The 221689-nt window shown below is 48.9% G+C and overlaps 11 protein-coding genes, 5 long non-coding RNA genes, 3 other non-coding genes and 1 pseudogene across 162 annotated transcripts; 10 read left to right on the top strand and 10 right to left on the bottom strand.

The window, feature by feature from the left end:
- Positions 1 to 13406: 13406 nt before the first annotated feature.
- Positions 13407 to 32279, bottom strand: ZNF655 (zinc finger protein 655). Of its 35 annotated transcripts, none has more exons than XR_013414707.1 (7): positions 31900 to 32087; positions 29915 to 30077; positions 28636 to 28721; positions 28065 to 28215; positions 18042 to 18146; positions 15336 to 17591; positions 13407 to 14545 (listed from the first exon to the last, which is right to left on the bottom strand). XR_013414707.1 is itself a non-coding variant. In XM_077995237.1 (6 exons), the coding sequence occupies exons 4-6, from the start codon at positions 28096 to 28098 to the stop codon at positions 16252 to 16254; spliced, it is 1479 nt and encodes a 492-aa protein (XP_077851363.1). In that variant the 5' UTR covers positions 28099 to 28191; positions 28636 to 29666; positions 29915 to 30077; positions 32134 to 32279; the 3' UTR covers positions 13407 to 16251. The 35 variants fall into 35 exon arrangements, 25 of the variants coding, with proteins under 25 accessions (XP_077851363.1, XP_077851356.1, XP_014989816.1 ...); XR_013414708.1 differs by having other exon boundaries at positions 28065 to 28191; XR_013414713.1 differs by lacking the exons at positions 28636 to 28721; positions 31900 to 32087 and adding an exon at positions 32134 to 32279 and having other exon boundaries at positions 28065 to 28191.
- On the top strand, positions 27637 to 32098 carry LOC144339719 (uncharacterized). The gene is made up of 2 exons (XR_013415076.1): positions 27637 to 30236; positions 31501 to 32098. It is a non-coding gene; the product is annotated as an uncharacterized LOC144339719 (long non-coding RNA).
- Positions 32280 to 32404: 125 nt separating the features above from the next.
- FAM200A (family with sequence similarity 200 member A) lies at positions 32405 to 44545 on the top strand. Of its 3 annotated transcripts, none has more exons than XM_015134329.3 (2): positions 32405 to 32654; positions 42341 to 44181. In XM_015134329.3, the coding sequence occupies exon 2, from the start codon at positions 42440 to 42442 to the stop codon at positions 44159 to 44161; it is 1722 nt and encodes a 573-aa protein (XP_014989815.2). In that variant the 5' UTR covers positions 32405 to 32654; positions 42341 to 42439; the 3' UTR covers positions 44162 to 44181.
- An 8879-nt stretch (positions 44546 to 53424) lies between these two features.
- On the top strand, positions 53425 to 61686 carry LOC144339712 (uncharacterized). Its single transcript, XR_013415069.1, has 3 exons — positions 53425 to 53581; positions 55992 to 59284; positions 60959 to 61686. It is a non-coding gene; the product is annotated as an uncharacterized LOC144339712 (long non-coding RNA).
- On the bottom strand, positions 56402 to 90840 carry ZKSCAN5 (zinc finger with KRAB and SCAN domains 5). 43 transcript variants are annotated; one of them, XM_077996196.1, is made up of 8 exons: positions 90651 to 90840; positions 89595 to 89741; positions 87652 to 87696; positions 86474 to 87024; positions 84761 to 85280; positions 78717 to 78855; positions 63745 to 64350; positions 56402 to 59117 (listed from the first exon to the last, which is right to left on the bottom strand). In XM_077996196.1, exons 5-8 carry the CDS (start codon positions 85172 to 85174, stop codon positions 57976 to 57978), a joined length of 2301 nt encoding a protein of 766 aa, XP_077852322.1. In that variant the 5' UTR covers positions 85175 to 85280; positions 86474 to 87024; positions 87652 to 87696; positions 89595 to 89741; positions 90651 to 90840; the 3' UTR covers positions 56402 to 57975. The 43 variants fall into 43 exon arrangements, 33 of the variants coding, with proteins under 33 accessions (XP_077852322.1, XP_077852321.1, XP_077852323.1 ...); XM_077996195.1 differs by having other exon boundaries at positions 84761 to 85277; XM_077996197.1 differs by lacking the exons at positions 87652 to 87696; positions 89595 to 89741; positions 90651 to 90840 and adding exons at positions 69005 to 69140; positions 69398 to 69480; positions 84150 to 84641 and having other exon boundaries at positions 86474 to 86852.
- A 138-nt stretch (positions 90841 to 90978) lies between these two features.
- ZNF394 (zinc finger protein 394) lies at positions 90979 to 114063 on the top strand. Of its 4 annotated transcripts, XM_077996238.1 has the most exons (7): positions 90979 to 91640; positions 92427 to 92553; positions 96766 to 97407; positions 102881 to 104676; positions 105600 to 105829; positions 110415 to 110631; positions 113398 to 114063. In XM_077996238.1, the coding sequence occupies exons 1-4, from the start codon at positions 91185 to 91187 to the stop codon at positions 102901 to 102903; spliced, it is 1248 nt and encodes a 415-aa protein (XP_077852364.1). In that variant the 5' UTR covers positions 90979 to 91184; the 3' UTR covers positions 102904 to 104676; positions 105600 to 105829; positions 110415 to 110631; positions 113398 to 114063. The 4 variants fall into 4 exon arrangements, with proteins under 4 accessions (XP_077852364.1, XP_028701392.2, XP_014989864.3 ...); XM_028845559.2 differs by lacking the exons at positions 96766 to 97407; positions 105600 to 105829; XM_015134378.3 differs by lacking the exons at positions 102881 to 104676; positions 105600 to 105829; positions 110415 to 110631; positions 113398 to 114063 and having other exon boundaries at positions 96766 to 98152.
- Positions 100681 to 118641, bottom strand: ZNF789 (zinc finger protein 789). Of its 20 annotated transcripts, XM_077996258.1 has the most exons (7): positions 118464 to 118641; positions 113817 to 113894; positions 111912 to 111994; positions 110484 to 110610; positions 105734 to 105847; positions 104503 to 104661; positions 100681 to 103368 (listed from the first exon to the last, which is right to left on the bottom strand). In XM_077996258.1, exon 7 carries the CDS (start codon positions 103346 to 103348, stop codon positions 102356 to 102358), a length of 993 nt encoding a protein of 330 aa, XP_077852384.1. In that variant the 5' UTR covers positions 103349 to 103368; positions 104503 to 104661; positions 105734 to 105847; positions 110484 to 110610; positions 111912 to 111994; positions 113817 to 113894; positions 118464 to 118641; the 3' UTR covers positions 100681 to 102355. The 20 variants fall into 20 exon arrangements, 16 of the variants coding, with proteins under 16 accessions (XP_077852384.1, XP_077852377.1, XP_077852383.1 ...); XM_077996251.1 differs by lacking the exon at positions 104503 to 104661 and having other exon boundaries at positions 118268 to 118641; XM_077996257.1 differs by lacking the exon at positions 111912 to 111994.
- Positions 114840 to 117608, top strand: LOC144339715 (uncharacterized). Its single transcript, XR_013415072.1, has 2 exons — positions 114840 to 115507; positions 116823 to 117608. It is a non-coding gene; the product is annotated as an uncharacterized LOC144339715 (long non-coding RNA).
- Positions 118642 to 120764: 2123 nt separating the features above from the next.
- Positions 120765 to 120836, bottom strand: TRNAW-CCA (transfer RNA tryptophan (anticodon CCA)). The gene has a single exon. It is a non-coding gene; the product is annotated as a tRNA-Trp (tRNA).
- A 1187-nt stretch (positions 120837 to 122023) lies between these two features.
- On the bottom strand, positions 122024 to 122095 carry TRNAW-CCA (transfer RNA tryptophan (anticodon CCA)). Its single transcript has one exon. It is a non-coding gene; the product is annotated as a tRNA-Trp (tRNA).
- Positions 122096 to 126088: 3993 nt separating this feature from the next.
- Positions 126089 to 134337, top strand: ATP5MF (ATP synthase membrane subunit f). Of its 4 annotated transcripts, none has more exons than XM_015134377.3 (4): positions 126089 to 126128; positions 132342 to 132449; positions 133268 to 133384; positions 134170 to 134337. In XM_015134377.3, exons 1-4 carry the CDS (start codon positions 126116 to 126118, stop codon positions 134196 to 134198), a joined length of 267 nt encoding a protein of 88 aa, XP_014989863.1. In that variant the 5' UTR covers positions 126089 to 126115; the 3' UTR covers positions 134199 to 134337. The 4 variants fall into 4 exon arrangements, with proteins under 4 accessions (XP_014989863.1, XP_077852400.1, XP_077852402.1 ...); XM_077996274.1 differs by having other exon boundaries at positions 126089 to 126146; XM_077996276.1 differs by lacking the exon at positions 133268 to 133384.
- Positions 134338 to 135159: 822 nt separating this feature from the next.
- CPSF4 (cleavage and polyadenylation specific factor 4) lies at positions 135160 to 153690 on the bottom strand. Of its 11 annotated transcripts, none has more exons than XM_015134315.2 (8): positions 153477 to 153614; positions 147486 to 147536; positions 144163 to 144315; positions 142075 to 142170; positions 141627 to 141720; positions 139797 to 139869; positions 138086 to 138256; positions 135160 to 136116 (listed from the first exon to the last, which is right to left on the bottom strand). In XM_015134315.2, the coding sequence occupies exons 1-8, from the start codon at positions 153577 to 153579 to the stop codon at positions 136048 to 136050; spliced, it is 810 nt and encodes a 269-aa protein (XP_014989801.1). In that variant the 5' UTR covers positions 153580 to 153614; the 3' UTR covers positions 135160 to 136047. The 11 variants fall into 11 exon arrangements, 10 of the variants coding, with proteins under 10 accessions (XP_014989801.1, XP_014989804.1, XP_028700791.1 ...); XM_015134318.2 differs by having other exon boundaries at positions 138086 to 138178; XM_028844958.2 differs by lacking the exon at positions 153477 to 153614 and adding an exon at positions 153066 to 153236 and having other exon boundaries at positions 138086 to 138181.
- Positions 146790 to 149921, top strand: LOC114676872 (SAP domain-containing ribonucleoprotein-like; annotated as a pseudogene).
- On the top strand, positions 153395 to 174530 carry PTCD1 (pentatricopeptide repeat domain 1). Of its 24 annotated transcripts, XM_028845556.2 has the most exons (10): positions 153826 to 153981; positions 154232 to 154254; positions 157090 to 157568; positions 158910 to 159050; positions 161527 to 161745; positions 162162 to 162263; positions 163386 to 164207; positions 164740 to 164947; positions 165069 to 165251; positions 170043 to 171058. In XM_028845556.2, exons 3-9 carry the CDS (start codon positions 157116 to 157118, stop codon positions 165245 to 165247), a joined length of 2124 nt encoding a protein of 707 aa, XP_028701389.1. In that variant the 5' UTR covers positions 153826 to 153981; positions 154232 to 154254; positions 157090 to 157115; the 3' UTR covers positions 165248 to 165251; positions 170043 to 171058. The 24 variants fall into 24 exon arrangements, 12 of the variants coding, with proteins under 12 accessions (XP_028701390.1, XP_028701388.1, XP_014989860.1 ...); XM_028845557.2 differs by lacking the exon at positions 154232 to 154254 and having other exon boundaries at positions 153395 to 154146; XM_028845555.2 differs by lacking the exon at positions 154232 to 154254 and having other exon boundaries at positions 153764 to 153981.
- On the bottom strand, positions 168579 to 169711 carry LOC144339714 (uncharacterized). Its single transcript, XR_013415071.1, has 2 exons — positions 169412 to 169711; positions 168579 to 168937 (listed from the first exon to the last, which is right to left on the bottom strand). It is a non-coding gene; the product is annotated as an uncharacterized LOC144339714 (long non-coding RNA).
- On the bottom strand, positions 170573 to 180466 carry BUD31 (BUD31 homolog). 5 transcript variants are annotated; one of them, NM_001194526.2, is given in 6 exon segments: positions 170573 to 170803; positions 172565 to 172731; positions 173895 to 174017; positions 178197 to 178319; positions 179235 to 179372; positions 180155 to 180421. In NM_001194526.2, coding segments are annotated over 4 exon segments (435 nt in total). In that variant the 5' UTR covers positions 178291 to 178319; positions 179235 to 179372; positions 180155 to 180421; the 3' UTR covers positions 170573 to 170752.
- LOC114677267 (small nucleolar RNA U13) lies at positions 175047 to 175150 on the top strand. Its single transcript, XR_003728553.1, has one exon. It is a non-coding gene; the product is annotated as a small nucleolar RNA U13 (small nucleolar RNA).
- A 345-nt stretch (positions 180467 to 180811) lies between the features above and the next one.
- Positions 180812 to 193590, top strand: PDAP1 (PDGFA associated protein 1). The gene is given in 6 exon segments (NM_001266283.1): positions 180812 to 180869; positions 184358 to 184449; positions 185800 to 185907; positions 188712 to 188833; positions 191435 to 191586; positions 192681 to 193590. Coding segments are annotated over 6 exon segments (546 nt in total). The 5' UTR covers positions 180812 to 180856; the 3' UTR covers positions 192740 to 193590.
- Positions 182924 to 183941, bottom strand: LOC144339707 (uncharacterized). Its single transcript, XR_013415064.1, has 2 exons — positions 183888 to 183941; positions 182924 to 183076 (listed from the first exon to the last, which is right to left on the bottom strand). It is a non-coding gene; the product is annotated as an uncharacterized LOC144339707 (long non-coding RNA).
- Positions 193378 to 214848, bottom strand: ARPC1B (actin related protein 2/3 complex subunit 1B). 4 transcript variants are annotated; one of them, XM_077996266.1, is made up of 10 exons: positions 214797 to 214848; positions 203914 to 204015; positions 202958 to 203111; positions 201487 to 201709; positions 199695 to 199802; positions 198285 to 198491; positions 198132 to 198207; positions 196535 to 196740; positions 195348 to 195438; positions 193378 to 195014 (listed from the first exon to the last, which is right to left on the bottom strand). In XM_077996266.1, exons 3-10 carry the CDS (start codon positions 203100 to 203102, stop codon positions 194976 to 194978), a joined length of 1095 nt encoding a protein of 364 aa, XP_077852392.1. In that variant the 5' UTR covers positions 203103 to 203111; positions 203914 to 204015; positions 214797 to 214848; the 3' UTR covers positions 193378 to 194975. The 4 variants fall into 4 exon arrangements, with proteins under 4 accessions (XP_077852392.1, XP_014989858.1, XP_028701386.1 ...); XM_015134372.3 differs by having other exon boundaries at positions 202958 to 203062; positions 203939 to 204015; XM_028845553.2 differs by having other exon boundaries at positions 195348 to 195434; positions 202958 to 203062; positions 203939 to 204015.
- Positions 214849 to 221689: the final 6841 nt, after the last annotated feature.

Genomic DNA, 221689 nt, shown 5'->3' with positions numbered 1-221689 from the left:
GTGTTAACACTATTATTAATATAATTATATTATATTATATTAATATTATATTATATTATATTATATTATAGTGTTATTATATTATATTATATTATATTAATAATAGTGTATAATAATAGTGTATAATATTATACAATATTATATTAATAATAGTGTTAACTGTACTATTAATATAATAGTGCTAACACTATTAATAATGTAGTAATAGTATCTACACTATAACAATAATATAGTGTTTCATAATATAGTGTTAGTCTGGGCGCGGTGGCTCACGCCTGTAATTTGGGAGGCCAAGGCAGGCGGATCATGAGATCAGAAGATCGAGACCATCCTGGCTAACACGGTGAAACCCCGTCTCTACTAAAAAATACAAAAAATTAGCCGGGCATGGTGGCGGGCGCCTGTAGTCCCAGCTACTCGGGAGACTGAGGCAGGAGAATGGCGTGAAACTGGGAAGCGGAGCTTGCAGTGAGCCGAGATCGCGCCACTGCACCACTCCAGCCTGGACAACAGAGCAAGACTCTGTCTCAAATAATAATAATAATAATGTATAATAATATAGTATTAACACTATTATATTAATATATTAATAATATAGCGTTAACACTATTAACTATTATATTAATATAGCGTTAACACTGCGTAATATATTATATTAATAATATAGTGTTAATAGTATTAACACTATTATATTAATAATATAGCGTTAACACTATATTATTAATGGCGTTAACTATTATTAGTTAATAATGTAGTTAACACACTATTATTAACACCCTGGATGTCAGTAGTAATACATTGGATATTATGAATAATATCACAGTGTGTTAACAACAGTGGATATCAGTAGTAATATCGTAGATATTAGGAAGAATATCATAGTGTGTTAACACAGTATGTCAACACTGGATATTAGTGATGTTATGAAAAATATCACTATATTATTAATAGTGTTAATGCTATATTATTAATATAATAGTGTTAATATTATTAACACTATATTAATATAATAGTGTTAAGACTTATATTAGTAATGTAGTGTTAACATCATCATATTAAGAATACAGTGTTAGTAGTATTAACACTCATATTAATAATATAGTATTAACACATTAATAATATGGTGTTAACACTGTTATATTAATAATAGAATGTCAATAGTATTAACACTTATATTAATAGTGGCACACTGTGATATTACTAATATCTGTTATGTTAATGATACCCAGTGTTAGCACACTGTGTTAACACACTGTGGTATTACTAACATCTATGATATTCATAGTATTCAGTGTTAGCACACTGTGATATTACTAATATTTGTGACAATAATATCCAGTGTTAGCACACTGTTAAAACACTGTGATATTACTAATATCTATATTATCTATCATATTAGTGATATCCAGTGTTATATTAATATCGATTATAGATATTAGATATTACTAATATCTATGATATTAATAATATCCAGTGTTATCACACTGTGATACTATTTATGACATTAATAATATTATCAATGTCATACACTGTGATATTATTCATATCCATGATATTACTACTGTTAACACACATTAGAGATTAATACTAATATCCAGTGTTAACACACTATGTTAACACACTGTGATATTATTCATAATATCCATGATATTAATGCTGATATTCAGTGTTAACACACTATGTTAACATACTGTGATGTTATTCAGAATATTCATGATATTACTACTAATGTCCAGTGTTAATACATTGTGATATTTTTCATAACATCACTAATATCCAGTGTTGACATACTGTGTTAACAAACTGTGATATTCTTCCTAATATCCACGATATTACTACTGATATCCACTGTTGTTAACACACTGTGATATTATTCTTAATATCCAATGTATTACTACTGACATCCAGGGTGTTAAACTGGGTTAACTCCCTCTGATATTATTCACAATATCCAGTGTATTACTATTGATATCCAGGGTGTTAATACAATTAATATCCATGATATTATGAATAATATCACCCTGTGATATCCAGGATGATATCCTGATACTGATCCACTACTGATATCCAGGATAATACACTGTGTTAACACCCTGCGATATTCATGTCTATGATGTTACTACTGATATCCAGGGTGTGAACACACTGTGTTCGCACCCTGTGATATTATTCATAATATCCATGATATTACCACTGACATCCAGGGTGAAAAGGCAATTTTAACACACTGTATTATGTTCATAACATCATCAATATCACTACCAATATCCATTGTTTCACACTGTGATATTAATGAAATATCGCTGTTACATTTATAATATACAGTGTTTCCACACTGTGCTATGTATGAAATATACTATCCAGTGTTTCCACACTGTGCTATGAAATATTATACTATTCAGTGTTTTCACACAGTGCTATGAAATATTATACTATTCAGTGTTTTCACACAGTGCTATGAATGAAATATTATAATATCCAGTGTTTCCAAACTGTGCTATGAATGAAGTAATACTCAGTGTTTCCACACTGTGCTATGAATCAAATATTATAATATCCAGTGTTTCTAACATTATGCTATGAATGAAATATTATAATATTCAGTGTTTCCACACAGGGATATGAATGAAATATTATACTATGCAGTGTTTCCACACTGTGCTATGAATGAAATCTTAAAATATCCAGTGTTTCCAAACAGGGATATGAATGAAATATTAAAATATCCAGTGTTTCCACATAGGGATATGAATGAAATACTAAAATATCCAGTGTTTCCACAAAGGGATATAAATGAAATATCACCGTGATATTTATAATATCCACTGTTTCCACACAGGGATAAAGTTGAAATCTTGCTGTGATATTTATAATATCCAGTGTTTCCACACAGAGATATAAATGAGATACAGCTGTGATATATATATAATATCCAGTGTTTCCACATTTAGGGCTATAAATGAAATATCAATGATATTTATAATATCCACTCTTTATGCACAGAGATACAAATGAAATATCCCTGTGATATTTATAATAGCCAGTGTTTCCACACTGTTATATGAATAAAATATCACTGTAATATTTATAATATCCAGTGTTTACACATTGTGATATTAATGAAATATCTGTTATGATATTTCTCAGTTTACACACTGTGATATTAATGAAATATCAGTTCTGATATTTTTCATATCACAGGGTTTACACAGTGTTTACACACTGTTGTTAATGAAATATCACTGCTGATATTTATCATATCATAGTGTTTACACAGTGTTTACACACTTTGATATTAATGATATATTGCTTCTGATATATCAGTGTTTACACAGAGCATTTACACACTGATATTCATGAAATATCACTGCTGATATATCACAGTGTTTACACAGTGTGATATAAACGAAATATCCGTTCTGATATTTTTCATATCACGGTGTTTACACAGAGTGTTTACATATTGTGATATTAATGGTATATCGCTTCTGATATTTATCATATTACAGAGTTTACACACCGTGATATTAATGAAATACCGCTTCTGAAATTTATCATATTGCAGTGTTTACACACAGTGTTTACATACTGTGATAATGAAAAATTGGTTCTGATATTTATCATACCACCGTGTTTACACACTGTTTACACTCTGATATTAATGAAATAACACTTCTGATATTTATCGTATCAAAGTGTTTACAGTGTTTACACAATGTGATATTAATGAAATATCGCTTCTGATAGTTATCAAATCACAGTGTTTACACTGATCTTTTACTCACTGTGATATTAATGAAATAAAGATTCTGATATTTATCAAATCACAGTGTTTACAGAGTGTTTACACACTGTGATATTAATGAAATATCGCTTCTGATATTTATCATATCACTATTTACAGGAACTTTACACTCTGTGATATTGATGAAATATTGATTCTGATATTTATCATATCAGTGTTTACATGCTGTGATAGTGATGAAATACCCCTTCTGATGTTTATCATATCACAGTGATTACAGGGGGTTTACACACTATGATACTGATGAAATATCACTTCTGATATTTGCCATATCATTGTGTTTACAGAGTGTTTACACACTATGACATTGATGAAGTATCGTTTCTGATATTTGTCATATCACAGTGTTTACACAGCGTGTTTACACACTGTGATATTGATGAAATATTGTCTCTGATATATGTCATACCAAAGTGTTTACATAGGTTTACATACTGTCATATTGATTAAATGTTGCTTCTGATATTTATCATGTAACAGTGTTTACACGCTGTGATATTGATGAAATATTGCTTCTGATATTTATCATATCAGTGTTTACAGGGGGTTTACATACTGTGATATTGATGAAGTAGCCTTTCAGAGTGTTTACAGTGGGAGTATCACCTGTGATGATATTATTCATAATATCTAAAAGACATTACTCCTAATATCACAGTGGGTGTACACCATGTGATGATATTATTCACGGTATCTAAAAGATATTACTCCTAATATCACCTTGGGTGTACACGCTGTGATATTATTTACAATATCTAAAAGATATTACTCCCAATATCACCATGGGGGTACACCCTGTGATACTATTGACAATATCCAAAAGATATTCCTTCTAATAAAACCGTGGATGTACAGCCTGTGATATTATTTACAATATCTAAAAGATATTACTCCTAATACTACTGGGGGTGTAGACCCTGTGTGTACAAAATGTGATATTAGTCGTAATATCTAAAAGATATTCCTTCTAATATCACAGTGGTGCAGTACACTGTGTGTACACCCACTGTGATATTGTTCGTAATATCTAAAAAAGATATTACTCCATATATCAAAGTGGGTGTACATCCTGTGATATTATTTGTTGTATCTAAAGAAGGTAGTACACCTAATATCTCAATGGGTATACACCCTGTGTGTAAACCCAGTGATATTATTCATGATATCTAAGGGAGATATTACTCCTAATATCACAGTGGATGTACACCCTGTGTATACACCCTGTGATATTATTTGTAATATATAAGGGAGATATTACTCATAATATTACAGTGATATTATTTGTAATATCTAAGGAATATATTACCTTTAATATCACAGTGGTTGTACACCCTGTGTATAAACCCAGTGATATTATCCGTAATATCTAAGGGAGACCTTACTCATAATATCACAGTGGGTGTACACCCTGTGTATGCACCCCCTGTAATATTATTCATAAAATGTAAGGAAGATATGACTTCTAATATCACAGTGGGTGTACACCCTGTTATATTATTCATAATATCTAAGGGAGATAGTACCTTTAATATCACAGTGGATATACACCCTGTGATATTATTCGTAATAGGTAAGGGAGATAGTACACCTCATATCACAGTGGGTGTACACCCTGTGATATTAATCATAAAATCTAAAGGAGATGTTATAATATCACAGTGGGTGTACACCTTTTGATATTATTTATAATATCTAACAGAGATACTACTTTTAATATCATGGTGGGTGTACACCTTGTGATATTATTTGTAATATCCTAGGGAAATATTCCTACTAATATCACAGTGGGTGTACACTCTGTGATACTATTCAATTATTTGTAATATTTAAGGGAGACATTACCCCTAGTATCACAGTGGGTGTAAACCCTGTAATATTATTCGTAATATCTAAGGGAGATATCACTCATAATATCACCATGGGTTTACACCTACTGTGTATTATATTACTCATAATATCTAAGAAAGATATTACTCCTAATATCACAGTGGGTGTACACACCCTGCGATATGAGATGTAATATCATCCTTTCCCCACCTTAATGTCACGAACAATATCGCAGAGAAATGTACACCTTCTGCGATATGGGAAGTAATATCATCTTCTCTTCCCTTGGATATTACAAACAGTATCACAGACTTTGCACACACAGGGTGTTTACGATATTGAAAATCATATCATCTTCTTCCCTGAATATTACAAACAATACCACGGGGGGGTGCACCCCCTGTGACATTGGGAGTAATATCATCTTCTCTTCCCCTGAATATTAAAAACAATAACACAGGGTAATGTACACCCGCTGCGATGCTGAGAGTAATATCCTCTCCCCTCACTGGATATTACAAACAATATCACAGGACGTGTACACCCCCTGCGATATTGGGACTAATATCATCCTCTACCTTTCTAAATATTACAAACTATATCACAGGGGAGTGAACATCCCCCTGTGATATTGGGATTAATATCATCCTCACCCTCCCTGGATATTAGGAACAATATCACAGGGGGGTGTACACCTTCTGCGATATTGGGAGTAATATCATCATCTCCCCACCAGGATATTACGAACAAAATCACAGAGGTGTATACACCTCTTTCAACATAGGGAGTAATATCATCCTCTCCCCCTCTGGATAGTATTAATAATATCACAGGGGGATGTACACCACCTGCGATATAGGGAGTAATATCATCCTCTCCCCCTCCGGATATTAAGAACAATATCACAGAATGGTGCACACCTCCTGCGATATAGGGAGTAATATCATCCTCTCCCCCACTTGGATATTATGAACAGTATCACAGGGGGGTGTACACCTCCTGCGATGTTCAGGGTAATATCATCCTCTTCCCCCCTGAAAATTATGAACAATATCACGGGGCGTTGTACACCCCCCATGATATTCGGAGTAATATCATCCTCTCCTCAGCTGAATATTACGAACAATATCAAAGGAGGGTGTACCCAACCTGCGATATTGGGAGTAATATCATCCTCTGCCACCCTGGATATTATGAACAATATCACAGAAAATGTACACAAAGGGTGTTTACGATATTGGGAGTAATATCATCTCCCCTCTGGATATAACGAACAATATCTCAGCGGGGTACACACCCCCTGCAATATGTGGAGTAATATCGTTTTCTCTCCCCCCAAATATTACGAACAATATCGCATGTGGGTGTACACACCCGGCGATACGGGGAGTAACATCATCCTCTCCTCTTCTGGATATTACAAACAATATCATAGGGGGGTGTACACCCACTGGGATATGAAGAGTAACATCTTCCTCCCCGCTGCGATATGGGAAGTAATTTTATCCTCGCCCTTTCTTGATATTATGGATAATATCGCAGGGGGGGGGTGTACACCCCCTGCGATATGAGGACTAACATCTTCCTCTCTCTTCCTGGATATTACCGACAATATCACAGGAAGGTGTACACCCTCTGTGACATGGAGAACAATATCATCCTCTTCCCCCCTGAATATGAATATCACAGGAAGTGTCCGCTCCCTGCTATATGGGGAGTAATATCATCCTCCCTGCCCCTGGATGTTAAGTACAATATTACACGGGGGTGTACACCCTCTGCGATATGGGGAGTTATATCATTCCCTCTCCCTCTTGCTGTTATGGACAATTTCACAGGGGGGTGAACACCTCCTGCGATATGGGAAGTAATATCATCCCCTCCCCGCCAGATGTTATGAACAATATTACAGGGGGGTGTACACCTTCTGCGATATGGGGAGTAATATGATCCTCTCTCCCGCTGGATGATAGGAACAGTATCGCAGCGGGGTGTACACATTCTGCAATATGGAGAATAATATCATCCTCTCCACTCCTGGATGTTACAGACAATATTACAGGGGGGTGTACACACCCTGCGATATGGGAAGTAATATCATCCTCTCCACCCTGGATATTACGGACAATATCACAGAGGCTGTACACACCCTGCGATATTGGGAGTAATATCATCCTCTCTTTTCCTGGATGCTACAAGCAATATCACAGGGGGGTGTACACCCCTTGCAATATTGCGAGTAATATCATCCTCTCCCCCCGGATATTACAAACAATATCACAGGAAGGTGTACACCCCCTGTGATGTTGGGAGTAATATCATACTGTCCCCCTCTGTGTATTATGAACAGTATCACAGGGATATCTACAACCGCAGCGATATTGGAATTAATATCAACCTCTCCCTCCCTTGATATTATGAACAATATCACAGTGGGGTGTACACCCCCTGAGATATTGGCAGTATTATCATCCTCTTCCCCCCCTGAATATTACTAATGATATCATGGTGGGGTTATATTATTCATAATATCTAAGGGAGACATTACTCCTAATATCACAGTAGATGTACAACCTTTACTATTATTTGTAATATAAGGAATGCATTACTCCTAATATCAAAGTAGATGTGCATTGTTTGATATTATTCATAATATTTAAGGAAAACATTACTTTTAATATCACAGTGGCTATACATCCTGTGATATTATTTATGATACCTAAGGGAGATATTGCTCCTAATATCGCAGTGGGTTTATACCCTGTATGTACACCCTTTGATATTATCTGTAATATCTAAGAGAGATATCACTTCTAATATCATAGTGGTTATACACCCTGTGATAATATTCATAATATCTAAGGGAGATATTACTTCTAATTTCACAGTGGATGTATACCCTATGATATTATTCATTTCAGGGAGTTATTACTCCTAATGTCACAGTGGGTTCATAATATCTAAGAAAGATCTTAATGCTACCATCACAGTGGCTGTACACCCTGTGATATTATTCCTAATATCTAAGGGAGATATTACTCCTAATATCACAGTGAATGTACACCCTGTGACACTATTCGTAATATCTAAGGGAAATACTACCTTCATATCACAGTGGGGGTACACCCTTTGACATTATTCGTAATATCTTAGGGAGATATTACTCCTAATATCACAGTGGGTGTACATCCTGTGGTATTGTTCGTAATATCTAAGGGAGATATTACACAGTTAGAGAGGAAACATTAGCTGCAGGCTTTACTGACATGGGCTACAGCTTCAGGTTAAAAAAGAAGGAAAAAAAAAAGTCATGGCCGGGCACAGTGGCTCACACCTGTAATCCTAGCATCTTGGTAGGCCAAGGAGCGAGAATAGCTTAATATCAGGAGTTCGAGACCAACCTGGGCAACATAGTGAGACCCTGTCTCTACAAAAAAAAAATTTTTTTTAATTAGCCGGGCGTGGTTGTGTGGGCCTGTCGTTCCAGCTACTTGGGAGGCTGAGGTGAGAGGATCACCTGAGCCCACAAGGTCGAGGCTGCAGTGAGTGATGATCATGCCATTGCACTCCAGCCTGAGTAACAGAGTGAGACTCTGTCTCAAAAAGAAAAAAGAGAAAGAGGTGGATAAAGGGAACGAAGAAAGGGAGGGAAGGAGGGAGGGAGGGAGGGAGGAAAGGAAGGAAGGAAAGGGAGGGAGGGGGAAAAAGGTCACTAGTCTTGCACCACAACGCTTCTAAGTGTAAGGCTAATCTTGTCCATCTGATCTGAGAGCATGGTCAGAAGGACAAATAAACTCTAAAGTTTTGTCTAAGCCACAAAGATCAGCCGGCTAGATCAGCTCCTCCCCCTTGCTCTTCCGAGGCCCCTGCCCTGGGGACGGACAAATGGAGTCCGGGGACCTCTCCGTGGGCTGGATCCAATCTCCGACGCTGCTGCAGCGCCAAGATCTCCACACATTCACAACATGATGCAAGAGACAGGCAGTCACTTCAGTAAAGGGAGAGAGAGGGCAGGTACAAGGGCAATGGTAGGCGGAGCTTTCCCCAGAAGGGTGCCCAACCGAGAAGGCGTTAGAAGCTGCGTTCTTTCTCCAGGAGGGGATGGGAGAAAGCGAAGACCCCTGATCATGACTGCAGGAACGCAGCCAGGCCCTTAGAAACCGGCGGCGGGCCCCGCCCCTGCGACCAGGAGCCCTGCAAGCTGGGCCCCGCTGTCAACCGCGTTTCCAGCCGCTACGGTGCTGACCCCGCTTCTGTTCGCACGGGGGCGCGCAGCTCGCCCACTCACCCTAGAGGGCGCAAGGAAACCGCGGGGTTAGCTGCGCGCACTTCGGAGTCTATTCTGGGCGGCTCGGAGGCCTCATCTCGATAGCGGGCCCTCCAAGAACCGCCCTGGTCCAGAGCAGGATAGGATGGGGGTTCCCCAAGGGAGGACTGCAGGAAGATGGAACGGGATTTCTTCACCTGCCCTTCATCGCCTAAGTGGGCCTACACTCTAACTGGCTGTCCCTTCCGTGTCATCGCCACGGTCCCCATGTGCACCCCGTTTGTCCTCCCCTCTTCCTGCCCTATGTCGCCTCCCCTCAACTTCACCTCCTTTCGTGACCGCTGGCCGGGTTGACCCTGCGGGGCCTGCGCTCTTCACCCTCAGGCCAGCCTATTCTTGTCTCCCTGTGTGCACCCCAATGCCTCCCAGTTTGGCCTGGAGTATGTATTAGGTTGGTGCAAAAGTAACTGTGGTTTTGCAATTTTTTACAAATGGCAAAAAACGCGATTACTTTTGCACCACCTATAAATAGGCAGGGGGAACGGACAAGAAAAAGCCTTAGAGAAGGCGCCAAGAGCCAATCACCTAGCCCGCCAGGAGTATTGGTTTGCCAGAGGCATGAGATATATTGAAGCAGAAAAGGAAGAAAAAAGATTAAGGAGACAAATTGTTCATAAGGGGTTTCCTGATAAACTCAGAAACAGCAACTACCAGTTATGAAGCATTTAAACTGACACTCATTAATCCTCACAACGGTCCTGTGCAGGTGGTGTTTTTTTTTTTTTACCATCTTACATTCTGGAGCTGCAGTTGGTATGCAACAAAGGCAGCATTTGAACCCTGGCCTGCTCATACCAGAGCGGGGGCATCTAACTGCACCCACAAAGGACAATGGAGGAAGACTGTGTCATTATAACATGAGCAAATGGGGAAAAGACAAAAACAAATGCTTTTATTATGCCCAGGTTGTAAATTTATAAACACGAATGAAATACACATACAAGAGGATGAGGCAGGAAATCACTTAAACCTGGGAGGCAGCGGTTGCACTGAGCCAAGATCGCATCACTGCACTCCACCCTGGGCGAGAGAGCAAGATTGTCTCTAAAAAAAAAAAAAAAGTGGTTCCATATGATACAAATGTTAGAAAAAGGACAGATGTTAGTTTGCTGACTCCGGCAAGGAGTTACCTTTTGGGTGGTAGTTCTCACCACAGCCCAGGATGCCAATGTATTCTCTAGTTACATGTTAAGATCTCCAAATCCAGGGCATCCCTCCTCAAACAATGCCAGTCCTACACTGCTAAATGTTTACTGAATGAATGGATGAATGAAGGCAACATTTTTAGATGTGGGAATCCCACAGTGCTTGGTTCTCTAGATTAATCTCTAGGGGCCTCCTTTGAACTTGGTTCTTCAACCTCCTCAGTTGCCCACATACTACATCCTAGGGTGAGGCATTTCTCCAGACTTCACTTATTACCTTGAAAGTGCCATACTCTCACATGTAGGCCTTGACATGCCAGCTCTTTTGCTAAAACTCTTCCTGCTCCTCTCCCCATGTTCCCCACCTGTCATCTACTTCTATCCACCCTTTTACTCAGGCCAAAAACCTAGGAATTTTCCCATTACCACTTTGCTCCACTGCTATAACCAGAGGTGACAGTGACTCATAGCAAGGATACATGTCCACCAGCAAGTTCTGGTTATCAGAAAAATTTAAGAGTAAATTTGGTCACCGTGTAATGGAAATGCAAATCTAGTGATGGCAGCAGCGGTATCTTGACAGGAGATATGAATTTGGGAGCTCTGACCTGTGACCTGTCATTGTCAAAACTGTCCAAACCTGTTTCAGAGCACAGGTTTGACTAGCTCCCTAAAAAAACCTCAGGATATTCTCTCCTAGTATCCCAGAGAGCTCTGGGAGCACTTGAGATCAGTTGCAAACTAATGACAATGAGTCATCAGCAATGTACTAGGGAATGAAGAGCTATCAAACTTCTCTGGGTTTTGAGATCTGTGTAATACCAACATCACTTTGGGGTATATTGTTGTTTTGTGTGTTTTCTTAAGACAAAGTCTCTCTGTCACCCAGGCTGGAGTGCAGTGGCACAATCTCGGCTCATTGCAACCTCTGCCTCCCAGGCTCAAGCTATTGTTGTGCCTCAGCCTCCCAGGTAGCTGGAATTTTAGGCGCACACCACCACGCTTGGCTAATTTTTCTATTTTAAATATAGACCGGGTTTTGCCATGTTGGCCAGGCTGGTCTCAAACTCCTGACCTTAAGTGATCTGCCCGCCTCAGCCTCCCAAAGGGTTGGGATTACAGGCGTGAGCCACTGCACCAGGGCTGGGGTATGTTTACTAAAACATTCATCTGTAAAATGAAGCTAGCTGCTTTGCAGAATTGAGAATAAAGTTTAGATATGTACAAACATACGTGTGTGTAGGTAGGTGGAAAGACAGAAGATAAAGGTGCTCTCTACTATTCTTTTCTCTTCTCTCCCCTTTCAAGACCAAAATGACTCAGAACACAAACTCATGTATCAGGCCCCTTAAATAGCTGCTTAAAGGATTGCCCTGAAGGACTATTTTGATTCCGCATTTTTTAAAGTTTTATTTTATTTTATTTTAGAGACAGAGTTTTGCTCGTTGCCTAGGCTGGAGTGCAATGGCGTGGTCTTGGTTCATCCCAACCTCCACCTCCCAGGTTCAAGGGATTCTCCTGCCTCAGCCTCCCGAGTAGCTGGGATTACAGGCATGTGCCACCACGCCTGGCTAATTTTTTGTATTTTTAGTAGAGACGGGGTTTCTTCATGTTGGTCAGGCTGGTCTCAAACTCCCGACCTCAGGAGATCCACCCACCTTGGCCTCCCAAAGTGCTGGGATTACAAGCATGAGCCACCACGCCCAGGAAAGTTTTACTTATTTAAAAAATATGGCTGGGCACGGCGGCTCACACCTGTAATCCCAGCACTTTGGGGGACCGAGGCAGGCAGATCACCTGAGGTCAGGAGTTTGAGACCAGGCTGGCCAACATAGTAAAACCCTGTCTCTACTAAAAATACAAAAATCAGCCAGGCAAGGTGGCAGGTGCCTGTAATCCCAGCTACTTGGGAGGCTGACACAAGACAATCACTTGAACCCGAGGCGGAGGTTGCAGTGAGCCAAGATTGCGCCACTGCACTCCAGCCTGGGCAACAGAATGAGACTCTGTCTCAAAAAAAAAAAAAAAAAAAAAAAAAATTCCTAGTTCTACTGAAACCTCAAACTATTTAGTCTTATTTTATATACCAACAACTTTCCAATCAAATCTGCTTTAAGTTCCAAACATTCAGCTTTTGTTCCAGAGGTCTGTGGAAAAGCAAGCTTTGCATCAATGCAAAGGAAAATGATCCACTCTTGCTGTGAAGCAAGTTTCAGGAAGGAAAGGAGTTGCAGCCAGAGGTGATTCCAACATTCCCAAATGCTTCTGGCTGAGACCTTCAGATTTTGTTTGAAACAAATTCTCAGAATACCAAACACACCTTTATTCAAGTGGAAGTACAAAAGCACATTCCTAAACCAAATGCATACATGTGATTTTTACATATTCTGCTTTTTAGGGATTACATAATCCTGTTTCAGTCACCACAGGTGACTACTGGTCTCTATACATAAGGGTATACATGTTTGATAGGAAAAAACACATGCATTTTTCATTTGCTTTTACATTTAGATCAATTCATTTATATATCAATTTCATTTAGATTCCTACCTTGCCTTGATGAGATCCTATTCTTGCTGATGGCAAAGAAGTAAAATATAGTGGCAGAACTATCCTAGAGGTTAGCCATAGGAAGATTACAGAGTGAGCAATATATTTTTATATATTTGTTGAGGGTCCCTACTGAATATTATTAACACTGAACTATGAAAGCCTCAATTGCTGGACTGACAACAAGAATTTTAAACATCTGTCTCACTCACAAAATGTTATAAAGCTTAAGACAGAAAAATACAAAATGTTTTGACATTACCTAAAGAATCATGAACTCTTGTTCGGTGTATGATGGTGGCCCTGAACTTGAGCCAACATCTGTAATCGCTTTTATCAATCAAAAAGCCATGTTCTTTTATATAGCCTGTAGACTATTAAAATACAAAAATGTGGCAATGGATAAACAACTATACACAAAGCCCTCACACTTCAAATACTGTCCTGGATTGATGAGGGGGGAAGCAGAATTCAATATTTATCTGCAATCCTAATGGTTAAAATTTTACCAGGAACAGACCTGCCACTCTTGAAATACTGTCTCTGAGATTAACATAAGAACAGCATCATCTCTGTTGGAAGGCTACATTCCCATATGATGCTGATTTGTGTGTGTTTTTATTTAATTAATTTATTTATTTATTTGAGACAGAGTCCTGCTCTGTCGCCCAGGCTGGAGTGCAGTGGCGCGACCTCAGCTCACTGTAACCTCCACCTCCCAGGTTCAGGCGGTTCTCCTGCCTCAGCCTCCTGAGTAGCTGGGATTACAGGCACACGCCACCACGCCCGGCTAATTTTTGTATTTTTAGTACAGACGGGGTTTCACCAAGTTGGCCAGGATGGTCTGGATCGCCTGACCTCGTGATCCACCTGCCTCAGCCTCCCAAAGTGCTGGGATTACAGGTGTGAGCCACCGCGCCCAGCCTGTGTATCTTCTTTATGTTTACCCTACCAAAAGCAGACCTGAGCATTTTGCTGGCCTGAGAGGTATATAAAAGAACTCTAAGCTTAGGCATGCAGAATAGGCACTGGATGAATGTAGTGAGGCTACCAGGAGTCTCGGTGGCTCCCTGATGTCCTTATCATCTCTCTTCTTCGCAGACTGTGGATGCACATAAGACAGCTAAAACCTTGGGCATCATTTGAAAATGTCTGGCTGCCTGCTACAATCTCAGGAGAGAGAATCCTTCATACTTACATTGGACTGGATGTATTTTCAATCCAATTATTTTTCTAAAAAAGATGCTTCGCTTTAGGAAATAAGACACCAGACCAGCAACATCAAGTAGGTATGGAATACTTGCTGGTGAAACGCTTAAAATTAGGAAACTTCTAAATCTTCTAAAGGTGCTTAAGAGAATGGAGAAGTTAATCAACAGGAATCCAAGTGTTGTGGCTGTAAAGCAATATGACATAGGATCCCTAGTAAAGAGCAGGCCTAAGAGTTGGTTTTGGAGAGAACTTAGGCCAAGAACAGCAGAAAAAGCTAAATGAGCTACTTATGTCGATGTGTTTTAACACTGGTGCATTAGCAGTATCTTACGGAAGTTGTGAACACTAAGAACCAATTTCAAAAAAAAAATAAAAATGTTTATAGGGCATATTAAAATAAAAACAGCTTAAATGAGTTCTATGAATAAAATAGGCCCGGCACAGTGACTCACGCCTGTAACCCCAGCACTTTGGGAGGACAGGTGGGAGGATTGCTCGAGGCCAGGAATTTGAGACCAGCCTGGGCAACAAAGCAAGACCCCATCTCTGTTCTTTTTAATATCAAAATTATAATAAAAAAGTAAAAATAAATGTACCTACTTAGAATACATATTAAATAAAGGAACTCCATGAGAAAATGGCACTGCATTTACCAAGTCAACCCTAAATTTTTGTGTAATGAAAAAGATTGGGACTACATATTAACAATTTCATAAACAAATAATCAACAATTTTCTCTCCATTATTTTGATGTTGGGTAAAGCCTGAAATGTGGTGTCAAGCTTTTCCATTTGCATTACATCAAATTCTTGTCTACTACGGATATTCTGATATGACAAAGACTAAACTCCTATTGAAAGATTTGCCATTTACTACACTCAAATAAGTTATCTTAGGTATAAATTCTTTGATGTTGAATGAGTGTTGGGTTATGACTGAATCTCCTCACACACATACATGTTTATTACATTTATAATCTTTTTGCATGGCATGAATTTGATACTAAACAAGGTAGTTTCTTTGACTGATGGCTTTTTCACATTCACTGCAGCAATGGAATTTTATTCCCGTGTGAATTATCCGAATGTGACTAAGATATGAAAATATTAACAGCATGAAAAATTTACCACATTCAATACATTTATAAGATTTCTCACTGGTATCGATTTCCGGAGTCAATTAGAAGTTTAACACTAATACCTTTTCTTCATTCGTCACATTCAGAGGGTTTCCCTCTGGTGTGAATTATCTGATGCTGAGCAATGGTTGAGCTATGACTGAAGGTTTTACCACATGCAGTACATACATGATTTCTCTCTGGTGTGAACGCTCAGATGCTGAATGAAGCCTGAATTTGACTAAATGTCTTCCCATCTTCATTACATTCATGAGTTCTCTTTGGTATGAATGCTCTGATGTTGAACCAGGTGTGCTCTCTGACTGGAGTTCTTTTCCCATACATCACAATCAAAGGCTTTCTGTCTGGTGAGGACTTCTTGTTGCAGGATAAGATCTGAGCTATGACTGTAACTACCCTCATACTCATTACATTCATATGATTTCTCTTTCCTATGCATTTTGTGATGCTGAATAAGGCATGAGGTTTGACTGAAAGCTTTTCCACATTCATTACATTCATGCGCTTTCTCTCCTGTGTGAATTCTTTGATGCTGAATAAGATGTGAATTCAATCTGAAGTCTTTTCCACATTCATTACACGTATAGGGCTTTTCTCTGAAATGAATTCCTTGTTGTTTAATATAGGTCAACCCATATTCATCATACTCATAGGCTTTCTCTTCATGATGGACCCTCTGATGTTCAAGTAGGTATGAAGTATGGCAGAAGTCACTGCCACATATAGTACACTTACAGGGCATCTCTTTGTGAATTTTCTGATGTTGAGTAAGGTGGACACTACGACTGAAGACTCTTTCACAACTGCTACATTTGTAAGATTTGGCTCTGGTGTGAATTTTCTTGTGCTGAATAATGCCTGAGCTTGGACTACAGGATTTATCAGACGCTTCACAGGATTTATCAGATGCTTCACATTTGTAAGGTTTTTCTCTAGTGTGTATTCTTTTATGTCGACTAAGACTTGAGCTCTGACTGAAAGACTTCTCACATTCTTTACATTTGTAGGGCTTCTCTCTAGTATGGATTCTCTGATGTCTAGTAAGGGCTGAACTCTGATGGAAAATTTTCCCACATACATCACATTTATAGGATTTCTCAGTGTTAGGGATGCTCTCCCATTTATTAAGGTGGGAGAGATCCATTAAGCTTTCCTTACATTCACTACTCTGAAAATCCTGTGTTAGATTTATGTGTTCATGTTTACCAGAGGCTGAATTCTGGCTGAAGCTCATGTCGTACTTATCACTGTCATCGGTCTTCTGTATTCTAAGAACTCTCTGATCCGCATCAATAGGAGAGTCCAGACTGAAGCTTTTCTCGGGTTCATTACATTCATTGTTCTTCTCACTGGTGAAGGTTTCCTTGCTGATTGTTATTTGCCTAAACTCTCTCTCCAGGTACAGAAATTTCCTTAGAATTTCCTGAAGCCTTTCTAATCTGTCCTCAGACTTATACACTTCTCTAGTCTCAGGAACTTGGGTAATACCGTGTTTGAGTCTTCCTACTCTCACTTTGTACGAATGTACTTCTTCCGAAATTTTCTGCTTAGGAATCGACAGCTTGTTTTCTTCTCTGGTCTCTCCATCTGATACAATATATAAATAGAAAATGCAAACGTAATCTGTACCCTGTGCTTAGGAAAAGAAAACTCAGATGAGAAAACTAAACAATGTAGTATCTACAAGGACAAGAAAAGTTTATTTCCTCTGAAAAACAGGCACAAAATCTCAACAGCAGAAGTAAGGGCATAAACAGGAGCAGTGAGGTAAAACAGCGGACATGTTCAGCAGAGTAAGGAGATAACAGGGAAACAGTTGAAAGAATTTTAGATAAGCAACTTCATTAGGGGTCTAGTACGACATATGCACAGGTACTAAACAAATGGGAAAGGTCAGCCTAACTGAAGGGAAAAGGAAGGAACTCTCCATGCTAGCACACACACAGAGCTCTTCATTCTGAGTGCCAAAGCAGCTACAACTTGGCTGAACAACTGAACTTTACTTCCCTACTAATTGATTGATTCTGCCTTACTCACCTGAGCAGTCACCTCTTAAGACTTCTCTAGTCTTAGTTTCCAGATCAAAGACCTGTAGATCCTGTTCCAGCTGGGAGATCCCATCAGGCTTGGAAATTGGAAATCCTGCTCATAGAGAAGGAAATGGAATGTGGCAATGTGTCCCCAGGTCCTACACCAGTCACTTTTTCTTTTAACTAATGATTAAGAGAGAGAGGTCAATTCTGAGAAGGCATTAATTAGGAAGGCCTGGAGAGTGAAGAGGGCAAAGATCTTCTACAAGGAGCTCAGATTTGTGCTCTAGAGAGATGTGTGTTAAGGGGCAAGGTGATGACTTGGGAGCAGAAGGATTCATTTAAATATTATTCAGACAACAGAATGTGTGCATGGGTTTGTCTTCACAGAAGTTATCATTATCACTCTCCATCTGTTACCTAAAGATTAATCTTCAGATTAGATCTGGTCTACAAGTATCAAAACGGAGGTCATCAAAATATAATTCTGCTGGACTGGAGAAAGGTGAAACTCAAGCACCTGCTGCACGGTTAGCTAACCTGTAGCAACAGAATCAGTGAAAATGAAATAAATATTCTAAGGACCAATCTCAAGAAACAATTTGTTTCAGTGCACATAAGAAAAAAAAGAGTAATATGACACATTCTTACCCATTAGGAGTGTAGTATTTATTCGATAAACATTTATGAAGTGCCTCCTCTATGCAAAGCATGCAGGGGAGAAAGAGGCCAAGAAGGTCCCTTCCCTTGAGGACCTCACACTCTACACAGAAACAGCTCTAAACAACTAACTACAATAAAATATACAGAGTAAAGTGCAATCAGTGCATCTTCACATAAAACAGTCCTTCTATGGCTTGCATAATGCAATGATTGGATATAAATCTCTTTTAAGGCTAAAGCAACACACAGTCAGCTTCCAAAGAGACAGAATTTTAATACTATTACTATCAAAGGGCAGTTTTTATATTTGTCCATCCCAGAAAGCTTCTAATAGCACACATACAAGGTCTGGCTCAAGCCCCTCATCTCCAAAAACCTTTCTCTTCATTTACTGAATGTGTACCAAATTTGTTAGTTGTTCCTCTTATCCTGACATGTCACATATAATGGTGTTTACATAGATTTTTTTTAAGTGGTTTCAGGCATTATCACTCATACTTGATTTATAAACTCTTTGATAGAAGGGACTAGGTATCTTGTATCTTGTACTTCTTTTCATTAATTTACTTAACAGCTACTTATTGAGTGCCAACTCTGTGCGCCCAAGCATCAGTGTATTAAAAGCCACCCAATTTTATAAAAAGGGCACTGGGGCTGGAAAATATGAAGAGCTGACAGCTGCCCCGAAAATTCCACGTGAGAGCCTATGAGCAAGGAGATCAGAATAGACAGAAGAAAAGTATTTACTGTGTTTCTGAAATCCTGCTGGACATTTAGAGTCAGTTCTCCTTGTGGATATTTATTTAATTAAGGTCTGCTATGTCAAATGAAATCGTTTCGGAAGTTTAAAAAGTAAAGTTAGTGTAACATGAAGCAGCAATCAATATTATTCTCAGAATTCCAATAACATAATTTGCAACTTTTAACTGAGATATTTAAGGTGTCTGTCGATATTTAGTAACTGAAAGAAATTCTGGCTGTTTATTCCATATCTACACTTAAAACACATACGCACAACCAAAAAGGTGGTCTTGATATAGGATGAGGGGTTTGATTTTAGACATCTGTTTAATGTAATGTAGGAAGGTGTAAGAGAAAATGCCCAGCAGATGAGTATGCAAACGCATACAGAGTGATAAAATGGACTTCAGAGAGTAAGAAGGGAAAGGGTGGGAGAAGGGACAAGGGAAAAAAAACTACATATTAGGCACAATGTACACTATTCCAGTGACAGGTGCACTAAAATCTCAAAATTCACCACTATGTGATATAATTCATCCATGTAACAAAAAACCACTTGTACCCCCAACACTACTGAAATAACTTTTAAAAAAAAAAAAAAAAAGAAAACGCTGAGCAGGCACAGATACAATATCACAGTTTAGAAGAGGGAACAGGGTGGGCCGGGCGCGGTGGCTCAAGCCTGTAATCCCAGCACTTTGGGAGGCCGAGACGGGTGGATCACAAGGTCAGGAGATCGAGACCATCCTGGCTAACACAGTGAAACCCCGTCTCTACTAAAAAATACAAAAAACTAGCCGGGCGAGCTGGCGGGCGCCTGTGGTCCCAGCTACTCGGGAGGCTGAGGCAGGAGAATGGCGTGAACCCGGGAGGCGGAGCTTGCAGTGAGCTGAGATCAGGCCACTGCACTCCAGCCTGGGCGACAGAGCGAGACTCCGTCTCAAAAAAAAAAAAAAAAAAAAAAAAAAAGAAGAGGGAACAGGGTATCATCAGTATCATCAAAATATTATTAAGTTTTACCAAGTATTTGGTAGGTGCCAAGTACCATGCCAAGAGCTCTCTAGGTTTTCACTCATTTAATACCATAAATTTAAAAGGTAGAAACTATTATTATAGCCATTTTACAGATGGGAATACTAAGATTCACAGAGGTTAAGTAGCTTGCCCAAGGTTACAATAACTGGCAATGCTTAGTTTTCAAACCTGTAGAGTCTTATTTCAAAACCTAGCCTTTAAACAATCTGCTAGTTAAAAAAAAATATATATATATATATACACACACATATATATATATGATTTTGCCTCCTAACAAGCCCTGAAAAAAAATAAATAATGATTGTGGACAAAATTCATCCCTTCCTCCAAATTACACACAGAAAGAACATGTAAGTTTTCTTGCCACTAGCCTAAATGCCTGTTTCCTAAATTTAACTCAAAACTTTGCTTTCAAAAATATGTACTTGCTTTACATTTTTCCTGTTTAAAATTAATGTATTAAAACCTTTTGATTTTATTTAAATCTTGAGTTTTCTAATATGATTTATAAAATATTGACAGTGAAGTAAAAGGTAATAATACAAACAACAGAGAAAAAGTGATTAGAATAATACACGGTGAGCCAGGAGCCTAAATAATTGGGAGTTGTAGAAGTGTTACTTAAAAGGGATCTATGGCTGGGCACAGAAGCTCACATCTGTAATTCCAGCACTTTGGGAGGCCAAGACGGACAGATCGCTTCAGCCCAAGAGTCAGAGACCAGCCTGGGCAACATAGTGAGATCCCATCTCTACAAAAAATACAAAAATTAGCCAGGCATGGTGGCACATGCCTGTAGTCCCAGCTACTTGGGAGGCAGAGGCATAATGATCCCTTGAGCTCAGAAGGTCCAGGCTGCAGTGAGCTGAGATCACACCATTGTACTCCAGCCTGGGTGAGAGTGAGATCCTGTCAGTCAGTCAGTCAATCAACCAATAAACCAATCAATGGGATCTATGTACCAGGCATGGTGGCTCACACATATAATCCCAGCACTTTGACAAGCCAAGGCAGGAGGATCTCATGAGCTCAGAAATTTGAGACCTGACTGGGGAACATAGACTCTGTTGCTACAAAAAATTAAAATTAAAAATTAAAAGTGATCTAAAAGATGATTTATTTTCAAGGAAATGCAAATCCCTTTACAATAAAAATGCAAACCCCGGCCAGGCGCAGTGACTCACGCCTGTAATCCTAGCACTTTGGGAGGCCAAGGCGGGCAGATCACAAGGTCAGGAGATCAAGACCATACTGGCTAACACAGTGAAACCCCGTCTCTACTAAAAATACCAAAAGTTAGCCAGGCATGGTGGCGGGTGCCTGTAGTCCCAGCTACTCGGGAAGCTGAGGCAGGAGAATCGCTTGAACCCAGGAGGCAGAGGTTGCAGTGAGCTGAGATCGCGCCACTGCACTCTAGCCTGGGCGACAAAGTGAGACTCCATTTCAAAAAAACAAAACAAAAAAAAAATGCAAACCCCTAAGCAATAATCCAAACAAAAATCAATTTGAGGAAACTCCACTATAAATAAATAATTGGAACACATTCCTAAAATTTTTATTTGTATTTAAAAATCTGGTCTATAGCTCGTATCACTTGCTGTTCTTTCCAAAATATTAAAGTTACTAGCACAAGCCAGGTACTTAATTTTTTTTTTTTTTTGGTGGGGGGGTATGGAGTTACCCAGGCTGGAGTACAATGACACAATCTTGGCTCGCTGCAACCTCCACCTCCCGGGTTCAAGTGATTCTCCAGCCTCAGCCTTCTGGGTAGCTGGAATCACAGGCACATACCACCACGCCTGGCTAATTTTTGTATTTTTAGTAGAGACAGGGTTTCACCAAGTTGGTCAGGCTGGTCTCAAACTCCTGACCTTGTGATCCGCCCATCTCACCCTCCCAAAGTGCTGGGATTACAAGCGTGAGCCACCACACCCAGTACAAGCCAGGTACTTATATGCATAATCAAATTCAATGCTGTACAACCCAGAAGGTAGACGTTGTTTTTCATGTTTTATAAATGAAGAAAATGAGTGTCAGATTAAATAATTTGCTCAACATACTGGAACCCAAGTTTGATCCCACAGTTTATATTCTTTCCAACCTACCATACTGCCTATCAAAGAAAGCATTAGTAGCAGGTTCTCTTGACACTGATGTGAATGCCTTTTTTTTTTTTTTTTGAGACAGAGTCTCACTCTGTCGCCCAGGCTGGAGTACTCTGGAGGCACAATCTCAGCTCACTGCAACCTCCACCTCTTGGGTTCAAGTGATTCTTCTGCCTCAGCCTCCAGAGTAGCTGAGATTACTGGCATGTGCCACTATGCCCAGCTAATTTTATTTTTAGTAGAGACGGGGTTTCTCCATGTTGGTCAGGCTGATCTCAAACTCTCAACCTCAGATGATCTGCCCGCCTAGGCCTCCCAAAGTGCTGGGATTACAGGTGGCTCATGCCACCACGCCCGGCCGACTCTATGCTTTCAAAATATGCACTTGTTTTACATTTTTCCCATTTAAAATTAACGTATTAAAACCTTTTGATTTTAAGGCTGGATGTGGATCACATGAGGCCAAGAGTTCAAGACCAGCCTGACCAACATGGCAAAATCCCATCTCTACTAAAAATACAAAAATTAGCTGGGTATGGTGGTGCATGCCTGTAGTCCCAGCTACTCTGGAGGCTGAGGTACAAGAATAGCTTTGGGCCTGGGAGGTGGAGGTTGCAGTGAGCTGACATTGTGCCACCACACTCCAGCCTGAGTGACAGAGCAAGCCTCTTGTCTTAAAAAAAAAAAAAAAAAAAAAAGATTTTATTTAAATCTTGAGAGTTTCCTAATAAAATTTATTTTAATCTGGTCTTCAAAAATAACAGTTAAAGCCGAGCGTGGTGTTGGCTCACATGTGTAATCCCAGGACTTTGGGGAGCTGAGGCAGGCAGATCACTTGAGTCCAGAAGTTCAACAGCCTGGGTAACAGCTAAATACCTTCTTTACTAAAAATAGAAAAAAATTACACTGTGGTACAGGCCTATATGCCCCACTACATAGAAGGCTGAGGTAGGAGGATCACCTGAGCCTGGGGGGAAGTCCAGGCTGCAGTGAGCTGTTATTTTGCCACTGTATTCCAGCCTGGGAGACAAGAGGAGACCCTGTCTCAAAAATAGTAATAATAATATTTAAAATCTGCCATATTATATGGTTTGCTGCTTTTACTACAGCTATGCTTTTAGCCATCTGAAAGTTTCACGCTTTTCTTCCTGGTCCTTAATACACAAATAATCTCTCTCCATAGCAATATCATTCTTTTGTAGATACCTGCTGGACTGGAATGTGTCCCTAGAGAGTTTTACTTTTTGAGTGCATGTCCTTCTGGTCCCAAACTATAAACTGGCCTGTCTGTCCAATTTGTTATGGCATTTTGAATTTTTCTTGTCATCAGAGTACACACAACTCACCAAAAATATTAAAAACTTCACGTGTAGTTGAACTTATAGTCCTAAAGGCACAAAGTAGTGAGAAAGTGCAGGGGCTTCAGAGGTAGATCTGGTCCCAATCCTCTCACTGATCCTGCAAAGATCACTTAACTTCTCTGAGCCTCAGTTTCCTCAGATATAAAATGGAGCAGTATCATCTGCTCACAGGGTTATAGTAAGGATTAAATGAGATATATATATCTCATTTATATATATATATATATCCCATTTATATATATATACACACACACATATAAATGTCCTATGTCTGTGTGTGTGTGTGTGTGTGTGTATACATACACACATATCTATAGCACCCAGTAACATACTGGCTGTTCAATAAATATTAAATAGCTGTGACAATGGAAAACATTCTGTGCAAAATCACTGTAATCCTTCATGACATCAAGTTAAAAAAGCAGAGAGTATGTGCCAAACATTCCCAATCTATTGACCCAGTTAGTATCAACTAGAATTTTAACAAGCATGTTTCTGAGGCCAGCATCTAATAGGGCACCTGCCACACTGACCATGTGAAAAGCAACCCGGTCCCCTTTCCCAGTCTTAATCTCCCACACTAAGTAACAGGTAACTTCCCTATGGATAGTGACCCACAAGCAAATTGTTCATTCATCATCAATGGAGTATGTTCCTTTTTAAATTATGTGGTAATGAAAACTACTTATTACCGACTTCTTTACTCAGCTATTTGTACTCTGTATATTTACTGCTACATAGTGGAAGCACTTAAGCAAAGGACCAACGTCCTGATGTCTGTGACAAATACAATCTGGAGGCCGGGCGCAGTGCCTAACACCTGTAATTCCAGCACTTTGGGAGGCCGAGGCAGGCAGATCACCAGGTCAGGAGATCGAGACCATCCTGGCTAAGATGATGAACTCCGTCTTTACTAAAAATACAACAAAAAATTAGCTGGGCATGGTGGTGGGCGCCAGTAGTCCCAGCCACTCGGGAGGCTGAGGCAGGAGAATGGTGTGAACCCGGGAGGCGGAGCTTGCAGTGAGCCGAGATCACACCACTGCATTCCAGCCTGGGCGACACAGTGAGACTCCATCTCAAAAACAAAACAAAACAAAATACAATCTGGAGCTCTTGCCATGAGAAAACGATGTAAACTGGAAAGCAGGACTGAATCATAAAGTCTTGGCTGGGTGCGGTGGCTCACGACTGTAATCCCAGCACTGTGGGAGGCTGACACGGGCAGATCACGAGGTCAGGAGATTGAGACCATCCTGGCTAACATGGTGAAACCCCGTCTCTATTAAAAGTACAAAAAAATTAGTCGGGCGTGGTGGCGAGTGCCTGTAGTCCCAGCTACTTGGGAGGCTGAGGCAGGAGAATGGCATGAACCCAGGAGGCGGAGCTTGCAGTGAGGCGAGATGGTGCCACTGCACTCCAGCATGGGCAACAGAGCGAGACTCCATCTCAAAAAAAAAAAAAAAAAAGTCTTACAACCCCAAAAAGTTAAATTAATAAATGTATAAACTTAACCCAGTTGTGCCAGAGGTTGCACATTTTTTTTGTTAAACATCAGACCTTGGCGATGACCTTGAGCAGCAAGATATAAATCATTCCCGCAAGCTTAGTGTTCCAATAATGGAACTCTAGGCATAAATGAGTTAAATTTCAGATGAAGTTTGCTGAATCCACTAATATGAAAATGACTTCCCAATGATTGTAAAAATAACTGCTAAGGAGATGCTGCTAACTTGATCACAAAAGCAAGATGAGTAGAAGGGTCTCTTACATCATGTGTATGTCTCTTGTACGTGTAAGTGTGCATGCATGTGGAGTGTGCATGCAGAGATAAGAGAGGAAATGGGATAAAGTTCAATCTATAGCATACTATGCTATTAGACTGCATTAAACTGCTACAAAGTTTCTTTACTTCAAAAAGTAGACAGGTTAACTGTTGGAAACTCTGTAATTATTAGACAAAATTAACAGTACTTTACAATTATATGTATGTCACTTTACAGTTTACAAAGTTATTAAGTAGATATTCATTTTGATGTGCTGAAATAAATTTAACTTCTTTGCCCTCCCTTCTCCCCTCCATCAAGGACAGAGTAAGGAACACTTAATCAGGAAAGGCAATATAAACACATCAATCTGTACAGAACCACAAAGAATAAAGGGGAAGAAGGTAGGACCTTGAAGAGGGCCACAGGGACTTCAAGGAAGGAAGAAACCAGAATGTTAAACATGAGGAAAGCCCAGGGTTCACAGGAGAGTTAGGCACCATACGGGGCAGGTTGTGTTTGCCACATAAAAGGAGGGGCACACAGCGTAAGTTTCACATTCTAAAATAATACGAAAAGACCGTAACTGAAGAGCTGAAGTTGGAATTTCTGGTTTCTCACAACACAAGTAGATGATGACCACAAACCATGGTTTCTGAATGAACTGAGTTCAAAATGCATCTGGTTGCAACAGAGGGCTTCCTTGGACCCTAACATTAGAAATTAAACAGAGGTAATTTGAGGAGCTGCGATTTTACACAGTGGTGGCATCCTGGGGAGCTTCTATTCCATCAGTCAAGTTTAATATCTCACAATCGTGGAAAAGGAGTTTCCGAGCAGGGACGAGCAATATCGATGGGAAGCCGATACTTGGGCCATCTCTTGGAGATTCCTGCTGTAAGGATGGCAAGTGTTTCTCCAGAGAAAGCACTTGCCTGGGTATGACTCAGGGCCGGGCAGGAATTCACACTATGAATCCGGGTGGTGGGAAGGCGGAGAAGTATGCCTACAAAGATTAAAGAGCCGGGAATGGAAAACACACTAAAAACCGTCCCAGTGGGCAGGCTGCCTCCCCACAGATAAGAAGACCTTGAATTCTGAGCATAATCAGCGGGAGACAAAGCAATGCCCTGGATACCAGCAGCATAGACAAAGCCAACGGGAAAAAAAAGAAAATAAAACGCGTGATTCAGTATTTACACACACAAAAAGAAGAGTGCAGAAGCAAGCAAGAAACTAAAGAAAAAGGAGGCCGGCTGCAGTGGCTCATGCCTGTAATTCCAGCACTTTGGGAGGCTGAGGAGGGTGGATCACTTGAGGTCAAGAGTTCGAGATCAGCCTGACCAGCACAGTGAAACTCCGTCTCCTCTAAAAATACAAAATTAGCCGGGCGTGGTGGCCCACGCCTGTAATCCCAGCTACTTGGGAGGCTGAGGCAGGAGAATTGCTTGAACCCGGGAGGCAGAGATTGCAGTGAGCTGAGATTGCACCATTGCACTCCAGCCTGGGCAACAAGAGTGAAACTCTGTCTAAACATAAAATTAAATTAAAAATATAATATAAAAAATAAACTAAAGAGAAAGGAACAATGCTCACACCAAGGGAGCTGCCGACAAACCCTACTGATGCTTCCCGGCAGCACTACAGCTTGCCTAGTCCCAGCTTCCTACTATACCTTTCAAAATGACAATGGAGAGATATGAGTTAAGCATTGACCCCACCTCAGCGTGGGGTAAACGTCTGAGATTTCTGCTGCCCTGGGTGCGGTTACGTTGGATTACCATTCTGGGTGACTCACTGAAATGTACTCACAGTGAGTCATGCCTTCAAATGACATCTCAAGTTCTGCCTGCTTGGAGATACATCTGGGGATCTTAAGGGGTGAGGGACTACTCAGCAAGAAGGAATTTAGCCTGTCTTTTTAAACGGCATTTCTTTTTCCTGGAAAAATGGGAAATTCTCCAACTCTCCAATACAGGGACACTGAGATACCAAAGAGGAAAAGTGTCCGGTTGGAGGTTGGGAGGCCACCCTGGGGTCTCTCCTACAAAAATGGAAGAGAGAAGAGTGAGAAATCAAGCAAAGCACAAGAAAGTTTCCCTTTGCTAAAAGGGAACAGATGCCCCACAATGGCCAGAAATATGAACTGGGGATGAGGAGAATATCTCCTCTTGGCACCCCCAAACAAACCTTAATTATCCCTCCCAGAGAAGATGACATGAAAGATAAGGATTCAGAGGTTCTAAGACCTGGAATCTAAGCCACACTCTACAGACCTTCTCAGAGACCTTATACTTATGAAGAAACAAGAAAGTAAAGAAATTCAAATAGATAAACCAAATAATAAGGAAGTCCTTACCCAGTGAGACCACGTTCCCATAATTCTCTAACATCACTTCTCTGTAGAGGTCCCTCTGAACAGGGTCCAGGTATCCCCATTCCTCTCGAGTAAGGTGCACAGCCACATCCTCGAATGTCACAAACTCCTGAAATAACACATCCTGGCTGCTCTGAGGAATGAGAACACTATAGTACCACGGCCAGAGAATGAAGATCATAGCGAGGGAATGAGAACACTGTAGCATCATGGCCAGAGAATGAAGATCACAGAGAGGGTATCCGGTATGTACTTACGTTGAGGAGGAGGGAGAACAGATTAGAACCTATGGAATAAAGCCCATAACCCTTAAACATCTAATAAGCACCCGTCACACAACCATGAACAAAGAAAAAACAGAGTTTGCTCATGGTACTGGGGAGATGGGAAGTTGGTTTATGTGAAGTCCAGGTCTCTGAAGAGGATCAATTCCCAAACTGGATTCTGCTATTGAAAAAAATTCCAGGCAAGGTCTACAGATGGGATGAGTGAGAGGCCACACTCCATCAGTAGCAATAGTCCCTGAGGAAATGCAGAGGGTTCCTCAGCTCACCTGGTACCTGGCTGTCAAGAGCGCAGCTGCCTGGTCTCCTGGGCTTCCCTCACAGGGAAGAGCAGGCACCTGGGGAACAGGTGGAGCTGAGGGAGGAGAAAGGAGTGAAGGGTGAGAGCAGCCCTAACCCAGGACTCCCTTTCAGAGGAGGCCTCTCCAGCCCAGGGGGTGTCAGCAGGACCCTCCTCAATACTCTAGTAAAACCAATGAACATTTTTTAGGTATTGGGTTGTGTCTACTCTGCTTTGTCTCAGTACTTGCATGTCTTATGCAAGTTTAGACCTGTGATACAGGATTTTCTTAGGAAAGCTTGTATTTCACTTTATTTTCATCACATGACAGTCCTCTTACAGAGGAGTAAGACTATACTTGTTTTGCAGATGGGCAAAGCAAAGCATAAAGACTTGTGGGGACTTGTCCTGGGCTAGGGTTATTTAGCAGACTTCTGACCCTTTCCAGGCACTGTTCTAGACACTTGATAAGCCTTTCTCTTGTGAATGGGCACTGTCTCAACCAGTGTGTAAGGCCCCCAAGAACAAGAAATGGTCATCTGTTTCCTCGAAATCTTTTCTACAGTCCCACAATCCCCCACAGCACTCTACACATTGTGCCACTTGATCTGTGTGGGTGACACACAAGTTATTTCAGGCACTAGGGTTAACCACAGGCAATCTAAGACACAGCTCTTACAAAACAAAGGAAGAAAAAGACCAATCTACCTATACGATACAGAAAAGTGTGACTGCATAGTCAAAATACAGTATATATACATTCATACAGGCATTGTGTCCAACCAAGGAATTAAATGGTTGCTTCCTCGACCAAATTTAGTCTAGTCACAAAAAACTGCAGTTACAACAGAATGGATGGCAGGTGACAAAGCAAAGCAAAACTAAGTGAAGGGAACCAGGGAAGGAAAGGTCCTGAATCTAAGAGGAAGTGAGAGCCAGGAAAGGACTGTGAGATGTGGCAAAAGCAGCATATTTTAGAAATTATTCCGGATGTGAGAACTGGGATGAAGTGAAGGTTGCCTGAAGGAAAAACAACCACAGCGAGTAAGTAGCCATCACTCTGCTTATTTAAGAAAGATGAGCTGTCCTTAATAAAAGGGCTCAGACTAGGACTGAACTGAGTCACACCTGCCCCTGCTTTCATTCCTCCCTCTAGGGACCACATTCTTATTCCAGTTCTTGACCTCTCTCACACCAGTCCCAGGAGCCCCCTCGGGAGCCCCTCCACACTCCCACTCTCCCGGATAGAAGTGCTATCTCTGCCTTACCCCCAGCGAGTCCCTGTTCCATGTCGGTGTCCTGCACAAACTGAGGCTCTGGGGACAGACACTCAGACTGGGTCTCCAAAGACTGAAACTGGACCCTTGGTGACCCTGCTGCTTCCTGGGCTGGTATTTCCTCCATCACTGCTCTGGAGGACAATGACCATCACTGCAAGGTGAGATTAAGATAAATTACTGTAATAAGTTAAAACATTTCATCATTTTATATCATCAGGACTTTGCAAAATATCTTACACACTGAGGATATTCAATAAAAATTAGTTGATAATGATTAACCACCCTAAATAAGTTACAGAGGCCTGGCGCGGTGGCTCACGCCTGTAATCCCAGCACTTTGGGAGGCCGAGACGGGCAGATCACGAGGTCAGGAGATCGAGACCATCCTGGCTAACACAGTGAAACCCCGTCTCTACTAAAAAATACAAAAAACTAGCCGGGCGTGGTGGCGGGCACCTGTAGTCCCAGCTACTCAGAAGGCTGAGGCAGGAGTATGGCGTAAACCCGGGAGGCGGAGCTTGCAGTGAGCTGAGATCTGGCCACTGCACTCCAGCCTGGGTGACAGAGCGAGACTCCATCTCAAAAAAAAAAAAAAAAAAAAAAAAAAAAGTTACAGAAAAATGGGGCCAGGTGCAGTGGCCTGTAATCCCAGCACTTTGGGAGGCTGAGGCGGGACAATCACTTGAGGTCAAGAGTTTGAGACCAGCCTGATCAACATGGTGCAACTTCATCTCTACTAAAAACACAAAAATGAGCCAGCATGCTGGTACTGGTCTGTAATCCCAGCTATTTGGGAGGCTGAGGCAGGAGAATTGCTTGAATCCAGAAGGCATACGTTGCAGTGAGCCAAGATCTCACCACTGCACTCCAACCTGGGTAACAGAGTGAGACTCCGTCTCAAAGAAAAAAAGAGAAAGAAAGAAAAAGAAATATGGATATGCTTCAGCTTTAAATACTTAAAAACCAAATCATATGATCCAAGTATGGAGGAGTCTCTAATTTGGAATTCGCAGCATTAAAAAAAATCAACACAGTACAATTCAATAGTGTAAAACTTTCTGTAGAAAGTTTAAAATATTTAAAATTGGCCACGTGGGGTGGCTCGAGCCTGTAATCCCAACACTTTGGGAGGCCCAGACGGGTGGATCCCTTAAGCTCAGGAGTTCCAGACCGTCCTGGACAACACGGTGAAACCCCATCTCTACAAAAAATAAAAATAAATAGCCAAGCGTGGTGGGCCAGGCCTGTAGTTCCAGCTACTGCAAAGGCCAAGGAAGGAGAATCGCTTGAGCTTGGGAGGTAGAGGCTGCAGTGAGCTATGACTGCGCCACTACACTCCAGCCTGTATGACAGCCCGTCTCAAATCAAATATTTAAAATTTACAATTTTCTTTGGAGGCTCAAGTTGGTGCCCAGAGAAAAACGCTGGTTATGATTACTCATTTTAATTTTGTTTTACTAGAGATGGGAGTTTCCCTATGTTGCCCAGGTTGGACTTGAACTCCTGGCCTCAAGCAATCCTCCCACCTCGGCCTCCCAAACTGCGGGGATTACAGGCGTGAACCACCGTGACAGGCCCGCGTTTACGTAAATAAACTCATTTAAATAAATAAATAAACAGCAGCCCCCTTAGGAATGTCTTGGTAACACCGTCAGCCCACTCTGATTTACTAAACGGGCTTGGCAAATAAAACTCCACTTCTGGGGCAGGCCCTTCGCTAACCCAGACCAGCTAGGCTGGCCTTTTCCCGCAATCCTGAGAGCAACGCAGGGAAAAGCCGCGGTTCGAACAGGTTTGAGCGGCGTCCTTCAGGCCCAAGGACGCATGAGGGTGCCGTCCCCCTCCCACCACCCTCGCCCTGGGCCCTCGCCGGGCTCCCAGCTCGGTCCTCAGAAGGCCTTGCCCGGCGCTGCCCTCCTCCCACTTCCCTTTTAGGCCAAGGCAAAGTCCCAAAAGAACCAGGGGGGCCATACCGACCAGCTCGCACCAGGGCACGGTCGCCGGCTCCTGACCGCGGGGCCCTAGGTCCGCGAGGTGAAGGAACCAGGGCTGAAGAAAAACAGACCCTCCTCGCACCCGGGCCTCCGCGCACTCTCGGGGAAGCAAACCACTGTCGGCCGCGAACAGACGCCGCCTCCTTCTACGCCCGTGAAGGCGAAACAAGCGGCTACCCCACTGCGACCCCAGAACGGCTTCCGGGTACTCACCGAGGGGAGGGGCGGGCCTGGCAGCTGTCCTGTCACCTACACACCCGCGCTCCGGGCCACCACAGCTTCTCCCGGGCCGCTCTAGACACCCCGGAGGCCAGCGCTTCTCGGTAGCACTTCCGGCGACGGAGTGCAGGGCCCAGAATGAGGGCCCCCTCACCCCGCCGCGGCATGAGGGTCCCGGATGTGGGTAAAAGCCCAGGATGAGGGTCCCGGATGTGAGTGAGGGCCCCGGATGTGAGTGAGGGCCCCGGATGTGAGTGAGGGCCCCGGATGTGAGTGAGGGCCCCGGATGAGGAACTCGGATGAGGAGCTGGGCCCGCGCGTGCAGGCTTCAAAGGCTCGTTTTCGCAGCTTTTCCACGTCTTTTTTTTTCGGTCCTACCGCCCTCCATCCTAACTCACTGGGCTTCTCTAGCCGTTATACCAGCAATGACTGCGACCAATGTTGGGAAAGCGCTCCCGGGGCCTCTCCCTGACGCTAGCCCACCCTTGAGACTCGGAGGCGGCCCGACCCTGTGGGTGCGTGTCGTGGGGTGAGGAGGAATGGCCGACCTAATGGTCCCGCTTCCGTGAGTAGCACAGGGGTGCCTGCTCAGAGTGTGGTACTACGCTGACTCGTAGAAGGCGAGGATTGCGGGGCCTGGGTGAGATGGGACCCACTAAGTCGTGGGATCGAAATCTCAGTAGGTCCTTGGGGAAAGCGGGGACGGGAGGGGAGATGAGCAGATTGGAATGGAACCGAGAGAGACTGAGGAGACTGATAGTTGCGCCCCTGGTGGGAAGACTAAAATCTGTGCAGAAACAGGGATAGGCAAAAGCATGGTGCACGGGCAGGACAGGTAGAGCGCCGGGACAGAAACTCTTAGGACATTGTGACCCCTTGCTGATCCTGGATCCTTAAAGAATATGTTTTGTGGATGGAGCTAATCTGCGAGGCATAGGCAAGCGTCTTAGAAAATCCAAAAAGTGATTTGGAAGGAACTTCAGCTATTACTACTTTGTTTAAGCAAATCAAATGCTATTCTTTAATGTTACTTGACATTTCAAATTAAATACAAGAAAACCTGAAGTGTGGCATTTTATATATTTTTTCAAATTGTATCAGCTTCTTGGAGATTCTGATATTCCTTTGCCCTCTTTCCCCCTAAGTATCGACCTAACCTAAATTCATACTATGACACAGTCTCTCTAATCTGCAGTACTCGTCACAGTGGAGTCAGGATCAGAGAAGGAAAATACACGGCTTAGTCCATTTCATGCTGGAGGGCTCCAATTAGAAACTTTTCCTTGTGTTGAATAGAAATACACCCCCAGTGATGTCTAGCTATTGTTCCTATTGACAGGTCCCGAGGACAATAGATGACACACTTCCTCCTCTTCATAACGGCTATTTTAATGTGCTAGGAGAGCTAAAGGTTTGGAGTTATTTCCTGAGTTGCCATTTCCCCACCTCAGAACCCTTCACAGGTTGTACCTATTAGCAAAGTGATGGGAAACCATTTCAGCAGCAGAGGTGAGTGAGCTATGACAGTGAGGCACACTGCGTCCAAGTTTTAGCTGACTGGGGCTGTTGGCTCCAGTGAGAGGACCACAAAAGGCACCCACTTAAAGAGGCCACTTCCCACCAATACTCATCGAAACATAACAAAGAGTCCTAAGAAACAGAAGCTACTATTTTGCTTTTGAGCAAAATTTTCTTTTAACAGTTTGCCAGATGACACCGGTGGCAACAACTCAGAAAGTTGTTATCTTTTTTCTTGTTTTGTTGTTGTTGAGACAGAGTCTTGCTTTGTCGCCCAGGCTGGAGTGCAGTGGTGTGATCTCAGCTCACTGCAACCTCTAGCTCCCGGGTTCAAGCGATTTCCCTGCCTCAGCCTCCAGAGTAGCTGGGATTACAGGCGGGTGCTACCACACCCGGCTAATTTTTGTATTTTTAGTACAGATGGGGTTTCACCAGGCTGGTCTCAAACTCCTGACCTCAGGTGATCTGCCCACCTTGGCCTCCCAAAGTGCTGGGATTACAGGTGTGAGCCACCGCACCTAGCCTATTTTGTTTTTTTAGTGCAAATTAACAAACTGTTTCTGGCCGGGCGCGGTGGCTCAAGCCTGTAATCCCAGCACTTTGGGAGGCCGAGACGGGCGGATCACGAGGTCAGGAGATCAAGACCATACTGGCGAACACGGTGAAACCCCGTCTCTACTAAAAAATACAAAAAAACTAGCTGGGCGAGGTGGCGGGCGCCTGTAGTCCCAGCTACTCGGGAGGCTGAGGCAGGAGAATGGGTAAACCCAGGAGGCGGAGCTTGCAGTGAGCCGAGATCCGGCCACTGCACTCCAGCCTGGGCGACAGAGCCAGACTCCATCTCAAAAAAAAAAAAAAAAAAAAAAAACCTGATTCTAAAGTTTATAGAGAAGTGCTAAGGATTTAGAATTGCCAAAACAATTTTGAAAAAGAATAAAATTGGAATGCTTGTATACTTTTAAGATTTTTTCCTAAAGCTACAATAATCAAGACGATATGGTATCAGCATAAAGATAGACAAATAGATCAATAGAGCAGAACAGAAAGTCCAAAAATATCAGGGTGCATTTCTTAAAGAAGAAAAAAGTCCAGAAATAGGCCTAGATACATACAATAGCTGTTTTATAAATTACTAAGGTAATTCTGCATCTAGCTAAGCTGAAAATTAGGCCGAGGATCTGTTTATAACAGTGACAGTGATGCAAAGGAGACCAATTGTGCATACTCGGCAGGTCCCCTGAGTCAAAGTCGTGGCTCATACAGGGAGAGGGTGGGATCCTGAGACCTGTTCTCTGTCACAGTGTAGTCTGCAGGAACTTTACTCAACCATCATGATGGTCCACATATTGATGACAAATGCTAATAGTACCCAGTGGGCAGCAAGTGACAAGGGTCATAGATATCCTAGTAAAACTTCTTACTAAGGCAGTACAGAAACCTGAAGATATGGGCACTTACCAAATGGATGAAGTTTTGGTGGGGTCCAGTGGTTTGGGGACATCACCCAAAGGTAAAATTTGTTCCACTTTGCACCCTCTAATCCCAAAGAAATTGGTACAGGTCCTGGTGGGACCCTTTGGATTTGGGAGGTAGCGTATTCTGCACCTGAGAAAACTGTTCCAACACATGTATTAGGTGACCTAAAAGGCTTCTACTTTTTATTTATTTATTTATTTATTTATTTTTCTTGACACAGAGGCTTGCTCTGTAGCCCAGGCTGGAGTACAGTGCTGTGATCTCGGCTCACTGCAACCTCCACTTTCTGGATTCAAGCAATTCTCCTGCCTCAGCTTCCCTAGTAGCTGGGATTACAGGTGCCTGACATCACGCCCAGCATTTTTGTATTTTAGTAGAAGAGGAGTTTCACCATGTTGGCCAGGCTGATCTTGAACTCCTGACCTCAAGCAATCCACCCACCTCAGCCTCCCAAAGTGCTGGGATTACAGGCATGAGCCACTATGCCTGGCAGTTTCCACTTTTTATTGAGACGAGAGAGCTCTATAGTAAATTCAAGCAACAGTGTAAGCTTACTTGCAAATTCATTGGTTCCAGAAATATCCTTGATGGATACAGGTGCTGTATGCAGTCGCTGGCAAACCCCAATAGGAGAGTACATTTGTGTGCTAGGGCTCCCATAACAAAGTACCACAAACTGGGTGGCTTAAACAACAGAAATCTGTTGGTTCACAGTCTGGAGGCTAGAAGTCAGAAATTAAGGTGTGGTTCCTATTGAGGCTGTGAGAAGCAATCTGTCCATGCCTCTCTCCTAGTTTCTGGGGGTTTGCTGCATGTCTTTTGCATTCCTTGTCTTTACCCAGTCTTTACCCTCATCTTCATTTGGCATTCTCCCTGCTTGCTACGTCCAAACTTCCCTTTTTTATGAGGATACCAGTCATTAGATGAGGGACCCACCCTAATCCGCTATGACCTCATCTTAAGTAATTACGTCTGCAACGCTCCTATTGCCAAATAAGATCACATTCTGAGGTATCAGAGGCTAGAACTTCAACATATTAATTGGGGATGAGGTGGAGGTACAATTCAACCCATAATAGAGTCACAGCAGGCCGGGCACAGTGGCTCACTCCTGTGATCCCAGCACTTCGGGAGGCCGAGGCGGGCGGATCACGAGGTCAGGAGATTGAGACCATCCTGGCTAACACGGTGAAACCCCGTCTCCACTAAAAATACAAAAAATCAGCCAGGCGTGGTGGTGGGCGCCTGTAGTCCCAGCTACTCGGGAGGCTGAGGCAGGAGAATGGCGTGAACCTGGGAGGCGGCGCTTGCAGTGAGCCGAGATCGTGCCACTGCACTCCAGTCTGGGCAACAGAGCGAGAATCCGTCTCAAAAAAAAAAAAAAAAAAAAATCACAGCACAAATACTTAAGATTCTGGAGCAAGGTCATGCCTTCTAAGGCAAAAAAAACACGTTTCCAAGCTCCCATGTCACTTACCTCTGCTCTACTGCCACCTCTCCCATAAACTTAACACCTATGGCCTTATAGAAGTTCCCTACAACTAACTGATGGAGACAGAAGAGCCTTGGCCTCTTCAAAGATTGGAGATTGGGTCAGTTCACCATGTTGGCATCTTCCAGAAACAGACTGTTCCTTCATTCCAGCCCCACTTGAGTTGCCCTGAAGCATACTGGTGAAGAGAAATTACCTCAGTGAGCAATGGTACATTTAGTCACCCATGCCATATTTTGGAGAAGATAGCCTAAGGTACGGATATGCATTGACTCCTGGGCAGTGATGAATGACTTGGCTTGTTGGTTAGGGGCCATCTTATTGTTTAAGCAATAGGCTTATGAACAGAGACCATGGTAGCAGGGATAGAGGCTGTGTGTGGTCCCAACAATATGGGCTACCTCTTATTTTTTCATTTTTCTTTCTTTTTTGAGATGGAGTCTCGCCCTGTTGCCCAGGCTGGAGTGCAGTGGTGTGATCTCGGCTCACTGCAGCCTGCTGGGTTCAAGCAGTTCTCCTGCCTCAGCCTCCCGAGTAGCTGGGACTACAGGCGCATGCCACCATGCCCAGCTAATTTTTGTATTTTTAGTTGAGACGGGGTTTCACCATGTTGCTCAGGCTGGTCTTGAACTCCTGACCTTGTGATCTACCCACCTTGGGCTCCCAAAGTGCTGGGATTACAGGCGTGGGCCACCGTGCCCGGCCAATATGGGCTACCTCTTACCAAGGCTGATGTAACTCCCACCATGGTGGAGCGTCCAGCCTGCCAGCACTGGAGACCAACACTCAGTCTTGGGGATACCAGCTACCACCAGGTTGAGTGCATCAGATCCCCTTTACCTTGGAATGGGCATCAATTTGTTCTTACCAGAAATGATATATACTCTAAATGAGCTTGTCTTCCCCAACTACTTTGCCTCCAGCAGTACCACCATCTGAGAGCTTACAGGGTGCTTTATTGACATACCTGAAACTAAGGAACCCATTGATAACCAAGGAGGTGTGACAGTGAACTCGAAGCTACAAAATTAATGGTGCATACTCATCATCCAGAAGCAGCTAGTCAGATAGGACTTTGGAATGGCCTGTTGAAGACTGGGCTAAATTGCCGACTAAGATGTAATGCCTTGCAAAGTTGGGAGCAGTTCTTCAGGATATGGTATATGCACTGATATGCATTGGGCCAAAATGGATATATAGTATTGTGTCTCCAGTAGAACTACGTGCATACAGGAGTAGCCTCTATTACTATCACACCCAGCCACTCACCTGTAGAATTTGTGCCTCCTAGCTCTGAAATCTGGAGCCAGCTGGGTTATGATTCTCATTTCCAGGAAGAACATTTCCTTTAGGAGACATTAAATTGTTCCACTGAACTGAAAACAGAACACCACCAGGCCACTTTGAGTTTCTTGTGCCAGCAGGTCCGTAGGCAAAGAAAGGAGTCGTTATAGAGATGCCCACAATTCCTGCCACACACACAACATAAATACAAAATCATATACCCAGTCAGCTGCATTCAGTAATCTGCCTTCCTGGATCCTTTAGGCACTTCAGTGTAGGAATGGGGACAGGGGTGGGGAGGAGAGACTGTTTTAGACAAGAAAAATACAGTGCGTAGCAATGTAATGGCTCTTAGAGATGACTTGGAACACTGGAAGGAAATATGAGGATGTATCTGGAGGAGTAAGTTCTGAGACTATGATGTCATCAAGGAGGACTATAGGTTAGAGGGCCAGCCAGTGATAAAGGAGCAAAGATTGGACTTGACGGTGCCGTAGGAGGAAAAAAATATATATATATGGAGCAAAGACACAGTCAAGTGGATTACTGAGAAGACTCATGGGGAAGTAGAAAATGGCAACCACAGCAAGATCAAACCCCAAAAGGAATGGAGCATTAGTCAGGGCCTAGAAGGTAATTCGGGATACCACGTAATCAGAGGCTCTGTAGCAGGTAGCAGTTCCTTTTGTGGGCTTTTCTCTTGTTGGGCTGTACCACAGACTTGCCCAGAACTTTTAGAGTCATGTCACAGCATTCAAGGTTTCAGTTACTGTTTTATAAAAGGTGAAGTTATGCTTGATCCAATCATTGAAGCCTTAATTATTACAATAACACTTTGACAGCAAAAACACCTCAAATTTCTTCACCGTCGCTAATCTGAAAACTCCCTGGAAACATAAGGCAAACTCAGAATTTTATAACTATTTAGTGTTGGAAAGAACGTCTGTTGCCTATAGATCAAATATTTGAAAATACTACCTATTCAGCTGGCAATACATACATAATCAGCATCTCAAGAGACAACCTCTTGGTTTTGTGAAGCCATTTATTCTTGATCCTGTCTCCACCCTCGTTTCATTCAGCTCCTCTGCCACAGACAATCACTATTTTTATTGTAACTATTAAAATTATTGTCATTAAGAAAAATAGAAGGAATATATAAGTATCTGAGCAGGGCGGTATAAAAGGAAATTCGTCCCTTTTTCCCCACCCCGCGCACCTCCTCAGAGCGGACAAGCTGAGGACCACGACCCCCAAACCCGGGATTAGAGCCCTACACAGGAATGCTAAGTCCTCCCGCGATCCTAGAGAGGACCGCGAAGGGGAGCGCAGCTCCGGAAGGCGGGTGTGACGCACTTCCGGCTTTTGTGACGCTTTCCCTGGGTTCTGACGTCCAGGGGGCCTAGATCTGAGTCCAGCGCTCCTGGTCCCCAAAGTCACAACCGGTTCTATCCCAGCACCCCAGACGTCTCCGGGCGGGGACAGAGTTGGGCGTGCACGGCTGTGTCCTGCAATCCGCTCGCCACGACCGCCCCGGACGGAGTGGAAGCGGGTCCGTGCCCCTGTCCCTCGCGTCAGCCTCGGCGGTGGCAAGCGCTGTCCCTCAGCAGCGGCGTCCCTGGATACAGGTGGGAAGGGAACGAAGTTTTGGTTTCCGGATTGGAATGAGACATTCCTGGGACTGGGGAGAGGCGGTCTGCGTGTCCCTTCTGGACCCCTAGTCCTGGTTTTTTACCCCAAAGACGCGCGGACAAAATGACCCCAGTCAGATATCTCTGCTCCCCAGTTGTCCCCACTGGTTTTTCTTGTGGTGGGGAGTTTTTGGTTTCCTATGTACCCCAAGTTGTAAAATTCGGGCGATCTTACATGATACCGAGTGCCATTGGCGTTATAATTTTTTTTATTCAGATGGGCTTGTTAAGCCAGTGTCCGCGGATGATATGTTCACCCTCAAACCCACCACCATTATGGTGGTGATTAGAGTGAAGGTCGGGCGCAGTGGCTCACGCCTGTAATCCCAGCACTTTGGGAAGCCTAGGCGGGCGAATCACTTGAGGCCAGGAGTTCCAAAATCAGTCTTGCCTCCTTAGTGAAACCCTGTCTCTACTAGAAATACAGAAAATTAGGCGTGGCGACACACGCCTGTAATCCCAGCTACTTGGGAGGCTGAGGCAGGAGAATCGCTTGAACCCAGGAGGTGGAGGTTGCAGTGAGCCGAGATCGTGTCACTGCACTCCAGCCTGGTGGCAGAGTGAGACTCTGTCTCAAAAACAAACAAACAAAAAAGAACGTTTGAAGCCTACAAAGAAATAAAGAAGTGATTTGGATGTAATAGGGAAAGATTATTTACACTTCACCCTTTCAGTTTCAAGACTACAGGAAGGGGTTTTTTGTTTGTTTATTTTGTGTTTGTTTTGTGTCTGTGTGGTCTTGTTTTTTTGTTTTGTTTTGTTTTGTTTGTTTTTTGTTTTTTGAGACGGAGTCTTGCTCTGTCGCCCAGCCTGGAGTTCAGTGGCGCAATCTCGGCTGACTGCAGCCTCCAGCGCCAGGGTTCAAGCTTTTCCTGCCTCAGCTTCCTGAGTAGCTGAGATTATAGGCGCTCGCCACCATGCCCGGTTGATTTTTGTACTTTTAGTAGAGACGGGGTTTCACCATGTTGGCCAGGCTGGTCTCAAACTCCGGACCACAGGTGATCCGCCCGCCTTGGCCTCCCAAAGTGCTGGGATTACAGGCGTGAGCCACCGCACCCTGCCAGGAAGGGTTTTAAATGAGCAGTTTCGGGCATGGGAGGTTTTCAGTTGTGGGAAGTATCAGTGCTTTATTTTACACTGAGGGGTAAAGGAGAGAAGGGAATTTGTGGACGATGCAGCAGACCATTGGCGAATGGTACCAGTTCTGCCATTGATGTTCTTGGGTGGAACACATAGACCCACCAAGTCTCAAAAGTGTCCTAAGTAAAATAGATTATCTCAAGGTCTCTTCCAATTTTGGAATTCACTGGTAGACTGAATTTAACATTCAGCTAGGCAAAACCTACTGCCCCATGTTCATTTCCAGTTGTGCCACCAACATACAGAAAGTTACTTGCATTTTTGAGAGGCTGAGTGGTACCAAATAAAAGATGGGGTTCGTTGTCCAGGTGCGGTGGCTCTCGCTTGTAATCCCAGCACTTTGGGAGGCCAAGGCGGATGGATCACGAGGTCAGGAGTTCGAGACCAGCCTGGCCAACATGGTGAAATCCTGTCTCTACTAAAAAAAAAAAAAAAATTAGCTGGGCGTGGTGGCGGGCACCTGTAATCCCAGCTACTCAGGAGGCCAAGGCAGGAGAATCACTTGCACCCAGAAGGCAGAGGTTGCAGTGAGCCAAGATTGTGCCAATGCGCTCGAGCCTGGGGGACAGACCAAGACTCCGTCTCAAAAAGGAGAAGAAAAAATGGGGCTCGTTTAGTAAAGTCAGGCAGTATCTTTAAATCCACTAAGCTCACATGAATGGTGAAATATTGCAGTGTACTAAAAGCAAACAAACAAATGAGGGTGTTTTCTCAATCCCGTGTGTTGTAGAAATCTCATTCTCTCTCCAGAATAATTCATGGATCTATGTAACATGAACATGTTTCAGTATTCATAATACTAACTATACAGCTTAATTTCTTATTTTTAAGAAATAAATACAAGTTCTAATTTTTTTCCCTATGCCCCAGTGGATCATATTGTATACCCTACTTTGATGATCATTTTTAAGAGTGACCAGATCAGCCAGGCACAGTGACTCATGCCCCTGTAATCCCAGCACTTTGGGAGGCTGAGGCAGGTGGATCATCTGAGGTCAGGAGTTCAAGACCAGTCCTGACCAACATGGAGAAACCCCATCTCTACTAAAAATACAAAATTAGACAGGTGTGGTGGCACATGGCCTGTAATTCCAGCTATTTGGGAGGCAGAGGCAGGAGGAGAATCACTTGAACCTGGGAGGCAGAGGTTGCCGTGAGCCGAGATCACGTCATTGCACTCCAGCCTGGGCAACAAGAGCAACACTCCGTCTCAAAAAAAAAAAAAAAAAAAAAAAGAATGACCAGATCACTTTTTAGAGTTGGCAGTGTAGCAGCACATTTAGGACACTGGCTTCAGAGTTGGATTTGAGTGCTAGTTCTGTACTTACTGTGGGTTGTTAGACACATTTAATCTTTCTGAAGTTTTATTTTTCATCTATAATATAAGAATAGTAATTATGTGAACTTCATTAGGTTTCCCTGGGTATTAAATGAGTGGTGTATATAGTATGCCAAATCTCCCTGACACACACAGACAACATGAATGACAGTTACTCATCATTTACCACTACATTTAGTGAATTGTTTTGTATGAGTTGTTAGCAGCCCAGCCATACCATGTTGCTTTTTAATACTGCTGTTACGTTTTTCTACCTTGCAGGATAGCAAAACCTGATCTCATAAAACCTAGGTCACAAAGGACAGCCCTGCAAAACAGACGCTATTTGGATCAAGTGAGCCAGTTCCTGGAACCTGAATAATGACTCCTGAATCAAGGGATACTACAGATTTGTCTCCACGGGGTACCCAGGAGATGGAAGGCATCGTGGTAGTGAAGGTGGAGGAGGAAGATGAAGAAGACCATTTTCAAAAGCAAAGAAACAAAGTAGAGTCATCGCCACAAGTTCTCAGTCACTCTACAACCATGAATGAGAGAGCCTTATTATCATCATATTTAGTTGCATATAGAGTGGCAAAGGAGAAAATGGCTCACACGGCGGCTGAAAAAATTATCCTTCCAGCATGTATGGACATGGTACGGACAATTTTTGATGACAAATCAGCTGATAAACTAAGAACTATACCTCTTAGTGATAATACAATATCTCGTCGAATCTGTACGATTGCAAAACATTTGGAAGCAATGCTTATTACACGGCTGCAGTCTGGTATAGACTTTGCAATCCAACTTGATGAGAGCACTGATATTGCAAGTTGTCCCACACTCTTGGTCTATGTCAGATATGTGTGGCAAGATGATTTCGTAGAGGATCTCTTATGTTGTTTAAATTTAAATTCACATATAACTGGATTAGATTTATTTACTGAATTAGAAAACTGCATTGTTGGTCAGTATAAATTAAACTGGAAACATTGTAAAGGAATTTCAAGTGATGGAGCAGCCAATATGACCGGAAAACACAGCAGACTTACTGAAAAATTGTTAGAAGCAACCCACAACAATGCTCTTTGGAATCACTGTTTTATTCATCGAGAAGCTTTGGTATCCAAAGAAATTTCACCAAGTCTAATGGATGTATTGAAAAAGGCAGTGAAAATTGTTAATTTTATTAAAGGAAGCTCACTGAATAGCCGACTTCTCGAAATACTTTGTTCAGAGATTGGAGTTAACCATACCCACTTACTGTTTCATACAGAAGTTCGTTGGCTTTCTCAAGGAAAGGTATTGAGCAGAGTATATGAACTCAGGAATGAGATTTACATTTTTCTCATTGAAAAGCAATCTCATTTGGCAAATATTTTTGAAAACGACATTTGGGTAACCAAATTGGCATATTTAAGTGATATTTTTGGCATTCTTAATGAATTAAACCTGAAAATACAGGGGAAAAACAATGATATATTTCAGTATCTTGAACATATTCTAGGATTCCAAAAGACATTATTATTTTGGCAAGCAAGACTTAAAAGTAACCGCCCTAGCTACTATATGTTTCCAACATTATTGCAACACATCGAAGAGAACATTATTAACGAAGACTGCTTAAAAGAAATAAAATTAGAGATATTGTTGCATCTCACTTCTTTGTCTCAAACTTTTAATTATTACTTTCCAGAAGAGAAATTTGAATCATTAAAGGAAAATATTTGGATGAAAGATCCATTTGCTTTTCAAAACCCAGCATCAATAATTAAGTTAAACTTGGAGCCTGAAGAAGAGAATGAATTATTGCAGCTCAGTTCATCATTCACACTAAAGAATTATTATAAGACATTAAGTTTATCAGCATTTTGGATTAAGATTAAAGATGAATTTCCACTACTAAGTAGGAAGAGTATATCGCTGTTACTACCATTCACAACTACTTATTTGTGTGAACTAGGATTTTCAATCTTGACACGATTAAAAACAAAGAAGAGAAATAGGCTCAACAGTGCACCGGACATGCGGGTAGCATTATCTTCATGTGTTCCTGACTGGAAGGAACTTATGAACAGACAAGCACACCCATCACATTAAATAAAATCTTTACAAAATCCTGTGTTTAGTCGGGTGTGGTGGCTTACGCCTGTAATCCCAGCACTGGGGAGACGGAGGTGGGCAGATCACTTGAGATCGGGAGTTCGAGACTAGCCTGGCCAACATGGTGAAACCCCATCTCTACTAAAAATACAAAGCCAGGCGTGGTGGTACATGGCTGCAGTCCCTGTTACCTGGGTGCCTAAGGCAGGAGAATCTCTTAAACCAGAGATTGCAGTGAGCTGAGATAATCCCACTGCGTTCCAGCCTGGGCAACAGAGTGAGACTCCATCTCAAAAACAAAAAAAAATTATATCTGTACTTTTAAAGGGATTTTGCAGTATATTGTATTTAAATGTTAATAAAATTATATTTGCAATTAGGTTTTTATTTTTCTACATAGTATGTTTCATGAAACTCAGTTACATGAATGTGTGTATGTGTAGAAGATGATTATATAAAATATATGTCCTTCTGTGAATTACTGTCAAGAATTTTGAAAACTAAGAGGCCAGCACAGTGGCTCACACCTGTAATCCCAGCACTTTGGGAGGCCAACGTGGGTGGATTGCTTGTGCCCAGGAGTTTTGAGACCCGCCTGGGCAACACATTCAAATCCCATCTCTACAAAAAATACAAAAATTTAGCCAGGCTTGGTGGTGTGCACCTTTAGTACCAGCTTCTTGGGAGGCTGAGGTGGGAGGATCATGAGCCCAGCAGGTCGAGGCCACAGTGAGCTGTGATCGTGCCACTGCCCTCTAGCCTGAGCAACAGAGCGAGACTCTGTCTTGAAAAAAAGTTTTTTTAAGTACTGCTTTGCTTTTTTTTTTTTTTTTTTTTTTGAGACAGGGTTTCACTCTTATTGCCCAAGCTGGAGTGCAGTGGTGCAATCTCGGCTCACTGCAACCTCCACCTCCTGGGTTCAAACGATTCTCCTGCCTCAGCCTCCGGAATAGTTGGGATGACAGGCAAGCGCTACCATGCCCAGTTAACTTTTTTTGTATTTTTGGTAGAAACAGGGTTTCACTGTGTTAGCCAGTCTAGTCTCAAACTCCTGACCTCAGGTGATCAGCCCGCCTCGGCCTCCCAAAGTGCTGGGGTTACAGGCGTGAGCCACCGGGCTGGTGTAAATAGTGCTTTTAACACTTTATTTTTATACCCAAATCTGTTCCCCTGTCCACCGCCATCGGCTTGCTTCCTCTTTTCCATCAGAACCTTGTTGACATTCAGTTACTCCCTGTCTATGTGCTTGTCCTTTTTTGTCCTAATTCCAGGAAGTGAGTCTTTTTTTTTTGGACAGAATTTTGCTCTTGTTGCCCAGGATGGAGTGCTACTTTTTTGTATTTTTAGTAGAGACAGGGTTTCACCATTTTGGTCAGGCTGGTCTCTAACTCCTGACCTCAGGTGATCCACCTCGGCCTCCCAAAGTGCTGAGATTACAGGCATGAGCCACTGCGCACCACCGGAAGTGAGTCTTAATGCCCGTCTTGGTTTAACACCATGCTGGGTTTTTTTAGATGGGTAAGTGTTACAATTTAGCTAATGAGACGTTTAGGCCATCTGTTGGGATATCTCTTGACTTCCCCTGTTCTCAAAAAGGATGCAAGAGACCAGGTGCGGTGGCTGTCACCTGTAATCCCAGCACTTTGAGAGACCAAGGTGGTGGATTACTTGAGGTCAGGAGTTACAAAAATTAACTGGGTGTGGTGGTGGGTGCCTGTAATCTCAGCTACTCAGGAGGCTGAGGCAGGAGAATCACTTGAACCTGAGAGGCAGAAGTTGCAGTGAGCCAAGATTTTGCCACTGTGCTCCAGCCTGGGCAACAGAATGAGACTTCATCTCAAAAACAAAAACAAAGGCCAGGCACAGTGGCTCACACCCGCAATCCCAGTGCATTGGGAAGCCGAGGCAGGCAGATCGTGAGGTCAAGAGATTGAGATCATCCTGGCTAACATGGTGAAACCCTATCTCTACTAAAAATGCAAAAAAAAAATAGCCAGGTGTGGTGGCGCATGCCTATAATCTCAGCTACTTGGGAGACTGAGGCAGGAGAATAGCTTGAACCCAGGAGGCAGAGGTCGCAGTGAGTGGAGATCGCACCACTGTACTCCAGCCTGGCAACAGAGCGAGACTCCATCTCAAAAAAAACAAAAACCGAACACAGGAAAGAAGATAGATGATGATGGTGTTTTGTTTTGCTTTGTTTTGTTTTGAGACAGGGTCTCATTCCATCACCCAGCTGGAATGCACTTTGCAATCAGGGCTTACTGTAGCCTTTCCAGGCTCAAGCGATCTTCCTGCCTCATCATTTTTATTTTTTGTAGAGACAGATCTCACTGTGTTGCCCAGGCTGTCCTTGACTTCTGGCCTCAGGTGGTCCTCCTGCCTCAGCCTTCCGAAGTGCTGGAATTACAGATGTGAGCCACCGAGACTGGCCTGAAATCCAATTTTTAATGTTGCCTCAAAGATACCGAAAACATGGTGAGGGACAAATGGTATGTCCGTGGGACACATCAGACAGTGACTGTCGATTTGCTAGTTTAGCCATTCACTGGGGTACAAGGTGAAGCCTGAAGTTTTCTCAACTTCAGACTTGAAGTTAAAGTGCTTCTCTCCACTTCCAGGGATTGGCGCCCCTGTGCCAGACAGAGCAAACAGGAGGTAGGAGGTAGCTGCTCTTCGACCCCTTTCTCCTTTTCCTTGGCCGTCTGCAGCCACACCACACTTGGTCCCCACGCTGACCAGCTAAGGGTGTGTTGAGCCCGCCTGAGGTCCAAGCCTTCCCTCTGCCCAGAGCTGGGGACCCCTGTCCAGTGGGCACTCCCGCTCACAGACCCTTGGTATTAGGTGGCTCCTTCCTAGACCGCGGACAGAACTTGGGCCTCAGAACCAACACCGGGGCACAAACCACTACTCAGGGCTGCTTCCTGGGATGGGGAAGAAAGGCTTTGGGAGTGGGCACACCAGGGCACAGGGCACTTCTCCTCCAGGTCCTTAGCCCGGCCACCCCGGTCCTTCAAGTGGCAGGAATGACCCAGACTGCCCTTGGCTGAGCGCCGTTGTGAGCTGGTGCCTCTGCCTCGGCCACAGTCGCAATGGCGGAAAATCCAGAGCCAGAACTGTAGTTATGTAAAAGACTGTGGTGCTCCATACCCACCCTGGGTGGCGAGGCCTGCAGGCGAGCATTGTGTGCATGCGGTTGGCGCCTGCAGTGAACACGTCCATCCCCCACCCCAGGTTGCCCCATGCACCTGCCCTACCCAACGGCCTCACCCGGGCGAGCGCGCGGCACAAACAAAAGGGACGGTGAGGCGCCTGGACCCCAACCCGGAGACGCTGAAATTAGGGTTTTTGACGTGGGACAGGTGGAACTGGAGTTAGAAGGTGAGTGTTAGCAGAAAGTCCCGTAGACAGGAGACCCAAGTTAGTCGTGGGACTGTCACTACCTAACTGAAGTGGCCCAAGATTTCGGTGAGGCTATAGTTTTTTTTTCTTTTCCTTGTTTTTTGGTGGGGCCTGGGGTGGGAGGGTGGCAGACAGACCCTTTCTCTGGTGCCCAGGTGGGCATGATGACAACTCACTGCAGTCTCAACCTCCAGGGCTCAAGTGATCCTCTCACCACAGCCTCCTGGGACTACAGGCATGTGCCACCACGCCCCGCTAATGTTGGTTTTTTTTTTTTTTTTTTTTTTTTTCTGAAATGGAGTCTCACTCTGTCGCCCAGGCTGGAGTGCAGTGGCACGATCCCAGCTCACTGCAACCTCCATCTCCCGGGCTCAAGCAATTCTCCTGCTTCAGCCTCCTGAGTAGCTGGGATTACAGGCGCCCGCCACCATGTCTAGCTAATTTTTGTATTTTTGGTGGAGATGCGGTTTCACCATTGTTGGCTAGGCTGGTCTCGAACTCCTGACTTCAGGTGATCCACCCGTCTCAGCCTCCCAAAGTGCTGGGATTACAGGCGTGAGCCACTGCGCCCAGCCTCTAATGTTGGGTTTTTTGGTTTTTTGTTTTTTGTTTTTTTTTTTTTTTGTAGCAATGAGGTCTCGCTGTGTTGCCCAGGCTGGTCTTGAACTCCTGGGCTCAAGCAATCCTCCCACCTCGACCTCCTAAAGTGCTAGGATTACAAGCCTGAGCCACTGTGCCCGGTCCCCAGTCTTTTCCTAACCATTCTTTCGTACATGGATAAAAAAATACCTCCTGATAAATAAACATATATAATAGTACCTACCTAATGCAGTTATTGTGTGAAATAACTGAATTAATATATGTCATGCACTTAGGAGACTGATTGATGTTTAGTAAGTGCTACACAAGTAATAAATGTTAAACAAAAGAGGATTATAAATGAGTAATTTCAATTAAATGAGGGACTGTAGAGAAGACTGTGAAAGAATCACAAAGATCTTTGTAGAGGAAGTAAATACATGGCAGGCTGTAAAATGGTCATTCACAAGCAGTCCAGGCCGGGCGCAGTGGCTCATGCCTGTAATTCCAGCACTTTGGGAGGCCCAAGTGGGAGGATCAGTTAAGGTCAGGAGTTCAAGACCAGCCTGGCCAACATGGTGAAACCCCATCTCTACTAAAAATAAAAAAATTAGCTGGTCATGATGGCAGGCACCTGTAGTCCCAGCTACTCGGGAGGCTGAGGCAGGAGAATCACTTGAACCCAGGAGGCAGAGGTTGTAGTGAGCCAAGATCAAGCCACTGCACTCTAGCCTGGGTGACAGAGTAAGACTCTGTCTTAAAAAAAAAAAAAAAAATTAGCTGAAGGCAGTGGCGGGCACCTGTAATCCCAGCTACTTGGGAGGCTGAAGTGGGAGAATTACTTGAACCTGGGAGGCGGAGGTTGCAGTGAGCTGAGATCACGCCTCTACACTCCAGCCTGGGCAACAGAGACTCCATCTCAAAAAAAAAGAAGCAGTCCATAAGTCCATATGAGCCTATGAAAAAGACCTTGCTCAGGGGTTGTTTTGACAGTCACCCAAAGCTACCTTCCTTCTAGCTTTGCCTTTGAGCTCTGTGAATTACTTCATTCAAAGAAACTTGCACTTAAACTGAATCTAATGCAATTGTTCCTGTTATTTTTTTCCCAGTTCCACACCCTATTTCAAGGCTAACACCTTCACTTTGTACTTTTGCCTTTGGATTCTAACGTGAAGAAGGAAAAGGCCTTCAAGGCAGAAAACGGTGAAAAAAATACCTGCCAGGACATTATGAGGAGAAACCAAACAATAAGCTGGCCATGATTTTGCCAGGTGGGCAAGGCCAGGAAGAGGAGATCAGGAGAGAGAGGTCCAATGTGAAGATGTGCACAGAGATGTCTGGAAAATAAGCCCAGAAAAAAATAGTCTTCATAATCCATATAGGGGAGAGTGGAAAAAACTTGGGCAGAGTTCTAACATGGTGTGCCATCACAAGACACATGCCAGAGAGAAGCCCTACCAGTGTAAAGAATGTAGGCCAGGCACGGTGGCTCACACCTGTAATCCCAGCACTTTGGGAGGCCGAGGCAGGCAGATCATGAGGTCAGGAGATCAAAGGCTAACACGGTGAGACCCCATCTCTACTAAAAATACAAAAAAATTATTCGGGCATGCTGGCGGGTGCCTATATAGTCCTAGCTACTCGAGAGGCTGAGGCAGAAGAATGGCATGAATCCAGGAGACGGAGCTTGCAGTGAGCCAAGATCACGCCACACGGAACTTGCAGTGAGCCAAGATCACGCCACGCCACTGCACTCCAGCCTGAGCAACAGAGCAAGACTCCGTCTCAAAAAAAAAAAAAAAAAGAATGCAGGAAAAGCTCAGCCAGATCAGAGCTGAGAGTGCACACCCAGGAGAGGCCCCAAACATGTGACAAGTGCAAGAAGAGCTTTAGTTCTAACTCAGGCCTCACCATGAATCGCACCAGGGAGAGGTGATATCATTGCCTTGACTGTGAGAACACTTTACATGCACCACGGGGATGGTGCATGGAAGAATCCACACTGAGACCAAACTGTAACATGTAGGGAGAGTGGCAGAAGCTTCAGGCTGAGCTCAGCTCTCATCACTACCAGGTAGCTCCACTGAAGAGCAATTCCACCCTTATGGCGAGTGTGGGAAAAGCTTCAGGTCAAGCTCATGCTTCACTGTGCACCAAGGATCTGCCTGGGGAGAGATCCTGCAGTGCAATGGGTGTGAAAAGGCTTCCAGCCTCAGCATGACATTTGTGGTAGATAGAAGAGAAGCCCTGTAAATCCTGCAGGTGGGAAAGTTTGGGCCACATTATTAGCTTAATTTTACATTATAGAATCTACCTGAGAGATAAACCTTATGACTGTCATGCATGGGAGAAGAGATTTGGTGGAGCCCTCATCTTTTAAGGTGCCAGAAAATCCACATCTCAGGAATGATGTGACAGAGAAAAGCTCTAAAAGACTAGATTTCTGCTGGGGGCGGTGGCTCTCACATGTAATTCCAGGACTTTGGGAGGTCAAAATGGATCACTTGAGGCCAGGAGTTCAAGACCAGCCTGAGCAACATAGCAAGACCTCAACTCTACAAAAAATTTTAAAAAGTAGGAAGGCTCAGTGGTGCACCCATAGTCTCAGCTATCCAGGAGGCTGAGGCAAGAGGATCACTTGAGCCCAGGAGTTCAAGGCTGCAGTGAGCTGGGATTTTGCCACTGCACTCCAGCCTGGGGAACAGAGAAAGACCCCATCTCAGAAAAAAAAAAAAAAAAATACTAGATTTCCTTGGTCATAAGCAACAATACCCAGCAAAGGAGAGAAACCACTACTTCAAAGGGGTGTGTCTTGTGAATAAAATACTACATGAGCGAAGACATCTGGTGTTTTCCTTCGCCCCAGGATTAATTACATGGTGTTGAATAGATAGCCCAGGCACAGGGGAAAGAGTGTGTGTTTTCACTTCCTGTGTCCTATCTTCACGTGTCAGCCAGTGGAAAAGATACTGAGCAAGGGTCAGGAATGTCAAGACCAAGGGAAGATTCCCTGATAGGAAGGGACATAATCCTTGAAATATAACAGGGTTATCTGAGCCACAAATGCTGATTTTAGGGTGACCTCTGAGAGTTTTCTCTTGACCTCCACTCATCACTCTTTGACTTTATTTGCTGACCCTGGCTAAGCACGTGGGCTCCCTCAGGGAAATATCATTGAGGTTAACAATCATGCCTAGGTTTTTAAGAAATACAAGTGTTTTCTGTACTAGTACTGAGTGATTATTATGTAAAGAATGTATATCATCAAAGCAAAAAGAAAATGAGGCCAGGCACAGTGGCTCATGCCTGTAATCCCAGCACTTTGGGCAGATGAAGCGGGTGGATCACCTGAGGTCAGGAGTTCAAGACCAGCCTGGCAAACATGGTGAAACCCCATCTCTACCAAAAAATACAAAAATTAGCTGGGCATGGTGATGGGTGCCTATAGTCCCAGCTACTTGGGAGGCTGAGGCAGGAGAATCACTTGAAACCAGGAAGTGGAGATTGCAGTGAGCTGAGATCATGCCACTGCACTCCAGCCTGGGGGACAGAGTGAGACCCTGTCTCAAAAAAAAAAAAGGGAAAAAAGGTAATTTTCTCCCCTCTTTTTTGTTATTACTCTGAGCTGCCAAAGTCTTTTTTTTTTTTAATTTTTGCCTACTTTCTCATTTGTAGTGCAGGCTCTATAAACCTGCCTTTTCCCCACTCTCTAACATCCATCTATGCCCCGTAATGCTTTGGTGTTCTCTTACTTTAAGTATGATTGTGTCACTACCCCCAGTGCTCCTGATGCAATTCCCCTCAGCCAATTTTTCCTCTGTGTCCCTTCTTTTGGAATTTTCAGATAGCCCTAGTGGCTCCACAGACATTCTGACATCATGCATCAGACTCTGTAAATATGGACTTTTCTGGGGGGAAGGCCAGTGGATTTCAACAGATTCTAAGAAGGCTACCTTATCCCCAAAATGTTAAGACAAATTGCTTTAGGAAGTCTTTAAAGTTCTTATGGGTTTTGCTTCCTAAAGAGAGAGCAGGGCCAGGTGTAGTGGCTCATACCTGTAGTCCCAACACTTTGGGAGGCCAAAGTGGGCTGAAGTCAGAGGATCACTTGATCCTTTGCCCAGGAGTTCAAGATAAGCCTAGGCAACATGGCAAAACCCCATCTCTACAAAAATGCAAAAATTAGCCAGGCACGGTGGTGTGTGCCTATGGACCCAGCTGCTCAGGAGGCTGAGGTGGCAGGATTGCTTGAGACCAGGAGTTAACAGACCAGCCAGGGCAACATGTGAGAGCCAGTCTCATCACACAAAAAAATTAAAACTTAGCCAGGAACGATGGTGAGCACCTGTAGTCCCTAATGCTCAGGAGGTCGAGGTGGGAGGATCACTTGAGCCCAGGAAGTCAAGGGTGCAGTGAACCATCATCACACCATTGCACTCCAACCTGGGTGACAGAGTGAGACTCTGTCTCAACAACAATAACAACAAAAGCAGATTTTAATAATTTCCCCCTTTTTCACTTTTAACAAATGGAAATAACTCAATGCAAAAATTAACTGCTTCATATTCCAATTGATCGCCTTAGAGCTATACTGTTCCGTCGGTGTCTGGTTCACAACTACGCCAACTGTCATGCCCAGGGTCAGGTTCCAACTCATGCTGAGGTTCAAAGGGAGTGGGTGGATGAGCAGATAGCTGAAAGAACACTCAGGAGGCAGTAGGCAGGTGAAATGTCGTTTTATTTAGCAGCTCTCTTAGCAGCTTACTTACACTATTCTCTTATACTGTCCACCTTGTCTCGGCTGCTTAGTCCGGTGGCTCCCACACACAGCTGTGCGGCCGGCTCTTCAATCCCAGCTACTTGGGAGGCTGAGGCAAGACAATCGCTTGAACTCGGAAGGCGGAGGTTGCAGTGCGCCAAGATTGCACCACTGCACTCCAGCCTGGGCGAGAGAGTGAGACTCCATCTCAAAAAAAAAAAAAAAAAAAAAAAATCCTTAATATGCTAATATTCACAAATGAGAGAATACACTTGTGCATTCATCTCCCAGGTCTGCTGTAACAAAGTACCACAAACTGGGTGGTTTAAAACAATAAAAATGTATTGTCTCTCAGTACTGGAGTTCCGAAGTCAGAAACTAAGGTGTCAGCAGGTCTATGCTCCCCCTGAAACCTGCAAGGGAAACTTTGGCTTAGCTTCTGGTGGTTTGCTGGCAATCTTTGGCATTCCTTGGCTTGCAGCTGCATAACCCATCTCTGCCACTGCTGTTGCCGTCATGTGGCCTTCTCTCTTATGTGCCTGCGTCCACACAGTCAGCTTCTCATAAGGACATCAGTTGCTTTGGATTAGGGGCTCGTCCCATCCCAGTAAGACCTGGTCTTTTTTTTTTTTTTTTTTTTTTTTGAGACAGAATCTCACTCTGTTGCCCAGGCTGGAGTGCAATGGCACAATCTCAGCTGACTACAACGTCCGCCACCCAGGTTCAAGCGATTCTCCTGCCTCAGCCTCCCGGGTAGCTGGGACTACAGGCACCCACCACGCCCAGCTAAGTTTTGTATTTTTAGTAGAGTCACGGTTTCGCCATATTGGCCAGGCTGGTCTCGAACTCCTGAACTCAAGTGATCCACCCACCTGGGCCTCCCAAAGTGCTGGGATTACAGGCATGAGCCACCGTGCCCCGCCGAGACCTCGTCTTAACTAATTATATCTGCTATGGTTCTATCTCCAATAAGGTCACATTCTGAGGTACTAGGGGCTAGGGGCTGGGACTTCAACAATTCCTTCTTGGGGGGGGGTAGCGGAGAAGAGAATACAGTTTATGACAACTTGTAATTTGCATATATCTAATCATACCAAACAGATCTGAAAGAGCTGTCAAAAAGAGGCTAGTATCCTGATAAGGGATGGCCAATATGAATTTATACGAAACATGGTAAGGAGGGGCATAGTTTGGCTTCAAGCCAAACTTGAAGTAAAGTAGGACTTCATTTTTAAGGAGGCAAAAATTCCTGCTGAAAGTCTTTGCTTTCACCGTCACCCCCAAGGTTTTTTTTTTTTTTTTTTTTTTTTTTTTTTTTTTGAGTCTTACTCTGTCACCCAGGCTGGAGTGCAGTGGCGCGATCTCAACTCACTGCAACCTCCGCCTGCCAGGTTCAAGCAATCCTCCCACCTAACCCTCCTGATTAGCTGGGATTACAGGCGCCTGCCACCACACCTGGCTAATTTTTTGTATTTTTAGTAGGGGTAGAGTTTCACCATGTTGGCCAGGCTGGTCTTGGACTCCTGACTGCAAGTGATCCACCTGCCTCAGCCTCCCAAAGTGCTGTGATTACAGGCATGAGCCACTGCACCCAGCCCACCCCAGTGTTTTAAGGAGATTGGCACAATGCTGCCGAAGAATTCTGATTCACCATCCCATTATTTCATTTATTTATTTATTTTTTGAGACAGGGTCTTGCTCTGTTTCCCTGGCTGGAGTGCAGTGGTGCAATCATAGCTCACTGCAGCCTTGAATTCCTGGGCTCAAGTGATCCTCCCACCTCAGCTTCCCAAGTAACTGGGAACAGATGCATGCACCACCACGCCCAACTAATTTATTTTCTCTAGAGGGTGGGGCAGAGTAGGGAGGATCTCACTATGTTGCCCAGGCTGATCTTGAACTCTTGGGCTCAAGTGATCCACCTGCCTTGACCTCTCAAGATGCTGGGATTACAGGCATGAGCCACAATGCCCAGCCTTATTCTGCCTATTAAAGACAGCACCTTTAATGGCTGTTGGTTTAAAGAGTGTACGAACCAAGCATGATGGCTCATGCCTGTAATTTTTGGGAGGCAGAGACAGGAGTATTCCTTGATCCCAGGAATTCAAGACCAGCCTGGGCAACATAGTGAGACCCCATCTCTACCAAAAATAGAAAATAAATAGCCTGGTGAGGTGGCCCATGTCTGTAATCCCAGCACTTTGGGAGGCTGAGATGGGTAGATTGCTTGAGCTCCTGAATTCAAGACCAGTCTGGGCAACATGGCGAAGCCCTGTCTCTACCAAAAATACAAAAGTGAACCAGCCATGGTGGCACATGCCTCTGGTCCCAGCTACTTGGAAAGCTGAGGTGGGAGGATCACTGGCACCCAGGAAGTTGAGGCTGCAGTGAGCTGTAATCGTGCCACTCCACTCCAGGCTGGGGGACAAAGCGAGACCCTGTCTCAAAAAGGAAAAAAAAGAAACAATGGTCCCCATGGCCACATGCCCACTGCTGCACCTCTGGCTGAATGGTCTGGGGTGACATTATGTAATAATCAGCCCCTGCAAACGAGGATAGCCAATATCAAGCTTCTCAGTGATGCTGATGGCCCCCCAATCAGGGCATTCCTTGGAACCCTGGTAAACAGAATGCTCTCCAGACCCTCCTAAGGAACATAACTGAAGGTGGGTTGTTTGGTCTTATCTTCTAGTTCCATCCTAGTTTATGTATGAATCTTTGGATCCCTTTGTTAAGTCCACCATGGTTTTGTCATCTCTACTTCATTTAATGTGGGCCACTGACTTTTCTAAGCTTTCAGGAATCATTCCAAGGCCAGGACAGTAGCTCATGCCTGTAATCCCAACACTTTGGGAGGCCAAGGCTGGAGGATCACTTGAGCCCAGGAGTTTGAGACCACTCTGGGCAGCATAGGGAGATACCATCACTCAAAAAAAATGTTTTTTAAAAATTAGCCACTCGTGGTGGCATGTGCCTGTAGTCCCAGCTACTCAGGAGGCTGAGGTGGCTAGGTCACTTGAGCCCAGGAGGTCAAGGCTGCAGTGAACCGATTGCACCACTGCACTCCAGCCTGGGCAGCAGAGCAAGACCCTGTCTATAAAAATACTAAAAAGCTACCAAGAAGGTCCTCTGACACACACTTGGCATTAAATTGGTGGTTATTTGCCCTGTCATTTTTTTCTCTTCAAGGAGTCAGTAACTTTCAGCAAGAGCCACTCAATTCCATAATCCTTATTTTCCTGTTAGTCCCAAACCTCCACAAGTCAATAGATCCTTTTCCACCTGTATCCTATCCCAGTTTCCAAGTGAACGACTTAGTGACCGGACAGGTACCACATGCCAGGACTATTAACAGTGATGGCGGTCTTCACTCCCACCTGGTGAGTGACCAACTCCACAATCCACTCTCACAGCAGCTTCCTAGGACCACTCGTGGCACCAAATGTCTTAGATCAGGTTCTCTAAAGCAAAGTCTGAGACAGGGATTCAGAACCATGTGATTGACAGTGTGATTTATTCAGGAAATGCCTTTGAGGGAGGGAATGAAACAGGATAGAGAAGGGAGAGAGCTGAGCATGGATGAAGGCTCAGAAAAAGTCTAGTTTAGCCTGATCCAAGGGTGCCGGAGCAGTCATAGCACCCTGGGGTTTTCCCTGCTTTAATCAAATGAACCAGGCATTGGGTTGTAGAGAGGAGGTGCCTCCTGGGTAAGGTGAGATGTCTCTCATCTCCTGAGGGTAATTCTCCAGTTTCCGGAGAACAAGAGCTGTGAGCACTTGCGGCCCAAACTCAGAGCAGAAGAGTTGAGGGGTCCCAGCTTGGCAGAGGGGACTGGACAGGGTACCATAGTGTACGACACATACGGTCAACAAATATTTATTAGGCGTTTATTGTAAGCCAGGCAAGTCAGCAGAAGCAGGGCCTGAGCAGTGCCCAAGAGCACTCACTCACTGTCCCTGGCAAACAGGCTCAGGGGAACTCTCTTCGTGCATGTCATCTCTTTCCCACTCAAAACTCCCACCCCGACCTTCCTGGAAGGCAGGGCTAACAGGACCTTCTGCCTGCCTGCTCATGACTGATTCCTTTCAATCCTAGCTGCAATGCAAACTGAAACTCATGCTGTATATCACCACTCCATGGGAGAGCTCTATTTCTGGGGCACCCAGGAGTCAGCACACATACTGCTGGGGCCAGGACTCGTAATTCACCTTGGTCCAATTCCTTCTATGGGTTTAGCTGCTCTCATTCCTGTGGGTAATACAAGATCAAACAGTCCACAGCTTTGCCTGTCTTCTCTGTTCCCCTAAGGTCCCTCTCCCTTCGCCTTAAGATGTGACTGACCAGCACAGTTTCTTCTGAATTGACAAATTTAACTCTACCTTCTACTGGCTAAACCTTGACGTCAGTAGAATCAAACCAAAAACAAGGTAGAGTGTTTCACAGAGAAGTGGTAGATTAAATAAGGCAGCAGAAACACATACCATCCAGCCCCTGAACCCGAATTTTGCCAAAATAGAGATACTTTAAGTCCGTTTCTTTTCAAAGGGGTTAATGCTCAAAGTGGGAATAGTGAGTAGGGTATTCTAGTGGTTGGAATAATAATTTCTAGAAAAGATTAATTGCTGAGGTACCAAAACAGACACCATGCTGAAGAAGTCTTTTACTGTGCGCTTCCCTGGATAGGCCATCAAACGAGGCAGAAGCTGCAAATCAAGCTTACTTCCACTGAACTCATGAGGCTGTTCCTAGTGTCAGTTTTCAGTTTCAAGTGAAGACTGAATGTCATCTGAAGGCTTTCGGAATTCCTCGACCATGTCCATCCATGGATTCTCTTCTTGTCTAGATTCCCAAGCATGAAGATGCTAACTAAAGCATTTCTCAGTGGGGAACACGAGCAGATATCTATTATTGTGGGTTCCCCGGTGTTCCTAAAGGCTGAGTTCTAACTAAAGGATTTCAACCTATTTGTGATTTTGATGGTTATGCTGGAAAAATGCTTGAAGTTGTTACTTTGCTCATTATAGGAGTACGGTTTCCCTCCAGGAAGGCTTCTCTAAAATTCAGAGCTATTCTACAACAGAGACCCCTCTACACTTAAGGTATTTATGGGATCTGTCCTCTCATGGCTTCTCAGGTGTTTAAAGAGGCTACAACTCCAGCTGAAATTCATTCCACATTCTTTACATTGAAAAGGTTTCTCACCAGTATGGATTCTCTGATGTTGATTAAGATGTGACTTCAGAGTGAAGCCTCTGCCACATTCATGACATTGATGGGATTTTGTGCTCGAGTAGATTTTTTGATGTTGTTTGGTGTGGGAACACTGGCCAACATTTTCTCTACATGTATCACATTGATAGGGCTTCTCTGCCGTATGAGTTCTGTAATGCTGAATGAGGTCTGAACTGTAACCAAAGGCTTTTCCGCAGATATCACACTGATAAGGCTGCTCTTGTAACTCGATCTTCTTGTCTTCAATCACTGTCAAGTTCCAACTATACGCTTCCTCACAGACACCATGTTTTTCATTTTTCTGACCCATGTGGAGCACCTGATGTTCAATTAGACTAACGTACTGAAAAAAGATTTCCCCACATTCACGGCACTGGTGGGCTTTCTCTCGGGAGTGGAGTCGCAGATGTCCAGCCAGGTGGGAACGCCTCCCAAAGCCTTTCCCACATTCGTTACACTTGAAGGGTCTCTCCCCACTGTGCACACTCTGATGCTGAACAAGGTGGGACCTCACTCTGAAGGCTTTCCCACATAAAGGACAGGTGTAGGGCTTCTCACCTGTGTGGACGCGCTGATGCTGAGTTAGGTGCACGCGTTGGTTGTAGCTTTTCCCACATTCCTCACACCTGAATGGTTTCTCCCCAGTGTGTATTCTTTGATGTTGAATAAGATGTGCGCTCTGAATGAAGCTTTTCCCACACTCGTTACATTTATGTGGTCTCTCTCCAGTGGAGGATTTTTTGTGGACATAAGGGACTTCACTGTAGTTCATCCTCTTTGAAGAGGGTTGTCCTACTATCTCTTTCATGGGAATTCCCTGCTTTCTATCCAGCTTGCTTTGAAGCTCATAGCCTTCCCCAAAATCTTGAACTTGAGAAACATTTCTTTGGGTTTTTCCAGATAGTTCCATGTCTGCTTCTGAATATTCTGAAATTTTCTTCTTAACACTTAATTTTGTGTTCTTACTTCTTTTGTCACTGCCTAAAAAAAATAAAGAGCAAGTGCAAATGTCATCAGTTCTTTTTTTTTTTTTTTTTTTGAGATGGGGTCTTGCTCTGTCGCCCAGGCTAGAGTACAGTGACGTGATCTCGGCTCACTGCAACCTTGGCCTCCTGGGTTCAAGCGATTCTCCTGCCTCAGCCTCCCAAGTAGCTGAGACTACAGGCATGCATGGGCATACCCAGCTAATTTTTGTATGTTTAGTAGAGACGGGGTTTCACCATGTTGGCCAGGCTGGTCTCAAACTCCTGACCTTGGGTGATCCACCCGCCTCAACCTCCCAAAGTACTGAGATTACAGGTTTAAGCCACCATGCCCAGCCCATCAGTTATTTTATAAAGGAAAAATAAACTGTCATAAAAAATGATCATCAGATGAAACTATGATGTAACAGGAGTAACAGAGCTGGACGCGTGTGTGTACTTGATGCCAACAGGAACGTAAACAACAAACTTTTGGAATTTTCCGATGAAAAGAGCAAGATACAGCCACGGGACGGCAGAAAATATTTACAAACTATGCATCACACAAAGGACTAATATCCAAAATCTACAAGTAACTCAAACAAGTCAACAAGAAAAAAAAAATCCCATCAAAAAGTAGGCAAATGACATGGAGACATTTCTCAAAATAATATATACAAATAACCAACAAACATGACAAAAATGCTCAACATCACTAATAATCAGGGAGGTGCAAATTAAAGCCACAGTAAGATACTGCCTTACTCCTGCAAGAATGGCCATTATTAAGAAGTCAAAAGGCCGGGCACAGTGGCTCACACTTGTAATCCTGGCACTCTGGGAGGCCGAGGCAGGTGGATCACCTGAGGTCAGAAGTTCGAGACCAGCCTGGCCAACATGGTGCAACCCCATCTCTACTAAAAATACAAAAATTAGCTGGGCATGGTGGCAGGCGCCTGTAATCCCAGCTATTCGGGAGGCTGAGGCAGGAGAATCGCTTGAACCCAGGAGGCGGAGGTTGTAGTAAGCCAAGACTGCGCCATTGCATGCCAGCCTGGGCAACAGAGCAAGATTCCATCTCAAAAAAAAAAAAAAAAGGCCGGGTACAGGTAGCTCACGCCTGTAATCCCAGCATTTTGGGAAGCTGAGGTGGGTGGATCACGAGGTCAGAAGTTCAAGACCAGCCTGGCCAAGATGGTGAAACCCCATTTCTACTAAAAATACAAAAATTAGCTGGGCATGGTGGTGGGTGCCCTGTAATCACAGCTACTCCAGAGGCTGAGGCAGAGAACTGCTTGAACCCAGGAGGTGGAGGTTGCAGTGAGCCAAGATTGTGCCACTGCACTCCAGCCTGGGCAACAGAGCGAGACTCTGTCTCAAAAAAAGTAAAAAAACAATAGATGTTGGTATGGATGTGGTGAAAAGGGAACGCTTATACACTGCTGGTGAGAGATAAATTAATACAACTTCTGTGGATAACAGTATGGAGATTTCTTAAAGAACCAGGAGTAGATCTGCCAGTTGATTCAGCAATTCCACTACTGGGTATATCTACACAAAGGAAAAGGCAATACACCAAAAAGACTGTAAGCGTATGTCTTCTGTGGCACAATTCACAACTGCAAAGATATGGAACCAATCTAAGTGCCCGTCGAGCAATGAGTTGATAAAGAAAATGTAGCAGGCTGGGTGTGGTGACTCGTGCCTGTAATCCCAGCATTTTGGGAGGCTGAGGCAAGTGGATCACCTGAGGTCAGGAGTTCAAGACCAGCCTGACCAACATGGTAAAACCTTGTCTCTACTAAACATACAAAAATTAGCAAGAGATAGTGGTAGGTGCCTGTAGTCCCAGCTACTCAGGAGGCTGAGGGAGGAGAATCACCTGAACCCGGGAGGCAAAAGCTGCAGTGAGTCGAGATCGTGTCACTGCTCTCCAACCTGGGTGACACAGCAAGACTCCATCTCAAAAAAGAAAAACAAAAAACAAATACACAACTGGATGGTGACAACTGACAAAAACTGGAAGAATGGGAGCAAAGGATGATGAAGAGGGTTTGGAGTCAGGGAATATCTGACTAGGAGTCAGGAAATAAGGCAAAATGAGCCAACAGAAGCATTGTCAAGAGGGTGGGCGATACAGCAATCCCTGCCCCCTTCACCCTTAGCCAACATTCTAGCCTCAGTTTTCCTCCCCCGGCACGTCATCCTTCTCCTTTGGGAACGCTCATCACCTTTACTATCTCCTACCCCCACCAGACCATCAACTCCATGAGGGCATGGACTGTATCTCTGTTCAGCTCACTGCAGATCCTGTGCAACTAGCAACAGAGACTCTCAATAATATGGCTGGATGTGCAAAACATGTATTCCCCCTTTGATCCAAAAAATGAGGGAGGACCAGGCATGGTGGCTTACACCTATAAATCCGAGCACTTGGGGAGGCCAAGGCTGGAGGATCGTTTAAGCCTAGAAGTTCGAGACCAGCCTGGGCAACAGTCAGACCCCTTCTCTACAAAAAAAATACAAAAATTAGCTGGGTGTGGTGGTGAACACTTGTAGTCCCAGCTATGCAGGAAGCTGAGGTGGGAGGATTAGTTCAGCCCAGGAAGTGGAGGCTGCAGTGAGCTGAGATCCTGATACTTTACCCCACCCTGTGTGACACAGCAAGACCCTATCTCAAAAAAAAAAAAAAAAAAAAAACCCCAAGAAACAAAAATTGGGGGAGGCAAGTGAGTACTCACTGGGAAACTAGCCATAGAAACAATTGCAGGGAAGGTATAAAACAACAGATAACTTTTAAAGCGATTGCTTTTCAAGTCCAAAGCACTATTGGTGGATTTCCCAAATGAGGGAAATCATCAAGTAGAATGGGAAAACACTAGCTGAGAGGATAGCTTAGCTCAACCCAGAACTTTAAAGACACTTTACTGACTTCTATACCATGGTGGAAGATGCAGCGTGGCTGTAACCATCGAAGGCAGAATTTAAAAAAAAAAAAAAGAAAAGCACTTTGGCTGGTCTTAGAATCATCTGAAGAATATTAGTAAGGGCCTTTAAGTTCACAGCACAGTTTACAATGATCTCATTCACAGATAAATTTACTGTCACTTGAACAGATGTTTAAAAATACTGGCCAGGCATGGTGGCTCACTTGAGGTCAGGAGTTCAAGACCATCCTGGCCAACATAGTGAAACCCCGTCTACTAAAAATACCAAAAAAATTAGCCAGGTATGGTGGCACATGCCTGTAATCTCAGCTACTCGGGAGGCTGAGGCATGAGAATCGCTTGAACCTGGGAGGCAGAGGTTGCAGTGAGCTGAGATCCTGCCATTGCACTACAGCCTGGGCAACAAGAGTGAAACTCCATCTCAAAAAAGGAAAAGAAAAGAAAAAAAGAAAAAGCCACGGGCATAAACAGTTATCAGGAGAAAAGAGAAAAAATCTGAAGTTCAGCAACTGGGAACAGTTGAGGAAATTACAATGCCACCACACAATGGCAGCCTGTCAGAAATAAACAGGAGGGCTGAACAGCACTGGAAAATGTGTACGCTTAACATTTAATTCTGAGTATGACTACATAAAACAGACTTATGAAAAAACAAAGGAAACATTCTAAGTAATAACAGTTCTATTAGTGAGCGTGATATGATTACGGGTGATTTATTTTTTTCTTTTTATTTTCTCCAAGCTTCCTGTACTACTGTTATTTTATTGGGTTTGTGTTTGTTTGTTGTTTGAGAAGAAGTCTCGCTCTGTTGGCCAGGCTGGAGTGCAGTGGCTATTCACAGGCACAATTATAGCTCACTGTAGTCTTGAACTCCTGGGCTAAGAGATCCTCCCGCCTCAGCCTTCTGGGGAGCTGGAACTACAGGCACGTGCCACCATGCCCAGGTAATTTTTAAATTTTTTTGTAGAGAAAAGGTCTTGCTATGTTGCCCAGGGTGGTCTTGAACGCCTGGCCTCCAGTAATCCTCCCAGCTCAGCCGCCTCACAAAGCACTGAGATTACAGGTATGAGCCACTATACCCAGGCTATTGTTTTAAAATAAGTAAAGTAATGAGGGAAAGAGAGAAAAGCATATAAGAGAGCCAAATCCTCACTACCATAGAAAGTCAATGGATAACATCTATAATTGATGAGCCAACTTATAATAGTAGTAGTATTTTAAAATACGGAACTACCAGAAGGAACCACTAAGAGCTGAGAGCACAGCCAGCACGGTGGCTCACGCCTGTAATCCCAGCACTTTGGGAGGCCAAGGCGGGTGGATCGCCTGAGGTCACAAGTTCAAAACCAGCCTGGCCAACGTGGGGAAACCCTGTCTCTACGGAAAACACAAAAATTACCCGGGCGTGCTGGTGCGTGCCTGTAGTCCCAGCTACTTGGGAGGCTGAGGCAGGAGAATCGCTTGAACCGAGGAGGCGGAAGTTGCAGTGAGCCGAGATCGCTCCACTGCACTCCAGCCTGGGTGACAGAGTGAGACTGTCTCAAAAAATAAATAAATAAGAACCAAACAAACGATAACCTTTGCCTCGGCCTACCCCTCCCAGTATCACCACGCATCTATCCTGCTGTACTGCACTAATAAAACACCTTTTGCTTTTTGCCTCCATTTATCCCCTGGATATAAACTCTTCACACGTACATCTCTGGGATTTCTCCCTGAAGTGGCGTTTTAGGTGTTCGATCAGATGCGAATGGCGACCGAAGTTCTTCCCGCACTCATTGCAGCCATAAGGCCTCTCTCCGCTGTGGACACTGTGGTGCTGAACCAGGTGGGAACTCACCCGGAAAGCTTTTCCGCACACCTGACATTTGTAGGGTTTCTCCCCCGTGTGGACCCGCTGGTGCTGGGTGAGGTGCACCCGCTGATTATAGCTCTTCCCACATTCTCCGCACTTAAACGGTTTTTCTCCAGTGTGGATGCGCCGATGCTGAATAAAGTTTGAGGCTTGGAGGAAGAATTTGCCACAATCGCTGCATCTGTGCCCTCTCTCACCATGTGTGCTTTGCTTAGGGCTGAGGTCTGTGATCACGTCCGGATTCCTTTTCTGGGAAGGATTCTGCCTTGATTTCCCCACGGTGGGGTTGACCTGCCACCTTTGTACCATGCCCTTAAGGTCACTGACTTCTGCAAAGTCTGGATCCTGGGGAACGCTCCTTTCGGTGTGTTCTGGCGCCACCCAGTGTGATTCAGCGTCATCAGAAATCTGCTTCACTATGAGCTCCATATTGTCCCTGGACTCATAACCTGAAATAACAGAGGGAGAATGAAAAAATGAGCTCTTCCCTGAATTTGAAGAAATAAAATGAGGGGATAATGAAGTGAAACTGACAAGTGCTAGGGATCCATGATTTTGTAAAGGGACTTTTACAGTACCGGGATGGGATGAAAACTATTCAAGCAGAAAAGTGGAGGAGGTTAGGGAAGGAAGAGCTGGCAAAGAAGGTTCAAAGGAAGGAGACTGGAAATCAGTCATTCCACTGAACGAAGAGGGTCTCCTCTCAGTATGGCACTTGCAAATACCTGTATCATGTTAAATGTTCTCGTGTGTGTGCGCGCGTGTGTGTGTGTTTTGAGACAGGGTCTCACTCTGTCACCCAGGCTGGAGTGCAGTGGGGCAATCATGGCTCACTGCATCCTCAACCTCTTGGGCTCAAGCGATCCTCCCACCTCAGCCTCCCGGGTAGCTAGGACTACAGGTACACACCACCATGCCCAGCTAATTTTTGTATTTTTTGTGGAGATGAGGGTCTCATTATGTTGCCCATGCTGATTTCAAACTCCTGAGCTCAAGTGATCCTCCCACCTCAGCCTCCCAAAGGGCTGGGATTACAGACGTGAGCCAACGTGACTGGGCAATATTCTTTTTCATTTTTCTTTTTTCTTTTTTTTTTTGAGATGGAGTCTCGCTCTGCTGCCCCAGCTGGAGTGCAGCTCCAGGTTCAAGCGATTCTTTTGCCTCAGCCTCCCGAGTCGCCGGCACTACAGGCGCAAGTCACTACGCCCGGCTAATTTTAGTAATTTTAGTAGAGACAGGGTTTTGCCATATTGGCCAGGATGGTCTCAAACTACTGACCCACTGATCCGCCCACCTCGGCCTCCCAAAGTGCTGGGATTACAGATGTGAGCCACCGCACCCGGTCGCAACTGGGCAATATTCTTAATGAAATTGGATAGCAGGTTATGCAGCTAACTCCATCTTCACCTTCCTCTTCCTGTGAATTCACAGCCTGAGAAGAAAGGTGATCTTTCTAGGTTTCTCAGTGCCCACAGGATTTCAGCTTGGTACGAATTAATCTAAAGGAAAAAAGACATTCTTTCCATATCCAGAGAACCTACTACTTCCAAGAGCTAGGTTAACGTTCAGCAGTCACTGATAAACGTGGATGTTTCAGTGGCTAAAATTAGTTCCTTTGTGCACCTGTATCAGCAAGATACTTTACTCAAAACACTGATGTTTAATAAGGTTTGCATAGACAGAGCAAGCTCTGTCACCCAGGCTAGAACACAGCAGCACAATCACAGCTTACTGTTACTTCTAACTCCCTGGTTGAAGCAGTCCTCCCACCTCAGCCTCTACAGGTGTGCACCACCACGCCTGGCTAATTTTTGTATATTTTGTAAGGGTTTGTCTCACTATGTTGCCCAGGCTGGTCTTGAACTCCTGGCCTCAAGTGATCCTCCTTCCTTGGCCTCCCAAAGTGCTGAGATTACAGGCATGAGTTCCTGCGCTCAACAGGACAGCGTGTTCACTTCCTCCTCCCCTTGTCTCTCTATGGAGTCATGTCTCTCGACCCAAGGTCAGTCCTTCCTCCTTCCTGTATCCCAGATCTCACCATACCTTCCTGCTTTCCAGGGATCTCCTCACATCACCTAACTGCCCCTCCATTTTTTTTTTTTTCTTTTTTTTGAGACAGGGTCTCACATTGTCACCTAGGCTGGAACGCAATCGTGTGATCTCAGCTCACTGCAACCTCCACCTCCCAGATTCAAGCAATTTTCCTGCCTCAGCTCCTAAGTAACTGAGAGTACAGGTGTGTGCCACCATGCCTGGATAATTTTTGTATTTTCAGTAGAGACAGGGTTTTGCCATGTTGGCCAGGCTGGTCTCAAACTCCTGACCTTGTGATCTGCCTGCCTCAGCCTCCCAAAGTGCTGGGATTACAGGCATGAGACACCACACGCAGCCTATCTGCTCCTCCTTGCTTCCATATTTTACTCTACTAGTTCTTCTCCAGTAGCACTTAAATATGCTGAAAATTTCTCCCATTAAAAAAACATACGGGCCAGGCGTGGTGGCTCACGCCTGTAATCCCAGCACTTTGGAAGGTCGAGGCGGTTGGATCACCTGAGGTCGGGAGTTTGAGACTAGCTTGGCCAACGTGGTGAAACCTCACCTCTACTAAAAATACAAAAAGTAGGCGGGTGTGGTGGAGGGTGCCTGTAATCCCAGCTACTCGGGAGGCTGAGGCGCGAGAATAGCTTGAACCCGGGAGGCAGAGGTTGCAGTGAGCCGAGATCGTACCACTGCATTCCCGCCTAGGTAACAGAGCGAGATCTGTCGGGAAAAAAAAAAAAAAAAAGAAACAAAAAACAATCCACCCATCCAACCCATTATTCTTTCAGTGACCAGGCCTCATTTCCCCTTCAGAGACAAAGTCCTTACATTCATCTATGATAGCTTTTTCAAATTCCACTCCTTCGCAATCTTCAAAGAAACTGTCTCTTGTTCCCCAACACCCCTGCCGCTCCACAGAAACTGCTGCCTCCAAGACTCATTTACTTATGTTGTAAAAATCTCACTTCTAAATCTGATGAGTACTTTCTTTAATTTTGACTTTTGGTGATGCTGTAATTAATAGAAATCCGCAGATCTGAAAATAATCTAATATGGCCTTCCAAGAGAAGTGAAGGAGGGAGAAACCACGGCCATGTGATTATGTAGAATAGTGTACTGAAGTGATAAATACAGATGTTGTAATGAAGAGACAGAGAATGAGAAAAACATCAGAAACTACACATTTAAAACTGCTTAGAGAATACCACAGAAAAGAACTATGCCAAGAACCTCAAACTCTGAAATCCATTAGGTACCTGTAAAGTAACTGAAAAAGATAAAGCAAGAGTAACAGGCTCAAATAAACAAGCAAGCTATTGGTAATTAATTTAAAAAGAAGAAAAATTTTCTAAATTTGCATTAAATATAACATTTATACTATATGAGTAATTCACTGAGATAAAAGGCTCCATGAAAAATCAATAATAAAATTATTGATTTAATCAATAATTTTAAAGCATAAATTTGACTTTTTTCCACAAAAATTCAAACATCAAAATAAAAAAAGACTACCAAGATCCCAATAGATTAATGAACAGAGGCATGCACAAATAAATCAAAAAAGGAAATAAATACAAATAAATATGGAAATTTTAAAAGAGCAGGAGTGCCGGGCGCGGTGGCTCAAGCCTGTAATCCCAGCACTTTGGGAGGCCGAGACGGGCGGATCACAAGGTCAGGAGATCGAGACCGTCCTGGCTAACATGGTGAAACCCCGTCTCTACTAAAAATACAAAAAACTAGCCGGGCGAGGTGGCGGGCGCCTGTAGTCCCAGCTACTTGGGAGGCTGAGGCAGGAGAATGGCGTAAACCCGGGAGGCGGAGCTTGCAGTGAGCTGAGATCGCGCCACTGCACTCCAGCCTGGGAGACACAGCGAGACTTCATCTCAAAAAAAAAAAAAAGAGCAGGAGTCAGCTCTATACCTGTTAAATAAAAGCCTGTAAGCAAACTGAAATGGTTAAACAATGTAAACTGACACAGTGCTTTTCAAAAGAAATTTTGCATTGTGGGCTGGGCATGGTGGCTCACGCCTGTTAATCCCAGCACTTTGGGAGGCCAAGCTGGGCAGATCACGAGGTCAGGAGTTTGAGACCAGCCTGGCCAATATGGTGAAACCCTGCCTCTACTAAAAATACAAAAATTAGCCGGGCGTGGTGGCTCATGCCTGTAACCCCAGCTATTCAGGAGGCTGAGGCAGAAGAATTGCTTGAAACCAGGAGGCGGAGGTTGCAGGGAGTCGAGATCACACCATTGCACTCCAGCCTGGGAGACAGAGCGAGACTCTATCTCAAAAAAATAAAAAAATAAAAAAAATATATTTTGCAGTGTGTATGTTTGCATCTGAAGTCTTCCAGTATGCCTGATAGAGTGGTTCTTCTAAAAGAATTTACTAAAAAAAGACTAAAAGCTATAATCTCCAAAATGTTTGCAGGAGTGCTGAGATTTTTATAACTGCTCCAGACAGTACAATTAAATATTAGCTTCCAGGATTATAACTTAGAAATAGGGCCACAAAATTCAAGAAGCGATATGACACGTAAAATGTAGGTGCCAAGGCGAACATCATAAAACAGGTATCGGTGACTTAAGAATGGTAATGAAGTCCTCCTGAGTAGCTGGGATCACAGGCGCCCGCCACTGCGCCCGGCTGATTTTTGTATTTGTAGTAGCGATGGGGTTTCACCATGTTGGCCAGACTGGTCTTAAACTCCTGACCTCAGGTGGTCCACCCGCTTCGACCTTCCAAAATACTGGGATTACAGGCATGAGCCACCACAGCCGGCCCGCTCTTATTTTAAAGTAGTAAAAAGTTAGCATTTGCTGGATTGCAAAAACAGTCCCCCCAGGTACTATCAGTGTCTAATCATACTCTTAAGATGGAAATGATCAGAATAAGCTGAATAAGAAAGTGAAGGTTGATTTATTCTTTTACAAAAAGAAAAAAAAAAAAGCAAAGTCATAGCACATAAAACATAAATGCCATTATAGGGTGTGCTAGAAATACTCTTTATAATATAACAAAATAAAGATGTCCTAATCCATGCAGATGAAATAATCCTTACCCATGGAAGTAATACTCCCATAGTTCTCCTTCCTGTCATCCCTATAAAGGGACTTCTGGGACTGGTCCAAATGTCCCCATTCCTCCAGGATGAAGGATACAGCCACATCAGCCACCTCTTCAATTTTCACCAACTTCTGAAACAGGAGATCTCCACTAAATTCTCATTCCCTATATCCAAATTTGGAGTGAGGGGAAGAACTGGGCTCATTAAGAAAAGAAACAAGGAGGAACTGTGCCTCAAAGAGGATGGGGAAGGACTAGGCAGAAAGGAAAAAGGCCAAACGAATGAAGGTACCAACCCAAGATGGGCCTGGTCACTGGCTAAAGAAACTGAACTCCTGGTGAAGGTTCAGGATGGGTCCTCTCTGAGGGCAAAGGGGCACCAGCTCACCTGGGACCCAGTTGAGAGAAGTGAAGCTGTCAGCTCCTGGCTGTCCTTCAGGGGAAGGGAAGGAACTTGGAGAACAGGAAGGGCTAAGGGAGGAGAAAAAGAGGTTTAAGTGAGAACATCTTTGCCCGGTTCTCATTGCCATCATGTTCCTCTTATGCTCAGGAATCCATAATGGCCCCGACTGCACTGAAGCCAAATTCTTCTGCCTGGCTGTCAAGACCCTTTAATTTCTGGATCCTCTCACACTGTGTTATTTCTCCTTTCCCCTAGACTTCCTACGTTGGTCAGGCTAATCCTTGCTTGTCATTCTGCTATAAAGGATGCATTCTGTGGCCAGGCACAGTGGCTCGCGCCTGTAATACCAGCACTTTGGGAGGTCAAGGCGGGCAGATCACTTGAGGCCAGAATTCAAGGCCATCCTGGCCAACAAGGCAAAATCCCGTCTCTACTAAAAATACAAAAATTAGCCAGATGTAGCGATACATGCCTGTAATCCTGCCTGCTTGAGAAGCTAAGACATGAGAATCACTTGAACCTAGGAGGCAGAGGTTGCAATGAGCCAAGATTGCACCACTGCACTCCAGCCTGGGCAACAGAGTCAGCCACTGTCTCAGAAAAAAAAAAAAAAAAAAAAAAAAGACTGGGTGTGGTGGCTCACACCTGTAATCCCAGCACTGTGGGAGGCCAAGGCAGGCAGATCACAAGGTCAGGAGTTCGAGACCAGCCTGGCTAATATGGTGAAACCCCGCCTCTACTAAAAATACAAAAATTAGCCAGTGTGGTGGCGGGTGCCTGTAGTCCCAGCTACTCAGGAGGCTGAGGCAGGAGAATTGCTTGAACCTGGCAGATGGAGGTTACAGTGAGCCAAGATCGCGCCATTGCACTCCAGCCTGGGCGACAGAGCAAGACTCCATCTCAAAAAAATAAAAATAAAATAGGCCGGGTGCGGTGGCTCAAGCCTGTAATCCCAGCACTTTGGGAGGCCGAGGCGGGCGGATCACAAGGTCAGGAGATCGAGACCACAGTGAAACCCCGTCTCTACTAAAAATACAAAAAATTAGCCGGGCGCGGTGGCGGGCGCCTGTAGTCCCAGCTACTCAGGAGGCTGAGGCAGGAGAATGGCGGGAACCTGGGAGGCGGAGCTTGCAGTGAGCCGAGATCGCGCCACTGCACTCCAGCCTGGGCAACAGCGTGAGACTCCGTCTCAAAAAAAAAAATAAAATAAAAAAATAAAATAAAATAAAATAAAAAGTGGGGGCCAGGCACGGTGGTTCACACGTGTAATCCCAGCACTTTGGGAGGCTGAGGCAGGCAGATCACAAGGTCAGGAGTTAGAGACGAACCTGGCCAATATGGTGAAACCCCATCTCTACTAAAAATGCAAAAATTAGGCGGGCATGGTGGCGGGCACCTGTAGTCCCAGTTGCTCAGGAGACTGAGGCAGGAGAATTGTTTGAACCCGGGAGGTGGAGGTTGTAGTAAGCTGAGATCACACCACTGCACTCTGGCCTGGGTGACAGAGCAAGATTCCCTCTCCAAAGAAAAACAAAGGATGCATTCTACTTTGCCACGATCAAATTTTATTAACTTGAAGAACCACCAAAGTCCCACATCTTCCATGAAACTGAAGCATTCTTAACAGCCCAGGGCTGTTCGAGCTTTAATGTACAAATAAATCACCTACATCCCCTAGGGGATCTTGGTACGTGCAGATGCTGACTGAAAAGGCCTGGGGTGAGGCCTGAGAGTTTGTATATCTTTTTAAATTTTTTTTTTTGAGACAGTCTCACTCTGTGGCCCAGGCTAGAGTGCAGTGGTACCATCTCAGCTCACTGCAACCTCTGCCTCCCAGGTTCAAGCAATTTTCCTGCCTCAGCCTCCCGAGTAGCTGGGATTACAGGTGTGCACCACCAAGCCTGGCTAATTTTTGTAGTTTTAGTAGAGACGGGGTGTCACCACATTGTCCAGGCTGGTCTTAAACTCTGGTAATTCGCCTGCAATGGCCTCCAAAAATGCTGGGATTACAGGTGTGAGCCATGGTGCCCAGCCCCTAGTTGGCATTTCTAATAAGCTCCCAGGTGATGCTGGTGCTACTGCTCCCTGGACCACTCTTGGATTACCATGGCCTCAGAAATCCCTTCCAGAATTTCCATGGTTACTTTCTATTCAGTCAAGAAGTGTGTATTAAAACTACTCTCTATCTGCCTATCTCAGGAACAGACAGAACAATTCTTACCTTGAAAAACTACTGTCTAATGCAAGCTTGCCCAACCCGCGGCCCGCGGCCCAGGACAGCTTTGAATGTGGCCCAACACAAATTTGTAAACTTTCTTTTTTTTTTTTTTTTTAAGACCAGTCTCACTCTGTTGCCTACGCTGGAGTGCAGTGGTGCAATCTCAGCTCACTGCAACCTCCGCCTCCCGGGTCCAAGTGATTCTCCTGCCTCAGCCTCCCAAGTAGCTGGGATTACAGGCGCCCACCACCGCACCTGGCTAGTTTTGCTTTTTGAGATGGAGTCTCGCTCTGTTGTCCAGGCTGAAGTGTAGTGGTGCGATCTTGGCTCACTGCAACCTCCGCCTCCCGGGTTCAAGAGATTCTCCTGCCTCAGCTTCCCGAGTAGCTGGAATTACAGGCATGTGCCACCATGCCTGGCTAATTTTTGTGTTTTTAGTAGAGACTGAGTTTCATCATGTTGGCCAGGCTGGTCTCGAACTCCCAGTCTCAAGTGATCTGCCTGGTTCAGCCTCCTAAAGTGCTGGGATTACAGGCGTGAGCCACCATGCCCGGCTCATACATTTGTAAACTTTCTTAAAACATTATGAAGGGCCAGGCACGGTAGCTCATGCCTGTAATCCCAACACTTTGGGAAGCTGATGCAGGCGGATCACCTGAGGCCGGGAGTACAAGACCTGCCTGACCAACATGGAGAAAGCATCTCTACTAAAAATACAAAATTAGCGGGGCGTGTGGCGCATGCCTGTAATCCCAGCTACTCAGGAGACTGAGGCAGGAGAATCGCTTGAACCCAGGAGGCGGAGGTTGTGGTGAACTGAGATCGCGCCATTGTACTCCAGCCTGGGCAACAAAGTGAAACTCTGTCTCACGAAAAGAAATATGGGATTTTTTTTTTTGCAATTTTTATTTTTTTAAGTTCATCAGCTATGGTTAGTGCGAGTGTATTTTCTGAGTGGCCCAAGACAATTCTTCTTCCAGTGTGGCCCGGAGAAGCCAAAAGATTGGATACCCCTGGCCTAACGGGAAGGGCACACAGGCAAGCCTTACAGCACAGCATGAAGAGTGCCATGACGAAAGTTGACCCAAGTTCCCGTGGGACCACAGAGGCAGGGGCACTTACAGAGTGGAGCAGGGGAGGCAGGGGCAGCAGCAAAGCCTTTCCCCGGAAAGTGACTCTGGACTGTAGGAATGGAGATGGGGAAGATGGGGTGCTTTCCCCACAGCAGGAACAGCATGCGCAACACCCAGACGTCTCACCTCTGGAAGCCAGGGACCACCTGACCCCGAGGTCACCTCTGCTTGCTGTTTGTCTAAGATCCACAGCATGTCTGGATCTCACCATCCACCTGTGCCTTGACTTGCACAGCCTGCCTGTGATTAAGCTGTAACTGGACAGTTTAGACACTGTATTTAGATCTGGAGTCCTGGAGATCTCGGGGCATCCATGGCTTGCTGACTTCCAATGACTAGGGAATAAGGAGCAATGACACAAAAAGGACAGGACAATGGTTACAGATGAAAGCCAAAAGCAGAGAAGGCATCTGAAACCAGGACTGGCTAAAGACTGAATACATAAGTTGATGAAAATGGTGAGTAAGGTCTATGTCCGAATGAAGAGTAATTTTGCTAAAATAAACCAGCTAGGGTCTGGTTAACAGGGCACAGAGGATGAGAAGCAGCTGGAAACAAAGGACAAGAGCTGGATGGAGAGAAACCCTGAAAGTGGACAGAACCCAAGTGACTCGAGGAGGGAGCAGTCTGTGCCTAGGAGAAGTTGGTGCTGAAGCAAAGACAAGATGTGGCCAGGCGTGGTGGCACATGCCTGTGATCCCAGCTACTCGGGAGGCTAAGGCAGGAGAATCGCTTGAACCTGGGAGGTAGAGGTTGCAGTCACACGACTGCACTCCGGCCTGGGCAAGAGTGAGACCCTGTTTTACAAAAAAAAAAAAAGAGGCCGGGCGCGGTGGCTCAAGCCTGTAATCCCAGCACTTTGGGAGGCCGAGACGGGCGGATCACGAGGTCAGGAGATCGAGACCATCCTGGCTAACACGGTGAAACCCCGTCTCTACTAAAAAATACAAAAAACTAGCCGGGCGAGGTGGCGGGCGCCTGTAGTCCCAGCTACTCAGGAGGCTGAGACAGGAGAATGGCCCGAACCCGGGAGGCGGAGCTTGCAGTGAGCTGAGATCCGGCCACTGCACTCCAGCCTGGGCGACAGAGCGAGACTCCGTCTCAAAAAAAAAAAAAAAAAAAAAAGCAAAGACGAGATGGCTCAGAAGATGGGAGGAGGATGGATTCAGTCAGGCTGCTTGGGTTCAAATCCCAGCTCTGTTATTCCATAGCTTTGTGACGTGGGACAAATCAACTAAACCTCTCGAGGCCTCAGCTTAATTTTTTTTTTTTTTTTTTTTTTTTGAGACGGAGTCTTGCTCTGTCGCCCAGGCGGGAGTGCGGTGGCACAATCTCCACTCACTGCAACCTCCATCTCCTAGACTCAAGTGATTCTCCTGCCTCAGACTCCCAAGGAGCTGGACTACAGGCCCCTGCCACCACACCCAGCTAATTTTTTTTGTATTTTTAGTAGAGATGATGGGGTTTCACCATGTTGGCCAGGCTGGTCTCAAACTCCTGACCGCAGGTGATCTGCCCGCCTTGGCTTCCCAAAGTGCTGGGATTACAGGCGTGAGCCACAGGCCCAGCCCTGAGCTTAATTTCTAACAGAAGGATAACAGTAACAGCTATTCCACTGAGCTACTGCAAGGATTACCTGTTGGCACATCCAGGTGTACTGTACACAATTCTAGTGTTCCCATTTCTTTCCTGAGCAGTTTTTTTTGTTTGTTTGTTTTGTTTTGTTTTTTGAAATGGAGTCTCACTCTGTTGCCCAGGCCTGAGTGCAGTGGCACAATCTCGGTTCATTGCAACCACCGCCTCCCAGGTTCAAGCGATTCTCCTGTCTTAGCCTCCTAAGTAGCTGCGATTACAGGCATGTACCACCACACCTGGATAATTTTTGTATATTTTTAGTAGAGACGGGGTTTCACCATGTTGACCAGGCTGGTCTCAAACTCCTGACCTCAGATGATCCACCCACCTCAGCCTCCCAAGGTGCTGGAATTACAAGCATCAGTCACCGCCCCAGACTTTTCTGAGAAGTTTTAAATTTCATTTTTAATTTTTTGTTATGGAGACAGAGTCTGACTCTGGCTCCCAGGCTGGACTGCAGTGGCACCATCACAGCTTACTGCAGCCTCGAACTCCTGGGCTCAAGCAATCTCCCACCTCAACCTCTGGTATAGCCAGGACACAGGTGTGTGCCACCATACCTGGCTTTTTTTTTTTTTTCCCTGAGATAGAGTTTTGCTCTTGTCACCCAGGCTGGAGTGCAGTGGTGCAATCTCGGCTCACGGCAACCTCCACCTCTCAGGTTCAATCAATTCTCCTGCCTCAGCTTCCTAAGTAGCTACTAGGATTACAGGCATCCACCACCATGCCCGGCTAATTTTTTGTATTTTTAGTGGAGATGGGGTTTTGCCATGTTGGTCAGGCTGGTCTCAAATTCCTGACCTCAGGTGATCCACCCGCCTTGGCCTCCCAAAGTGCTGGAATTACAGGCATGAGCCACCGTGCATGGCCAATTTTTGTATTTTTTGTAGAGGCGAGTTTTCGTCACGTTGCCCAGGCTGGTCTCAAACTCCTGGGCTCAAGAGATCCACCTGCTTCAGCCTCCCAAAATGCTGGGATTACAGGCATGAAGCTACTTTCTTTTATACCAAAAATAAGATCACTAACACCTTTGTTTAGCTTTCATTGAACATGGTTGAGAATTCCAAATTTTTCATTTGCTGCCCACATTGGCAGAGAGGAAAATTTGCAGAGGACGACTATTATCAGTCAATTCAGAAGATGACACAGAAAGACAGCTACACTCTCCAATGAGAATGATGAAACTGAAAGTGTAACAGAGCTTCTAGAATGAGTTTCAAATGATAACATCCTAGATGAATTTTCTTAAACTCAAGAATCAATGATGAAAAATGTATTTCTAATTTCAAAATGGAAAACGGCATTCTTATCTTGTGAGTCATTCAACAGGAAGGACTTCATCACACAGTATTTTGCAACAAGAAGAAGATAGTAAGAGATTCTGGACCATCACATTTTGCTAGAAGGATTTTCTAAAAGCATTGTGTGACACTATTCTTTTCTTTTTTGAGACAGAGTCTTGCTCGTTGCCCAGGCTGGAGTGCAGTGCCGTGGTCTTGGCTCACTGCCACCTTTGCCTCCCGGGTTCAAATGAGTCTCCTGCCTCAGCCTCTTGAGTAGCTGGGATTATAGGCGCGCACCACCATGCCCAGCTAATTTTTTGTATTTTTAGTAGAGACAGGGTTTCATCATCTTGGCCAGGCTGGTCTCCAACTCCTGACCTCAGGTGATCCACCCACCTTGGCCTCCCAAAGTGGAGGGATTACAATTGTGAGCACCCAGCCAACAGTATTCTTGTATCTTTTTTTCTTTTTTTTTTTTTTTCCTGAGATGGAGTCTCACTCTGCTGCTAGGCTGGAGTGCAGTGCCGCAGCCTTGGCTCACTGCAATCTCCGCCTCCCTGGTTCAAGCAATTCTCCTGCCTCGGCCTCCCGAGTAGCTGGGACTACAGGTGCACGCCACCACACCCTGCTAATTTTTGTATTTTTAGCAGAGACAGGGTTTCACCATGTTGGCCAGGATGGTCTCGATCTCCTGACCTTGTGATCTGCCTGCCTTAGCCTCCCAAAGTTCTAGGATTACAGGCATGAGCCGCTGCACCTAGCCGTTTTTTTTGTTTGTTTTTTTGAGACAGCGTTTCATTCTGTCACCCACGTTGGAGTGCTCTGGCACAATCTCAGCTTATTGCAACCTCCACTTCCCGAGTTCAAGCAATTCTCGTGCCTCAGCCTCCCGAGTAAGTGGGATTACAGGCTCATGCCACCACACCCAGCTAATTTTTGTACTTTTAGTAGAGACAGGGTTTCACTCTGTTGTCCAGGTTGGTCTCAAACTCCTGACTTCAAGTGATCTGCCTGCGTCAGCCTCCCAAATTGCTGGGATTACAGGCGTGTGCCACTGTGCCCAGCCTCTTTCCTCTTTTATGATGTTCACACATAAAAATGTACTTGATATATTAAAGTTTCTAAAAAGTTGTTTTTCACTATCCTTTGATTCTTCTGTCAACTATGCATAAAATGACTCTTAAAATAGAAAAAAATGGCCGGGCGCGGTGGTTCACGCCTGTAATCCCAGCACTTTGGGAGGCTGAGGTGGGCAGATCACGAGGTCAGGAGATCGAGACCATCCTGGCTAACATGGTGAAACCTGTCTCTACTAAAAATACAGAAAATTAACTGGGCGTGGTGGTGGGCGCCTATAGTCCCAGCTACTCGGGAGGCTGAGGCAGGAGAATGGCGTGAACCCGGGAGGCGGAGCTTGCAGTGAGCCGAGATCGTGCCATTGCACTCCAGCCTGGGCGACAGAGCAAGACTCTGTCTCAGGAAAAATAAAATAAAATAAAATAAATAAAATAGAAAAAAACAGAAAAAAAAATTAGAAGGATTCACTGGCCCCACAGGGTCAACCATGAGATCTATTTTTCCTGGTACACTGAGGGTTAAATGAGTGCTTTTAGGGAAAATGCTTAGAACAGTTCCTGCACAGAGCACATGCTATGGAAGCCACATCGCTGCTGCTGCTGCTGCTGTTCTTTTTATCACAGCGAAAGGAAAGCTGGAAATGATTAGGGCAGGGACACATGTCAAGGGAAAGACCTGACCAACAAACGGAGCCTAGAAGTCTGGAATTAAACCGAGAAAATACAGTCCCTTATCCACAGTCTCTTATTCACAATGCTGAAATCTGAAAGCTGAAATACCAAAGGTGTTCCTTTCCTTTCATTAAACTTAGGCGTTGAACTAATTTGACAGCAAAATTTGACCTGATGTGAAGGTATTTAAATCTTTATTTAATAAACTTAGTATAAAAATGCACACATTTCACTGCAGAAATATTAATGTGTGTGATTACAGGTACCAACTCAAACCCTGTTGCTAGTTTGATGTGTGGTATATAAGTCATATTATCCAAAAAAAATTAAAATAAAATAAATAAATCATATTACCTTACTAAATCTGCAAAATGCTGAATTCTAAAATATATCTGACACCAAGGGCTTCTGATTAGGGACTGAACACATCATAATATAATACTCAGCTGTTCCTTTTTTCTAACTTGATGTGTATCTAAGACTGGTTAATAAAACTGAGGAGGGGAGGAAAAAAGAGAGAATAAATGTTTTAAAGGTCACTGTGAAAAGCTACTTTAAGTTAGATTTCAAGGTGAGTGAATGAGCAGCGAGAAATGAATGCAATTAGGAACTGGGGAGCTTTTTTTTTTTTTAACATAAGCATTAAGACAAGAAAATCTGTGAGGGAGGCTGAGCACAGTGGCTCATACCTCTAATGTCAGCACTATGGGAAGACAAGGCAGGTGGATCACTTGAGGCCAGGAGTTCAAGACCAGCCTGGCCAACATGGTGAAACCCCATCTCTACTAAAAATACAAAAATTAGCCGGGCATGGTGGCAGGCACCTGTAGTCCCAGCTACTCGGGAGGCTGAGGTGAGGGTATCACTTGAACCTGGGAGGCAGAGGGTGTGGTGAACCAAGATCATACCACTGCTCTTCATCCTGGGCAAAAGGGCGAGACTCTATCTCAAAAATAAAAGAAAGACAATCTATGACAGAGAAGCAAAAATCTGTGATACTTTTGTAAAAGACCTGTAGATCTTTTAACAGTCCCTGTACCCAGAGCTGTCATCATTTGCACTGTAGCTTTTTAATGAAACTGGTGTAATTCCTAGACATCCTAGGGATGGCTTTCATGGAACACCAGGGACTCAACTCCAGGTCCCTGGCCTTTCTCTGCTTCTAGACCCTGCAGGCTGTAGAGGGGCTGCTCAGCCTAGAGTCCCTCTCCTGCAGATGGTGCCTGCCACATGGCCAAGACACCCATTCTCAAGCTCTATCTGTTCCACTGCATCACTGAGCCTCACCATTTTCCTCCAGGAGATGAGGCTTCTGTGGCGCTTGCTCTGGCTGGGTGTCCACGGTCAGGGGCTGGAGACTGCAGGACTCCTGCACTGCTCCAGGTGGTGCCATCTTCTGAGGAAGCCCGTCAGGGCAGGCGACAATCTAACAACCACAACCACAACCGATCAGTACAGTTACAGAGAAGGCTATGAAAGAAATCAGCAGAGTCACAGTGGACTTTCATTCATTCCTTTGCCAAATATTTAATGTGCATCTACAATGAGCCAGGCACTGATTATGCAGTTATTTAATAAATATGGTTTACTTCTAGTTGGAGAAGACGTTCATCAAACACATCAAAACACAAAAAATACATAATTACGAACTGGGCTGTATGTTGGAAAGGAAAAGAAACTAATTCCATGAGACAGAACAGAGGAGACCTATTTTAGACTGGGAGGCCAGGGAAGGCTTTCCAGAGGAAGTGTCCCTTAAGTAAACACTTAAAGGTTGAGAAGGGCTGGGCTCCGTGGCTCACAACTATAATCCCAGCACTTTGGGAGGCCGAGGCGGGTGGATCATGAGGTCAGGAGGTCAAGACCATCCTGGCTAACACAGTGAAACCCCATCTCTACTAAAAAAAAAATACAAAAAAATTAGCTGGGTGTGGTGGCGGGCTCCTGTAGTCCCAGCTACTCAGGAGGCTGAGGCAAGAGAATGGCGTGAACCCGGGAGGCGGAGCTTGCAGTGAGCCGAGATCAGGCCACTGCGCTCCAGACTGGGTGACAAGAGCAAGACTCCATCTCAAAAAAAAAAAGGATGAGAAGAAGCCAGCCAGGAAAAACGCAGAAGTGACCCAGGCAGACAGAACACTCAAAAACTCTCTCAGGGCCAGGTAGGGGTAGCTCATGCCTGTAATCTCAACACTTTGGGAGGCTGAAGTGGATCACTTGAGCCCAGGAGTTCAAGACAAGCCTGGGAAACCCAGTGAGATCCTGTCTCTCCAAAAAATTAAAAATTAGCCAGGCATGGTGGCATGTCCCTGTGGTCCCAGCTACTCAGGAGGCTGAGGTGGGAAGATCACTTGAGCCTAGGACGTCAAGGCTGCAGTGAGCTATGATCACACCATTGCACTCTAGCCTTGGTGACAGAAAGAAAAGGAAAGAAAAGAAAAGAGAAAAAGAAAAAGGAAGGAAGGAAGGGAGGGAGGGAGGGAAGGAAGGAAAATTAGGCAGAAAGAGGATGTCTGGTACAGTCAGGAACCATAAGAAGGCCAGTGTGTGAAGAGGAAATAGAGGTGAGAAAGGAGATTGGAATAGTCATCATAGCACTCAGGAAGTCACACTGGACAGACCAACATCGAGACTGAGGCTACCTCACACCCTGCATACTACAGTCCTCCCCCTTTCTGTTTTTGGTTCTGGCTCAGCCCTAGGTATACACAATTACTCTGCCACAACCACTCTCTAGAACCTGCCAATTCTGGAAGGTACTAGTTCACTACTAACATATTGGAATGTAGTAAGTTCCTTTCCCGTTTTCTCCCTCCCTTAGGTTTCAAAGCACTTTTTTTCCGAACCCTCCTGGTACTGGTAAAATGTGGTGTAGGAGTTCCGTTAAGAGACAGCTGCAGGCCGGGCATGGTGGCTCATGCCTGTAATCCCAACACATTGGGAGGCAGAAGCAGGTGGATGACTTGAGTTCAGGAGTTTGAGACCAGCCTGGGCAACATGGCGAGACCATGCCTCTACTAAAAATACAAAAATGAGCCAGGTCTGGTGGCATACATCTATAGTCCCAGCTACTCAGGAGGCAGAAGTAGAAGGATCGCTTGGGCCTGGGAGGCAGAGGTTGCAGTGAGCTGAGATTGTACCAATGCACTCCAGCCTGGGTGACAGAGCAAGATTCTGTCTCAAAAATATAAATAAACAGGCCGGGAGCGGTGGCTCACACCTGCAATCCTAGCACTTTGGGAGGCCAAGGCGGGCAGATCACCTGAGGTAAAGAGTTCAAGACCAGCCTGACCAACATGGATAAACCCCATCTCTAACAAAAACACAAAGTTAGCCGGGTGTGGTGGCGCACGCCTGTAATCCCAGCTACTCAGTAGGCTGAGGCAGGAGAATTGCTTGAACCTGGCAGGCGGAGGTTGCAGTGAGCCAAGATTATGCCATTGCACTCCAGCCTGACAACAAGAGTGAAACTCCATCTCAAAAATAATAATAATAATAATTAAATTAATAAATAAAAATAAAAAATAAACAAAATCCATTAACCATAAAATAAAATACTTAACTAACTGTATAAAAATGTTAAAACCTTCAGGAGACTGAGGCAGGAGAATCAACCCAGGAGGCGGAGGTTGCAGTGAGCCAAGATCAGGCCACTGCACTCCAGCCTGGGTGACAGAGCAAGACGCCGTCTAAAAAAAAGAAAAAAATTTAAAACCTAGCTGGGCACAGTGGCTCACACCTGTAATCCCAGCACCTTGGGAGGGCAACGCAGGAGGATCCCTTGAGCCCGGGAGTTCCAGACCAGCCTAGGCAACTTGGCAAGACCTCATCTACAAAAAAAATTTTTTTTAGTTTAGCTGTATGTGGTGGCAAGTGCCTGTAGTCCTAGCTACTCAAGAGGATCACTTGAGGCCAGGAGTTCAAGACTGCAGTGAGCTATGATCGTGCCACTGTACTCCAGCCTGGATAATGGAGTGAGGCCCTATCTCTAAAGAAAGAAAACATTAAAAACAAAAATCTCCACAAGCAAAGACAAACAACAAACTGGAAAAATAACGCTTACAACTCATATGACAGACACAATGCTTATTGTTTCTAATAGGTAAAAAAAAAAGATAAGGAATATAAACAGATAATTCACCACAGAAAAGGGCATACAAATAATCCTTAAAAATATATGCTGTGGTCAAACAAAAGAAATTCCAATTGAAATTTCACAGAAATGGCCGGGCGTGGTGGCTCACACCTATAATCCCAGCACTTTGGGAGGCCAAAGTAGGTGGATCACCTGAGGTCGGGAGTTTGAGAACATCCTGGCCAACATGGTGAAACACCGTCTCTATTAAAAATACAAAAATTAAGCCAGTCATGGTGGCTCATGCCTGTAATCCTAGCACTTTGGGAGGCAAAGGCAGGAGGATCACCTGAGGTCAGGAGTTCAAGACCAGCCTGGCCAACATGGCGAAACCCCATCTCTACTAAAAATACAAAAATTAGTTGGGTGTGGTGGTGCATGTCTGTAATCCCAGTTATTCAGGCTCAGGCAGGAGAATCACTTGAACCCGGGAGGCAGAAGTTGCAGTGAGATGAGATTGCGCCACTGCACTCCAGCCTGGGAGACAGAGCGAGACTCCATCTCAAAAAAATAAAAATTAAAAAACTAAAAAAATTAGCCAGGCGGTAGTGGCGCATGCCTATAATCCCACCCACTTGGGAGGCTGAGGCAGGAGAATTGCATGAGCCTGGGAGGTGGAGGATGCAGTGAGCCGAGACTGCACCATTGCACTACAGTCTGGGCGACAGAGTAAGACCCTGTCTCAAAAAAAAAAAAAAAAAAAAGAAAAAGAAAAAAAAAATTTCACAGAAATAAAATATTGAATCTTTTTTTTTTTGAGACAGAGTCTCACTCTGTCGTCCAGGCTGGAGTGCAGTGGTGCAATCTCGGCTCACTGCAACCTCTGCCCCCCGGGTTCAAGTGATTCTCCTGCCTCAGCCTCCCGAGTAGCTGAGACTACAGGCACATGCCACCACACAGGGCTAATTTTTGTATTTTTAGTAGAGACGGGGTTTCACCATATTGGCCAGGATGGTCTCGATCTGATCTCGTGATCCACCTGCCTCAGCCTCCCAAAGTGCAGGGATTACAGGCGTGAGCCACTGTGCCCGGCCAATACTGCATCTTATGTACTGGCAATTATCACAAATTTTGGTAACATTGTGCTATCAGGTTATGGCCACAAAATTTCTCTCATACATTGTTGGTGGTAGTCTAAATTGTTATACCCTCTATGAGGGAACGAGCCTGTCAACAGCTATCAAAATTACAAATGTACTTTTTTTTTTGAGATGGAGTCTCGCTCTGTCGCCAGGCTGGAGTGCAGTGGCACAATCTTGGCTCGCTGCAACCTCCGACTCCCAGGTTCAAGCAATTCTCTTGCCTCAGCCTCCCAAGTGGCTGGGATTACGTGCCACCTCACCCAGCTAATTGTTGTATTTTTAGTAGAGACGGGGTTTCACCATGTTGGCCAGGATGGTCTCGATCTCCTGACCTCATGAACCGCCCACCACGACCTCCCAAAGTGCTGGGATTACAGGTGTGAGCCACCGTGCCCAGCCTACAAATGTACATCTAAGCCAACAATTTTGAGTTTCAAGCACTCCTTCTACAGTTAATTTTATACACATATATTTTTTCAATTTAAATTTTTTAACTTTTTACTTTTTTTTGAAATAGGGTATGCCTCTGTCACATAGGCTGGAATGCAGTGGCAAAATCACAGCTCACTGCAGCCTCAAACTCCCAGGCTCAAGGGATCCTGCTGCCTCGGCCTCCTGAGTAGCTGGAAGTATAAGTGCATGCCACCACACCCAGCTAACGTTTTGTTTGGTTTTTCTGGTAGAGATGGGGTCTCGCTACGTTACCCAGGCTAGTGTGGAACTCCTGGCTTTTTTTTTTTTTTTTTTTTTGAGACAGAGTCTTGCTCTGTGGCCCAGGCTGGAGTGCAGTGGTCGGATCTTGGCTCACTGCAAGCTCCGCCTCCCGGGTTTACGCCATTCTCCTGCCTCAGCCTCCCGAGTAGCTGGGACTACAGACGCCCGCCACCTCGCCCGCTAGTTTTTTGTATTTTTTAGTAGAGACGAGGTTTCACCAGGTTAGCCAGGATGGTCTCGATCTCCTGACCTCGTGATCCGCCCGTCTCGGCCTCCCAAAGTGCTGGGATTACAGGCTTGAGCCACCGCGCCCGGCCGGAACTCCTGGTTTTAAGTGATCCTCCCACCTCAGGTTCCCAAAGTGCTGGGATTACAGGTGTGAGCCACGGTGCCCAGCCCATATGTATAAATACACATACATATGTATATTACATACATACATATATATATTCATACATAGGTGAGATATTCATTGCAGCAAAGTTTGTTATAATACAAATTTATAAACAATCTCAAGGAACAATTTAAATGGAACAACTCAAACTCCTTCCATAGAAGTTAATACAATGCAATTTCAAAGAGCAAGATAGCTGTAATGGCAGTGGCATGGAAGAAACCAAGATATAAGAAAAAAGAGGCAGAAGTGTACAGTGACTTAAAAGACAATTGCGTTTTTCCAAAGTATGAGACATATATATATGCTTATACATACATAATATGGTACAGCTCTGTAAGAATACACAGATGAGAACTAGGCAGTTGAGAGAAATTGGGGATAGGAGGAAAACTTACTTTTCATTATAACCTTATGTACCTCTTTGAATTTTGTATCATGTCACTCAAAAAATAAACACAGTGGCCGGGCATGGTGGTTCACGCCTGTAATCCCAGCACTTTGGGAGGCCGAGGTGGGAGGATCACAAGGTCAGGAGATCGAGACCATCCTGGCTAAAACAGTGAAACCCCGTCTCTACTAAAAAATACAAAAATAAAAAATAAAAAATAAAATTAGCCAGGCGTGGTGGGGGGTCCAAGCAGTCCCAGCTACTCCGGAGGCTGAGGCGGGAGAATGGCGGGAACCCGGGAGGCGGAGCTTGCGGTGAGCCGAGATTGCGACACTGCACTCCAGCCTGCGTGACAGAGCGAGACTTCGTCTCAACAATCAATCAATCAATCAATCAATCCAGTAATTTAAAAAATAAACAAAATCGCAGATTGTCTTCTACAGGTTAACACAATGGATATTGCTTCTCTTTGCTGGAGTGGCAGGAAGTCACAGGGCACCTAATCCCAGGAGAACAAAAGAATATGAATGAAGCACCAGAGGACTAAGAATCTCACCCCTGCTCAGCAGATCGTTCACTCCTCTCCTTCACTGCTCGTATAGCTTCTCTTTGACTCACCTGCTGTCTGCGTTCCTCAAGTTCTCGCTGTATATTTTCTATCACGGCCACTGCCTCTTCTCCACTTTCAGGGTGATGTTCTCTCACCCAGGGCTGGAACTCTTCAGGCAGGATGGTCAGGAACTGCTCCAGCACCAGCAGCTCCAGGATCTGCTCCTTTGTGTGCAGCTCGGGCCTCAGCCACTCACAGCAGAGCACCCGGAGTTGGCTGAGAGCCTCCCGGGGTCCTGAAGCCTCATGGTACTGGAAGTGCCTGAAGCGCTGGTAAAAAGTCTCAAACGTTGGAGGGTTGTACTCCTGCATCCAGGTGCAGTCTTCTTCTTCCACCTTCACTATGAGAAGGTCTTCCTGCTCCTGGGAAGTCTCAGCTGGGGGGTCTAAGTCTATAACTTCCCGGGATTCGGTCATTATCATTCCAACTCAGAGGGAAGTCCCTTGAGGCTGGCTGTGTTACACTGAACCAATTGGTTTTCTACTCTTTAAGATCTTCTGAAGGACACTTTCAGTAGCATGCAACCTACTGACGTATTGGGAATCATTATTAGCAAAGACAGATGGCAAAGAGGTCATCTATACTAAAGATGACCACTCAACAAAGTAATTACTTAAAAATAAGGACTACAAGGTAGTCATCACTTCACCCACAAAATGATAAGTAATAAGGAATATCGCCAACATTTAAAAAGTGTATTAGAGAGCCATACAAATCTAACATCAGGCCCAACCTAAAACACAGTTTTAGAGTGAAGAACTTTACATTCCATATAAACAACGGGACAAGACTAGTCCAGACGCAGCCGCTCCTTCTCTCTACCATAAGACAAACTTAAGTCGGAATAGGGGTGAAAATCATTATAATGGTCAAAACTGAGCCTGTCCTCTAACCTACAAGAGCTTGACAGGCCAAGGGGAGACTCCATCGGTCCCAAAGAGAAGCAGCGTTTATAAGGTACACATCTGAACCTGGATTCCTCAGAATGGCCCCTGACCCAGAGATACAGAGACTGTGGCCCGGTCAAGGTTAGGGACAGGACCCCCGTCCAGTCACGAAGCCCCTGCCCTCTCCCCTCAAGGCCCCACTCTAGGGGAGCTCTCCTGGAACATCAAGCTCCCCGCAGCCGAGGCTGGGAAGATGCGGTTCTTCCCACGGAGAGAAACCGGAGCGACACTTCCCAATACTTCCTCGCCGGAAGTAACCAAGTCCAATCTTGCCCTGTCCAACGGGGTTAAACGGTTAGATCCCACCCCCCCGAAAGCACTTCCGCGTCCTCTCTAGGAATCCCGGAGGACCTCGCCTCGCAGGCGGGGCGGACCAATCGGCGGGGATATGGACGCGGGCCCCAAGTCCCAGCCCACCCTCAGTGACTCGCACGTCCCCAGGGCCCCCGAAGCCGCTCGCACAGCATCATCAAAGCGAGGAGGCAAACGGAGCCACCCTCTCCCCTGCTCCAACCCAAAGCCATTGAAACAGCCCAAGCTCCTCCCCTTTCAGGGTCGGGGGAGGGGCCTCCGGGGTTGGGCTGAGGTTGCTCGTGTCTGATTGGCCGGGGAGCTTGCGCCCTCCCCCACCCCCAACGCTCTGCGCCCGGATTCGAAGTAGGTCTGTACCTTGCTGAGAGCTCGCAAACCTCGCTTATGTTGAATTTGGGGCCCTTAGGTTTTCTTCACCCGCATCCTCGCTACTCTCACTACCCACTTTCCAAAGACACCCACCTCTTGACCACCGCAGTAGGCTCAGAAGGCCGATATCTTCAACGTCACACCCGGGAGTCGCGGGGACCATCGGCTCCCAGGACTACATCTCCCAGGAGGGGGCGCGCGGGACTCGCCGGTTGGCCAATGGGGGCGCGGCTCTCTTTGCAGCCTCGGTCTCGCAAGCCTATCAGAAGGTGGCAGAGCCAGGAGTCGTGTCCTCTGGAGCCCCGGCAAGAAGGCTGGGGGTGGGCGGAGGGAGCGGGGCATCCCTTTGAAGGAAGGGGCGTTGCTTACGCAGGGCTTCCCTGGCCAAGGGGTTCTCATCCTTAATGATAACCTCTTTTCAGCCAGACGCGGGGTCCCATGTTTGTAAGCCTAGCGAATGGACAGGCTAAGGAAGCAAGATAGCTTGAGCACAAGAGTTCGAGACCAGCCTGGGCAACATAGCGAGACCCCCGTCTATTTGTAATACCCTCCCTTGGACGGGCTCCGTGACTCACACCTGTAATGCCAGCTTTTTGGGAGGCCGAGGTGGGTGGATCACCTGAGGCCAGGAGTTCGAGACCAGCCTGGCCAACATGGTGAAACCCCCGTCTCTACTAAAAATACAATAACTTAGCTGGGCGTGGTGGCGCGAGCCTGTAATCCCAGCTACTTGAGAAGCTGAGGCAGGAGAATCACTTGAATCCTGGAGGTTGAGGTTGCAGTGAGCCGGGATCGTGCCATTGCACTCCAGCTTCCGCAACACAGTGAGACCCCATCTCTCAGTAATAATCTCTCCTGATTTTTTTTTTTTTTTTTCTGAGACAGAGTCTCGCTCTGTTGCCCAGTCTGGAGGGCAATGGCACGATCTCAGCTCACTGTAACGTCTGCTCCCAGGTTCTAGCAATTCTCTCCTGCCTCAGCCTCTCGAGTAGCTGGGATTACAGGCACGCTCACCACGCCCGGCTTATTTTGTATTTTTAGTAGAGACCGGGTTTCCCCATGTTGCCCAGGCTGGTCTCGAACTCTTGACCTCAGGTGATGCTCCTGCCTCGGCCTCCCATTGCTGGGATTACAGGCGGGAGCTACTGCGCCCGGCCAATCTCTCCTTTTCATATTTTCATATGGTGCCTTATAGTTCCCAAGCCCCACCCCAGTGCCCCGCACGGTTCACAAAGTTGATGGGAAGGCAGGAGAAGAGTTACTGTTGCCACTGTTTTACAGGCGCGAAGGAAGGAACTGCTGTGAAACTGCAGCATCTGCAAAGAGATGAGAAGATATTTAGAAGTTAAAGGTCTCTTTTCAGGGAACCTAAAATCTTGCATTGTAAGTAGCTTCCTATCTAGGACCGAACCCCAGGTGAATGTTTGCATTGCCTGTACTTTGTGTGTGAGTGAGGTGGTATAGGATTTTGCACCTATGGCTTAATTTCGTTGCCCTTATAAAGTTGTTTAATGTCTATGAAAGTTGCTCCAGATGGGCATGGTGCCTCACGCCTGTAATCCCAGCATTTTGGGAGGCCGAGGTGAGAGGATCACTTGAATCCAGGAGTTTAAGACCGGCCTGCCCTTTTTACCCTGTCTCTGCAAAAAATAAAATAAAATTAGCTAGGCGTGGTGGTGCATGCCTGTAGTCTCAACTACTCAGCAGGCTGAGACTGGAGGATCACTTGAGTTCAAGAGGTTGGGGCTGCAGTGAGTTACGATTGTGCCATTGCACTTCAGCACCTCAGTGACAGAGACAGCCCGTCTAAAAAAAAAAAAAAAAAAATTTAAGGTGGATATCCATTCTTTTCTAATATATTTACCTCCATTTGAATTATTTATTTATTTATTTTTATTTATTTATTTTGAGACGGAATCTCACTTTGTTGCCCAGGCTAGAGTGCAGTGGCGCGATCTCGGCTCGCTGCAACCTCCGCCTCCCAGGTTCAAGTGATTCTCCTGCCTCAGCCTCCCGAGTAGCTGGGATTACAGGCACGTGCCACCACACCTGGCTAATTTTTTGTGTTTTTTAGTAGAGACGGGGTTTCACCGTGTTAGCCAGGATGCTCTCGATCTCCTGACCTTGTGATCTACCTGCCTCGGCCTCCCAAAGTGCTGGGATTACAGGGGCGAGCCACCGCAACCGGCCTGAATTATTTATAAATACCTTTTGCATTTCAATAATTTATTTCTTAAATAGATAACAGATTTGCATGAGTCAAAATTCAGAAAGGCACATAGAGTCTTCCTCTCATTCTCTTTCTACATTCATTTTTCTCTCTAGAGATAGCCAAGATGACTAGTTTCTTTCTTTCTTTCTTTTTTTTTTTTTTTTTTTGAGATGGAGTTTTGCCCGTTGCCCAGGCTGGAGTCAATGGTGCAATCTTGGCTTACCGGAACCTCTGCCTCCCGGGTTCAAGCAAATTCTCCTGCCTCAGCCTCCCATGTAGCTGCGATTACAGGCATAAGCCACCATGCCCGGCTAATTTTGTATTTTTTAGTAGAGACGGGGTTTCTCCATGTTGGTCAGGCTGGTCTTGAACTCCCGACCTCAGGTGATCCACCCACCTTGGCCTCCCAAAGTGCTGGGATTACAGGTGTGAGCCACCACACCTGGCACCATAGGTGACATTTTTATGTCTAGTTATTAAACATGCCTGGATTGATAAATAGTGTTTGGTTTGTTTGGGCGTGGGGTGGAGACGGGGGGTTGCTTGAACCCAGGAGGCGGAGGTTGCAGTGAGCCGAGGTCTGGAGTTCAAGACCATCCTGGCTAACATGGTGAAACTGCATCTCTCCTAAAAATACAAAAAATTAGCCGGGTGTGGTGACACGCGCCTGTAATCCCAGCTACTCACGAAGCGTAATCCCAGCTACTCGCGAGGCTGAGGCAGGAGAATCGCTTGAACCTGAACGAGACTCCATCTCAAAAAAAAAAAATTTTAAATTTTGTATGGAGATGCAGTCTCACTATGTTGCTCAGGCTGGTCTGGAACTCCTGGGCTCAAGCGATCCTCTCATTTTATGCAAGTTGCAAGTCACCAGCAGCTTGACATCAACCAAGGCACTTTGTTTTAGAGATAGACTCTTGCTCTGTCACCCAGGCTGGAGTGCAGTGGTCGGATCATATCTCACTGCAGTCTTGACCTCCTGGGCTCAAAGGATCCTCTGACCTCAGCCTCCTAAGTGGTGTGTCAGGAGTTGGTTCCTTCCGGTGGGTTCTTGGTCTCCCTGACTTCAGGAATGCAGCTGCAGACCTTCGCAGTGAGTGTTACAGCTCTTAAAGATGGCAGGGACCCAAAGAGTAGCAGCAAGACTTACTGTGAAGAGCAAAAGAACAAACCTTCCACAGCATGGAATGGGACCCCAGCGGGTTGCCGCTGCTGGCTGGGGTGGCCAGCTTTTAATCCCTTATTTGTCCCCTCCATGTCCTAGTTCTGTCATATCAGAATGCCCTTTTCTCCATCTTCCCTGCGATTGGCTACTTTTAGTATCCTGCTGATTGGTCCATTTTACAGAGCGCTGATTGGTGCATTTTACAAACCTCTTGCTAGCTACAGAGCGCTGATTGGTGCATTTTTACAAACCTCTTGTAAGACAGAAAAGGCCAAGTCCCCACTCCACCCAGGAAGTCCAACTGGCTTCCCCTCTCACTAGGACTACAGATGCACTACACCCAGCTAATTTTTTATTTTTTTGTATAGATGGGGGTCTCCAATTCCCGACTTCAAGCGCTCTCTACCCCTTGGCCTCCCAAAATGCTGGGATTACAGGCATAAGCCACTGAGCCAGGCCAGGACACATCTTTGAGCATCAATTTCCTCATCTTTGTTAGGATCAAAGTCGTTAACATCTGATGTACATGGAAGCACTTAGTCTAAAAAAAAAAAAAACAAAAACACAAAAAAACTTTTTCTAACCGGGTGCAGTGGCTCACGCCTGTAATCCCAGCACTTTGGGAGGCCAGGGCAGGCGGATCACGAGGTGTGGAGATCGAGACCAGCCTGACCAACAGGGTGAAACGCCATCTCTACTAAAAATACCAAAATTAGCCAGGCATGGTGGCGCGCGCCTGTAGTCCAAGCTGCTGAGGAGGCTAAGACAGCTTAGCGACAGAGCGAGAGTCCGTCTCAAAAAAGAAAAAACAAAAAACTTTGTCCAAACTGGGCAATATAGTGAAACCCCGTCCCTACAAAAAAATTAATAAAGCTGGGCGTGTTCGCGCGCACCTGTAGTCCTAGATACTTGAGAGGCTGAAGCTGGAGAACTGCTTGAACCCGGGAGACAGAAGTTGCAGTGAGCCGAAATCGCGCCACTGCAGTCCAGCCTGGGCGACAGAGCCAGACTCTGTCTATTTAATCCTGAAAGTTCCCGCACTTGCCGGAGCTCGGGCCACCGGCTCGGACGCCTGTATTTCCCTGGGCTGCAGGAAACCGTCAAGACCCACTGCGTCGGGCGGGGCTCCGACGATAAACCAGCGAGATGCACCTCACCCCATCAGGCGCCTAGAGAGGCCCCGGAAATGCAGGGAAGGGTGCCGCAGGGCGTCCGTGACGCACTTCCGGCACGGGATGTTTTCGGTGGCTGGACTGAGGGAGCTGTAGGCGCAAAGCTGAGGAAAGGAAGAAGTGTGGGAGAGGGGCCTGGTGTGGTGGGGCCCGGTGTTTGGGACCGGAGGGTTTGAGGGCTGATGAGTTCCTTGGGTTTGCTCTTTCTTCACCTGAAAGGAAGACTCCAGGAAGGGCAGCACATGCCGGAGAAAGATGAATTCCAGCTTGACCGCCCAGAGTCGCGGCAGTGACGCCGAGTTGGGACCCTGGGTAATGGCTGCGAGGTCCAAAGAAGCGGCGCCGTCCCAACGCGACGGACTTTTGCCCGTGAAAGTGGAGGAAGACTCACCCGGAAGTTGGGAGCCCGGCTATCCAGGGGCTTGGCCAGACCCCGAAACTTCTCGACTGCACTTTAGGCAGCTGCGTTATCAGGAGGTGGCTGGACCGGAAGAGGCGCTGAGCCGGCTCCGAGAACTCTGTCGTCGGTGGCTGAGGCCTGAGCTGCTCTCCAAGGAGCAGATCCTGGAGCTGCTGGTGCTGGAGCAGTTCCTCACCATCCTGCCCGAGGAGCTCCAAGCCTGGGTGCGAGAGCACTGCCCGGAGAGCGGGGAGGAGGCAGTGGCCGTGGTGCGGGCTCTGCAGCGAGCGCTCGATGGAACCTCACCTCAGGTGAGAAGCGAAAGACCCATTCTGGAGGTGGGAGTGTGGAAAATAGGCGTGTATGGGGTGCTCTGCGTTTCGGAAGTTATTTCCTTATTACATTTCGTGTGAACGTTGGGGTGTGTATGGACTTCCTTTCCGCAGGCCACAGTGACAGATCCATCCAGGAGATGACTTTATAGACCTCAGCATAAAGCCAACACGGATTACTGGTTTTCTTTTTTCTTGTTTTCTTTTTTTTCCTTTTCTGTTGTTGTTGTTTGAGGTGGAGTTTCAGTCTTGTCGCCCAGGCTGGAGTGCAATGGCGCGATCTCGGCTCACTGCAACCTCTGACTCCCGGGTCCAAGCGATTCCCCTGCCTCAGCCTCCTGAGTAGCTGGGATTACAGGCGCCCGCTACCACGCCCGGCCAATTTTTGTATTTTTAGTAGAGATGGGGTTTCACCGTGTTGGCCAGGCTGGTCTCAATCTCCTGACCTCAGGTGATCCGCCCGCCGTGGCCTCCCAAAGTGCTGGGATTACAGGTATGAGCCACCGCGCCCGGTCGTGTGTACTTTTAATGTGTCATATTTCTATTCCCATACATCACAGTGATACAAGTTAAAGAAATATTTTGCTCTTACCTACCCCCAAAATTAGTGTAAATAGTCCACAGAAAGGCTTTTCAGGATTACAAGAGAATGTCAGCCTCTATCTCTGATCTCTCCAAACTCCCTGGTCAGTACAAGACTCAAGAAGAGTGATAATGCTGTACAGGGACAGCAGGTACTGAATTGGGCTCTTGTGTTGTTCCCAGGGGATGGCGACTTTCGAGGACATGGCTGTGTCTCTAACCTGGGAGGAGTGGGAGCGCCTGGACCCAGCACGGAGGGACTTCTGCAGAGAGAGTGCACAGAAGGATTCCGGGAGCACAGTTCCGCCTAGTGAGTGCTGTTGCTCTGCTGGTTTGTTGTGGTGTGTGATTTGTGAAGGGGTGGTCCATTACCATCCCTGAGCCATTATGCCATTCCCAGACTTGGGCTGAGAGCCTTCAGGTGTCTTCTGTAACCCACGCAGGAGCCTATGTACTGCTAGGTGCTAGATTCAGGTTTTTACTTTGGTTCATTTTTAATGTCTTATACATAAAGAAAACTATAAAAAAGAAAAATAGATAATGACCATCCCCTGTGTCCACCACCCAAGTTTATCCGATCTTAATACTTGGCCACATTGCCAGAGAAATATGTTACAGCTGGAGGTGAGGCTCCCACATAGCCTCCTGGAAATCCTTCTCCTCTATCCTTCTCTAGAGGTAGCCAGTAAGCTGACCGTTGGGTTTATGACTTCCATGCATGTCTTATATTGTCTCTACGTAGACATGTAGCTCCACGCTGTATATCATTACTGTATGGCTTTTTTTTAACTCAGTATTACATTTTTGAGATTTACTCATGTTGATGCATGGAGCTCTACCTGTTTTACTGTCCAGATACTCCAGAATTCTATCCATTTCTGTTAATGGACATCTAGGTGTCTTAAGTTTTAACCATTACAGCGTTGCACCGAACATTCTTGTATATTCTTGCATATTTTTGTGTATTTGTTCCTATGTTGGAGTTTCTGAAGAGAATATGCCTAGAGACAGGCAGTAGTCCCCTCTTCCTGGTTTTGCTTTCTGTGGTTTCACTTACCCACAGTACGCAATACAACCAGGTATTTTAAGATAGAGACCACATTCACATGACTATTATTACAGTATAGCATTTGTTTTTCATTTTTTGTCTTTGGTTTTGGGAGTTTTCTTGAGGTGGAGTTTTCCTCTTGTTGCCCAGGGGGAGTGAGTGCAGTGGTGTGGTCTCAGCTCATTGCAACCTCTGCCTCCCAAGCCAAGCAATTCTCCTGCCTCTGTCCCCTGAGTAGCTGGAATTACAGACACGCCCCACCATGCTCAGCTAATTTTGTATTTTTAGTAGAGATGGGGTTTCACCATGTTGGCCAGACTGGTCTTGAACTCCTGACCTCAGGTGATTCTCCTGCCTCAGCTTCGCAAAGTGCTGGGATTACAGGTATGAGCCACCAAACCTAGTTAAGTATATTGTTATAATTGATAGTTACTGTTAATCTCTTAATGTACCTAATTTATGAATTAAACTTGATTAAAGGGACGTATGTATAAGAAAAAACATTGGCCAGGCGCGGTGGCTCAAGCCTGTAATCCCAGCACTCTGGGAAGCCGAGGCGGGCGGATCACGAGGTCAGGAGATCGAGACCATCCTGGCTAACACGGTGAAACCCCGTCTCTACTAAAAAAAAAATACAAAAAACTAGCCGGGCGAGGTGGCGGGCGCCTGTAGTCCCAGCTATTCGGGAGGCTGAGGCAGGAGAATGGCGTAAACCCGGGAGGCGGAGCTTGCAGTGAGCTGAGATCCGGCCACTGCACTCCAGCCCGGGCGACAGAGTGAGACTCCGTCTCAAAAAAAAAAAAAAAAAAAATTATATATATATAGAGAGAGAGAGAGGCTTTGGTACTATACACAGTTTCAGGCATCACTGGGGGTCTTGGAATGTGTCCCCACAGAGAAGAGGAGACAACTGTATGTTCATCTTACTCTCCAAAGAGCTCATAACTAATGTATACGCCACCAGCAATATTGAGAATTTTTCTTTCTCCACATTCTCGTCAACATTTGCTGTTGGCCGGGCACGGTGACTCTCACCTGTAATCCTAGCACTTTGGGAGGCCCAGATGGGAGGATTGTTTGAGGCCAGGAGCTCAAGACCAACCTGGGCAACACAGCAAGACCCCATCTTTTTAAAAAAATTTTTTTTAATTAAAAAAATAGTAATACATTTTGGCCAGGTGATAGCTCACGTCTGTAATCTCAGTACTTTGGGAGGCCGAGGTGGACAGATCACAAGGTCAGGAGTTCAAAACCCACTTGGCCAACATAGTAAAACACCGTCTCTACTAGAAATGCAAAAAATTAGTCGGGCCTGTGATGCCTGATGTGCAGGGGCCCTGGCACCCTGCTTACCCACCCATCCCTTCCGCTGCCCCTCACCCACTCTGGCCACACTGCCTTGCTGCTCCAAAATATGCCAAGCCCCTCTGCCTCCTGGTCTTTGTGCTATGTGACTGCTCTGCCTGAAATGTTCTACTCTAGCTCTGTAGGAAGCCAAGCTTCAGAGCTTTGCTCAAATTGCTCCCTTGTGCCGGGTGTGGTGACTCATACCTGTAATCCCACAACTTTGGGAGGCCGAGGTGGCTCACACCTGTAACCCTAGCACTTTGGGAGGCCAAGGCAGGCAAATCACTTGAGGTCAGGAGTTCAAGACCAGCCTGGCCAACATGGTAAAACCCCGTCTTTACTAAAAATACAAAAATTAGTCACGCCAGTTAATGGGCACCTGTAATTCCAGCTACTCAGAAAGCTGAGGCAGGAGAATCACTTGAACCTGGGAGGTGGAGGTTGCAGTGAGTCGAGATGCCACTACACTCCAACCTGGGTGACAGAGTGAGACTCTGTCTCAAAAAAATTAAAAATAGGCTGGGCGCAGTGGCTCACGCCAGTAATCCCACACTTTGGGAGGCCAAGGCCAGGTGGATCACCTGAGGTCAGGAGTTTGAGACCAGCCTGACCAAGATGGTAAAACCCCATCTCTACTAAAAATACAAAAGTTAGCCGGGTGTGGTGGCACGTGCCTGTAATCCCAGCTACTTTCGAGGCTGAGGCAGGGGAATTGCTTGAACCTGGGAGTTGGAGGTTGCAGTGAGCGAAGATCATGCCACTGCACTCCAGCCTTGGCAATGAGCGAAACTCCATCTCAAAAAAAATAAAATAGCTGGGTGCAGTGGCTCACTCCTGTAATCGCAACACCTTGCAAGGCCAAGGTGGGTGGATGACAAGGTCAGAGGAGTTTGAGACCATCCTGACCAAGATGGTGAAACCCTGTCTCCACTAAAACTACAAAAAAGTTAGCCGGGCATGGTGGCGGGTGCCTGTAATCCTAGCTACTCGGGAGGCCGAGGCAGGAGAATCACTTGAACCTGGGAGGCAGAGGTTGCAGTAAGCAGAGATCACACCACTGCACTCCAGCCTGGGCAACAGAGTGAGACTCCATCTCAAAAATACAATAAGATACGCTAAGATAAAATAAAATATAAACTGGGTGCTGTGGCTCACCCTGTAATCTGAGAACTTTGGGAGGCCAAGGCAGGTGAATCACAAGGTCAGGAGTTCAAGACCAGCCTGGCCAAGATGGTGAAACCCTGTCTCTACTAAAACTAGCAGAATTGGCACCTGTAATCCCCGCTACTTGGGAGGCTGAGGCAGGAGAATCACTTGAACCCTGGTGGCAGAGGTTGCAGTGAGCCGAGATTGCGCCACTGTACTCCAGCCTGGGCAACAGAGTGAGACTCTGTCTCAAAATAAATAGCGACAGAGTGAGACTGCGTCTCAAAATAAATAAATAGGGAGACCGAGGCAAGCAGATCATGTGGTCAAGAGATAGAGACCATCCTGGCCAACATGGTGAAACCCTATCTCTACTAAAAATATAAAAATTAGCTGGATGTGCTGGTGTGCGCCTGTAACCCCAGCTACTCTGGAGGCTGAGGCAGGAGAATCACTCAAACTCCGAAGGCAGAGGTTGCAGTGAACTGAGATCAGGCCACTGCACTCCAGCCTGGTGACAAAGCAAGACTCCTTCTCAAAAAATAAATTAATTAAAATAAAAAGTAGGCCGGGCGCGGTGGCTCAAGCCTGTAATCCCAGCACTTTGGGAGGCCGAGACGGGCGGATCACGAGGTCAGGAGATCAAGACCATCCTGGCTAACACGGTGAAACCCCGTCTCTACTAAAAAAAATACAAAAAACTAGCCGGGCAAGGTGGCGGGCGCCTGTAGTCCCAGCTACTCGGGAGGCTGAGGCAGGAGAATGGCGTGAACCCAGGAGGCGGAGCTTGCAGTGAGCTGAGATCCGGCCACTGCACTCCAGCCTGGGCGACAGAGCGAGACTCCGTCTCAAAAAAAAAAAAACAAAAAAAAAAAAAATAAAAAGTAAAAGGGATTTGAGGATTTAACATTCTGCCAGCACTTGCTTATTTCAGTGTTGCACAGAAATGCAATGGCAGGAATTTGTATTTTCATGTTTCAGGTTTGGAAAGCAGAGCTGAGAACAAAGAGTTGATTCCAATGCAAGAAATTTTAGAAGCAGAGCCACAGGGGCGACTACAAGAAGCGTTCCAGGGGAAGCGCCCCCTGTTGTCTAAGTGTGGCAGTACCCATGAGGACAGGGTGGAAAAGCAGTCCAGAAACCCCTTCCCCCTGAAACTTGAAAATTCTCCTGAAGCACAAGGACGCAACAGCATCTCAGATGTCAACAAGAACGGTTCCATAGAAGGGGAAGACTCTAAAAATAATGACCTGCAGAACAGTGCCAGACGCTCCAACCTTGTTCTGTGTCAGCACATCCCAAAAGCAGAGAGGCCCACAGACAGTGAGGAACACAGGAACAAGTGCAAGCAGAGTTTCCACATGGTGACATGGCACATGCTGAAACCTCACAAGTCTGACAGTGGAGACAGTTTCCATCATTCCAACCTTTTTGAGACCCAGAGGCAGCTCCGTGAAGAAAGACCTTATAAATGTGGTAACTGTGGGAAGAGTTTCAAACAACGCTCTGACCTCTTTAGACACCAGAGAATCCACACAGGTGAGAAACCCTATGGCTGCCAAGAATGTGGGAAAAGCTTCAGCCAGAGCGCTGCCCTGACCAAGCACCAGAGGACACACACAGGTGAGAAGCCATACACCTGTCTGAAATGTGGGGAGCGCTTCAGGCAGAATTCACACCTAAATCGTCATCAAAGTACCCACAGTAGAGACAAACATTTTAAATGTGAGGAATGCGGGGAAACCTGTCATATTTCCCACCTTTTTAGACATCAGAGACTACATAAAGGGGAGAGACCCTATAAGTGTGAAGAATGCGAGAAAAGCTTCAAACAGCGCTCCGACCTCTTTAAACACCAGAGGATCCACACTGGGGAGAAGCCCTATGAATGTTCTGTCTGTGGGAAACGCTTCAATCAGAGTGCAACCCTCATTAAACACCAGAGAATTCACACTGGAGAAAAGCCTTACAAATGTCTTGAATGTGGGGAAAGATTTAGACAAAGTACACACCTTATCCGACACCAAAGAATTCATCAAAATAAAGTGCTGTCAGCTGGGCGTGGTGGCTCACGCCTGTAATTCCAGTACTTTGGGAGGCCAAGGCAGGCAGATCATTTGAGATCAGGAGTTTGAAACCAGCCTGGCCAACATGGTAAAACCCCGTCTCTACTAAAAATACAAAAATGAGCTGGGTGTGGTGGTGTGTACCTGTAATCCCAGCTATTTGGTAGGCTGAGGCAGGAGAATCACTTGAACCCAGGAGGCGGAGGTTGCAGTGAGCCGAGATCACGCCACTGCACTCCAGCCTGGGCAACGGAACAAGACTCTATCTCAAAAAAGAAAGAAATAAAGTGCTATCATTTTGATATGTTTCTGTGTGACTTGGCCTGTTTCTTTTCCTGTCCAGAACGACATTCCTTGCCATTTGGAGTATATCAGTCAATTATGGATCTTCCTTGAGGATCTCCTACAAGATAGGTTCAATCTGTCCTGAGCCCCATTACAGACTGATAGTTTCAGTGAGTGAGGAATGAGGAAGTAAGGGGCCTTCTGAAATGTGAGCTGGTGCCAGGTAAGAGACTTCTGATGATAAGAGTGAGGCCAACATGTTAGAGGGTTCTGTCCTTGTCATCTGTGCTCTACCTTTATTTATGTGTTTATTTTTGAGATTGGGTCTCGTCATATTCCCCCGGCTGGAGCTCAGTGGTGTGATCATGGCTCACTGTGGCCTCAACCTGGGCTCAAGTGATTGTCTGTCTTAACCTCCTGAGTAGCTGGGGCCACAGGCAGACTACCACACCCAGCTATTTTTTTTTTTTTTTTTTTAAGAAATAGGTCTTGCTGTGTTGCCCAGGCTGGTCTCAACCTCCTAGGCTCAAGGAATCCTCCTGCCTCAGCCTCCCAAAGTGCTGGAATTACAGACATGAGCCACCACACCCAGCCTACCTTTATTTACTTCGTTTTTTTTTTTTTTTTTTTTTTTTGAGATGGAGTCTTGCTCTGTCACCCAGGCTGGAGTGCAGTGGCATGATCTCGGCTCACTGCAACTTCCACCTCCTGGGTTCAAGCAATTCACCTGCCTCAGCCTTCTGAGTACCTGGGACTGCAGGCGCACCGTGCCACGCCTGGCTAATTTTTTGTATTTTAGTAGAGATGGGGTTTCACCGTGTTGCCTAGGCTGCTAGTGAACTCCTGAGCTCAGGCAATCTGCCCACCTCTGCCTTCCAAAGTGCTGGGATTACACACATGAGCCACCACGCCCAGCCTCTTTATTCACTTTTGAACCAAATCTTGCTCACTACAGGTACTAATACTTCTCTAAGAATGTATTTTAGTCTTTTAAAATTTGCCTTTGTCCTTAGACGGTAGAGAGGGTTTCAACTACTTCATAATCCCCAGAAGACCTGGTAAAGCTCAGTGCTCACAAGAAACACCCTATTTTTCACTTTCCAGAAAACCTAATTTTACATAGTCCCTCTTTCCCATTCTAGGGGCCTAGGAGTTCAGTTTTTTGACTTACTGATTTCTTTTTTTTTGAGACGGATTCTTGCTCTGTCACCCAGGCTGGAGTGCAGTGGCATGATATTGGCTCACTGCAACCTCCACCTCCCGGGTTCAAGCGATTCTCCTGCCCCAGCCTCCCGAGTAGCTGGGATTATAGGCACCTGCCACTGCGCCCAGTTAAATTTTGTATTTTTAGTAGAGACGGGATTTCACCGTGTTGGCCAGGCTGGTCTCAAACTCCTGACCTCAGGGGATCTGCCTGCCTTGGCTCCCAAAGTGGATTTCTTTTTTAAAGACAGTCTACCTCTGTGGCCCAGGCTGGAGTACAGTGGCACGATCTTTGCTCACTGCAGCCTCCACCTGCTGGGTTCAAGCAATTCTCCTTAAACTGGAAGTTCCAATTTTTTTTTTTTTTTTTTTTTTTGAGACTGAGTCTCGCACTGTCGCCCAGTCTGGAGTGCAGTGGCATGATCTTGGCTCACTTGCAGCCTCAACTTCCTGGGTTTTTAAGCGATCCTTCCACCTCAGCCTCCCAAGCAGCTGAGACTACAGGCACACAACCACCATACCCAGCTAGTTTTTATACTTTAAAAGTATAAGAGAGACTGGGCGCAGTGGCTCACGCCTATAAGTTCAACACTGGGAGGCTGAGGCTGGCAGATCACGACGTCAGGTGTTCAAGACCAGCCTGGCCAACATGGCGAAACCCCATCTCTACTGAAAATACAAAAGTTAGCTGGGCATGGTGACGGGTGCCTGTTGTCCCAGCTACTCGGGGGGCTGAAGCAGGAGAATCGCTTGAACCCAGGAGGCAGAGGTTGCAGTGAGCCAAGATTGCACCACTGCACTCCAGCCTGGGCGACAGAACGAGACTCCATCTCAAAAAAAAAAAAAAAAAAAAAAAAAGGTTTTGCCATGTTGGCCAGGCTGGTCTCAAAACTCCTGGGTTGAAGTGATCCATCCGCCTCAGCATCCCAAAGTGTTGGGGAATCAGAGGTGTGACCCACTGCACCTGGCCTGAGAGCAATTTTTTTTTTTTTTTTTTTTTTTTTGACACAGGGTCTCACTCTGTCGCCCAGGCTGGAATGCAGTGGTGCAATCTTGGCTCACGGCAACCTCCACCGCCCCGGTTCAAGCGATTCTCCTGTCTCAGCCTCCCAAATAGCTGGAATTACAGGCACCCACCACCACGCCCGGCAAATTAGATCAATGTTTAATACAGACATAGGATGATGTTTAGGATATCAAAATAATTTAAGTGTATCTCTTATATTGTTGAGCTCTAGGGAGAATACACTCAGCTCAACCTATTTAAACTGAATGTTAGAATGTGCTTATAATAACTGTGAAAACAGAAGGGATATGGCTCCTCAGAGACCATAATTGACACTTTTTGAATACAAGGAGTTTATTTGTTGGGGAGAGGTTGCAATACTGTTAGGGAAGGTGGAAGACAGAGAAGTCACCCAATGAGGCAGCTACCATGGTGAGTGCCTGTGTGCAATTCCTGGGGAACCTCTGGAAACTAAAACACATGCTTCAGAGTTTTCCACACATGGGGAGATGGAGAATTTGGTGTTTATCAAATGCCCATCAATGATTGGTTGACGGCTGCTCCCAGGATGTCTCTTTTGCCCTCAGGCCACAAGGTGCAGACACAGTCAGATGAAGCCCACAGAAGGTGTAAGTAAGGCCAGAGGGACTTCGGCAGGGCCCACAGCACCTATTACAAATACTGACTTATAGCTCTTTCCAGAATCTACTAACACATTCATTTTAGATTATGCGCAACTTTTTTTTTTTGAGACGGAGTCTTGGTCTGTCTCCCAGGATAGAGTGCACTGATGCAATCTCGGGTCACTGCAACCTCTACCTCCCGGGTTCAAGTGATTCTCCTGCCTCAGCCTCCCAAGTAGCTGGGATTATAGGTGCCCGTCACTGTGCCTGGCTAATTTTTGTATTTTTAGTAGAGACGGGGTTTCACCATCTTGGCTAGGCTCGTCTTGAACTCCTGACCTCATGATCCACCCGCTTTGGCCTCCCAAAGTGCTAGGATTACAGGTATGAGCTACCACGCCCGGCCTGATTATGGGCAACTTTTAGCAGTTCTTCATACCTCACTAGTTACTAGTGAGTAGCCCTTAGTTTTTTTTGTTTTTTTAAGTCTAAACATTAGCAGGTCATAGTTGTTTGTAATACAGGAAAAGCATTCTTCTTCAATCCTTTTTTTTTTTTTTTGAGATGGAGTCTCACTCTGTTGTCCAGGCTGGAGTGCAGTGGTGTGTTCTCAGCTCACTGCAACCTCTGCCTCCCAGGTCCAAGCAACTCTCCTGCCTCAGCTTCTCAAGTAGCTGGAACTACAGGCACATGCCACCATGGCCAGCTAATTTTTGTATTTTCAGTAGAGACGGGGTTTCACCATGTTGGCCAGGCTAGTCTTGAACTCTTGACCTCAAGTGATTCTCCATTCTTAGCCTCCCAAAGTGCTGGGATTACAGGCGTGAGCCACTGCACCTGGCCCATTCCTCAGTCCTTCAATCATTCACAACCCATTCAATGGTCCCCAGCCTGGCAACCACAGGGCAAAGCTTCTATGGCTCGCTTCTGCCTTAACTAGGCTGGAGGGGATGAGGGCATAGAGGGTGCAAGAGAGTGAACACAACAGCCTAGTAAACTTTTCTCTTTTCTTTTTTTTTTTTTTTTTTTTTTGAGACAGCCTTGCTCTGTCACCCAGGCGGGAGTACAGTGACACATCATGGCTCACTGCAGCCTTGAACTCCTGGGCTAACGCGATCCTCCCATCTCAGCCTTCTCAGTAGCTGGGACTGGAGGTGTGAGCCACCACACCTGGCTTTTTTGTTTTTTGTAGAGACAGGATCTCACTATGTTGCCCAGGCTAACATTTCCTTTGAAGTGTTTCTTCACTAGGGCAGCAGATTGGCCACAAAAAGAGGGCCCCCATAGAAAAACTCTTTGTTACATTTATTGCTTTTCATGAAAACAATCATGTGATACACACTTGAAGTAGAAGTTCTAGTCCTTCAATGACTGCTTTCCAGTTAATATCACGTGGATATCTGTCCTTTGTGAGTGCCCTGGTGCTTAATAAAGCTTGTGTGCCACTTGAAAGATTTTCCACATATGACACATTGGTAGGGTTGGCTTCCGGTGTGAATGACCTGATGTCGAAAAAGATTCCTCTTAAAACTAAACGTTTTCCCACATTCTCCACATTGAAAGAATTCCTCCTTTGTATGGATTCTTTGATGCTGAATGAGATCCACATTCCGACCAAAGGACTGTCCACAATCACTGCATTTATGGGTGTTCGGTTTACTGTGAATCTGTTGATGACACAGAAGGGTTGAATGCCGGCCAAAGGCTTTTCCACACTCAAGGCATTTATGGCGTTTTTCTCCACTGTGGATCACCTGATGTCGAATAAGGGTTGAATTCTGACTAAAGGTTTTTTCACATTCACTACATTTATAGGGTTTTTCTTTGGTATGAATCCTCTTATGTTCAACAAGATACGCGAGCTGCCGAAAACACTTTCCACAGTCATGACATCTGTATGGCTTGTTTTGCAGGTGACACTGTTTATGGACCGTAAGAGCTGACCGCTCTCTGAAGGCTTGCCCACATACCTTACATTCGAAGGGATTCTCTAAGAAGTGAATTCTTTGATGTTGATCAAACCATGCCTTACGCCTAATGACTTTTCCACATTCACTGCATTCGTAAGACTTTGCTCTTGTGAGAATTTGCTCGTGCCCCAAAAGAAAAGATCTTTGATTGAGGGGTTTGTCATCCTCATCATACCTGCCCTGCTTCCACCTGGTTTGCACATTCTCATCTTGAATAAGGTTAAGGTTTTGAAGGAAGTCCCTGCTGTATTCATCGCCACTAGTAGGGAAAGTAAGCCTGCAACTGTCCACAAATTTTTTACACTTATGTAACTTTTCTGAAAGTTTCTCGGCCGATTCCTGCATTACCACTGATATCTTATATGACTCTAAATCTTCAGAAAACTTCTGTTTTGGAGTTAGCTTTTTCATCCTGTGTCTGGCTTCAGAACCTAGCCAAATAACAAGAAAAGATGTAAATGACCTATCCACTGCAGAAGAAAAAAAGGAAGAGAAGCCAACTGTTAGGGCTCTAGGACAATCAAATGAAGCTAAGAAGTGATCTCTTGTTTACATCGTCACACTCAAGAGGCCAAAATTCTGAATTTTTCTTTTCTTTTTTTTTTTTTTTTTTTTTTTGAGACGGAGTCTCGCTCTGTTGCCCAGGCTAGAGTGCAGTGGCACGATCTCAGCTCACTGCAACCTCCGCTTCCCAGGTTCAAGTGATTCTCCTGCCTCAACCTCCCGAGTAGCTGGGATTACAGATGCCAGCCCACCATACTCAGCTAATTTTTGTATTAGTAGAGATGGGGTTTCACCATGTTGGTCAGGCTAGTCTTGAACTCCTGACGTCAGGTGATCCACCTGCCTCGGCCTCCCAAAGTGCTGGGATTACAGGCGTGAGCCACTGCACCCAGCCCAAAATTCTGAATTTCAATGGACTCTTCACTGTCATAACAAAAAGAGCTCTCGGCACCAACAAACTCACTAAAAATGCACAGGAGTGTGTATGCCAGAGAATGTGAGAGCAGAGCCCATCACCATTATCAGAAAAACAACTTACTCTAGTAAGTTGTTTGGCACCAATAAATGTCAAAGAGGTAGCGTGTTATTTTTCAAGATACATGCTTTTTGTTTGAGACATGCCTAGGCCAGAGTGCAGTGGCATGATCTCAACTCATTGGAACCTCCACTTCCTGGGTTCAAGAGATTCTCGTGCCTCAGCCTCCCGAGTAGCTGGGATTACAGGCACGCACCACCACGCCCGGCTAGTTTTGTTATTTTTAGTAGAGATGGGGTTTCACCATGTTGGCCAGGTGGGTCTCAAACTCCTGGCCTCAAGCGATCTGCCCATCTCAGCCTCCAAAAGTGCTGGGATTACAGGTGTAAGCCACTGTACCCGGCCTAGATACAAGTTTTTAATAACTCTAGGTGAAACATCTGCTTAAAAATGGACAAAGTATAGGATAGAACAGAAAAGGAACCAGAGGGAAATAGGGACAAAAGCCAACTGACTAGAGCAATGGGTCTCAACTAGGGGTGAGCAGGGTTCAGACAATGTCTGGAGACATTTCTGGTTGTCACACCTGGGGAGGTTCAAATGGCATCTAGTGGGTGCAGGCCAGGGCTGCTACTTAACATCCTAAAATGCACAGGACATGCCCCCATCCTGCCCCCAGAGAATTCATCAGCCCAAAATGTCAGTAGTGCCATGGAGAAACCTTGGATGTGAAAAACAGGAGGAGCTGCATCAGGACACAGTAAGTAGAAAAATGCAGATATGTCAGGAAATACGGGAGTAATATGGAAACAAAACAAAGCAAGGGAACAAGAGGCAGCACAGAGAGAGGACAAGAAATGAGGGTGGAATCAAGGGGCATCTAGGGTGCCCTGAGAGCTGTCACTTAGAAAACACTAGAGCAGCTGTGTCCGAGCAGCGCTTTTTCCTGCAGGAGAGACAGGATGAATGTTCTAGACTTGAAGTCAAACCCCAGTGTCCACCTCCCAACTGTGAGAGTTCTTTTTTGAGAGTCTTGCTCTGTCACCCAGGCTGGAGTACAGTCATGTAATCTCAGCTCACTGCAACCTCTGCCTCCCAGCCTCAAGCGGTCCTTGCACCTCAGCCTCCTGAGTAGCTGGGACTACAGGCGTGCGCCACCACACCCGGCTTAAATTTGTATTTTTTGTAGAGATGGGTTTTCACCATGTCACCCAGGCTGATCCTGAACGCCTGGGCTCAAGTGATCCTCCTGCCTCTACTGCCCAAAGTGCTGGGATTACCGGTGTGAGCCCCCATACCAGGCCTGTGTGAGTTTTTTTTTTTTTTTTTTTTTTTTTTGAGACAGAGTCTTGCTCTGTCACTCAGGCTGGAGTTCAGTGGCGTGATCTTGGCTCACTGCAGCCTCTGCCTCCCAGGTTCTGGCAATTCTCCTGCCTCAGCCTCCCAGGTAGCTGGGATTACAGGCACACACCACTACGCCTGGCTAATTTTTGTATTTTCAGTAGAGACGGGGTTTCACCATGTTGGCCAGGCTGGTCAACTCCGGGCCTCAGGTGATCCACCCGACTTGGCCTCCCAAAGTGCTAGAATTACAGGCGTGAACCACCACGCCCGGTCAAGATTTCTTAATCTTAGTCTCTTCATCTGGGAAGTAGGGATGCCGATCTTCTTCCCACCTCACAGGGCAGCAGCGATGAAGAAGTGGGATAATATATGCCCAGCACCTGGCTCTGCGTCTGGTACACAGAAGGGGCTTCACTAACGTGCCTTCCCTTCCTCTTCCTGATTCCACTCGCCTGGGTCTCTTCCTCACCCACCTGGGCAAGCACTACCGGAAGCCTTCCTACTCCCAGCTCTCGGTAGATCCAGGATCCACTGCTCGTCCCAGTTCTCCAGCTGACAGATCACCTCAGGTTTGGGAAACTGAAATCCTACTCATGGGGAAGTAAATGGGATGTGCCCGTTAGTGAGTTACAGAGACATGGCCCGGGAGCTCAGTGGCAAGCAGAGATAAGGACAATAATCAGAAGGGCTGGTGAGAATAGAGATTGGCACAATCTTTGTAAATATCTGGCAGTATTTATTGAAAGCCTGAACAATGTTCATACCTTTGGCTGTGGTCATTTCACTCTTAGAAATATAGCCTAAAGTACAATTGCAACCAAGATGAATGTGCCAGAGACGTTCAGCACAGTGGGATTGCAGCGTCAAACTGGAAATAAACTGAATATCGAAAGGGAACAATTAAATCAAGCGTAGCACATTAATGCGGTGAAGGCATAACTATTAGGCAGATATTAAAAATCCTTGTATTCAATTGTTTATTTTTTTTATTTTTGAGATGGAGTCTTGCTCTGTAACCCAGGCTGGAGTGACAGTCTCGGCTCACTGCAACCTCTGTCTCCCAGGATCAAGTAATTATACTGCTTCAGCCTCCCAAGTAGCTGGAACTACAGGCACCCGCCACCATGCCCAGCTAATTTTTGTATTTTTAGTAGAGACAGGTTTCACCATGTTGACCAGGCTGGTCTCGAACTCCTGACCTCAGGTGCTCCACCCACCTCGGCCTCCCAAAGTGCTGGGATTACAGGCTTAAGCCACTGTACTTAGCCAACTATGTATTTATTTATTTATAAATTTATTTATTTATTTTGAGACGGAGTCTGTGCTGTCGCCCTCACCCGGCTAAGTTTTTTATTTTTATTTTTTTGAGACAGAGTTTCACTCTCGTCACCCAGGCTGGAGTGCACTTGTACCATCTCTGTTCACTGCTACCTCCGCCTCCCAGGTTCAAGTGATTCTCCTGCCTCAGCCTCCCAAGTAGCTGGAATTACAGGCACGTGGCCACCATGCCCAGCTAATTTTTGCATTTTTAGTAGGTATGAGATTTCACCATTTTGGCCAAGCTGGTCTCGAACTCCTGAACTCAAGTGATCTGCCTGCCCCGGCCTCCCAAAGAGCTGGGATTACAAGCATAAGCCACCACGCCCAGCCCAACTATTTATTAAAATAGAAAAATGCTGCCTATGTATTTTAAAGCAGAATACAAAACTCACATATAGCATGATCCAAATTTTTTTTTTTCTGAGACGGAGCTTCGCTATTGTTGCCCAGGCTGGAGTGCAGTGGCAAAATCTCAGCTCACCACAACCTCTGCCTCCCGGGTTCAAGCAATTCTCCTGCCTTAGCCTCCGGAATAGCTGGGATTACAGGCATGTGCCACCACGCCCGGCTAATTTTGTATTTTTAGTAGAGACAGGGTTTCTCCATGTTGCTCAGGCTGGTCTCGAACTCCTGACCTCAGGTGATCTGCACGCCTCAGCCTCCCTTCCAAAGTGCTGGGATTACAGGCGTGAGCCACCATGCCTGGCCCCATATTTTGTTTTAAAAAAACTATGTAGTGTGTGTGTTATGTATGCATGTGTAAGTAAGTAATACAGTTTGAGCATCCCTAATCCAAAATGCTCCCAGATCTGAAACTTTTTAAGCACTAACCTGACAGAAGTGGAGACTTCCACACCTGACCTCATGTGACCAGTGGCAGTCAAAACGCAGGCGCACAACACACAGTTAATTCAGCCTTCTCCAGGGAAAGATAAAAGGACCTTCAAGATATGTGTCTAAGGTGTATATGAAACATAAGTGAATTTCCTGTTTAGACTTGGGTCAGGTCCTCAAATTATCTCATTACATATATGTGAGTACTCCAAAATCCAAAAAAAATCCGAAATCCAAAACACTTTTGGTCCCCAGCATTTTGGATAAGGGATCCTTGCCCTGTAATAGACACAAGACGGATTGGGAAAAAGGAAACCGAAATGTTAATAACAAGAGTTATTTCTGGAAAGTAGGCCTGCAGGTGATTTTTATTATCTACTGTATGTACTGACGTGTTTTCCAAAATTTCTGTGATCAAAATTATTTTTAGAACTAGTAAAATCCATAAAAGAGGGCAGGGATATAGTAAAAAAGCACTCTCAGCCAGGCATGGTGGCTCACGCCTGTAATACCAGCACTTTGGGAGGCTGAGGCGGGCGGATCACCTGAGGTCGGGAGTTCAAGACCAGCCTGACCAACATGGAGAAACCCCATCTCTACTAAAAATACAAAATTAGCCAGGCGTGGTGGGGCATGCCTATAATCCCAGCTACTCAGGAGGCTGAGGCAGGAGAATCACCTGAACCCGGGAGGCAGAGGTGCGGTGAGCAGAGATCGCACCATTGTACTCCCGCCTGGGCAACAATAGTGAAACTCTGTCTCAAAAAAATAAAAAAGGCCGGGCATGGTGGCTCACACCTGTAATCCCAGCACTTTGGGAGGCCGAGGCAGGTGGATCACCTTAGGTTGGGAGTTCGAGACCTGCCTGACCAACATGGAGAAACCCTGTCTCTACTAAAAATACAAAATTAGCCATCCGTGGTGGCACATGCCTGTAATCTCAGCTACTAGGGAGTCTGAGGCAGGAGAATTGCTTGAACCTGGGAGGTGGAGGATGTGGTGAGCCGAGATGGTGCCATTGCACTCCAGCCTGGGCAACAATAGCAAAACTCCGTCTCAGACCAAAAAAAAAAAAAAAAAAAAAAAAGACACACTCTCAAATGTTACTATTGGATATGCAAAACAGTACAAATTTTGTTGAAGAATCATTCAGTAATCAATAAAGATTAAAGTGCCATCTCATTTAACTTCAAAATTCTGATTTTGGGAAAGTATCTTGGGAAATGATCAAAAATTCATATAAAGATTTATACTTAGAAACATCTATTCAAACATTATAAATACACAAGCAAACCAACGAACAAAAACAAAGCCAAGCTGAATGTTCCCACACGGGAAAACAATGAAATAGTATCATGGATCACACAATGGAATTATATTATGCTCGTTTACTGATTCTGTAGGGAAACGCTGATACAATAATGTTAAGTTTAAAACAGATTACAGGATTACACATAGAATATGTTCAGCTACTTTTGTAAAGGCATAGGAAAAAAAGACTGGAAGGAAATCTTCCAAAATATTAACAGTTACTCGTGAACACTTTCCTCTTCTCCTCCTCCTTTTCTATGCCTTTCATGTACTTATGTATGCTCTTGTAATGTCTTTTTTTTTTTTGAGACGGAGTCTTGCTCTGTTGCCCAGGCTGGAGTTCAGTGGCGTGATCTTGGCTCACTGCAAGCTCTACCTCCCAGGTTCACGCCATTCTCCTGCCTCAGCCTCCCAGGTAGCTGGGACTACAGGCGCCCACCACCACGCCCAGTTAATTTTTTGTATTTTTAGTAAAGACGGGGTTTCACCATGTTGGCCAGGATAGTCTCGATCTCCTGACATCATCATCCGCCTGCCTCGGCCTCCCAAAGTGCTGGGATTACAGGCGTGAGCCACCGTGCCTGGCCTTGTAATGCTTTTAAAGGGAAAATTAAAATTATAAAAATCCAGAGGTGGGTGGACGATCCCACAAGAGGTGGTCAAGACTCTGTGCTAAGAGTGTCAGTGCAGGGGTTAAACATGTGGCCCCAGAAAGAAAACTATTTAGCAAGGCAATTCCCACAGTAGGAGACTACAGTGGAATAGGACAGGGTAGGCTCCTGAAAAGATGGAAGCAGTGAAGGTTCAGAAATGAAGCTGGCTTAAAATCATTTCCTGAGCACCCACTAACGCTACACACCAAGAAGTTACCCATTTCCAGAGAAAAGAAAGAAAAAGACTTTCAAGAGCATAAGAAGTGAGCCTTTGGAATGTAAATCTACCATAATTCTCAACTCCTGGAGGTCTTACAGATGAGGAACATGGGGTGAGAGTGAAGAACGCATGAAGTGTCTCTATCTGAGCCCTAACACAACACGACTATTCGCTGTCCCCAGTCCCTTATGTGAAACCCTTAGGACCAGATGTGTTTTAGGAGTCAGAATTTTTCCAATTTCAGAAAGGTGACCTGGTGTAAATATTTTACATAACGTATCATCCCCAGTAGGGTTTGGAGTGGTGCCTTCAAATACAGTTATTGTTGTTGTTGTTTTGTTTTGTTTTGGGATGGAGTCTCACTCTGTCGCCCAGGCTGGAATGCACTGGCGTGATCTCGGCTCAGTGCAACCTCTCCCTCCTGGGTTCAAGCGATTCTCCTGCCTCAGCCTCCCAAGTAACTGGGACTACAAGCGTGCACCACCACAACCGGCTAATTTTCGTATCTTAAGTAGAGATGGGTTTTACCATATTGGCCAGGCTGGTCTCAAACTACTGACCTCAGGTGACCCACCTGCCTCAGAATCCCAAAGTGCTAGGATTACAGGCGTGAGCCACCGCACCCGGCCTACACTGTTATTTCTGAAGTTGGGTATACAGATATGCACACCAAGTTGGAAAAATAAAGACAATAAATGGTTTCCTATGGGGTGAAGTCAGGTTTCACTGTGGTGATGTCTGGTCAGGGCTTGTAGCCACACAAGTTATGAAAAAAACTTTCAGTTTTCAGCACTTTTTCTGATTCTGGAATTGCAGATAAGGGACTAAGGGCTTGCACAGACACTCAGAACACAGACAAAGCCCAATCTTCAAGCTGTGTCCTACCCAGCAAGACCATGTTCCTGTAGTTCTCCAGCATCACATCTCGGTAGAGGTCCTTCTGACCCCAGTCGAGGTGGCCCCACTCCTCTCTGGTGAAGTACATCGCCACATCCTCAAACGAGAGCAGCTCCTGGAAAAGTAGCTGATAAAGGTAACTGCAATTCTTACAATAACTTACGCGCAATGATTATTCCACAGGTGAGGAAACCGAGGTTTGGGAGGTAAAGTGTGTAGGCCAAGGGTACCCAATTCATAAGGAATAGACTCAGGGCTCCTTTCAGGCCTGATGGCCCTCAGGCCAGACATGTGCTGGCTTCCATACCACGGGGTCAACATACTTAATCTCTAAAGGGCCAGAGGGTAAATATTTTAGGCTTTTCAGGCCCTCTGGTCTCTGTTCCAGTTCCTCAAATCTGCTGTTGATTTGAGGAACAGCAAATCAACAATTTGAGTAACAGCTTTTGTGTTGGAGCACAAAAGCAGCCATGGACAAGTAAGCGAATGGGCACAGCTGTGTTTCAGGGAAACTTTACCTAAAGAGGTCGAGGGTAGTTTGCTGACCCCTGCTCTATAAAAATAACCTATTGGTTCTGCCCCAGCTTCCTTACGAAAGAGATGAGGTCACTGGGGGATTGGTTAATGTGCAGACTATCGACAAAGGGATGAATAGTCTCAACGAACATGAACAAGAAATGTGGAAGCTCACAGGTGCTGGCCACCCTGGGAAATCAGGGCCTGCTAGGTCTGAAGGGGTAAGGTGGGGAGGGGTGCTGGAGCCCAGAAGGCTGCTGGAAGGGGAGCAAGACTGCAGCTGGGGCCGAAGAGGATGCAGCCACACCCATCCCACAGCCTGGGGAGGGAGCCAGCTGTGGGAAGAGAAACCCAACCTCAGTTTCCCCCAGACCTCTGGAACCCTGTTCCCCGTCCTCCAACCCTCTTCATCCCATTGCCACAAGCCAAGCAGATGCCGGAGACCAGGGGAGCCCGTTGCTGGAGAATATAAAAGGTACAGACCAAGGCGCAGACGCCTGGGTAGCATATCCAGAGGGGGCAACAGTGGACACGGCACAGTGAGCACAGGGGACATTACATCTGCAAGTGACTGTCCCCCTCCAGTGGGCTGAGCACCGAAGCTGCCACACTCTCACTCCCACACCACTGCAGCACTCGGGGCAGAGGGGCCCAGCGGCTGTCTACAAACTCCCTGCTCTCACAAGACACTGCATGGGTTCAGCAGGGACGTGTGCAGGGAAACAGCAAATGTTCGCTGTCCTGTAAGTGGTCAGTAACAAGAAATGCCCACCCTCATCCTGAGAAGCTTCACGTAGCTCCCCTCTGCGGGCACACACCAGAACCTCCCAAATTATACGGACATTCTTTCCTGCCTATCAAACCTGAGTTCCACTGCTATGGTGGCAGGCCCTTTCTCACCATCATCCAGAATGTCACTCTTTTACCAGAGCTGCGCTGCAATGTCCTCAATCTGACCTACTCAGCCACCTGCATTCCCGCACCTGCACAAGGTTAACAAGCATGGGAATAAAGTGGCTTCACCTCCCAGAGTCATCGCGGCAAGATAACTCCTCTCTTAACATCCACAATAGGTTCTTGGAAACTGATTTTTACCAAAAGTATGTACAGCAGCAGGTCCTGGAATAACTTTGTTTCACTGTAACACTGATGGGAAAAAAAATGGTTTTGATATACAGTTACCCTTAAAGTTGCAATTTCCAAGAACCCATCAACAGCTAGGACCTGTAGGTTGCCAGGTGGGCCCCAAATGTTGCTTAAAAGTTCCATTTCTTTTGTTTGTTTGGTTTTTTTTTTTTTTTTTTTGAAACAGAGTTTCGCTCTTGTTGCCCAGGCTGGAGTGTAATGGCTTAATGGCTCAATCTCGGCTCACTGCAACCTCCACCTCCTGGGTTCAAGCAATTCTCCTGCCTCAGCTTCCCAAGTAGATGGGATTACAGGCATGCGCCACTACACCCAGCTAATTTTTATATTTTCAGTAGAGACGGGGTTTCACTATATGTTGGCCAGGCAGGTCTCAAACTCCTGACCTCAGGTGATACACCTGCCTCAGCCTCCCAAAGTGCTGGGATTCCAGGCATGAGCCACCAGGCCCGGCCTCTCCTTTCTTTCAAACTCAGTCTCTTCTAAGCCGGGCACGGTGGCTCACGCCTGGAATCCCAGCACTTTGGGAGGCTGAGGCAGGTGGATGGCTCGAGCCAGGAGTTCAGAAACAACCTGGGCAACATGGTGAAACCCTGTCTATAAAAAATACAAAAATTAACCCGCCATGGTAGCATGTACCTGTGGTTTTAGCTACTTGTGAGGCTGAGGTGGGAGGATCACCTCAGCCTGGGAAGGTCAAGAGTGTCAGGAGCTGCCGGGCGCGGTGGCTCAAGCCTGTAATCCCAGCACTTTGGGAGGCCGAGACGGGTGGATCACGAGGTCAGGAGATCGAGACCATCCTGGCTAACACGGTGAAACCCCGTCTCTACTAAAAAATACAAAAAACTAGCCGGGCGAGGTGGCGGGCGCCTGTAGTCCCAGCTACTCGGGAGGCTGAGGCAGGAGAATGGCGTAAATCCGGGAGGCGGAGCTTGCAGTGAGCCGAGATCCAGCCACTGTACTCCAGCCTGGGCAACAGAGCGAGACTCCGCCTCAAAAAAAAAAAAAAAAAAAAAAGAGTGTCATGGGCCATGATCATGCCACTGCATTCCAGCCTGGACGACAGAGTGAGACACTGTCTCAAAATAAGACAAAACAACTCAGTCTCTTCTAATCACCCTCCATAATGCTACAAATTCAATAACTGACCTTCCATTATACCCTTTCATAGGAACAGTTCAGAATTTATTATGAGAAGTTCCTTACACATCTATCTCTCTAATCAGACTGTACTCTCCTACAGATGAGCGTTGATTTCCCAGCACAGAAGACAGCACCTGGAGTGTACAGCAGTAGATGCACGATAATGCTCATGGACAGAAACAATGGACAACTACTACAGTAACAAGAGCGACAACTTAACACAGTGCTGAACTGTAACCAGATACTGTGCAAAGGACTTCACGGGGCATTTGCCATTGAATCTTCACAACTCGCTGTGATAGGCACTCTCATTGACCCAATTTATAGAAAAGAAAACTGGAGCCAGAGTGTTTATGTAACTTGCTGAAGGGAGCCCGTGTGACTCCAGAGGCTAAGCTCTCTACATCGCACTGTCTAACAAGGGAAACTCCCCGCACTGATGAAGAGGGCTCAACCTGAGGAAGGAGCTGCTGGTGGCAGTGACTATGCTGATGAAGCAGAGGGGGAGGCACAGCTCACCTTCCCCCTGGCTGGTGGGAACATGGCTTCCACGGCCTGGTCTTTGACAAGGGGTGGGATCCTGGGCGTCAGGCTGAGCTGGAGAAGAAAAAAAAGATAGTAAGGCCAGCCCTAATTTGAAGCTCTCTTGCTTGGCAGATCTGGGACCAGGAATACCAATGGGGCCCACAGACAAAGCTTAATACAAAGTCCCTGTGTTTGGTGGTGGAACATGTGATGAAATACATGAACCACTACAGTAAGTCTATGAATTTCTGAGGCTAGAACTATTTCCCAAGCTCTATCCAAGGGAACCTGCAGCCCTGCCCTCCCCTTCTCCCTAGAACATGTCATCCTCAGGACCTCATATACAAAGGGACAGCAGATAGACCACATATAAAAATAGCTCTCTGGCCAGGTGCGGTGGCTCACGCCTGTAATCTCAACACTTTGGGAGGCTGAAGCAGGTGGATCACGAGGTCGGGAGATGGAGACCATCCTGGCCAACATGGTGAAACCCCGTCTCTACTAAAATACAAAAAATTAGCTGGGCGTGGTGGCATGCGCCTGTAGTCCCAGCTATTCGGGAGGCTGAGGCAGGAGAATCGCTTGAACCTGGGAGGCGGAGGTTGCAGTGAGCCGAGATTGTACCACTGTATTCCAGCCTGACAACAGAGCAAGACTCCGTCTCAAAAAAAAAAAAAAACCAAAAAAACAAACAAACCACACATAGCACTCTGATCCACACCTTGCAGCAACCAGCTCTGGAAACCAAACCATAGCCTCTGAGGCACGGGCCCCACATCAGGACTTGATCAATAACAGCTTTATCCAAAATTTTGCTCCCTGTAATTTAGGACCAACAGGAGAAAAGCCAAATGCTCCCTTCCCCTATCACACAAGATGTTCGAGTCTAGTTATCCTAGGGATTCCAGTTAACCAGCTTTTCTTTCTCTAAATCTACTTATGTATTTCTTTTTTTTTTTTTTTTTTTTTTTGAGACGGAGTCTCGCTCTGTCACTCAGGCTGGAGTGCAGTGGCCGGATCTCAGCTCACTGCAAGCTCCGCCTCCCGGGTTCACGCCATTCTCCAGCCTCAGCCTCCAGAGTAGCTGGGACTACAGGCGCCCGCCGCCTCGCCCGGCTAGTTTTTTGTATTTCTTAATAGAGTCGGGGTTTCACCGTGTTAGCCAGGATGGTCTCGATCTCCTGACCTCGTGATCCGCCCGTCTCGGCCTCCCAAAGTGCTGGGATTACAGGCTTGAGCCACCGTGCCCGGCCTACTTATGTATTTCTAACCCTGCTCCTACGGCCAGCTCCACCTGCTAACAAGCCCCCTCTGAAAGTGTTCTAGGGGGGGTCCCTCAACCGCCACCTCTAGCCTGGTGATTTGCTAGCAGGATTCAGCAACAGTAACAATTACAGACTTGCTATCTTTTTTTTTTTTTAGACAGAGTTTCATTCCTGTCATGCAGGCTGGAGTGCAATGGCACAATCTCTGCTCATAGCAACCTCCGCCTCCCGGGTTCAAGCCACTCTCCTGCCTCAGCCTCCAGAAGTAGCTGGGATTACAGGTGCCCGCCACCATGCCCAGCTAATTTTTTTGTATTTTTAGTTGAAATGGGGTTTCACCATGTTGGTCAGGCTGGTCTTGAACTCCTGCCCTTAGGTGATCCACCCACCTCAGCCTCCCAAAGTGCTAGGATTACAGGCGTGAGCCACCGCGCCAGGCCTACAAACTTGCTTTCTAAGGGTGAATTTTAATGAAATTCACTTTCATTTTAATGGATGCCCCTCAAACACAGTTCACCTTCCCTGAAAACACAGTTTAGAACACGCTTTGCCTTTTTTTTTTTTTTTTTTTTTTGAGACAGAGTCTGGCTCTGTCACCCAGGCTGGAGTGCAGTGGCGCGATCTTGGCTCACTGCAAGCTCCACCTTCCGGGTTCACGCCATTCTCCTGCCTCAGCCTCCCGAGTAGCTGGGACTACAGGCGCCCACCACCACACCCAGCTAACTTTTTGTATTTTTAGTAGAGACGGGGTTTCACCCTGTTAGCCAGGATGGTCTCAATCTCCTGACCTCATGATCCGCCCGCCTTAGCCTCCCAAAGTGCTGGGATTACAGGCGTGAGCCGCCGCGCCCGACCTTTTTTTTTTTTTTTTTTTTTTTTTTTTTTGAGGAGTCTCCCTCTATCACCCATGCTGGAGTGCAGTGGTGTAATCATGGCTCACTGTAGCCTCGAACTCCTGGGCTTAAGCAATGCTTCTGCCTCAGTCTCCTAAGTAGCTGGGAGTACAAGAATGCACCACCACGTCCAGCTGTTTGTAGTTTTTTTTTTCTTTTTTTTTTTGAGACGGAGTCTCGCTGTGTCGCCCAGGCTGGAGTGCAGTGGCCGGATCTCAGCTCATTGCAAGCTCCGCCTCCCGGGTTCACGCCATTCTCCTGCCTCAGCCTCCAGAAGTAGCTGGGATTACAGGTGCCCGCCACCATGCCCAGCTAATTTTTTTGTATTTTTAGTTGAGATGGGGTTTCACCATGTTGGTCAGGCTGGTCTTGAACTCCTGCCCTTAGGTGATCCACCCACCTCAGCCTCCCAAAGTGCTAGGATTACAGGCGTGAGCCACCGCGCCTGGCCTACAAACTTGCTTTCTAAGGGTGAATTTTAATGAAATTCACTTTCATTTTAATGGATGCCCCTCAAACACAGTTCACCTTCCCTGAAAACACAGTTTAGAACACGCTGTGCCTTTTTTTTTTTTTTTTTTTTTGAGACAGAGTCTGGCTCTGTCACCCAGGCTGGAGTGCAGTGGCACGATCTTGGCTCACTGCAAGCTCCACCTTCCGGGTTCACGCCATTCTCCTGCCTCAGCCTCCCGAGTAGCTGGAACTACAGGCGCCCACCACCACACCCGGCTAACTTTTGTATTTTTAGTAGAGACGGGGTTTCACCCTGTTAGCCAGGATGGTCTCAATCTCCTGACCTCATGATCCGCCCGCCTTAGCCTCCCAAAGTGCTGGGATTACAGGCGTGAGCCGCCGTGCCCGACCTTTTTTTTTTTTTTTTTTTGAGGAGTCTCCCTCTATCACCCATGCTGGAGTGCAGTGGTGTAATCATGGCTCACTGTAGCCTCGAACTCCTGGGCTTAAGCAATGCTTCTGCCTCAGTCTCCTAAGTAGCTGGGAGTGCAAGAAGGCACCACCACGTCCAGCTGTTTGTAGTTTTTTTGTAGATGGGGTCTTGCTATGTTGCCCAGGGCGGACCCTCTGCCTCTTCAAAAAGGTACGCTCTAAAAAGTATCCTGATCAGTGGCTCCCAGGCTGGGGCAGAGGCCACATCCCTTTCATTCTCTATACCAAACTTGTCCAACCCTCAGCCTGTGAGCCGCATGTGGCCCAGGACGACTTTGAATCCAATCCAACACAAATTTGTAAACTGTATTAAAACGTTACGAGATTTTTTTGCAATTCTTTTTTTTTTTGCTCATCAGCTATTTTTAGTGTTTGTGTATTTTATGTGTAGCCCAAGACCATTCTTCTTCCAATGTGGCCCAGGGAAGCCAAGAGATTGGACAACCCTGCACTGTATTTATTGAACATCTGTTTGTGAAGGCTGTGCATCTGGATGTCAGACTTGCTAATGAAAAATTAAATGGAGGCCATGTTTTGGGTATAGCCCTAGGCCAACCACCCACAGCCACATAAGGCATTTAAAATACACTGATTTCTCCCTTGAGTTCAGGAGTTGGAGACTGCAGTGAGCTATGATGGCACTACTACACTCCACCCTGGGTGACACAGCGAGACCCTGTCTCTCTTAAAAACAACAGGCCTGGCGCGTTGGCTCACGCCTGTAAATCCCGGCACTTTGGGAGGCCGAGGCGGGCGGATCACGAGGTCAGGAGTTCAAGACCACCCTGGCCAACATAGTGAAACCCCATCTCTACTAAAAATACAAAAATTAGCCGGGCATGGTGGCGCGTGCCTGTAGTCCCAGCTACTAGGGAGGCTGAGGCAGGAGAATCGCTTGAACCCGGGAGTTGGAGGTTGCCTGTACTCCAGCTCGGGCAACAAAGTGACACATCGCTTCAAAAACAACAACAGCAACAACAACAATTCCTTATTTCCCTGAAAAGTGTGCGCTGACCAGGAAGGAAGCTTTTTTTCTAGTCCAACGGAACCAATCAGCTACAGATGCAAGGCTGATCCAGCTCGACTTACCCTAGAAGGAATGCAAGTTGATAATGGCCAATTACAATCAAGATCACTGCACTTCCTCATTTAGCTTTCTAAGCTGCCATTGGAACAATTTCCCAGCTGTTCCTCTGCATGCACAATAAACTCAAAACTTTAACTGGACGGGATTAACTTTTCAGAAATTCCTAAATGCCGCTTCTTCACAATCACGTGAACACCTTCCACTAACAACCACGGCTCATCTCCCAGTCTAACAAAACCAAGCCCCGGCGTTCACCAGCCATTCATTCTTCGGACTTTGCTCCTCTCGCTGCTGAAGACTTGACACCGCCGAAAATACTCAAAAGCCGGTGCCACGGGTCCCGAGAGCTGCCGCACAGGCCCGGGAGCGTCCCCTGAGAGCCGGCGGTCTCCGGAGTGGCCTCCCCCAAGCACCGACGCCCCCCACAACACTCGCTTCCTTCTTCCCAAACCTGCTGATGCCTCCGAATCTCCGCCGCGCCGCCTCCACCAGGTGCGGCGGCGGGGCTGGGCTCTCCTCTCCGGGTGCCCAGGCCCGACCCGGGGTCTGTCTGGTCCGCGCCCCTCGGCGAACCACCCCTTGCCCGAGGAACGGGTACAACCACCCTGGCAGCCTCAGAGGCTCTCGCTGGCTCCACCTGCGCTCGCCGAGCGAAGCGTCCCTGCCAGCGGCCCCTCTAGGACCGCGGAGGTTTCGCGACTCTCTGGTCAGACAAAGAGAGTGGCGCCCGCGCGAGTGGGCCCGGACCAATCGACGGCCGCCCTCCCGCCCAGACCAATCAACGGCCGCAGACAGCACCCGGAGAGTCACGTGACGAACAGGGCCCCGCCCCTCCTATTTAATCACAACATTAATTTACAATTATTCTATGATTCAGGAGCGACACAATTCGTTTCTTTGGCTGTGTGTTTGTGGAGGGGAGAAAGGTTATCAGAGGAAGGAAGAAAAATGGGCCAGGCGCGGTGGCTCACGCCTGTAATCCCAGCACTTTGGGAGGCAGAGGCGGGCGGATCACGAGGTCAAGAGATTGAGACCATCCTGGCCAACATGGTGAAACCCCGTCTGTACTAAAAATACAAAAAAATTAGCAGGGCGTGGTGGCGCGCGCCTGTAGTCCCAGCTACTTGGGAGGCTGAGGCAGGCGAATCACTTGAACTCGGTAGGCGGAGCTTGCAGTGAGCCAAGATCCCGCCACTGCACTCCAGCCTGGGCGACAGAGCGAGACTCCACCTCAAAAAAAAAAAAAAAAAAAAGAATATTAGATTTTAATTAAAGGCATAATTGTGTGACTTATGTAAATTACCCCCAAAATACAATTTTAATGTAAGGAGTTAATTTTTCCTTTTTTTTTTTTTTTTTTTTTTTTTGAGACGGAGTCTGGCCTCCTTGACCAGGCTGGAGTGCAGTGGCGCAATCTCGGCTCACTGCAAGCTCCTCCTCCCGGGTTCACGCCATTCTCCTGCCTCAGCGTCCTTAGTAGCTGGGGCTACAGGCGCCCGCCACCATGCCCGGCTACTTTTTTGTGTGTGTTTTTAGTAGAGATGGGGTTTCACCATGTTGGCCAGGCTGGTCTTGAACTCCTGACCTCAAGTGATCAGCCTGCCTCGGGCCTCCCAAGTTTGTTTGTTTTTTACTTCTTCTAAAACAAAACAGGCCGGGCGCGGTGGCTCAAGCCTGTAATCCCAGCACTTTGGGAGGCCGAGAGGGGCGGATCACGACGTCAGGAGATTGAGACCATCCTGGCTAACACGGTGAAACCCTGTCTCTACTAAAAAAAAAAAAAAAAAAAAAAAAAAAAAACTAGCGGGGCAAGGTGGCGGACACCTGTAGTTCCAGCTACTCCGGAGGCTGAGGCAGGAGGATGGCATAAACCCGGGAGGCGGAGCTTGCAGTGAGCTGAGATCAGGCCAGCCACTACACCCCAGGCTGGGTGACAGAGCAAGACTCCGTCTCAAAAAGAACAAAACAGGACACATCTGCAGAACATGCAGGTTTGTTACATGTGCCATGGTGGTTTGCTGCACCTATTGACCCGTGCTCTAAGTTCCCTACCGTTACCTGGGACTCCCCAACAGGCCCAGGTGTGTGTTGTTACCCTCTCTATGTCCATGCATTCTCAGTATTCAGCTCCCACTTGTGAATGAGAACATGCTGTGTTTGGTTTTCTGTTCCTGTGTTAGTTTGCTGAGGCTGATGACATCCAGCTTCATCCATGTCCCTGCAAAGGACAAGATCTCATTCCTTTTAATGGCTGCTTAGTATTCCATGATGTGTATGTACCACATTTTCTTTATCCAGTACACCATTGATGGGCATTTGGGTTGGTTCCATGTCTTTGCTATTGTAAATAGTGTTGCAATAAACATACGTGTGTTGGTCGAGCACAGTGGCTCACGCCTGTAATTCCAGCACTTTGGGAGGTCAAGGCAGGCAGATTACTTGAGATCAGGAGTTTGAGACCAGCCTGGTCAACATGGTGAAACCCCGTCTCAACTAAAATACAAAAATTACATGGTGGCAAGAGTATGTACTCCCAGCTACTCAGGAGGCTGAGGCAGGAGAATTGCTTGAACCCAGGAGGCGGAGGCTGCAGTGAGCCAAAATTGTGCCATTGTCCTCCAGCCTGGGAGACAGAGTGAGACTCTGTCTCACAAATAAATAAATAAACTGTGCCATTGTACTCCAGCCTGGGCAACAGAGTGAGACTCTGTAAATAGACTCTACCATTGTACTCCAGCCTGGGTGACAGCTGTGACCCTGACGTGATTTGAACACGCAACCTTCTGATCTGGAGTCAGATGCGCTACCATTGCGCCACAAGGTCTTGGAAACATAAATTTTTTGTGCTTTAGATGGACCCTGTTTCAGCAGTTGTCAGGTGTAGTGACCAGTATAGTTTTTTTTACTATCCTTTAATTAATTAATTAATTAATTAAAAATACAAGAGATGGGATCGTGCCGTGTTGCCCAGACTGGTTTTGAACTCCTGGGCTCAAGCGATCCTCCCATCTTGGCCTCCCAAAGTTCTGGGATTACGGGCATGAGCCATCCCGCCTGACTCTTGTTTGCTTTAACAGAAAACGGAAACACTCAGTGCTCCAGGTTCGAGACATTTGAACATAGGGAAAGCAGTGAGGTCAGGCCTGGCCACCTCTAGGCAGAGGACAAGGAACTCAGTCCAGCAGGTCGTTCCAGGAATACAAACGTGGGGAGGGAGCCGGATGACAGGTCAGGCCAGCGCAGTCCTGTAGGAGCCGCTCGGGGAAGACTACTGACTTCCTCCTCGTTTGTTTTGAATAAAGCTTTGTCCTAGTGGCGCTTGAACTTCAAATGCTGGAGATCAGGCTGCACCACCAACACTTTTCCAAGGACAGCAGCCCCTCCAGGGTGGGCGGGTAGTTTTTGGATTGGGAAGGCAACTGTTTCCTGAGCTCTGAACCGTTTTATTTATTTTTTCAGTTAGAGACAGCGTCTCACCTTGTCACCCAGGTTGGAGTGTAGTGGCACAATGATAGCTCACTACAGCCTCAACCTCCCGCACTCAAGGGATCCTCCTGCCTCAGTCTCCTAAGCAACAGCTGGGACTACAGGTATGTGCGACCACATCTGGTGGTGTTATTTTTGTTTTTGTTGTTTTGTTTTGCTTTTTTGAGAGACAGTTTTGCTACGTTGCCCAGGCTGGTCTTGAACTCCGGGGCTCAAGCAATCCGCCCGCCTCAGCCTCCCAAAGTGCTCCTCCTGCACTGTTTTAAGGTCCTATCTGAAGTCCTGTGAATGTACTATCTGAAGCACAGTCCCGATAAATCCTGCTACAGATGTGAACAGCACAACCTAAATATTGGCTCTGAATTTTTCCTCACACTTTAGCTAAGGTGCTGGTCCACTGCTGAAGTACCTACGCAAAGAAATCTTTAGGGCTAAAGAACAGAAAATACAGTGTCCAAGGTTGAGAGTTAGCGGCAAGACGTCTATATAACTCCTGGTGGCTAAAGAAAGGGATGATCATATGTTTGACCCCGACGTGATTTGAACACGCAACCTTCTGATCTGGAGTCAGACGCGCTACCGTTGCGCCACGAGGTCTTGGAAGAATAAGTTTTTTGTGTTTTAGATGGATCCTATTTCAGCAGTTATCAGGTGTAGCGACCAGTATAGTTTTTTTTACTACCCTTTTATTATGGTTTGGGATTGACTAAGAGTTCTTTCCCTTTTGTAATGCAGCTATTCGGAGGGAAGTGTAAAAGTAAACGAAACAGCATAGAAACAGATGCCACCACGGGGTTCGTAAATAATCCTCTTCTCATTCGGGAAAATTCACCTCCCTCAGGCTATGGAGTCTCCTAAGGAGAAACGTATGGGAAGCCACAGTGGAAAATGAGAAAGCGCAGTTTAGCGGAGAAGGCTGGGGCGGTGTTGTGAGGGAATCGGATTTTCTTCTCCCCAGCCCTCTGCATGGGGAACACTAAGAATTTGCACGTGAGCCAGATCAAGGAAAGAGTACTATGTTCAGGCCGGGCGCGGTGGGTTACGCCTGTAATCCCAGCACTTTGGGAAGCTAGGCGGATCACCTGAGGCCAGGAGTTCGAGACCAGCCTGGCCAACATGGTGAATCCCCATCTCTACTAAAAATATAAAAATTAGCCAGGCGTGGTGGCGGGCGCTTGTAATCCCAGCTACTCGGGAGGCAGGAGAATCGCTTGAACCTGGAAGGCGGAGGTACAGTGAGCCGAGATCGTGCCATTCCACTCCAGCCTGGGCGACAGAGCGAGATTCCGCCTCAAAAAAAAAAAAAAAAAAAAAGTATATTTGGAATAATCTGCTCCCTCCAACCCACCCCCACCTTCCCTGAAACAACCCCAGTTCGTTAACTAAAACCTTGGCATTTATAGGTATACAATCACAGCTCCTGCGCCCTCAGCCCTTCCATCAGCCCCAGGGGATCGGGCATCGCGTCGCTTCCCTCCGGCCTCTTCCCGGGGCCTTCCAGGATTCCAGTGTGCGGATCCTGGGCTCTGGCGGCTCCTGCGTCCCCGCGAGTGTCCAGTGCCGGCGTGGGGAAAAGACGGGGGCGCGGGTGCCACCGGCCACTCCTGACTTTCGCTGCTCTCCTGCGCGGCCCACGGAACAGCGGCCCCCTCAGCTTCCCCTCCCACAGCCCTCAAGTCCATCAGCACCCGGAGGCTGCCTCTTCCTGGACACAGTGCAGTCAGGTCTCTTCGGTCCCTCGTAGTCTTCCAGGTCCCCTTCTCGCACCTCCGCAGAAGGCGCGCGCTGCCCGCCCTCTACGCCCTCCCCTCCCAGAACAGACCTTAAGTCAGACCCTCAGGCCAGACTTGGCACCGCTAAGTCAAACAAAGCATAGTAGCGCGGTGAAACTTACGATTCCCTAGGTGGACCAGGAAGGTCCCCAGGCCGAATTCCTGCCCCACGGAGGACCTGACACCTGGGGTCCAGTAGACCCCATCCCTGATCCCTCCTGCCGGGCCATCTGCCCCAGCCCCTGGGAGTGGAAGTTACATAGGTCCTGGGGCAATGGGCAGGGTTTTCCCTGGGGGTTCAGTTGCTTAGGTACGCAGCCCAAGGCGGGTTATAAACTCCTAAGACTATATTATACCTGCATTATACCGTGGATGGTCAACACGCACCACACCGCAAGGAGCAAGTGAAATAAACTTTTGAAGACAGAGTTCAAGGGCGCATGGAACCGTTGAGAACACTCTGACTGCGCTACACTACTGTATTCTCTGGGGTTTCTTTGTTTGGAGACAAGTTCTCACTCCATCGCCCAGGCTGCAGTGCAGTGGCCCCATCTCTGCTCACTGCAATCTCCGCCTCCCAGGTTTAAGCAATTCTCCTCCCTCAGCCTCTGGAGTAGCTGGAATGACAGGCGCACATCACCAAGCTTGGCTACTTTTTGTATTTTTAGCAGAGATGAGGTTTCACCATGTTGACCAGGCTGGTCTTGAACTCCTGACCTCAGGTGATCTGTGCACCTTGGCCTCCCAAAGTGCTGGGATTACAGGCGTGAACCACCGAGGCTAGCCTGGTTTTTTGTTTGTTTTGTTTTGTTTTTCCCAGACGGAGTCTCGCTCTGTCGCCCAAGCTGGAGGGCAGTGGCTTGACCTCCGCTAACTGCAACCTCCACCTCCTGGGTTCAAGTGATTTTCCTGCCTCAGCCTCCCAAGTAGCTGGGATTACAGCACCCGCCACCGCGCTCAGCTAATTTTTTTCCTATTTTCACCATGTTGGCCAGGCTGGTTTTAAACTCCTGACCTCAAGTAATCCGCCCACCTCTGCCTCCCAAAGTGCTAGGATTACATGCGTGAACCACCGCACCCGGGTTGTTTTTTTTTAACCATTTTTGATTCCCACTGGAGATGCTGGCCATGCTTCCACACACCTGTAATTGTATGTGTGATTTTCACTGCCTGAGGAGAAGGGGAGTAGACATGGACCAACCCCACAATGGCACCTCTGAAACAAGAAATGTAGCAGAATGAACTGAACCAGGGTGGTGGTGACTGCAAGACCTGCTCTGGAGGTTGTTTTAAAAATCGGAGGCCAGGCCGGGCGCGGTGGCTCACGCCTGTAATCCCAGCACTTTGGGAGGCCGAGATGGGCGGATTACGAGGTCAGGAGATCAAGACCATCCTGGCTAACAGGGTGAAACCCCGTCTCTACTAAAAATACAAAAAAAAAAAAAAAAAAAAAAAAAAAAAAAAAAGCCGGGCGTAGTGGCGGGCGCCTGTAGTCCCAGCTACTTGGGAGGCTGAGGCAGGAGAATGGCGTGAACCCGGGAGGCGGAGCCTGCAGTGGGCCAAGATGGTGCCACTGCACTCCAGCCTGGGCGACTGAGCAAGACTCTGTCTCAAAAAAAAAAAAAAAAGAAGAGAAAAAAAAAAAAAAAAAAATCGGAGGCCCGGCGGGCAGTGTCTCACACTTGTAATCCCAGCACTTTGGGAGGCCGAAGCGGGTGGATCAGGAGGTCAGGAGTTCCAGAGGAGTCTGGCTAACATAATGAAACCCCGTTTCTACTAAAAATACAAAAAATAGCCGGGTGTGGTGGCGCGTGCCAGTAATCCCAGCTACTCCGGAGGTTGAGGCAGGAGAATCGCTTGAACCCGGGAGGTTGTGGTGAGCAGAGGTCACACCACTGCACTCCAGCCTGGGCAACAGACCGAGACTCTGTCTAATAAACAAATAAATAAATAAATAAGTAAAATAAAATAAATCAAAATTGAAGTAGGCCGGGCAGTGTGGTTCAGGCTGGCAATTCCAGTACTTTAGGAGGCGAGGTGGGAGGAAAGCTCGAGGCCAGGAGTTTAAGGCCAGTCTGGGCAACATAGAGAGATCTCTTCTCTACAGAATATAATTAGCTGGGCATGGTGGTGTGTACCTGTAGTTCCAGCTACTTCGCAGGTGGAGTAAGAACGCTTGAGGCCAGGAGTTCAAGACCAGCCTGAGCAAAATAGAGAGCCTCTACCCCCACTCCCCACCACACTGTTTCCACCAAAAAAAAAAAAAAAAAAAAAAAAAAGCTGGGAGTGGTGGTGTGCGCCTGTAGTCCTAGCTACTTGGGAGGCTGAGGTGGGTGGATTGCTTGACCCTGGGAGTTCGAGGCTGCAGTTAGCCATGATCAAGCCACTGTTTGAAAAGTAAACGCTCTGTCTGAAAAGTAAAAAATAAAAATAAAAATAGACTGGGCTTGGTGGCTCACGCCTGTAATCCCAGCACTTTGGGAGGCCGAGGCGGGGCGGAGGGAGATCACCTGAGGCCAGGAGTTCGAGACCAGCCTAACCAACATGGTGAAACCCTGTCTCTACTAAAAATACAAAACCTAGCCTGCCGTGCTGGTGCACGCCTGTTGTCCCTTTTAAGGTAGGGAGGCCAGGCTGAGACGCCCCCTCTCTCTAACTGCAGGACCCTCGGATTTTTGCTTTCCAGGCACCTCGCCCTTCGCTTCATGGCCCTCTAGTAGTTCCAGGGTGTGCGCAGTTGTGACCTGCTTCCCGTGAGCCTCTGCTCTACGGTCTCGGATAGAGCGTGCATTTGCTACCCCGCAGCCCTCGCGCGGCCAGGCACAGCGGACACCAGGACTCCAAGATGGCGTCAGTCGGTGAGTGTCAGGCCCCGGGTAAGGCTGTTTGGATGCCGTGGTGGAAATAGGAGCCAGGGTCCACGCTCCAAAGCCGCACTGGGACAGAAGGAACCTGCGGAGCTGCCTGCTCTTCGCTCGGGGACTTCGCCACGACCTCGAGGCGCGCGAGACCCTACTTTAGGGTATTACGCTGCCCGACCCCCTCCCGCCCGCCCAGCCGCGCCTTCCTGCTGCCCAGGGCCCGCACCAACCGGGTTAGGCGTGGAGGGTGAAGGCAGCTGGGGCACGCGCTTCTGGGCCTGGGAATGCGCCGCCTTGGGCCTTGCGTCCCTCTTTCCGCTAAGAAATAGCCGCCTCCCTGTCCCGCTGCGACCCAGTTGCTTTGCACTTGAATGGTACGCGCAGCTTCTGCCCTTCTTTCCAAAGCTTACGCTTAATGTTCCAGTGGGAGCTCAGGACTAGGACTGTGCCTGATACCATGTAAGGTTCGATGCATATGTGTTGAATAGGCTCAGAGAAGTGGGGTGACCTGTTCAAGGTCACAACTCGTGAGAGGGCTGAGCTAGTATTCAAACCTGACTGAGGCTTCGTGGTAAATGAGCTTTATTCTCTAGGATGGGCTTATGACCAGCCCGTCAAATGGGTTTTCAGTGACACCCATATGCAAATCGCTACATTCATCCAGCTGTGCACACTCATGATTTTTGTTTGTTTCTGAAATAGGGCTAAACCGTGTTTTAGTCCTAGATGCTCCATAGTAGCCTTGTCAGCAAGTCCTTGTTGGGAAAGTTGATCCCATTTTACAGATCAGGAAAATAACCGTTCGGGATGTGGTGTGGCCTCTCTGAGGTCACACAGCCTGATAGTGGCAGAGTTTTTATTAACCTATGTGTGTCTTAGCTCAGTTTCTGTATTTTTCTTTATTATTTTTTGAGACGGAGTTTCGCTCTTGTTGCCCAGGGTGGAGTGTAATGATGCGATCTCGGCACACTGCAACCTGAGTTCAAGCGATTCTCCAGCCTCAGCCTCCGGAGTAGCTGGGATTACAGGCGTCAGCCACTATGCCCGGCTAATTTTTGTGTTTTTTGTACAGATGGGGTTTCACCATGTTGGCCAGGCTGGTCTCGAACTGCTGACCTCAGGTGATCCACCTACCTTGGCCTCCCAAAGTGCTGGGATTGTGAGCCACCGTGTCCACCTGGCGCAGTTTCTATATTCTTTTTTTTTTTTTTTTTTTGGACATGGAGTCTGGCGCTGTCCTCCAGGCTGGAGTGCAGTGGCTGATCTCAGCTCACGCAACCTCTGCCTCCCTGGTTCAAGTGATTCTGCTGCCTCAGCCTCCCGAGTAGCAGGGATTACAGGCACGCAGCAATAACTACACCCGGCTCTTTTTTTTTTTTTTTGTATTTTTAGTAGAGACGGAGTTTCGCCACGGTGGTCAGGCTGGTCTCAAACTCTTGACCTCAAGTGATTCACCTGTCTTGGCCTCCCAAAGTGTTGGGATTACAGGCGTGAGCCACCGCACCTGACCTCTGTATTATTTATTATTTTTTTTTGAGACGGAGTCTTGCTTTGTTGTCCAGGCTGGAGTGCAGTGGCATGATCTCTAGCTGGATGTACAGGCGCGCGCCACCACACCTGCCTAATTTTTGTATTTTTAGTAGAGACGGGGTTTCACCATGTTAGTGAGGCTGGTCTCGAACTCCTGACTCCAGCCGGCCTCTGTATTCTTAATCTCAACCTGAAGAAGAGGGCTTCAGAAAAGATGAGAGGGAAGCTGTTTTCCCCTCAGTAAAATGGGCATATTCGTCATACATGGTAGTTGTGTTAAGGAGACAACCTGTGAAAAGCGAACACTGGGGCATTGTGTCTAAACATAGGGCTGTGGTCAAGAGCTCTGGACTAAGGATCAATCCATTTAGTACATGAAAGACATTTGGAACACTGCCTGGCCCACAGTGAGTACTCAGTTGGTGTGAGCTGGTCATCCCAGCCTTTACTTTGTGACCTTAAGGCAGGGTCACGTGCCTGGCCTATTCAGCATCACCCCAGTGAAGAAATTGGAGTCCATGTCTCTTAGGTACTGTATTGATGATCTTTTAGGTGGTGTTTGTCACCAGAGTACAAAGACAGTATTTCATGAGCACATAAAGTGTGGGAAATATGAATTAGCAGCAGTAGATAAGATCAGAGGTTGGCAAACTATGGCCAGTGATTTGGATTTCCTGTGGCCTGTTTTTGTCTGGCCATGAGCTCAGAATGGTTTTTTGTGTTTGTTTTTATTTTTTATTTTTATTTATTTATTTTTTGAGACAGAGTCTTGCTTTTGTCGCCCAGGCTGGAGTGCAATGGCATGATCTCAGCTCACTGCAACCTCTACCTCCCAGGTTCAAGCGATTCTCCTGCCTCAGCCTCCCAAGTAGCTAGGATTACAGGTGCCCGCCACCATACCCTACTAATTTTTGTGTTTTTAGTAGAGATGGGGTTTTGCCATGTTGGCTAGGCTGGTCGCCTTGGCCTCCCACAGTGATGATATTACAGACATGAGCCACCACGCTGGGCCCAGAATGGTTTTTTGTTTTTATTTTATTTATTTATTTATTATAGAGATGGGGTCTCAAACTCCTGGCGTCAAGCGATCCTCCCATCTCGGCCAAAGTGTTGGGATTGCTGGCATAAGCCACTGCATTGGGCCGTTTTCTGTTTTTAAAAAGATTGTTTAAAAATAAAATAGACTATGCTATGGAGACCTTATGTGGCCTGCAAAGCCTAAAATGTTTCTTCTCTGGACAACCCCCAGGCTGGATTTAGCACTCAGGAGAGACTGTCATTTCCATGTGGCTTCATAGTAATGAACAGTATGCTTCCTCTCAAGGATCTGTGGTGGTTCTACAACCATTACTGAGAATCTGTCGTATACCAAGAAGTGGGGATATTCCCATCTTCAGGTAGCTCATAATCAGGCAGAAAGGTGGTAATAGTTCTCATTTACATAGTACTGAGGGCCAAGTACCAAGGATTTCACAAAGGAGGAAACTGAGAAGGAGTAGTACCTTGCCCAAGGGCACACACCTACAAAATGGCACAAAACCCAGAAACCTGACCCCAGGGTCTGCTCTGCCTCTGAACTCTACTCTCTCTCTTTATGTGAGCCAATGATTGCAGATGGAAGCTTCAGTGCTGCAGAGGAGTGGGGTGTGTAGAGTGGGGGTGGGAATTTGAATAGGGCAACCAAGGACTGAGGCCTTCCTCTGCCTTCCAGTAAAAGAGAAATTTGTGGAATAAGTATAGATGCATCTGGGATGAACTGGATAGTCGCTTGCAGTGGTGCGATCTCGGCTCACTGCAACCTCTACCTCCCAGGTTTAAGCAATTCTCCTGCCTCAGCCTCCCGAGTAACTGGGACTACAGGCATGTGCCACCACGCCCAGCTAATATTTGTATTTTTAGTAGAGACGAGGTTTTACTATGTTGGCCAGGCTGGTCTTGAACTCTTGACCTCGTGATCTGCTCGCCTTGGCCTCCCTCAGTGCTGGGATTACAGGCGTGAGCTGCCGCGCCCGGCGAAATGTATTAGATTTGCTTTTGTTTTGTTTTGTTTTGTTTTTTGAGACAGAGTCTCACTCTGTTGCCCAGGCTGGAGTGCAGTAGCAGGATCTCCGCTCACTGCAAGCTCCACTTCCCAGGTTCACGCCATTCTCCTGCCTCAGCCTCCTGAGTAGCTGGGACTACAGGCACCTGCCACCACGCCTGGCTGATTTTTTTTTTTTTTTTTTTTAAGTAGCGATGAGGTTTCACCATGTTAGCCAGGATGGTCTTTGATTTCCTGACCTCGTGGTCCTCTTGCCTCGGCCTCCCAAAGTGCTGGGATTATAGGCGTGAGCCACCGCGCCCAGCCCCAAATGTGTTAGTTTTGTTTGTTTGTTTGTTTTTGTTTTTTTTTTTTTTTGAGACGGAGTCTTGCTCTGTCTCCCAGGCTGGAGTGCAGTGGCCAGATCTCAGCTCACTGCAAGCTCCACCTCCTGGGTTCACGCCATTCTCCTGCCTCAGCCTCCCATGTAGCTGGGACTACAGGCGCCCGCCACCTCGCCCGGCTAGTTTTTTGTATTTTTTAGTAGAGACGGGTTTTCACCGTGTTAGCCAGGAAGGGCTCGATCTCCTGACCTCGTGATCCTCCCGTCTCAGCCTCCCAAAGTGCTGGGATTACAGGCTTGAGCCACCGCGCCCGGCCAAGTTTTAAGGAAACACCCTTGTCTTCATAATACAGAGATAGAACTAGGGAGAAAAACAAGTTGTGAATTGTTGGCTTTTTTCTCCTGTGATGTGCCAGACTCCATGCCAGCCTCTGAACATGGTTATGAGATGCAGAATATGCCTGCATAGTTTATGTAAATGTGAAAAAATGGCTTCACTGGATCAGGAAGTGAGTTTTCTGGCTTCGTGTGGTGGCTCACGCCTGTAATCCTAGCACTTTGGGAGGCCGAGGCGGGCAGATTGCCTGAGGTCAGGAGTTCGAGACCAGCCTGGCCAACATGGTGAAACCCCATCTCTACTAAAAATACAAAATTAGCTGTGTGTCATGGCTCATGCCTGTAGTCCCCGCTACTCAGAAGGCTGAGGCAGGAGAATCGCTAGAACCAGGAGGCGGAGGTTGCAGTGAGCCAAGATTGTGCCACTGCACTCCAGCCTGGGCAAGTGCAGTGGCGCGATCTCATGGTGCAGTTTCACTGTGTTGGCCAGGCTGGTCTCAAACTCCTGACGTCAGGTGATCTGCCTGCCTTGGCCTCCCAAAGTGCTGGGATTACAGTGTGAACCACTGTGCCCGGCCTCCCTCAGCAGACTCTTGAGGCTGGTCCTGACAGAGCCTTAGTCTTTCCTTTGATCCCAAAATGGAGAAGAAATCCTTGGAATGATTTAATCTGGCTCCTCTTGTGGTTATCTTTGAGAAAGCACCGTGGTCCTAGACTCTTTGCCCTCAATAGGACACCTGCTAAAAGCTTTTTAAAACTGATCATTAGCTGGGTGTGGTGGCACACACCTGTAGTCCCAGCTGTTCAGGAGGTTGAGGCAGGAGGATCACTTCAGTCCAGGAAGCTCAGTGAGGCTGCAGTGAGCTGTGATCACACCTGTGCATAACCACTGCACTCCAGCCTGGGTAATGGAGCGAGACCCTGTCTCTTAAAAATAAATAAATAAATAAATAAATAAATAAATAAATAAATAAAATCTTTGCAGGGAGAACAGGGGAGACCATTCCTTCCTTAAGTGCATCTCCTTGACACCCACAGGCCCACCCACTCCCTGGCCCTCCGTGGTCTCCTCCTGGGCCCAAATGTGAGGACAGTGCAGTGTCAGCCAGGAATTCTTCTGATTCCTTGTTCTCAGACTCCCATTGGAATATGGTCTGGGGCCGTTCAGTCATTTGGAGTGGTTTTTCCTAAGTCAGTTGCTTCTCGGAATGTGTAATCTCATATTTTTATCTCTGGAAATTGTTGGCGTCCGTGGTCCCAGGATGCTGGAGGTGGAAATTCCTTGGGTTTCTTTCATTATACTTGCTCGGGCTGGCCCATCTGGGGAGGCTGGCAGCTATGTGAACCCAGATGCTCTTTGAAGCCCTTCCCCAGTAAACAAGTACATCAAGTCTGAGTGAGACACTTGGGGCCACCGTCATGCCGCTCTCCTTCCACATCCCCTCTAGTACGTTCTCCAGGCACGCATCCCCAGGGTTGGACAGGGCACTCTCATATTGGCTTCAGGGACGTGGGGGGCCAGTCCTGCCCCCACGTTGTGTGTGTGACCTTGGTCACGTGGCCCAACCTCTCTGAGTCTATCCCCCCTCCCCTCCTGTAAGATAAAGGCACGAACTGCTTGCTGTGAAGATGAAATAAGCTAATAATGTCAAGTAAATGTTAGCTTTGCAGTAGTCTTTCCTGTCCTCCACGTTACTACTTTCTTCAAGACCCTTTTCTGGAGTTACTCCCAGCAAGCTGTTACTCAGACGTCCTGTTGGTTAATAAAGCTGACGCTGTAGCAGTTCTGCTATTGTGTGGACTCAGGCTTAAAATAGTGGGCTTGATGTGACGCATTTCTTTGTCATATTTTGTATGTGCAGCCTCTGTGTAATTGCATTATGCACCGTTGTTGCATAGTTGAAGTAGTGGCAGGAAAGGATGCCATGTGTGTTACTGGGAGATTATTCAGTGGGTATTTTTTCTCACTCTTCCGTTTCAGTACCAGTGAAGGACAAGAAACTTCTGGAGGTCAAACTGGGGGAGCTGCCAAGCTGGATCTTGATGCGGGACTTCAGCCCTAGTGGCATTCTCGGAGCATTTCAAAGAGGTCAGAGCCTTGTGGATGTGTGTAAATGAAAGCAAATCTCTGGGTCTTCAGGTCTCTTTTTGCCATGAATTAATTTGGGCGACGAAGGTCTTGTTGTCTGAAAGCAGTAAGTTATATAGAGGAGGACAGGGAGGGGTGGCTAGGCCTTGGACCTCCATGGTTGATTGGTGCTTTCAAAGGCTGGCTCTGAGATATTGCAGCCAAGAACGTGTTTCCTATTGCTTGGAATCAGTACGTCTGCCTCTTAGAGAAATCCTAAGACTTCTTTAAGAGGAAAATGAATTGGAACCATAGTGGGCATTAGTCTATAATATGATGCTCACCTCCCTGCCAGAACTTCCAGGACAAATATTTGAAATGGCCTATCTTGGCTGGGTGCAGTGGCTCATGCCTGTAATCCCAGCACTTCGGGAAGCCAAGGCGGGGGGATTGCTTGAGCCAAGTTTTAGACCAGCCTAGGCAATGTGGAGAGACCCCATCTCTATAAAAAAATCACACAAGAAAATTAGCTGGGTGTGGTGGTGCGTGCCTGTAGTCCCAGCTACTCAGGAGGCTACAAGATCAAGGCCAAAGGGGAGAGGTGGAATCCAGGTGGGCCTAGTTCAGGAGCTGGTATGTGCTTATAGTTTAGGCTATGGGGATTGGAGACCTTACTGGCATTTGTGCTTATCACCTTTATCAGCCAGTGAATGCAGGGCGAGGGGCTTAAACAGCCAGAGCAGGACTGAGTCCCTGAATGTCAGCCAGACTCAACTGTGTGCTCAACTTCACTGAAATGTGAAGCCCAGCAGGGCAATGAGCGCCTCTTGCGTTTGCAGGTTACTACCGGTACTACAACAAGTACATTAACGTGAAGAAGGGGAGCATCTCGGGGATTACCATGGTGCTGGCATGCTATGTGCTCTTCAACTACAGCATTTCCTACAAGCATCTCAGTGAGTGCCTCTGCAGCATCTTGCCTTCAGTTTCCCAAGAGAGGGTGGTGGTGACTGATTTCATTAGAGACAGCAGCCCACCTTCTTCTGAGGCTGAGAGACCATTAGTAAATCCCTTATGTTTCCACCTAAAAGAATTGGAGGAACCTATCAGAGTACAGTATGTGGGATATTGTTTGAATGAGAAAATTGTGACGAGAACACAGGAAAATCACAATGAAGCCAGGGTAAAGAGAATACTTAGAAGCATTCTTTAAAATACAGCAGGCTCTGTGAAAATTTGGCTCGATCTTCCTAGTAGCCAATGCAGAAAGAGAAATGAGTTGAGTGGGATAATCTGGTACCCCAGAAAAGCAGGGCTGTTCCGGCTTTGAGGCTCGAGAGGAGCTTGTCTGGTGGGAGATTGGCAGGAAGTGTTGCTGACGTCCTCTGACTAGACTGTTTCTGACAGTGTCGTGTACACCCCCCACCCCCACCTCACTCCCCCTCTGCTGCACCAGGGTGGTGCTGCCTCTGAAGGACGGGTTCTCAGGGCTGTTTGTCTGAGCAGGTGTTCCCTCTGTTCCTTCTGGAAAGAAAGCAGCTGGCCAGGTGGCAAGTTGGCTCCTGAGGTGTCTTTGTGACCCCCGGGTCTGCTGATTCTGCAGACACCGGCAGGCGGGTCGTGGGTCATCTCTGAAGGGAATTCTCAGGAAGGCTTTGTGTGATCTCAGCCTGCTTCCTGTCATGCCGTGCCTTCACTGTAACCTTGTAAGATACTTACCATCTTGCCTTCCTGACTTCAGAGCACGAGCGGCTCCGCAAATACCACTGAAGAGGACACACTGTGCACCACCCCCGACCCCATGACCTTGGCCTGAGCCCCTCCGTGAGGAACACAATCTCGATTGTTGCTGAATCCTTTCATGTCCTAATGGGAATTAACCTCCAAATAAAAGATGACTGGTACGTGTGCTGCTTGCCTGCCATAGCCATTGTCCCATGCTCCAGGGGCTCCTGTGGCACAAGGTGGGGGGAGGTTGTCTTTCCAGGGCATTGACCTGTGAAGGCCTTTGTGGACTTCCCAGACCACCACTTGGGTTGTGTCCAGCTCCCTGGAGGGCAGGGTGTCATCCAGGCCTTCCTGCAGCAGCAGTGCCGAAGTCTGTCCCCTGCCATGAGTGCTATGGACAGGTGCATTCGCAGACACTCTGGCCTTTAGTTGGCTGACCCTTTATGGTGTAACACAAAGGCCTGTGTGCCTGAGAGTACCAGACCCCACCCCGGCCGTCCTGTGGCTCTAGGCAGGGGATTTTTAGACGGCCCGGATGTTTTCTCATCTCGTTTCTGCATCACCCTGGGGCATCAAGGGCTACAGGGTGAGGTGTCCCGGCACTGTCTGGAGAGACCTCAGGCAGCACTAATGCCCACGCTGCAGAGTGTGGCCCTCCGGCTGAGGAAGCTTCTCTAGCAGGCTTAGTGGGATGGGAGTGACGGGGAAAAGTGAGGGGCCTTGGCGACCCCTCCTTCTTCCCCTTCATCAGAGCCTCATTGGGGGTGGGATGCTGTGTTCCAGAAAGGGGGGCCACCTGACATCTGAGCTGAGGTGGAGAACCTGCCTGCTGGCTCCACAGGTCAGACTCCCAGACTTGACCAGCTGCTTGCACAAAGGCCTTCTGGGCAGCTGCACTTCCCTTTGTGAGATTGACATTTGTTGAAAGGGACAAGAAAGCTAGGCTGTGATTGCATCCAGTGTAAGAGGCTTGGCATGAGAACCTTAAGTAATGAGGCATGGCTTAAAAAACAAGCTTTAATCCATTTCATAAAAATTGTTCTTGCAATTGAACGTGGCCAGGCCCACAGGCCCAGCAGGAGACAGGAGACAGTTTCACATTTTCCAGGCTCAGGACAAGGCAGTCTCCTCCACATGCCACAGGCATCTGAGTGAGTGTAGACGCCTGGCGGGCAGGAGGTAGGCACAGATGATCTGAAGGGGCCATCTATTTAAAGGTCTGCAGCTCCAGCTCAAGGGACACCTTAAACTCTGTCAGGAGCGTACCCCAAGAGAAAATTAAGCCCAGAGGAGAGAACCTCAGGCCTGAGAGCCCTGCACCCCTCCTCAACCGCTACCACCTGGGACCAGGGCCAGTCTGAGGCAATGGGGGCACCTGAATTTGCCCTGAAGGGCTCCCTCATTCAAATCACATAGAGGCACAGCTTTAGGATTCAGCAGGGCAGGGAGGGAGGAAGCAGGCGTGAGCTGGCCAAAGCTTTGAATGACCTACCAGCCCCTGCGGTCACCAAGAACTGGTGTTTAATGAGGGGAAAACCATCGCCACACAGAACTGCCTAGCCAAGCCCCTCCCCAGCAGCTTCCTCCCTCCCTGGATGAGGGGACTCGTGCCGGGAGTCCCGGAAAGGAGGCATCGATCCAGAAAGGGGGCATCGATGCCCAGCCAAATAGGATGTCGACTGCAGGGACCCAGCAGGACACTTGTCCCTTTTTCAAAAAATATTACGGCAGAATAATAGAAAACTAACAGGCGTGGCCCCTCAGAGCGATGAAACCCACATGCCTGCGGGCCAGCTCAAGCCACAGTCGCGCCAATAAGCGCATGAAATAGTTAAATGCACACTCCCAACAGCGGGGCCCCCGGGCTGCTCGGAGCTGGCTCCAGCTGCTGTCACTGTCCACTGAGAAAGGCCAAGTGCCCTTTGGTGCATCTGTTGGCGTAGTGTCCTTTCTCGCCACACTGGGAAGAGCAGGAAGTGGGGGGAAGAGGAGAGACAGACAATAACACTGTTCAAATGCTGTTTTCAACTAAGTCAGTGCCCACCAAATCCCCAGTCATCCACCAAGTCCCCAGTTGGAACAGGACTCTGAAATTCTCAGTGGTACAGTTTTTTTCAAATTGGAGGGTGAGGGAGCTCAGGATGGAAAGTGCAGTGGTGCAGAAACTAGCCAGCAAGTCACAGGTGCGAGGGAGAACAGGCCACCAGAAGGCGACCTGCTAGCACCCTGCAGGGGCTCTTTCAGGCCCACACCTCTCCCACATGGACACAGGGCCTGCCCAGGGAGGGACTCCCAAGTGGGTAGCAGGACAAAGAGAAGCCCGTGGCACCTGAGCTCCGCCACCCCGTCTGGGGACCAAGCCCCTCTGCACCACAGGCCAGTCACTTACCTCTAAGCCAAGGTCTGGGGTTCCCTGGCAGGAGACGGGAGGGAACAGCATGAGAAGTGCCCAAGCCCCCCCTCCCTTTGGGAACCAGTGCTGGGGACAGAAGGTGGGCTGTACCCGACGTTTTCCCTCGTGGCTGTGACACACCTGTCTAAGCTACCTTGGGGACAGGTTTTGATCACAGGATAAGAGAGATGGGATGATGCTTATAAGGGGAGCCTGCAGAGCCACATGACAAATCCAGCCCTGACCCTGCCTCATCCCATCCTGATTATCCAGGCCCTTCCGTAGTTTCTCTTTACTCTGTGACTCCTTAAACGGCAGCCTCAAGCACTGAACAAAAGGGTCAGGAGGCAGCTGGGGGCACTGTCTGCTGACACCCACCCCCCAGTCCCTGCTGCCCCGAGGGGCTCTGCCCAGTCAACACCCAGCACTCTTGCCAGCTCTATTCCCTGGCTCCGCAGTCCCTGTTTTCTTTCTTCCATGTTGGCCAGGCTAGTCTTGAACTCCTGACCTTGTTGTGATCTACCCGCCTTGGCCTCCCAAAGTGCTGGGATTACAGGGCGGCAAGATAACAGCTAAGTCTGCTCTATACACAGTCCCACTTCTGTGCTTTTTTTTTTTTTTTTTTTTTGAGACAACAGTCTCACTGTGTCGCCCAGGCTGGAGTGCAGTGGTGCAGTCATAACTCACTGCAGGCTTGACCTCCTGGGCCCAAGCAATCCTCCCACCTCAGCCTCCCCAGTAGCTGGGACTACAGGCATGCGCCACCACACCCAGCCTGTTTTGTGATTTCTAATCTGGACTCGTTCTTCAGAACTCCAGACGTAGGAATTGTGTGTGCCTTGGGTTGAGAACATACTCTTCCAAGAGTACTGGGGGTTGCTCCTGCCAGGTGCCAGGGGCATACCAATCCTGGGGCGATTTTAGATTAGAAAACTTAGTTTGTAACTTTCCAGCCTTAACCAAGGACATGAATATAGGCCCAGACTCATCAACAACATCAAACTATGAAGAGATTTCCCTCCTCTTTCCCCGCCTCCCACAGAGCCAAGAGTGAACAGGACAGTTTTCGAGGAGGTTTCTTTGAGCTCACCCTTCCCCTGAGTCCATTTTATGTACTGGGGGAGGCGATGGGGACGGGGGTGCTGTAACCCAGTGTCCTGTCTCCTAGGATGTGCCCTGCAGGATCCGAGGATACCTTCAGGACAGCCAGCGGCTCCAAGGGTTTACCCTTCCCTGGATCAGTGTTTCCATTTTGTTCCCGCCCTCTTGGGGGCTTCCCTCACCTGCCTGCAGGCCCCATCCATTCACTGGGCAGGCGTTCTCACCATCCTTTACTGTGCCTCAGTGCGGTGTGGTAGGAAATAGGACAGTCTCTAGCCCACCATAGTGGATGGGTAACTAGACTGTAACTTTATGCTTACAATCAGCAAAAACGAATGTTTTCACTTTTCTCATTTCACCAAACATATGGGGCATGAGGGAATGGCCACTGACAGTAAGGGAAGACCCCACCCCATCCCCCAGCCCAGGGACTCACCTTGTAACAGGTGACCTGCTCCAGTGGCCGGGGTCCCCGGTTGCCCGCGCTGCTGTTTTGACTCTGCATGACCCCGATGACCTGTGGGGTTCTCTGCTGATTGGGAGAAGAGTTCTGACTCGTTAACTGGATCAAGGAGGACGACCTTTGTAATGGCGGATTGTTACTTTGCTGGAAAGAGTTACACAACACGGTTTTACTGTGGAAAACACGTGCACGCAGACTACCGATGGGGACAGGAAAAAAGAGGGCGGGACTCGTCCCGCAAATGGCAGGAAGAAGGGCTTCCACAACAGCCCAGCTCAGGACAGCGGGCAACAGAGAAACATCTGGTGATGATGGCAGAAGCCACTGCCCGAAAAACACCATGCAGACACACAAAAACGAAAAATAAAATAGAAAACAAAACATCAAGGAGACAAGAGGAGGTCTCTGGGGCAGTGGGGCGAGGGCATGTTCAGGCCTTACTTTGGTTTCTCAGGTTCTGGCTTCAGGTCAGGATGAACGCTTGGTTCAGCCAGATGTTTAGCAGCCTACACGGCGAGCAAGTCACAGAAAAACAGTTGGAGCCTGACACACTGAGCTGCGTTCTCGGGCTGAGAGGACCCTCCTCTAGGGAGCCCCGCCAGGAGGGCCAGGGCTCCTGGGGTAGGGATTCCACAGCAGGGCCTCCTCCCGACCCGTGGGCTCCTGGCTCTGGCCCATAAGTGCAGAACCCGAGCTAGAAAACCCCCAGGTTGGCATGGCTGCACCTACACTTGGAATTCCCGGCTTTCCCCATCAAGAGTTCAATATGACTGGCCTCCACGCAGCTGTATCCACTGCATCCTCTCCTGGCTGTTCAGCCTCTAGCACTTAGCGGGGCTGGTGGGGCTTTGGCAGCCAGTCCAGAGCCCAGCAGGGTAGGAGGTGAGGCTTTGGGCTCAGGTGGGTGGGCTTGGTGGGCCTGTTGGGAACCCTGCCTGATGCCCGCCCTGCCTTGATGCCAGCCCTTCCTCTTGGCTCAACCCCCGACTCCCATAACCAAACTCAGGGTGCCCTTGGCGTTGAGGGGCTGCTGCAGATCCCCACATGTCTATGGCATTTCCCTCCCTCCTTGGGCTGGAGGGGTCGGACCAGCTGCTTGGCTGCTTGGCTTATCTAGAAAACTGGAGCCAGCTGGGCCTGTTCTCACCCCTCCTCCCAGCCTCCACTCCACAGGAGCAGGGGCAGTGCTGGCCAGAGTGGTCAGTTCTGCTGCCACACCTGCTCCTGCCCAGTGGCGTCGCCTCAGGCAAGTCCCCCTACTCTGGAAGTCTCAGTTCCCCTATCTGCAAAACGAAGGGTCTGGCCCAGGAGCAAAAGCAGCAGACACGTTGCCCAGGCCGGCTCCATGCCAGCTCCCCGGGCGCAGACATGGTGCCCAGGCCGGCTCCTGGGGCAGACGCTGCTGTGCCAGGCAGCCCCATCTCACAATGGGTGGCTGGTTGCATGGTGCCTCAACTTTGCTGCTGCGCTTGGCCTTGCTGAGGTTCCAGGGTGAGAGGCCCTGCATCTCTCGAGGGAGATACACATGGCTCTGCCCCTGACTTTTCTGCAGGAACTTGGGAGACGCCCCTTCTCTCCCAAGTTCTCCAGTGGGGTCTAAGGCAGACCGCACCCCCGGGGGACACTGAGGTTCTCGCTGGAGAAAAGGCACTTCCTTCCTACTGAGGAGGGCCAGGCACGGTACCTTTGCCGGAGGCTGGGTCTGCTGCGGCAGTGGGGGCTGCTCGGTGGTTCCCATGGGCAGTTCAAATCGAGGGCTGGTCACCAGCAGCCAGAGGGGATGAGAACAAGAGAAGGAGTCGGGGACGGGGGATGAGAAGAGAGAAGCCAGGCCATGCTCTTAAATTCCAGCCCTAGGAAAATCACACTCATCTGCCCCAGCACAAAGTGATTTGACACAAGCTGCATGGATGGGGTGGGGCTGGCACTCAGCTCTGCTCCTGGGAGGCCGCGGGAGTGGCGTGGAGAACACAACTGACTTGCCTGGGCTCAGGCCCAGCCCTGCCTACACTGAACTGGGATATTCATGGCCAGTGCTGCTCAGAAATGACAAAAGCTGCACCGGTACGCGCCTGCTGCGCCCCAGGAGCTGTACACAGGGAAGCCCCGCTCCCCGCAGGATCTTACTCTGGCGTCAGCCCCTCCTCCCATCACTTGGTAACGGTCTGCCCCAGGCCACCTGCAGGTGCCTGCACTCTCATTCAGGGAGTAAGACCCAGTGGCAGCACCGGCCACTGCCCTGCAGTGAGAAGCAGGGACCAGGGTCCCCACAGACCTGGAGACTGTTATCCCGCTGCAGGTTCAGCAGTGTTGGCGAGGCAGCCAGGAGGAGGGGAGGCTTGTCTGCAGCCCCAGTGCCACCCCAGGCGGAAGCCCGGGTCCACAAGCAAAGTGACAGATGGGCACTGGGCTCCAAGGACAAGACAATGGAGCCAGAAGAGGGGTGCTAACCCCATGGAGCAAGAATTAAAACCGATCTTCAGAGGCTCACAGACTTGCTATCTTATCCTATCTAATCTATCCTATTTATCTATCTTATCTATCTATCTATCTAAACTATGATGGAGTCTCGCTCTATCTATCTATCTATCTATCTATCTATCTGTCTGTCTCTATCTATCTATCTATCTATCTATCTATCTATCTATCTATCTATCTATCTATCTATCTATCTATCTATCTATCTATCTATCTATCTATCTTCTATCTATCTATGTAAACTATGATGGAATCTCGCTCTGTCGCCCAGGCTGGAATGCAGTGGCACGATGTTGGCTCACTGCAACCTCCACCTCCCGGGTTCAAGTGATTCTTCTGCCTCAGCCTCCCAAGTAGCTGGGACTACAGGCACACACCACTATGCCTGGCTAATTTTTGTATTTTTAGTAGGGACAGGGTTTCACCATATTGGCCAGGCTGGTCTTGAACTCCTGACCTCGTGATCTGTCCACCTCAGCCTCCCAAAGTGCTGGGAGTACAGGTGTGAGCCACCACACCCAGCCCAGACTTGCCTTTGACCATGTGCCCCTGACCAGGGACCAAGCCCTGTGCCTCAGTGTGCTGCTGTGTGAAATGGGTGTGTTCTCTCCTACCCTCACTGTTAGATGACTACTTATTCTATGTGAAACCCCAAGCTCAGGGTTTTCTGAGCCTCCACATAGGAGACTGAAATTCTAGTTTCCTTCCTTTAGGGTGCAGGTTCTTAACTGGAAGTCCCCAAATTCCCTAAATGATATGCAAGGCTACATGTGTGTCTGTATCCCACAGCTTCCATTAGATTACCAGATGGCCCATGACCCAAGAAATGGGTCTAGGCAGCGCCACCTCTGGGCTCAGGAAGCACTGGTGGCCTTAAGCAGGGATTACTTCCCTATCTCCTGCCCCCACCCTTGGCTCTAGTACTGACATCACACAATGACCAAAGCCCAGGTGGCCCAGGGAAGATACAGAGGGCAGCACGGCCTGGGCTGGGAGCTGGGGTAGAGGGTAGAGGGCAGAGCGGCTGGCTACTCACTGCATGAATTTACATGAGGGCCCCTCTGGGCAGAATCCCACGAGGTAATTCACACAGATGACTCTCCGTGTGTGCCGGTGCCTGCAGAGGGGACCTGCAGAGCCAAGTGTCTGGTCACTTAGACATCCCCTCTACCAGTTAGAGAGCTGGAGCATGGCTTCAAATGCTGGCTGTCCCCCATTCATGGGAGACAGGGGGCAGGGACCTCACCTCCCAACACTGGCCTCCTTATCAAAAATGCAGGTGGACCACCACCCACCCAGCATTCTTGGGAGAGTCAAGGGAGATGAGGGGTATGAGCAAGCCGCTAGCTGCAGAATGTCAGGTTTTGCTGGGACAGGTAGGGCAAGATGTCCCAGGTAGACCAGATGGCAGCCTCCAGGGTCATGTAGGCAGAGAAGGGAGGACTTGGCTTCTTGCCAGGGGCCCAGCTCACCCTGGCACCTACCGTGCTTGCAGAAGCCGCGGTCATACCAAGGGCAGTCCTTGATCTTGGACTCGGGGTCGATGTGCAGGAAGGGACACTCCTTGTTGCTGCACTCTCCTGCAGGAAAACTCAGACGTGAGGCCGCTAGGAAGGCCGGGGCCAGGCCCACCTTGGCTTCATCCAAAGAAAAGAGGTTCTGGTGTCCAGTTTTGGCTTGATGAGCCCTGAGAGCCAGGGAAGAGTGTCTCTGAGCCCCAGCTTCCTGTGCAGTGGGGCTGTGACAGAAAAGCACCCATGGAGACCAGGAAGTTCCACTCTGATTGGCTCTTCATGTCTAAGAGCTGGGACAAGGGTAGGGAGAAGCACTAGTGGACCTGGCCCTCTCCGAAGCAGTGGGCCCCAGGGACCACCAGCACTGAGAACTGCCTTCCTGGGTAGTTGCCCGCTTCTTGGCTCACCTTCTCCAATCCACGTTAACAACTGTGCTCAAAATTCTAAGGAACTGCAAACTCCTTCCCCAGGCTCCCCCACAAGCTCCGCCTCTGCCACCCCCCAGTCACATGGGTCCCCCTGCACCAGGACCAGCCCCTTCTCAGTCTTCCGCTCCTAGCTCAGGAATCCCCTCATCCTTGACCACTCTGCCTCAAGGTTCTGGTCATGGTTTCCTTCCTTCAGAGCACTTGTCACAAGTAATTTCTTCTCTGTTCGTCTCATGGCTTATTGGCTACATCTTTCCCTGGACCACAAGAGTGAAGAATTCACAGGGCAAGGACCTCTTCACCATTGTCCCTCCAGTGCCTAGAAAGGAGGCCCTCAACCCAATGTCTGTGGTGCAGGTGACAGAAGCTGCACACAGTGTGTCCTGCACCAGGGCCGTCAGCAAGGAAGGAGCGACCCCCAGGCCACTTGGATAGCGGTGCCTTGAAAGCCTGCCCAGGAGAGCCAGCTGCTGCCTCTGGGGACAGATGGGAGGCCACTGCCCCATCCCAGTGCTGCTATGGGCAAGGCGTCAGGGGGGAACATGCTACATTGCATAATAGCAGAGGACAGCACTTGGGGAGCTGGGAAGCTTGGGTTCTATTTCTTCTCAGCTTATGCCACCTCCACAAAACAAGCCACAGCTCTTATTAATAAGCCAGCAGGCCACACCTATTGGGATGCTGAAATAATGTCTCCTCCAAAAGCAGTGCTTTGAAAGCATGAAGCATATCCAGTACCCCTTGGCTCCCTGCAGGATTCCGGCCTTCTGCCGGGCTCCCTGCCCAGGACTAGAGCCAGCCTCATGCTGACCCACAGAGCTGCTTCTTCGGAAACCACGAAGTGCAGACCTGAGCAGAGACCCTGGGGACTCATTCCAGCAGGGAGCACAACATCTCTGCCAGACTCTGTGCCAGCCCCACCGACTCCATCCGGTCTCCCGCTTCTCCACGCAGGCCACTCAGGACAGCTGAGGCCACGCATTCTCTAAGCAGGGCTCAAGGCAAGCTTGGTGTACCAGAAGACACATCTGAGGCTGCTATTTTGAAGGACTGTTAAGGATGGCTGAAATGTCACCAGGATCACGGCTCCCAGAGAGAAGGAACCAGCTCCGGCCTGAGAGGCAGTTCCCACACTGTAGTGAGAAGTGGGTTTCAGGGAGAAGGTGGATGTGGACAGAAACCAACCACGGACATAATGCAGCCAGCTGCACAACTCGCTGCTTCCGGGTCACCCTCATTAGCCTCAAATCCCAGAGTGATTGAAAGAGCTCCAAACACTGAAGCACTCCAAAAGAATGCAAGGGGTCTGGCGCAGTGGCTCACGCCTGTAATCCCAGCACTTTGGGAGGCTGAGGCAGGCAGATCATTCGAGCCCAGGCGTTCAAGACCAGTATGTGAAACATAGCGAGACCCTGTGTCTTTAAAAAAAAAAAAAAAAAAAGAGAGATGAGCAGGAAATAGCCACGTTGTCTCCTAAAAGCTGGCTGAGGCTGGCAGGCTCTGCCCAAGTTTCTCCTCTGAGAATGGAAAGATGGGAAAAGCAGGCAGAGAGTGTGTGGGCACTGGGCAGCCAACAGACCCCTCTGCACCCTGGTTCTCAGCAGAGCCTCCAGAGCTCCAGGTGCCTTACCGAACTTGGAGTAGAAGTAGCACTCGGGCATCTTGGTCATGTCATACTCATGCAGGAACTCGCACTGGTCCCCTTTCTTGCATAGGCCACGCAGCCAGTGTTTGCACACAACTGTCTTCTCACCGCTGATGTGGCGAAACGGACACATGCCCCCTGCCGGGAAGATAGGGACAGGGTGTCAGCAGAGAGGCCACCCTGAGCCCAGGGGACAGGGCCTAGAGAAGCTGAGGCATCTTCACCTCCTAACTCCTGGAGCCACCTGAGGGCATCATGTCCTGCAAGGGGGCAGAGGTCTGCCTCACAGAAGGCAACATGATTTGAGGCAGTACGCTGACAGACACTTTACATTTTAATAGTTACTCATGGCTGGGTGCGGTGGCTCACACCTGTAATCCTAGCACTTTGGAAGGCCGAGGCGGGCGGATCATGAGGTCAGGAGATTGAGACCATCCTGGCTGACACGGTGAAACCCCATCTCTACTAAAAATACAAAAAAATTAGCTGGGCGCCTATAGTCCCAGCTACTCGGGAGGCTGAGGCAGGAGAATGGCATGAACCCAGAAGGCGGAGCTTGCAGTGAACCGAGATCCCACCACTGCACTCCAGCCTGGGCGACAGAGCGAGACTCCCTCTCAAAAAAAAAAAAAAAAAAAAAAAAAGTTACTCATCATCTCACAGATATTACTGTAAGATGGAGGCATAAAAAAGAGGGAGATGCTGGGAGGCTGAGGCGGGTGGATCACGAGGTCAGGAGTTCGAGACCAGCCTGACCGACATGATGAAACCCCATCTCTACTAAAAATACAAAAAAACATTAGCTGGGTGTAGTGGTGGGGGTGCCTGTAATCTCAGCTACTTGGGAGGCTGAGGCTGGAGAATCGCTTGAACCCAGGAGGCGGAAGTTGTAGTGACCGGAGATCACGCCATTGCACTCCAGCCTGGGTGACAAGAACAAAACTCTGTCCCCCCCAAAAAAAAAAGAAAAAAAAAGAAAGATGAACTTAGCCGGGTGTAGTAGCTCACACCTATGATCCTAGCACTTTGGGAGGCCAAGACAGGAAAATCACTTGAGCCCAGAAGTTCAAGATCAGCCTGAGACTTTGTCTTCACTAAATAAATAAATAAGTAAATAAGCAAGCAAGCAAGCTGGGAGGCCAGACACAGCGGCTCACACCTGTAATCGCAGCACTCTGGGAGGCCGAGGTGGTGGATCATCTGAGGTCAGGAGTTCGAGACCAGTCTGGCCAAAACATAATGAAACCCTGTCTATACTAAAAATACAAAAATTTAGCTGGGTGTGGTGGTGTGCACCTGTAATCCCAGCTACTTGGGAGGCTAAGGCAGGAGAATTGCTCGAACCCAGGAAGCAGAAGTTGCAGTGAGCCAAGATCACACCACTGTACTCCAGCCTGGGCAACAAGAGCAAAACTCTGTCTGAAAAAAAAAAAAAAAAAAAATTAGTTGGGTATGGTGGTGCACACCTATAGTCCCGGCTACTGGGGAGGCTGAGGTGGGAGGATCACTTGGGCCCAGGAGGCTGAGCTTGCAGTGAGCTATGACTGTGCCACTGCACTCCAGCCTGGGTGACAGAGTAAGATGCTGCCTCTTAAAAAAAAAGACCAATTTCAGAATTGAGGAAATGTGATGTATACACATGGAGGGACGTGTGCCTTTTGGGACAGAGCCAGCCTCTGGGGATGTGCGGGACTTCTAACAGGTGGCCTGGCAAGACAACCATGGAGGTCCATTCTACACTTCTGCTGTCCAATATGGCAGCTGCTAGCCCCATGTGACTACTGACCACTTGAAACATGACTAGTGTGTCTGAGAATTTCAAGTTTTAAATGTGATTTGATTTTACTTAAATATGAACTGCCACATGTGACTAGTGGCTACTGTATTAGTCAACAGAGAGACAGTCAGAATGCCCTGTGTTAGGGATGGCTGTGCTAACAGAAGGCGGCTGGTCAGAAGGGCAGAATTACTGAGCAAAGACATGGGAGCAAGACCAGAGGCCCAGTGGAGGTAATGACGTTCTGACGACATTGTGAAGTTGGCCTGGCTGATCTGCCAGGAAGTCTACTACCACAGTGGTAAATGACTATGTTATAGAAGCAAAGCTCACCAAACCATTCATTAAAACCAGCCCTTTGCTCTGATTCTCTGCTCCCCTTTTTCAAGCTTCTGATTAATATTTAAGTCTCCTAAATAAATTTTCCTACAGGAGAAAAATGCCCAGACCATGGAAAGTTAAGGTTATGCCTAGTGATACTTCTTTTTTTTTGAGACGGGGTCTCCCTCTGCTACCCAGGCTGGAGTGCAGTGGTGCGATCTAGGCTCACTGCAACCTCTGCCTCCTGGGTTCAAGTGATTCTCCTGCCTCAGCCTCCCAAGTAGCTGGGATTATAGATGGGCGTCACCACGCCCAGTTAATTTTTGTATATTTAGTAGAGATGAGGTTTCACCATGTTGGCCAGGTTGGTCTCAAACTCCTGACCTCAGGTGATCCATCCGCCTCGGCCTCCCAAAGTGCTGGGATTACAGGCGTGAGCCACCGCGCCTGGCCCCTAGTGATACTTCTGATGGATTCACCCAGCCCACATACAATTATTAAAAGAGCACAGCCGGAGGGGTAACAAGATGGCGACCGAGACAGTGGCGCTCCATAAGCTGAAGCTTGCTGAACTAAAGTAAGAATGTCTTGCTCGTGGTTGGGAGACCAAGGGAATGAAGCAAGATCTTTTCTTTTTTTTTGAGATGGAGTCTTGCTCTGTTGCCAGGCTGGAGTGCAATGGCATGATCTCGGCTCACTGAAACCTCTGACTCTCTGGTTCAAGGGATTCTCCCACCTCAGTAGTCTTGTGTAGTCTGTGTTGGGGGCTGGTTATGGAGAACAAGACCCCACAAGATGGGTTATCATGGGGTGTTTTGGATGGGAGGCCACAGAAAACCATGAGCCCGTGGAGACTATGGAATGAGAAAGACCTGGGTTCAGACACTGGGCTCCGCCACTGATTAACTCTGTGACATTGAGAAAGCTCCTGAATGTCTCAATGCTGGGGGCTTCTTTCCATGTCACATCAGCTTGTGGCCAAGGGGAATGCGAAGTGATAAGGCAGCCTTAGAGCCAGGTTCAGTCCTGTGTTTAGGTTTCAGGTGGAACACCCCAGGTTCCTAGCCTGTCCAAACCAGTTTTATCTACAGAGATCGTTAGTCTGTAAAAAGCAATGTGAGCCAGAGCCCTGGCGGCCTCCAACTCAGCTGGGGACAAGGAGGTGGAAGGGCGCCTCGGGAAGCACATCAGGGAGCCCAGAGTTTCTTACCTTTGCCGCAGGCAGCTTTCAAAAAGAATTCACAGACAGCAGCACCCGACTCTGTAGAAAGGAGAGAAAACGAGAGGAATCAAACAAAGAGGTGCAATTGCTATTGACGATGTCTGAAGACAGTGGGAGGGAACCCTTCCGACTTCTTGACCCACCAAGGGTTCAGGGTACTGGAAATAAAGTAGCAAAAGTATGCAAAGCCCAACCAAGCAAGGAAGAAGCTGCTTATGTTAGGCATGCCCTACAAAATGAGACACATACATTGAGAGCAGTCATTACCCAGTGCTTTGAGAGCCTCCTGTATATAAGATCTTTTCAAGGAGTTAAGAGCGGGTGGGGAAAGGAAGGCTGGAGTACAAGATCCCAGAAATAATTTTTTTTTTTTTTTTGAGATGGAGTTTCACTCTTGTTGCCTGGGCTGGAGTACAATGGCGCGATCTCAGCTCACTGTAATTTCCGCCTCCCAGGTTCAAGCAATTCTCCTGCCTCAGCCTCCCAAGTAGCTGGGATTACAGGCGCCTGCCACCACGCCCACCTAATTTTTGTATTTTCAGTAGAGATAGGGTTTTGTTGGCCAGGTTGGTCTCGAACTCCTGACCTCAGGTGATCCACCCACCTCGGCCTCCCAAAGTGCTGGGATTACAGGCATAAGCCACCGTGCCTGACCCACAGAAATAAATTAATGGCCCCCAGCTGACACCTTCCTCCAGGAAGGCGAATTCACGGACACCTTAACTTGAGGCAGAGGGGAGGAATGATCTCACAGAAGTATAGACAGTCAGGGCCTCTGAGAAGGGTCAGGCTTCAAGGAAGAGGCAGTGCCTCTGAGACACTAGTCCAAAGGGAAGCACGTTAAGTGCAGACACAGAGGACTGCTTTTAATATGCAACATCCATATACAATTTTTTTCTAGTGTTTTGAGACAGTCTCACTCTGTCACCCAGACTAGAGTGCAGTGGTGCGATCTCGGCTCACTGCAACCTCCGCCTCCCCAGTTCAAGAGAGTCTCCTGCCTCAGCTTCCTGAGTAGCTGGGATTATAGGTGTGCACCACCACGCCTGGCTAATTTTTTTGTATTTTTAGTAGAGAGGGGGTTTTGCCATGTTGGCCAGGCTGGTCTCAAACTACTGGCTTCAAGTGATCCGCTTACCTCGGCCTCCCAAAGTGCTGGGATTACAGACGTGAGCCACCACGCCTGGCCCACATACAATGATTACAGGCTGGTTTCGAACTCCTGACCTCGTGATTTGCCTGCCTTGGCTTCCCAAAGTGCTAGGATTACAGGCGTGAGCCACCGCAACCCACCCCACATACAATTATTAAAAAAGCACACCCGGAGGGGGTAACAAGATGGTAACTGAGATGGTGGAGCTCCATAAGCTGAAGCTTGCTGAACTAAACAAGAATGTCTTACTTGTGGTTTGGAGACCAAGGGAATAAAGCAAGATCTTATCCACAGACTCCAGGCGTATCTTGAAGAACATGCTGAAGGGAGGCAAATGAAGATGTACTGGGAGATGAAACAGAAGAAGAAACAAACCCCCTGTCAAAGAGGAAGAACCCCCTGAAAAAAAACTGTTGATGTGGCAGCAGAGAAGAAAGTGGTGAAAATTACATCTGAAATACCACTCAATGAAAATTACATCTGAATACCATTCTGAGAGAATGCAGAAGAGGGCTGAACGATTCAGTGTACGTGTGAGCTTGGAGAGTAAGAAAGCTACCTGGGCAGCTAGGTTGGGGATTTCTTCAGTTCCAACACAAGTCTGTCACCTGAGAACAAACCTATGGTTAACTTGGATAAGTCCAAGGAAAGAGCTCAAAGATTTGGTTTGGGCCGGGCGCGGTGGCTCAAGCCTGAAATCCTAGCACTTTGGGAGGCTGAGACGGGCGGATCACGAGGTCAGGAGATTGAGACCATCCTGGCTAACACGGTGAAACCCTGTCTCTACTAAAAAATACAAAAAACTAGCCGGGCGAGGTGGCAGGCGCCTGTAGTCCCAGCTACTTGGGAGGCTAAGGCAGGAGAATGGCGTAAACCCGGGAGGCGGAGCTTGCAGTGAGCTGAGATCCGGCCACTGCACTCCAGCCCGGGCGACAGAGCGAGACTCCGTCTCAAAAAAAAAAAAAAAAAAAAAGATTTGGTTTGAATGTCTCTTCAATCTCCAGAAAGTCTGAAGATGACAAGAAACTGAAAAAGAGGAAGGAGCGATTTGGGATTGTCACAAGTTCAGCTGGAACTGGAACCACAGAGGATAAAGAGGTAGAGAAGAGGAAAAGAGCAGAGCGCTTTGGGACTGCCTAATGAAAGGTTCTTGATACTTTCTGTTCTCCAGTGTTTTCCATTTCTCTCATTCTTTTTTTTTTTTTTTTTGAGACGGAGTCTCACTCTGTTACCCAGGCTGGAGTGCAGTGGTGCGATCTTGGCTCACTGCAAGCTCCGCCTCCCGGGTTCATGCTATTCTGCCTCAGCCTCCTGAGTAGCTGGGACTACAGGCGCCCGCCACCACGCCCGGCTAATATTTTGTATTTTTAGTAGAGACGGGGTTTCACCGTGGTCTCGATCTCCTGACCTTGTGATCCGCCCGCCTCGGCCTCCCAAAGTGCTGGGATTCATTTCTCTCATTCTTTTTGGTCACATATATACCTAAATGCACAGTCATGTGCCTATGTCCTGCCTCGAAATGAGGAAGCATGTACCCCAGGTACATCTGTGAACTGCCGCAGCAGTTTGACTTATTGCTGTTTCAGCTTTAAGGTTGTTGTGCTTTTGTTTTTGATTATGTTGCTTGTTAACAAAAAGAAAAAAGAAAAAAAAAAGCACAGCCTTTCATTCCCACAGTTAAGAGTGTGCTGGAATTCAGTGGGCTCCAGGGACCAGCTGTTCTGATGAGTCCAGGAATTCACCAGCACCCGGTTTCCAGACTAAACTGACCTTGGCATCAGAAACAGTTTCCTTACAAGTAACCATTTTAGAATTGCTGAAAAACCAATGACAGCATCTCTGAAGTCCACTTAACGTGCCCCCCCTTACTAAATCACAAAAGATTCCTTGGCTGTCACAGGGAGGTCACTCTATTTGCATTTCAAAAAGTCTGAAAGTGGCCAGGTGTGGTGACTCACGTCTGTAATCCTAGCACTTCCGGAGGCCGAGGCGGGTGGATCACTTGCGGCGGGTGGATCACTTGCCGGGTGGATCACTTGCCGTCAGGAGTTCATGTAGAGAAACCCCGTCTCTACTAAAAATGCAAAAATTAGCCAGGCGTGGTGGCACATGCCTGTAATCCCAGCTACTCGGGAGGCTGAGGCAGGAGAATCGCTTGAACCCAGAGGCAGAGGTTGCAGTGAGCCAAGATTGCATCACTGTGCTCCAGCCTGGGCAACAAGAGCAAGACTCTGTCTCCAAAAAAAAAAAAAAAAAAAAAAAAAAAAAAAAAAATTCTGAAAGTATCTCTGGTCTGGTCTTTCTCTTCAGAGGTTAGAGTTGTTTCTGCTCAGAAATCCACAGTTCTGGGAACTGAGCCTCATGTGGATGGGATGAGTATGCCTTATGGGCAAAGTGACAGTTATTCCCAAACCTCAGATGGGCATGAAGAGGAGGGATGGGTGAGGAAGGGCTGTGGCCTCACTGGGCTTTAACTGAACAGGATATGGACAAGCAGTGAGTGTGGAGGGTGCCTACCGACTCTGAAGCCCTGGCTGGGGCAGCACCCAGGGCCAGGCGTGTCCCTGGCCTCAAGAACAGGTATGTGGGCCCCTCACCACTGTACCTCCCCTCACAGGCTTGTGGATCTGTCAGGTGGCAGAAGGATGGAAGGGAAAGATCTGCCCTGCATGGGTGGTTCCATGGTCTCAAGCCAGTGCCATCAAGACAGGAAAAGGCCGACTGGGCGCAGTGGCTCACGCCCGTAATCCCAGCACTTTGGGAGGCCAAGGCAGGCGGATCATTTGAGGTCAGGAGTTCAAGACCAGCCTGGCCAACATGGTGAAACCTCATCTCTACTGAAAATACAAAAATTAGTTGGGCATGGTGGCGGGAGGCTATAATCCCAGCTACTCAGGAGGCCGAGGCAGGAGAATTGCTTGAACCCGGGAGATGGAGGTTGCGGTAAGCTGAGATCGCGCCATTGCACTCCAGCCTGGGCAACAACAGCGAAACTCCATCTCAAAAAAAAAGAGACAGGAAAAGGCCACATGTGCAGGGATGAAGTTATCACAGGACTCGAGGGGTAGGTAAGAGGGGGTGTGTGTGTGTGAATTTCAGCAGCTGCTTTTTAGGGGGTGTACAGTGGCGATGGTGTTTGTGCGTGTGTCAAATAGGGTGGTCTGATGATGCCTCTTTATAAGCACTATCTTGTTTTTCTTGATGACTTAACTTCCAACGAAACTATCTTGTACAGAAGTATCACCATGTAAAGTTGTGGGACAGGCAGCAAAAAAAATTTATATATACACACACACACACACACACACACATATATATATATATATATAGGCCAATATAGGCCAGGTGTGGTGGCTCATGCCTGTAATCCCAGTACTTCTGAAGGCCGAGGTGAAAGGATCGCTTGAGCCCAGGAGTTCAAGACCAACCCTGGGAAACATGGTGAAACAGTGTCTCTACCAAGAAACACACACACACAAAATTTGCCAGGCGTGTTGGTGCACACCTGTGGTCCCAACTACTTGGGAAACTGAGGTGGGAGGATTGTCAGAGCCTGGGAAGTCGAGGCTGCATTGAGCCATGATTGCGCCACTGCACCCAGCCTGGGCAAAAAAGAAGCCCCTGTCTCAAAAGCAAACAAACAACAACAAAAAAACCACAGAAAGGGACAGACTCAGAGGTCACATGTGCATGAGAAGGTGTGGCCGCCTGAGGGGAGAGAGGCTGCTGGGAGACCCCGCTGGTAGTGCGGGAGACCCCGCTGGTAGTGCGGGGCGACAGCACACAACACTGGAGAACTTGCCTGGCTCTGCTATGCACTGAGTGGTCGTCAGCAAGTCCCTTCCCCTGCTTGGGTCTCAGTTTCCCCATCTGTGGATTGAACTCAGTGACTTCCACAAGCCCGCGAACTTTAAGGCTATAGCATTAGATTTCAAGTGTGTCCGGATAGGAAAGAAGACACAAAGAAAACTACCGGTTTCTTTTAAAGTACAAGATATGGGGAGCCAGGAGCCACCATGTGAAAGGGAGGAGTGAAGGGAGTTCAGGCTAAGGGACCACACCAGCTGCTGGGTGTGATGAACAACTCAGAGTTGGGGTCCAGAAAAAAGTAGGGACAGGCCAAAAACTAAGGATGAGCTCCCAGGAGAGAGAGTCCTAGAAGGAAGTTTAAGAGTCTAGCTGGGGTCTCCTACAGAGAGGTGGTCCTTCCCTCAGCACGCCTCCTCCAACAGCCTAGTTTTGATGAAAGCAAAAAGAAGAGACGCTCAATGTAGCGGGGTTGGGAGGTAGGGGGTGCGATATCCTAGTACTCTCCTGTAGCTGGGAGAGTGTTGAGGGAGAGTTCCAATCCAGGATAACCCACCCTTATTCAAGAATTAAGCGAACGCACAAGGTCCTACCCGCCTACAGATTACCTTTAAACAGCCGCAGGGGGCCAAAGATCCGAGGCAGAGAACTCCTGAGTTCGAGTGAGGGGAAAAGGGGTCCCCAGACGGTGGAAATGGGGGCCTGGGAGTCAGGAGTCCTGGAACCAAGGGGGAGCGTCCCGGGATCCAGAAGAGGAGGTCTCAGGATGGAGTGAGAAGAGTCCCGGATCACAGATGAGGGAGTTCGGGAACTAAAGGGGAGGGTCCCAGGACCCGGAGGAGGTGGGAGGGACTCTCAAGACATAGAGGGAGGAGTCCCGCGACCGAAGGGGAGGGGTCCCAGGATCCAGAGGAAGCCGGGGGAGGTCTCAGGACCGAGGCGAAGGAGTCCCGGGAACACAGAGGAGAGGGTCCGGGGTTCGAGTCGCTCTCGCCCTCCCGCCAGGGCCCCGCGCTCACTGTCCATGCCGGGGAAGGGCAGCGGCTGCGCCCCGAGCTGCTGCTCCACTGCGATCTCCAAGTCAAACTTGATGTGGTCCACGCTGGCGATTATTTCCTGCATGGCGGCGGCGGCGGCCCCACCGGCCCGGCTCCCCCTCGGTCTCCTGCAGCCCTCTCGCCTCTCTACCCGCCGCCGGGCCCGCCGCACACGCTCCTCCTGCGCCTCGCAGCCGCCGCCGCCGCCGCCGCCCGAGGGATGCCGGGAGCGCCCAGAGCCCGCGCCGGTTCTTGCGCCTGTCCAGGCACTGCCAATCGAGCGCGGAGTCCCGCCGCTCCGCTAGTCCCGGCTAGCCGCCAGCCGAACGCCGGCCTAGTCTCGCCGGAAACCTGAAACCAGCCGCGTGTGTCGGCGACGCGGGCTGCGCTTGCGCGTCAGGGGAGAGGGTGATCCGTGGGAGAGCCGGGTCCGTCGCGGGGACCGGGTAGAGAGCCCCGTCGGAGTGCACTGCGCCGGACACTTCAAGTGAGTTCTTGTGTGATCCTCGCAGGAACCCCGGGATCCGGGCAGAGACACGCCAGAGGGGAAGGAAGTGCCCGAACCAGGATTGGAGCCAGGGGCGTCCGAGGAGGGAAACTGAGGCTGCAAAAGTCTGTGTGGAGAGGGGTCGGCGTTGGCCTGAGGGTCCGGGTAGGCGTCTGAGGAGGGGCGGGTCTCTCCGAAGAAGGACGGCCGCAGCGTGTCTCTAATTCAGGGTTTTTTCTTTTCTCGCTAGGTGGCCCAGGCTGGAGTACAGCGGTACGATCATAGCTCACTGCAGCTTCAACTTCTCAGGCTCAAGCGATCCTCCCACCTCAGCCTCTTGAGTAGCTGCACCACCACGCTTGGCTAATTTTTAAATTTTTATTTTTAATTTTTGTGGAGATGGGGGCCTTGCTATGTTGCCCAGGCTGGTCTTGAACTCCTAGCCCCAAGCCCCAAGCGATCGACTCGCCTGGGCCTCCCAAAGTGCTGGGATTACAGGCATGAGCCACTGTATGGTCTAATTCAGGGTTTTCTAACCAGGGTGGGGTAATGAAATTGTATAGGAACAAAATGACACCCCTATTTTCTCTGTGAAATTTAGCATTTCCTTTCCCAATTGCTGGAGCAGCCTTAGCAGTGCCTGAAACTGTGTCATAATTTCAAGGTGGGGTGAGTGTAAATGATAGTTCCAGATAAGAGTTTGTGCAGGGCCAGGCGTGATGGCTCACACCCGTCACTCCAGCACTTTAGGAGGCCGACGCAGGAGGATCACTTGAGGTCAGGAGTTCAAGACCAGGCTGGACAGCATGGCAAAACCCCGTCTCTACTAAAAATATAAAAATTAGTCGGGAGTGGTGGTGCGTGCCTGTAATCCCAGCTACTTGGGAGGCTGAGGCATGAGCATCGCTTGAACCCGGGAGGCAGAGGTTGCATTGAGCCGAGATGGCACCACCCCACTCCAGCCTGGCGACAGAGTGAGACTCAAAAAAAAAAAAAACAGTTTGTGCAGCACCTACAAGGTGGTATCTTAAGCTGTCACTTACATTCGTTACTGCTTTGAAATTATTGTAGGGTCTTGTTATTTAATGCATTGAAAATAAGCATCTATGCTAGTATAGCAGAAATTTGTTTTTAAAGCATTTTGATGCCATTTCAATATCATTGCTTTTTGTTTTGTAATTCTGTGTATTGTAATTAATGCACATAAGGCAGGGCATGGAGGCTTACGCTTGCAATCCCAACACTTTGGGAGACCAAGGCTGGAGGATTGCTTGAGGCCAGGAGTACTAGACCAGCCTGGCAACATAGGGAGACTACATCTCTACAAAAAATTAGCTGGGTATGGTGGTGTGCACCAGTAGTGCTAGTTAATTGGGAGGCTGAGGTAGGAGGATCACTTGAGTCCAGAAGTTGGAGGTTGCAGTGATTGTGCGTTTGCCACTGTGCCATCGCACTCCAGCCTGGGCAACATGAAGACCCCATTCCCATAAAAAGAAAATTACATAAACACCATGCTTGTAAGAAGGAGTGGCAGGGCTTGCCAGATGCAGAATGATAAAGGCCCCCTGCACTAGTTTCACAAAGGTGCTAGTCAGGAGAGTCTGTCCATACGTTACATGGACCTGAGTTCTAAGCCAGCCCAGGCCAAACTGGCCAGTCTCACCCACTGCACTGCTGCAGGACCCCAGCAAGTCTCTCCCCTTGCTGGGCCTAGTTTTTTGTTTGTTGTCGTTGTTGGTTTTTTTGAGACAGAGTCTTGCTGTGTTGCTCAGGCTGGAGTGCAATGGCGCTATCTTGGCTCACTGCAACCTCTGCTTCCCACGTTCAAGTGATTCTCCTGCCTCAGCCTCCCGAGTAGCTGGGATTACAGGGACATGCTGTCATGCCCAGCTAATTTTTGTATTTTTAGTAGAGATGGGGTTCACCATGTCAGGCTGGTCTCGAACTCCTGACCTCAGGTGATCCACCCACCTTTGCCTCCCAAAGTTCCTGGATTACAGGCGTGAGCCACCGCTCCTGGCCTGCTGGGCCTAGTTTTTAATCTGTTCAATCTGCCATCACTTGTGAGACTTTTCCAATGGCAACCTTCTAATATAACCAGACTTCAAAATATTTTAGGCTGGGCATGGTGGCTCATTCCTGTAATCCCAGTGCTTTGGGAGGTCAAGGTGAGAGGATTGCTTGAGTCCAGGAGTTCGAGACCAGCCTGGGCACATAGCAAGACCCCATCTCGACCAAAAAATGAAATTAGGCGTGGTGGCACGCACCTGTCGTTCCAGCTACTCAGGAGGCTGAAATGGGAGGATCGCTTGAGCACAGGAGGGTGAGGCTGCAGTGAGCTATGTCTGACCTGAACCTAGGCTTTCTAACCTTTGGGCCCATACTTCTTATTTTATTTATTATTATTATTATTTTTCTGATACAGAGTCTCACTGTGTCACTCAGGCTGGAGCGCAGTGGCGTGATCTCAGCTCACTGCAAGCTCGGTCTCCTGGGTTCAAGTGATTCTCCTACCTCAGACTCCTGAGTAGCTGGGATTAGACATGTAGCACCACATCCAGCTCATTTTTTTTCTATTTTTAGTACAGATGGAGTTTCACCAGGCTGGTCTTGAACTGATCTGCCCACCTTGGCCTCCCAAAGTGCTGGGAGTACAGGCATGAGCCACCGTTCCTGGCCTGTTCTTTTTTTTGTTCGTTTGTTTGGTTGGTTTGGTTTTGTTTTTTTGAGACAGAGTCTCACTTTGTCACCCGGCTGGAGTATGGTGGCGCAATCTCAGCTCACTGCAAGCTCCATCTCCCGGGTTCCAGTGATTCTCCTGACTCAGTCTCCTGAGTAGCTGGGATTACAGGCGCACCTGGCTGTAAAAACCACCATGCCTGGCTAATTTTTGTATTTTTCATAGTGACAGGGTTTTACCATGTTGGCCAGGCTGGTCTCAAACTCCTGACCTCAAGTGATATGCTGGCCCCGACCTCCCCAAGTCCTGGGATTACACGCGTGAGCCATCGCGCCCAGCCTGGGCCCATACTTCTAAGCACTTCTTTCTTTCTGCCTTTTGTGACTAGGAACTGAGTTGACTCTCTTACTTTTCCTGATATATTCCAGGCCCTGGAGGGACCGGAAAGCCAGAAATGAACCTCATGAGACTCACTAGACTGTTCTCCAGGGCCCGCCCCATGGGACTGTTCGTCCTGCAACACCTGGATCCCTGTAGCGCCAGGTGGGCGGGAGGCAGGGAGGGGCTGATGCGGCCAGTGTGGGCAGCCTTCAGCAGCTCCTCCTCTCAGCTGCCCCTCGGCCAGGAGCACTTGGAGAACACGGGCAGCCTGGGCTCTGACCCGAGCCACTCCAACTCCGCGGCCATGCAGGAAGAAGACGAGGAGGAGGAGGAGAGTTTTGGGACCCTCTCTGACAAATACTCCTCCCGGAGACTATTCCACAAATCCACAGCCCAGTTCCATAACCTGCGGTTCAGGGAACAGAGAGAGGAGCCAGAGGAACCGGAGCCCAAATTATGGCAAGGCCGGAGAAACACCCCGTACTGGTACTTCTTGCAGTGCAAACGCCTGATCAAGGAAGGGAAGGTGAGGGGCGCTTTGGTTCTGCGGCTCCTGGCTTCTTACCCCTGGTAGCTCAGTGTTTTGCAAGGGGTCGCCTGACCTTCCCAGCCTCTAAGTTTTGGGCCTACCCTGTGAACTACCAGCCTTATGGCTGTAAGTATCACTGCCCTTTGCCATCCTCTGCCACAGTTTTATTTTATTGTATTTTTTTTTTTGTAGAGATGGAGGTTGCACTGAGCTGATCTTACCACTGGACTCCAGCCTGAGTCACAGAGCAAGAATCTGTCTCAAAAAAAAAAAAAAAAGGAAAAGTGAATCCTCCACACCCTTCTGGCACTCCCTGCTTTACGTTTTTTTTTTGTTGTTAAGACAGGATCTCACTCTGTCGCCCAGGCTATAGTACAGCGGAACGATCTTGGCTCACTGCAGCCTCTGCCTCCTGGGGAATTCAAGCGATTCTCCTGCCTCAGTGTCCCAAGTAGCTGGGATTACAGGCATGTGCCACCACGCCTGGCCGATTTTTGTATTTTTAGTAGAGATGGGGTTTCTCCGTGTTGGCCAGACCTCAGGTGATCTGCCCGCCTTGGTCTCCTGAAATGCTGGGACTACAAGCATGAGCCATTACACCCTGCCCCTGCTTTAGTTTTGTTTGTAGCACCTGTCATCACTTGATATGTTGTATGTCTTTCTTATCCCATTTCATGTCTGTCTTTTTGTTTGTTTTTTTTTTTTGAGACAGAGTCTTGCTCTGTCACCCAGGCCGGAGTGCAGTGGTACAATCTTGGCTCACTGTAGCCTCTGCCTCCCAGGTTCAAGCAATTCTCCTGCCTTAGCCTTCCAAGTAGCTGGGATTACAGCTGCGCGCCACCATACCTGGCTAATTTTTGTATTTTTAGTAGAGACGGGGTTTCACCATGTTGGCCAGGCTGGTCTTGAACTCCTGACCTTGTGATCTGCCCGCTTCAGACTCCCAAAGTGCTGGGGTTACAGATGTGAGCCACTGCGCCCGGCCTCATGTCTGACTTTCCACACCGGAACATGAGCTCCAAGAAGGAGCGCCCTCTTGTTCCCAGCTATATCTGCAGTGGATAGACCTTGTCTGGCTCATTGAAGCACTCAGTAATTATTGTTTGAATGAATAGATGAAAATAATGAAGGAATAAAGGAACGAACTGAGGCTTTACCGGGGAAATGTTGTGAGGGGAGGGATGAGGCAGAGACAGCCGGGGGCCCAGGGGGTTTGCAGTCACCCAGGGCCGCTGTCCTGCACTGTCTCAGGAGCGTCCCTCAGCCTCAGCCTCCCTCTCTCTGCCGAGAGTCTCTGGGGCAGTTCTGAGCCCCTGCCCTGTTGCCTCTTCCCTGCAGCTGGTCGAAGCGCTGGACCTGTTTGAGAGGCAGATGCTGAAGGAGGAGCGACTGCAGCCCATGGAGAGCAACTACACGGTGCTGATCGGGGGCTGCGGGCGGGTCGGCTACCTGAAGAAGGCCTTCAAGCTCTACAACCAGGTGTGTGTGAGCGCGGGGCAGCAGGGGCAAGGCTCTGAAAAGCTGGGGGCGGATCCCGAGTGTGCTGCTTGCTAGTGCTTTACACTGGGCAGGTGACTTCACCTCCCTGTCCTCAGTCACCTCCTTAAAATGATGGTGATTGTGGGTGATAAACGAGATGATGCGGAAAGCCCTCTAGCACCTGCCTGGACTGCAGCGGTCCCCATGTTCCCTTTCTTTTTCCCTTCAAAAAAAAAAAAGAGAGAGAGAGGTAGCCTCACTCTATCGCCTAGGCTGGAGTGCAATCATAGCTCACTGCAGCCCCCAACTCCTTGGCTCAAGAGTTCCTCCTGCCTCAGCCTCGTCAGTAGCTGTGAGTACAGGTGTGTAGCACCATATCTGTCTAATTCTTAAATTTTTTGTAGAGGTGGGATTGTGCTGTGTTGTCCAGGCTGGTCTCTAACCCCGGCCACCCGCCTCGGCCTCCCAAAGTGCTGGGATTATAGGCCACAGCCCAGCCACTGCATCTGCGCCTCTTTTTTTTTTTTTTTTTTTTTTTCCTGGAGACGGAGTCTCGCTCTGTCGCCCAGGCTGGAGTACAGTGGTGTGACTTCGGCTCACTGGAACCTCCGCCTCCGGGGCTCAAGCGATTCTCATGCCTCGGCCTCCCGAGTAGCTGGGACTACAGGCACACATGCCACCACGCCCGGCTCATTTTTTTGTATTTTTAGTAGAGACAGCATTTCACCTTGTTGACCAGGCTGGTCTCGAACTCCTGACCTCAAGTGATCCACCCACCTCGGCCTCCCAAAGTGCTGGGATTACAGGCAAGAGCCACTGCGCCTGGCTGATTACATCCACTTTAAAAAACTATTAGTTTTGGCCGGGTGTGGTGGCTCACGCCTGTAATCCCACCACTTTGGGAGGCCAAAGTGGGCAGATTATGAGGTCAAGAGATTGAGACCATCCTGGCCAACATGATGATACCCTGTCTCTACTGAAAATACAGAAATTAACCAGGTATGGTGGCACGCACCCGTAGTCCCAGCTACTCGGGAGGCTGAGGCAGGAGAATCACTTGAACCCAGGAGGTAGAGGTTGTAGTGAGCCGAGATCATGCCACTGCACTCCAGCCTGGTGACAGACTGAGACTCCATCTCAAACAAACAAACAAAAATATTTTTATTGTTTTTATTTATTTTACTTTATTTTATTTATTTTTTTGAGACGGGAGTCTTGGCTCTCTCAGCCTGGCTGGAGTGCAGTGGCACAACCTCGGCTCACTGCAACCTCCACCTCCCAGGTCCAAGCAATTCTCCTGCCTCAGCCTCCCGAGCAGCTGGGATTACAGGCGCCCACCACCACGCCTGGCTAATTTTTTTGTATTTTTTATAGAAGACGGGGTTTCGCCATGTTGGCTGGGCTGGTCTCGAACTCCTGACCTCAGATGTGATCTGCCCCCCTCAGCCTTCCAAAGTGCTGGGATTATAGGCGTGAGCCACAGCACCCAGCCTTGTTACTGTTTTTGGTAACTCACCTGCAGTGTGTCTGCCTTCTCGAGTGTCAGCTCAGTAAGGACAGGCTGTGCCCACTCTGCTAACCCCAGGGCTGGTGCTGGGCGGGTAGCGAGTTGTCAGTGCACCTCTGTGGAGTGCAGCAATACACACAGAGCCTACATCATCCTCAAAGTAGGGACTGCCATCTTTGCTTTTCAGATAAGGAAACTGAGGCACAGAGAGATGAAAGGACATGTCCAAGGCCACCCCACTTGAATGCACCAGGGCTGAGATTTGAGCCCCAAATGGCCTGACTCTAGCAGGGTTCTTTTTGCCACTGAGCCGCCTGTCGCCTGCCCTCGACCAGATGACCCTTCTCTGGGCATTTGCAAGTGCTAGGCTTCACCAGGGATTGTCAACCCTGAGCACCTGCCTTAGTCACCCAGAGGCTCAATAAGCTGAGTGTCACTCACCTCCGGGGCTTGTGACTCACCAGATGACGTGGCCCTGAGAATGTGCATTGTGCCAGTGGTTCGGGGCCACCCCTAGAGCACTGCAGTGCACCCTCCCACTTGCCACAGGCATCCCTGGTTTCAAGGTGATGGTGTCATCCCCATTTTCACAAGGAAGCGCTGACTTGCCCAGGAACCCTCAGGTAGTAAGCACTATAGCCCCTTTTCCCCTTGACTGGGTGGCCTGAAGGTGGGGCATCAGGAAGACCTTGCTGCCAGGACCCCAGGCCTGGAGTGGGCTGACAGGTGCCCAGGGCAGGATAGCTTCTGTTTGGTACATATGGGGGTGTGGGCTCAGTTTTCAGAGTCCCTTCAATGTGTCTGAGTTTGGAGAGCTGGGCACTGATGTGTCCCATGGCTCTGCCTTAGAGCCTGGCCTGGTGTATGCAGTAATGGGGTCCTCTCCAGCCTCAGCCTCCTCTGGGGCGGCTGCTCACCTGTGCGTCCAGCTGATCCCAGGCCACCACTGAGCTGCTTCCATCTCCACAGATGAAAAAGCGGGACCTGGAGCCCTCAGACGCCACCTACACGGCCCTGTTCAATGTCTGTGCCGAGTCCCCCTGGAAGGACTCGGCTCTGCAGAGCGCCCTGAAGCTCCGGCAGCAGCTGCAGGCCAAAAACATCGAACTCAACTTGAAAACGTACCACGCGCTGCTGAAGATGGCTGCCAAGTGTGCAGACCTTAGAATGTGCCTTGATGTGTTCAAGGTGGGGGGCTTCACCTGCCATCCTGCTCCCCATTGTGGGGCTGGTACCATGTGGCGGGGGCGGGGCTGTGGTGTCTGTCTCTCCTCATGCAGGAAGGCTCAGAGAGGGTGAGACAGTCGGTACTGGGCACTGGGGTTCACAGACAGATCTGATGAGACCCTGCTGGAGGTTGTGTGTGCCGCTGTGTGCTGTGTCCTGCTTTGTGCACTCGAGGGAAGGCTTCCTAGAAGGGGTGTTCTCTATCCGAGTGTAGAGACAGGGTCTTGTTATGTTATGTTGCCCAGGCTGGTCTCAAAACTCCTGGCCTCAAGTCATCCTCCTGCTTTGGCCTCCCAATGTGCTCGGATTACAGACATGAGCCATCACGCCCAGCCTGCTGCAGGTTCTCAATGGGACCTCTTTGTTCCCTCCCCCAGGAAATCATCCACAAAGGGCACATTGTCACAGAGGAGACTTTCAGTTTCCTGCTCATGGGCTGCATCCAAGACAAGAAGACGGGCTTCCGGTATGCCCTCCAGGTATGTCCCTCCCACGCCACCTTCCTGCCCTGCTTCCCTGGTGCAAGAGGTGCAAAATGGTGATCCTGTGAGCACCCATGATGGCCCTGTGCTGAGTATTTTTATATTTGTGCTCTTTTTTGAAAACCCAGCAGCCACTGTAGCCTCCGTTCTACAGATGGTAGGGAGAGGAGGCCCTTAGAGGTGCAATGAGGGTGGCCCCCGCCTCTCCCACCTTGCTTTGCAGTAGGCTCAGTCCCTCTAAACTCACCTTCCCTGAAAGCCTGCCGAACACTCACCTGGGGACTTGCTCAACCCTCCCACAGCCGGCTAGCACTTCTGCAGGTGCAACCGAGGAGTCATTCATTCATTTATTTATTTTGAGATGGAGTCTTACTCTCGCCCAGGCTGGAGTGCAATGGCGTGATCTCAGCCTCCTGCAACCTCTGCCTCCTGGGTTCAAGTGATACTCCTGCCTCAGCCTCCTGAGTAGCTGGGATTATAGGTGCATGCCACCACGCCCAGCTAATTTTGTATTTTTAGTATAGGCAGGGTTTCACCATGTTGACCAGGCTGGTCTTGAACTCGTGGCCTCATGTGATCTGCCCGCCTGGGTCTCCCAAAGTGCTGGGATTACAGACGTGAACCACAGCTCCCGGCTGGAAAGCTTTTTTAAAATTATTTATTTATTTTTTTGAGACAGAGTCTTGCTCTGTCGCCCAGGATGGAGTGCAATGGCGCGATCTCGGCTCACTGCAGGCTCCTCCTCCCGGGTTCACGCCATTCTCCTGCCTCAGCCTCCCAAGTGGCTGGGACTACAGGCGCCCGCCACCACATCCGGCTAATTTTTCGTATTTTTAATAGAGATGGGGTTTCACCGTGTTAGCCAGGATGGTCTCAATCTCCTGACCTCATGATCCACCCGCCTCAGCCTCCCAAAGTGCTGGGATTACAGGTGTGAGCCACCACGCCTGGCCTATTTTTTTGAGGCAGGGTCTTGCTATTTTGCTCAGTCTTGTCTGGAACTCCTGCTCTCAAGGGATCCTCCCATCTAAAACTCCTGGGGCACTGGGATTCCAGGTGTGAGCCCTGCGCCCAGCTGCTGAACAGGAGCACTGAGCTGACGTGTGTCCTCCCTGGCAGGTGTGGCGGCTGATGCTGAGTCTGGGGCTACAGCCGAGCCGGGACAGCTACAACCTGCTGTTGGCAGCAGCTCGGGACTGTGGCCTAGGGGACCCCCAGGTAGCCTCAGAGCTGCTTCTGAAGCCCAGTGAGGAGGCAACCGTGCTTCAGCCCCCAGTGGGCAGGCAGCGACCAAGGAGGACAGCCCAGGCCAAGGCAGGCAACCGTATGTCAGCTGTGCTGCACGTGGAGGCCCTGGAGAGGCAGCTGTTTCTGGAACCTTCTCAGGCACTTGGGCCTCCAGAGCCTCAGGAAGCCAGAGTGCCCGGCAAGGCCCAGCCAGAGGTGGAAACCAAGGCAGAGCCCAGCCACACAGTGGCCCTGCCCCCTGTGGCCCTGAAGCCACCTCCCGTGGAGCTGGAAGTCAATCTCCTGACCCCTGGGGCCGTTCCCCCCACCGTGGTCTCCTTTGGAACAGTGAGCACCCCAGCTGACAGGCTGGCCTTAATAGGGGGCCTGGAGGGCTTCCTGAGCAAGATGGCAGAGCATAGGCAGCAGCCTGACATCAGGACCCTCACGCTACTGGCCGAGGTGGTGGAGTCCGGGAGTCCTGCAGAGTCCTTGCTGCTGGCCCTCCTGGACAAACACCAGGTGGAGGCCGACCTGACATTCTTTAACACGCTGGTGAGAAAGAAGAGCAAGCTGGGAGACCTGGAGGGGGCCAAGGCGCTGTTGCCAGTCCTGGCGAAGAGGGGCCTTGTCCCCAACCTGCAGACATTCTGCAACCTGGCCATCGGGTGCCACAAGCCGAAGGATGGTCTGCAGCTGCTGACAGACATGAAGGTGAGTGGACCTGGGCCTGGGCAGGACGCCTGTGGTCCTGAGGAGCACTCTGCAGCTCAGGAGGAAAGTTTGGGGGAGCAGGGGTCCCTCAAGCCCCCCACTTGGATGAACTGTGCATAGGGGCAAAGAGAGTGGGGTTGATGAGCTTCTGGTGTAGAATGGTCTTCGGTCCCATTTTGGGGGAAGCAGACCCCGGAGAGTGCTTCAGGGCTGGGCGTAGAGATGCACGGACGTTCCCGTCTGGAAGAAGGTGGCCGTGGGGTGACACTGAGGGCTGGGGACAGGCCTCGGCCCCAACACTCTAGAGGTATGGCAGGGATTCTCAGAATTCCTGGGGAGCCGTGGGTGGTTTTCAAAGCCCCCGAGATCTGCTGTGCCTCCCACCTAGCCCCCATTGGAAGTGCTGCGTGGATTTCATCCGACCACAGCAGAGGCTGCGTCCTGCGTTGTCGGGGTCCCCCAGGTCCATCACCCTCGGGCTGTTTTCCTGGACCCTGCCGGGCTCACCTAGCCAAGACTCACGCTTTTCTAGGCTGACCACCACCTGGTGACCATGCATCATGGGGAAACCCACCCCAGGGAGCGAGGAGGTGGTGTCTCCCGCATCATTTTCTGCCTGAGTCAGTCGGTGTCTGAGAGCAGCACGGGCGTCCTTTTCCGCAGCTTCTTTAGGGCTGAGCAGAAGGGCTGGGCTTGGCTTTCCTGCTGGAGAGGGACATTCAGCGCATCGTTGCTGCCAGGTTTGCCTTGCTGGCTGTGGCCGCTGGTCCCAGGAGCCAGCTTGATTGACAGAGGGTGGGAGCTGCTGGGTCCCAATGGCTGCCATCATCTTGCTGATTCTATGATGTCCCTGTGTTCTAGAAGTCCCAGGTGATCCCCAACACTCACATCTACAGCGCCCTCATCAACGCGGCCGTCAGGAAGCTGGACTACACCTATCTCATCAACATCTTGAAAGACATGAAGCAGAACAGGGTCCCAGTGAACGAAGTGGTCATCCGCCAGCTGGAGTTTGCAGCCCAGTACCCTCCGACCTTTGACCGGGTGTGTGCCCCAAGCTCAAGCTCATCAGCTCCTTCACCATTTCTAACCCCTGCCACCACCCAACCCTGGTTCTGGCCCTTGGGATTGTGTTCTCATGCTTGAAACTGTCCAACAGCTTCTCTTAGGAGCAGTCCCCAAGTCTGTAGACCACAGCCTGAGTCCCTGTCCACATGGCTCATCTCAAGTCTCAGGCCAGCCTTCCCTTTGCTGCCTCTGTCCATCCCAGTGGCTTTCCGTCAGTTCCCAAAGGCCACCAGCCTCTTGCCTGCCTCGGGATTGGTGTTCCCGCTGCCTTGGGTGACACCCACTTTCATGTGGTGGGCTCTTTCTCCTGGAGGTCTCTGCTTACGTGGCTCTCAGAGATGCCCAGCTGGCTGCCGCTCTGACCTGGGGTGAAAGTCTCCCCTCCCCCAGCTCTATTCCTTTATGCCGTGTCCTATAGTCTCAGGTCACATGCTCATGGGCAGCCCTGGCCTTCCCTGTATCAGGCTTCTGGAGGCAGAGGCTGTCTGCTGTGCTTATCTGGGTCCCCAGCACCTGCACATTGCCAGTTACTCCAAACAGGTTATTGCTTGCTCAGGGACTGGACAGGCAGTGAAGTGGCATTGTTATCTGGGGTGAATCACTGAGATTTGTTGTCTTACTCCATGGAAATCAAGGATGTGGACACAAAGAGTGAGGTTAACAGTGGCTCATGCCTGTAATCCCAGCACTTTGGGAGGCCAAGGTGGGTGGATCACAAAGTCAGGAGATTTAGACCATCCTGGCCAACATGGTGAAACCCCATCTTTACTAAAAATACAAAAATTAGCTGGGCGTGGTGGCGCGTGCCTGTAATCCCAGCTACTCAGCTGAGGCAGGAGAATTGCTTGAACCAGCCGAGATTGCGCCACTGCACTCCAGCCTGGCTACAGAGCAAGATTCCGTCTCTTTTTTTTTTGTTTTTTTTTTTTGAGACAAAGTCTCACTCTGTCGCCCAGGCTGGAATGCAATGGTAGGTTCTAGGCTCACTGCAACCTCCACCTCCTGGGATCAAGTGATTCTCCTGCCTCAGCCTCCCAAGTAGCTGGGATTACAGGCGCCCACCACCACACCTAGCTAATTTTTGTATTTTTAGTAGAGACGGGGTTTCACCATGTTGGCCAGGCTGGTCTCGAACCCCTGACCTCGTGATCCACCCGCCTTGGCTTCCCAAAGTGCTGGGATTACAGGCGTGACCCACTGCATCTGGTGACTCTGTCTCAAAAAAAAGAAAAAAGAAAAAAAAGAGTGAGGTTAAGGCCGGGCACTGTGGCTCACACCTGTAATCCCAGCACTTTGGGAGGCCAAGGCAGGTGGATCACCTGAGGTCAGGAGTTTGAGACCAGCCTGACCAACGTGGTGAAACCCTGTCTCTACTAAAAATACAAAAATTAGTTGGGTAGTGGCGGGCACCTGTAATCCCAGCTACTCAGGAGGCACGAGAATCACTTGAACCCAAGAGGCAGAGGTTGCAGTGAGCCAAGATCGTGCCACTGCACTCCAGCCTGGGTGATAGATGGAGACTCGGTCTCAAAAACAGGAAAAAAAAAAAGAGGTTAAGAGCTGAAGTTTAATAGGTGAAAGAGAAGAGCTCTTGCCTGGCGCTGTGGCTCATGCCTGTAATCCCAGCACTTTGGGAGGCTGAGGCAGGCAGATCATGAGGTCAGGAGATTGAGACCATCCTGGCTAACACGGTGAAACCCTGTCTCTAATATAAAAAATTAGCTGGGCATGGTGACAGACGCCTGTAGTCCCAGCTACTTGGGAGACTGAGGCAGGCGAATGGCATGAACCCGGGAGGTAGAGCTTGCAGTGAGCCAAAATCGCACCACTGCACTCCAGCCTGGGCGACCGAGCGAGACTCCGTCTCAAAAAAAAAAAAAAACCTCTCTGCAGAGCAGAGGTGCCAGAGAAATGGGTTGCCGCTTCCACCATGAAATGCAGAGGTTTTGTAGATGAGCTTGAGGAGGTGGTGTCTGATTTACAAAGGACACAAAAGATTGGTTGGACCAGGTGTGCCATTTACATAGCTTGTATAAAAGCTGGCGCCCACCCTAACCTTTTATTATGCCAAAGGTTTCCAGCACCATGTTGCCTGGTTCTTTATTGTACACATGGCGACAAAAGATGGGAAGATGGGAAGATGGGGCCCCCATCTTGAACAAAGCTGGCTCCCAGGTAGCCTTTTTCTATTGGCACAGCTGCCAGCATATACCCCTGCAAACTTCCAGCTTGCTTATCTATGTCTGCAGCTTGACTTTTCAGGCTGCTCTTTGTTAGAAAAGAAATTATTTGGAGGCTGCTTTATATTAAAAGGGAAATTTGCCAAGGACTCTGTTGCCCTTATTATCTGCCCAAATAATTTCTTTCTGCCTCCTGTATCAGCAGGAGCAGGGCAGAGTCATGGAATCTGCTTTGTTACAGCCACAGCCTCTTCCTGCTGTTCTGAGGATATCAGGCTCTGGGGTTTTGGCTTTTGGGTCCATCGAGCCACACTCTGTGCTGAGCACCTCCGGAGCGTCCAGAGCCACTGTGGCTTGGAGCACAACCCGGATGGGACGGAGACCAGTAAATGGGCAGGGACACACACAGCCAGAAGGTGCAGAGTCAGGAATGCCATGCAGGTGTCACACCTGAATGCCATTTTGAGGGCTTCCTACAAATGGGTGGGACAGCAGTGGAGATTGTGCCTGGCTGAAGGCATAGCTGGGCATTTTTAAACTGTGCTTTAAACTGTTGGTTGCGAGCCTTTTCTCATTGATTCCAGGGTTTTTATACATATATACACACATACACACACACACACACACACACACATTCTGGATACTGGTTTTTTGTTGATTACATGTGCATATCTTCCTAGTGGATTGTCTCTTCCCGCTAGCGTAGGGCTCACTAGGGGTTCAACTCCACAGTCACAAGACTATCACAGGCCTAAAGCATATCGTATTTAAGTCACAGACAGATGTCCCCGACTTAAAGATGGTTCTACACAGGATTTTTCAACTTTGCAATAGTTTTATCAGGATGTAACTCTGTAAGGATCGACTTTGTGAAGGGTTAGTTTCTACTGAATGTATGTCACTTTTGCATAATTATGAAGTCAGGACCCTCTGCTGTGTTGCCAGCAATAGATGCATTTTCCTTTTGTTTTTATGAGATGGAGTCTCACTCTGTCACCCAGGCTGGGGTGCAGTGACGCTATCTTGGCTCACTGCAACCTCTGCCGCCCAAGTTCAAGCGATATTCCTGCCTCAGCTTCCCGAGTAGCTGGGATTACAGGCGCCTGCCACCACGCCCGACTGATTTTTGTATTTTTTTTTTTTTTTTTTTAGTAGAGATAGGGTTTCACCATCTGGGCCAGGCTGTCTTGAATTCCTGACCTCGTGATCCACCCACCCCAGCCTCCCAAAGTGCTGGGATTACAGGTGTGAGCCCCCGTGCTGTTCCGAATTTTTTCTTTTTTTAAAAAGAGACAGAATCACTCTGTTGCCCAGGCTGGAGTGCAGTGGCACGATCATGGCTCACTGTAGCCTTGACCTCCCAGGCTTAAGCAGTCCTCCCACCTTAGCCACCTGAGGAGCTGGGACTATAGGCATGTACCACCATACCCAGCTAATCTTTTAGACAGGGTTTCACTATATTGCCTAAACTGTCTGGAACTCCTGAGCTCATGTAATCCACCTGCCTCGGCTTCCCAAAGCACTGGGATTACAGGAGTGAGCCACCATGCCCAGCCAGATTGATTTTTGATTTACGGTGGGTTTTTGGGGGTGGAACCATGGTGTCAGGAGCATCTGTACTCATATTCCCTCACGATGGTGGCCTTGTTTATATTCGTGATTCTGTTGAGTTTTGCTTTCTGTGCTTTCAGGCTCTAGCTGGCACCTTAAGGTTTAGAATTGTTCAGTCTTTTGAGTCAAACCTTTCCTTTTCTTTTTTGAGACGGAGTCTTGCTCTGTCGCCCAAGCTGGAGTGCAGTGCTGTGATTTCAGCTCACTGCAACCTCCGCCTCCCGGGTTCAAGCCATTCTCCTGCCTTAACCTCCCAGGTAGCTGGGGGCTACAGGCATGTACCGCCACATCCAGCATTTTTAGTAGAGACAGGGTTTCACCATGCTGGCCAGGCTGGTCTCGAACTCCTGACCTCAAGTGATCTGCCGCCTCGGCCTCCCAAAGTGCTGGGATTACAGACGTGAGCCACCGCACCCGGCCAAACCTTTTGTCATCGTGTGGTAGTAGCTGTATGTCAGACTGTATGTCAGAGAGTACTTTTTGGCTTTTTTTTTTTTTTTTTTTTTTTTTTTTTGGTATATTCCCCCGCCAGCTCTCTGTTTCTGTCTGGTGCGTGTTTTCTTTTTTCCCCCTATCTCCATGGAGCCTATCTCGGCAGTGTTGAGATGATGGTCAGAGGGAGGTGGCTTTGAGGGGGAGGGGCTCGGCAGGCTGTGGAGGCAGGTGGGACCCAGTGATTCTAGCTTGGGGGCGTAGGGTATTAAGTGCGGATGGAGGAGCACAGCAGTGCCAGTTTGGGAATAACGCTGTTAGGCAGATGGCTCTGGGCCTGCCCCAGGGTACCCAGCTGGGACCTGTTTCTCTGAAGTAAGCTACTCCCATAGTGCATGTTCACAGCTTTTCTGCCCTGTCCCCTGCAGCCACCTGGAAGGGAAAATGGCAGCTACCAGCTTCCCTGAGGCCTGAGCCAGCTGCCGAGGTTTGGGATTAGCTGTAGGTAACAGGAGTGATTCTAGCCTCGCTTTTGTAATTCCAGTACCAAGGGAGGAACACCTACCTGGCGAAGATTGACGGCTTCCGAGCCTATTACAAGCAGTGGTTGACAGTGATGCCCGCAGAGGAAACCCTGCACCCCTGGCAGAAGTTCCGGACCAAGCCCCAGGAGGACCAGGACACTGGCAAGGAGGCTGATGTGGACGGATGTGCCCTGGGGGGCAGGTGATGGGAGCACAGCTGAACAGCGTGCTCAGCCCTCAGTGCTCTGTGGGAGCCCCAGGACAAGTGAGCTGGTGTCACCTCCTGCCTGGGGGAAGAGCCAGGCCCTGAGGAACAGCTGCAGTGTGTCACGGGTGTTGGTGTGAGGACACATGCTAGGCCCAAGGTGCCTGCACTCCCGGCAGGTCCAAGGGCAGCTCCAGCCACTTTCGCATGTCACCTTGGGTCTTCCAGCTCCAGTACCTTTGCGTGTCACCTCACACACCACAAGGGGACTGGGGCATCTGGTCCCTGGGGCCTGGTGCCGCCCTGCCGGGTTCCACAGGCCAATGCTCTGAAAGAATAGACGTGGGGCCCGAGAGGTTTAAAGATTTTATTTTTACAAATCACAGCTGATGGACAGCGAAGCCTTCCCCGTAGAGACCCGTGCTCCAACTTGGGCCTGGGGCACTGCTCGCTGCTCCCAGGAAGGGGGTGGCGCCACAGGCAGGAACCTGCGAAGTCCAGAGTCCACGGTGGAGAGCGCTAGCCTCAGCCAGAGCAGCCACGGCAGCCACAGTGTGTGCACTCGATGATGCGGCCCTGCAATGGAGGAGGACATTGAGATGATGCCACTGCGCCACACTCGTCCCTGCACGCTCACATACGTGGCAACCCTCTGCCACCATGCCGTATAGGGACACACCTCAGAAACCCTTCTGTGACAGCTCTGGACGGAAAATTTGGCTCCCTCATGAACGTGGAAACAGCTGCTATTGATACCAAGGTTACATCTGTATGTGTAGTTATAATACGTTATGCAAATCCAACACACGTTTGCCAATCAAGAAAAAGAAATCGGTGTGAATGAGTCTCATTATTCCCCTAAGTGAGCATGACAGACGCTGCAATAAGCAGAGGTGGCTCTGCTACTGTTTGGGGACTTCAGGGCAGCCTCTGGGCTGGGACACTCTGGTGGGGAAGAGGGCAGGAGGCTATGCACTTGAGTTACACCCTTCTGGCCCAGAGCCCTCCAGAAATAAGCGTCTTGTCCCCCAGGCCTGGTGCGGCCCAATGCTTGGCTGGCCAGAAAGCCCTAGAACAGTGGCTTGTGTTTATTTTACTTTTTCAGTTCTTTTTTTGGAGGAGCAAGACCGTAGTTTAAGTAAACAGGATCCTCTGATGAAACCCAGGTAAGTCTACAGCAGGCTGTTTTGGCCACTGGGTTGAAGCAGCACCCCAGTCCACCAGCCCCCCGACCTGGATCCCTTGTGGAATGTGGGCACTCAGGGGAGGGGTGGCTTCTGCCACTCTGCCACCCCTCCCTGCCTCCATCAGAAAACCAACACCCTAGTCTTTCCTCGGGGAGGCGGCCCTTGCTCGACCCCACTGCTCAGTACACAAGTCCTCAGATCCAGCCGCAGCTCTCCATTGTCTCACTGCAGCATGAAGGGACCCGTGTGAAGAGGCACCTGTGTGGAGCTGGGGACAAGAAGGCCAGGCTGGCAGATGGGCCGTGGGGCCTGATCTCCCAGCTGGGCCAACAACTGTGTGCCGAGGCCACAGCTGCCTTTCAGAGGGGCCTGGGGCCGGATAGACCTCAGCTCCTGTCCCTCAGCACCACTCCTGAGGTGCCTGGCCTAGGAGTGGTACTTGGAACAGAAAGTTCTGAAAGAAGAAATAGTGGGCTGGGCGCAGTAGCTCATGCCTGTAATCCCAGCACTTTGGGAGGCTGAGGCGGGCAGATCACCTGAGGTTGGGGGTTCAAGATCAGCCTGACCAACATGGAGAAACCCCGTCTCTACTAAAAATACAAAATTAGCCAGGCATGGTGGCGGGCGCCTGTAATCCCAGCTACTCCGGAGGCTGAGGCAGGAGAATCATTTGAACCCAGGAGGCAGAAGTTGCAGTGAGTCAAGATGACGCTGCTGCACTCCAGCCTGGGCGACAGAGCAAGACTCCGTCTCGGGGGGGCAGGGGGAAAAACAGTGATGGTAATGCTAAAGTATCACTGTGAGGACTGAGGGAAAGGGACAGGAACTCAGTGGCCACCCTTCCCTGATGTCACCCTGCCACCATCTCAGGATTAGGGCTCCTCACTACCATTTCCTAAGTGAGGAAAGGGGTTCAGTAATTTGCCCAAAGGTGGAGTTGAGATTGGCCCCAGACCTAACAGAGACACTCACAGCCACACGCTGCCTCACACGGATTCCTGAACAAAGGGACCCACTCCCGCGAGGGAGAGCCAGCAGGACATTCAGGGACAAAACGACATTCCAGCCCAACCAAATATCGTAAGATCCCTTGGAGTCGACTAGAGCTTTTGAGCTGAAAATAACATCAAGCGTGTGTGTCAGACATTACCACTTCCAGCTTGCTTTTGGGCACACGGCAGATGCAGTTCGTCCCGAAGTTGGTGTCCCTTGTCTGAATGCACCGCAGGCAGCACAAGTTCTCATACCCTTGCTTTTTCCATTTTGCAATCAGGTTTTTGTCTGCATAGCCTTCTTTAATACAATATTCATAGAGTTCTGTCAAAAAGATGGGGAAAGAGCATCAGACCATGGTCTAAAAACCTTCCCCACCCTTGATCAAAAAGAGCATTCAGGCTGGGTGCAGTGGCTCATGCCTGCAATCCCAGCACTTTGGGAGGCCGAGGCAGGCGGATCACCTGAGGTCAGGAGTTCCAGACCAGCCTGGCCAACATGGTGAAACCCCGTCTCTACTAAAAATACAAAAGTTAGCTGGGCGTGATGGCAGGCACCTGTAATCCCAGCTACTCAGGAGGCTGAGGCAGGAGAATCGCTTGAACCCAGGAGGCAGAGGTGGTATTGACCTGAGGTCATGCCACTGGACTCCAGCCTGGGTGACAGAGTGAAACTCCATCTCAAAAAAAAAAAAGCATTCAGTATTTCAGTGGGACAGTCCTTGGAGGAGGAACCAAAAACAAGTATTTAGGCCAGGCAAGGTGGCGTAATCCCAGCACTTCTGGAAGCCAACGCCAGAGGATCACTTGAGTTAAACCAGCCTGGGCAACATAGCAAGGGTCCATCTCTACAAAAAATTTAAAAATTAGCTGGGTGGGGTGGTGCACACCTGTAGTCCCAGCTACTCGGGAGGTTGAGGTGAGAGGATCCCTTGAGCCCAGAAGGTTGAGGCTGCAGTGAGCCATGATTGTACCACTACACTCCAGTCTGGGGAACAGAGCAAGACCCTGTTTCATTAAAAAAAAAAAAAAAAAGCCAACAGTGGTGGCTTATGCCTGTAATTCCAGCACTTTGGGAGGCTGAGTCGGGTAGATCACCTGAGGTCAGGGGTTCGAGACCAGGCTGACCAATATGGTAAACCCCATCTTCACTAAATATACAAAAATTGGCCAGGTGTCATGGCGGGTGCCTGTAATCCCAGTTACTTGGGAGCTGAGACAGGAGAATCGCTTGTACCCAGGAGGCAGAGCTTGCAGTGAGCCAAGATCGTGCCACTGCACTCTAGGCCTGGGTGACAGAGTGAGACACCATCTCAAAAAAAAAAACCACACACACACACACACACAAAACTCAGCCAACATTGGCTCCCCTTTATTTTTAGTGATAAGAAAAACCATGACTTGCAGAAGTTGTGAGAATAAGGATTGTAGTTAGCTCAGTAACTCCAAAAGTGACTCGAGTTTGAAAGGCCAAGAGAGACTAATTACCTCTGCTGATGGCTTTCCGCTTGTAAAAGAGGTCAAAGATGTAGCGGGTTTTCTGGTGGTGGATCCTGAAGATGGGCCACAGAGATTCCACTTTCCTTTTTCCCTCATGCGGTTCTGTTTCAGCTGGGGAGAAACAAAGTGTGTGTTTGGGGGAACAGGGTCAGTCTGCGCAGGATTTTCTTTTTGTAAATAACTAGTGATAATGAATAAATACCACTTTATACCCACTAGGATAGCTATAATCAAAACTATGGCACAATAACAAGTGTTGGCAAGGAAGTGGAGAAATTGGAAGTCTCCTACCTTCCTGGTTGGAATGTAAAATGGTGGAACCACTGCAGAAAAGAGTTAGGTGGCTCCTCAAGAAGTTAAACAGGGCTGGCCGGACTCGGACTCGGTGGCTCACACCTGTAATCCCAGCACTTTGGGAGGCTGAGATGGGCAGATCACTTGAGGTCAGGAGTCTGAGACCAGCCCGTTCAACATGGTGAAACCCCATCTCTACTAAAAATACAAAAGAATTAGCAGGGTATGATGGTGCGTGCCTGTAATCCCATCTACTTGGGAGGCTGAGGTGGGAGAATCGTTTGAACCCTGAGGGGGAGGATGCGGTATCAAAAAAAAAAAAAAAAAAAACAGGGAATGAAGTTAGGTACTGATGTATTCTACAACACAGATGAACCTTGAAACATAAAATTGACTGTGGCAATGGTCGCACAACTTTGTGAATATACTAAAAACCCCTTAATTGGATAATTCAACAGGATGACTTTCATAGTATATGATTAGTATCTCAATAAAGCTGTTATTTAATAAAAATAAGCCATTGGGCATTTTGGGAGGCCAAGGTCAGCAGATCATGAGGTCAGGAGATCGAGATCAGCCTGACCAACATGGTGAAACCCCATCACTACTAAAAATTTAAAAATTAGCCAGGCGTGGTAGTGCACGCTTGTAATCCCAGTTTCTTAGGAGGCTGAGGCAGGAGAATTGCCTGAACTCGGGAGGTGGAGGTTGCAATGAGCAGAGATCACACCACTGCACTCCAGCCTAGACAACAGTGTGAGATTCCATCTCAAAAAAAAAAATAAATAAAAAGTAAGCTAAGTAATTTAAACATACTTGTTTTAAATTAAAAATGTCTATTTTTGGATCCTTTTGTAATTCATGAGTGTGATGATTGGGTGTTCACATCCATGTGTGAGACATGCCACTCTCAAACTTTGTCACAATGTTGGCACATTACCTGTGTGACAAGAAAAAAAGTCTTTTTAATTACAGAATTAGAAAACATAAGGCCGGGCGTGGTGGCTCAAGCCTGTAATCCCAGCACTTTGGGAGGCCGAGGCGGGCGGATCACAAGGTCAGGAGATCGAGACCACAGTGAAACACCGTCTCTACTAAAAATACAAAAAAAAATTAGCCGGGCGCGGTGGCGGGCGCCTGTAGTCCTAGCTACTCAGGAGGCTGAGGCAGGAGAATGGCGTGAACCCAGGAGGCGGAGCTTGCAGTGAGCCGAGATCGCGCCACTGCACTCCAGCCTGGGCAACAGCGTGAGACTCCGTCTCAAAAAAAAAGAAAAAAAAAAAAAAAAGAATTAGAAAACATAGATTTTTAAAAAGATCATTCAATGGTAACTTCTGTTAAAAGGTTAGTCCTGGCTGGGCATGGTGGCTCACGCCTGTAATCCCAGCACTTTGGGAGGCCAAGGTGGATGGATCACTTGAGGTCAGGAGTTCGAGAACAGCCTGGCCAACATGGCGAAACACTGTCTCTACTAAAAATACAAAAATTATCTGGGCATGGTGGCACATGCCTATAATCCCAGTTACTCAGGAGGCTGAGGCACGAGAAGTGCTTGAACCCAGGAAGCAGAGGTTGCAGTGAGCTGAGATTATGCCACTGCACTCCAGCCTGGATAACAGATGACCCTGTCTCAAAAAAAAAAAAAAAAAAAAAAAGCCAAAAAACCAACCTTGGTCCCTATGCTTTCAGATCTAGTTCTACAGCATAGTAATTTCTCAAGATAATTCTAGGCCCATAGATGGGCATCCTAATCATCCTGAAGGCACTTCTAATTTCATCTCCCAGCCAAAGTCCTTTAGGGCTGAGGAAAAGCCAAATAAACTAGACCAGTCTACAGGTTCTCAGCGAAGTGGCCGCAGGAGAAGCTGACCCTTCAACACATGCAGGATCAAGTGGCACTCATACTCGCCACAAGGCAGTTCTCTCTTAGCAATCAGAAGTTCATCTTTGTCTATGACCTCCTCAGTTTTTAGGGAAGAACAGACGGGCGAGGAGTGGTCAAGAAGACTACGCCTCCCTGTCTCCAGCTTTTAAGCCATTCAATTACCTAGGTATTACAATTCAGCTCAACAAACAGAATGCTGTGATCCAAGCAGAAAAGCAGGAAGTAAAGATTCAGCAGGTGCACATGTAAGACGTGACTTGCTCCTCCTTGGCCTCTGCCATGATTGTGAGGCCTCTCCAGTCGCGTGGAACGGAAAGTCCATTAAATCTCGTTCTTTTGTAAATTGCTTAGTCTCAGGTATGTCTATCAGTAGCATGAAAACAGACGAACACACCCCCATCTCTACGAAAAATTAGCCAAGCGCAGGCCGGGGGCGGTGGCTCACTCCTGTAATCCCAGCACTTTGGGAGGCCGAGGTGGGTGGATCACGAGGTCAGGAGATAGAGACCATCCTGGCTTAGACAGTGAAACCCCGTCTCTACTAAAAATACAAAAAATTAGCCAGGCGTGGTGGCGGGCGCCTGTAGTCCCAGCTACTCAGGAGGGTGAGGCAGGAGAAAGGCATGAACCCGGGAGGCGGAGCTTGCAATGAGCTGAGATCGTGCCACTGCACTCCAGCCTGGGTGACAGAGCGAGACTCCGTCTCAAAAAAAAGAAAAATTAGCCAAGCGCAGCAGTGGATGCCTGTAGTCCCAGCTGCTTGGAAGGCTGAGGTGGGTGGATCACCTGAACCGGGGAGGTGGAGGCTTCAGTGAGCTGTGACTGAACCACTGCACTCCAGCCTGGGCAACAAGGTGAGACCATCTCAAAACAAAAACAAAAAGAAGAAAAACAGAACAAAGAATACTTTTTTCTGGAGATAAAGAATATCTAAACACAAAGTAAGGTTCCTCCTCCCCTCAAAAGTCACCCTTTAGAAAATGAAGTTAATTTACTTTCTAAGACTTGCAAAATCTTTTCTATTCCTGCACGCTCCCATTTCCTTTATTTTGATAAAAAGCTGTTTGGGGAAGAAATCTCTCAGCCCAGAATGACCATGATTACTGCAACAGGCCCATCCAAATCTAAATCGCAAAGCAAGTTCTGAGTATTTAATAGAAGGTATCTGGAAACAACAGTTTTTTTAAGAAGGGGCAAAGTAATTTAACACTGCTTTAATTTAGTAATTACTGCTGGACGCACGACCTCATAATAACCATGATTAGGTTAGTTACAAGCAAGCATTTCAAAAGTTACTTTAAAAAGTAACTTCAGCCAGGTGTAGTGGCTCATACCTGTAATCCCATCACTTTGGGAGGCCAAGGTGGGTGGATCACTTGAGGCCAGGAGTTGGAGACCAGCCTGGCCAACATGGAGAAACCCCATCTCTACTAAAAAAACAAAAATTAGCTGGGCGTGGTGGCACGTGCCTGTAATCCAAACTACTGGAGAGGCTGAGGCAGGAGAATTGCTTGAACACGGGAGGCAGAGATTGCAGTGAGCCGAGATCATGCCACTGCACTGCAGCCTGGAAGACAGAGCAAGACTCCATCTCAAAAAAAAAAAGTAAATTGGTTAAGTAGTCACACTGTGATCATTTAAGGCAAACAGATGCTTGTGGCTTCAGATAAAATTTCCAATTTCCAAAGACAGCATAGGACATGGGTTCACAAAGCAGGTTCACACGCCATTTACACGGAAGTGACAGAAAACAGATGCTGCAAAGACTAATCAATGAGACTGAAAAGGAATAGCACTTCCAAGTAAATATATTTTGTATGATTTTAAATATACATCTAACCAAAATAGTAAATAACTATAGGTAGACTATAAAAGTCCATAACCTTTTATATTCAAATTGGGAAAAAAAAAAAAAAAAAAGGCTTTTTGAGGACCTTTTCATTAACGTTATCTTATTTTTGGGCACTTTCCATGAGTTCATAAGCAAACACAACAGCTCAGTGTTAGTAGACCACCCTCTTTTTATATTTGCATTTATGCCTGTCCCCTGGGGGCATCTAAGCCTTTGACCCTTGGACCCAGCCCACCCAGACAGGAACTCCCCTACTCACCTTCTCTCATCTTTTGATCTAATTCATCCAGCGTTGGCTCAATCAACTCCCAGCCATCTGGGGGTGCTTTCCGGCTTCTTTTGACTTTAGGCATTTTCCTTCCACCGGATAATTTGCAAAGATCTGGGGGGAAAAAATGAATTGGTTTCTGAGTCTCAAATCACCAAAGGCCTTTGTCAGTCATTATTTTAGTACAGGCTGACTTCCTTGAGTCTGCACAAGGTCACAGCTATGGGACAGGGCTCAGCACCCAGACTGTGTTCAAATCCTGGCTCTGCTACTTACCCGCTGTGATCTTCAGAAAGGTACTTAACCTTCCTAAGTCTCTGTTTCCTCATCTGTAAAATGGGGATAATGGAAGCTACCTTATGTGGTCATTGCAAAGACTTCATTATAATTGTATCTATCATGCCTGGTGGATAATGTATGCCTAAGAGACATTTGCTGTTGTCATTAGCTAACTTCAGCTACAAGCTTAACCCTATACTGGAAGTTGGGAACACAGAACAAATAGTTAAGGCACAGCCTCTGCCCCTTAAAAGGTGACATTTTAGCAAAAAGACAGACAAGAGAAAAAGCAATTACAATAGAGTATAAGGAGGGCTGTGACTCAGGGAGCCATGGGGGTGAGTATTTAAAAAGGCAAAGATGGAAGGCCAGGCGCGGTGGCTCATGCCTGTAATTCTGGTCTTGGCCAGCACTTTGGGAGGCTGAAGTGGGAGGTTCGCTTGAGCCCAGGAATTTGAGATCAGCCTGAGCAATGAGGTGAAACACTGTCTCTACAAAAAAAAAAAAAAAAAAAAAAAAAAAAAAAAAAGCCAAATTAACTGAGCACAGCAGTGGATGCCTGTGATCTGAGCTACAAGGAAGGCTGAGGCAAGAGGATCACTTGAGCCCAGGAGGTTGAAAGGCTGCAGTGAGCCATGTCACACTACTGCACTCCAGCCTAAGTGACAGAGTGCGACTATGTCTCAATAAGAAACAAAACGAAACAAAACATAAAATAAAAAGGGAACGATGGTTGTAAAATCAAAGTACCTTAGGATGTGCTTCCCAAGAGTATAGATAGCAGAAAGATCTCTGGTCTCTGCAGTTGCAGGCTTGGATTCTTGTCCAGCTCTAAAAAATTAGTCTGTGACTTTGAGGTCACTTTCCCTCTCTGGTCCTCGGTTTCATCTGTAAAATGAGGGCAGTGGATCAGACCTTTGCCAAGGTCTCTTTCACACCAAACAACATATTCCATAAAGACACGTCAGGTAGTTCCCATATAAGAGGCCAATCCAAATCTAAATAGCAAAGCGTTTTTCAAACCACACAGCATTTCCATGTTGCCAGAGAGAACTCAGGTTAAGTATTTACCTTTCAGCATAACAGATTCATCTCTCTCAAATTCATTCAGTCACTCCCTTCTGTATCTAAGAAATCCCCCCACAGAGCCTCCTCTCATGAACTCTCTAAAACAACCATATAGATGAGGAATCAAACTCTAGAAGGTAGACTCAGGGTCACACAGTTGGGAATTTGCAAAGCCTGACTCTGGAGGGCCCCTGACTCCCAAATCAGCGGTCTTCGCACTAGTCTCCCCTACGCTGAAGCTTGATATAGGTGAGTTCTGGTCTCGGCCCCAAGGCGCATAGCCTGTGACGAGAGAATGATCGCTTTTCTATGACCCAGGGAAATTCGAGGGCCCTGATCCAGCCCGGGAGTCAGACGAGGACTCCCCGAGGTGGAAATGGTAGGCGGTAACCAGATCGAGGAGAAAAGAGGAGGTAGGAGGTAATCAGATCGAGAAGAAAGATGTGCCGGGAGGTGTAAGAGAGAGAGCGGCGCCCGGGGAAGGAGGGGAGGAGGAGCGAAGAAAGATATTAGTGCGGGATTGTGGTGAAAACTCATAAAAAGGACAGCACCTGAACCTGGCTTAGAAAAACAATCAGTATTTAGACAGAAGACGTTCCTACCAGAGAAAACGGCGTGAGAATCCTAGAAGAAAACTCCCAAATCTACCGCCCCTCAGAAGAATGAACGGGGGCGCCGCCTCCTCTCGGGACTCTCTCCGACCTCAAGGTCCAAAGCCCGAACACATCCTAGTGGCTGACTGAGAGTCCAGCTACTCAGATCGCCCTCCAGGACGGTGCAGACCACTGATCTCCCGCCTCGGCCGTTGCCAAGGTAATCGAGAACAGAGGGAAAACACCTACCGGAACCTACGGTACCTTGGGTAGCTGCTTCTCGACTGACGGCTTCCGCTCCTCAGGCGAGCTCTGAGGCATGAGGTCCTCGCGGAGCCCCGCCCATCCCGCGCGGAGATTGCGTCATCTTAGGTGTCCTCAGCAATGCCTGTATAGAATTCCAGAGTCGCTGTTGCCTTTTGCCCTCATTTCCGGTGAGTGTCCGGCAGGGCCACGCGTCTCCCCGAACGGAGAGACTGGGGGCGTTGTTGCCTGGCAGCGCGCGGGCAAGCCTGGACTCAGGCGGCGCACAGGACAGTCCGACTCCGTGCGGAGCCCTCCCTGAGGTCCGGGTCCTTGCGGCCACTGCGGCCACTGAGGTGGGGGCGGCGGCGGCGGGGACTGGGCCGGGCGGAAGAAGTCGAGCCCAAGACATTTCCGGTTCCGGTGTCAGTTCGAGGCGCCGCCGCCGCCGCAGCCGCCGGAGCCGCGATGCCTAAAGGAGGTGAGGGGCGGGCGCGCGTGTCCCGCAGGCCTAGAGGGGCGGCCCGAGTCCGGCTCCCGCTGTCCCCTCAGCCCGTGGGCGTCTCTGAGAGCAACGCAGAGGGAGGCTGTCCGCACTGGTTGAGAGCCAGGCCTGGGCCTCGACGCCCAATTGTCCCGATGGGGAAACTGAGGACTGTGGTGTCCAAGAGCCACTCCGTCAGTGGTCTGAGGAGTTTCGGAAGCTCTGGGTCCTGGCCAGCGTAGAAACCCGGATCTAGGATGCGCTTCTCCGGGCCTAGGGGTTCTGGAATTTATCCCACTTTTAGGCTGGCCGGGAACTGAGTCACCGCGTCCCGCGCTTGTGCCGGGCCCGCCTGCCTCTCGCGTAAAACGTGGGCCTTTTCTGGCTTCGGTTCAGCCAGGCCTGCGTAGGAAGACTTAAGGCGATGCCCATGAGCCTTGCAGACCTGGTTTCGACTCCCCTGTTCGGTAACGGCTCGGTGTGTTCCTTTGAGCCAGTCGCTCCACCTCCTGTGTCTCCGTTTTCTCTTTTGCCAATGGGAATAACGATTGTACCGACCTCGTAGTACTGTTGGGAGGCTTCAACTAGGTAATCCACGTGGAGTGGGCAGTACAGTGCCAGGCAGTCGTTAAAAGTGCCCAGTGAAGCAATAACTATTCCTATTTTTAAGGCTTTGCCAGCTCTTGGCCTTCTAAGAAGGTCCATGACTGCCCAGTCCATTGTAGCCCGTCCTCTATCCTGTTTCCCCCTTTAGAATCGATATTCCCCAATTTGAATCCCAGCCGTGTCACTGTCTAATTCTGTGGTCGTGAACAAGTTAACCTCCCTCTCATCTGAAACACTGGGCTAATCCTTAGCTGGGTGAGTTGGGGCTGGGGTGGTAAAATGATAGCGCTCACAGAGTGCCTGGCTACCTCCTGGCACAAAACAAATATATTTGTATTGGTAGCTCATGTGTTATGTTGGTTAATGCACTCAACCCACAGAAACATCTGCCTGGAGCGTTTTCAAACCTAAATCGCTTCCTGACTCCAGAGATAATTGGGCATTACAGAGCTAAATGTGTTTAAACCTAGCTCTCTACTGATTTATTCTGTAGCTGGAAAAGTCTGCTATTGTTCCCCAGTCCCTTCATCTGTAAAAGGAGGTTGCTGAATGAGCCATCCTCCTTCCAAAGTTTTACTTAATGGATACTTTGGGCAAAGGTTGGAGGTTACAATTAGAAAACCTTAAATATGAATTCATAGCTAAATGGTCTTTGGGCTTGTGAAAAGCTTTTTTGGGTAGACAAGGTGTACGTTTTCTTGGGTTAATCTGAAAACTGCAAAAAACCCTGAAGGTGTTAAAAGTATCAACCTCCCCAAGAGCAAAGGACCAACTCTTGTTTGCGTTATGTTAACTGCAAAGTGTTTTTTAAATTTCGAGTCGTTAATGTTGCCTGGTGTATTAAGAGAGCAAGAAAGGGTGTTGGTTTTTTTCTTGGCACACTTGCTGTCTCACAATAGGACTTTAGTAAGCATATACTTAGACACCCCTGGGAATCTAGGTAGTCATTAAAAATGGGTGGTGTGGTCTGTAGCAGCCCAATTATGGCTCTGCAGCTGCTGTAAGGAATCAGGAGACCAGTATCTCTGCTACCGCCTCTGGAGTGTAGAGCAACTCTGGCTGATGACAGAGTCTCTGCTCAGAGACAGACTCTGGAAATCAGGTGGGCCTCAGCTTCCAGGAGAGGTCGTGTGTGGAAGTCGAGGCCACAGCCACTCCTGCATACTCGGGGACCAGCAGAGGGGGATGCCATCCTGCTTTAAAACTGGCTGATGGCTTTAGCAAGGGTCAGCCTGGTGTCCCGGCTGAAGAGGGTCAGACTATAAAACTGACACTTTAATTGCTAGGCACATTTTTAACTTTTAAGACTTTGTAGTCAGGTTTGTTTTCAGCTGTACTTTGCCAATCATTTCTAAGTCTAAGCACAAAGTTTTTGCCTGTAGGTTTGGGTTTTTTGTTTTTTGTTTTTTTTTTGCCTTAAGTATTCTCTTTTTGCCAAACTACTAAGATGAACATGAGATATTTTATTGTATTTCTGATATCTGCAGTAAATTGCTTATGTGCTCAGTGGTGGTTTTTGTTGTTGTTGTTGTTTTTCCACCAAATACTAGATTAGAGGGAAAAGTAACCATTAGCTATTTTTTTTTAATTTTTTTGCTCTGTGGCCCAGACTGGAGTGCAGTGGCGCAGTCTCGGCTACTGCAACATCTGCCTCCCGGGTACAAGCGATTCTCAGCCTCCCAAGTGGCTGGGATTACAAGCATATGCCACCATGCCCAGCTAATTTTTGTATTTTTAGTAGTGAGGGGGTTTCACCATGTTGACCAGGCTGGTCTTGAACTCCTGACCTCGAGTGATCTGCCTGCCTTAGCCTCCCAAAATGCTAGGATTACAGGCGTGAGCTGCCGTGCCCAGCTATTAGTGAACATTTTTGTAGTGCTTATTCAGTAGCAGGCACTGTTCCAGCAGCTTTCTGTATATTGATAAATTCATCTATCTTTGTGACAACCCTGTGAGGTAGGGACACAGATGAGGAAACTGAGACTGAGAGGTTAACTACCTGCCCAAAGTCATCAAGCCAGTAAGCGTAGAACCTGGGAGTCAGACTCTAAACTTCGTGGTGTTCAGCACTCTGCTTTGGTCTAAGTCTCCTAGTCTATGAAATGGGACCAGCTATCACTCCTGTACCATAAGTTTATTCTGAGAATCAAATGTGCCCCTGGCTGGCCGGGCGCAGTGGCTCACGCTTGTAATCCCAGCACTTTGAGAGGCTGAGGTGGGTGGATCACGAGGTCAAGAGATCGAGACCATCCTGGCCAGCCAACAAGGTTAAACCCCGTCTCTACTAAAAATACAAAAATTAGCTGGGCATAGTGCCCACGCTTGTAGTCCCAGCTACCTGGGAGGCTGAGGCAGGAGAATCGCTTGAACCAGGGAGGCAGAGGTTGCGGTGAGCCGAGATTGTGCCACTGCACTCCAGCTCGGGCGAGACTCCGTCTCAGAAAAAATAAAAATAAAAAAATGCGCCCCTGGCTGTGACCAAACATTGCGAAAAAAGCCCTTATAGTGACGGCAGGGGTGTAAGTGGTACATGTTTCTGTGGTTGCATCCGAGTCCACTATGCTTGGATTGTAAGGGACCAGGGGATGTGGCCAGTCACTGCAGTGCACCGTCTGCCATGTCCTCCCCTCCGGTCTTCTGTGTGGGAGCCATCATTTAGTACACAGTTTGGTGATGCATCAGATGGTCACAAGTTGCTTCCTGTGTGCCTCTGAACACAGGGTGGAGGAGGTGTTGGTTTGGGTGGTGCTGGGTGAGGGGTAGGTGAGGCCTCTGTGGCCTCTGATGAGAGCACTCCAAGCAGGACACAGCCCTTGGGAGGTCAGAACAGTCGAGGCAGCTGCCTCCCCCCTCACATTCTAAACTGCGGGTCCCTGCAGGGAGAAAGGGAGGCCACAAAGGCCGGGCGAGGCAGTATACGAGCCCTGAGGAGATCGACGCACAGCTGCAGGCTGAGAAGCAGAAGGCCAGGGTGAGTACGTGCCTGTCCAGGCCACGCCAGTGGCCCAGGGTGGTGCTCTGCTAATTTGGTTCACAGAGAGGCCAGGCAAGGACTACCCATTCGCAGGGACAAGCTAGCACGTGGCGGTCGGGAGGGCAGTGAGCCCCAGGTGTGAGTCTCAGAACAACCAATGACAGTCAGGGCATGGGCATCCTCTGCCTGGATGGGTTAGAAAGAACTGTGGCCGCTCTGCAGCAGCTGCCTTAGTAGGGCCCTGTTCTTGGTCTTGTGCACCTACTTTCTGGAGGCTCTCCCTCCTGCAGGCCCTGTCCATTCACAGCTCAAGCTCCCAGCACCCCTGCTTGTCTGCTGCAGCCACACAGGACGATTTGCCACACTGCACATGACATGTGCCCTGACTTCCCACACCCCCATCAGCAGCATGCTCTCCATCCCTGGAGACGTTGTTTAGCCTCTCCTCCTCTGTGACTTGTGCCTCCCCTCCAGCCAGAGCTGATTTAGTAGTTCCCTCTCCTCTGCTCCCATAGTACATTGTTCAGGCCCCTGTTAGGAAATAGAATACATTCCCATCGTCAGCATCTGCATCCTTACCACATCATTAGATTGATGCCTGGATCAAGGGCCTAAGGGAGCAGTCAGGGCCAGATGGGTACACAGCCGTGACGTGCCCCAGGAGCCTCAAGAAGGGAAAGGCCACATCCAGCTGTGGGGTCTGGGAGGGGTCCTTGGGGGAGCCGGCAGCTGAGCAGGACATGGAGAATGTGTGGGCAAGTGCCAAGAGATGAAGGACATGAGGTTTCTGTAAGGGGCATTTTTGGTGGGAAGGCAAGAAAGGTGGAGGGAAGCAGCCTTCTGAGGTGTTGTTCTGGGAAGCTGGTGCATGAGGTCACCTGTGTGGGTGGGTCGGGGGGGATGGCTTGCCATGGAGTGAAGTGGAGAGCGGAGAGGACTTGCCTGGGAATGCCAGCATGATTTGGCAGCTGCATGCGGCAGGTGGGAGCTGAGCAGGATGGTGGTTTTCAGCCTGGTGGCTGAGTCCTGACTCCAGGAAACAAACTTCTCACCCTGGCTGAGGTGGCTGGGTTAGGAAGGGGAGCAGGGCCTTCTGTGGCTGTGTGAGGGGCTTGCTGGACTATGGGAATGGCCTCTAAGCTGTGGTGCTGAGTGTGTAGGCTGCCTGTGTCTGGCCCAGGTCCCATTCCCTGGGGGCCAGGGTCACAGTAGGACCCTTGTCATCCTTGGTTCCATCCTTCCAGCGGCTTGATTTCTCAAGGTCCACAATCTGGGGGGTGATGGGGTCACAGTCTTGGGGATTTGTTTTGCATTTTTGATTCTGCAGGTTGTCCATTTCTGAAACAGGAAGAAGAGGAGCAAAAAGAAAGTGGAGATGGGGCTGCAGGTGACCCCAAAAAGGAGAAGAAATCTCTAGACTCAGATGAGAGTGAGGATGAAGAAGATGACTACCAGGTACTGAGTCTTTTGAGGACCTGGGGCCTGGACTCATTCATTCAACAAACAAACATTGAGTGACCGTTTAGTACCAGTCCCAAAGGTAGATGCAGACAACGTCCTTGCTCTTGAGGGTTTACACTCTATGGGAGATATAGACAATAAAGAAGTAAACAGAGAGTGTCATTTCAAGTAGTGAGAAGTGTTACTAACAAACAGACTGTGATTGAGGGGACCTGGAAAAGCATTGTGGTGGTGAAGCAACTTATACACTGAGATCTCAAAAACAAGGTGCAGCCAGCTGTGTAAAAATTGGCATGCAGAGCAACTGAGAAACTAGATTAGCAAGCGCAAAGGTCCTGTGGTGGGAATAAGCTTGGCATGTTCAAGGACCAGACAGGGGCCAGTGTAGCTGTGACTTAGTGGGTAAGGAGCAGAGTGGTCCAGATGCAGGAGAGATTGGCAAGGGCACCTCCTGTGTAGTTGTTGAAGGGGTTGGGGTTTCTTTTCTTTCTTTTTTTTTTTTTGAGACAGAGTGTTGCTCTGTTACCCAGGCTGGAGTGCAGTGGTGCGATCTCGGCTCACTGCAACTTCCGCTTCCTGGGTTCAAGTGATTCTCCTGCCTCAGCCTCCCGAGTAGCTGGGACTATAGGTGCGCACCACCACGCCCGGCTAATTTTTTGTATTTTTAGTATAGATGGGGTTTCACTGTGTTAGCCAGGATGGTCTTGATCTCCTGACCTCATGATCCGCCTGCCTCAGCCTCCCAACATGCTGGGATTATAAGCGTGAGCCACCGCCCCGGCCCCTTTTTCTCTTTTTTTTTTTTTTGAGACAGGGTCTCGTTCTGTCACCCGGGCTGGAGTGCACGGCTCACTGCAGCCTCAACCTCCCAAGTAGCTGGGACCAAAAGCACACGCCACCACACTCAGCTAAGTTTTAAATTTTTTGTGGAGATGGGGATCTCACTATATTGCCCAGACTGGCACCACATTCAGCTAATTTTTAAATTTTTTATGGAGACGGGGATCTCACTATATTGCCCAGGCTGGTCTCCAACTCCTGGGCGTAACTAATCCTCCCACTTTAACCTCCTGAGGTGTTGAGATTACAGTATGAGCCACCATGCCTGGCATGGGACTTGTTTATGGTGGGTAGTGGCAGCTGGGGAAGGCCTTGAAGGGTGAGAGAGACATGACCAGATATGCGTTTGTTTGCTTTTTTTTTTTTTTTTTTGAGACGGAGTCTCTCTGTCGCCCAGGCTGGAGTGCAGTGGCGTGATCTCAGCTCACTGCAAGCTCTGCCTCCCGGTTCACGCCATTCTGCTGCCTCAGCCTTCCAAGTGGCTGCGACTACAGGTGCACGCTGCCACGCCCGTTGATTTTTTCGTGTTTTTAGTAGAGACAGGGTTTCACCATGTTAGCCAGGATGGTCTTGATCTCCTGACCTCGTGATCCACCTGCCTTGGCCTCTCAAAGTGCTGGGATTACAGGTGTGAGCCACCACGCCCGGCCTCCAGATATGCTTTTAAAAGATTATTTTGGCTTCTCCATGCAGAGTGAATGATAGGATGGTAAGAGTAAGAGCAGTGTTTAGATCAGAAGTCCTGGGCATGGCGTGGTGGCTCACGCCTGTAATCCCAGCACTTTGGGAGGCTGAGGCAGACGGATCACTTGAGGTCGGGAGTTCGAGACCAGCCTAACCAACATGGAGAAACCCTGTCTCTACTAAAAATACAGAATTAGGCGGGGGTGGTGGCTTATGCCTGTAATCCCAGCTACTCAGGAGGCTGAGGCAGGAGAATCCCTTGAACCCGGGAGACCGAGGTTACTATGAGCCGAGATTGTGCCATTGCACTCCAGCCTGGGCAACAAGAGCGAAATCCGTCTCAAAAGAAAAAAAAAAAAAAGGAAATCGTGGCTTGCCCTAGGGTGGTGACAATGGCAGTGGAGAAGAGTGGACAGATGTAAGCTGTATTTGGGGGTTGCTGAAGGAACGAGGAATCAAGGATATGCTTAGGATTGCAGGGAGGGTCCGGTTGGGTAAAGGATGAATCTCAAGTTCTGTCTTGGGCATGTTAAATTTACAGTGCCAGGCATCCGAGTGGAGGTGTAAGTGTGCAGCTGGACTGGAAGTGTGTGGAGGGAGCTCTGTGGAGTCAAAGGTGTCTCCCTGCCCCCTTAAGGAGAATTGATGGAATTGACAGCACCTGAAACTTTGACCAAACCTGCTGCATTGAGAACACACTCCTTTCTTCTGGAACTTCCCCAGGGGAGGTGGAAGGGTGCAGGTTCCAGATTCTTGGGCCAGCACCCCAAACCTGTAGTCTGTGATCCAGTGGCTCATTCTTGAGTTACATGTCCAGTCCATCAGCTAAGGTGGGCAGGAATTGGAACTGGTCCTGACAGCACACACTTGGCCCACCCTGCCCTGGGGATTCCAGGCCAGCGCTTCTTGCAAGAAGAATCAGGCATGGGATTCCATGGAAAACTGCTTTTGGAAGCTGAGCTTGAAGTGGGGGAGTGGCACTGTGTGAGTGCTTGCAAGCTGGGGTAGGGCGCACCTCTTATCTACCACCTACTTCCTGGTTGACTTAGGCAAGTTACTGGACCCTGAGCAGCCGTTCTGTGGGCTCTTCCCGGGCTGGTGAAGATGCTCCAGAGAGCTGTCCCCACCATGAGACTTGGGCTGAGCACTATGTGGGCTAGGGGTGGAGCATGAGTTTGTCCTCATCCAGATGGGCTGTTTAGAGATGGTGGGAGTGGCCCTCAGGGGCTCCACAGGACCTGAACTCCAACAACCAGCTTCTTGCCCTGTTCTAGCAAAAGCGCAAAGGCGTCGAAGGGCTCATCGACATCGAGAACCCCAACCGGGTGGCACAGACAACCAAAAAGGTCACACAGCTGGATCTGGACGGGCCAAAGGAGCTTTCGAGGAGAGAACGGTAACATCACTGGCTGGGCCTTGTGACCCAGGGAATACAGGCTAGCAGTTGGCCTGTGGGATGCTAAGGTCCCCAGTTGGCTGGGAGCTGTGGCTGTTTATTTCTGTCTCATTCCCCAACAGCCCTCCAGTAGCCTTTAAAAAGCCACACAGAATTTGTTTTCACCAATTGATACGTGGTATCAGGGGAAATAGGACAATAGACTGAGACCTGAGCATTGCGCTTGAGGTAATGGTACAGGATACAGAGGGTTGCCCTCCATTCCCCTCTTCCAGAGCACCACACCCCGGGGAGACTTCCCTTACCCCACTGATCTGACCATTCCTGACCTGCATCCATCTGTAGTGTCATGGCCCTGGGGACTGGAAGAGGTCTGTGAGCCTGTGCGGCCAGAAAGGCAGTCCAGCCCAGCGCAGCTCAGCCAGCTGTCCCAGGCCTCTCCAAGTCTCGTGTGAAAATGAGGCTGCAAATATCTTCCTCAAGAGTTGTATGAGGATCAAGATCATGTACTGAAGCACCTGGCACAGGACCAGTCCTTGACTGGTGCCCTGACTGTTGGCAGCCGCCAGGTGACCTCAAGGGCCTTACAAGAGGTTGAAGCCTGCTGGTTTCTCTCCTGAATGGGCATTTAGGATAATGGCGGAAGGGTGTGTCTGTGAAAGCCTCATGGGGAAAGCCATGAGCTTGGGTGTGATTGCAGCTGCTAAGGACCCTTCTGTCCCCCTTCAGTAGTTTCTCTCGGCATTGACTTCAAAAACCCAGCAACCTGGGTATTCTGCCACTGTAGTATTCTGCCATTGGCACAACTGTGCAGCCTTCAATAAGGCTGTGCCCTCTGGCCAGGCGCGGTGGCTCAAGCCTGTAATCCCAGCACTTTGGGAGGCCGAGACGGGCGGATCACGAGGTCGGGAGATCGAGACCATCCTGGCTAACACGGTGAAACCCCATCTCTACTAAAAAAAATACAAAAAACTAGCCAGGTGAAGTGGCGGGTGCCTGTAGTCCCAGCTACTCGGGAGGCTGAGGCAGGAGAATGGCGTGAACCCGAGAGGAGGAGCTTGCAGTGAGCTGAGATCTGGCCACTGCACTCCAGCCTGGGTGACAGAGCAAGACTCCGTCTCAAAAAAAAAAAAAATAATAATAAGGCTGTGCCCTTTCTGGGCATCAGTGTCGTCACCAGTAAAAGGGATCCTATTGTTCCCTCCCTCTGCCCTTTGAGGTTGCAGAGACGCCGTGCCTGGCACTTTGCTTTCACCGAAGGGCGCTGCAGAGCCTTTGGGCTGCCTCGGTCATCATTCCTGAGGCTCAGCTTAGAGGCTTCTGAGTGTGGCATGTCCTTCCTGGGCTAGGATCTTTAGGTCACCAGGTATTATCTCCTCATCTCTGTAGTGAGGCATCTGCTCCTTCCACTCCTCTAAGTCCCTCTCCCTCCCCTCTGGCTACCTCCCATGCCTGATTTCTCATTACTCCCCAGCTCTGTGTACCCTGAAGACCTCTGGGAGGCCGAGTCTCTTCCCCAGCCTCCTGCCAGGCAGGGCCCTCCCCCACTCCAACACTTGGCTCTTCCAGGAATCCAGTGCCAATAGGCCCTCCGATCTCACCCCGAAGGGCATCCACTCCAGTTCAGAATCTCAAGCTTGGGAAGATCTTCAAAAGGAAGCGAATGACCCTCACCACTGACTCCATTCAGGGGGTTCATTCCTGACACCTTTGTCCCATGGGAGCCCAGCGATTATTCCCATCCCCCTACTGATGGGGGCTGTGTCTTTGGGGGGCAGCACCGTGCACATCTGAGCTGCTGTAAGAATGGGTCGTGTGGTGTTGACCTGAGACTGGGTGTGTCTGTTTCCCATTGTGGTCCTCATCCTATGCCCTGTGGCTGCTTCTTCCACTTCACTCCTTTTTTTGTTTGTATTTTTTAGAGATAGGATTTCACTCTGTCACCCAGACTGGAGTGCAGTGGCGCAATCATAGCTCACCACAGCCTTGAACTCCTGGGCTCAAGCAATCCGCCTGCCTCAGCCTCCCAAGTAGCTGGGACAACAGATGTGTGCCACCACATCTGGCTAATTTTTAAATTTTCTTTGTTGTACGACAGTCTTGCTATATTGCCCAGGCAGGTCTCAAACTTATAGCCTCAAGTGATCCTATTGTCTTGGCCTCCCAGAGTGCTGGGATTACAGGCCTGAGCCAGTGCGCCTGGCCCTTCATTCATTGTAGGATATGGTCCCCACTGCTTTCATCCTCCTGGTCATCTTCCCTGGAACACTCCTGGCCTGGTCCCCCTTCTCTCCATGGCCACCAGAGCCTGATCATGAAGCCCTCAGGCATCCTCCCCTCCCTGCTGTAGGTGGACATTGTCCCCTCTCCCACTGAGGCTTTCTGGAAATCATAGATGTTCTCTCCCTGGGCCTCTTCTTCCTGCTCACTTTCTTGGTGAACGTCCATCAAGCAGGGGGTTCATGGAGCCAGGGACTCACAGCCAGAGCACCCCTTCCACCTTGGCCCTAGGCCGAATCCCTGGCCTTTATTCTGACTCCCATCCAGTTTGGCAAACAGTGGTGGGAAAGATGTCCCCGTGACACCATTTTATCCACACAGAGAAGAGATTGAGAAGCAGAAGGCAAAAGAGCGTTACATGAAAATGCACTTGGCCGGGAAGACAGAGCAAGCCAAGGCCGACCTGGCCCGACTGGCCATCATCCGGAAACAGCGGGAGGAGGCTGCCCGGAAGAAGGAAGAGGAAAGGAAAGGTAAGGGCTGGGTTGTGCATGCAGGGACAGCCCCCAACTTTGGTCCTGGGCCAGCCACAAAGCCCTGAACTCGTGTCCCTGTCCGCGTGGTGATGATGAGGTGAGGAGTGATTACTGCCTAGAGAGCCCACACTCCCTATGCCTGCCACTTGCCGGGGGACCAGGAGGGTCCAGTGACATCATGGAGTCAGTTGTGGGTTGAAGTCCCAGCACAGCACTGTCCACAATAGGTGGAGTTACTACTCCTAACAGCAGGAGGTCACAGGAAACCACACCCCTAGTACAGACCTTGCCTGAGACTCACAGGTCCCACCAAGGTCTCTGGTGCCTTAGGAACCTGGGAGAGCTGCCTGGGGCCACCGCTGGCCATCTCCAGGGCTTGGGAGGGTGAGCTGGATACACAGCAGTGCAGACCGGCTTGACGTCCGGCCCAGGCATCCCTTTTCCTGTGCTCTCCCTCCAGGCAGGCCAGAGGTGGTGGAAGTTCCTCTAGGCCAGGGTGGCTATGGGAGTTGGTCGTTCATAGGAGCATTTGACTTGCAGCCTTCCATCTCCCGGGGGTCTGTGAGAGCCCCTACATGTCCATCTGTCCTGCCTGGAAGCGGGCCCAGAAAGGGGAAACCAGTTGCTCAGGGATGTTGTCACTTGCACCAGAAATCCAGTGATCCCAACTTCCGATTCAACCCTGCTTCACAAACCCCAAGCAGGAAAGGACTTCACATGTAACTGTTAGAACGTTTAATTTAGACTTCAGAACCCGTGGCGGGAGGTTAGAATTATAGGGTTCTGCTGGGAGGTGGGGTGTGAAGTTTCCATTTGCCCACAAGAGTGTGTGTTGGTGGGGCTTTGTGGAGGGGACAGCTCTCTATAAGGTGGTCTGGCCACTGAAACGTGTTGGTAATGTCAGGGGGTCCCGGGGTGGTAGCTGCAGCAGAAATCCTCTCCCATGTCTCGGCTCTCCTCGGCTCCCTTCTTTGTTGCACAGGATGTTTTCTGCAGCCTTTCAGACCTAAGGTTCTAGGGTTCTGGCGCGTGTGTTGGGAGGGGTGGGAGTTGCTTTGTTTTAACCCCTGCCCTTCTCCTCCCACCCTCAGCAAAAGATGATGCCACATTGTCAGGAAAACGAATGCAGTCGCTCTCCCTGAATAAGTAACCGCGACGCGTGGGAGGAGATGCCGGGGACCTGGGCCGCGCTGCCAGGACCTCTGCTGTGTCTTGCCCACCCTGTGCCCTGGCGCCGCTGCAACAGCCCCTCACGGCCAGGAGCCCCCCACGGCCTGGGGCCTCCTTTTCATCTTGGCACAGAAATTGTTTGGGGAATGTGGGGGGGGGCTGGGGGAGGGGCAGCTGCTATCTTTGAGACAGAAAGATGCAGGACAGCATTTCATATGTAACCATTTGAATGTTTTCGCTGTTTTTAGAATTCAGAGCCCTTGCTGGGGGGTGCCTGGGAGATGGGGTAAGAAGAGCTTTCATTTGTCTGGTAGATAGCATGTAAGGGGATGGTTGTCCTAGGAGGCAGCTGCCGACAGGTTTGCTATACCCAGCCCCGGACTGTGTTGCCTGGGTGCTCATTCAGAGAGGGGCTGTCATCCGGGAGCCTGTGCCCCTGGGTCCTCGAGGGTCATGGCTTGTCCCTGGTCAGTCCTGTCTGGTCGAGGCCTCGCCTGTCTGCCCTTCCCTGCCCGGTTCCTACCCACCCGGCCAGGGCCAGTGCCCATTTTTAACCCTACCCATTGATCATTTCAAGAAACCTCTGTTTACTGTGTGGCACCCAGGCAAAACATGCTCCACAAATTCAACTTGTATATTTGGCAGATTAAACTTGACATTATCGTAATCTTTGTTTTGCACTCCATCCTTTGGCTCCCATGCTCGAGCCATTTTTACCCAGCTGGGTATGGTGCCATGTTCAGGCACACGTACCTGGCAAGGTTCAGGGCACATATCTACCTGGGGCCCTGGGGCATGACATCTGTTAGGAGGCACTAAGCAGGGTTCGGGGATGGACCCCAGGATTGCAGGATTGGGGCTGGGAGAGACCTCAGATGCCACAGCCTGCTCCCTCCCCTCCTTTAGCCAAGTTGGGATCTTAGGCCTCAGCAGGCAGGGACCCTTCCAGGCCACAGCAGGCTGAAGCTGCACCAGGATCCTGGTCTGGCCTGTAGATGTCCCCTGGTAGTTATAATTCTGTAACTCTAGGGGAGAAGGGGAGTAGCACTGGCATTGGATGTCGCCAAGGCCCACATTTTCCTGAGAGAAGCCACAAAAGGTGTGCAAATGCCCTTTAGTGCAGGACCCGGTGACATGACATCAACTCCAAGACAGAACCTCACTTTGCAGCACAGGAAAAGTATATCTAAAATGAGCATGTATCAGAAATCAACTGCCAACATTGTAATGACAAAATAAATTCCCGTGAAGTTCCATAACCAGGCGGGCACGGTGGCTCAAGCTTGTAATCCCAGCACTTTGGGAGGCGAAGTGGGTGGATCATCTGAGGTCAGGAGTTCGAGACCAGCCTGGCCAACAAGGAGAAACCCCATCTCTACTAAAAATACAAAAATTAACCAGGCTTGGTGGTGTGCGCCTGTAATCCCAGCTACTCGGGAGGCTGAGGCAGGAGAATCGCTTGAACCCAAGGAAGGCAGAGGTTGCAGTGAGCCGAGATCGCACCACTGCACTCCAGCCTGGGCGACGAGCAAAACGCCATCTCAAAACAAAAGTTCCACAACCAGCCTGGAATGTGTAGCCCCTTTGTGCAGGAATTTCACTAGTCAGTGACACCTGGTACTGGCAGTTTTGGGAGTGGCAGCCCAGGATGGACAGCACTGGGGAAGGAACCATTTGGCATAAGGCTGCTGGGCTTCAGGATCAATGTTGTTGGCCAGCAGTAAAAATAAGCTATCTACCTATGGCTGTGCAAACACCAACCTCTCCCTGGAGTCCCAGCTGCTTGGGAGGCTGAGGCAGAAGGATTGCTCCCACGAGTTCCAGTGCAGCCTGGATAACTTAGCAAGACCCCAAGAAAATAACAAAAAACCTCTCCTTCCACATAGGCAAGCGTGTCCACAATTGCTTTTTTTTTTTTTTTTTAAACAGAGTTGCATTTTATTACCTCCACATTTTGAAGCAGTTCATGACCAGCATAGTGCTTTGGGGGCATTTTTTTTTTTTTTCCAATAAATGAAAGCATTTCTTTAAGAAAAAGGCACATATTTCTTGAATAGGTAAGAAAAGCTCCCCATCTGTCCCCTCTTTGAGGGAGCAGCCCCTATGGGGACTCACATTGGTACCCCAGAAATACTCAGCAAAGCAACCATTAGCCTCCCCTACTCCTCTCCCTGCTTCCCCAGCAGCTAGGATGAAGGTAACATATTCCTCACAGGTCATTTGATCTTGAGGTCCTTCAAGGCTGACTCCAAGCTCTGCAGGGAGGCAGAACGGACAGGCTGGTTCTCAGCTGTCCGGCAGGCACCCCACTCCCAGGGACCTGATCACCCATCTCAGCCCCAGAACAGCAGAGGGCAGAGAACCTGCAGTTTCGGAGTCTGTCAGAACTGGGTTTGAATCCCAGCCCTGAAGACGGGTGCCCCAGTGAGCACCAAGGCCCAGATGACAAGGGGCCGCCCCCAGCCCTCATCCTCTTGCAGTGCCATCTCTGCAGGAGTGAAGGATGGGGGTCACCTCCAGGGAGTGGGGATGGGGGGAAAGAGTTGACCTGGGGGGCACAGCGGGAAGCCAGGAAGGGCAAGCCTCACCTTAACATCCCAGATGCTCATGCCGCCGTCCATGCCAGTGGTGCAGAACTGCGAGCACTTGGCCTTGCCCCCGCTGAGCACTGAGATCTGGCTGCGAAGAGGAAGAGGAGCTTATGAATCCAACCTGTGCTGGCGCTGGACTCAGGCTCACGCTGTCCAGGCGCTCCCAGACTTCTTGGGGAGCGGGTTTCAGTGAGAAATGCTGAGACGGTGTAGTGGACTTAAGTCAGCTCTGCTTTTGGGAACGAGCAGTGGTGTGGGAAGTGCAGGCAAATGGGACAGGACACTCAAGTCCAGGGAGGCAGGAAAGACACATGTGTTTGCGGAGTATACACAGTGACAGCAGTGCAGCTGGACAGGACAAAAAAGGAGATGAGGGTGGAGGCAGCCAGGGACTAAGATGACAGCCGGGCAAAGGTGTTCCGTCTGAGGAAGCCATCGGATCTGGCGGCCACAGGAGGTTTTACAGGCCGAAGGGCTTGGCCAGTCTTCCCATACAGCTCCCTCTGATTCGCCGTGGGGTGGATGCGTGTGGCTGGCAGCTTTTGGGCTTTGGAGAGCCTCTTTTTCCCCATCCCACCCTAGATCCTTAGAAGGCTGCAGAGACCCTCAGCTCCGCCCCCACCTCGCTGAGTACTAGCAACAGACCCATCCCAGCTGTGACCCCGCCCAGGACACCCGCTGGTCACTGCCTGACCACCCCACAGAACAGTCCCCACCCAGCTATGTCCGGGAAATGCAGAGCGAGGGCTAGCTGCTCAGCCCCTATCTGATGCTATTTTTATGCAACCTAAAGAGGTCGACTCCGTCTTTTATGTCGGTCCCACCCGGGCTCCACTAGCTCCTGAGCTGCTAGGGTGAGATCGAGACAGGCCCCGCCCACAACGAACGTTAATCCTACAGCGAGTCGAAGCCACTCCCTACCTTGGGCCCGCTACGCCCCCTTTGCCTCCCCACGTGGTTATCATGCAGCGTCGAGGCCCCGCCCACAAACAGGCCCCGTCCCCTAGTCCAGGCCTGCCCCTCATCTGACGCCGTTCCCGCGCAGCGAGTAGAGGGCAGGCCTACCCTCCCTCCGGGCCCCCAGTCCTCACCGTCCCAGCACAACGCCCCAGTAGGAAGAGTCCAGACCCCTTCCTCACCCGACGGGGCTACTGGGCGAGTCGAGGCCCCGCCCCCGCCCTCACCTGACGCTGTTCTTGTGCAGCGAGTCCAGGCCTGCGCCCGCAGTCGTGCCGCCCTCCGAGCTCGCCTTCTTGTCGAGGTTCTGGAAGCGCTCGCGGGCCGTTAAGCCACGCTGCGAGCTCTGCTTGGGAACGTCCAGCCGCCCGCCAAAGCTCAGCATCCCCGCAGCGGCGTCATAGGTGAACAGCACTGGGAAGCAGTCGTGGCCCTGAGCGGGGAGGCGGGGACCATTGGAGCGCTGCCGAAGGGGAGGGCAGGCGGGCATCTGGCGGCCCGGGAGGCAGATGCCAGCTCAAGGACACAGACGGGCCACAGCGAGGGAGGCCCGAATAGCAGGTGTATCAAAACCGGGGCCATGCTGGGGGCTGCCACCTCCCCCAGCAAAGCCAATATTGGGACTCCCTGGGAGCCCAGGCGCCTTCTGTCCTGCCAGCCAGTTACACCTGCTCTAGGGGAGACCCCTGCAGCTGGTTGCTTTTCTAGGCAAAAAGCAAGCCTGACCTGACCCTGGCATCCCCGTTATGTTTGCAGAGGGGTGAAAAGGGATTTGACAGATGTGGGCAGAGGGGAGGGAGAGCAGTGCCCTTCCCGGACACCTGGAGGAACTGCACACCCCGAACTCCTGTCCTTTGCATTAGGCGTGGCCTTGCCATTGCAACTGCCAATAAAATGTGGGCAGAAATGTTCAGACCCAGGGCATGATTCCACAGGTTCCGGCTCCCTCGTGGCATCTGGGACAGCATGCTGGCGACAGCCTCCATCAGAGCCCCTCACAGCACCCACACTGGACATAAAATGTGAGCAAGAAGTAAATCTCTTTTTTCTTTTTTTTCTATTTTTGAGATGGAGTCTCTGTGGCTCAGGCTGGAGTGCAGTGGCACGCTTGGCTCACTGCAACTTCTGCCTCTGGGTTCAAGCAATTCTCCTGCCTCAGCCTCCCAAGTAGCTGGGACTATGGGTGCCCGCCACCACACTCGACTAATTTTTGTATTTTTAGTGGAGATGGGGTTTTGCCATGTTGGCCAGGTTGGTCTTGAACTCCTGACTTCAAGTGATCTGCCCTCCTCAGCCTCCCAATTTGCTGGGATTACAGGCGTGAGCCACCAGGCCTGGCCTTTTTTTTTTTTTTTTTGAGACAGGTTCTCTGTTGCCCAGGCTGAAGTGCAGTGGTACGACCACAGCTCACTTCAGAAGCCTCAACCTCCCAGGCTCAAGTGATCCTCCTGCCTCAGCCTCCCAAGTAACTGGGATTATGAGATTACAGGTGCACCACCACACCCAGCTATGTTCTTAACTTTTTGTAGAGACAAGGGTCTCACTATGTTGCCTGGGCTGGTCTCAAACTCCTGGCCTCAAGTGATACTTCCACCTCAACATTCCCAAAGTGCTGGGATTTTAAGCATGAGCCACTGCACCTGACCAAATCTTTACTCTGTTAAGCAACTGTAGCCAGGAACTTTTGGTTACTGCAGCATAATCCAACCTGTTCTGCCCAACTCTGGTACATGAGAGAATGCAAGGAAGAAAAAAGGAGGGAGGCAGGAGAAAGGAGGGAAGCTGGGCTCTGTGCTGTGACCACACTCCCTCCCCATTCCTCACCGCTGCCACCAGGCTGTTGTCTGTGATGAAGGTCAGCGCCAGCAGCGGTAGCGTTTCAGAGGCCAGAGTCGCGACGCTGAGGGGAGACAGCTGTCAGTCACACTGTCCCGCTCCTCTGCACTCACCTCCTCCCCCAGGATGGCCTCTACTCACGCCATCTTCTTGTCAGCATCAGCCAGGCACACGGTGCTGTCGTGGCTCACCCAGGCCACGCGGCTCCCACTGGCTGAGAAGCAGACGCCATGTACCCAGCCACAGCTACTGCTGGATTCGAACATCAGCTCCCCAAAGGGCATCTTGGAGCCCCATGGGGTGGGTGCCGGCCGTTCCTCCACCTCCTTGATGTAGGCTGAAAAGATCCTACCGGGAGAGGCAAAATAGAGGTAAAGTAGCCAGGCATGGTGGTGTGCACCTGTACTCTCAGCTACTCAGGAGGCTGATGCGGGAGGATTGCTTGAACCCAGGAGGTCAAGGCTGCAGTGAGCTGTGATTGCACTACTGTGCTCCAGTTTGGGCAACAGAGTGAGACTGTCTCAAAATAAAAAAAAAAAAATTTTTAAGGGTTAACAGGTGCCTGGGCATGGTGGCTCAAGCTTGTAATCCCAGCACTTTGGGAGGCTGAGGCAGATGCATCACTTGAGGTCAGGGGTTCGAGACCAGCCTGGTCAACATGGTGAAACCCCATCTCTACATTTAAAAATACAAAAATTATCCGAGCGTGGTGGCGGGCGCCTGTAGTCCCAGCTACTCAGGAGGCTGAGGCAGGAGAATCGCTTGAACTCAGGAGGCAGAGGTTGCAGTGAGTCGAGATCGCACCACTGCACTCCAGCCTGGACGAAAGAGCGAGACTCTGTCTCCAAAAAAAAAAAAAAAAAAAATCCCAGCCAGGCGCGGTGGCTCATGCCTGTAATCCCAGCACTTTGGGAGGCCAGTGTGGGTGGATCACGAGGTCAGGAGATTGAGACCATCCTGGCTAACACAGTGAAACCCCATCTCTACTAAAAATACAAAAAATTAGCCAGGCGTGGTGGTGGGTGCCTGCAGTTCCAGCTACTCGGGAGGCTGAGGCAGGAGAATGGTGTGAACCCAGGAGGCGGAGCTTGCAGTGAGCTGAGATCGCGCCACTGCACTCCAGCCTGGGCGAAAGAGCGAGACTCCATCTCAAAAAAAAAAAAAAAAAAAAAAAAATTCCCATCTAGCTGGGAATGGTAGTCTTGCTTGGGAGGCTGAGAGGCCAGAGGATCTCTTGAGCCCAGGATTTGGAGGCTGCAATGAGCTATGATTGCACCACTGCATTCCAGCCTGGGCAACAGGGCAAGCCCCTATCTCAAAAAAATAAAAGAGGTGAGCAGAGGCATGTCTAGCTGAGACATGAAGGGTTCCCCGGGGACTAGAACCTTCAACAGACGCCCAGGTAATCCACTGGTAGCATTTCTGGAGCAGGTCTAGAAGGTGGGGTGTAGAACTTTCAGGTGTGGCTCCCCCACCACCCTCCAATCTCCGCTATGATGTCAGCAGTCAGTTAACGTCAGCCCCGCCCTCCCCCATGGTGCCCTGTCTCACCGGCACTTGAAGTCACAGGAGCCAGCAGCCAGCAGCACGTTGTTGGGGTGCCAGTCCAGGCTGAGGACGGTGGAGCGGATGGGCTTCTTGATGTGCTTGCAAACCCACCTGGGCATGGTGGTCAGGCAGACAGGGAGAGAGGGACAGGCAGGTGGGACTCACGGACCTCAGCACCAGGGACTTCAGGCTCCCACTGCTCCCTACAGCCCACCAAAGACCCAGGAGAGATGCAACTGGGCACTCCCAGCCCACAAGGCTCTCAGGGCCCGGGGGCGGCAGGGATGTGCTAGGTTGCTTCTGGAGTGGGAACTCTGTGCTCTCTATCCTTTAAGCCACACAGTCACCCTCAGGGCAGGCTCAGCAAAGTGATGCCACCACCAGAGGTCACACAGCTACTAACTGGCCATGGTGGGATGCAAATTTGCGTCTCTCAGATGCTCCTGCCTGGCCTCTGCCCTCAGCCATGCAGGGGAGAAGATTAAGAACTAAGACATGGACTGGCCACCATGGCTCACACCTGTAGTCTCAGCACTTTGGGAGGCTGAGGTGGGAAGGTTGCTTGAGGCCAGGAGTTCAAGACCGGCCTGGACAACTTGACGAGACCCTATCTCTACAAAATAAATAAATAAATAATTTGGGCCTGTAGTCCCAGCTACTCAGGAGGCTGAAGCGGTATGATCACTTGAGCTCAGGAGGCTGAGGCTGCAGTGAGCTATGATCACAACACTGCACTCCAGCCTAAGCGACAGAGCAAGACCTTGTCTCAAAAAAATATATATGGCCGGGCGCAGTGGTTCACGCCTGTACTCCCAGCACTTTGGGAGGCTGAGGCAGGTGGACCACCTGAGGTTGGGAGTTCAAGACCAGCTTGACCAACATGGAGAAACCCCATCTCTACTGAAAAATACAAAATTAGCCAGGTGTGGTGGTGCGTGCCTGTAGTCCCAGCTACTTGGGAGGCCAAGGCAGGAGAATCGCTTGAACCTGGGAGGCAGAGGTTGCAGTAAGCTGAGATTGTGCCACTGCACCCCAGCCTGGATGACAGAGCGAGACTCCGTCTCAAAAAAAAAAAAAAAAAAGAAAAAAAAAATTGGGCTGGCGCGGTGGCTCACACCTGTAATCCCAGCACTTTGGGAGGCCGAGGTGGGTGGATCACGAGGTCAGGAGTTCAAGACCAACTTGGCCAAGATGGTGAAACCCCACCTCTACTAAAAATACAAAAATTAGCCAGGCATGGTGTCAGGCGCCTGTAATCCCAGCTACTTGGGAGGCTGAGGCAGAGAACTGCTTGAACCCGGGAGGCGGAGGCCACAGTGAGCCAAGATTGTGCCACTGCACTCACTCCAGCCTGGGCAACAGAGTGAGACTCCGTCTCATTAAAAAAAAAAAAAAAAAAAGGAACAAGATGTGGCTGCGAGCTTGTGAGTGGTGCCTTGAGAAAGTGACTTTGCTGCAGGGCCTTACTTTGCTAATCTGTAAAGTGGGGAGAGTGAGTGATGCCCAGTCCACGGAGCTATAGGGAGGTCGGGACTGTGTGTGCAGGGCTTAGTGAGGTGCCCCCAGAGGTGTTTCTGGTGTGGTGGATGTCGTCGTCCCAAGCAGTCGGCTGTGAGAACATCCGGGCACTGCAGAGAGGCCCTTGCCTCGTGAATGAGGCCCAGAGAGGAGAGGATGGACTCCCCAGGGGTCATGGGAACAGGGGTCCCGACATCCCATTTGGTGCTTCCCGGGGAAACTCTAGTCCTGCCCCCAGGTCCCTACCAGCCCACTCCAGCCCCGCCCAGGTACCCACCAGTCGTTCTCCTGCTCGAAATAACAGATGGAGATGACACGGGAGCCGCTGCCCACAGCAAACTTGTTCTCATTGGGGGCCCAGCGCACGCAGCGGGCGGCCCGGTTGATCCGCAGGATGACCAGAGTGGGCTTCCACGTGCGGCCCTTCAGCGTCCACACGTAGGCATTGCGGTCTGTGCCGCAGGTCACAATACGGTTACTCTCGGGGGCCCAGTCGATGCCTGTGGGGGGATGGAGGGGACACAGGAGGCTGACGACACTCAGGCAGGGGTGGCTCTATGGTGGCCACACAGGAGAGGCTGAAAGGCCACAATCAAGGTGGAAGCTTTATCTGCCCAGTAGGCACTTTTTTTTTTTCTCTTTGAAATGGAGTCTCACTCTGTCACCCAGGCTGGAATGCAGTGGCATGAGCTCGGCTCATTGCAACCTCTGCCTCCCAGGTTCAAGCAATCCTTGTGCCTCAGCCTCCTGAGTAGCTGGGACTACAGGTGTGTACCACCAATCTTTCTCTTTTTTTTTGACATGGCGTCTCATTCAGCCGCCCAGGCTGGCGTGCAGTGGCGTGATCTCAGCTTACTGCAACCACCATCTCCCGGGTTCAAGCGATTCTCACATCTCAGCCGCCCAAGTAGCTGGGATTACAGGCACCCACCATCATGTCTGGCTAATTTTTGTATTTTAGTAGAGATGGGGTTTCACCATGTTGACCAGGCTGGTCTTGAACTCCTGACCTCAGGTGATCCGCCTGCCTCAGCCTCACAAAGTGCTGGGATTACAGGTGTGAGCCTCCGCACCCAGCCTCTTTCTTTCTTTCTTTCTTTGTTTTTATTGAGACACAGTTTTGCTGTGTCGCCCAGGATGGAGTGCAGTGGTGTGAACTCAGCTGACTTCAACCTCTGCCTCCTGGGTTCAAGCGATTCTCCTGCCTCAGCCTCTGGAGTATCTGGGACTACAGGTGTGTGCCACCACACCAGGCTAACTTTTGTATTTTTCAACATTTTGTCATGTTGGCCAGGATGGTCTCGAACTCCTGAACTCAAGCGATCCACTCTCCTTGGCTTCCCAAAGTGCTGGGATTACAGGCATGAGCCACCACACCCGGCCCAGCAAGCACTTTTTACTGAGATCCAGTGCTTATTTAGAGTGACACCAGGGGGCACTCCTAGAGCTTATGAGGGAGTGTCAGAGCCCTCCATGCTATCAGTAAACATGCTGGAGGGCAAAGCCAAGAGGCAGAAAAGATGGGTTCTTGGTCATGTGGAGCTGCTGGATCAAGCCTCTCCTGAAGCCCTCAACCCTCTTGGGTTTTTTGGTAACATGAGGCAACACAGTCCCCTTAAAATTGAAGCCAGTTTGAATCAGGGTTTCACAGTGAGTGGGTAGATGCCCCATAATGAGTGGCCATGTCCTGCCTTGCACCCCACCCCCCACCTCCTTTCAGGAGGGTAGTCCCAGCCACCCTGACATACCTGTCACCTGCCCGTTGTGTTCCTTGAGCTCGTGCACCTTGGTCCATTTGGCACCGCTCTTTTCGTAGATGTGCACCTCATGGTTGTTGGGGCAGATGGCAATCTCTGCAGGGGAGATGGAGGGAGACTGAGGGGCCCTCTCCATGACTGCCCTCTGCCAGGACACACTACACAGTGCACCTGGGCAACAGCCTCATCCTTCATGACTCAGGCTCTCCTCCTCTGCCTTGGAGGGGGCCCCCTGAAGTCCTTCAGGCCCTGCCAGTTCACCCTCTCTTCTCCTGGGACTGACTGTCCTTTACTCGCAGCAATGACCCCTGGGACCTCTCCCCACCCTATCGCTCTGGCCAGCCAGGGTCCCCTCGCTGCTCCTGCTGACACCTCAGGGCCCCTGCACCTGCCAGCCCCTCCCCAGCTGGGGCAGAGTTCCCTCCCTCTCCTCCTCTGGGTGTCTGTGTAAATGTCAAAATGTCATCTCCTCCAAAAGGCTTTTCCTGGCCACTTTTTCTTTCTTTTTTTTTTTTTTTTTTTGAGACAGAGTCTTGCTTTGTCACCCAGGCTGGAGTGCAGTGGTGCAATCTCGGCTCACTGCGACCTCCGCCTCCCGGGTTCAAGTGATTCTCCTGCCTCAGCCTCCCCAGTAGCTGGGTTTACGGGCGCATGCCTCCACGCCCAGCTAATTTTTGCATTTTTAGTAGAGACAAGGTTTCACCATGTTGGCCAGGCTGGTCTGGAACTCCTGACCTCAAGTGATCCACCCACCTCAGCCTCCCAAAGTGCTGGGATTACAGGCGTGAGCCACTGCACCTGGCCCATTCCCTCCTTAAACTTTAACCCAGGAGACCCCTGGTCAGCTGGAAGACCCAGGGGTGAGGCCCGGGGACAGCCGCATGGAGCCTATGGTCCGGGGGCCTGGCTGCTCCAGTCTCCCCATCCCAGGAGGTAGAAGCAGCCACCCACCGACCCCCAGCAAGCACTCACGGCTGCGGTCCTTGTTCCAGGCGTGGCAGCTGATGGGCTCCACCAGGAAGCTGTGGTAGGCCATGGCGGCTTGGCTCCTGTGCCCAAGAAAGGAAGAGAGAATCCACGTCAGCCCTGACCTTGCCCCTGACTTTACCCGGATACCAGGCCCCAGCTGATCCTCAAGGGCCTCACACCAGGGAGGCCCCTCAGTCTAGAGAGGCAGCTGTTTGCAGAGACGAGCAGCAGGGGCCAGCCCTGGCTCCTAACTGGCCTGACATGTTGCTTCCCCTCCTGGGGCCTCAGTTTCCCTCCTTATAAAAGGGCAGCTTTCACGGGATATCTCTGAGGCTCCAGAGACAGAGTGGAGGAGATAGTACTACAGGGGAGATGCTCCCTGGGGCGGGGTGGGGTGCTAGGACTCCAAGCCGGACAGGCCCCTCACTTGTCACCTGTGCCTCAGTTTCCTCACAGGATGGACCCCCCCCAACTTCCCTGCCCCATTAAGGATGGGATGAAGATGAAGTCATCCAGGCCAGGCCTGGTGGCTCATGTTTGTAATCCCAGCACCTTGGGAGATCGAGGTGGGTGGATCACTTGCAGCCAGGAGTTCAAGACCAGCCTGGCCAACATGGTGAAACCCTGTCTTTACTAAAAATACAAAAAATTAGCCGGGTGTGGTGGCGGGCACCTGTAGTCCCAGCTACTCGGGAGGCTGAGGCAGGAGAATGGTGTGAACTCGGGAGGCGGGGCTTGCAGTAAGCCAAGATCGCACCACTGCACTCCAGCCTGGGCCACAAAGCAGACTCCATCTCAAAAAAAAAAAAAAAAAAAAAAAATTAGCCAGGTGTCGTGGCACCTGCCTGTAATACGCACTACTCAGGAGGCTCGGTGACACGGTAAGACTCATCTCAGGAAAAAAAAAAAAAAAAAGAAAGAAAGAAATGAAGTAATCTCATAAACCACCTAAAAAGGTGCCCAGAGCCCTGGTCTTCCCCTACACTACTCAGACGGGGAGAGGGGAGGTGGCCGATATACAGGGGCTCATGGGTGAGGCAAAGGCAGGTATTTAACAGATATATCCCATTCTCCATCCAGACACCCACTGGCTGCACCCAGGGCTGGGAGGAGGCACAGGGCTAGGCCAGGCCTGGGTGATGGCTCTTGGGGAGGCCCCAGGGTGACCCAGCCTTGAGGAACTGAAGGAGGGAGATTTTTTTTTTTTTTTTTTGAGACAGGGTCTCTCTCTCTTGCCCAGGCTGGAGTGCAGTGGTGTGATCATGGCTTACTATAGCCATGAACTCCAACGATTACAAGCGTGTGCCACTGTGCCCAACTAATTTTTAATTTGTTTGTAGACGGGGGTCTCACAATGTTGTCCAGGCTGGTCTCAAGCTCCCAGGCTCAAGAGATCTTCCCTCCTCACCTGCCAAGTATTTGGGATTACAGGTGTGAGCCACTACACTCGGCCAGAACGAAGGAGACTTTGCAGCCCCCTAGACTAGCCCCAGCACTGAAGGGGAACCCTGGCAGAGGGCAGCGACTCATCTTCCCACCAGCCCAGCTCAGCCCCCACCAGCCTGTCCCAGCCTCCTCCACCCACCGCTGAGTGTCAAAGGAGCCCACCAGGCCTGAGGTGGGGTGAGATCACGGTCTCAGCGCAGTTCCTCAAGCCCATCTCTCCCCGCCTCCGTGACTCAGTTTCCCAGCATCACAGGGACCTGGGAGTAGAGGAGCCCAGCCACGTGCCCCTGGACATGTCACCTGCCTTCTTTGAACCTGAGTTTCCTCATCTGTAAAATTGGAGCAGGAATCCTGCCTCCCAACAGAGGTGCTGAGAGCTGGAAGCAGATGATACACAGCACCTGGCCTCCGTGACGAGGTGCCACGAGGTGGTTACTCTTAGCCTGTGATGGACGTGATATACCAGCCCTGATGCGCCCTTTGAGGAGCAGGCCTCCCCAGCCGACCAGAGGCCGATTCTGGGGCACAGAGGCGCGCACCTGCCTCGGGCTTCCATGCTGGCTGTACCCTCGGCCCGTGACGCTCTTCCCCCAGATACCGGCACACACAGCTCTCGCTCTGGTGCTGCCACTCAAGTCTGTGCTCAAATGTCAACTTTTGGGGAGGCCTTCCCTGACGCCCTCTGCTGGAAACTGCAGCACCTCCCACGGTCCAGCACTTCCTAATTCCCTATTTCCGATTAAATTTGTTCAGCAGTCACCATCGGACATGGACTCATTGATCTGGCCTGCTGCCTTCCTCCCCTGCTGGAATAGAACCAGCTTGGCAGAGACACATTTTTGTTTTATCTTATTCTCGTTTCTATTTCCACTGCTTAAATGTTTAGCACATAGTAGGTGCTCAAGAAATATGTGCTGAACAAATTTTTCATTGCCATTAGTGACCAACAGAGTACGTTCTCAGAAACGTGTGTGTGTGTGTGTGTATATACATATTTGAGACAGGGTCTTGCTCTGTTGCCCAGGCTGGGGTGCAGTGGTGTGATCATGGCTCACTGCAGCCTTGACCTCCCAGGCTCAAGTGATCCTCCTGCCTCTGCCTCCCAAGTAGCTGGGAGTACACACTCACGCCACCCTACCCAGCCCTCAAAAATATTATCATTAAATAGGTTAGGAATAAGGCCAGGCACGGTGGCTCATGCCTGTAATCCTAGGACTTTGGGGGGCCGAGGCAGGTGGATCACTTAAGGTCAGGAGTTCAAGACCAGCCTGGCCAACATGGTGAAAGCCTGCCTCTACTAAAAATACAAAAATTAGCTGGGCGTGGTGGCTTACGCCTGTAATCCCAGCACTTTGGGTGGCCGAGGCGGATGGATCACCTGAGGTCAGGAGTTTGACACCAGCCTGGCCAACATGGTGAAACCCCGTCTCTACTAAAAATATAAAAATTAGGCATGGGGGTGTGCACCTGTAATCTCAGCTACTCAGGAGGCTGAGGCAGGATAACCTGTTGAACCTGAGAGGTGGAGGTTGCAGTGAGCCGAGATCACACCATTGCACTCCAGCCTGGGCGACAGAGCGAGACTCTGTCTCAAAAAAAAAAAAAAAAAAAAAAAAAAAAAAGTTAGGATGAATGTGTGTGAAAAAATAACTTAAAAAATAATAAATAAATAAATAATGTTATTAAATTGGGCCGGGTGCAGTGGCTCATGCCTATAACCCCAGTACTTCAGGAGGCCTAGGCAGGAGGATTGCTTGAGGCCAGAAGTTCAAGACCAGCATGGGCAATACAGTGAGATCCTCTCTCTACAAAAAATTAAAATAAAAAAACGTGCAGGGTGTGGTGGTGCACGTCTGTATTCTCAGCTACTCAGGAGGCTGAGGCAGGATGAGTGCTTAGCCCAAGAGGTTGAGGCTGTGGTGAGCTATGATTGTGCCACGGTGTGACAGAGCCAGACCTTGTCTCTCAGATAAAATGTATTAACTAGTACTATCCAGCACTTCCTGGATACTCCCTCCTTGCCAGCTCTAAAAAAAAAAGTATCCTTTTTTTTTGGACATGAAGTCTCTGTCGCCCAGGCTGGAGTGCAGGGGCGCAGTTTCAGCTCACTCCAACCTCCGCCTCCCAGGTTCAAGCGATTCTCCTGCCTCAGCCTCCTGAGTAGCTGGGATTACAGGCACCCACCCCCATGCCTAATTTTTATATTTTTAGTAGAGACGGGGTTTCACCATGTTGGCCAGGCTGGTCTCGAACTCCTGACCTCAAGTGATCTACCCGCCTCGGCCTCCCAAAGTGCTGGGATTACAGGCGTGAGCCACCTCGTCTGGCCAGGTGCTTTGTATATATTCTTGCCAACACTCCCACCAGCCTTGGACCTTCAGGGAGGCCTGGCTGCACTTGGGGAAGGATGCCAGGCTCCAGGTCAGCTCCAGATGACAGATGTGGGGTCTGAGGCCACCTGCCCAGAGTCACCAGTGACAGCCATTAGATAACGTGGCTGCCTCCCTCACCAGACTGGCAGTTCTGTGTCGGGTCCCAGGGCCTGGGCTGGGAGTCAACCAGGACTGGGAACCCTGAATGCCCCAGGAGGCTAGTGGCTGCCCCGTCACTGCCCTGCCTTGGGGCCGGCCCATCCTGCACTGCATCTGGGCCCAGGCACAAGGGAAGGGCAGAACGACCTTTGCCTGGGGCTGCAGTTTAGCCCCGCAGGGCTCAGTGACCAGCCTGTCTGAGGTCGCACCACAAAGCCCCCTGCGCTCACTGCCTGGAAGGCCCTGTCCACCTCTGCTCACTCCAGATCCAAACCGCTTGCTTTCACTTGTAGCCAGATGTCCTGGAAGATTCCTGGGGCAGCACAGGACACACACACATGCACACACGTGTACATGCATGGAGCATGGACCTCATGTTTCCCCCATGCTTAGAACAGGACCCCAGCAGGTCCCCAGTCAGCATTTGCTAAGCAAGTAGACACACGCAGCACAGGCTCAGGCCACACACGCAAACACAGGTGTGTTCAGCCTCACACACACGAGCACACTTTGCGTGCATGTTCAGCCTTGCACACGCACATGCACACTGCACCCCCACACACTTTAAGCACGTTTAGCCTTGCACATGTGACCATACTGCCCACATGCACATGCGTGTTCAGCCTCACACACAAGCACACTGCACCCCTGAACACATGTATGTTCAGCCTTGCACACATGCAAGCGCACTGTGTCCACAAGCACACTTTGCATGCGTGGGCAGCCTTACCCAGAACAAGCACCGGGCACCCACTGGGGCTGCCTCTGCAGCCTCTCTCCCCTTATAAGGCCTCTTTCTGTAAGGCGAGGGCCCCGGAAGCACCACCTCGGCACCCTCAGCCATGTCAGCAGGCCTGATGGGGGTTTCCCTGAGCGCTTCCTGTGTTCCCGGGCTGGGGCATCACCGCCCACATCTGATGCCAACACTGTGCAGAGAGAAGCTCAAGGCCTCTGACTGATTCACAGTGCTCCTCTACACCCCCACAACCCCCATGGTCCAAGGCCACCAGCAGGGCAGGGGCAGGGGCAGGGGCAGGGTTAAGGCCAGAAGCCCACTTTCAAACTCCAGACAGGCCCTGGTTGGCCCCAGGACTCCAGCTGAGGCCAACTTTTCCCTCCCTTTCAGCCCCAGGAGGCCCAGATGGGAGGAACCTCCAGGGATGAGGGTGGGAGAGTGCAGACTCAGAACCCTGGGTTGAGGCACAGACTCTGATGTCCCAGCATCAGCGGTCACACACTTGCTGTGTGCCCAGTCACATATCTGCCCTGGCTGTGAAGACAGAGTGGCTGGCTCTGCTGAAGACAGCAGCCCCCCGTGTGCCAGTGGGCAAGGGCAACCGAGAGGACTTGAAGAGCCCTGACCACTGTTTCTAGGACCCAGACATACTCAAGGGGCAGGGGAGGGGCTGGAAAAGATGGCCACAGTGGTACACTAGTGACTGGCAGAGGAGGGAGGTTCAGACCACACCTATCAGCCAATCACACTTGAGCATGAATTAGCAGAAATACTTCCTAGTCTGTTGAACCAACCCCTTAAATGGGGCAAGGGGAAAGGGTTAAGGGGGCGAAAGAGAGGAAGACTCATTTCCCTTTCTGTAACTTCTGCAAAGCAGCTGAAACCCAAAGCACCTTGGCGATAACTCCCCAACTCCCACATCTTACCAATGAGGAAGTGGGAGAGCAAAAAGGGAGTGGCTTCTCTCAGCCAATGCTGCCATGGGGCTCCAGTCTCCTGCCTCAGGGATTCTAGCCGGGGACACTCTGACTTGATCATCCTCAGGAAAACCTCTCACCTACCAAACCTGCGTGAGCCAGGGTGTGCCCACCCCCCGCCTGCCAATTACCCTGCTATGGATGTCTCAGAGAAAAATACAAGGGCTGCTTCGCCCACGAGTGTTGACAGCATGAGGTCTCGGTGATGGCTCCTGGGGGAAGGATCCAGGACACCCACCCACTGCCACTGTGGCCCTGTGAGCCAGCACTGTGGGCCTGTTTGATGTTGAGGAACAAGAGAGAGGAGGGGACGGCCGGGCACAGTGGCTCACGCCTGTAATCCCAACACTTTCGGAGGCAGAGGTAGAGGCGGGTGGATCACTTGAGGTCAGGAGTTCGAGACCATCCTGGCCAACATGGCAAAACCCTGTCTCTACTAAAAAAAAAGAAAAAAAAATTAGCTGGGCATGGTGGTGCCAGGCAAAGAAAGCCTCAGGCTGCCCAGTGGTGGCGGCAGGGTGGGGGGTGGAGGGGGGCACTCTAAAGTCCTGGGCCTTGATACTGTCTTCCTCACTGTGCTGGGTTTACATTCTAGCTCTCTTCATAGTGGCTGGGTGCCCTCAGCTCAATACTTCCCTCCCATCTTTATCCAGATGAGGCTGGGGCTGGACCAGGCACAAGCTGTGGGACCTTTCTGGCCTGGCTTCCCTAGGTTTCCCTGAATTCAGAAGTTTGGCTGTATCTGAGGCTAAACCAAGCAGGAGCTGCCTGGAGGAAAGATCTCAGCATTACAGGCGCTCCGGGAAGTCCCCACCCAGCTCAGACAGTTCTGGGATAGAGCAGCCAGCAGGCTAATTTGCACCGTGCTAAGCGGTTACTCAACTTCCTATGCTGGGCTGGAGCTCTTGCTACCCCTATCCTTCCCTCCCCAGCTCTGCTCTTTCAGTCTTACCAACCATGCAAAGGCAAGTCAAGAAACACACACGAAAACAATCGTAAGGCACCATTAAAGCACCGGTTAGTCATCCAAACCAAACAAAAACCAAAACCACATAAAATTCAATGCTGGCAGAGCTGTGGAGAAACTGTCACTGGTTGCTAATTGGCTTAATTCTTCTGAAGGGCACTCAATTCAACAAGTAGGTGGGAACAAATATTAATAGAACAGAATAACACTAACAGGAACTTGAAAATTAGCATTCTTGCCGGGTGCCGTGGCTGACGCCTGTAACCCCAGCACTTTGGGAGGCTGAGGCAGGCAGATCACGAGGTCAGGAGTTCGAGACCAGCCTGATCAACATGGTGAAACCCTGTCTCTACCAAAAATACAAAAATTAGCCAGGCGTGGTGGCGTGCTCCTATAAACCCAGCTACTCAGGAGGCTGAGGCAGGAGAATCACTTGAACCTGGGAGGCGGAGGTTGCAGTGAGCTGAGATCACGCCATTTCACTCCAGCCTGGGTGACAGAGCGAGACTATCTCAAAAAAAAAAAAAAAAAAAAGAAAGAAAGAAAAAAAATCAGCATTCTTTGTCCTAAGAAAACAGCAACACTATTTTTCTTTCTTTTTTTATTTTTGACATGGAGTCTCTGTCGCCCAGGCTGGAGTGCAATGGCGCAATCTTGGCTCACTGCAACCTCCACCTCCCGGGTTCAAGCAATTCTCCTGTCTCAGCCTTCCAAGTAGGTGGAACTACAGGCGCCCACCACCACACCTGGCTATTTATTTTTATTTTTATTTTTAGTACAAATGGGGTTTCACCATGTTGGACAGGCTGTTCTCAAACTCCTGACTTTGTGATCCAACTGCCTTGGCTTCCCAAAGTGCTGGGATTACAGGTGTGAGCCACCACACCTGGCCCCATTTTTCTTTTTCAAAAGCAAACATAGGTTGGGTGCCATGGCTCACACCTGTAATCTCAGCATTTTAGGAGGCCAAGGCAGGTGGATCGCTTGAATCCAGGAGTTCCGAGACCAGCCTGGGCAACATGGCAAAACCCTGTGTCTATAAAAACTACCAAAAAAAAAAAAAAAAAAAAAAATTAGCAGGGCGTGGTACTGCACCCTGTAGTCCTGGCTATCTGAGGGGCTGAGGCTGGAGGATTCCTTGAGCCAGGAAGGCGGAGGTTGCAATGAGCCGAGATCTCGTCACTGCACTCCAGCCTGTGTGTCAGAGTGAAGCCTCATCTCAAAAAATAAAGCAAACATGTTTATAACAGCCCTCTTTATAATGGTGACAGTGTGGAAAAACCGAGGTGACAATATGGAAAGAGTAAATTGTGACATTCACATGTTGAGATGCTATGTAATTATTAATATTAGAAAAGACCTATCAACGGACGGTCATGGTGGTTCATGCCTGTAATCCTAGCACTTTGGGAGGCGGAGGCAGGTGGATCACCTGAGGTCAGGAGTTCGAGACCAGCCTGCCCAACATGATAAAACCCTGTCTCTACTAAAAATACAAAAATTATCTGGGAATGGTGGCAGGCACCTGTAATCCCAGCTGCTTGGGAGGCTGAGGTAAGAGAATCACTCGAACTCGAGAGGCAGAGGTTGCAGTAAGTTGAGATTATGCCACTGCACTCCAGCCTGGGCAACAGAGTGAAACTCCGCCGTCTCAAAAAAAAAAAAAAAAAAAAACACCTATAAGGCAGGCATGGAGGTCCATGCCTGTAACCCCAGCACTTTGGGAGGCCAAGGCAGGAGGATCACTTAAGGCCAGGAGTTTGAGGCCAGCCTGGACAACACAGCAAAACCCCATCTCTACTAAATATTTAAAAATTAGCTGGGCATGGAGGCACATGCCTGTAATCCCAGCTACTCAGGAGGATCCCTTGAGCCCAGGAGTTTGAGACTAAAGTGAGTTATGATCAAGCCATGGCACTGCAGCCTGGGCAACACAGTGAGACCGGACTCCAAAAAAAGAAAAAGACCTATCAATGGATTACGTACAGACATATGTAAGAAACGAACTTTACTGGCATCTGGCAAGGCAATTTTACCCAGAACTTTCACCATTCTCTCTTTTACACCCTGAAGCAAGCCTGGACATTTTTTGTTTGCTTTTTTTTTTTTTTTGGAGACAGAGTCTCACTCTGTCCCCAGACTGAAGTGCAATGCCGTGATCTCAGCTCACCACAACCTCCACCTCCCGGGTTCTAGCGATTCTCCTGCCCACCACCATGCCCGGCTAATTTTGTATTTTTAGTAGAGACGGGGTTTCACCATGTTGGTCGGGCTGGTCTCGAACTCCTGACCTCAGGTAATCCGCCTGCTTCGGCCTCTCAAAATGCTGGAATTACAACCGTGAGCCACCCACACCCAGCCTGTTTGCTTTTTACCTTCAGTTTGTACCAGAGGAAACCCAGCCTGACAAAGGCAATGATTTGCTCAAAGTCACTCGGCTCCTACTAAATGACGAAACTTGGGACTCTGACCCCACATCTTGGAGGCCAGGAAGTTAGTTTCACCTGGGGGCACACTATGATCAAGGTGAGCAACAAGCACACGTTTATACTGTCAGCACCTGACACGCTGCCAAGTGTCCTGCAGTATTGCATTGCAGCCTCACAATCCTTAAGGTTCCCATTTTCCAGATAAGGAAAGTTGAGGCTGGCAGGGGTTGGGTAGCTTACCAGTCACTGGCCAGTGAAGGGAGAAGCTGGCACTCCTACTTAGATCCCTAAGATTTTATTTATTTATTTATTTAGAGATGGAGTCTCCCTCTGTTGTCCAGGCTGGAGTGCAGTGATATAATCTTGGCTCACTGCCAAAGCAAGTTCAAGCGATTCTCCTGCCTCATCCTCCCGAGTAGCTGGGATTACACGTATGCACCACCATACCTGGCTAACTTTTTTTTTTTTTTTTTGAGTTGGAGTCTTGCTGTGTTGCCCAGGCTGGAGTGCAAATGGTGTGATCTCAGCTCACGGCAACCTCTGTCTCCTGGGTTCAAGCTATTCTCCTGCTTCAGCCTCCTGAGTAGCTGGGATTACAGGTGAGCGCCACCATGCCTGGGTAATTTTTGTAATTTTAGTAGAGACGGGGTTTCACCATGTTGATCAGGCTGGTCTCGAACTCCTGACCTCAAGTGATCCGTCCACCTCGGCTCCCAAAGTGTTGGGATTACAGGCATGAGCCACAGCGCCCGACTGCATTTTATTTATTTATTTTAATAGAGAAGGGGTCTCGCAGTGCTGTCCATGCTGGCCTCCAACTCCTGGCCTCAAGCGATCCTCCCGCTTGGGCCTCTCAAAATGCTGGGATTGTGTGTGTGAGCCGCCGCGCCCGGCCGGGATGGGTGGTGGTAGCCTCCGGGCTGCACTGGCAGAGGAGGCAGGGGGAGGTCTGACTCCCCAGGGCTTGCCCTCCTGATCTCTTCTCTGCCCGCGGGTGCAGCCCGGCCCAGCCCCGCCCCGCCCTGGGCGGCCTGGCTGCTCTCCCTGCGCCTCCGGAAAGGGAGGGGCTGCTCGGATCTGCCCTGGCCGCGGAGCCCCGCAGCTGAGGGGTGCGTTCCGGGACTCCACCGGCCAGGCCCGCCCTATACGGGACCCCTCGGACCTGGCCCAGGGGAGGCGGTTGGGAGCAGCGGGAGCGGCCAGGAGGGCAGGGGCGGGGCGGCCGGGGACGCCAACTCATTTCCCGGCGGCTGCAACCCGGAAGGCTCCGGGATGGAGGGGAAGTGACTGGGCGTGGGGCTCCGCCGGCCCGAAGTAACGGGGCTACACCGACCGACCGCGGGGCAAGGCCGGGGATGCGGGCCCGGGAGCAGGGGCGGAAGGCACGAGGTGGAAGGCACGAGGCGGACGCTCGGGACCGGGGGCTGGGGACGCCCCGAGGGCGCCCGGTGCGCGGGGAGCCCGCGTTTCCACGGCCTGGCCCTGTAGCCACCCCCGCGCCCCCTCCAATCCCAGGGTTCCCTCTCCTTTCCGCGAGCCCCCCGTCCCCGCGCCCCCTCCTCTCCGTGCGCCCTCACTCATCCCCGTGCCCCTATTGGGCGGCGCCCCACATCCATGCGTCCTCCTCACTTCCAGGCGCCCCCCGGCCCCCTCCTTGCACCCCCTCTCATCCCTCCCGTCCCGCTCACTCCCAGGCGGCGCCCCACATCCACGCGTCCCCCCACCTCCGGATGGCTCCCCCGACCCCCACCTCCCGGCGCCCCCGCGGCCCTCACCTCCCGCGCCCCGGCCGCGGACTCTGGGCAGTCGACGCGCCGAACCGGCTCTGGGCTCCGCGCCGGAGCCGCAGCCACTTCCTCGTGGGCGGGGGGCGGGGCCTCCCGACCTCAGCCCCGTAGGGCCCGGGGGCGGGGACCTGGGGCAGCGGTCGCGAGATCCAGGTCCCGCCCTCCCTTCGGGGTGGGGGTGCTGCCAGGACCCGCGCAGACGTCGGAGCCTAAGGCTCTGTCCGTAGAAGCCGTCCGCAACCTCCCGTCAACGCTTTACCAATGGGGAAACTGAGGCTGGGAGCCAGGCGCGCAGCCTAAGCTGCCGCTGGGCTAGACCTCCGAGCCTGGGCCGGGCGCACGGCCACCGGGGGCTGCCGGGCGCAGGGTCGGGGAGTCGCGTCCTCTGAGCCCGGACGGCGGGTACTGCGGGCTCTGCGCTCCCACGCAGGTGAGCGGCTGGCGAGCCCCGCAGCCCCGTCCCCAGCCGGCGAGGAGCCCCCTTCACGCTGATACCCGCGGGGCGCCAACTGTGCAGGCCTTGGGCGGGGCGCAGGCGGTCGGGCGTGGCCAGGGCAGCTCGGCCCCGCCCCCTCGGCCCTCGGTGTCGTCGCCACAAAACCGGGGTGCCGTCCCCGGGCAGGGTGACACTGGCTGCCTGTGCTGACGCTGGCCGGCCAGCTAACTTCTTTCCTTTCTGTTTCACGTCAATCGGCTTCACTTCTTAAAGTTACCGGGTTGGCCTTGCAGCCACCTAATTGCGGGTCTTGAGCCAGGTGGTCCCTGGAGTCTCCCCATCCTGACCCTCTGCCTCTTCAGTGAATACGTGCCCAGGCGGCCAGACACATGGAAGAGCCACCGATGAAAACCTTCCCTTGGCTAGTCGCGGTGGCTCACGCCTGTAATCCCAGCACTTTTGGAGGCCGAGGCGGGAGGATCATGAGCTCAGGAGATGGAGATCATCCTGGCTAAGACAGTGAAACCCCGTCTCTACTAAAAAATACAAAAATTAGCCAGGCGTGGTGGCGCATGCCTGTAATCCCAGCTACTCGGGAGGCTGAGGCAGAAGAATCGCTTGAACCTAGGAGGCGGAGGTTGCAGTGAGCCGAGATCGCACCAACACACTCCAGCCTGGGCAACAGAGTGAGACTCTGTTTCTTTTTTTTTTCTTTTTTTTTTTTTTTTGTTTTTTGAGACGGAGTCTCGCTGTGTCGCCCAGGCTGGAGTGCAGTGGCGCGATCTCCGCTCACTGCAAGCTCCGCCTCCTGGGTTTACGCCATTCTCCTGCCTCAGCCTCCTGAGTAGCTGGGACTACAGGCGCCCGCCACCGCGCCCGGCTAATTTTTTGTATTTTTAGTAGAGACGGGGTTTCACCGTGGTCTCGATCTCCTGACCTTGTGATCCGCCCGCCTCGGCCTCCCAAAGTGCTGGGATTACAGGCGTGAGCCGCCGCGCCCGGCCGAGACTCTGTTTCAAAAAAAAAAAAAAAACCGCTGCAAGGAGCCCCATCGCGCGATGGAGCGCTGCTGTAATCCCAGCTACTCGGGAGGCTGAGGCACGAGAATTGCTTGAACCCCCCGGGCAGAGGCTGCAGTGAGCCAAGATGGTGCCCCTGCACACCAGCCTGGCAACAGAGGGAGACTTCCTCTCAAACAACAACAACAACAACAAAAACCTTTCCTCCTCTTGCCTCCTTCAGACCCCTCTCCCTAGTATTTGTGCAGGGTCTTCCTAGATCTCTGGAGGTCCAAGCCAGACTCCCACCCCGTCAGGCTTAGAGGCTTTGACACTCGCTGTTCCTTCTGCTTGGAACACTTTTCCCACCCCGTCCTCACCTGCGGACATTGGTTTGTCCTGCAGGATGTGGCTGGGGGGGTCTCAGGTCGCTTTGTCCCGACACCCTCCTCATTGGAGGTGCCCTTAGCCACTGCTCTCTTTTCCACTGAATTCGACCCCCAAGGGTGGTTGGGAGGATTAAATGTGTCCAAGTGTGCGAAGCGGGTCATCCAGTGTGCGTGCTCACAGGAAGTGCTCGAACTTTTGTGACCCCCCCCAATCTTGCTGCTCCTGCAGATTTGCTCAGACAGATGTCGGCACCCTCAGCAAATACAGGCAGTGGCTTTAGTTCAAGCAGATAAAAAGCTTCAAGGGGTCTGTACCGGCAGCCCTCTTCCCACGGGGACAAGTGTAGGGTAACTGAGGTGACCCTGTTGCTGCTTCTCTGGCTTCCATCCTACTCTTCCACCGCTTTGTAGATGCCCAGGGAATGACCCCAAGTGGCCCTGAGTGGTCTAAATCAGCTCACAGTGTTCCCTGTCCTGCACTTGTGACCTAAGATGGCCCAATCAAAGCAAAGCCCAGGACTTCAGCTGATGATCCAGCACCGAAGCCCCTTCTGGGCGAGCTGCAGGAATCCAGATTTGTAAGTGGAACGCGGAAGTGGAACAGCAACAAGGGAAGCTGCAGGGAGAGTGCAGAGCGGAGAGAAGGTCAGAGAAGTAACTGGAGCTCTGGTCACCTCTGGCCGGCCTGAGCCCAACCTGCCTCCAAAGATTCAACTATGTGAGCCAAGTTATCTGCTTAATTAATTAATATGTTTTAGAGACAGGGTCTGGCTCCATTACCCAGGCTGGAGTGTAGTGAGGTAATCACAGCTCACTGCAGCCTCCAACTCCTGGGCTCAAGCGATCCTCCCACCTTAGCCTCTCGAGTGCTTGGGACTACAGGTGTGCAACGCCATGCCTGGCTAAGTTTTAAAATTTTTATAGGCTGGGCGCGGTGGCTCACGCCTATAATCCCAACACTTTGGGAAGCCAAGGCAGGCGGATCATTTGAGGTCAGGAGTTCGAGACTCAGCCTTACCAACATGGTGAAACTCCGTCTCTACTAAAATACAAAAATTAGCCAGGCATGGTGGCACGCGCCTGTAATTTCAGCTACTCCAGAGGCTGAGGCAGGAGAATCACTTGAACCTGGGAGGCGGAGATTGCAGTGAGTTAAGATCACACTGCTGCACTCCAGGCTGGGTGACAGAGCGAGACTCCCTCTAAAAAAAAAAAAAATTATACGGATAGCGTTTTTGCTGTGTTGCCCAGGTTGGTATCAAACTCCTGGCCTCAAGTGATTCTCCCACCTCAGCCTCTCTCATAGCTGGGAGGGACCACAGGCATGCGCCACTACACCCAGCTAATTTTTAAAATTTTTGTATGGACAGGGCTCTCCCTGTGTGGCCCAGGCTGGTCTCGAACTCCTCGCCTCAAGCAATCCTCCTGCCTCAGCCTCCCAAAGTGCTGGGGTTACAGGCATGAGCCACGGTGTGCAGCCTCCACTATATTTTTAGGCTGCTTTGAGTTTTTCTGCTGCGAATCATCGAAGCATCCTAACAAACATGCATACCTCAATACTCCTTTTTCCTAACTGTGAATGTGTAACTAAGGTCACCTGAGTTGATGTAAAGGCTCTAAAAGCCCATGCGAGCCACTACCATGGCCGTACTATTTGCTCTGCTCTCCCCTGGGCCCGTGACAGAGCCCGGTGCATGAGTCACTCAACACACATCTTAACAGACGTGTTAATGAATGATCAAGTGGTGTTAGAAAACTGAGTCCAGGCCGGGCATGGTGGCTTACGCCTGTAATTCCAGCACTATGGGAGGCGGAGGCAGGCTGATCACAAAAGGTCAGGAGTGTGAGACCAGCCTGTCCAACATGGTGAAAACCTATCTCTAAAAAAAAAAAAAAAAAAGGCTGGGCACAGTGGCTCACACCTATAATCCCAGCACTTTGGGAGGCTGAGGCAGGCAGATCACGAGGTCAGGAGTTTGAGGTCAGGCCAACATAGTGAAACCCTGTCTCTACTAAAAATACAAAAATTAGCTGGGTGTGGTGGCACACGCTGCCTGTAATACCAGCTACTCGGGAGGCTGAGGCAGGAGAATCACTTGAACCCGGGAGGCGGAGGTTGCAGTGAGCTGAGACCACGCCACTGCGCTCCAGCCTGGATGACAAGAGTGAGGCTCTGTCTTCAAAAACAAAACAAAACACAAAAATTAGTTGGGTGTGGTGGCACATGCCTGTAGTCCCAGCTACTTGCTACTCGGGAGGCTGAGGCAGGAGAATCTCTTGAATGAGGGAGGTGGAGGTTACAGTGAGCCGATAACAGAGCGAGATTCCGCCTCAAAAAAAAAAAAAAAAAAAGGGTTGGGCGCGGTGACTCATGCCTGTAATTCCAGCAGTTTGGGAGGCCAAGGCAGACGGATCACTTGAGGTCAGGAGTTTGAGACCAGCCTGGTCAACATGGCGAAACCCCGTCTCTACTAAAAATACAAAAAAAATTAGCTTGGCGTGGTGGTGCACACCTGTAATCCCAGCTCCTCCAGAGGCTGGGGCAGGAGACTTGCTTGAACCCGGGAGGCAGAGGTTGCAGTGAGTCGAGATCACTGCAACCAGGCTACATTCCAGCCTGGGTGACAGAGCGAGACTTCATCTCAAAAAAAGAAAAAAAAAGAAAGTCAGTCCAGTTCTGGTGCTGCCACTTAACCTGCAGTGTAACCGTGCCTCAGTTTCCACATCTGTAAAGCGAAGCTGACAAGCACTGTCCACCTGCCCACCTGCCCCTCAGGCCTACAGTCGTGGAGGGAAGACCCAGTGGATGGGAGGAAGCAGACCTCAGATTGGGAAGCGATGGAAGGCATTAATTGAAATGGTTCCCTTGGGGCAGAAAATTTTCTAAGCCCTCTGTGGAGAAACACCTTGGGTTAGGGAACTTGGGGATGGAAGGATTTCATCTGGAGCTCCCGGAACAACTTGGAGAGTATTCTGTTTCTTCCTGGAACTGGCTTTGTGCAGGGCCCTGGGATGAAGATGCTATGCACTCCTGCTTCCTTTATTGCCTTCTTGTATTTCCAAGAAATGCAGCCACAAACCCAGGCCGTGACTCTCCAGGGCTGGCTGACATGGGGGAGGCAGGCCAGGGCTGGTGCAGTCTCCCAGGTTCTTGCTGGCTTTCTGCTCCTTGCCCATCGCTTTTTTTTTCTTTTTTTTGAGATGGAGTCTTGCTGGAGTGCAGTGGCACAATCTCTGCTCACTACAACCCCTGCCTCCCGGGTTTAAGCACTGGTTTTGTTGCCTCCTAGTCACAAAATGGCGGCCAAGTTGATGCAGACAAGCAGTGAGTGGGCCAAGGCAGACCAGGGAGACGGGAAATGCGGGTGGGGAGAGGTGGCGGGTACCTTTTCTAAGAGCATCCAGTCTCCAGTATAATCTCCCCTTTGTCCCACTGGTCCACCCCAGAATGTGGGTCACTTTCCCTGGGATCAAGGGATCCATCCCAACTGACAGCAGGAGGGGAGAGGAGAAAACCTCGGGGCCAAAAACCCAAGGCCACATATCTGATAAGGTGGCTAAAGGCCTGCAAGGCAGATGTACCCCACAGCTGGGGCCCCCATAACGCTCACTCAGCATCCACATCCCAGCCCAGGATTCTGATGGGGCTGTGCCCTCCCTGCACACCCCGCTTCCAAACCACGTGGCCTGATGTGTCAGCTTAATTGCGAAACTGAGGTCTACAATGAAACCCACAAGGTATTGTCAAATACCTTCTTGCTCTCTCTTTTTTTTGAGATGGAGTTTTCACTGTTGCCCAGGCTGGAGTGCAGTGGCATGACCTTGGCTCACTGTAACCTGCGCCTCCCAGCAATTGTTCAAGCAATTCTTGTGCTTCAGCCTCCCGAGTAGCTGGGATTACAGGCGCGTGCCACCAATGCCTGGCTAATTTTTGTATTTGTAGTAGAGAAGGGGTTTCACCATGTTGGCTAGGCTGGTCTTGATCTCCTGACCTCAAGGGACCCACCCGTCTTGGTCTCCTGAAGTTCTGAGATTACAGGTGTGAGCCACCGTGCCCGGCCTCAAATACCTTCTCATCACTTCCGATGACAGGGCCTGCCCCTGAGCGTGGGTGAACTGAAAAGGGGCTGTCACTAAGGCATTTCCCTCACCCAGTGGGGAGCACATGCTTAGTGGTTACTACCAGGGCTTTGGAGAGACCGGTCATTCCCCTCTCTGGAATTTTGTCATCTGAAAAATGTCCTAATAAGAGTTCCAACCCTACAGGTTTGTTATGAGGGGTTGTTAATGGCTTCCAAAGGCTTTTCTTGGTGCCTGCACAGTTAGCTAAAGTATTGCATTCAGGGCGTGGCACACACACCTTTCCTGAAGAACCCTCTCAGAACATCCCAGACTGTAGTCATTGTTTACAGAGCCTGGTCTGAGTCTCAAAGGTAGAGTGAGAGGAGGATGGAGCGTCACAAACTCAAACGACCCCAGCACTGAAATAAAGCACTGAGGGCTTCTGGCTGCTGTGATTGGAGTGGGCCTTCCTCCCCACAGGAGAAATGGCCTGTGTTAAAAAATGGCAAAATAAACTAGCCAGGCGTGGTGGTGTATGCCTGTAATCCCAGCTACTCGGAGACTGGGGTCATCTGTGATTCCAGCTACTCAGGAGGCTGAAATAGGAGAATCGCTTGAACCTGGAAGGCGCAGGCTATAGTCAGCCGAGATCATACCACTGCACTCCAGCCTGGTTGACAGAGAAAGAGGCTCCATCTTACAAAAAAAAAATAAAAGCAAAATAGGCCGGGTGCAGTGGCTCACGCCTGTGATGTCAGCACTTTGGGAGGCTGAGGCAGGAGGATTGCTTAAGCCCAGTTTGAGACCAGCCTGGGCAACATAGGGAGACCCTGTCTCTATTATAATTTCAAAATGTTTTTATTTAAAGAAGAAAAAAACACGGCCGGGCGCGGTGGCTCAAGCCTGTAATCCCAGCACTTTGGGAGGCCGAGACGGGTGGATCATGAGGTCAGGAGATCGAGACCATCCTGGCTAACACGGTGAAACCCCGTCTCT

The sequence above is a fragment of the Macaca mulatta genome, chromosome 3 (assembly GCF_049350105.2).
Source record: "Macaca mulatta isolate MMU2019108-1 chromosome 3, T2T-MMU8v2.0, whole genome shotgun sequence".
Classification (NCBI taxonomy): Eukaryota; Metazoa; Chordata; class Mammalia; order Primates; family Cercopithecidae; genus Macaca; species Macaca mulatta.
The sequence above is the reverse complement of the archived record's forward strand: the minus strand, read 5'-3'. Positions and strand labels throughout refer to the sequence as shown.

Excerpts from the sequence above, each read along its gene's own strand:
- ZNF655 (XM_077995230.1), bottom strand. The coding sequence starts at position 30,050 with ATGGAGGAAATACCAGCCCAGGAAGCAGCAGGGTCACCAAGGGTCCAG. Across the intron at positions 28,722-29,914 it reads GGAACAGGGACTCGCTGGGG|CTCCACCTGTTCCCCAGGTG; the intron begins GTAAGGCAGAGA and ends CTCCTCCCTCAG. Across the intron at positions 18,147-28,064 it reads TGGGAACGTGGTCTCACTGG|GATTTCCAATTTCCAAGCCT; the intron begins GTAAGGACTTCC and ends CTCTATGAGCAG.
- FAM200A (XM_015134329.3), top strand. The coding sequence starts at position 42,440 with ATGACTCCTGAATCAAGGGATACTACAGATTTGTCTCCACGGGGTACC.
- ZKSCAN5 (XM_077996194.1), bottom strand. The coding sequence starts at position 85,174 with ATGATAATGACCGAATCCCGGGAAGTTATAGACTTAGACCCCCCAGCT. Across the intron at positions 69,141-69,397 it reads TTCTCTCAACTGGGTCCCAG|AAGTTGGTGAAAATTGAAGA; the intron begins GTGAGCTGGTGC and ends CTCCTGTTTCAG. Across the intron at positions 64,351-69,004 it reads TGGGAGTATTACTTCCATGG|GTTATGAGTCCAGGGACAAT; the intron begins GTAAGGATTATT and ends CTGTTATTTCAG.
- ZNF394 (XM_015134378.3), top strand. The coding sequence starts at position 91,185 with ATGAATTCCAGCTTGACCGCCCAGAGTCGCGGCAGTGACGCCGAGTTG. Across the intron at positions 91,641-92,426 it reads TCGATGGAACCTCACCTCAG|GGGATGGCGACTTTCGAGGA; the intron begins GTGAGAAGCGAA and ends TGTTGTTCCCAG. Across the intron at positions 92,554-96,765 it reads CGGGAGCACAGTTCCGCCTA|GTTTGGAAAGCAGAGCTGAG; the intron begins GTGAGTGCTGTT and ends TTCATGTTTCAG.
- ZNF789 (XM_001111805.5), bottom strand. The coding sequence starts at position 118,074 with ATGAGGAAGTGCAGTGATCTTGATTGTAATTGGCCATTATCAACTTGC. Across the intron at positions 105,848-110,483 it reads CAGGAACATGGTCTTGCTGG|GATTTCAGTTTCCCAAACCT; the intron begins GTAGGACACAGC and ends CCCCATGAGTAG. Across the intron at positions 103,369-105,733 it reads TTCCGGTAGTGCTTGCCCAG|GTTCTGAAGCCAGACACAGG; the intron begins GTGGGTGAGGAA and ends TTATTTGGCTAG.
- ATP5MF (XM_077996274.1), top strand. The coding sequence starts at position 126,116 with ATGGCGTCAGTCGGTGAGTGTCAGGCCCCGG. Across the intron at positions 126,147-132,341 it reads CGGTGAGTGTCAGGCCCCGG|TACCAGTGAAGGACAAGAAA; the intron begins GTAAGGCTGTTT and ends CTTCCGTTTCAG. Across the intron at positions 132,450-133,267 it reads TCTCGGAGCATTTCAAAGAG|GTTACTACCGGTACTACAAC; the intron begins GTCAGAGCCTTG and ends TTGCGTTTGCAG.
- CPSF4 (XM_077995053.1), bottom strand. The coding sequence starts at position 153,579 with ATGCAGGAAATAATCGCCAGCGTGGACCACATCAAGTTTGACTTGGAG. Across the intron at positions 147,537-153,476 it reads GCCCTTCCCCGGCATGGACA|AGTCGGGTGCTGCTGTCTGT; the intron begins GTGAGCGCGGGG and ends TCCTTTCTACAG. Across the intron at positions 141,721-142,074 it reads CCGCGGCTTCTGCAAGCACG|GTCCCCTCTGCAGGCACCGG; the intron begins GTAGGTGCCAGG and ends TTGGCTCTGCAG.
- PTCD1 (XM_077996219.1), top strand. The coding sequence starts at position 157,116 with ATGAACCTCATGAGACTCACTAGACTGTTCTCCAGGGCCCGCCCCATG. Across the intron at positions 161,746-162,161 it reads TGTGCCTTGATGTGTTCAAG|GAAATCATCCACAAAGGGCA; the intron begins GTGGGGGGCTTC and ends TCCCTCCCCCAG. Across the intron at positions 162,264-163,385 it reads GCTTCCGGTATGCCCTCCAG|GTGTGGCGGCTGATGCTGAG; the intron begins GTATGTCCCTCC and ends CCTCCCTGGCAG.
- BUD31 (XM_002803209.4), bottom strand. The coding sequence starts at position 178,290 with ATGCCTAAAGTCAAAAGAAGCCGGAAAGCACCCCCAGATGGCTGGGAG. Across the intron at positions 174,018-178,196 it reads AGATCAAAAGATGAGAGAAG|CTGAAACAGAACCGCATGAG; the intron begins GTGAGTAGGGGA and ends GTTTCTCCCCAG. Across the intron at positions 172,732-173,894 it reads GCGGAAAGCCATCAGCAGAG|AACTCTATGAATATTGTATT; the intron begins GTAATTAGTCTC and ends TCTTTTTGACAG.
- ARPC1B (XM_077996265.1), bottom strand. The coding sequence starts at position 204,002 with ATGGCCTACCACAGCTTCCTGGTGGAGCCCATCAGCTGCCACGCCTGG. Across the intron at positions 201,710-202,957 it reads ACACAACGGGCAGGTGACAG|GCATCGACTGGGCCCCCGAG; the intron begins GTATGTCAGGGT and ends ATCCCCCCACAG. Across the intron at positions 195,439-196,534 it reads CTGCACAAGAACAGCGTCAG|CCAGATCTCAGTGCTCAGCG; the intron begins GTGAGGGCGGGG and ends TCCTCTTCGCAG.